The sequence below is a fragment of the Schistocerca serialis genome, chromosome 1 (assembly GCF_023864345.2).
Source record: "Schistocerca serialis cubense isolate TAMUIC-IGC-003099 chromosome 1, iqSchSeri2.2, whole genome shotgun sequence".
Taxonomy (NCBI): domain Eukaryota; kingdom Metazoa; phylum Arthropoda; class Insecta; order Orthoptera; family Acrididae; genus Schistocerca; species Schistocerca serialis.
Window position 1 is genome coordinate 71,087,651 of NC_064638.1, and position 288,358 is coordinate 71,376,008.

The 288,358-nt window shown below is 42.4% G+C and overlaps 1 protein-coding gene across 2 annotated transcripts; it reads left to right on the forward strand.

Moving 5' to 3' along the window:
* Window positions 1–390: 390 nt before the first annotated feature.
* On the forward strand, window positions 391–162,101 carry LOC126461762 (putative phospholipase B-like lamina ancestor). 2 transcript variants are annotated; one of them, XM_050096021.1, is made up of 10 exons: window positions 391–557; window positions 86,106–86,275; window positions 114,056–114,215; window positions 119,860–120,009; window positions 140,485–140,731; window positions 151,592–151,692; window positions 151,867–152,028; window positions 154,259–154,511; window positions 158,841–159,170; window positions 161,486–162,101. In XM_050096021.1, exons 3-10 carry the CDS (start codon window positions 114,106–114,108, stop codon window positions 162,011–162,013), a joined length of 1,881 nt encoding a protein of 626 aa, XP_049951978.1. In that variant the 5' UTR covers window positions 391–557; window positions 86,106–86,275; window positions 114,056–114,105; the 3' UTR covers window positions 162,014–162,101. The 2 variants fall into 2 exon arrangements, with proteins under 2 accessions (XP_049951978.1, XP_049951979.1); XM_050096022.1 differs by lacking the exons at window positions 391–557; window positions 86,106–86,275; window positions 114,056–114,215 and adding an exon at window positions 131,258–131,373 and having other exon boundaries at window positions 119,880–120,009.
* The last annotated feature ends 126,257 nt before the right edge of the window (window positions 162,102–288,358 follow it).

Sequence of the window (288,358 nt, forward strand, 5' to 3'; positions counted from 1 at the left end):
AATAACGGCCTTGATACGCCTGGGCATTGAGTCAAACAGAGAGCTTGGATGGCGTGTACAGGTACAGCTGCCCATGCAACTGGTATATATTTGGATGGACACGGCCGTAAAAATGTCCGGCTAAAGTCGTTCGCCTGGCAACCCTACTTGCGTTGCCATTCTGAGCTCCTGGCCTACCACACAGTCGAGACCAAACGCACATTTTTTTTCTTTGTACCCTGCCCTTGTCGGTCAGAGTCACTTCTGAGAAACGGGACGGAAGGGACCACGTGCCAGAGTGGGTGTGCGGCGTCCAGACGAGTGGAACGGCCGCCTGCCCCCACCCCGCCGCCCCAGACGGTCACGTGACGGGCATTCCGGCAGGGCCAGCAGCCTCGCGTGCGCGCAGCCACGGGGCGCCCATTCCGCCAGCAGACAGCCAGCAGCACGCATCAGCGAGCCACCGGGCTTGGGACTAATCGGAGCGGTTTCAAGTCCTCGACAGTCGCGACCGTGAGGAATGTAGTCGCCGGTACTACGACAGCGCAGCGCCTGTACACTACGACCTCGATGACAAGGTGAGCCTAGGCTGCTGGCCGCCCGATCCCTTCTGATCTTGTCTGCTCTGCTCCCTAACTCTTAGCTCTGCCCGCCCGCAGAGTACAAGCACGGGTAAAAAGTACCCGACCAGACATCCCAAGACTATACGCTGTGAACCGTGTGGCAGAGGGTACTTCATTAATTACTATGTGAGGGTTCAAGTATGGAGCTCGGCAAGAAGACTGCACGTATTACTATGTGCCTGCTGTATACCTAACTGTTTGAGCTCATAGGGAGCTGAAGAATTTTTGTGGTTCCTGCCCTTGGAGGCGTTTCTTGAAGATTTCTAAACGGGTCGTCACGCGAATTCTACGTCCCCCCTTGAGAATAAGACTTTTCGACATTTCAATTGCACTCTCTCGGCACTCAAGCGAGCATTTGGCCATTTAGAGCTCCGTTCTTTGCATACTGTCCGTGTTACCCGTGAAGTTGGCTTGATATGGGTCCCATGGGATGGACAAGAGTTTTGTGTGCAACCTCATCTGTAGCATACAAACTGCTGCTTAAAAGTGCTCTACCAATGAAAATTAACCGACCATTTGGTTTACCTACATAGAAATGAGATTGTATGGCTCTAAGCACTATGGGACTTAACATCTTTGGTCATCAGTCCCCTAGACTTAGAACTACTTAAACTTAACTAACCCAAGGACCTCACACACATCCATGCCCGAGGCAGGATTCGAACCTGCGACCGCAGCAACAGCGCGGTTCCGGACTAGAACCGCTCGGCCACAGCGGCCGGCTGACAAGGGAACCTCCCCATCGCACCCCTCTCAGATTTAGTTATAAGTTGCCACAGTGGATAGGCCTTGAAAAACGGAACACAGATCAATCGAGAAGACAGGAAGAAGTTGTGTGGAACTATGAAAAAAAAATAAGCAAAATATACAAATTGAGTAGTCCATGTGTAAGATAGGCAACATCAAGGACCGTCAGAGCTCAGGAGCGCCGTGGTCCCGTGGTTAGCGTCAGCAGCTGCGGATCGCGAGGTCCTTAGTTCAAGTCTTCCCTCGAGTGAAATTTTTTATTTTCGGACAATTATTATCTGTCCGTCCGTTATGTTTTCATCACTTTTTTGGCAGTGATTATCACATCCACAAGAAAACCTAAATCGGGCACGGTAGAAGAATCTTTTTACCAATTGGCCAAGTGTATAAGTTAGGTGGGTCGACAACATATTCCTGTCATGTGACGCACATGCCATCACCAGTGTCGTATAGAATATATCAGACATGTTTTCCTGTGGAGGAATCGGTTGACCTATCACCTTGCGATCAAATGTTTTCAGTTCCCATTGGAGAGGCACGTCCTTTCGTCTACTAATCGCACGGTTTTGCGGTGCGGTCGCAAAACACAGACATTAAACTTATTACAGTGAACAGAGACGTCAATGAACGAACGGACAGATCATAACTTTACGAAAATAAAAAAAGTAAACTCTTCACTTGAGGAAGGCTTGAACCAACGACCTCTTGTTCTGCAGCTGCTCACGCTAACCACGGGACCACGGCGGTCCTGAGCTTATATCCTCCTTGATGTGGCTGATGTTGCACATGGACTACTCAGTTTGTATATTTTGCTTATTTTTTTCATAGTTCCACACAACTTCTTCCTGTCTTCTCGATTGATCTGTGTTCCGTTTTTCAAGGCCTATCCACTGTCCCAACTTATAACCAAATCTGAAGGGGGTGCGATGGGGAGGTTCCCTTGTGAGATTGTATGGTCACTCTATTTCATGCCTCCACAAACTGGTGCTCCCAAATATTTGCATGGCACGCCCGATTATAGTTGTGACTCATTAATCTTATACTTAAAGGACACCATGCTTTTACGTTTCGTGAAGTACATAACGTATTTTCCTGTATTGAGAACAAGTTTCTGGCCTTGACATCAGGGTGATAGTTTGTCGAGATGCAACTGGATATTACTCCAGTTCTTACTGGATTGAATTTCGCACTGATAACGGCATCATGTGGGACAACCTGATATTACAGCTAATAATAAACGATAAGTTATTTGTGTACAGCATGAACAGTAAAGGTACCGTCTCATTCGCCTGGGGCACAACAGTCACTACTTAGCTGTTTGTAGACGTTTCTGCTTTCTTGTCAGGGAACCACTAAAGGAGATTAGATTCCTCCGAGTTCCTTTTGACACCGTTGAACAGTAATACTTACCAGAAAGTTCGGTAGTAACTTCCCCAAACTGATATTATATAAAGCTCAAAATTACTTTAATTCACCCATACCCTTGAAATCATTGTTAAGCGAATGACTAGAGTAAATTTTATTGTGCATTGTATTATCACCTCATAAAATGCCAGTTAGGAAAGACTAATTTCGCCAGAAGCACTCTCCATGTGGTCTACGGCTCACAAGCTTCACACGATGGATATGTACGGATTCATGAGCTACTCCTGGTTTTCCTGTAGAAATCACTAAATGAACATTGCTGAGAAACGTCTGTCTGGTCAACACGCATCATTCTCAATGCTCATCAGTAGACTTCTTAGTTTCATTTTTTTCTTTGACACTGCACCGAAAGTGAAATATGTCGCATTCGTGCTATCTCTTTTTTTTTTTTTTTAATTCTCGATCTATCCACTAGAGTTTCAACTAGATATGGTTACTGCACATTCTGAATAAGGAAAGACTGGGACTGGACGCTCCGTCGAAAACACAGTCAATGGAGAGCGACTACAATCTTGGAATGGGCAAGGAATCAAGGGAATCGGTCGAGTACTTTTTAGAGGCAATCTTAACTGGGATGGTGGCACGACGTGGATTCGAACCTGAATGGGTGACCAATATCTTCACCACGTCGCTCATTCAGTACCCTCGAACAGTGGCTGCTGTAGGGCGTTTTGTGTGCTTCAGATGTGCGTGTCGACCACTTCCAGATTCTTTAGCACTCATAAAAAAGCTGACTGCAGCGTTTCGTATGGTTTCGTAATATGTGCTATTATGCAAAAGTGTTTCCAGTGCTGACACGTCAACATAATACTGCTGATGATATTTTAACTCAGTATATGTTTTTTTTTTTTTTTTTTTTTTTTTTTTTAATACTAGTGTCTAGGTTTTGAAGACAGATACTTGTCCGGACATACTGAGGCAGATGCGGAAGGAAATACATAGCTTAAGTCTGCCTAGCGTTATCAGTTGTTTCCCAGACCACGTGATGTCCCTTATGCAAAATACAACGAAACACGTTTGCTGTACTGATATGTGAACTTATCTGGAACGGTGGAAGGTCAGTAACTTATGGTGAAGCATTGTTCGCCAAGTGCGAATATATTCTTCTTTTTTCTGTCGTCCGACTCTTTTGGTGGGTCCCGCCACATTTTTCTTTCCTGTGAGCATCGCTTCATTTCAGAGCAGCACTTTCAGCGTCTACAATTATTTCCTCTATATGTTACAATCTCTGTCTTCCCATACAATTTCTGCCCATTACGACGGCCTCTATTACAACGGTTTTTCGCCGTCCTATCATTTTGTCCGTTCCTCTCTTTAGTGTTCCCCACACAATCCTTTCGTCAACGGTTCTGCAGAGAATTTCATTTATAATCTCATTAATCCACTAAATTTTTATGAGTCCCACGACAAACCATCTCAGAAGCTTCTACTCCATTATTTTTCGTTTTGCCACACGGATTTCCATACAATGCTACGCCCTAAACTTTCATTATCATAAATATTTTCCTCCGATTAAGCCCTGTGTTTGATACTACCTCTCTTCTTTTGGCAATAGATGAACTCTTTGTCCGTGGTAGTCTGCTTCTGGTGTACTCCTTATTTCATTCTTCACCCTTTACTTTGCTTTCAAGGTAATATAATTCGTTCACTTTGGCTGCGGCGTAATCCCCAATATTAATTTTAAGGTTGTTGAAAATCACTTTTTGTTTCTACTTGACACTTTAATGTTTGTTTCTCTTATATTCAACTGACCCCCTAATGCTTCCTCAATTTCACTGCGAATAGTAATGTTAACAGAAAATCTTGCAATTGATATGCCTTGGCCCTGCATTTTAATCCAGTTTCTGAATCGTCTGTTCATTTTCTTCGTTGTCACTTCGATGTATAAGTTGAGCAGCAAAGAAAGACTCCATCGCTGCCTCGCACCATTTTGCATCCGAGCACTTCTCTGGTAATCTTCAGTTCCTGTTGTTTACTTTTCCCTGTCGGAGATAATGTATATTACCTGTACCTATTTGTTTACTGAAGGAAATACACGGCTGAAGTCCATCGCGCGTTATCCAGTATTTACTTGTTCCTTCAGCGTGATGGAAGGAGACACATTTTTCTGCGCAGTTTGTTCATATCTGAAAGAGAGGGACGTCAATAATGTAATTAAAAATTTAACTGAAGGTCTAGCCATGTGCTTCTTACAAGGCGCAAGTGAATCTTTTTTTAACTGTGTTTATTATGACCTATAGTATTGTGATAATACGGTCATAGTTACAGAATTTTCGAAATTAGTAGTATGATTCCGTAATAGTAGTAGAATTCTCTGTACGCGTGCACTATGATGTGTATGTCCACTCGCTTTGGAGTCACTCCTAAAGCCGATGTCTTTATTCGTTTCGGTTGTTCTCCGTCCTGCTGTAATGGCATGTGTCTCGTACTGCACGAATCGGCTCATTCCTGGTTTAAAAAGTCTTCCTAGCGATGATTACACAGTTAAAACACTCACAGAATCTACATTTTCCATTGCCCGATTATATGGAACCCAGCCATCTTATTGTAACGGTGTACAAATAAATAAATGTCGTGTGACTGGGGCATCCCGTCGGGTAGACGGTTCGCCGGGTGCAAGTCTTTCGATTTGTCGCCACTTCGGCGACTTCCGCGTCGATGGGAATAAAATGATGATTAGGACAACACAACATCCAGCCCCTGAGCGGAGAAAATCTCCGACCCAGCCGGGAATCGAATCCGGGCCCCTTAGGGCTGACATTTTGTGGCGCTGACTACTCAGCTACCGGGGACGGACAACGGTGTACAGAAATTCATAAACTCTGTTTGTCGTCCACAATACAGTGGACAGCCTTGTACCCTATAGCGCTGAATTACTTCTGTGTTCGATTTGCCGCAGCTTTCTTGTCGGGACACTCATATGATATCGATGTCTTCTTTGTCTTGGCGTGTATAAAGAGCAGCGTCAGTAAGTTTCAGAAGATGTAGAAATTTCATTAAACCGACCCTAATTAAATGTTACATGTGCTACTGTCGTGTAATACGGTTCACTTCACACCGTTGGCTTGGTATACCAACGAGTTATCTGTATCAAAGGCTGTACTTCTGTATAACGGCTCCTGTCCTACTAATTATTGTTCGTTCTTCGCCTACTTCATCCACATAGGAATTTTTTTTTGCCTTCTTTAAGGGGGGTAGGACGTCAAACGGGCCGACTTGGAGCAGGAGAGGCATCACAGGACATTTTAATTTCCACTGTCTATACTTTTACAAATAAATTCATAAAACTTTTTCAGCATCACCAGGAAGGATTCAGGATTCACACTCATTGCAGTGGAAGATCGAAAACATAACAAAATAATTTTTTTTTACATGTAAAATTTCATCATCCTTTGACTTACTAATGGCTGCATTTGTTGCTATAGGTACACTTTCCTTCATAAGTTGGAAGAGAGATTCTTCGATGAATTTTGCACAGCATACAAACCATACTTACCGGTGTATGAGACTCCAGAATTTATTTAATTTATGAAAAAACGAATGAGCTGTTATATTTTAAACTTCATGTTTAGAAAAAAAACACAAATTTTCTAGTTAATTACCTCAATTTTTACCACAGTTTTTAAGAGATTTGTAAAATTCCAGAGTTTCATACACCTTTGAGTATGGCTTGTATGCTGTGCAAAATTCATCGATGAATCTCTCTTACTTATGAAGAAAAGTGTACCTATAGCAACAAATGTTGCCATTAGTAAGTGAAAAAAATGATGAAATTTCACATGTGAAAAAATATTTATTTTGTTATGTTTTCGAACTTCCACTGCTGTGAGTGTAAATTCTGAATGCTTCCTGGTCATCCTGACAAAGTTTTATGAATTAATTTGTAAAAGTATAGACAGTGGAAATTAAAATGTACTGTGAAGCCTCTCCTGCTCCAAGTCGGCCCGTTTGACGTCCTACCCCCCTTAAGCACGAACGTCTAAGTTTAAGCAGGAACGTTTGTAAGCAGACCATACACGTTTTGAGTGTATAAATTGGATCCTTTTGACGCACATTCCAAAGCATAAAAAGAAGTCGGCGCTGGCGTTTTGCGTTTGTTCCAATTGCGTGCTGACGCAGATTCGAGCCAGTTACTGCGCGAAGCGTGTGCGGCATTGCGCGCGCCGGCCGCGATAGCAGCGTTTATGCGGGTTCCACGTGAGGCAATTTCCGGGGCTCTGGCTCTGGTGCACGTGGCCGCGATTTGGCTGCCTGGAGGCGCTCAGCTGTGGCGCAAGGCGCACGCACGCAGCGCGTGTTCACGCAGCTCGCGAAGCCTGGCACAGAACGCGTTGCCAAGGCAACAACTGCAGGTTGTGGCGCGCCACCTGTTGCATGCGTGGGGGCGGTCAGCAAACCCGAGCTACCTGTTAGCGAAGGAAGCTACTAGCGTTGCCCCGTGAAGCGCACGCGGGGAGCTCCCGCCCTAGCTCTCTTCTGTACTGAACTACGGCAGACAAAAGTACACTGCTACCCATACTGTCGTTCTGTCAGTTCTCCACGTCGACATATTTGATTCCTAACAAGCGACGTTTTACACGAGCGGCATTTTGGTCGAAATAAGGATGTTCAGGTTTTTAGGCGCTTCAGTCCGGAACCGCGCGACTGCTACGGTCGCAGGCTCGAATCCTGCCTCGGCAATGGATGTGTGTGATGTCCTTAGGTTAGTTAGGTTTAAGTAGTTCTAACAAGGGAACCTCCCCATCGCACCCCCCTCAGATTTAATTATAAGTTGGCACAGTGGATAGGCCTTGAAAAACTGAGCACACATCAATCGAGAAAACAGGAAGAAGTTGTGTGGAACTATGAAAAAATAAGCGAAATATACAAACTGAGTAGTCCATGTGCAACATATGCAACATCAAGGACAGAATAAGTGCACGAGCGCCATGGCCCCGTGGTTAGCGTGAGCAGCTGTCGGTCCGTCCGTCCGATGCGAGATAACTGCGCCGTAGTATGGGGATGCTACACCTAAACAAAAATCGAAATACACGATGTCAGTCGACTACAGCGCATGGAAGAAAGAGTATTCCTGCTATCGAGGCTCCCTGGCTGGTAGTTGACTTTTCGCTACTTTGGACGAGAGTGCATTAAATACGTGAGATGTATTCCGTGGGCAATATGAATCCAGCAAATATAGCTCGCGACTTCAATAACAAGGTCAATGAATATTTTCCGAACTGTAAGGAATCAGGAAGTTCCTTAAGGAATCGAACGATTGTCGAACATTTGTATGATTCTTTACTACATTTGTTGATAAACACTACGTGTGGTGATGACGATACCTTGCTGATTGCTGCGGGGCTGTATGTACCAGATGGTGAGATTGTTGACGATCCGTACGAAGAACACGAAGAGGAAATACTGCGACTTCAATCTGATGGTATTTCTTTGGGTTACATGAAGGAAATGCTCCAATACAGGTTACTGTCCAAACCAATTAAAAGACGCAAATATAGATTATGGAGTGAAGTAACAAATAAATTTAAGAAATTTTAAGGATGGAGGAAAAAAGCACAATTAAATATTGCAAAAAAATGGTTCAAATGGCTCTGAGAACTATGGGACTCAACTATTGTGGTCATCAGTCCCCTATAACTTAGAACTACTTAAACCTAACTAACCTAAGGACATCACACACATCCATGCCCGAGGCAGGATTCGAACCTGCGACCGTAGCAGTCGCGCGGTTCCGGACTGTAGCGCCTAGAACCACTAGACCACCGCGACCGGCTAAATATTGCAAAGAAGTCGTGGAACGAGGTGGAACCCGAAGACGGTTTTGCGGTGCAGTCGCAAAACACAGACACTAAACTTATTACAGTTAACAGAGACGTCAGTGAACGAACAGACAGATCATAACTTTGCGAAAATAAAGAAAGTAAACGTTTCACTCGAGGGAATACTTGAACCAAGGACCTCTCGGTTCGCAGCTGCTCACGCTAACCACGGCGCTTTTTTTTTTTTTAATCTCATTTTGTTCGCTTTTGTTCGTTGCATCTGTTCGGGGCGGACGTCGTAAGACATCCGTTTAAGTTCGTTGTTGATCGATTAACTCAGTTTTTATTACAGAGGGCAGCTAGCCCTCTGACCGAACACGCTGAACTACCGTGCCGGCATTACTCAGTATATTTTGCTTTTTTTTCATAGTTCCACACAACTTCTTCCTGTTTTCTCGATTGTTCTGTGTTCAGTTTTTCAAGGCCTATCCACTGTGCCAACTTACAACTAAATCTGAGGGGGGTTCAATGTGGAGGTTCCCTTGTTAAGTCTAGGGGACTGATGACCTCAGATGTTAAGTCCCATAGTGCTCTGAGCGATTTGAACCATTTTTAAGGGTGTTCCATTCATCCGATGACAGCACGAACTTTGTAGTAGTTGACAACCAACGAGCCCTCCATTGCTTGGTGAATCAGATGCCGTGTCGCCTGTCTGCTACCGCAGAACTAAATTTAAAATACATCCAAGTTGGCAGCCCTGCAGCCAAGCGACTAGCGCGAGGTTTGGTGTTCTCGTAAAGATAAGTTATTTTAGATTATAAAACACATAGATTAGTACTGATTACGTGGTAAATAAGTGTATTAGTGAGCCGTTTAAGTGTACCATTAAAGGTTTCATTTCTCATTACGTAATATAGCAGAAAACGCGAAAAGACCGTACAGTCGTATTTTCTGTTTACGTTCTGCTGCAGCAAATCTATAGAATTTCGTTTAGTTGTTCCTTGCTCTCTCCAGCAATTTAACTTAGCGTACCTCTTCATTATTTAACTAGCATTTCCGGAAAGTAGCGTAAAGTTTAACTTGTTGTTTCAGAAACTTTGCACTTTTGTTTTTGTTTACACACAGTTGCGTATAGGCCAAATTTGTGTAACCATATTTTCGTGTTTATCTGTAATTTAACTGACTTATTCTTAATAAATTATTACGTTTATCATGAGTGAAAAGTGCTTGACTTGCCGTAGAATTGTTAGATCGGGGCTTTGGTGTGATGGGTGCTGTAGTTTTTTCCATGTGGGTGACTGTAGTGGCGTGGGAATAGGGGAAGTAAATGAGACTCATCAGTGGTTTTGTAGGATTTGTAGTAGAGATAGGAAGATACTGGAACAGGAGGGGAAAATTGCTGCCCTTCAGGCTGAGTTAGACAAGGCCAGGGGAGATCTTGACAGGTTAAGGAGGGAGAAGGGTAAAGAGAGGTGGGAAGTGGCAACAGGCAACAGGAGGAACAGGCCTAGAACTTGTAAGTAGGCTGTTTATGTTTTCTCTATGTAAGTAGGCTGTTTATGTTTTCTCTATGTAAGTAGGCTGTTTATGTTTTCTTATTGGCAACGTTACGTAGCGCTCAATATGAAAATCACTGGCTGTGCTGTGTGCAGTCTGTCGCTAGTTTGCATTGTTGTCTGCCATTGTAGTGTTGGGCAGCGGCAGCTGGATGTGAACAGCGCGTAGCGTTGCGCAGTTGGAGGTGAGCCGCCAGCAGTGGTGGATGTGGGGAGAGAGATGGCGGAGGTTTCCAATTTGTCATGAACTGATATATATATTATGACTTGTGATGATATTAAGGTAAATACATTGTTTGTTCTCTATTAATATCTTTCATTTGCTAACTATCCCTATCAGTAGTTAGTGCCTTCCATAGTTTGAATCTTTTATTTAGCTGGCAGTAGTGGCGCTCGCTGTATTGCAGTAGCTTGAGCAGCGAAGATTTTTGTGAGGTAAGTGATTCAGTTTAATGTTAGTCAGGGCCATTCTTTTGTAGAGATTTTTGAAAGTCAGATTGCGTTGCGCTAAAAATATTGTGTGTCAGGTTAAAGCACAGTCATGTAAGAATTGTTCAAAGGGGACGTTTCATATGTGTTATAAAATTGTACTTGTCACCAGTTCATGATATTATTAACTTGTTAGTTACATTTCACTGCACACGTTTCTGTTGGTCATAGTATATGGACAATATGTGAGAAGTTGGGACTGTTAGTGTTTGCACATGTGTTAATAATTCAGCCAGGGACTGGATAACAGCATTGCTGGTTCTAAGGACAATTTCAAAAACTTTGTGAGTGCACAAGTGGTGGTTTATGGACTTGCTATATTCTCCGCAAGACTCTTCGATGGTGATTGTGCACCTGCACAGTTGCAACAGATGGCTGCTGGCCGTGTCTACAAGGACTACAGTAGGTCTACATCTTTGATGATCCATCAATACCATTATCTCTGCAAGGACTACAGTGGGTCTGCATCTATGATGACCCACCAACGCCATTATTTCTACAAGGACTGCAGTGGGTCTGCACCTCTGGTGGCCCACCAATACCACAATCTCTACCAGGACTCCAGTGGGTCTGCTCTGTGATGACCCACCTACCAATATTCTTCCAAACTTCGAATGACTCTGCTGTGGGTTTGCTCTGTTGTGGCCCATTACTTGTCTGCATGTCGAGAGTCAGCACTGTCTTTCCGTTGGAAGGACAACACTACTTCTTCAAGACAGCATGGAAATCCACTACTTCCGTGTGCATTTTCTTCTACTGCTCAGACTTTGAGAAAAACACTATATTTTACCGTAATGAATGATCAGGACTGTCTTTATGGACTGTGACAAAATTTTAACTTTTGACCAACGTTGTATCAATAAGTGTGTGCATTTGATTTCTTTGTTATTGTAATTATGAAAAATTTTATCAAATCATTATTGGCCACTGTCCAAAAAAAAATTTGTAAAATTTTTTGTGGGGAGCATGGGGGCTATGTAAGTAGGCTGTTTATGTTTTCTCTATGTAAGTAGGCTGTTTATGTTTTCTCTATGTAAGTAGGCTGTTTATGTTTTCTTATTGGCAACGTTACGTAGCGCTCAATATGAAAATCACTGGCTGTGCTGTGTGCAGTCTGTCGCTAGTTTGCATTGTTGTCTGCCATTGTAGTGTTGGGCAGCGGCAGCTGGATGTGAACAGCGCGTAGCGTTGCGCAGTTGGAGGTGAGCCGCCAGCAGTGGTGGATGTGGGGAGAGAGATGGCGGAGGTTTCCAATTTGTCATGAACTGATATATATATTATGACTTGTGATGATATTAAGGTAAATACATTGTTTGTTCTCTATTAATATCTTTCATTTGCTAACTATCCCTATCAGTAGTTAGTGCCTTCCATAGTTTGAATCTTTTATTTAGCTGGCAGTAGTGGCGCTCGCTGTATTGCAGTAGCTTGAGCAGCGAAGATTTTTGTGAGGTAAGTGATTCAGTTTAATGTTAGTCAGGGCCATTCTTTTGTAGAGATTTTTGAAAGTCAGATTGCGTTGCGCTAAAAATATTGTGTGTCAGGTTAAAGCACAGTCATGTAAGAATTGTTCAAAGGGGACGTTTCAAACTTTGTCTGACAGCTTTATGGTGAATGTGGAAAATAGATTTGACCTGTTGCTTCAGTTAGAAGCTGGTGAGCCTCAAGCAGTTACAGGTGTAGACAGGGCACAACAAACTTTCAGCAGCAAATTGAAAAGTAAGAATGTAGGGAAATCAGTAAAGAGAAAGAAAGTGTTGTTGTTAGGTAGTTCCCATGGAAGAGGTGTTGGCCAACTCTTGCAGGATGAACTAGGATCAGAATACCAGGTCACCAATTTTTTTAAACCTAGTGCTGGTCTGGAGCAGGTGACAGAGGATTTAGGATCACTTTGCAAAGATTTCACTAAGGAAGACACCGTGGTTATAGTGGGTGGGGCAGGTAACAGTATTGACAGAGATCCTGGGTACAGCATAGAGTGTGACCTGGCGAAGATTGCATCAGCATCGAGGCATACCAGTGTTGAGTTTGTATCTGTTCTTGGGCGCCATGACCGACCTCATTTGAACTCTTCTGTCAAGAGAGTTAATTTGGAGCTGGAACGGCTGCTCGTGTCGGGTGCGGGGTCACACATTGGTGTGGTTCATGTTGATTCTGTCAGTAGGTGGGATTATACTAGGCATGGCCTTCACCTCAACAGGAAGGGGAAGGGTAAATTGGCTGGGGAAATAGCAGGAAAGTTAAAGGGGGGAGGCACTGTCATGAGTGGTAAAATACCAGTGGTTATAGGATTCAGAAAAGACCCTTTTTTAGGGTAGGGAGGACAGAAAGAAAACAAATTTTAAGAGAGGTTAGAACTGAGACAAACCTTCAGTTTGAGAAAGAAATCAAAAAACATAATTCCAGCTTATTACATCAACATAAACAGCCATTGGTTAAGAATTTTCAACTGTCAGCGGATATTTTAACTCCATCCAATTTTAAGTCAGTCAATGTGAAATGTCAGCTATCTTTATTGCATCAAAATATTCGAGGACTGAGAAATAAAATTAATGAATTAACTATCTGCATAGATGAACTAGAGTCTTCAAACCCAGCTGACATAATCTGCCTCTCTGAACATCATGTGACCACTGGTATAGAACTTTTAAGTGTTACAGGGTTTAGGTTAGCATCTCACTATTGTAGATCAGAAATGGAGAAAGGAGGAGTTGCCACATTCATCAGGAACTGTCATAAATTTAAGAACATAGACATTCATAAATTTTGCCTAGAACAGCATATGGAAGCATGTGCAACAGAATTAGATTTTCACAAAAAATCTTTCATAATATTAAGTGTATATCGAGCACCTGCAGGTAACTTTAATCTGTTTGTAAACCACCTTGAAGCTGTACTGGCCCATTTAACAACCAAAAACAAAGAAATAGTGGTTGCTGGTGATTTCAATGTAGATTTCCTTAAAGACTCTCCCAATAAGAACCTATTTGAGTTAGTAACACTATCATTCAACTTAATTCCCACAGTAAAGTTCCCCACTAGGATAACCACTTGCTCACAAACAGCCATTGATAATATCTTTATAGAAAAGTCAAATGAACAAAATTATATTACAAAACCAATAGTCAATGGCCTCTCAGACCATGACATGCAGTTCCTTCTGTTAAATGTTAATACTGAACAGGATATAAAATCTGTTAAATCTGAGCTCAAGAGGGTAATCAGTAAGCCAAAAATTGATTATTTTAGGACACTCCTCAGAGACATTCACTGGACTGATGTTTACAGTGCTCATGGCATGAATGAAAAATATAACATTTTTGCTAATAAAGTGCTTACCTTATTTGAACACTGCTTTCCCCCAAAACTTACCAAGGTTAGAGCAAAGTCTACAAAGAAGCCATGGATTACTCGAGGAATAGGGGTATCTTGTAAAACAAAAAGAAAACTGTATCTGTCAATCCGAAACATTTCCAATGTTGATGCTATAGCACATTATAAGAAATACTGCAAAATATTAAAGACTGTAATACGGATGTCAAAGCAAATATATTACAAGGAAAAGATAGTCATATCAGATAACAAAATAAAGACAATATGGGATATAGTGAAGGAGGAGACCGGTAGAACCAGACATGAAGAGGAACAAATAGCATTAAGAGTAAATGATGCATTGGTGACAGATGTGTATAGTGTTGCAGAACTTTTTAACAAACATTTTATAACTGTTACTGAAAAGATGGGGTTGTCAGGTTCGGTAGATGCTGCTATGGATTACCTTAGACCAGACATTTCAAGTAACTTCCATAATATGAATTTGGCCCTCACTACCCCAACAGAAATAATGTCCATCATAAAATCTTTAAAATCAAAAACATCTAGTGGGTATGATGAAATATCAACAAAGTTAATTAAAGAATGTGATTCTGAGCTAAGTAACATATTAAGCTATCTGTGTAACCAGTCGTTTATCAGTGGAATATTTCCCGAATGGCTGAAATATGCTGAAGTTAAGCCACTGTTTAAGAAGGGAGATAAAGAAATAGCATCAAATTTCCGTCCAATTTCACTGTTGCCAGCATTCTCAAAAATTTTCGAAAAAGTAATGTACAGTCGTCTTTATAACCATCTTATCTCAAATAACATACTGTCAAAGTCACAGTTTGGATTTCTAAAAGGTTCTGATATTGAGAAGGCTATCTACACTTACAGTGAAAATGTACTTAATTCATTAGACAAAAAATTGCAGGCAACTGGTATATTTTGTGATCTGTCAAAGGCATTTGACTGTGTAAATCACAATATCCTTTTAAGTAAACTAGAATATTATAGTGTAACAGGAAATGCTGCAAAATGGTTCAAATCTTATATCTCTGGCAGGAAACAAAGGGTGTTATTAGGAAAGAGACATGTATCAAGCTATCAGGCATCATCCAACTGGGAACTAATTACATGTGGGGTCCCACAAGGTTCCATTTTGGGGCCCTTACTTTTTCTTGTGTATATCAATGACCTTTCATCAGTAACATTACCAGATGCCAAGTTTGTTTTGTTTGCTGATGATACAAACATTGCAATAAATAGCAAATCAAGTGTAGTCTTAGAAAGATCAGCCAATAAAATATTTGTAGACATTAATCACTGGTTCCTAGCCAATTCTTTGTCACTAAACTTTGAAAAAACACACTACATGCAGTTCAGAACTTGTAAGGGGTGTCCCAAGAGTATATGTCTAACATATGATGACAAGAAGATAGAAGAAGTGGACGGTGTTAAATTCTTGGGATTACAGCTTGATAATAAATTCAACTGGGAGGAGCACACCACAGAACTGCTGAAGCGTCTTAACAAATCTCTGTTTGCAATGCGAATTTTGTCAGACATAGGGGATATAAAAATGAAAAAGCTGGCATACTATGCTTACTTTCATTCCATAATGTCATATGGGATTATTTTCTGGGGTAATTCATCAAGCCAAGCTAAAGTTTTCCGGGCACAAAAACGTGCAGTAAGAATTATATGTGGTGTGAACTCAAGAACATCCTGCAGAAGCCTGTTTAGGGAACCAGGGATACTAACTACAGCTTCCCAATATATTTATTCCTTAATGAAATTTGTCATTAAAAATATATCACTTTTTCAAACCAACAGCTCAATTCATGGAATCAATACTAGAAATAAGAATAATCTTCACAAGGATTTAAAGTCACTTAGTCTTGTACAAAAAGGTGTGCATTATTCAGGAACACACATTTTCAATAACTTGCCAGCAGCCATAAAAAGCTTAACAACCAATGAAATTCAGTTTAAGAGAAGCCTAAAGGATTTATTGGTGGCCAACTCCTTCTACTCCATTGATGAATTTCTGAGGAAAACCAACTGATTTGTATATAAGTACAACATAACTTCTGCACAATTTCAGTGCAGTAATGTGTTCACTGAAAATTTGTGTGTGTGTGTGTGTGTGTGTGTGTGTGTGTGTGTGTGTGTGTGTGTGTGTGTGTGTGTGTAAGTATAATCTAACTTCTGCACCATTTCAGTGCAGTAATGTGTTCATTGTAAATAAGTATTACAGTAGTTGTATTACATGTTTCTTACCTTATAAATAAATATAAAATTTTTTTTATTTTAAATTCAGTGCAATAGTATTTGTAAAATGACTCTTAGTGTTCATTAAAAAATGACGATCATTCCACTTGGGACCTGTGGAATGGTACATGAGCTTATTTGTTTTAGTTTAAATATTTGTCATGTATTGTTGTTTTTCTGACATGTTCCACATCCTGGAGGACCTCCTCACTACGGATCAATTGGAATGAAAGTAAATCTAATCTAATCTAATCTAATCTAATCCAAATAAATTTTGTACTCACCCATGTCATGCAAGGAGATGCTGGAATTGCCAGCCAGTGTTTTTCACGCGTTCCTGACATCTACTGAAGAAATTTTTCATCACGCGATATAATTATCTTTGAGAAATTGAATTAATGGTTCTGTCATCGTTAACTGCGTGCAAAGAAACGTTGGCTGCACGAGTCCTTGCCGAATCCTGTTGAAAAAACGCGAAGCGTCATTCTTTTTCAATTGACTCATTAAAAGACGGTTGCAAAATGTTTTGCATATCCCTGTGACTGTTAACTGTGTCATTAAAAAATATATTTTGGGCCTATTATTCTGTCACTACTTACTGCGCACCACACCCCCATTTTCTGATCGTGAAGTGGTTACTCATTAAGCAGAATAGGTCTATCGGCGCCCCATGTCGACAGTTTTGGGAATTAATGTACCTGTGTAAATAGAACCCATTCGCGAAACGTAACCCTGTGCATGAGATCACCATGTTTAAGTTCGTGCATTACTGTTACTTTACAGAGCCTTAGCAGCTCTGCCTGCCGCGGTGGCCGAGCGGTTCTAGGCGCTTCAGTCCGGAACCACGCGACTGCTACTTTTTTATTCGGCGAGTAGTCCGTATTTATAACGCTACGTATCGAAGTTTCTCTGTGCAAGAAAAAAGTAGAATGTTCGCGACTTTTCTCAAACAACGTATCAAAAAACGTACTTGGCCCAGGCGGTTTCCCCGTAAGAATTTATGTTGACTGTGCTACAAATATAGCACCATTGTTATCCATCATCTGTCAGAGATTATTGGAACAGCGGAAAATTCCAACGGGGCTGGATGAAGGCCCATGTCATAGCAATCTATAAAAAGGGCGGAAAATCGGATGCACATAATTAACGGCGAATTTCACTGACATCGATTTGATGTAGAATCCTGGAACATATTTTGTGTTCAGACATAATGACCTTTCTAGACTCTGAGAAGCTCATCTGCAGAAACCAGCACGGTTTAAGGAAACAGTGGTCATGCGAGACACAGCTGGCCCTCTTTGTGCATGATATACGACAGGCTCTAGATACCGGCTCCCAGGTTGATGCCATATTCCGCGACTTTCGAAAGCCATTCGACTTTCTTCCGTCGCTTGCTCCAAAAAGAGCGCGCTTACGGTCTATCCCATGACATATGCAGTTAGATAGAAAGTTTTCTAACAGACAGAGAGCAGTATGTCGTCCTGAATGGGGAAACTTCAACAGAAACAAGCGTAACATCAGGTGTGCCTCAGGGCAGCGTAATAGGTCCGCTGCTTTGTACGATTTACATAAACGATCTGGTTGATGGTATTGACAGCGGCATTAGATTGTTTGCCGATGATGCTGTAGTCTACAGAAACGTAGTATCACACGATAAAGTTGTGAACATATCAGTGAGGATTTGCGGAAAATAAACGCGTGGTGTAATGACTGGCAGTTATCTCTCAATATTAGTAAGTGTAAACTACTGTGTATAACAAAGCAAAATCCCCATAATGTAGGAGCACAAGATAAATGCCCAGTCTTTGGAAGCGGTAACATCCGTCAAGTATCTGGGTGTGACTGTTCGAAATGATCTCAAATGGAATGATCATATTACACAAGTAACGGGTAAGGCGAACTCTAGATTGCGGTGTATTGGTAGAATTCTGAAGCGATGCAGTCATACAACTAAGGAAATTGCTTACAATACTTTAGTTCGTCCAGCCTTAGAGTATTGTTCGTCTGTATGGGACCCTTACCATTTGGGTCTGATTCAAGAGATTGAGAGGTCCAAAGAAGAGCGGCGATATTCGTGACTGGTACATTTAGCCATCGCGAGAGCGTTACAAATCTCTTAGAAACTTTGAAGTGGGAGACACTTGCAGATAGACTACGTGCTAGCCGGTCGGTGTGGCCGACGGTTCTAGGCGCTTCAGTCTGGAACCGCGTGACCGCTACGGTCGCTGGTTCGAATCCTGCCTCGGGCATGGATGTGTGTGATGTCCTTAGGTTGGTTGGGTTTAAGTAGTTCTAAGTTGTAGGGGACTGATGATCTCAGAAGTTAAGTCCCATAATGCTCAGAGCCATTTGAACCAGTTTTGAACTACGCGCTAAACGGAAGGGGCTCCTCACTAAATTCCAAAATCCGATCTTCGCCAAAAATGCAGAGCATATACACTCCTGGAAATTGAAATAAGAACACCGTGTATTCATTGTCCCAGGAAGGGGAAACTTTATTGACACATTCCTGGGGTCAGATACATCACATGATCACACTGACAGAACCACAGGCACATAGACACAGGCAACAGAGCATGCACAATGTCGGCACTAGTACAGTGTATATCCACCTTTCGCAGCAATGCAGGCTGCTATTCTCCCATGGGGACGATCGTAGAGATGCTGGATGTAGTCCTGTGGAACGGCTTGCCATGCCATTTCCACCTGGCGCCTCAGTTGGACCAGCGTTCGTGCTGGACGTGCAGACCGCGTGAGACGACGCTTCATCCAGTCCCAAACATGCTTAATGGGGGACAGATCCGGAGATCTTGCTGGCCAGGGTAGTTGACTTACACCTTCTAGAGCACGTTGGGTGGCACGGGATACATGCGGACGTGCATTGTCCTGTTGGAACAGCAAGTTCCCTTGCCGGTCTAGGAATGGTAGAACGATGGGTTCGATGACGGTTTGGATGTACCGTGCACTATTCAGTGTCCCCTCGACGATCACCAGTGGTGTACGGCCAGTGTAGGAGATCGCTCCCCACACCATGATGCCGGGTGTTGGCCCTGTGTGCCTCGGTCGTATGCAGTCCTGATTGCGGCGCTCACCTGCACGGCGCCAAACACGCATACGACCATCATTGGCACCAAGGCAGAAGCGACTCTCATCGCTGAAGACGACACGTCTCCATTCGTCCCTCCATTCACGCCTGTCGCGACACCACTGGAGGCGGGCTGCACGATGTTGGGGCGTGAGCGGAAGACGGCCTAACGGTGTGCGGGACCGTAGCCCAGCTTCATGGAGCCGGTTGCGAATGGTCCTCGCCGATACCCCAGGAGCAACAGTGTCCCTAATTTGCTGGGAAGTGGCGGTGCGGTCCCCTACGGCACTGCGTAGGATCCTACGGACTTGGCGTGCATCCGTGCGTCGCTGCGGTCCGGTCCCAGGTCGACGGGCACGTGCACCTTCCGCCGACCACTGGTGACAACATCGATGTACTGTGGAGACCTCACGCCCCACGTGTTGAGCAATTCGGCGGTACGTCACCCCGGCCTCCCGCATGCCCACTATACGCCCTAGCTCAAAGTCCGTCAACTGCACATACGGTTCACGTCCACGCTGTCGCGGCATGCTACCAGTGTTAAAGACTGCGATGGAGCTCCGTATGCCACGGCAAACTGGCTGACACTGACGGCGGCGGTGCACAAATGCTGCGCAGCTAGCGCCATTCGACGGCCAACACCGCGGTTCCTGGTGTGTCCGCTGTGCCGTGCGTGTGATCATTGCTTGTACAGCCCTCTCGCAGTGTGCGGAGCAAGTATGGTGGGTCTGACACACCGGTGTCAATGTGTTCTTTTTTCCATTTCCAGGAGTGTATATTATTATCACCAACTTTCAAACGGCCCAATGCTCACCATTCAAAGATAAGGGAAATTAGAGCTCTTACTGAGGCGTTCAGACAGTCTTTTTCCCTCGCGCGATCCGTGAGTGGCACAGTGGTGGTGGTGGGGGGGGGGGGGGGGATATGACTTTGGAGCGAATAGTGCCCTCCGCCACACACGGCCACATCTACCGTGTTTTAAACATTTTGGCCATTGGGTGCATGTTATGAACTTGGACGAGTTTCTGCAGCTGCATTCAATAGATGCTGTCGAAAAGGCGTCTTTTGACACACGAATTGTAGATGTATCATATAGGGAAGTACTGGATCACTGATGTGAATATTAAAACTGACAACTGGGGATATTTAGTGCTTCCCGTGCGAAGCAGGGGTGCGTAGGTAATTTGAGACAAACCTGAAACACTTTCTCCTAAAAAATGAACACACATGACCATTTCTCTCGTTCAAACAGTGAAGTAAATAGTGACATCTTCCTACTGTCACTGTTGCCTCTCTTTTCGTTTCCCAGTCAGTCGCGTCCCTCTCTTCATTACTTATCGCATTCCCCTTTCTCCCTCCGTGTCCTACCCCTTCCTCACGTCCATTAATGCCGCTGTTTACAGCTTATATCTTTTTATTTTATTTTTAAATCTTATGGGACTTAACTGCCTAGGTCATCAGTCCGTAAGCTTACACACTAGTTAACCTAAATTATGCTAAGGACAAACAACATACACACCCATGCCCGAGGGAGGTCTCGAACCTCCGCCGGGACCAGCCGCACAGTCCATGACTGCAGCGCCCCAGACCGCTCGGCTAATCCCGAGCGGCAGCTTAAATCTACCAGCTTTTAATTTATCTTTATTATTCTACTTTTCACAAACGTATAGTAACTGTATTTCTTTTCTCCAATGTACTATTACTGTTCCCATTATTTGTATCATACTTAGCCATGTTTGCAAGTGTTGAATTCCATATTATATATAAGAATTCTTTTAACGTGTGTATCGCAGCGAATGTAACGTAAAGTATAAAGAATGCCTCGTCAGATGAAAGAGAGGCCCTAAAGGTCTCAATTTTACTATGGCAAAGAAATCAATAAGGTTTTGGGCATATCGGTACTTGTAAAGAACGAAGAAATGGTGCACGAGATAAATACTGTGTATACTGGCTCTCTCCTCGATTTAAAGAAAAAATTCAGGCTAGATATACGCCTTTGATAAATGTCAGAAGAGACAAAGTTTACAGGCGAGTGGAGAGGGGGACGCGTAATTTTCTGGATGCTGCTTTCTCATGAACTAACGATGTTTCTAGGGACGAAATTATGTTAGAAGGCAAACAGAATTTCTTCTTGATAGTCACATAGAATATGAAGTACGTCACATTTATAGTAACGCGTTAGTTTTTTTTCCTTTATTGTATTTCGATATAACAATAAAAACAGGCGATAAAACGGTGACTGCTTAAAACGAACATGGTTACAAGTTGCGAAGAAAATATAAAAAACAAAGGGCGATGCTGGTTAAAACACATAGCAAGGTTTTGGGCATATCAGTACTTGTAAACAACGAAGAAATTTAAAAAAAAAAAAAACACGGCGACAGTCTGTACGACAGTCTGTACGCATGCGATTTTTTTTTCTTTATTGTCATTTGACACCTTACACAAGGTGGGCTGGCAGTGGCAACAGTACGCTGCTCTTCAGCCACAGGCAGTACAAGAGAAAAATAATGGAGACACAGAATGAACATAACATAACAGTGGACAAAGCACAGTAGACACAGTAACGAAAAAACACGAAGCCGTTCACACGCGAAGAAAAACAAAGAAACTGTTAGCACTGTACACGAACGACGTGTGCGAGTCCGGGGACCTGCCAAAAGGGGAAAAAGGTAGGGGAGGAGGGAGAGGGGAGAGTGGAGATGTCAGTGGCAGAGGATATGGGGGGAGGAAAGAAGGTATGGGGGGGTAGGGGAAGCCCGGGGGGAGGAGGGGGGAGGAGGGAGAGAAGGGATGCCCTAAGGAAAAAACACAGGGAGCGGAAGGGGAGGATCAAAGTTGATAGGAGGGGTAGATGGAGGGGATGAGGGCATCATCAGGGAGGGGGAGCTGGAGGAAACCACCTTGGGAGAGGGTAAGGAGAGTGGAGAGGTGGAGAGCAAGTGGGACGTGGGAATACAGGCGCGGCAGCGGACGGGGGCGGGAGAGGATGCGAGAGACAAGTGGGTGAGGGGGATCAAGTTTACGGGAGGTGTAAAGGATCCGTATCCGTTCGAGGTAAAGGAGGAGGTGTGGGAACGGAATAAGGTTGTACAGGATCCATGTGGAGGAGGGGAGATAGGCGATAGGCAAGGCGGAGAGCACGGCGTTCGAGGATTTGGAATGATTTGTAAAAGGTAGGAGGGGTGGAGAGCTGGGCAGGGTGGGCGTAGCAGAGGATAGGGCGGATGAGGGACTTATGTTGGGGGAGGATGGTGGAGGGGTCCAGACCCCATGTGCAGCCAGATACGCATGCGATGGTTTTGCATTTTATATACTTTGTTATGTAAACACGTGATGATGAGCAAAACATGCTTGAAACGTGTTTGAGCATATTAAACACAAAAGAAATAAATGTGACTATCATCAGAAAAATGCAGATAATTATTCTACACAGTCATGATTCGTAAAGTTTGCCAACTTGGCCACAGTTAATAATGATTGAAAGTAATTGGAGACCAGTATGTAATGGCAAAAAAGGCATTTTTGGCCAAGAGAAGTCTACTAATATCAAATACCGGTCTTAATTTGAGGAAGAAATTTCTGAGGATGTACATCTGGAGTACAGCATTGTAGTGAAACATGGACTGTGGGAAAACCGGAAGAGAAGAGAATCGAAGCATTTGAGATGTGGTGCTATAGACGAATGTTGAAAATTAGGTGGACTGATAAGGTAAGGAATGAGGAGGTTCTACGCAGAATCGGAGAGGAAAGGAATATGTGGAAAACACTGATAAGCAGAAGGGACAGGATGATAGGACATCTGCTAAGACTTGAGGGAATGACTTCCATGATACTAGAGGGAGCTGTATAGGGCAAAAACTGTAGAGGAAGACAGAGATTGGAATACGTCAAGCAAATAATTGAGGACGTAGGTTGCAAGTGCTACTCTGAGATGAAGAGGTTAGCAAAGGAAAGGAATTCGTGGTGGGCCGCATCAAACCAGTCAGTAGACTGATGACCAAAAAAAAAAAATGTAATGCAGAACTGACCACTAGATGTCACGTGAGGAGGGCCCACCAGTATAAAAGGATGCGGGGCGTATTATGTAGAGCAGCAATAACAGCGGGAGAGCTCTGTGACTTGGAATGCGGACTAGTCAGTGGATGTCACCTGAGTAACAAATGCACCAGGGACGTTCCAAGCCTTCTAAAGCTCCCCAAGTCGATTATTGGCTATGTGATTATGAAGTGGAAACGTGAAGGAACAACAGCAACTACACAAAGGGCAGGCACGCCTCATGTACCGACGGGGAGGGACCGTGGAGCATTGCGGGATACTGGTTGTAAAAACCGCATGAAATAAGCGGAAGAAATCCCCTCATCTGTCCAGGTGCCCCCCCCCCCCTCCCCTCCATATGCCCTTGCAGTGTTTTAGTGCAGTGTTTCAAGTGACTGTTAAGTATTGTGCGTCTTTCCCGAAGTGTTGTGAACGGAAATCATACTGCCGCTGGGTGTGATTTTTATATCTCTTGCGAACAGAAACCAGACTGTCGCCGCGTTTTTTTAATTGTCTGTCTACTATTTTACGTGTCTGCTGTGCATTTTACGTCTCTACTGTGTATTTTATTAGCGTCGCTAACCCTTTGTTTTATGTTTTATCTTCCACAATTTTCCGCCATTTTACAATTTAAGTCACTGTTTTTATCGGCTGTTTTTATTCTTTATTATCTTTATCCTTTTAAAACAAAGTCTGTAGGCTGAAGAGCGGCGTACTAAGCTGCTGCCAGCCTGCCCCCTTCGGGGGGAATCGAAACTCAATAAAGAAAAAAAAAAAGGAGCGGAAGAAACCATCATGACTTTTAAAGTGCTACTAGCAGTTACTTTGCGCAGGGATATAAAAAGAAGGGTCAGAGTGGTAGAGCAGGTTTTCGTAACACACACATTTCTGTAGTCAATGCTAAACGTCACTGGACAGTTGATGACTGGAAACGAGTGGAGTAATGAGTCACGCTATACCCTGTCGTAATCCGATGGATTGCTAGGCATGACACAAATAGTGGAAATAATAACAGTATAATGCAGAAAAGATATACAGCTACTACTCGTTTGTGAAAAGTAGAATAATAGAGCAATGAACATGAGGGAAGGGTAGGAAAGGGAAGGAGTGACGTATTGTCATATGTGGTGTCAACAGTGAAGCACTGAGCAGGTGGTGTAGCGGTGTGGTGGTTAAAGTGTGGTCTCCTTATTGTGCTTAACAAAATGGTAAATGTGGAAGCATATCAGCTCATTCTACAGCATTTTTCTGCGTACAGTAGAGGAACGTTTAGGAGACATTGATTGTTTGTACGAGCATGACAGTGCACCCAGTCAGAAAGCAGCGTCAGCAGGCAACGGTTTGGGGATAATAACATTCCTCAATGGTTCAAATGGCTCTGAGCACTATGGGACTTAACATCTGAGATCATCAGTCCTCTACAATTTAGAACTACTGAAACCTAACTAAACTTGGGACATCAAAACACACATCCATGCCCGAGGCAGAATTCGAACCTGCGACCATAGCAGCAGCGCGGTTCCGGACTGAAGCGCCTAGAACCGCTCGGTCACCACGGCCGGATAACATTTCTCAAATGGAGTGGCCTGTCCAGAGTCCCAATCTGAATCCAGCAGAGAACCTCTGGGATGGATTCGACTTCGCTCCAGGTCACTACCTTCTCTGGTTTCGGCTCTTGAGTCAGAATGGGCTACCATTCCTCCACACACATTCAGACACCTCACTGAAAGTGTCGCTAGGAGAGGTGAAGCTGTTACAAAGGGGAAGGATGGACACACCATGTATTAATGTCCTAATAGGTGTCTGAGTACTTTTGATCAGGTAATTTATTCTCACGAACATGGTATAACGTCTCGAACAACGCAACTAATGTCGTTCTGTGATAGCACTGAACCGTAGGCTAAACTGACGAAACTGCTGCAGGTGTGCAGAATCCAAGATCCGAGTTAGTAAACTGTAGCTTCGTGTCAAAGCGCCTGATACATCATTTTCAGGTAGTCACTGGCATTCCTGACAAGCTGTAGCTCTCTCAGCTGTACATCCCCAAAATGTGCCAGTCTCGCTGCTGTGACGTCACTCTACACAGTTGCCGCATCAGCTTATCGTAGCCCGATAAGTGTGGTTCTTACTTCCTCAACGGGCAGCTGCTGCTGTGTGTGCCAGTGGGAGCTTCAGTGCAAAGTGATTGCGCAATTCTGCTCTGTTGACGGCCGTGACTGTCGCTTTATAAGGTGGAGAAAGGAGTGCCTTCCTCGCTGCCTCCAGCAGTGTAGTGGCAGAAACAGCGAGAATGCCCTGAGGGTAGACTGCGCACAGAATACCTGGCCCGTAGATGCACAGTCGGCTGTGCGCTTGTGGGGAGAGCAGCGGGTGGTGGTGGGAAATGCCGAGTGCTGGAGGGGAAAGGTCGATCCAAAATGAAGTCTGCAGTCATATTATTTGTAAATATTAAGCAGAGCCGCTCCACGTTCACGCTTCCGTGGTGACCTATCAAAAAAATGTGACACCTCTGCTTTGGTTAGTATACAAAAAGAATTGCACCGAAAGTGCAACAAAAGTGGCGACTTCTTGTCACCTGGCTTGTTAACCATTTGTAGCTTTCAGAGAAGTGTCATGAGTAGCTAATTTTAGTGAAACCTACACACTTCTGCTGTTGCCATGTTAAAACACAGCGGATTTTACAAATTGTCACCTCACTAAGATGCCGGCCGGTGTGGCCGAGCGGTTCTAGGCGCTTCAGTCTGGAACCGCGCGACCGCTACGGTCGCAGTTCGAATCTTGCCTCGGGCATGGATGTGTATGATGTCCTTAGGTTAGTTAGCTTTAAGTAGTTCTAAGTTTTAGGAGACTGATGACCTCAGATGTTAAGTCCCATAGTTCTCAGAGCCATTTGAACCTCACTAACATGTTGTGCACACATGAATTGCGAACGAATTGTGAAAGAGTGGTTAGTGAAAGTTTATTACATGAGGAACAGAGGACAAGTGAGCTCAATAGCTTATGAAAGAAACATGTCCTTAGCACAAGGATTTAAGTGTAATGTCTCCACTTATGTTGTTCCGAAACGCATAGCCTTTGTCGTTTCACTAGCTATCTATCACCCTTAAAATTTCATTCCCTTATCGCAGAAGTCTGTAGTTAGTGGAATAACACGGTAGATAATGAAATTTTGCATAATAACCATACGGCACTCCTTGCGTGCTATTATTTGCCAAAATTTCATTTCGATATCTCAAACCGTTTATGGAATATGAGGAATGTTGTGTATATTTCATTCTACTGGCGCACGCGATCGCAAATGAGTGTGCTACATCAGATCAATTTTCTAGAGATTGATGACGGACAGAGATCTCCACCCAAGTCTGAAGAAAAATTAAATGTGTTAGCTACATTTCATATGGATTAACATATTAAGTAATATGCACCAAACGAACTGGCCGTTGTGGCCGAGCGGTTCTAGACGCTTCAGTCCGGAACCGCGCTGCTGCTGTGGTCGCAGGTTCGAATCCTGCCTCGGGCATGGTTGTGCGTGTTGTCCTTAGGTTAGTTAAGTTTAAGTAGTTCTAAGTTCTAGGGGACTGATGACCTCAGATGTTGAGTCCCATAGTGCTTAGAGCCATTTGAACCATTTGAGCACCAAACGCAAAATCATTGCGACGCCTAATTTTCATTGCAAAATTTTTTCGAGTTTCGTGGTTCAAATGGCTCTGAGCACTATGGGACTTAACAGTCCCGTAGAACTTAGAACTACTTAAACCTAACTAATCTAAGGACGTCACATACATCCATGCCCGAGGCAGGACTCGAACCTGCGACCGTAGCGGTCGCGCGGTTCCAGACTCAAGCGCCTAGAACCGCTCGGCCAAAACGGACGGCTGCAGCGTCTTACTTCCATGCACAGTAACTATTACCACTATCGAAACGGTGGGCACATCGTCACGAAGCTGACATATTAAAGCTATGTGGAACGCAGAAATGATTTTTTTCACGGAATAGTTTCTGTAAAATCGTTTGAGAAAGACTGCAGGGCGTGCCCCTCGATTTTTTCGTCGCCGACCGGCCGGAAGGGAGTAAAGAATGTCGACCTCCTCTTCCGAACAAACGAGGCGCTTCGGGCATTTTGGCCCCGCATCCTGCGCGGATTCTACAGTCGGTAACGGCGAGCCGAGCGCCCTTGAGCGCGGGTTGGCGGGCAGTGGCAGCGGTGTCGTCGCGAGTTCCCGGAAAAGCAGAGCGCGCGCGCTCATGCCCGGCGCCTGCCCGCCGCCGTGTTTTCGCGGGTTGCACAGCCGGGCGCCGCGTGACGCAACTCCTGCGCGACAGCAGCGCCGCGCGTATAGCACGGCATATAGCACGAGGCTGCGGCAGGCTTCCGTAGAGCTGTGCTCCCTTTTCAACATCCACTAGTCTACCAGCGTTTGTAACACCACGGAGGTACCAATCGCTCTGGCCGAAATAGAGTTCCAACATCTATACCTCTAGTTCAAATTCTCTTTGTGTGCAGTATCACAGACAGATTTCGTTTTCCTAGATTTCGAAATGGCGTTCGACACTGTGCCATATCGCCGACTTACCAAGCTGCGATCATACTGAGCGTATTTACAGATACCTTACGCGATCGTTTCGATGTTTGTTGACGAACATAAACCAGTACATTGTACTGAACGGCAAGTGCTGAACAGAAATGAAAGCAACGTTGGGTTTGCCCCAGAGGAGCCTAGTATGACTTCTACTGTTCTCTATATACTTAAACGAAGTAATCCCCTCCAGAACTCAGGAATCTATAAAATCAATTGTGCCACATGTAAAGCCTATTACATACGCCAAACAGGTCGTGCTTTCTCTGCTAGATACAAGGAGCATCTTTTAGGGAAAAATGGTTCTAACATTCCAGAATGAGATTTTCACTCTGCAGCGGAGTGTGAGCTGATATGAAACTTCCTGGCAGATTAAAACTGTGTGCCGGACTGAGACTCGAACTAGGGACCTTTGCCTTTCGCGGGCAAGTGCTCTACCATCTGAGCTACCCAAGCACGACTCACGCCCCGTCCTCACAGCTTTACATCTGCCAGTACCTCGTCTCCTACCTTCCAGACTTTACAGAAGCTCTCCTACGAACCCAGTTCTCCAAGGTTCGCAGGAGAGCACTTGCCCGCGAAAGGCAAAGGTCCCGAGTTCGAGTCTCGGTCCGGCAAACAGTCTTAATCTGCCAGGAAGTTTCATATCAGCGCACACTCCGCTGCAGAGTGAAAATCTCATTCTGGAAACATCCCCCAGGCTGTGGCTAAGCCATGTCTCCGCAATATCCTTTCTTTCAGGAGTTCTGCAAGGTTCGCAGGAGAGCTTCTGTAAAGTTTGGATTAGAGTCCTGCATGACCGAGTAAGCGAGCACAAAATACGAGGTGGGGCGAGCACACCCCAACTGGATAGGCTACCCGCACTAGTTCTGGTGACCGAGCATAGAAGCCGTGACCGAATACGTAGCACATAACTTCAAACACATTACACGTGTTATTATCCGTGAGACACTGCAGCCAGTACGGGCTTCTCATTTGTGGTGTCTCTCTCTCTCTCTCTAATCAAGCAGCGCGAGGAAGCCAGTGTAGTAAGACGTAAGATTGAAACCAATGTTTACACGGGAAGGTCTAAAAAGCCAAGTATGGAGTACATTTCTGTTGGTTGTAGATGAAAACAGTGCGTCTACTGGGTACGTATCTTGCATAAACTGCTCCACTTTATTGTTTTTCCAGTCGGGAACCACTCGTTTAAAGAAACAGTTGCAGGAAACCTCACAAAGATCGTTTCTTTGGCCGTCCTTCCGTGATCTTCATATGCTTGAAATTAGTGAAAAGCAGGAAATTCTTAGCAATGTGCGACAATGTGTGCTACGTACGCATGTACAACATGCAATCATTAACATAATCGTTTTTGCATAGTTAGTGGAAAGTGTATTATAGAGAAACGGGAATGTTGTGACTCGTATAATATTTCATTAACGTATAACATCTCGTTTTTATGGGAACGGGGGTCGGGTTGTTTGGGGGGAGAGACCAAACAGAGAGGTCATCGGTCTCTTACGGGAACGTTTCGATTATTTCCATATCAGTTCTGTATTACTTGTGTCTTTTGTTTATTATCATAGATCCTTCAAGTACTGTGTCATCACCACCCAGAAAGAGAGATCGTTTCAAGGAATGGAGGAACAACAGATCATCCGCAGCAGATGAAGTAGATCTGTACATTTTAATGCACCCCGGAGATGATGATGACATCTTAAAGTGGTGGAGCAGACATGAAACAGATATGCCAGATTTGGCTGCAGATTCAAGACGTATTTTATGTATCCCAGCAACAAGCGCACCTACTGAAAGGTGTTACTAACAAATTGCCGCATCCAATTAAATCCGGAATGCGTTAGTGATTTACTGCTGATCAACAATAACTATAATTTTGTTTGTGTTGCAAACAATTGAAAAGTATGACAAGTTACTTACGTCTGTAAATGTTTAATGTTCTTTGTATGCTTTCTTTATGAAGAAGGTTGTCTTCTAGATTACAGGGAAAGTACTTATTTAATGTTTCCTATAAATGAAAGGAAAATATATCTTTTGTTTGGAAATGAGACTCGTCTTCTATCCGCGATTGTATTGAAATATCATTTTACTTTCCAAGTGCTTTATGAATCTAGCTGTCTCACGTACCCGTTCCTGGAAATGTTACTTTTGTATTAAAAGAGAGAGAGATAGACAGAGAGAGAGAGAGAGAGAGAGAGAGAGAGAGAGAGAGGCGTTGGATTTGTACAGTAGAGTGCAGCGAGCCGGGGCGAGGCGACGTGAGACGTCAGCGGTGACCGGTCGTGCTCGGTTATCCGCGTGTCCGGAATCCGGACAACAGACATGGGTCGAGTACGTGACCGAGCCGAGTCGTGTGGGGCCGGACACGAGCTGCTCGGTCCTCCCGTCAACAGGCGAGCCGCGACCGGTCAAACATCGAGCGTTGCAGCACTCTAGTTTGGATGGTAGGAGACGAGGTGCTGGCAGAAGTAAAGCTGTGAGGACGGGGCGTGAGTCGCGCTTGGATAGCTCTGATGGTAGAGCACTTGCCCGCGAAAGGCCAAGGTCCCGCGTTCGAATCTCGGTCCGGTACACAGTTTTAATCTGCCAGGAAGTTTCGGTTCCAACATTCATAACTCAACCTTTGTCGACCACCTGTTGATCTCAGGCCACAAACCTATGGAAATTCATGACATCGGAACTTTGCACTGTGAAAGAAAAGGTTTTAGACTAAACATTTTGGAAGACTTAGAGATCTTCAAACATCTTTGTCTGAATGATGGCCTCATATTAAATGAACAACTGCATTCGCGTAATAAAAGTTTTTTCAATGGCTTAAAGCCATTACTTAAAGATGTCTGATAGCTAATGTTGGTTATCCGCTTCCGTGTTAGGCCCTTAAATACTGTTTTCCTCTCCCTCGCGTTTATGATTTACATGCTGTTATTTGTCAATCACTATTATATTAATTTCCTATAGATGTTGTTAAACCTTTGCAAATTCTGCTGCTAGATGGCGCGAGCTGTATCATGTGCTCGTCTTTTGCTACTGCCCGCTCGCGCAGTCGCTGTTACTCACTCGTGTCCTATACCACTGTAGTGCCCTTAGTGGCATATGTATATATTGTTTTAAAATTTTGACCATAACTGTTATGTATTCAGACGGAAAATGTTTTAATTGTGGTTTCAATGTTTTGACTAGAGCGATGTCGCTCAAATTTCAGTTTAACCACATGTGGGTATTTTTATCCAATTTAATTTGCAAAAATTAAGTGTTTGTTCTAATGCCTACCTGCTATTAATGTACCTTCCTGTGATATTGTTAGGTAAGGTAACAGTTTCTTCTGAAGAAGGCTTTGTAATTAATTACAGTTGCTGATCACAGTCATGTTCCAAACATTAAACGAAGTACTAGATAGGATCATCAGAAGTAAAAGAGTGCTCGTTGACGGTGTTATGTACATCGTTCTGTCGAAGAACGATCCCAAGGAAATGTAGGAAGAGATGGACAGCATTTCCACTTCGTGTAATGAATGACACAATCCGTCAAATGCAAGATAAGGCCTAAAACAGGAGAAGCAACCCGACAATATCTGATTGTAAGATTAATGGTGAATTCTTGGTTGTGTCACAACGTGTATTTAGGGATAATACTAGGAAGCTGTATCAACTGGGTTGACCACTCGAAATCAGTTCTAGAGAAGACTAATGGAGGACGCACCCTTGTAGTTGTGTTCTGGGAATGTTCAGAGATACCGCGTGAAAGACGCTAGTACTGTAGTGCTCGTGCATTCCCGGACGTGAAACGCCTACTGTTTTGTCAGAATGAAGGACGAGCAACATGTGTGCCGTCGCTAGACGCCATAAACAGAATTAAATATTACTTCATTTATTTCTCAGCATACAACTCGTTGCCGTGTCTTCAGCGGCAGCTCATGGCTTAGCAAGACGGCGAAGAATCTGCTGAATCCAGCCGCTGGCTCAAGCTGCTGTAGTTTGCTGCATCAATCCTATGATCTGTCTCTACAGTAGTCTCGTAGCAAGGCAGACGTTAATTAACATCAGGTGACACGTCATCCTGTCTACCTTAGTGGGTACCTGGACAAGCAAGCAGCTCTTGTGGCTTTTGTCTTTCCCTCAGCAGATGAGGACGCGTTATACATCTGAATTGTAATCGTCGTAGAACGGAAGCGGTATGTTTCCGGACATGGCTTCCCATTCAAAATATTGTATACTCATTATCCTCTACAGCTCCTAGCTGTTTGTAACGGGATGTTTCGAACGCCCTGTATATCGGACATCTTGTATGCAATAGCTTTTCAGAGCATTCACACAAGGTTGGCGCCGGTGACGACACCTACAACGTGCTGAATCGAGGAAAGTTTCCAACCTATTTCTCATACACAAACAGCAGTTGACCGGCGTTGTCTGGTGAAACGTTGTTGTGATGCCCCGTGTAAGGAGGAGAAATGCGTACCATCACGTTTCCGACTTTGATAAAGGTCGGATTGTAGCCTATCGCGATTGCGGTTTATCGTATCACGACATTGCTCCACGCGTTGGTCGAGATCCAATGACTGTTAGCAGAATATGGAATCGGTGGGTTCAGGAGGGTAATACGGAACGCCGTGCTGGATCCCAACGGCCTCGTATCACTACCAGTCGAGATGACAGGCATCTTATCCGCATGGCTGTAACGGATCGTGCAGCCACGTCTCAATCCCTGAGTCAACAGATGGGGGCGTTTACAAGACAACAACCATCTGCACGAACAGTTCGACGACGTTTGCAGCAGCATGGACTATCAGCTCGGAGACCACGGCTGCGGTTACCCTTGATAGGAGCGCCAGCGATGGTTTACTCAACGACGAACCTGGTTGCACGAATGGCAAAACGTCATTTTTTCGGATGAATCCAGGTTCTGTTTACAGCATCATGATGGTCGCATCCGTGATTGGCGACATCGCCATACTGGCGTATCACCCGGCGTGATGGTATGGGGCGCCATTGGGTACACGTCTCGGTCACTTCTTGTTCGCATTGACGGCACTTTGAACAGTGGACGTTACATTTCAGATGTATTACGACCCGTGCCTCTATCCTTCATTCTATCCCAGCGAAACCCTAGATTTCAGCAGGATAATGCACGACAGTATGTTGCAGGTCCTGTACGCGCCTTTCTGGATACAGAAAATGTTCGACTGCTGCCTAGCCAGCACATTCTCCAGATCTCTCACCAATTGAAAACGTATGGTCAATGGTGGCCGAGCAACTGGCTCGTCACAATATGCCAGTCACTACTCTTGATGAACTGTGGTATCGTGTTGATGCTGCATGGGCAGCTGTACATGTACACGCCATCCAAGCTCTGTTTGACTCAATGCCCAGGCGTATCAAGGCCGTTATTACTGCCAGAGGTGGTTGTTCTGGGTAGTGATTTCTCAGGATCTATGCACCCAAATTGCGTGAAAATATAATCACATGTCAGTTCTACTATAATATATTTGTCCAATGATTACCCGTTTATCATCTGCATTTCTTCTTGGTGTAGCAATTTTAATGGACAGTAGCGTATATCCGCATCGGAGTCGCTCTACGTTGCATACACGCTGCAGCAACACCATCAATTCGAACGTTTTGATCGCCCCTTATTCATATAACAGTCAACACCTTGCATTTACTAGTCCATGACGTGGCCTGTTGACAGAAATAGGTTATGATCTCACAGAAAATTGCTCCCACCGGCCAGAACGACTGTGCCGATCCGGTCAGCTGATGTGGGCCGGCAGAAGGCCACGGCGGGCCGCCTCCGCTGAGGCCTTGTCCAGCAGCTGGAGGCAGTTTCCGTGACGCTGCGCCTGCTCTGTGGAAGGACGCTTAGAACGGCTTCTGACTATCTCAAACACAGGCGACTGCACTCCTATACTCTCGAGAAGTATGATTCCTCGATGAAGCAAGATTAATTCTCATATTATTTTATTGGTTTCGAGCAAAGATCATCTCACCAGCCACGATTACCTCACATGTAAGTAGGCTGTTTAGGTTTTTATGTTGGTAACGGTACGTAGTGTTCTGTATGGAAATCGCTGACTGCGCTGTGTGCAGTCTGTGGCTGGTTGGACTCATTGTTGGAATATTCGCTAGTGTAGTGTTGGGGTGTTGGATGTGAACAGCGCGTAGCGTTGGGCAGTTGGAGGTGACCCGCCTTCAGGGGTGGATGTCGGGAGAGAGATGCGAGAGTTTTGAGGCGTTACTAAGAGCGGACGATCTGGACTTGTGTCTGTCAGAAAAAGGAAATTTGTAAGACTGGATGTCATGAGCTGATATATATATTATGACTTTTGAACACTATTAAGGTAAATACATTGTTTGTTCTCCATCAAAATCTTTCATTTGCTAACTATACCTATGGGTAGTTAGTGCCTTCAGTAGTTAGAATCTTTTATTTAGCTGGCATTAGTGGCGCTCGCTGTATTGCAGTTGTTCGAGTAATAAAGATTTTTGTGAGGTAAGTGATTCATGAAAGGTATAGGTTATTATTAGTCAGGGCCATTGTTTTTTAGGGATCATTGAAAGTCAGATTGCGTTGTGCTAAAAATATTGTGTGTCAGTTTAGTGATGTTCAGAATAAGTAAAGAGAGAACTGTCTGAGTACGTTAAGTTTTGCTCAGCTGTTTGAAAATCAAATAACGTAATAGTTTCTTCCAGCACTGTCATTCTTTACATAGAAAGGGGAAGTTTCACACATAATTATACAAACAAAACATTGGTATGACTTGTTTCTTGTTCTTGTGCCTTTGTCCCACATTGGCACAGGCTCTGAGCACTATGGGACTTAACTTCCGAGGTCATTAGTCCCCTAGAACTTAGAACTACTTAAACCTAACTAACCTAAGGGCATCACACACATCCATGCCCGAGGCAGGATACGAACCTGCGACCGCAGCGGTCCCGCGCTTCCAGACTGTAGCGCCTAGAACCGCTCAGCCACACGGATCGGCCATTGGCACAGGATCGGAATTGTTATTTACGGATTTCATTACAAAATATAAAACGTAATTGCGTGAGATAATCAATCTAAAATCCCATTCATTAGTCTGACTGCAATATCAGAAGAAAAACAATACAATTTTAACTTACAATCCAATACGTAATGAAACATAAGGAAAGATCCTCAGATCTTAAACTTCCCTTTTACAAAGAAGAATGAAATGTATTTAGCAAAGGAACTATTCATGGCCCTAAGAGCTACTCTAAGAGAAAATAATACTCAATTTTTAAAATATTGTACAGTGTAATAGTTCTGGGATTGTCAATAAGGCAGGTATCTTAGCCTGCAAAAGGAATTAATTTTAACAGATGTTTCGTTTCATTAATATTAAAGTCACCTGCTCTTTGTCTGTTAACAGTAAATTATTTCTTTTCTTGTGAGCGCTAAGGTGAGGAATCTGTTGCTGAATCGCCCAATACCATGCGGCTTCAATGTTACGGTCCATGTCCACTAAGTTTTCCATTCGCTTTTTGCTTGGTTGGCGAGTCTTTTATGAAAGCCACTGTATGGTAGCGTTATGTGGGAAGTAAATGCTGTACCATTTCCACCAGTTGGTCTGCACGTTCGTTGCTCCTAATACCGACATGTGCCATGGCATTTACAATTTTTCCTTCGGTTACTCTTGTAACAGACTACGGCACTCGTCCGGTCACACGTCAGGACTTCGGTGACTTGTAAGTCGACTATGTACGGAACAAGTTGATGAACGATATGCAACTCTGCGGTTAATATCGATGTTTCCGTTGCCAACAAGAACTGTTTCCACCTTGTTTGGCCATGAAAAAATGCGGCTGATGCAGAGATATTTCAAAATATTCCGTGTACAATTTGCGTCAGTCATACTAGTTACGATCCAATTTAGCCGCTGTAGAGGCTCTTAGATCACTCGGGTTTACGGATCTTTTAGCTCTATGACCATCATACACAGCACAGTGAATTTCTGACGAGAGATCGTTTGACTGACACCACATGTTCCCTGCGAAACTGATGCTAGCATTATGCTGTTTAGTATTCCAATGAAACGTTCGTCATTGGCCTACCACCTTCATTGTGACAGTGTCCAGAAATGCACTGCCTTGTAAAAACCACCATTTCGAGTCGGTGAAAGCTTTAGCTACAAGGAATGGCATAGCCACCCTTACCTAGGTTCACCTTTCGGAAATCATAGATGCAGACTATGATGAAAGGAGCAAAGAGGATATAAAACGTGTGGTGTCACCGCCAGACACCACATTGCTAGGTGGTAGCCTTTAAATCGGCCGCGGTCCATTAGTATACGTCGGACCCGCGTGTCGCCACTGTCAGTAATTGCAGACCGAGCGCCACCACACGGCAGGTCTAGAGAGACGTCCTGGCACTCGCCCCAGTTGTACAGCCGACGTTCATGGCAATGGATCACTGACAAATACGCTCTCATTTGCCGAGACGATAGTTAGCATAGCCTTCAGCTACATTTGCTACGACCTAGCAAGGCGCCGTATTCAATTGATAGTTAATATTGTGAAGCATGTATCATCAAGAGCGATGTTCTACAAATGTGGATTAAAGTTAAGTATTACAGCAACTGCGTCCATTTTCTAAGTTCTCATTTCCTTTTAACTGTTCCAGACCTCACGCCAATCTGCGAGAGCTTAACGCGTGCCTTTCGGCTTCCTCTCGTTGTGACTTGGCTGTCGTGCTAAGTCACAACAAAACGCAGACTAGGACAGGCAAAAAGGGCATAACTGGCCAAGAGAAGTTTAGTAATACCAAACATAGGCGTTAATTTGAGGATGTACGTTTGTAGCATAGTATGGCAGTGAAACATGGACTGCAGGAAAACCGAAACGTAAGAGAATCGAAGCGTTTGAGATGTGGTGCCACAGAAGAATGTTGAAAATCAGGTGGACTGATAAGGTAAGGAAGAGGAGGTTCTTCGCAGAATCGGCGAGGAAAGGAATATGTGGAAAACAGTGACAAGGAGAAGGGACAGGATGATAGAACATCTGTAAATATATCAGGGACTGACTTCCATGGCACTAGAGGGAGCTGTAGAGGGTAAGAACTGTAGAGGAAGACCGAGATTGGAATACATACAGGAAATAATCGAGGACGTAGATTGCAAGTGCTACTCTGGGATGAACTGGTTGACACTTGGCACAGGAGAGGAGTTCGTGGTGGGTCACATAAAAAAAATCATTGACAATGAAGGTTTGAGTCAAGACTGGGGATGTGTTCAGATAGCTTTATTTATCTTGGCTCAGTAATAACAGCCGGCCGCTGTGACCGAGCGGTTCTAGGCGCTTCAGTCCGGAACTGCGCGGCTGCTGCGGTCGCAGGTTCGAATCCTGCCTCGGGCGTGGATGTGTGTGATGTCCTAAGGTTACTTAGGATTAAGTAGTTCTAAGGTCTAGGGGACTGATGACCTCGGATGTTAAGTCCCATAGCGCTCAGAGCCATTTGAACTTTTGAACTCAGTAATAACATCAGAAAACAAAGTGGAGTCAGATATAACAAACCGAATTAAGGCTGCCGACAGATCATATAGAACACTGTATACGGCAGCGAGGCATGGGTACTGGCGAAGGCTTTGGAGAAGAAACTAAATACACTCCTGGAAATTGAAATAAGAACACCGTGAATTCATTGTCCCAGGAAGGGGAAACTTTATTGACACATTCCTGGGGTCAGATACATCACATGATCACACTGACAGAACCACAGGCACATAGACACAGGCAACAGAGCATGCACAATGTCGGCACTAGTGCAGTGTATATCCACCTTTCGCAGCAATGCAGGCTGCTATTCTCCCATGGAGACGATCGTAGAGATGCTGGATGTAGTCCTGTGGAACGGCTTGCCATGCCATTTCCATCTGGCGCCTCAGTTGGACCAGCGTTCGTGCTGGACGTGCAGACCGCGTGAGACGACGCTTCATCCAGTCCCAAACATGCTCAATGGGGGACAGATCCGGAGATCTTGCTGGCCAGGGTAGTTGACTTACACCTTCTAGAGCACGTTGGGTGGCACGGGATACATGCGGACGTGCATTGTCCTGTTGGAACAGCAAGTTCCCTTGCCGGTCTAGGAATGGTAGAACGATGGGTTCGATGACGGTTTGGATGTACCGTGCACTATTCAGTGTCCCCTCGACGATCACCAGTGGTGTACGGCCAGTGTAGGAGATCGCTCTCCACACCATGATGCCGGGTGTTGGCCCTGTGTGCCTCGGTCGTATGCAGTCCTGATTGTGGCGCTCACCTGCACGGCGCCAAACACGCATACGACCATCATTGGCACCAAGGCAGAAGCGACTCTCATCGCTGAAGACGACACGTCTCCATTCGTCCCTCCATTCACGCCTGTCGCGATACCACTGGAGGCGGGCTGCACGATGTTGGGGCGTGAGCGGAAGACGGTCTAACGGTGTGCGGGACCGTAGCCCAGCTTCATGGAGACGGTTGCGAATGGTCCTCGCCGATACCCCAGGAGCAACAGTGTCCCTAATTTGCTGGGAAGTGGCGGTGCGGTCCCCTACGGCACTGCGTAGGATCCTACGGTCTTGGCGTGCATCCGTGCGTCGCTGCGGTCCGGTCCCAGGTCGACGGGCACGTGCACCTTCCGCCGACCACTGGCGACAACATCGATGTACTGTGGAGACCTCACGCCCCACGTGTTGAGCAATTCGGCGGTACGTCCACCCGGCCTCCCGCATGCCCACTATACGCCCTCGCTCAAAGTCCGTCAGCTGCACATACGGTTCACGTCCACGCTGTCGCGGCATGCTACCAGTGTTAAAGACTGCGATGGAGCTCCGTATGCCACGGCAAACTGGCTGACACTGACGGCGGCGGTGCACAAATGCTGCGCAGCTAGCGCCATTCGACGGCCAACACCGCGGTTCCTGGTGTGTCCGCTGTGCCGTGCGTGTGATCATTGCTTGTACAGCCCTCTCGCAGTGTCCGGAGCAAGTATGGTGGGTCTGACACACCGGTGTCAATGTGTTCTTTTTTCCATTTCCAGGAGTGTATATGGGAAAGGAAAGTGCTGAGGAAGATTTTTGGTCCTGTAAAAGAAGGTGAGACATGGATAATTAGGACTAATGAAGAAGTAAGGGCTCTGTATAAAGAACCTGATTTGGTAATCTCAATCAAAATGGGAAAGCTGAGATGGTTAGGACAAATCCAGCGTATGACGGAAGAAAGGCTCCCGAAGAAGAAGATGATGATGGGACATCCTGGTGGTAGAAGGAGAGGGCGACCACGTGTGAGATGGCTGGAAGATGTGGAAGCCGACCTGAGAGCAGTGGAAGTGAGTAGGTGTTGTGCTGGAGACCGAGACGACTGGAAGTCTGATTGAGGAGGCCAAGGTCCTCAGAGGACCGCAGTGCCATGGAACCAGTCAATCAGTCAACGGCAGCCGCGATGCTTGCTCTGGGCGCTTCTTCGAGAGACCACAGTTTTGGAACAGATGAGACAAATCAGGAAGGACGAAACGAAATTAGGAGAAGGGGCGGTTGACCTAGTAGTAGGAGTATGGGTGAAGGAGGAGGAGGAAGGAGAAGAAAAAAAAGAGGAAAGGATTCGAAGCAACAAAATGAGAAGGCGGTGGAGATGTGTGGATGGGACTGTGTTGACTAACACTGTAATAAGATCTGCAAGGCAGACCCACTACACCTTATGCCAAGTGTATCAACGCTACGGAAAGGTAAAGAGTATTTTTGCGTCTGTTTTTTTTTGTTTGTTACGACTTTGTTTTAGTCGGCAGTGACACAATTAAAAAGGAATTGCGTTCATGTTCTATCCATGCGACTTTGGACTGTGTGTTGTTTTCATATTTTGAATAGCATCACTCAAAAAAGAATTAATTGACATATGCACATATTACTTGCGTGTAATGTTATATTGATCTCAATAAACGAATAAACAGGCTAAGCAGCAATTAGGATTACACAAAATTCGGAAAATGTCAACCTGGAGGAAGAAGGGGAGGGGGTGGGGGCGGGCGCATTTACGCCATTGGCCCAACGGTTAAGGTAAATCTTTGCGGAAAACATGGTACCCGATTTCGAATCTGGCTTAGTACAACTTTTCATTTGTTACTACGTATCCATTAGGTTCACCTTAATTCCATTTAAGTCACTTCAAACGAATGCCAGGATCGTCGTTTCAAGAAGGCGACGTCCGATTTCCTCCCCCATACTTGTTCATCTGAGCGCTTCGTCCATCACCAGTGATCTAGATATCGACGGGACGTTACAGCCTCGTTCATTACATCAAAAAACTACTTCGCAGGCCAGTGCTCACAGATTCATTGGGTCATCTGCGGTGCATAAATCTCGCCCTTGTTAAAGGAGCGCACTTGTCGCTTTAAAGCGCTGCAGGTGGTGTAGAACTGGTTTTCGGCGGTTACGTGACGCTCAGCTAGTGAACCAGGTCGTGGCACTGAAGTGATGTGTTTGCGCCAGTCGGTTGTAACGCAGTAAGATGGATCAACGGGATTTATGGTAGAGTGGTGGAAATGAGCTTCGATATCGTATTTGGACGTGCTCATGACCACATCGTGAATGTCAAATTCGATGATATATCAACATGGACTGTCCAACTTGTCTGTAAGAATCGTGTACAACTCTGTCAAGTAAAACGGCGACTGAACAGTGGTCATAAAAAGGTCCTAATTGTCAGGGAGCGGAGAAGAGTGTGTCTTGTCAGTGACAAAAGGTATCCAACCGGATGATCCAGTTATTTAGGTTACTGAGAAATTGAACTTGAACCATGATGTTTATCTTGAAATTCTCGGTGATCTTTATGAAGTGTTTGCTGTAGAGTGTAGACAGCCCTTTCTCCCAAAATAAACTGAGCCGTTTTTAAAAAGCGCGCGCATAAATTCCTGATGTAATCAAGACACAGGTGCCCTATCGCGCCTTGACTGATGCGATCCTAATGCCACCAACTCTGGTGACTGTCTGCAGCAGCGGGTGAAATGTAACACTAAACAGGACCACAGTTTGGTAGTCTTACAGGATCTAACGATCATAGAGTGACTCCTGATGGAGGTGTCATAACTGAAGAAACTTGTTTATTTTATTCCCCACCAAACTGAAGCCAGTATACAGGGAGTCTCAGGAGAGCTCAGTATTCAGGGTGCGACCGAACCGCCGAATCTTCCCATCAGTAAATGGGGTATGTTCTCAACTGACTCAGTTGTTTTAACCCCTCCACTGACGGAATGACCCGCTTCCTACTTCCGTATGTATAAAGCCAATACGGACTTGTAGCTGTCACGCCTTTGCGCTTACTGCTACGTATTTTAACCGTAAATAGCTCAGCCCTAATGGTAAGAGGTAGTAGTGAATTCACGTTATTAATCTTTGAAGACAGCACAGCTGCCACAAGCTCAGCTCACTTTTACTCCACTCCTACCCTCGCCATTACACCACATTAACTAGGTGCTACATGGGCCTTGCTAAATTCACTTGCGTATACATTTTTGACCGTTACTCGCCAGTATTTACCTATTGGATTAGTACACTCCTAACCGGACTATTTCCCAAAGAGCTGTGATGATTGAACGGGTTCGATCCACGGCCTACAGTGCCCTACAGTTCACACGGTAACACTGCCTACCTGACCCACTTAACTTGGTAGTGAGCTTATGTATCCAATCACCACTGCTAGCAGCAGTGGATAATCCTATCAGCACGACGAGAGCAGCAGACTTGCCGTCGAATCCTCCTGAAAATACTTATAACTACGGTCGCCAGCTCTGAAGGAGCAAAAGAATAAATCAATTTTTTGGCTCGTTTCAAAGTGAAACGGCTTGAGTTCAATTTTACTCTTAATTCTGAATATTACTATTTCTGATCATTCTAGGTGATTCTACAAAGCAAATACTCTCTCAATTTCTGTGAGTTGGCTTGGTAATTACCACCAAGACAACTTATGCAACTTAGGTTAACAAAATTCTATCCTTCAACTTATTTAATGATTTTGGATATTACTCTTTGGACAATTGCTATAGAATTAGTTAAGTGACTTTACTTGAAAGGTTACTCAGAAAAATTTAAGTAACTATAAATAGGCGACTCATTCTGGTGTGACCATTGCTCTTTTCAACATTCTTAAACGCTAAAGTATTCTACAACCAAAAGAATTGTAAATGAAAGAGGCGATGGTGGCCTCAGTCTAATTTCACTACACTATGTTTCAGGTTACTACACTTTACAATGAACAACATGCGTCGTAATTTTACTCATTACTATATTCTGTCTTCTTCACTTGCACAAAAGAAAACTGGTATTCTCCTTTTACGTGTATACAAAGTTCGACTTAACAATTTCAAGCAGTCTTGCCTTGGGTAGACGTGTCGGTGCTGGTGGTGGGATGCATGTGGCTAACGCAGCTCTTCACGCCTCATGCCCTTAATGGCGGCTGGAACTACGAGCTGTAGCACTCGTATAAGCTACTGCACGTCCGCCATAAAATCTGGGCGCAGGAACTCTTACAATTAGCCCCAGTGGCATAGAGACGGCTTCGACAACCATTCGTCGTGTTCTACTCCGCAAACGGCGACGATATTCGCCTGTTCGCTGTTGCACAATCACTTTTGCGTGAGCACAGTTACGCACGTCCGATCACGTCAACACTCCCCAGGCCATTCCATTGTTCAGTGCCTGTGTCTCCAGCTACCTCTAGCTACGCTCGTATCACCAAGAGTGGGGGCGTTCCCCTACCACCGTTTCACCGAAATCATTTAGTATTTAAGAATATTTATATTTATTACCCTGGAGTTCATACCAGTGATAATAATTTACTACTAGCTCTTTATAACATTAAATCATACAGTAATAACTTATTATTACCAAGAAAAAGAATACATTTGACTCCGAGAGCTCTGTGCATTGTCTGAGAGGCAGCGCTAATTCCCAGTTTCGCCAATAGATGGCATCAGGGTGCACTCCCTGGCAGTCTCACACCAGCGCGCCCGTTTCCGACGCGCGGGCTCCAAATTACTGTCAGCCCACCATCATTTCAGTTCCGTTACAAGGGACATGACATGAAACATCATTTAAAGCAAACTTCACATTGGCATATGCTCTGTTCTGAATGATTTCCGATATAAAACAAATTTAATGTACATTCATATTTATAACACATTTAATGTGCACTCTTATTTAGTGTACATTGTACATTTCTGTATCATTCAATACATACCAGTGACAAAATTCAAGTCGTGTGGCATTGCCGTCAATATGAAGGTTGAGGACACCCTATGTACGAAATGGGCTCAAGCTTTCTGCATGTAACGTTCGCCATAACGCGGGTACACACTAGACCAACGAAGGCCAGCGAACAACAGTCAGCCGCTTCGTTAGCTGAAATGTGCTTAGTGTGTACGGGCGGCAAATCGGATCCAAGGAAGCAGTTGGCCTTGGTTGCGGTTTGGACTGCTGGCGGTAACATCAAAGCGTTGCATTGGGTTGCGGTTGGGAGCCCTTCCCTAGTCTGGACGTCTTCTCGAATGTCCGTTGGCTCAGCACCGATTTGTTGTGTCTGTTGAATGTGTACGGTATGTGTTTACTGTGTCCAAAAATATCGGGTTATTGAGTGGAGTAAGGAGACACCATTAAAACTGGAAGTTTTATTGTTCATGGGAATGGTTATGTGACTCTAAGAACTGCGATTGTAAAAGCAGGCTGAAAAAGATTACGCACTTGGAGGGAAATAAGTGAGCTGTTAGAAAATAAGGTGCATGTGTGAAAAAGAAGCCTTTATTGGCATCTTTTTACTGCGGGTACAGCTCCCCTAAAAGAGGTGTAGTCTTTGGAAGTTTTAAGGCTTACGTAGTGCAGCACCAATCCGATGTCTGTAGCACTCATTCGCAAAAAAATTGTGAAATAGCCCGTATTATAAATCAGCTTTAAGATCCGACATAAATTTTGTGTCAACACACTGCTCCCCACGTTTTAAAAGAGAGTCGTCCACCAGTCCCATTTCTACTTCTACTTCACCTGATGATCAGCTTGTTGCACTAAAATAAATGTTGCACATGCAACAACTGCTAAATCCTGTTCTTCCATTATAACATGGACCAGTGAAACTGTTATTAAAACGCTGCTGTAAAACAATAACAAAATGTGAGCAACCTGGATGCGTTATCAGAGTGACTCCCTGGCCGAATTCGTTGGTCCCAACCCCCTTAGTTTGGTGAGGATTACAGGCTGAATGCCAATGCGTTCGCGCCCAACGTTCGGCCGAATCCACTGGTTGTCGTTCGTTTGTCTTCGTTGGGCCTATACATCACTGTTAAAATTCTCTATCTTTGCAGAAATATTGAAAGCTTCGAGAGGCGTAAAACATACAAAAGAAGACCTTTTATTTTTTTTAATTTTCTCTTCTTTTTGTTGGCTCTAATTCTTGTTGTGTCTAGGGTGCATGCTTCAGGCTGTAATTTTTATAACGTTGCGGGTTCCTGAAGACGAAATAACTGATGAAGATTTGTCTGTTGCAATGATTTTATTTTATCCCATCTTCTAAATCACACTGACTTTACAATTTTCATTTCTATCACACCACAAATTACATTATTGATGACGCAATTAAGAACACGTCTGATTCCATCAGAGGCATATCCACTACTACTTAACATTCTGCGGCACTCACCATATTCCAAAGAGTTTACAAAGCAAAAGAGTTTACAAACTTTCTTGACACAAGAAGAATCTTCGCTAAATTATATCATTATTTTATAAATGAGTTCAGACATAAATTTAATAATTAGCGTTAGATTGTGAAGTTAATAAAATGAATTTTAAATATGCCAAATATTTTCGTAATTTCAAATATCTTTAAAAGAAGAGCAATTTTAATTGTTAGTACACATCGAGTGTAACACATTTTTTATACATTTTAGCCTGGAATATAATACACTGTATTCAAAATCATATGAAGTTCATTCAGTTAAACAGCCGAGAATGTTCACCTATACAAGAATCGAGAGTATACATGGTATCGGTTATTTCTATAGAAAAAAGGTAATGTCAGAGAAGGGTGACCCATTATAGTTGGACATGATACGTGCAGAATGCAGCCATGTCCTGGTTGTAGGACTAAGCTGCACAATTCCAACAATATGTTGCTGTTCCTGCACAGGTTGTTGAACTGGACGTTCAGAAGAAAACTGGGAAGTTGGAAGAACACTTGTTTCACGCAGTTTGCTGGAAGCTCTGGTGAACGTTGCGATCAGGAATTCGCCTTGTCGGGAAGCGGCGAAGGTGTTCTTCGACATCAGCAGGAGCACTATCATCGCAGAAGCCGTAAACATACACCATATATGCATGTTCTTCGTTAGAGCCGCTGTGTGGAATTGTAGCCATCGCGTGTGCAAACCGAAGTTTCTCTCTGATACACTCCCAGTCTCTCGCACTACTTCGCTCACAAGACACCATGGCAACTGCACGTTCAGCTGGCTAGTTGAATGACAGAAAGACATCCAGAGCAAAGAGACTGAAGGTAACAAGGTAGCTTGGGCTAGAATAAAAGAAAAAGAGGTTAGGTGGGTAAGACAAATACGTGCGCGCTACTAGCTCAAAAACAAGTGTACATGAAATATATTCTATATCGGAAACCATTCGGAATAGGGCATCGTATGTCCGTATGAAGTTTTTTACTTCAAATGAACTTTCCTTTAATATCCCTGAATTCTGACCATTCCTCTTCGGATTCGTATTAGCGTGACGTCTCCGGTGTGACTAATTTTTGGTCCTGTATGCTTCGCATACTAGTGTTCGCTGATTCACCCGGTCTCCTGCGATAGAGACAGTACGATTCATATCATCGGTATGCTTGTCGCAGCCATGAACTCAGCGGTAGTCCGGAAGTATTCGTGGTGCACGTGTCTTCCCTGTAGCGCTCGTGGGCAGCGTACCGTGGGTGTGAGTCACCTGTTGCAGGAAACGGTCAAATACTCGGTCGCGCGCTGGTATGTGGCAAATTGGCGTTCTGTGCGCACGGACTGCGGAATTACGTTGGTGACTGCTGTACTTACTTATCGGGTTTGTTTAAGTGCGTGATACGACGTTGCGTCACTCACAATCGGAGATACGCCCCCGAGTAAAAGGGGACTGAGATATCGGGCCATATCGTCGCAGTGACGTTGCCTGCCTGTTGCGTCACGCGTGCTGATGTTAACTTCGATCATAAGTGGATTTCACGACTCACTCATCGTCAAAATTTCTGCCAAGCTGCAGTTGAAACTACAGAATGCTGCAGTGTACAGGGTGTCCTTGAGGAATTACCAGTAATCAGGGATGTGACAGAAACGATCATTCGAGGCAAAAAAAAGACTAGTCAATATATGCTCTAAAATCAGCTAAGAGGCCTTCATCTTCGATATAGTGAAACAAATCTCTTCTACTTGCTTTCCATTTTTTGAAAGATAATAAGATGGACCAAAACAAGTAGAAAATGTCCAGTGAGCATGGGCCGTAAAACGCATACCTTAAGAGTTATGAGCACTTCATCTTCGTTACTATGAAACACGTTTCTTCTACTGAGCAAGTTCTTATAGCTCTTATGGTATGCATTGTAGAGCCCATGTTTACTACACAATTTTTTCATGTTTTGGTTCGTACTACTTCCTCCAAAAACATGGAAATCGAAGAGCCTTCAGAAGAAGACAGTAGGAGAGATTTGTTTCGTCAAGTCGAAGATAAAAAAAGTGCTCATAGCGTTCAGAGCCCATGTTTACTAGAAAAACTTTTCTTCTCTTGGTCCGTACTACCTCTTCCTAAAATACGGCGACATAAAGAAGAATAACGACATGAATGTATCTCAAGATTTTAAATATGGCTGGAACAGCAACTGTTGAAATTCTTCACGATAAAGGATGACAGCCAAAACAGTTGCAGGATAAAAATTTATTAAAATTCTTGACCGAGGTTTCGGTATATATAAATATACCTTTATCAGAAGTAAAAAATCTAAAATTACATCATGCAATGGAGATTAATAAAACAATTGTGCCAAAGGCGTCGTCAATAATTAAGACATCATCTCCATTTATACAACATGACTGTAGGCACAGGGTCAATGCGAACAGTTTAGCACCGGTACTTCGATGATGTCTTAATTATTGACGACGCCTTTGGCACAACTGTTTTATTAATCTCCATTGCATGATGTAATTTTAGATTTTTTACTTCTGATGAAGGTATATTTATATATACCGAAACCTCGGTCAAAAATTTTAATAAATTTTTATCCTGCAACTGTTTTGGCTGTCATCCTTTATCGTGAAGGACATGAATGTAGTTGAAAGTGGGGAGGGGGAAGCTGGTACCAGGCTGAGATTCACTGGAATGATCCTAAGGGACTGTAATTGGTCGACGAAATAAGTGTCTTACAAAACACCCGTTCCACTGATTCTTGAGTATTGCTCGTCATTCTAAGACCCTTAGCAGTACGATTCATAGTAGGCATTGAAAAGTCCCAACGAAGAGCTGCACGTTTCACCTCGGTGCAAAATCCTCTCGCTGTACTAAACAGATATAGAAGTTTCTAAGTTTAGTCACGATTCCATAGAAAATGGTAGAGGTGATGTATAGCACAACTGGTCATGCCTTCTCACCCGAAACTGCACTAATTAAGCTAACCCTTTCGTGGATTATATTAATGTCACGGCGCGTAGGATTGCCTCCTACCTGTTTTCTGTGAATCTCTCGGAGTTGATGTCGCTCGAAGCAGTTCTTGTAGCGCATTGGATTCTTCAGCGGATGCAAGCAGGCTACATATATTTATAAGTGGACATGGTGGATACATGATTTACTTGAAGCAAGTCACGGCATGCCGTTACAATGCGTTTATGGCAAATACCGTAAAACAGAAACAATTTTATAGTCAGAAGTGATTCACCTCAAACAGTTAATAAATTTCGAGAGGTACAGCCAACTATCACGTAAGAACAGGCTCCGACTACATGTTATCGCCGACTGGCGAGACTCCCGCATATCTTCCTTACACCATAAAACTTCGTAGCTCTTCATATATCTGGTAATTTAACAACGTTTATTTGTGAACTGAATTAACTGGTTTACTGCATAGAGATATTATGATATTAAAGCCATGATTAACCGTAGACTCCTTCCGGTAAATGCTATGTCAAAAGTGGTCTTTAATAACTGACATTTAGTAAACAAAATTCTGCGTTCCGCGGCAGGACACTTGTGGTTCCCATACGCATTAGCTGGCAAGGAAGATTCGCTCTCAAGGCTAGCGTACTTCTTCCTACTCCCATGATTCACTACCGCACTAGTGACCACTACTTTTGTGGGAACCAGCTTCCTTTTCACTGCCATCGTATTCTGCAGCGCAGCTTAAGACAGCGAATTACTTCTGCTATCTGCCGAGTGCTAACAATTGTAAAGTCCAGAAAACAGAATAAATTCCAAAACAGGAGGAACGTCACAACGCGTTTATTTAATAAGTACGCGGGAATTATGCATTTGCTCATCAAAACTTAGAACAACTTTCACTGAAAGATATCAGCAGTATACGCAAAATTTGCCTCGTAACTTCTAATTCGTAGAAAATGGTGTTCCATTTAAGAACAGTGCGTCAATAAATGTAGGCGCCCTGAAATATTCATAGGAGGACGATAAGAACCGTCAAGGTTGTCAAGAGCGATATAATAATTTTGTCACAACCCGCCAAATTAACTGTTATCCACAGGAGTACTTTCTGTATTTCCAGGGTCGACAAATCTAAACGTAATGCGATTGTAAGGGCTGTGAAACAGAAGATGAAAAACGATCAGCAGTGTTAAGTCCGAATCCCCGAGTGTTGTGAAGACCATCCAGCATTTGTATATGCTCGATTAAACTGTTCAGAATCTCCAGGGCGATCTTGTTCTCTTGAGGATACAGGCTGAGAACGTTTTTATTCCGTGACGAGGGCATCCCGTCGGGTACACTGCACGCCTGGTGCAAGTCTTTCGATTTGACGCCACTTCGGCGACTTGCGCGTCGATGGGGATGAAATGATGATGATTAGGACACCACAACACCCAGTTCCTGAGCGGAGAAAATCTTCGACCCAGCTAGGAATCGAACCCGGACCCTTAGGATTGAGAGTCTACCGCGCTGACCACTTTTTTTTTTTTTTTTTTTTTTTTTTTTTTAAGTCTCATTTTGCTCGAAATTGTTCGTTGTGTATGTTCGGGGCGGACGTCCCAGGACACCCATTCAGGTTGTTCGTTGAGTAGTTCATTCAATTTTTTGTTACAGAGGGTAGCTAACCCTCTGACCGAACTCGCTGAGCTACCGTGCCGGCATACCACTCAGCTACCGCGGGCGGACTACTGGGCGATGGTGAGCCGTCTCTTCTGCGAATCGTGTTTCAACCTGTCACTAGCCACATTGTCTGTAGGCTGCAAGTATCTGCTAGCTGAACTCATGGCCAATGGGGACTGCACTTTGCTTGGTCATTCCGAGGCTTGCAATTTGCAGAACCAACTGTAAGCGGAATTAAGCAATTCACTTTTGTGTTCTCCGCATGATGTCCCAGCACAAGATAGTCGATTGACTCCAAGGCTGAAATGGGTGCATAATTAATTAAAACTCTAAATCAGTGGTTCCCAATCCCTCTGAGAGTATTACAATCAGCTTTTAAGTATTTCTCCCTCCCCCTTCTTGCCACCTCCTTGCCCCCCCCCCCCCCCCCCCCCCCCCACACCAACGTATCACTAATGTTAGCGCCCCTACCTAAACTTTAGTATGAAAATGAATTTTCTTTTGAACATTATTATTTTTAAATGATACACAAGGTACAGAAGGGCAGTGCGTTGGCGGAGCATTCATTTGTACTCGGGTGATTATGTGTAAAGGTTTCCGACGTGATATGGTTGCACGGTGGAATTAAACAGACTTGGTACGCAGAATTGTGGTTGGAACTAAATGCATGGAACATTCCATTTCGGAAATCGACAGCTAATTCAATATTCCGAAATACTCAGTGTCAAGAGTGTGCCGAGAAAACCAAATTTCAGGCATTACCTCTCGCCGCGGACAAGCAAGACTTAACAGCCGAGAGCATCAGTGTTTGTGTAGAGTTGTCTGTGCTAACAGACAAGCGAGACTACACGAAATAAGCCCAGAAATGTGTGTGGGACATACGACAAACGTATCCTTTAGGACAACACGGCAAAATTTGGCAGACGACAGACGCGAGTGCCTTTAGTAAGAGCACGTCATCGCCTGCAGCGCCTATCATGAGCCCATGACCATATCGGTTTGTCCCTAGACGACTGGAAAATCGTGGCCTCGTCAGATGAGTCCCGATTTCAGCGGTAAGAGGTGACGGTAGGCTTAGAGCAGGGGCGGGCAAACGTTGGACGCGGCTCATAAGCGCACAGCGCTGCACGTGTGCTGTTCGCGTGCAATCGTTGACTGGGGAAGTGGCGACAGCCGGCAGGTTTCGGCAGTGTAGTACCATGCCAAGCTGCGCACGTTGATGCGTAGCGACCACTACGTAGTCAACGTTGTATTTCAAGAACCGGAAAATGCAGAGTGAAACAAGGAAACGGAGAAGTGGAGATTTGCTATCTTGGGAGAATCATTTTTTCTTTGTGCAAAAACGTGAAAATTCAAAATGTTTAATATGTGGCAGTATTCTCGCTGGTCAGCGGAAGTTTAGTATTGAAGGCCATTATAACAAATTTCACAAGGACGAGTACAATTTATTGTCGGATTCTGAGCTTAAGAAGAGCGATCTGACGATACTAGATGAATCTGTCGTAGTTGCTGTGGTCACGAGAGATCTGCGGCTTCCTTTCGTCATGTCTCTCATGTAACTGATTTAACATTATATGGATCACCGTTTTCAAATTTTCAGGACGACAACAATAATAGCCCAGCGGTACGAGCTTAATATAGCGTGAGCTGGAAAATCATTTGCTGAATTAATAAGTCTCTATACAGAGCAAACGTCAAGTATGAAAATTTACGTAACTGTTTGCGTTTATCTGTATGTAGAAATTTTGTTCCAGATATTAAACGTATTGTAAACTCCACCTGTGATAATTAAATAAAACGTATCGTAGGTAACAGGTACTCTTTCAAACCATTATTTCTTTCAAGCACTCCTACTAAGCTTATTCTTTCATTCGATAAAGCAAGCTAGGAAACAAAACGCATTACAGAGGAAGGAGCGGACAGAGGGTATGGTGGGGATGGGAGATAAGCGGGTGGCCAGCTTGCCCCTGTGTGCACGCGGAACACTTGTTAACTGCACGCGTGCAAGTGCACCGCACATGTGCAGGATTCCTGCCCGCCCCTGGCTTCGAGTGTGGCGCGGACCCCACGAACCCATGGGCCCTAGTTGTCAACAAGACACTGTGCAAGCTAGTGGTGGTTCTAAAATGGTGTAGCTTGTGTTTACATGGAATGAACTGGGTCCTCTGGTGCAATTGAACAGTTCATTGACTGGAAATGATTACTTTCGGATATTTGGAGACCATTTACAGCCATTCATGGACTTTATGTTCTCATCCAGCGATGTCATGTCACCGGGCCGCAATTGTTCGAGATTGGTCTGAAGAACATTCGGAACAGTTGGAGTGAATGATTTGGCAACTCAGATCGTCCTACGGGTACCTCATCGAAAATTCATCGGACAAAATCGAGAGGTCAATTCGTGCCCAACATCCTGCCCCGGCAACACTCGTACATATACGGATGGCTGTAGAGACAGCGTGGCTGAAATTTCTGCAGGGGACTTCAAACGACTTGCTGAGTCCGTGCCAAGTCGAGATTCTGCACTACGTCGGGCAAAAGGAGGTCCGACACGACATTAGCAGCTTTCCCGTGACTTTTGTCGCCGCAGTGTATTAAATAAATAACTGATGACAATTGGTTTCTGCTTATTTTTGACAACCTTTTTACACTGGGGCTGTACTCAGCCAGTGCACATCGTAAGTCATGCTCCAAGTCCATTCAGTTCCTTGTTTCTCGTTTCGTTGCTATCGCAGTCAGACTTCTGCTTTCAGATCTATAGATCTCGAATGCCACGTTTCTCTTCCATGCGTTTGTCCGAGTAGTCTGTGTGTGTGCTATAATGAATAATGCAGCAATTCCCGTTGCATCGTGAGTGTTATCTACTACTGCTTTGCCTCTCAGAGTAGAAGCAGCTAACTATTCACAGTGAAGGTAAACATCTGATGCAAAAAATGCCTCCTCTACATCACACCTGGCCCCAGCGACAGTTGCGTCGTCTGCAACCTGCATCACATTTAAAATCAACCAAGTTAAAATGGGTGCACTGTACTTATAGTTAATAAATTATTTGATTGCTACACTCCTTGCTTCTAAAGTGGTAGAAATTGAAAGACTTTAGTCTAACGCTTTGTGTCTGGCTACTGCCACGAATAATAGTAATAATAATATATACGGCACTGTGGTAACCCCATGACACAGGCTCTTCGCAGAAGAGCTTCTGTGAAGTTTGGAAGGTAGGAGACGAGGTACTGGTAGATGGTTCAAATGGCTCTGAGCACTATGGGACTTAACATCTATGGTCATCAGTCCCCTAGAACTTAGAACTACTCAAACCTAACTAACCTAAGGACATCACACAACACCCAGCCATCACGAGGCAGAGAAAATCCCTGACCCCGCCGGGAATCGAACCCGGAAACCCGGACATGGGAAGCGAGAACACTACCGCACGACCACGAGCTGCGGGCTACTGGTAGATGTAAAGCTGTGAGGACAGGTCGTTAGTCGTGCTTGTAGAGCACTTGCCCGCGAAAGGCAAAGGTCCCGAGTTCGAGTCTCGGTCCGGCACACAGTTTTAATCTGCCAGGAAGTTTCATATCAGCGCACACTCCGCTGCTGAGTGAAAATCTCATTCATGATACAGGCTGTTTCAAAACTCGACGGCAATACTACAGTAATGGATCCCTCATATATTGAGAAGAAAAAATGCCTAGTAAACATAGGCTTTACAATGCATACCAGTACCTTAAGAGCCATGAGCAATTCATCTTCGATACTTTGAAATAAATTTCTTTCCCTGCACCCTCTTTGCTTTCCCTATGTTGGGTGGAGGTAGTATGGACCAAAACAAGAAGAACAATTAGGTAATTTGTGGTAAGGTCTTATGGGACCAAACTGCTGAGGTCATCGGTCCCTAAGCTTACACACTACTTAATCGAACTCGAACCTCCGACGGGGGGAGCCGCGCGGAGCGTGACAAGACGCCCTAGACTGTACGGCTAAAACAAGAAGAAAAATTCCAATAAACGTGGGCTGTAAAATACATACCTTAAGAGTTGCGAGCACTCATTGATCTTCGCTACTACTGTGAAACACATCTATTTTCGAATAAGTCCTCATAGCTCTTAATGTTCGTATTTTAGATCCGATATTTACTGGACATTTTCTTCTTGTTTTGGTACGTGCTACCTCCACCCAAAACACGGAAAGCAAAGAACTTGCAACAGAAGAGGTTTTGCGGCAAGTTGAAAAAGAGAGAGGGAGAGAAAGATATATATATATGTGTGCGTATGATACAGCCCTTCCCTCGAGAATTTCTCTCCTTCATACCTCCTCTGTTACCCCAGATCACGTGTCACGGATCTCATTTGTACTAAGACTGCAGTATACGTGAGGTGCCTATTTGCTTCCATTGCCCTGAGTGGAATCCATAAGTTCTAATTAATGTTCACCAAACTGCAATCTTCTATAGTTGTTGTTCCCTGCGCAGAAAACAGCACGTAGGTCGTGAATGCGTTATCTTGAGGCTGTAATAAACTCTTATCGAGTAACTGATATTGTATAAATAATTAACTCTTCGTCGGCCGTGGTGGTCGAGCGGTTCTAGGCGCTTCAGTCTGGAACCGCGCGACCGCTACGGTCGCAGGTTCGAATCCTGCCTCGGGCATGGGTGTGTGTGATGTCCTTAGGTTAGTTAGGTTTAAGTAGTCCTAAGTTCTAGGGGACTGATGACCTCAGAAGTTAAGTCCCATAGTGCTGAGAGCCATTTAAAAAGAAATTAACTCTTCAATTAGTTTGTTTATACGGGTGCCACTAGCTTTTTATTAGCAGAATGCGAGAAACTGTACAATTATATTCCACTTTATGAATCACAAATAATTTCCAATATTCACACGTTCATAAAAAAAACAATGAACTGCATACTTGCGTAATTATTATCAAATTTTTCTCAATTACACATTCAGATAACCAGACATCGCTAATCAAGTCTTGACTGACACCTACCGCGGCAGACAACATGTCTGTCGTCCGAGACTGTCGAACCAGCTCTGATTTTCCAGCCGAACCACTTCGCCCGCCATACAAGTCAGGCGCTATCCGAAGATTCCCGAAGTGCTTTGTCTGCCTTTTCGTTTAGCAACTGTTTACTATTCTGCTGCTAATGAGCGCTTTTGAAAAAATGGAATCATAGCCTGCTATTGAGAGATGCTTTAGTTTGAAATGTAGGTCCATTCACTTTTCAGTTTATGAAACATCCGCTTCGAAAAATTAATGAATTACTGTGCTGACAAACCTCTTACGTTATTTGATTTTCAAACAGCTGAGCAGAACTGAACGTACTCAGACATTTCTCTCTACTTATTCCGAGCAACACTAAACTGACACACAATATTTTTAGCGCAACGCAATCTGACTTTCAATAATCCCTACAAAAGAATGGCCCTGACTAACAATAACCTGTACCTCTCATGAATCACTTACCTCACTAAAATCTTCGTAACTCGAACTACTGCAATACAGCGGGCGCCAATACTGCCAGCTAAATAAAAGATTCTAACTACTGAAGGCACTAACTACTGATAGGCATAGTTAGCAAATGAAAGATTTTGATAGAGAACAAACAATGTATTTACCTTAATAGTGTTCAAAAGTCATCATATATATATATATATATATATATATATATATATATATATATATATATATATCAGTTCATGATATACAGTATTACAGATTTACTCTTTCTGATGGACACACGTCCAGATCGTCCGCTCTCAAAATTCCGCCATCTCTCTCCCCACTTCCACCACTGCTGGCGGCAACTCCAACTGCGCAACGCTACGCGCTGTTCACGTCCAACTGCCCAAAACTACAATATCAAAAATACCAACAACGCAAACCAGCCACAGACTGCACACAGCACAGTCAGTGATTTTCATACAGAGTGCTACGTGGCGTTACCAACATAAAAACCTAAACAGCCTACTGACAAGTTTTTCTAATATTAATAACAGAAAAAATTTATCACTTTGGGCGCTACTTCCGAATCCAGCAGCCAATCGTTGAGGAGGATCACAATTTAGGCAGTCTTTCTCACAATACCCATACCGAAAAAACCAGAAATCATTGGCACCTCAGACCACATTACGTCATCTTCCCTCCGCTACCTTCTCAACTCCTCTAAGAAGAGCTTCTTGTAGTCGAATATGATGACTGCAAAGCTAGAAATATTACAGTCTGTTTCACAGTATCGAATATGAAGAAGTGCTCATAACTCTTAGGACACGCATCTTAGACCACATGCTTACTAGACTTTCTTATGCGAGGAATCAATTTTTGAAGTTTTGCCGTCGAGTTGTGAAACGCCATGTATAGTTCCTTTTGGGTTGCGCTTTCAATTATTTCGCCTATCTGTTTCACAGTGAGTAATGAAGCAGTTTGTGGCCCACTGCAAACATTCAACTTTTATTTTCATACATGCACGGTGCAAAGCGTTTGTATCCATAGGGTGGATATGTGAAGAAGGTAGTGTTCATACATTCATTTCACTAGCTGTACTCTCGACCCCTTCGTGTCACGCATTAAAGATAGTACTTTTTTTAAAAAGTAATTATCGGTCTTTTGTAATCAGTATTAGTCTTACAATATTTATGATAGTAATAATGTTTTTTAAAAAAATACTTAGTGAGACACAATCAAATCGTTTTCATGCCTGCCCTACAAAAAAGTTCATTTTACCTCTCAGGTAGTAATTACCCCCACTGATCTAAATAATAGGAATTCAATAACCACTGCATATGAGTCATATATTTGTAAATAGTTTAAGTTTCATGACAAACAACAGCTTAGGAATCGACGTTGATAGCGCTGTCTTGGAAACAATACATATTCCTCCTACGTGTCCAGAGTACAGTGGGGCTGTACCACCTTGTACAGTTCAAGGCTGGTTGCTGAAAATGGAGCGTTGTTCGTTACAAGAACTTAGACATTAACTTACGGTACGGTGCAGCAGAATCTAGTGTCCTGAAGCCGAGTGAACGTACAGACAAAAGTTTTGCTACAGTCGTCTTCTTAATTGGCAGAAATTTATTGACGTGGAGAGGTACGTTCGAGAAACTGTGTTGTCCAAACAACAAAGGGGAGGCAAGCTTCTTGACAAACAACTTCGCACAGTAGAACTGGAGGAGGTTGTGGGAGATGGTTCAAATGGTTCTGAGCACTATGGGACTTAACATCTTAGGTCATCAGTCCCCTAGAACTTAGAACTAATTAAACCTAACTAACCTAAGGACATCACACACATCCATGCCCGAGGCAGGATTCGAACCTGCGACCGTAGCAGTCGCGCAGGGTTGTGGGAGAAAATTCGTCAATGTTCGCTGTGAAGATTCGCTAGTACACAGTTCCTGTGGTATGTAGATCATTCTACACCTCCTATTAGTTGGGTGTGCTTTATTTCTTGACAAGAAGGCAGCTTCTAGTTAATCGACACTTGATTCCTCTACTTAGCGCAGCGTTGAGACGAATGCGGCACATGTTTAAAAGTCGCTGTAGCGCCTTATCTACCGAAATTGTTAAATAGAGTACGGCAGTACTAGAAGCTTGAAATGAATCATCCATTTATTTCATGCGTGATCAGCTAGTGACATTTTCTTAACTTTCTTTTGACCTGCACTCGACTTTTAAAAGTATGTTGTGAGACAATGTCTGTTTGAGAAATTGCTGGTTTTGTGTAGTTGTCGGTGCTTGACTTGCACCTGACTGTGTAAATGAATGTGTGACGCTGGGAGGGAGAATATTAGCTTTTATCTAATATCTTATTGTATCAGTGTTTGCATGTATGTTATTTTAACGAAATTCGTCACAGAACGTGATCGCGAGGGCGTTAGGAACCCTGATAATTGAGTGCGTAAAACGCACGAACCAACCAGCAGCTGCTAGAGACGAGTTAAAAATGGTTCAAATGGCTCTAAGCACTATGGGACTTAACTTCTGAGGTCATCAGTCCCCTAGACTTAGAACTACGTGAACCTGACTAACCTAATGACACCACACACAGCCATGCCCGAAGCACGATTCGAACCTGCAACCGTAACAGCAGCGCGGTTCCGGACTGAAGCGCCTAGAACCGCACGGCCACAACGGCCGGCCAGACGCGTTGAACAACGATGGTTAGGCAGCTTGTAATACACGTACGTAACGATTTATTTTCAAGATTCAATCCTTTTCATTGATAATAGTCACCATGTTTGAGGATTACAAAAGCTTCTTTAGCATTTTTGACTGGAAAACATTACGTGTTGCTATCTGTTTTCAACATGTTTCCTTTTTTTTAACACGCTTCCGAAATTAAAGAAACGCCATAATTTCCTTAATTTACGCACTGTTGGGTTCCCTGCATTGAAAAATGATTACGGAATATAAATATATCGTTTACCCATAGTGGCACAGTTGTAGTAACAAACGAAAGAACCACAGGGAATGACATCAATTGAAGCAGGAAAATACGTAAGCATGTATGAATGTCTGTCCATCATTTACGTTCCAGATTTCTATTAGTCTTAAGTGCCATGACCTGAAAAAAAAATTCAGAAATCTCGTTATTAATTGCCAACGATGTACTGTCTTTTCTTTTTATTTGGCCTCCCATGCTGAAATGCATGTCATCGTCGTGACGAGTAATTACCCGAAGGGCAAAGAATAATGGAAACAGGGTGACGGAGTGAGAGTGGTCTGCGGAAGTGCGCACTTTATACGTCGGAAGACTGTGACGTAAAGCTTTTCTTAGCTCTCACGGTTATTTTCTGTCGCTCATTGTGACATTTCTTAGTGGTGCACGGGCTTTTCCCCTAACGCAAGTGCCAAGTGGGAGGCCCGTTGCTTCAATGCCAGCTTGCTGAGGTACCGCCGAAGAAAACCATAGGTTGTAAAAAAATAGCTTTGGAAATAGCACCTAAGGAACTACGGTGAGTGATGTTTATTTTGTACTGTTGACTGATGCCTAGTATAAGATATTACGTAGTGAAGTATCTCGAACAGAATGACCTCCACGCCAACCACAATAGAGTCCGAAAACTTCGATCATCTAAAACCCAACCAGCAATTGTCTCTTACGACATCCTGGAAGACATGGACCAAGTTGATGCAATGCTTCCCGATTTTGATAACGCATTTGGCACGGTACCACACGGATGCTTATCAAAAGTACGATCATGTGTGGTATTAAGTGAAATTTGTGACAGGATTGAGGAATTTTTGGTAGAGCGGGCGCACCATTTTATCTTCGATGGCGAGTCATCGAGAAATGTAGAACTTTAGGTGTGTCCCCGGGGAATTGTGTTGGGACCCTTGCTGTTTATGTTGTATATTAACGACTCTGCAGACAGTACTAACAGTAATGTCAGATTTTTCACAATAGATGCAGTTCTCTATAATGAAGTACTGTCGGGAAAAAGGTACACAAATGTCTAATCCGATCTTCATACGACTTCAAAGTGGTGCAAAGATTGGCAACTTCTAGAACTGTGCGCTTCACAAAACGGAAAAACTTAGTGTCCTATGACTATAATGTCAGTGAGTCTGCCAACTCATACAAATACCTGGATGTAACACTTTGTAGAGATATGATAATGGGACAATCACATAGGCTCCATCGTGGGCAAAGCGGGGACCGAAGTCTTTCGGTCTGTTGGTAGAATAGTGGGGAGGTGCAATCAGTCTACAAAGGAGATAGCTTACAAATCACTCTCGCAACCAATTCTAGAATACTGATATTGCTCAAGTGTGTGGGACCCGTACCAGATAGGACTAGCACGGGACACTGAACGTATACAGAACAGAGCGGCATAAATGTTTTTTTTTTTGTTTTTGTTTTATTTTACCCGCGGGAGAGTGTCACAGAGATGCAGAAGAGACAGAACTGGCAGGCTCTTGAAGAAAATAGAATAAACTATCCAGAGAACGCCTGCCTACAAAGTTTCAAGAAACAGCTTGTAATGACACAAGGAAGATACTACGTAGAATCCGCCTACGTATCGCTCCCATGGGGACCGTGAGGACAAAATTACATTAGTTACAGCGCGCTCAAAAGCATTTAAACAATCATTCGTCCCGCGCTCCATGCGTGAATGGAACGGGGAGGAGGCCCTATAACTGTGAAAATGGGAAGTACCCTCTGCCATGCATTTCACAGTGATTTGCAGAGTATGGGTGTAGACGTATTCACCGAGTATGGTAAAGCTGACACTTCACTGTGGACCCTCACGAAGGTTGTCTAACCGAAGCCGCTCACCAAGCACAAATAAACGACAAGGGCTATTTTAAGACCATCTCTAGAAAGTCAGCGCTGTCCACAAGGGTCTTCTTCTTTGGTATATTTGTCTCTTTTATGCCTCTTCCTTAATCTGCCGCTAACGTCGTCCATTTTTAATGGCACCCATAATCGCGAGTCTTCTTCTTCCTCTCCCTGTCTACCCTGCAATCTTTCCTCCGACTCTTCATTGCCGAATCGAGGCAATTTCTTTGCTGTGTGTGTCCCAGCCAAGATGCTATCCTCACTCTTATCCTTCGCACCAGTTTGGCTTGTTTCTTCTATTCTTATAAATACAGGGTGGTTATAATCAAACTTTCGCTACTTGAGAGAGCCCTCCACGAAAACCGAGTGATCGCAGGACAATGAAACTTTGTGGAAACATTTGTAAGAACTTGCGGAAGAGAAATAACGAATAAACCACTGAAAAATACCGCACTTTAATTTGCGTGTGAGAGGGTAACGTTTGTTAACTGCGTACCTTTCAGGTAACAAACTTTGCTCACTGTGACGACCATTTGCATCCACGACAGCCAGGAACCGCCTTAGAGATATTATTTCAGAACTGTTCGCAGCACTTTTTGAATGACGGACCACGCAATGTCCAGCTGTCGTGACACAGTTCGTGCACTGCTTCAAGATCACACATTGCGTGCAGCATTCTGTCATGGCAGTAGTAACTGCAACAGTGTATGGCGCAAGTGGCCGTCGGCGGCCCCCAGAAGAATTAGAACTTCCCAGTTATGTTCTTAAACGCCGATACGGAAAGAGGACCTCTCCGTATTCATTTAACGCCTCGTTACTCGCCAAGAGCAGTAGCATTGTTACTGTTGTTTTGAAAAAATAGCTTTAAAAATGGTTCAAAGGGTTCTGAGCACTATGGGACTGAACTGCTGTGGTCATCAGTCCCCTAGAACTTAGACCTACTTAAACCGAACTAACCTAAGGACATCACACACACCCATGCCCGAAGCAGGATTCGAACCTGCGACCGTAACAGCAGCGCGGCTCCGGACCGGAGCGCCTAGAACCGCACGGCCACCGCGGCCGGCAAAAATAGCTTTAAGAGTAAAGTCCTGCTCACCTTGTCTAGACACGTGTTGATTGTCTTCAACCGTAATGCACACTGATGGTTGTTTCAACCCTACGTCGCCGTACCAATACCGGCGCCTAACGGTAAGTCATTACACTAACACCAATGACAACGCAGTACCCAGTCTGAACATCGCTCCTATAAAGTTGTGTACCCATACGGTAAACAGTTTTCCATCAACAGTGGCTCAAATACTTTGGTTATAATCACCCTGTACCTATTCATTCGCAGTTCTGTTATTCAATTTCACTAGTTACAATTTTTCTTCGCAAGCGCTTTTGAGAACTGTTAACGAGTTTTTCCTCTTTCGTTATGACTGTCTTTGATACACCTTTATACTACACTTCAGAAAAAGACTTGACGAATCTCTTCCTTAATTTTACAGGAATTCTTTATGGAGTCAAGAAACCTTTTACGCTTTCAAATGGTTCAAATGGCTCTAAGCATTATGAGACTTAACATCTGAGGTCATCAGTCCCCTAGACCTAGAACTACTTAAACCTAACTAACCTAAGGACAACAGATGCCCGAGGCAGGATTCGAACCTGCGACCGTAGCAGCAGAGCGGTTCCGGACTGAAGTTTTACGTTTTCGAAAGCTCTTTTACCCTACATATTCTGCTTCTTATTTCTTCCACATGGTTTCCATTTTTATTTCTCCGAACTTCTTAATTATCTAAAAGTTTTTACTTTTTGTATGGTCTTTCCGTCAGATGCTTGAGTAGAGAGCGGTAGAAGAAAGGACAAACTGCGGTTGTTTTGGTGAGTACAACATGATTGTCGGTAAATTCGTATCGAGCGAGATGGCGCAGTGTTAAGATTCAAGACGCATTCAGTAGCTGCGGGGTTCAAATCCCTTGTCCAGCCATCCAGATTCAGGTTTCCGCTGTTTCCTAAAATCGTTTAAGGAGAATGTATCTTTGAAAAGGACGGATCCAATTTCGTTCTCGTCTTTGTACTTTCCGAATTAGCTGCTAATGACACCGTCATCGACGAGACCTTAAACACTGAAGTTCCTTCAAATATAGTTTGCGACTTACCGGTGACCCTGCGCTACCTTTGCTGCAAATAGGAACATCTCGGAGTGTGGTTGCAGTGGTTACGTACTGGTCTTGGCTGTGTAAGTGCTACGATTGCCTTTAATCCGGCCATCTAAGTTAAAGTTTATGTGATTGCCCTAAAATCGCGTAACTCAGATACCGAGATGGTATATTTGAAAATAACCATCTCAGATTTCCTTCCCCATCGTTCCCTAATTTACGAGATCTATGAATAGGCAGCTTAGCCGCTAGTTCTTAGTGAGGATCTAAATGAGTACTTCGTCACGCCGATATCCTTACTTGATCAACGTACAATGGAGCAGATCATCGATTCCCTTAAAGTATCAGCGGTTGGTACGAGCGAAAACTTTTTCTGCAGGTAATAAACCCTAACAAGGTCCGGAAGTCAACTGTGCGAAATCGTTCTGCAGCTACGAGGCACGATAATATAACAGTGCAAATGATCAGTGTTCTCGTCGATCCTCTACTGCTCAAAATAACCGACATTTCTAACTATTCTCTGATCTTCAGCATCTTTGTAACAGCGCGTAAGCAGGAACTCATAAAACCATTACCCAAGAAGGAATCTGCCAAACGTCCTTCCGACTACAGGTCCATCAGCATTCTACCAGGATTATCCAAGGCTTTAGAGTGCATAGTTCACAAACGGTTTACAAATTATTTAACATCAAATAACCTTTCAGATGAACACCAGTCCGGTTTCCGGCAAAATCGCAGTAAGATCACTGCCGAACTGAAACAAGCTAAGGATAAACAACAAGCGACTATTGTGTGCTTTTTGAATTATAAAAAAAGAAAAAAATGGTTCAAATGGCTCTGAGCACTATGGGACTTAACATCTGAGGTCATCAGTCCCCTAGACTTAGAACCACTTAAACCCAACTAACCTAAGGACATCATACAACATCCATGTCCGAGGCAGGATTCGAACCTGCGACCGTAGCAGACTGAAGCGCATAGAACCGCTCGTCCACAAGGCCGGCTTTGAATTTCAACAAAGCTTTCGACACAGTCGACTTTGACATTCTACTTGCTAGACTCATAAGTCAAAATTTTTCTTCAGTTGCTGTACAGTGGTTCCACTCACATCTTATATATCGCCAACAGTGTGTAATGACTGGAACAGAAAGGTCACAATGGAGGAATCTAGTATCGATGTCCCACAAGCATCAGTAGGGGGCTCATTACTCTTCTCATACGTTAATGATGTGTCAACTACTCTCCCACTGCAGATATTACCTATATACTATAGACTCTCAGTTATATCTAAGTGCAAGTCCATCAAACACGTGCACAGCTATCCAACTTGTAAATCCCGATTTACTTAGGTTTAGGTTTGAAACTTAAGCCATCTCTAACGCAAGCCATCTTAGTCGCACACAGTACTTATTACCCCTCAGTTCAGAGAATCTCTTCCACCATTGATACTAAACGGCAGGGAAATAAACTTTTCTTCTTCTGCAAACAACTTGGGGATAATTCTTGACCATCATTTAGACTGGACTGAGCACACAATTGCGATCTTAGGAAGGTTTCAGCGTCGTAGAGAAGTATATAAATATTATATCCTTTCGAGCTTAAAAAGGAGCTCGTAGCAACACAAATACTACGCACGCTTGACAATAATGATACCAGTCTCCAAGGCTAAAGCAGGCAGGAACTGGTGATAAATGCTCGTGTACGATACACTAATAACGTGCACTTTTTCGGCCATATCGCATCAACCTACGAACAATTATCATGGCTACGTGACGAAAAGCATGAGGACTATCCTACTATATGTTTGCTCTAGCGTCTTCTCTACCATTGCACTCCCTCTTACTTGTCTTAATCTCTTACTCTACTACCTGAACAGCACACCAGAAATACTCGTTCTCAACAAAGTAAAATTTTCTCTGTACCATCACATAGCCCTGCCAAGTTCTCTAAACCATTTTTTTTTTATTATCATGAAGCAGAATCTTCCTCAAAATCACAGAGGAATTAAGTTTCTTCCAAACTTCAAAAGACAGCTAATGGTCCAGCTTATATTACAACATTATGTGCAGCGCATTCTTGTCAGTTCTCCTCCCACTACAATTACTCAAAAAAAGAAAAAAAAAGTTCAAATGTGTGTGAAATCTTATGGGACTTAACTGCTAAGGTCATAAGTCCCTAAGCTTACACACTACTTAACCTAAATTATCCTAAGGACAAACACACACACCCACGCCCGAGGGAGGACTCGAACCTCCGCCGGGAGCAGCCGCACAGTCCATGACTGCAGCGCCCTAAACCGCTCGGCTAATCCCGCGCGGCAATTACTCCCTATATTCCGTGTCGGTAGAGTTCTCTGTTCTGATGGAAGTCCAATACCGACTAAGGATCAAAGCATCGACTTTTGTATTAATAATAAACATCCGCCATTTTTAAAAAATGTTCAAATGTGTGTGAATACCTAAGGGACCAAACTGCTTAGGTCATCGGTCCCTAGACTTACACACTACTGAAAGTAACTTTAAATAACTTATACTAAGAACAACACACACACCCATGCCCGAGGGAGGACTCGAACCTCCGGCGGGAGGGGCCGCGCAGTCCGTGACATAGTGCCTCAAACCGCCCGGCCACTCCGCGCGGCGCCATTTTTATTATTTTTATCTTTTTTTGCACTGTCTAACGCACTTCATGAAGACTTTATTCAGCTCAACCTTCTAGTTTCAAATGAAATTTTCCTCAAGAAATCCGTCCTCGGGGACTGCAGAAAATGGTCACGACGTGGACGTCATTTCCATCACTGTCGATATGAGTTCTTGACGACGTGTTTTGGGCACGTGTAAGTCAAAAAAATCTACTGCTGAACTAAATCAACACTTCAGGAGGGCAAATGGAAAACGCTGTAAGTGTTTTTTTATATATATATAAAACGCTTTTTCAATGCTATTGTGTTGTCGGTACCCTGTTCCATGACCGTAGACTTGATCCAGGCGCCAAATCGTGGAGAAATGAGTTATTAGATGGCGCAATGTCTTTTTGTCAAGCTGTGCTTCTCTGCGGGGGGCCGAAATTCAAAAGATATGGAAAGTGGCTTTTGTTAACCCTTCTACTAGTTAAAGAACAAATATTGTACTTCTGCTTTTGTGTTATCAGAAATGAAACACACTGTCTCAGTATTACTGGCACTTGGAACTAAAACTTTCTTCCTGTTATTCTGTCGAAAACTGACATGTCTGAGACCGTTGCTGTGTACGTGATATATGTTGATTCTCGTAGAGAATAATAAAGGCTAATAACATTTTTTATTTACACAAATATCCCCGTTAGCTGTTCGGCACCAACAGGTTAATCTTCAAACGCCTGTTCACTTTTAAATTGCATGTGTTGTTGACTGTTTTTTTCCCAACAAATAATGTAAACAACAATAAATGTAATAAGAACGTGAGCAGCCTTTTGAACATGAAATTACCAGTTTGAAACGATGATGTTTTCTTTTCTGCAAGAATCACCTCGTAAAAATTTTCTTATTGCCTCATAGAAACAGCTAGTTTTCTGGTATGGCACTTAGAATGTATTTATTTTCTAGTTTGCTCCTTTTTTGCTATGATGCGGTGAGCAGCATAATTCTGTGGTATCAGAATATCTTCTCAATTCTTTTAGGTACAAATCAGTTGTGTACAATGAGATATGCATTGTTTTTTCATTCTCCTGAGAAATGGTAGATGTGGCACTTTGAAAGTTTTCAGTTTCCTCTTTTTATTTGGATCTAATTAATAAGCTCGTCCAGCTCGCGCAAGTTAAATACGGTTGCACGAATATTGCTGCTCTGGTCACTGACCTGTGTCAGACATCGAAAACGTAATGAAACGAAACTAATTACAACGCGAAATGCCCACTTGTGAAACGGTTTGTTGCAGGATTCTCGAACATATTCTCAGTTCGAATATAATGAATTTCCTCGAGACAGAGAAGTTGCTGTCCATGCATCAGCACGGCTTTAGAAAGCATCGCTCCTGCCTAACGCACCTCGCCCTTTTTTCACTTGCTATCTTGCGAACCATGGATGAAGGGTATCAGACGGATGCCATATTCCTTGACTTCCGGAAAGCGTTTGACTTGGTGCCCCACTGTAGACTCCTAACTAAGGTACGAGCATATGGGTTTGGTTCCCAAATATGTGAGTGGCTTGAAGACTTTTTAAGTAATAGATGGCTCACATGGTTCTGAGCGCTATAGGACTTCTGAGGTCATCAGTCCCCTAGAACTTAGAACTACTTAAACCTAACTAACCTAGGGACATCACACACATCCACGCCCAAGGTAGGATTCGAACCCACGACCGTAGAGGTCGCGCGGTTCCAGACTGTAGCGACTAGAACCGCTCGTCCACCACGGCCGGCTAAGTAATAGAACCCAGTACGTTGTCTTCGATGGTGAGTGTTCATCGGAGATGAGGGTGTCATCTGGAGTGCCCCAGGGAAGTGTGGTAGGTCCGCTGTTGTTTTATATCTACATAAATGATCTTTTGGATAGGGTGGATAGCAATGTGCGGCTGTTTGCTGATGATGCTGTGGTGTACGGGAAGGTGTCGTCGTTGAGTGATTGTAGGAGGATACAAGATGACTTGGACAGGATTTGTGATTGGTGTAAAGAATGGCAGCTAACTCTAAATATAGATAAATGTAAATTAATGCAGATGAATAGGAAAAAGAATCTCGTAATCTTTGAATACTCCATCAGTAGTGTAGCGCTTGACACAGTCACGTCGATTAAATATTTGGGCGTAACATTGGAGAGCGTTATGAAGTGGAACAAGCATGTAATGGCAGTTGTGGGGAAGGCGGATAGTCGTCTTCGGTTCGTTGGTAGAATTTTGGGAAGATGTGGTTCATCTGTAAAGGAGACAGCTTATAAAACACTAATACGACCTATTCTTGAGTACTGCTCGAGGAAGGACATCGAAGCAATTCAGAGGCGGGCTGCTAGATTTGTTACTGGTAGGTTTGATCACCACGCGAGTGTTACGGAAATGCTTCAGGAACTCGGGTGGGAGTCTCTGGAGGAAAGGAGACGTTCTTTTCGTGAATCGCTACTGAGGAAATTTAGAGAACCAGCATTTGAGGCTGACTGCAGTACAATATTACTGCCGCCAACTTATATTTCGCGGAAAGACCACAAAGATAAGATAAGAGGGATTAGGGCTCGTACAGAGGCGTATAGGCAGTCATTTGTCCCTCGTTCTGTTTCGGAGTGGAACAGGGAGAGAAGATGCTAGTTGTGGTACGAGGTACCCTCCGCCACGCACCGTATGGTGGACTGCGGAGTACGTATGTAGATGTAGATGGAAATTTTCCGCGTTCTTTTCAAATCGTCTCGGTATTTGCATTAAACTATTTATGGAAAGCACGGAAAACTTATATCAGATTGTGGGCGGGCGTTTCAAACCCGGTCCTCCGAATGTGAAACTTCACTCGACAGCGTAACTCAAACCAAGACAACAGCTGAAGCCGCTTCACGGGACAGACGGTGCGGAGCTGGTTGTTGACTTCTCAGACGGTAGGCGATTAGGATCACCTTAGCTCAGCGCGCGGACCGCTGAGGCAGCGAAGGTGGCGCCAGCCGCCTGCACACACACACGCACACACACACACACACACACACACACACACACAGACAGACAGCCACGTGCACCCAAGCGCTACCCTTTATCGGCTGCACGCTCGCCCCACGTGTCGGCGACGCGCGGCCGTCTCGACATCACATGACTGTAGTACTTCCCAGGCGCCATACTCCTTTCATAAAAGAGCCCCCCTCCCTCTCCCACCCTCCACACACAATCTGCCTAAGGAAACGGACGGCACGCTATCGTAGCCACCAGCCCCCTAGTTCCCTAAACTGCGATTAACTATTCATTGATACCTCAGGATGTTTCCTAGCTACATATCCCCTCTTGCAGTCAAGTTGTGACATACTCTGCATCACTTTCCTTCACAGTTAGGCACAGTGCGTCTTCATTAGTTACTCGATCTACCCCTCTACTTAAAAGCATTCTTCTTTAGCATCACATTTCTAAAGCTTCTGTTCCCTTCTTGTCAGAAATGTTTATCGTCTACGTGTCATTAAATGGTTCAAATGGCTCTGAGCACTATGGGACTTAACTTCTGAGGTAATCAGTACCCTAGAACTTAGAACTAGTTAAACCTAACTAACCTAAGGACATCACACACATCCATGCCTGAAGCAGGATTCGAACCTGCGACCTCGGGCATGGATATGTGTGATGTCTTTAGGTTAGTTAGGTTTAAGTAGTTCTCTAAGTTCTAGGGGACTGATGACCTTAGCAGTTAAGTCCCATAGTGCTCAGAGCCATTTTTGAATCTCCCTCTACGATTTTTACCCTCCGCGCTGCCCTCCAATACTAAATTGGTGATCCCTTGATGCCTCAGAGTATGTCCTACCAACCGATCCCTTCTTCTAGTCGAGTTGTGCCACAAATTTCTCTCCAATTCTATTCAATACCTCCTCATTAGTTATGTGATCTACCCATCTAACCTTCAACATTCTTCTGTAGCACCACATTTCGAAAGCTTCTATTTTCTTCTCGTCCAAACCGTGTATCGTCCACGTTTCACTTCCATACATGGCTACACTCATTACAAATACTTTCAGAAACGACTTCCTGACACTTAAACCTATACTCGATGTCAACAAATTTCTCTTCTTCAGAAACGCTTTCCTTGCCATTGGCAGTCTACATTTGATATCCTCTCTACTTCGACCATCATCAGTTATTTTGCTCCTCAAATAGCAAAACTCTTTTACTACTTTATACCCAACGTATACGAACGTAAACGCAATCTCCAACGCACGAGAGCACGCTATTTGTCCGTGTGTGTGTGTGTGTGTGTGTGCGTGCGTGCGTGTGAGTGTGTGTGTGTGTGTGTGTGTGTGTGTGAGTGTGTGTGGATAAATCCTACTTCAGTCACTTCGGAGTTGCAGAAAAATGTAGCTATGTATTTTCGTGAAGTCGGCTACGTACCTCAAGCAGTGTTACGGGCATGCTCAGGTGTATAAACGTCGCGGGCCTCCTACGTGACCCTCCATCGTAAGTTAAGGCTTAAATACACACGGTTTTACACTGACGTTAGTAACTTCATGGGGTATTTTTCGACCACCAAAACAGAAATCATCTGAAATTTATTTACATAAATGTTTCTCTAAACTGTTGTTAAACAAACAATAAAAGAACGACTTTTATTTATGAAAAATCAATTTTTATTAACCCTTCGATGCATGAGCGACAGATCTTGCAAAAATGCATGAGAGGGATCTATAAGACCCCTACCTTAAAACACGTACAAAATATTTATATTGAAAGTATTATCAAATTTTGAAGGAGTTTGCGACACGGAATTGATACGAAAATATTTATTATATCACTGTGACCATTATTTCAGTATAATACGAAATGCATTTATATAAATTACGTTATAATTTCCTTAAGATTGAATAACCAACTTTCAGTTGTACTGATCGGCACCAGAAAATTTTAAAACTACCTCTTTAATTACTTTTCATTAAACACTGACCTACAGAATTTTCCCTGACAAAGACAACCCAAACGTAACCTATTCATTTATTACCCACAATATACAAACCCAACGCAATCTGGCTGCTATACATTGACAACACGACTTCCAATAATTAATACAAAAGAATGGCCCTGAATTGCAAGAAATACTAACAATAAAACAAATCCAAAAAATGTGAAACTAAAGAAATATGAAACTGCCTCCCACTCCGTTAATCGCCTAAACACATTTCAATCGCGAATCCCAACAGTGCAAACCCCATTCCTTTTCATAAGTCACTTACCTCATAGAAAATCTTCATAACACGAACGACAGCAATACAGTAAGTAGCAAATACAGCCAGCTAAATAAAAAGATTCAAACTGCTATAGACTCTAATTACTAGGAGGCATATAATAGCGAAAGAAAATTTTTGTTGAAGAGCAAACAATGTATGTAGAAAATTTTACCTTATTCATGTGACATCCAATTTCAAATATTATGTAGTTTTCAATAATTCCACTGCCCAAACATTATGAACTGAACATCCATCATCATACATTCCATCTCCTTGCGTATTTTCTTATAAACATATCATTTCATCTCACTTTACAATGCATGCCCTACCAACACAGAGTTTCCATTAAGAATATCATGTCCATACACTTCCCTGTACACTCGCTAACTGCCAGTCCGTCCAACCACAGAATCTCTTGCCGAGAGCGCAAACGCTGTTAGCGATATTAACACTGTCTATAGCGCTGCCAACATAGGCTACCTAAAATTTGCTTATTAAAAATAACAACTTTCAAAAATAATTTGACTGCTTTCTTTTCATATATTTTGTGTGCATTTGCTGAATTTTTGAGCACTTTTCTACTTATCTGATGTTTGCACATGAAGCATACTCCGTTGGGTGGTTTCCAGTTTGCGCAGCAATCTTCGTCTTTTGGCGAGCCGTGCCGTGGCTCTTGGAAGTGCGGGCTGCTGAGCCTCCTCACCATATGGGAAAAAATTCCCTTTCACCCGACTTGTCTCCATATGCAGAGGAAGTAGCTGTGAAGAGAATCGCGAGATATTTATTGGTACTTCAACTAATACGCTTGTCCATAAGACAAAATTACATATTCTTGACTGTCTCTCTCAACGCATGTACGTAATTTCTGGTCAAGAGAATGAACTTGTGATTTACATTCATTCTGGAATAAAACTTTCTTTCACTTGGTTTTGCGTTGTCTACATCGGTGACTTGTTTTTACGTTGTCTACATTGGTGTTGTGACGCAGAGAACATCTGGCCACATAACGTCTTTCAAATCAAAAAGATGATGGTAAAATTACGCTGAACGTGGAAGCTCTCAGTTCTAGTGGAAATTCCTTTCTGTTTTCTTATACTACCTTTTACTGGATCAGAAGAAATTGGCATGATATTTTACACTTGTATTCTGCTTATCGGAAGCAGTGACTCAATATGTTGGGTTCCATCATGACTGACAAGGAAATTAGCAGTTCTGTAGTCTGAATCATTTAATTCTTCACTGCTTGCTTCACTTTGGAAGCTAGAAGATGTTCATTATTCTTCGGGCCATCAATGTCTGCATCATTGCTATCGCCCATAGAGTAAATATCTCTGGAGTGAGCATTGCGTTCTGCGCATGTTGTCAACATTAAACCAGGATTGTCACGTGTTTTCGGGACTTCGCTGTGCGTGTGTGCTTTCTGCAGCGTTTGAAGTTTATAATATCAAGAGTTTTTGTTGTGTTTCACCGCTTGTTGATACTGTAATAGCGAGGGTGAATTACTGTTGTTGCTACGGATGCAAAGAAAAATATGTGAAAGGAGGGATAGTAACTTTTCATGGGTACATACCATGTAGCTCTAATTATAGTTATCATATTAGTAGGAGACACTGTATATGTTTAAAAATTTCGAGACGCCTTATAATTAAGGCTTCATTCTGTAGACCTATTTTTCTACGATTTTATGACTATATAACAGATATTACGGCTCGTACAAAAGCTTACAAACAATCGCTTCCTCTGGTAAATTTGCTAGTGGAACAGGAAAGGGAATGGTTAGTTGTTTCAGTAAATACTATCCTCCATGCATTTATCAGTGACTTGTCGATTATGTATATAGATTACTCAGTCTACTATTTATTTAATAAACTGGGAGCAAGTACTTAAAAATGCGTTAAATAAATACCTCAAAGTGCCACCAGTAAGAAAAATTGTGCTTTAGGTCGCAAAAACGAGAAAATAAATACGCAGAAAAACAAGAAAAAAGGACGAATTAGCAGGGATATAATCGCTAATGTGTGGCAAATTCGGTGTTTTTCGGACACTTGCAAAAGTACTAGCGTACTGTCAAGTCGTTTTGCAGGGCTATCACTGCAAAAATGTACGTCAGGCTCTGCAATACTATAAAGTGCCGTATCATACCGAAAACTACCAAAAATCGAGTGCATCGGAACTACGACACCTATCGCAAAGAAGCAGAATGTAATGTCACTTGCCCTTAAAAGTTACGCAGCTGGTTTATTCCCGGTATCAAATGGATACTGTTAAAAAGTCTGCGCAACATATATAAATAATCCACGACACGTACGAAAAGAATCCGTCTGTGCTAGGTATGTAGTGACATTCTAAATATACAGGGCGCTATACGGACAAACACACGACGTCCCGAGATCACGTGACCAGGCCGGCAATGTATGTTGACAACACAAAATCTGTTCTGCGCATGTGAATGCTCACTCCAGAGATATTTACTCTATGCTATCGCCCTAGGGAGGATGCTAAGTTCACCCATCCTGGATATGATGTGACGTCATTATGGCGTATATACGCTTTATTCGATTAACACACCTATCGACTTTTACGAACGTTCGAGATACTAAACTGTCGTCTGCTAGCGTTCTGAAAACAGCTCAGTGTGGCAGCGTATATGTATTTCGCCAAAATAAAAGAGCTGGATATTAGTAGAAATATTCTTGAAGGTGGCCTTGAAAACACCACGGACAACACGTTTCGTAAAAAAGTGAAGTCTTCTTATGTCCCGACCAGATTAGATTGTGTGATTGTTGTATTGAATGCTTACGCCGAAAATAATATTTATTTACTATCAACATTTTAGTATGGTTTCATACAATTGGTCTTGTCAGTACATATTAGATTGTAGCAGCATACTCTTGCTGACTTTTTTTTCTTAATTTATATAGCTGAAAGAGAACGTGTGCAAGTTTGTTAGCTAAGTAATTTATATGTCCATCCCAAGATAGTCTTTTATCAACCATAATTCCAAGTAATTTTACACTCGGACCGCAGAGACAGGTACCTTAGCGTCCAGTAATGACTGGTGTGTAGAATGATTGAATTTCGAACTTAAAAAGAAAAATATGAGGCATTGTTGAAGAAAAATCGTTGACCGGAGATGAAATACGAGGGGAAGTGGATTTCTCAATGTAATCTTAACCAAAGGTTAGTGTCTAGTACTGATTGACGTATGAAATAATTGAATGCAGTGTCAAAGCATTCCACGGTGGTATGATAAACCAGACGTACTGTTTATTATGTCATGTATACAACTACAATAGTTTTAGCATGTACCTGGCCATGTCAGTGTGGTTTATGTCAGCAGTATAATTTGCTAAGACAAGATTATGCAAAATACGAATTGCATCACAACATGAGCAGATACCTTAAACTATGCAGAAGTCTCGTTACTTTTGCTGGATGCAGCTTGCAGAAGATGGCAACAGTAAAGGTCTCTTACTCGGAGAACCAATGTGTTAGGTCATCATATACTCAGTTCAGCTTTAGAGTCTACTGTTCACAAACGAATGGCGCAGAGCACAGCGCTACCCTGTCACAACCTCTCGAAAGTTCAGAAAAGTCGAATAGTTGATATACGGTTTCTATCGTTTTCGATGTAGCGTGTATACGTCATAATGACGTCACATCGTATCCAAGTCCGGTGAACTTAGCATCCTCCTCGCCCTAGTCGCATAGAATAGAAATATCTCTGGAGTGAGCATTCAGAAGCGCAGAATTGATTTTGTGCTGTCAACATACGTTGCCACAATGGTCACATGATCTCGGGACGCCGTAGATTTGTCCGATATTTGTCCTATAAATTTTGAATGTTGTCATATCGCTAGTAAAGACAGATTCCCTTCGTAAGTGCTGTGGATTTAGTATAGACGTTTGCAGGTACCATAGCAGTTTACGTCTGATATTTGAAATAAATTGGGCTCTTAGCTTTGAAGAGCAAAATGAACGAACATGACGTCACAGAAGCTTCACGTCAGCATGTATTTACAATGTCTTTCATGTCACATCTCGTCAAGTCGCTTAACACAGTACTGAACAGCGAAATTGGGGTTTTGAGTCACCATCCCTAATATCCATAAAATGTTAGAGTATAGTATCAGAAGTGAGGAGCTAACAACGTCAAAATTTGTCAATGGCCGAAGCAAACTTTATAACCTATGTTCTTGATCAATTATGTTTGGTAAATTACTGAGAAGTGAGACAACGTTTCAAAACATCGACAATTATTTGCTAGGGAAAATATGTACATTTGTACACATCAAAGAAAGTTTCAAACGAATTAATGAAGCGTGTTAAACTTATCCATTATGTTTTTTCTTACGTAGTTAATAACGTCATAAACAACTGCATTTTACTCCTTCATTAAAGCTGACTTTTTTGCTTAAAATGTCATATGGTGGAATTTGCTTCGTCTACTTATGTTCTTATACATATACATTGTGGGCGTCAGCGCCGTTGTGTTATCGTTAAATCTAAATAACTTTTCGCCTTCAGATATACGATCTCGGTTGTGTAAGAAAGTGGAAAAAATATCCCAGTCGTAATGGAACATCTCCAATTTGTCACTAAAACAAAGCGCTATTATAAAATAAAGATTATGATGATACAATAGTACAAAATCCACTATTATAAGGAGAATGAGCGCCGTGAAAATAGGTTAACTTAAGATGTTAACAGACTGGTACCGTTAAAATTTTCTTCCCGAGAAACCTTGCCGTACCGTGAAATGACGTGACGTTCCGTTGACGACCTGTGCGAATGTCTCCATTCGAAAGGTCTTGTAGAATGTTTTGCTATTATGTGACCAGACGTGACGTTACCTGATGGCGGAAGTTAAACAATCTACATCGTCCCTAGATCACGTGACAATTCCAGTTTAATGTTGACAACATGCACAGGACGCAATGCTCACTCCAGAGATATTTCTACTCTATACCTAGTCGGAAAGAGTTTCATATTCAAACCATTCAATATTAATTGACTGAACAATTCGATCACTTGTGCTGGCTTCAGATGATATTCTCTTGTCACTTACAGCTAGTTTGCTATCCATGTTCTAAGCAAAGAATAAAAACAACTTACGTAGTTATCCTGTGTGTGAAACTACACTTACGCTCATGTGAAACTATTTTGGCATTGAGAGATACACTTACCTTAAAAAAAAAGTAGTCAGTTTTTTTACAGTACCCATAAGCCTATCAAAAAAGGGTCTTACTATGCGGAACCGATAATTGTTATCACAAACTTGCTACTTTAATGTGCCATTCAGATCAATTACAGATAAACTGTTCGAAAGACGGCTTGGATTGTTAAAGATCCCTTTGATGCATTACACGCATAGATTTACAAAATTAATAAAAAAATAATTAACTTATCTAGCAGCAAATAATATTTTTTTTGAAGAAAGTTAATTGTCTTTCCTACAGTTACAGAGGATATCAACTAAAATAACTGATTTTAAGACAATTTATGGAGAAAATGAGAGGTTGTTGGCTGTAAAAACCATTGTTATGCATCGAAGGATAAAAAAGAAAACATAATATTACCAACAATTAACGCTCTTACATTAACATTGGCCTCTTAAACAGAATTTTTTAAATTAACTGAAAAAAAAACAAACTCTCCTTCTGTTAAGTAAGCTGCAAAGAAAAAGTTAAACAATGGTTTTGAACAAAAACAGTGACAGCAGGTACACGAACAAATCAACCAAGCACTTATTTTCGTTCGTGACAATCAAGGCGTACCTTCTTGTCAATGGAATGCATTTAGAACTTGTGTTTTTGACCTTTGTATCATGTTTTGGCAGTTTTTGTGTGTTTACAGCGTGGCATCGTGACACCTTCCATTTTTCTGGCTGACTCGGTCCCGTTTGGAATTGTGCCTGCAGATTCGTCTGTCTTTCTATCATTTTCACAATTTTTCCAAAAGACTTTGTCCATTGCAGTCTGGAAATCACAAGACAAATTTTTCAAACTCATTTTTCCCTCTTAAATATTCGCTTTGATCGATACCACGACGTGTGTGTTTTTATTTTTTTTATTTTTTTTACAAAAATTCGATGCACCATATTGCTATTCTGATTTATAACATTTTTTCCGTGAAACTAACCATATTGTCTTAGTACTTCTTTGTTTACTTCGCGAACATTCTCTTTTCCTGCTTCTTCATCGTCCTCTAATTGATATTTTCTTGATCAGATATTTCTATATCACTGTTAGTAAACTCGGCTGCATCTTGAAAACAATATGGTGTATCCAATGAGTCGGCAGTCTTTACTACTTACCAACTACTCCACAATTTGATCATCTTTCAAATGTCGCCCCATTCCGAGTAAAACAATTGAAAATGCCAGAATGATATTTTCACTCTGCAGCGGAATGTGCGATGATATCAAACTTCTTGGGAGATTAAAACTGTGTGCTGGACCGAGACTCGGAATCGGGACCTTGCCTTTTGCGGGCAAGTGCTCTACCATCTGAGGTACCCAAGTACAACTCACGCCCGGCCCTCACAGCTTCATTTCTGCCGCTGCAGAGTGAAAACTCATTCTGGAAACATCCCCCACGCTGTGGCTAAGCCATGCCTCCGCAATATGCATTCTTTCAGGAGTGCTAGTTCTGCAAGGTTCGCAGGAGAGCTTCTGTAAAGTTTGGAAGGTAGGAGACGAGGTACTAGCAGAACTAAAGCTGTGAGGACGGGGCATGAGTCGTGTTTGGGTACCTCAGCTGGTAGAGCACTTGCCTGCCAAAGGCAAAAGTCCCGAGTTCGAGTCTCGGTCCGGCACACAGTTTTAATCTGCCAGGAAGTTTCAATTGAAAATGATTTGTGATGACAGCTAAGAAAAGTAACGTTTATAGCTTCGCGGGGCAGATTTTGAACCCATCAGGTACGTAACTACTGAAATAATCATCGCCGGCTAGCACGCCCCTGCAAAATTCAAAAGTATAGCCGGTACTAAGATTACGTAGAGGCGGAGTGGCAACGGTGTTATAGGAACGGAATTGTAGACAAAAGAATAACGCGCGAGGTAATTGATTACTTAGCGGATATAGTTAAGGGTTAATGATACAATTGAAACATAACTCTAAACATCGCAAGGAAATGGGTAATTGCACACGGAGGAAGAAAACCCTATTGGCTCGGGTGGCTGAACTACCTCTCGTGGCCCCCCAGCCAACAGTGCTGTGTGACTCTTCCTTTCCGCAAGAAAAAGAATAATAGTGTTTGGAGCGGCAAGGTGGGAGAGGAAAACGGGCCGGTGCCTCCTGGCGAGGCCGCTGAGAGTTGTTGCCAGATGCCAGCGCGGAGTTCCCCGGTGACCTGGTTCTGGCAGCCCGTGCGAGAGCCGACGCGTCCGGCATTAAACACGGGCCAGCGCTACCGCCGTGTGCGTACCCTACTTCACGCCCAGGCGTCCTCACTTTCTCCGCCCTGACCTACCTCGCTCTACTCGCTCGCTAAGTGTCAACTACTTTTACTGAGCGTTTCATTCCGACCGTGACCTCCCGCAGATGGGGATAGGTCTGCGCCTACGAGAATACTTCGCTTGCCACCGTTCAGCGCTCCTAGGGGGTAGCAGAGGATCAAGGAGGTAAAAATACGAGGGCTAGTAGAAATCCTTGGGTAACAGAAGAAATATTGAATTTAATTGATGAAAGGAGAAAATAAAAAAATGCAGTAAAGGAAGCAGGCAAAAAGGAATACAAACGTCTCAAATATGAGATCGACAGGAAGCGCAAAATGGCTACGCAGGGATGGCTAGATGACAAATGTAAGGATGTAGAGGCGTATATCACTAGGAGTAAGATAGATACTGCCTACAGGAAAATTAAAGAGACCTTTGGAGAAAAGAGAACCACTTGTATGAATATCAAGAGCTCAGATGGAAACCCAGTTCTCAGCAAAGAAGGGAAAGCAGAAAGGCGGAAGGACTATATACAGGGTCTATACAAGGCCGATGTACTTGATTGACAGTATTATGGAAATGGAAGAGGATGTGGATGAAGATGAAATGAGAGATGTGATACTGCGTGAAGAGTTTGACCTAAGTCGAAACAAGGCCCCAGGAGTAGACAAAATTCCATTAGAACTACTAACAGCCTTGCGAGAGCCAGCCCTGACAAAACTCTATCATCTGGTGAGCAAGATGTATGAGACAGGCGAAATACCCTCAGACTTCAAGAAGAAAATAATTATTCCAATCCCAAAGAAAGCAGGTGTTGACTGACGTGAAAATTACCGAACTATCAGTTTAATAAGTCACAGCTGCAAAATACTAACGCGAATTCTTTACAGACGAATGGGAAAACTGGTAGAAGCCGACCTCGGGGAAGATCAGTTTGGATTCCGTAGAAATATTGGAACACGTGAGGCAATACTGACCCTACGACTTATCTTAGAAGAAAGATTAACGAAAGGCAAACCTACGTTTCTAGCATTTGTAGACTTAGAGAAAGCTTTTGACAATGTTGACTGGAATACTCTCTTTCAAATCGTGAAGGTGGCAGGGATAAAATACAGGGAGCGAAAGGCTATTTACAATTTGTACAGAAACCAGATGGCAGTTATAAGAGTCGAGAGACTTGAAAGGAAGCAGTGGTTGGGAAGGGAGTGAGACAGGGTTGTAGCCTATCCCCGATGTTATTCAATCTGTATATTGAGAAGGCAGTAAAGGAAACAAAAGAAAAATTTGGAGTAGGTATTAAAATCCATGGAGAAGAAATAAAAACTTTGATGCTCGCCGATGACATTGTAATTCTGTCAGAGACAGCAAAGGACTTGGAAGAGCAGTTGAACGGAATGGACAGTGTCTTGAAAGGAGGGTATAAGATGAACATCAACAAAAGCAAAACGAGGACAATGGAATGTAGTCGAATTAAGTCGGGTGAAGCTGAGGGAATTAAATTAGGAAATGAGACACTTAAAGTAGTAAAGGAGTTTTGCTATTTGGGGAGCAAAATAACTGATGATGGTCGAAGTAGAGAAGATATAAAAAGTAGACTGGCAATGGCAAGGAAAGCGTTTCTGAAGAAGAAAAATTTGTTAACATCTAGCATAGATTTAAGTGTAAGGAAGTCGTTTCTGAGAGTATTTGTATGGAGTGTAGCCATGTATGGAAGTGAAACGTGGACAATAAATAGTTTGGACAAGAAGAGAATAGAAGCTTTCGAAATGTGGTGCTACAGAAGAATGTTGAAGGTTAGATGTGTAGATCACATAACTAATGAGGAGGTATTGAATAGAATTGGAGAAAATAGGAGTTTGGGGCACAACTTGACTGGAAGAAGGGATCGGTTGGTAGGACATGTTCTGAGGCATCAAGGGATCACCAATTTAGTATTGGAGAGGAGCGTGGAAGGTAAAAACCGTAAAAGGAGACCAAGAGATGAATACACTAAGCAGATTCAGGAGAATGTAGGTTGCAGTAGGTATTGGGAGACAACAACAACAACGGCAGGGGGTACTTGTACCAGCACTAGCAAATTTCTGCCGCATTTCATTTGTGTGTCCAGCGATTAAAAATGAGTCTATATACCTCTCTATGCGCCTGAATCTCTTAGCGTACCTTCCAGATCCCTGCAAGAGATATACGACTGTTTGAGCGAAATGGTCACACGGTCTCCTGCGAATTTGTTCTTACTCAGGCTGATCATAAGAATCAGGACACCTATTAGTGGACACAAATATGACGTATGTCCCTTAATGGTGGCTTGATCTCTGTTGGACACAATGAGGTGTCCGAACATCTTTGGAAGAATGGCAGCCCATTCCCCCTCTAGACCCAAAACGAGAGGTGGTAGTGATGATGGATGCTGGGGTCTGAAACGAAATCAGTGTTCTACAGTATCCCAAAGCCATTCTGGGCAGGTCAGACCATTTATCCGTCAGTTCGTGAGGTCTGGCTCTTCTTGTTTTGGATGTGGTAGTTCTTTCGCGTTTCCACTTGTCACTTCACCAAGATTCGAAATGGGCAGTTTCAAACGTGTTGAAATGTCCCTGATGGATTTCTTATTCAGGTGACATCCATGCCAGATGTAACTGAGCTCTCCTCTAAAGTGAGTCTTTCACATCATTTCGATAAAGATCGTTCTAATGGTCTATGGACCATGTAACTACATATCTGCAACAACAGTTTCCTTTTTAAGTGTTATCGATCCACGCGAAGAATATTATGGGGACATGACTATGCCGCCAACGTTGAATTATCGAGTTTTGTGACCCATTATCTTGGAAACTTTTTAAGACACCAACTTAGAATTTTCCATAATTATTGAACGCACCTTTCTAGATACACTGAACTAGAATTATTGCTAAAATTGTATTGTGGGGCATGTTATCTTTTTTTCAAACACTCAATTTTTTGACAGAATTTTGTAAGTAAATGAACATAAAAACAAAACAACTCAGGATATTTTAATTATTCTAGTTCCATATATGTTGAATCTCACACTTGGCATGCTGTGAAAATTTCGTGTCTCTACCATCAGTACTTTTTTTAGAAAACGGGTCATTTAATGCAAAAAATGTAGTTCAGATATATTGAGGTTTAAAACTTTTTTCATTACAAATTCCTATACAGATTTACATTTCTGCGTCTTTTACGGCCCATAGTCTGTGTCTTCGTCAGTGTCACAACACCCAAGTGCTTGCTTCCTCCTTTTCTTTCTTACTTCTTTTGTCATTTGCTGAGTAGCTAACTCTGCTTCACGTACACGAAGCTCATCTAGTTCCCGCAGTCCTTTAGCTGTGCTCTATCCAAATCTTACGCCTAACTTCTCCAGAACCTTAAGTCTTTCATAGTTCCCACCATTAAAAATTATTACAGTATCAGACACTGCTAGCTTTAGAGTCATAAGGCCAACGTATACATTTTTAGGCACATGGCACCACACAACATTATTGAAGGACTCATTCACATTCTGGGTCTTCCCATGTAAACACTTCTTTAGTAGCTCAGGATTTGCCAAATCTCTGTAAATAGGTTTGATTGCCTCCATTACTGCCAAAGGAAGAGAATGTTTATGTGTAAATTCATGCAGGGTGCCAGAAAATATACCTTGCCTCTATTTGCAACAAGTGTTTGGCGGAGATGGACACAAAGCACGACATGGCTTTTCATCGGTTGATATTCGATGAAAGAAAGTCTCACATATCTGTGTACCGCAGATTTGCGTTTCTTGAAGTTACTTTTAGGCTTAGTCATTTTATTTACGTATAAAAACAAAGGACTGATTTGTTTATTCGTAATGCCAACTTCTGAGATGTAGGCACAAAACAAAGCAGTTCACAGCTTGTAGACTGTGTAGTTCCCAAGATATGACTGCTTAGCTGTGGCAGTACACGCGTAGCCGCGAAATTTGACAGTCACGCATCAACATTCAAAATGTTATTTGAAGGTCTCACAATTAAATGATTTTAATGTATTATATACCAAAATGTTCAGGAAAGTCCAAAGTACATTATGGAGTAGAAAACAGAAAATGTCAAATTTCAACGAATTTCATGTACAATGATACAGGCATTTCAATTGTGTTTTAAGGGGGAAAATGCCATTTAGCGCGATTACTTACATATTTTGTTGCCATTTTTTCTCTTTTCCCAGTTGAGTTTCGCTTTTGATAATTATTGCACTTTGACAGAACTGCTCGTGCGTTATTACATCCAACTCAACGAACAGTCAACATTATATTAAATCCGATCATAAAGCCAACCAAATCGCTATTTGTGTGTTGTAAATGGTTTCAGACATATGACTATCTTCAGACCAATGTAATATCCACGGTGCGGCTTCAGCGTCAGAAATGTGTGCTACGAACAGGGTAAAACGCACACGGTGACACGTTCTGTTGCAGGTTGCCTATCTAATGGCTTCCAGGAGTAATAAAAAATTGATTTTCAGTATTTCATATAAGTATTGACCCAGTTTAAAAACTGTCTTGAGCAACGTAACTCACCATGCTCAAACTAATCAGACTATTTTGATCCAGTGTTTGAAAATCAGAGCACTTACGACTTCTAATGAATTTTACATGTTATGTAAAATCTTTTCAAAAACATGTTATCTCTAATATCCCAAGCCAATGTGAAAGTAAGAAAAAAATATTACGTTTTTCATGCAATAAAAGTTCAGCGTCAGGCGTTAAGTTTTAGTTTATAACTGTTCGCAACACATTTAGCAAAACAGTGTTCACACATACCGGGATATTACAAGAACTGTATGGAAAGTAGTTCAGATCCGCCGCGAAATCGAAAGCACAGTGAAAATCAAAACTTTTATTTGCAATAGTTAGGTAGACCTTACAAATACTTCTCTACATAGTCGCCGCTCCGACTTAGACATTTGTTGTAGCGTTGTACCAACTTTCCTATACCGGCATCATAAAAGAGCAGCTGCTAGTGCTTTCCGCCAATTCTTTACACTCGTCTACAGCTCGTTGTCTGTGCCAAAATGTTGTCTTCATAGTCAGCGGTTCTTGTGAGCAGAGATGAAGCTCAGGACGAGACAATTACGCCCTGTGTTGTGGGTGATCGAACACTTCCCATCGAAAACTCTGCAGGAACATCTTCATTTCCCCTGCAGAGTGCGACCGAGAATTGTCATGAAGAACGAAACGAACGACAGTCATGTTATGTGGGCTGCATAACGTCAGGCGAAATCTCTCACCAGGCCCTCGTGCTTAACGGGAGACGCTATTTTCTAGGCATCTTTACTTGGTCACTGCGCGCTCAGAGTTGAAAAGATCGACCTCCTGCGATCGACGGGTTTACTACAGACACGACCCAATACATCTGTGCAAAACTTAAATCGAATTTTCACGGTATTCCGCAACCGATCGGAACTTACTTTCCGAACAGCCCTCGTATATAAATGCATGATTTATAATTCATGAGATATGACGTCATAAACATTGAGGTGCGTGAAAAATTAGATTTTACTTAAAATGAGAGCTAATTACCCAGTATATTTATATTTATTCAGTGTTTGGTAATGAGAGCACTTAGCAATTTCCAGCAAACTTAAAACTCAGTTTCACACCCTTTCTAAACTTTTCCTCGCTTACAGCTTCACAAAATAATGAAGCTGTTTTATATGTTCTGGGAGTTCGACTCTTTAAAGAATTTGGAGTAGTTGGGTTACTGGTTTCTTATAAACTGAGTGGCCGAAAATTACGGGAAGGGTTGTCCCATTTGGAGATGTGCCGCGTAAGACACCTGAATGTTACGGTTAGATGCGACATACAGTAATGAGCCAAAACATTATGACCACCTGCTTAATAGCGTGTTTGTCCGTCTTTAGAACTAAATACATCACTGGTTCTGCGTATCAGGGATCCGACAGTTTGTTGATAGGTTTCTGGATGTAAGTGGCATTGGATGTCTATGTACAAGTCATGCAACTCGCTTAAACAACAGGCCGCTGATCTGCGTTCTCAGTGATTGCATCCGATAGTGACCCAGATGAGTTCCATTGGAATTACATTGGCAAATTTGGTGGCCCAGACATCAACGTTAGTTCTCTATAATGCTCCTCAGACCACTGTAACAACCGAGCGAGGTGGCGCAGTGGTTAGACACTGGACTCGCATTCGGGAGGACGACGGTTCAATCCCGCGTCCGGCCATCCTGATTTAGGTTTTCCGTGATTTCCCTAAATCGCTCCAGGCAAATGCCGGGATGGTTCCTTTCAAAGGGCACGGCCGACTTCCTTCCCCGTCCTTCCCTAATCCGATGAGACCGATGACCTCGCTGTCTGGTCTCCTTCCCCAAAAACAACCAACAACAACCAACCACTGTAACACGATTCTGGCTCCAATACACGGACAATTGTACTGCTGAAAGATGACAGCGCCGCCGGTGAAATCATTGAAGATGAAGGGATGCAGGTGGTTCGTAGCTGTCAGCACGCCTTTGATTACTACCATAGGTCCCACGCAAACACAGGAGAGTGTCAATATATAGATGCCTCTCCAGCATCAAATTGCTCCCATCAGCCTGCATCCATAGAGCGCTCCACGTTTCGAACCGAGCAGCCGTTCACCTCGATGACGGCGTTTGTGGAGACGACCAGCGACCTGCTGTAGCAAAAATATGGTTCGCCCAAAGATCCGACACGTTTCCATTGATCGACGGTCGAATCCCGACGGTTCCGTGCCTACTGCAATCGTAATTGATGATGTTGTCGGGTCAACATATGAACACGCAGCGGTGATTTGCTGCGGAGCTCAATGTTCAACAATGTACGATGAACTGTGTGCTCCGAAACACTCAAGCGTGCATTTCGTGCTTTTTCGGCAGATATGCCACAGATCACCATCTACCCTACTTTACAGAGCAGACAAGCCTCCGAACCCCATGTTTTTTGAAGAGTCATAGACGTTCAACCATTTAGCGCCTAGTGCCTCTTTTTGCATAGATGCTCACGACAGTAGCACGTGAAGATTAGACCAGCTTCGCCGTTTTCGAAATACTCGTTCTACGGCCCTGCGCAATATTAATCTGCTCTCTGTCTTATCTCAATGGAATTCCACATTTGGCTAGAGTGATCCCCCATCCGTGTCTGCCCCGCTTTCACACGAGTGCTTTTGTTGCCGTGCTCGCAACGCCACCAAGGGGCATCCAATGTCGCGGTGGGCAGTGGTCATAATGTTTTGGCTTATCAGTGTAAGATGAGAGAGTAGACACGATGTCTGAGCATCTGATAGGCGCGGTTCTCACTGAGGCGATACGATACGCGCTGTGATTCGGGATACGACGCAGAAGCAACCCGCATCGCCTGAGCACATCGTAGTGGGAGCGACTTAAGTGGTTCACAGTGACAAGCGAATGATCCAATCCGACATGTCGAAACCTTCTATGAAGGTTTTAGCACAGGAAAAACGCACCGAAATAAATACACTGTCAAAATTTTAATTGTTAAGGCGAACTGCAAGCATTAAAACACGTTAAAGTTACTCATGTTTGTCCCACGAAGAACCGCCATTTCTGCGTAGTGCGCGACTCGGCGAATAAGCAGACGCAGCTGTGACAAGAGAACATAACGCGAAGTCCAAACTGCATACACGCTAATATTAAGCACTCAAACGATACCAAAAATAAAATTTTTAAAATTTTTTATTTTAATAATACCAAAAATGTTTCAGATAATTAACTTTTTTGAATAGCTTGCAGTTCATATTGAGAGCTAGACTGTTGCAGATATTAACTGTTACACAAGTGACTAGCAAAGGATAGAAGGCAGGGTATGGCGTTACATCACAGACGATTTCCGTTAATCAGGCTTTAATTTTTTGACATTAAATATTCGTAACTATTCCTGTTGCATAGTTCTCATGATAATTTTTGAATAATGTGTATTTTACCAACAATGAAACAGTTCCTTGTTTATTTCCTGTAGTCGTCACAAAAATTTGAAGTGTTATTTAACTATGAAAACAAACTTTTTTTCTCACAGCAGCCACAGAGAATAAAAGAAAAATTAATGCGATCAGGCTCTTCACAGCAATTACTAATTTTATTTTACCACGCAATCGAAGGACAGTCTGAATGGCACATCAACTGTTTTAACGAGTTTCGGCATGCTGCCATCAATAAATTCTAGAAGACAGATCTAACCGTTGCAACATGTTTAATGTTATCTGCTGCATAGTACCATGTACATACAATTATGTAGTACAGTCTGCTGAAAAGCGTTGCAACAGTTGACATATAAAAATAAATTGCCAACCAGACAGTTTTTTTTCCTTTCTGAAAGCGTGTTAACCAAATTTGTGACATTGTTCCTGAATGGGCACCGATAAATATGCTTTTGAACATCTTCACGGCCAAGCAATAGTAATAACGACAATAATAAAACTAATAACAGTAAGAATAGTGTGCTTCGGTTTGGTAGCTAATTTGAAGAGAAAAATTTGCATTTCGTTGGTGTAACAGACATCATCTGTCAGTGTAGCCCATTAATGGTGAATTTAGCTGACGTAATCACAATAGCACTAAGAAGTAATTCATAGTTTTTGTTAATACAGTATACTTCTTTTATTATGGGATCTACTGAAATCTATAACCGAATGACTGTACGAATGGAAGAATTGAAAGGTGTACTGAAAGGCATGCAGACTTAAAAAGTAGGCATGTGGAGTAGTAAGCAAGCGTCTGTTGTTTCTACGTCGCACCGGATACGGTACTACTTTTACATCTTTGCTCAGTGTGTGTACTGCAAAGATATCTCTGTTGAAATCGGGTATGTACACCACCAAGAAAAACACGGGTGCATTGAACCGTAGCCCTTAAATTTGCTAGCCGAGTCAGAAACATTCGCATACAGCTCCGGCGCGATCCTGTACATGATATATTGTTGCCAATGGAACATGACGTCAGAAAGAAACCGCGCGTCCCACTGACGAATTTTGTTGGGGCATACGCTTAGTTCTAGCAACAGTCTGAAGGGGAAGTTTAAAAGATTGAAAATATAAAAAATACGTTGTATTTCTTTTTATTTTTAGATGCAGCGCAGCAAGCGGGTGATATATAAGCGCCGCGCTTGTGTCAGCCATAAAGTTGGGGAGTCCTTGGCTGGAGGGGTGTTTGCCTAGCGGCGCTAACTGATTTATGCCTCGGTTTCCAGGTGCCTGCTGAGACTCCGCACGTAAACGTTTACCTGTTGGGAGCGCAGCTACTCAACCTGTTCGATGGGGTGAGGACACTATAGCGCCGTATATGAACCCAGCGTTCCTGGACGACACATCTTCTTGGGGCTTCCTGTCTTCTGGCCAAAATCTTCTTCCTCTTCTTCCGGTAAGTACCAAACGGCTTCACAGCGCAAAACGTGTTTGCTGTTCTCATTGCAGCATGTGTGGTGCAGACTTCGTGATGGCGTAACGTGATCGTGTTAATTGTTTTGACCCGCCGCAAGAGGCTGGATTAGCACCGACAGAAGTGACTTGTTTGGTTTCAACTGGATACAGCTAGAGTGACTCGGTAGTTAAATAGCTATACAGCCTCTTTTTGATGTTTTATTTATTTCAAGACGCAGTGTTGGTTTTAATTCATCTTCAATTGGCGTTCTGCATTAAATTGTGTGTCGATCATTGTTAAGTTTGTATCAACAGCATTCCGAAAGCTACTGTTGCTCTATGAAAAATAACAGTTTTTTTAGCTCTCACTTCTGTCTATGCGTGTACAAGGGGCATTTGAAAAGTCCGTAAAAAGTCCGAGAGATAGCACCACCGGCGCGTATCGAGGTCATGTTTAGTTAGTGGCATCTTTGGACAGAACGCACATCAAGTTTCAGCCATATTGGTATATTTCTTTGTGTTGGGCAATCGTGTGAATCAAGGAAGTCGAGTGATTGTCAAAAAACGGACGAAAAAGAATTACGTGTGGTGATAAACATTACTTTATGAAAGACAAAACGCCTCAGGAGACTAAAGAGAAGCTTGATAAACATTATGGTGACTCTGCACCTCCGATTAGAACAGTTTATAAGTGGTTTAAAAATTTCCGGAGTGGTCATATGGGAAGTGATGCTGAACGTTTTGGACGCCCTGTGGAGGTTATGGCTCCAGAAATGATTGATAAAATCCATGATATGGTGGTGGATGATAGAAGAGTTAAGGTGCATGAGACTGCTAGTGCTGTGGGCATTTCGAATGAGCGGGTACATAATATTTTGCATAAACATTTGGACATGAGAGAGCTATCTGCAAGATGGGTTCCGCGGTTGCTCATGCTTGACCAAAAACGGAATTGTGTGAAGTGTTGCAAGGATGGTTTGCAACTGTTCAGGAAGAATCCGCAGGAACTTAAGCGTCGTTTCGTCACTGTGGATGAAATATGGATATATTACTATACTCCTGAGACCAAACAACAATCTAAACAATGGGTTACCAAGGGAGAATCTGCACGAAAATAGGCAAAGACCATTCCTTCGGCCGGATAGGTTATGGCGACTGTCTTTTGTGATTCGCAAAGGGATAATCCTCATCGACTATCTGGAAAAGATTAAAACTATTACAGGTGCGTATTATTTATCGTTGTCGGACCGTTTGAAAACCGAGCTGCAAGAAAAACGCCGGCGATTGGACCGCAAAAAGTCCTTTTCCATCACGACAATGCACCAGCACTTATCTCAGCAGTTGCGGTCGCAAAAGTAATGGAAATAGTATTCCAACGCGTTTCACATCCCCCCCCCCCCTCCTATTCTCCAGGGTTGGCTCCCTCGTACTACTATTTGTTCCTCAGTTCGAAGAAATGGCTGGCGGGACAGAGATTTTATTCAAACGAGGAGGTTATTGCAACAACTAATAGCTATTTTGCAGACTTGGACAATTCAAATAGCGTTGGACGAAGTGTATAAGTCTAAAAGGAGACTATGTCGAAAAATAAGAAAGGTTTACCCCAAACACGTAAGTAGTTTTAATTTTTGCACGGACTTTTCAAACTCCCGTCGTAGCTACAGGGCTTGGAGAAAAACATTGACACTCCACGAGGAATGCGTGCTTGAAGGTAAACGCAGGTCCCAGCCAAGGATGCAGGTCGCGCTGTTATCTTTGACCACGCATGGCACCTGTGAAATGTCCTCAATACGCTACAAGTGTCAGAACAGTGCTCTGTGACGTTATGAGTGCATTATGTCGGAGCTAAGTGATTCTGACGTGGGAAAATTGTTTTTGCTCAAACCATGGAAATCGAAGTGTTTGATGTTTTAAGAGGTATCGTATCGAATGCAGGCAAAGCGAAAAAACGTCACCCGCTAAGTCACAATGCGTAGGAAAGCGTGTGTTGACTGATCGTAATAGACGGCTATAGAAGAGGATTTTGACGAAACACACGAGAACGACAGCTGGAAAATTCACTACAGAACTGAATGTCGCACTCGCGAACTCTGTCAGCACCAAAACAACACTAAGAGAGCTCAATAAGCAGCGAACTGGAGGGCGAGCTGAAATTCTAAAACGACTCGGTAGTGATGCAAATTCGCGTAACAAGAAAATCTCGTGCCGAAGCCATAAAACTTGTACTGTGGAGCAATGGAATAATGTCATTTGACCAGGTTAGTCTTGTTTCACACTGTTTCAAACTTCTGACAAAGTTTTAGTCCCAAGAGTGACACGTGGCGTGCGTCGGTGATGGACTGGGCAGCCATTCAGACGCAGCCACAACGACGCATTACTGCCGAGGGTTGTGTTTCCGTTTTGGATGATATGATTTCTCGTATGGTACAATGTTTCTTTCGCATTGGTGATACTATGCACCAAGAAGATAGGGCCCCTGTTCACGCAGGTCACATAGTCCAGGATTAGTTTTGTGAGCACGAGGATCAAGCGTCGCATGTCCCTAGTCATGACAGTCAGCACACCTCAGTGTTATTGAGCCTTTGTGATCTACTTTGGAGCGAAGGGTACTCTATTTCTACCCATATCCATAATCGTTGTCCGCCCCAATAGCTGAACGGTCAGGCCGTTGGAATGCCACACACGAGAGCCCGGGTTCGATTCCCGGCTGCGGTGGAAGATGTTCTCCCTTCCGGGACTTCATGTTGTGCTGCCCTCATCATCATTTCATCCCTATTGTCGACGAGCCAGTCGCCCAACGTCGCACTCAATAAGACTTGCACTCGGCGGCTGAACTTCCCGCCTGGGAACTCCCGGCCACTGACCCCATACGATCAGTTTCATTTTTTTCATAATCGTTACCTGAACTTGCCTCTGTTTTGCATGGTAAATACTACAAGATCCCCTTGAAAATCGCAAAGGAGCAGTATATATCTATTCCGAGACGACTGGAATCTGTTTTGAACGCCGACATGTTGTGTTCTTGGTGTTTCCATATTTTCGCCCACCCCCTCTACGTCTGATCGTAGGTCGCTGGAGCAATGAAGGTTGACAAGTGACTGAAAAAAAAACCACACCAATCCCGTTTTCAAGAAAGTCGTCTGACAGATTCACTGAATTATATCGTTGACATTAGTATGTAGTAAAATTATGGAACTTATTCTATGCTCACCGATTATAAAATTTGGAGAGCTAAAATTTGTGTATAGAAATTAACATGAATTGCTAAAGCAGAGTTCTTGCGAAACGCAGCTAGCTCTGCTCGTCCATCAAATCCAGAGGGTCATAGGCAAAGATGCCCTTGTTGATGCTAATAGCCCATACAAAAACTTCGACTGGTGAAAGCATCCGATAGTATAAACAAAACCTTTCCAGTAAACATGGATCCACAAACGAGCGATTTGCGATATAATTACGATTGTGTAGTTTCACTGACTGCAGTATCAAATACTGTCCAACTTAGTACAAATATATTTAAAATGTAAATTTGTCAATTAAGTCATCTATTTCGCTCATAGCTCACACCCTTGGCCTACCTTACCATTTGCCTCATTCGGGAATGTGCTTCATACATGATTGGCACCGCCCCATGTGCTGGTGATGTAAAACGATGTCCAAAGCGCCGATGTGGTCCGAGATGTCTAGGTCAGGTAGTGCCTGTACCTCGGTTTCTAAGACCATATGACCTCAACCTCTGTGTTCTTCTGTCTGGTGTCACATTACAAGTGAAGCGTACAGCCACTTCCGGATTAAGCCAATGCGGGGCCCGTAGCAGTTGTTAAGACGATGTCCATGGTTTGCTGTAGGACTCGAAGTTCCTATAAAATAAAACACACTTTTCCTAATCCTTTCCAACCCAACTTGTGGGAAAAAATATTTTTCGCGTATTTCCCAACATAATGATTGCAATAATATATATTTATAAGAAATTTTGTTATTTTTTTGTTTTTGGAGGGAAATTTGGGATGACTCCATATGGCATCACTGGGCAGGATTTGTTTCCTTCAGTCAGGTGGATGGGATGTCACAGTGCTTGGTAATGGAACTTGAATGGATGGGATGTCACAGTGCTTGGTAATGGAACTTGAATGAATATTTTAATTACACAATTTGATGCAGCTTATTCAAGAAAAATTAGTACATACAATAATGCAACTTGCATTTCAGGACAATTTTATGTTTTTTTACGGCATGATTGTTACTTTACATGAAAATTTAAGAAACAGTTCCTGTCTTTGGTAAAGCAAAGAGGTTTATTACATTTGATGCATTTCGTTCGAGAATATGCTGTAATGCACAATTAACATCTCTGTTTGTTTTCTACATGCTGTGGCCAGTGTCCAATGTTGTCATACCTTACATAATCAACTGGGCTGGGAACCAATGGGGCTCGTTTCTTCACAACTGTAGGCGATGGACTGTCATCTGATGGCCGCCCTCGTCTTCTTACCAAAATGTCTCCTGCTTTTAGTAGTCCAAGAGCTATATCAGACCGAAAAATCAACCGAGACATGTGTTTGGTAATTCCTCTTTGTTTGCAATGTCGGCGGTATATGGCTCTGAGCACTATGGGACTTAACATCTGAGGTCATCAGTCCCCTAGAACTTAGAACTAATTAAACCTAACTAACCTAAGGACATCACACTCATCCATGCCCGAGGCAGGATTCGAACCTGCGACCGTAGCGGTCACGCGGTTCCAGACTGAAGCGCCTAGAACCGCACGGCCACACTTGCCGGCCTCGGCGGTATAGGAGCCACGCATTCACAACACACATGTCAAGGAGGTGGAATACGATCCTTAGATAAAATCTTTTCACACCAATATTACTCCTATACAAAGCAACCAGCATGTCGTGCAGATCAACTCCTCCCATCGAACGGTTATATTCTCTAACAATGTCTGGCCTTGGAACATCAATATATTTTCGTTCTCAAAAAAATGGTTCAAATGTCTCTGAGCACTATGGGACTTAACTGCTATGTTCATCAGTCCCCTAGAACTTAGAACTACTGAAACCTAACTAACCTAAGGACAACACACACGTCCATGCCCGAGGCAGGATTCGAACCTGCGACCGTAGCGGTCGCGCGGCTCCGCACTGTAGCGCCTAGAACCGCTCGGCCACTCCGGCCGGCTTTTCGTTCTCCCACTGACCAACGTTTCACTGGTTCTACTGGACTTACTCCTTTGTAAGGTGATGCAAGAACGACAGACTTGTTATCATACCACTTCAGCGCTATGATGTTCCTCTCTGTTTCAGTTCGATAATCGTATGATCCTCGTCCCTGCTTTTTCAGCTCACTGTCTGCTTTTAGATTGCAGCCTTGAAGTCTTGTGGGTCCAACAGTTCCAACAGCCAAAATGCCATAGTTCTTCAGGGCAGAAATAAGATTGTAAGAGGTGAACCAATTGTCTGTAAAAACTTTAAAATTTTTATATTTTGGCAGTCCTTCCACAAGCCTTATCACAATATCACCACTTATACCAAGACCAGTATCATTATGTACAGTTCCTTTCCCTCAGTATATTTCAAAATCGTACACAATTCCACTAGAACCAGCACGGGCAAAAACTTTTATACCCCACTTGTGTGTTTGCTTTTTACATACTGTTTCAGGTATGAATGACCCTTGAAAGAAATGATTAATTCATCCACTGAATGATATTCCTCAGGTTCAATAATTGAAAAACCTTGTTTGATTTTGTCGAGAAATGATCTCACCTTGAACAGCTTGTCATAATCAGGGTCCTCTCTTTGTTTAATTTTAGTGTTTTCATTCACATGTAAATAATTTCTTGGCTTATCAAACCTATTTCCAGGCATTGAGTCAGCTATTGGAGAAAATCTTGTAGCCTCTGCCCAGTACATTCTGTAACTAGGCATTTTCACAACACCTGCTAGGATGTTTATCCCTATATACTTTTCTATTTCACGAACATTTGTATCTAAAGATGCACCTGTTTTCTGTGTGCAGTATAGATTAGAATGCTCGACAAGATTCTAGATAATGTCATCACTACAAATTGTTCTTAAATATTGCAAAGGTGTCAGTTCATCTCCTGGAGGGTCAGAAAAGACTGCATTACATGATGTATCCACTTCTTCAATGTCCTTCATTCTCCACCAAAGATCCCGGTGTGTATCACACTGAGTTTTCTGAGCTGAATGACTTGGTGCAAGGTTTGGCTCAGCAAGTAATCTTGAAGCTAAGGGAACATCATCTTCATCATTGGCTTGAGGGTCCAGAATTTCAACCATATCAAGGTCCATTCCTTGAAGAAACTGTATATCCATTGTAGTAGGGTCCTGCTGCCGAGCATTTTCAATCTATTCCTCCACATCAGACATATCAAGGTCCAAATCAGATAAATCACCTTCGAGAAGCAGCAATATTTCTTCTTCTGATAATGATTTATGATTGCGAATCATGTGGTAAACAAACCAGGAATTTTTTACTAAAGCAGCAAAAAAACTGGTAAATTATATCATTAAAAATGTTAACATATTAATATTAGTTAAAAGAAACTTGAAAATATTAGAGTTACACATTATGGTAAACTTTAGTCGAAGTTATTGCATGTACTACATTTGGTAACATAACAATTGCCCAATGATGCCAAATGGAATCACACATGTTTGTGACTTCTAAGCAGAAAATTACCGTAACTAGCATTATTTTCAAAGTGTTTACTAGTTATTTTACACTTTCAACAATAATTTATTCGTGCAACTTTATATGAGTTTGCTTCCTTTACCTTGATATAATATTTTGAAAGTCCAGCTGGGTGCACTGTACCGTAGACACCATGCAACAATACTTTTGTCAAGGCATTGTAGCCTGGTGCTCTCTGTTTTAGCGAATTCACGGCAGCCAACCTAAGAACAATGAACTTTAGAAAGCCCTGCACACTTGTTTATAATTTTTGGGCAAATAGTTTGGCCTTGGGAAAAAGTTAAATATGATGATGCCATATGGCATCACTGGACTGGAAAGGGTTAAGTTTTAAAACGATATGTACATTCTCTTGGATGGTTATCGTCGTACAAACATTAAAGACATCATTTCTCTTCGCACAATGAGAAAATGTAAACTCTACCTTACTGCAATCATATTTTTTATGCAAATTCACTTCATTAAATTTGTGCGAAGTAATAAAGTTGATACACTGGTAGAAATGAGGCATTCAAGGAACAAAAATTTAAGAAATGGATAGTATTTAAAAGCAAATTAAGCAAATAAAAATAAAGACCACAATTATTTTGATAAGAATTTTTATAAAAATTACCGTTCTCTAAGTACTGAACACGCGACCTTTAGCTTACAAGTTTAGAGCCTTAGCTAACACGATACAGAGCCACTGGCTGAACTCATTGTTTTAATGGTTTAGTTTCTGACGAGAAATTATTTTTGGCACATTTTCATAAAGGGTCCACCACAGTAGATGGCTGCACGCTGTGGGACCTGGGACCCAATCCAAAAAAATCTATTCCGTCCTTGGTGTCTCAGTGGCAAATAAACTGTGCGGAAGTAAATGACTTATAACGATAACATTTTACTATCACATGAAACACAGTTAATTAATACACCGCACATAGAACTTCCTTTTTCCTTGGTAGCATATATAAACAAAACAAGTAAGCTTACTTTATTCTTCAGTGCTTCTCGTTTTTGTCTGTCTCTGCATATTTCGCAATCTCTAGTAAAATTTATATTTCACTCTCTTATTTCTACTGTTTTCATTGCTTTCCACTAGTCCACAGCGACCGGCAAAGAAACAAAGACACAAAACAAACGCAGGAACCACAAAAAAATAACATGTTACACAATAATAGTTCACCAACGAGAAAGCAACGTCCACACTGGACAGCTGGTATCAAAAGTACTGTAAGAAAAGCGAGCGCACTGTAGGAAGAATGAGCGACTGTAATAGCAGACTTACAAAAGTAAATACGATATCCATTAATTACTTTTTTATTGGTAATCCATAGAACCCTATAGTAATTGATAGGATTATTACGGGTAGCTCGGACAACATTGGGGAATTCCCTCGTAATTTCCGGTGTTGTCAACTTCACGGCACATGATGTACGGTGTAGCCAACGCTCAATTTTAGAAGTAAGCTAAAACTATTACCACTCATCGTAGATTTGGACCGCTACCCTCTTTCCATTAGACGGTAGGTAGAATAGCACTCACATACTACCAAGGGCGCCCATACCGGGGGGGGGGGGGGGGGGGGGGGCAAGGGGGGAAGGGGGGCCAGTAGCAGTTGCTAACTGTTGCAACGAGGCTAATCCGGCACTGTGTATTGTACAGCACTCCCGTTGAAATGGTTGAAGAACTGGAGCAATTCCTTTTTTCTTCTTTTTCTTGGTTGGTTATTAACGGATTTGGCATGGTTAATTTAAAGGGTGGCCGGATGCCCCCTTGTCACCACGTTGTTAACCCAACTTCCTCCCTTCTCCCTCTCTGGAACGGAACAAATATCTGTGAGGAGTATTATTCGTGGGAATGTGAGCGAAAGTGTTCTAGACGTTGTAACTGAGGTGGGACTAGGATAGGAGACCGGTACCCACTTAGTGGGATATGGGAAACCGCCTAAAAACCGCATCCAGGCTGGTTGGCTCATCGACTCTCGCTGTTAACCCTCCGGGCGGACTCTCCGTCCCAGAAGTGGCGCTTTAACACGCACGGCTATCTGGAAGGGTTGCAGAACTAGAGCAATGTTGTCAAGATCTAAGGAATTATCCAGGAATGTTTGAAATAATATTCGGAACTCACTGTGGAGACGTGTACAGTGCTGTGTCACAATACAAGGACGACACCTACTTAAAAAGAAAAAAGAAAAAAAGTGTACGGAAAACGTAACATATAACGTACTGAAACAGTACTGCATTTGTTGCTGAGTTGGCCGTAGGTGAAATTTGAGCCCAGTTACATGGGGAGTTAATCGGAAAGTTTACATTTCAAGTAAATTTATACTAACTAGGACCATATTTCATAGTGAAGTCAGTGTCGGCTAACAACCAACCACATATATGCAATTACGTGCCAAATAGCTGGATAGCGGGCCTATGTTTGTAGGAACTTTTTTGCGGTGTTAATTACGATCTACCTGTTTACAGACATGTCAGAAACTGCTACTGTTGTTCTGTGTGTTAGCTGAAGTGTTTGATACGGCTCACTTTCATTAGGGCTCTGTCATCAGTCTGTGCCTAGGCAGGTCTTTTGCTTTTCCCTGTTCTTCTTAAGAATGTAGAAATTCTTAGTAGTATCTTTAAATAGAAGTGAAATTTATTTATGAAACATTGATCTCTAGTATCAAGTTGGTATCATAACGATATTTGTGATTCGAGTGGCCACGGCGTACTGTACCTATAATTTCTTAGTATCAGTCACCAAGGGATAAACAGAGATTCTGCGCACAAGAGACAAAGATAACGATGTGTACCGCCTGCTTTAAGTTGTTTGTTGTTGGCCTGACAAAGGACAGCGGTTGGCCGAGAATTATCTTGGGACTCTCAGCTTCCTTCGTTATCGCTTACAATCATTGTTTTTCGTAGTGTTCGTTTCTTAACTTTGCAAATATTACTTCACTAACTAAATGAATAGTTTTATTTATGATGATTATAATAGACTGAATTAGCGATTTATCCATAATTTCAAACGAAACGCTAAAAACATTCCGAGAGTGACGTCGGATACTTGAACACGGATATCTTGACAATCTCGTGGGCTTTGCTTTATTCTGCTGGAATATAACGCCTGTATTTTACAGCCTTTTTTACTTAGAAATAAACTCAATTTATTAAGCTACTCCATGTCGACATTGTGGTTGATGCAATAAGCCAGCCCACCCCAAATGATCCTGAACGAGAGTACACACACCGAGGAGCTATTTTCGCTAAGTAATACCAGAAATATAGCGAATGTTCTGATGCGCGGAAGTAATTTTTAACGTTTGTAGGTGCCCAGTTATGAAACGGATTTTATAGTCGAGAAATTTTTTTCCATGGCATCGCAAAAAGCCTCGAAGGAGGACTTCATCGACATAAAAACTGTACGCAACTTGATCAATTAGTAAGACGATATGATCTCCACAATCCATAATTATCCGGAAATGATGTCCCTTAAACATCTGCCATGTTGTAGTAGCAAATGTAAACATCTATCATACTGTTTTTAAAAAAACACATGACTCATAGGGTCATTATATTGCTATAATTTCAAATGTACAAAATGTCGACATTGGGCAGTAATACATACTACACTACCAGAAAAAAATGCATCATCCTCAAGGACATTTTATTGACAACTGAGATGTAGGTATGTCTGTTATCAAATTCAGACCAAGTGAAACACACGTCAGAGTAAAGGGTGTCTGAACAGTTGCATCAATATACAGTGTACCCCCCTGGAAGCAATGCAGGCGTATATTCATATAGGTGCCGAACGACATGCTGTGATGGATTGTACCAGGCATCTTGCTCAATTTCTTGCAATTCGACAATAATTCATGCAGGCCCTGCAGAAGTAGTAAGTTGCCGCTTCACCATGTCTCACACGTGTTGAGTTGGCGAAAGATCTGATGACCCTGCTGCCCAGAGAAGTTGCTGTACACCTTCAAGAGCACCTTGCGTCTCAACATCCGTATGTGGGCGTGCACTGTCCAGCTGAAAAAGCATGTCACCATACTGTCGAAAAAATGGCAATAGCACGGGAATAACAGTTTCTGATGTGTAGCGGGCACTTGTTACTTTACCCTGCAGGAACATCAAATGTGACCACGAGTTGTAACTCATTCCGCCCCGCCCCGCCCCCCCCCCCACCCACCCCCCTCGCCCATACCGTGAAGCCTTGAATGGGACAGAACCTACCTACTCTCATAACTGAAGACAGCAGAGCGCCATTCCAGTGGTCAGTGGTAGCTTGGCCAGTGGCACATGCGATCTTAATACTGCTGCAAGCAGACGGTTCCCGATGGTCCGAGATGTGCCCGTCCATGGATGATATTTGGTCTGCCATTGCTGCTCGCACAATTCGTCGATCTTAACGCGGACGTCCAGAACCTGGTCTACAAGTGTGGGAATGTTCCGCAGACCACTGTGGAAAGCAGTGACACTCCATCGATACATTGTGCCCAACATGTGCAGCAATTTGTCCATACGTCCATCCCATTTCCTGCAGGCCTACAACATGATCCTGCTCAAATGACTGAAGCTCTACGTACTCGTCAGTACGGCATGACTGTAATTTAGAATGAACGCTACACGCACTATTCATCCCTAAAATCAGTACCAGAGAAGCCTGCTGAGCGCCAGCTGATCCCCAATGACTATGACTAATGGATCACTAACTCTACAACTCCCCAGTGTGCACATATCAACCCTGATGCCACCGATCACAGTTGTCGAAGGTGTTGCATTTTTTTCCGGCAGTGTATTAAAGCAGTTCCAAATAGACAGTACTGGACATTGAATTTCATCTGGACGTATTGCAGCACAGACCCGTGTTGTACAGCATTTCACAACTTTGGGATTCGTCTATGTTTCCTTGTAGACTTCCCGGTTTAATTTTCAGCATAAACCAAGTCCGGAAGAGTTAAGTTTAGCGAGCGTCCACGCTATTTCGTTTTTCCCCTGATGACCGTTCCAACCGATGCGTTTTTCGCCGTTTGATGTTCAGTGAGAATACAGCCCAGATAAACAATGTAGAAGTTTTATTGAAAAGTACATAGAACGAATTATTCCTCCTTTGGAGAAAAGTTAATCATTACAATAGACTGTGAAAGTTCGTGATTAGAACTGAATTTACACAAGTCTGAAATTAGGCTGAAGGCCGTTGTGATGAAACAGACGAAGTTAATACAGGGTGTTTATAAATGAATATCGGGGTTTTAACACTTTATAATATTTATTATCTTAAACTTACAGTTATAAATGATATGTCAAATGAAAGAGCAACTCAAGCAGTTTTATCAAGAACCTTATAAATGTTCAATGTGAGCACCATTTGTCACACGGCACACGTCAAGTCTATAGCCGAGTTCTTCCCAAACTAATGAAGAACTTTATTAAAATATATTTGCACATTTAAATATATGATAATCAAATATTAAAACTTTTTTCTTTTTCTTTTTCTTTTTTTTTTTTTTGGTATTGTGTGACTGACAGTACTGAGACTATTAGGTTACCAAGCTTCACAATTTCTTTCACTGCTGCAACCACAGCTCTCAGTACTGCTTAGAGAGTGTTGATTTCAAACAAAACTGCAGAATTACAACCTTTAACTACAACAGTAAAGATGACATGAGGGATTCTCCAACTGCCAACAGCTGCTTCAATCCGGTTTCTTAACTCAGGGGGGTCTGCTGGTAGCGGAGGCACGCACACACGATCCTTGATGAAGCCCCAAAGGAAAAAATCGCATGGCGTTAGGTCGGGTGAACGTGGAGGCCATGCAAAGCAAGCCCTGTCATTGACCCCTTGCGGCCTATCCAGCGCTCGCCTATAGACTTAATGTGTGCCGTGTGACAAATGGTGCTCACATTGAACATTTATAAGGTTCTTGGTAAAACTGTTTGAGTTGCTCTTTCACTTGACATATCATTTATAACTGTAGTGTAATAAATATTATAAACCGTTAAAACCCCGATATTCATTTATAAACAGCCTGTATTACCTCGAAACAAAATTGTTAAGGTATTCGTGGCCACTTGTTGACAAACTACCTGTTGGCTTCAGTCTCGGGTTCTTCGTCCGATGTTTGATGATTTTTCCGACATTTCGCCAGCTCGAGTAGGTGGCATTGTCAGAGCTTCATCCTCCATTGCTGACGATAGACTGCAGCTTACCGCTTTGAGTCGTTGTTTCTCGTAGTATTCGTTACTTGACTTTGTAAATCTTACATGATGGTGCACGAAATGTGTTCCATTTTGTTTTTGAATATAAACTTTATTGTCAATGTAATCTGAAAGGAACATATTACTACAATGAAGAGCCGTCCATGGAGATTGTTCTACTTCAGCACATGCTCAATATGTCCACCATTTCGTTTCCTAACTTCCTTCAAACGAACACTGAAGTTAGTGATTACCCTACGGCACATGTGCCCCGTAATTTCACTGCAAGCTTGAAGAATAAGTCTTCTGAGCTCCATTAAATCACGTGGACATTTCGGGAAAATCTTTTCCTTTAGGTACCCCCAAAGAAAAAAGTCACATGGATTCAGCCCTGAACTATTGGGGTGCCAATTTTGTCCGTCATTGAAGCGACCTGGAAACCTGAACAAAATGATCCGCATGTCGAAATGCTCGTGTAAAAACTCCAACACAGTGTTTGCAGTATGTGGCCTTGCTCCATCTTGCATGAAACACTGCATATTGAAGGGCAAGGCAGTAGCAAGAAGCTGTGGAATGAAGCTATTGCGAAGCATGCTCAAATAACGCTCGCTGTTCACAGTTTCTTCAAAGAAAAAGGGTCCAATAAGTCCATGACTGGAAATTGCTGCCCACGCTGTAATCCTCGGAGCATAATGTTGTCGTTCATGAACCACTTGAGGGTTTTCAGTGGCCCAAAAGCGTGCATTTTGTTTGCTAACTACACCGTCTAAATGAAAATGCGCCTCGTCTGAAAAGCAAACGTTGTCGAGAGTTTCTTCCCTATCCTCCGCCCACTGAGCAAACGGTAGTCTCTGCTGCTTGTGTTCTTCAGTGAGCTTCTGTGCACAGGTCATCTTGTATGGGTACATATGGAGGTCACTTTTAAAAAAGCGTTGAACAGAGCGTCTGGATATTCCCAGTTGTGCTGCTGCCTTTCTACTCCATTTCCCGGGACCTCTCTGTACAGCAACTCGTACCGCTTCAATATTTTCCGGCGAACAAGCAGGCTTAGGCCGACGTCGCTTCGCTTCCAATACTGTTCCCTTCTGTACAAATTTATCGTACAACCTGTGGATGGCCTTCTTGCAAGGGACCCATCGTGTGTTAAACTGTTGTCGAAAACACCTCTGAGTCACAACAAGGCTTTTCGTTTCATGAAAAAGTAACACAATTGCCGATCGTTGCTGTGTCGTCAGTCTTCCATTGTCAGCCATTGCTGCTTACTAGTCTCCTAGCGGCAGTATCGTGAATTACACGTCGTTTTGTAACTCATTTGTTTTTCCAAGCTCTGCTGGTACTGCTGTAGAGATCCCAGCGGGATATCTAATGTGCGTCGTAAATTGTGAAAGAAACAATTGGTAACACATTTCGTGCGCCACCCTCTACTTCAGTGGCTAAATAAATAATTTTATTTTTGATGATTATAATAGACTGAGTTAGCAATTTACCACGGCCTTAGATTATATGTATGGGGCGCGTCAACAAGCAAGGGCTTTCTCATGGTCGTTTTCGTTGTGTTTCTCCTCTTGTTACCTGCAACGGTTGTTCTCCGCAACACGGGAATCCAGGATCCGTTCACCTTCAGACTTTGTTCTTTCTTATTGAAGCCATTGTCATATTTGTGTATTTATGTATCTTTCCTGGAGAAGCTGGTGTAATATCTTTTCTCTACTACAAGAACTTCCGCGTCGCGAATTTCACCAGTGATGGGTATGTCACAGCGCTTATTCCGCCACGGCCGATTTCTCTACCTGCCCCAGTCTGCAAAGCGACATGGTATTCTGTATATTCCCGGTATCGCAAGGGTAGCTTTTCTCCTTTGCCTATCTGAGACACTCTCTGATCTTCCTTGTCGGTTTAGAAGCAGTCTTTACGCCGTGTTTGCGCAAAATGCCCGATTCTCTCCGTCACTCTGGAAATGTATGACAGAAGGGCCGTACACGACATTTCGTTTTTGATGTTCACTTTGCCGTGTGTTTGATTCTGTGGCATGTACATATGGAAAAGTTTATGTTGGCGTGACTGGACAATCAATAAAGACTAGCGTCGCCTAACATAAGCGGCATTGCAGGTTGGGACAGATGGTGAAATCGGTCGAGGCCGAAAACGCACTGTGTGAGACCGACCACACAGTGCAATTCGGCGAGTCAGGACGTTCTTGCTGTAGAGAAGAGCTACTGCACCAGCTTGTTCGGAAAAGCTATAGGAATACACAAACGTGACAACAGCTTCAACAAGAAAGAAGGAAGTCTAAAGTGAACGGATCCTGAATTCTCGTGCTGCAGCGAGCGACCGTCGCAAGGACAAGGGGACAACCGCAAGGGAAATGATTTCGAAAAGGCCCCCGGACTTTGACGCTCCAGATACATTCGCGTTCACGTGCGCGACTCTAATCCACCGTCAGCACTGGACAGTGAAACTGTGACAATGCCAGCCATTCGTGCTGACGTGAGGCCAGAAAAATTGTTCTAACAGACGTCGGCCTAAGAACCCGAGACAGAAGCCAACAGTCAGTTTGTCATTTCCTCGGAGGCAGGACAAAGCGACGCAGTGAAGGCTGACTTTCGGTACAAAGTTCCTGGTCGTCTCCGATGCAGAGGCAAAGCGCTGGTGACGGTGAATGTAGGCAGACACTGGCGGCAGTGGATAGTGCGGCACGGCATCGTATGCAGCGAGGATTCCGATCGAGATTCTGATAGAACTGCTCTTGCAGCCGGCGCCTGGCCCAGAGCTCCACCGAAGATTAGTTTGCAATTTTTTTTCTTTATTGTTATTTCAATTCCTCACAAAGGGGACGGGCTGGCAGCCGATGGAAACCGCTCTTCAGCCAAACATTACATAAACTGTATTTAAAAGAGGGTTATAACATAAAAAGTTGACAACAACAAATGATTATGTAAAAAACACATTGATGGAAGATATTTAAGATTTTTACATGAAAACAAATGACAGTAAAGAAGGTTTTTGTAAAATATAGATAGCTGAAAAATATTGATGGATTTTAGAACTTGTTTGACGATTTTATATTATAGTTAAATATGGTCACTGATGAATATGAATGATGCCATAGTGTAATGGTGATGCTAGGTGATACATGAAAATAATTATGATAAGGGTGCGATGAAGAATATGACTATGGAGCCCTGTAGAACCGCAGGCAGCGACTAGAAGTGGGAAAGGTGGATCATGGAGGAAGGGGAAAGTGGTGTGAGGTGGAGATTGTGATTAGGGTTGGAAACAGAGGCATATCTCGGAACGGATTTCAGTGTTGGGAGTGGGAGTTGGTTGAAATTCCGGCGGAAGAGGATGGGTAAGTCATGATACGATAATACTGCTGCTTTTTGCAGCATTTAAGCACTTATTACTTCTCGATAAAAGCAGCGAACCGTGGATGGACTAAGTTTTACTTTTTTTGCCTAATTAATTTAATATTTGTTTCTTTGTATCTTGAAACTGTGTCAAAATATGTCAACCCTTGTTTGATTTGTATGTTTATTACAAGAAATAACAGGAATAGCGATTTTAACAGTCAGGTTCAAGAAGTGTGGAGGAAAGGCCAGCCAAGCAGCAGTGTTGCCAACGGACGGCCCAGCTACCTGCCCGAGGTCTTTAGATGTCGCCTTGAGGTAGCCGCGTCCGTGACCGACTGTCTCGTGAACAGTGCCGCCCAGTTATTTAAAGATAGCCTCTGCTACAAGCACCGTTCGGGTGGGCTACACAACGCGTAGGTGACGGCGTAGCAGCGGAGTGCGTCTATTCCAGGTACGCTAGGCAGGCGCCGCTTGCACACTGGAGTGTCACGTCTTCCGCTCTGTGGCAGAGGATACTTTTGCTGTCACCACCACTTCCGCTCTCTCTCCACCAACGGCTACAGATCACTGAGATGCGCGTGGAACAGGACACTTCTCACTGTACCAGTTATTAGGAATTTTCACCATTCCAATCACGTATGGAATGCGGGAAGAATTATGGCATAAATGCCTCTGTGTGCACTGCAGTTAGCCTCATCTTGGGGCTGCCATGTATTCCCTGATTCCTCACTTAATGCTGGTTCTTGAACATTTGTGAGTAAGCATTCTTGCGATAGTTGGCGTGCATCTGCAAGTGTCTGTCAGTGCAGATTTTTCAGTTATCTGCATGATTTTTATTTATTTATTGCTCCGTGGGATCAAATTAAGGAGAAATCTCCATGGTCATGGAACGAGTCAATACATGAAATTATAGCACGATAGTAGAAACAGATAAAATGAAATATAAAAAACATATTCAAGCGACAAGTCGTAATTTTAAATAAAGAAAATCAACAATGTAACACTGGAATTTGCTTAATTTTTTTAGCTCTTCCAGGAGCTCCTCGACAGAATAGAAGGAGTGAGCCATGAGGAAACTGTTCAGTTTAGACTTAAAAGACTTTGGGCTACTGCTAAGATTTTTGAGTTCTTGTGGTAGCTTATTGAGGGCTCTCCCACTGGCCAAAGAGACCCTTCTTTATACACCGTCCAGTGACCACCGCATACGCTCTATGGTCAACGAGCAATAACCTTTCACAGACGGTAGTTGGCAGAACGCCAGGTTAGCCGAGAGCGCTAACGCGCTGCTTCCTGGACTCGGGTGGGCGCACCGGCCCCGGATCGAATCCGCCCGCCAGATTAACGACGAGGGCCTGGATGTGGTTTTTAGGCAGTTTTCCACATCCCACTAGGTGAATACCGGGCTGGTCCCCACGTCCCGCCTCAGTTACACGGCTCACAGACATTTAAAACACATCTGCACTTTTCCATGATTTACACTAGACGCAGACAGATGGGGTACTTTCGTTCCGTCCCAGGGGGTACGGTATGGCGGCAGGAAGGGCATCCTGCCACCCCTTCCAGTTAACATGCCAAATCCGATTTAACCACGCCAACCCCGCGCAAAATGCGGGACAAAGGCGCAAGCGATAGATAGAATAGACGGTAGGTGGCAGCACTAGTAGCTGCAGGTTACACAAAGCAGGTCAGGAGGACGCGGAAAATACTGCAGTCAATGTAACTCGGGATCGGAGCGATTTATTCGAAGTCGGAAAGCTCAAGGCCGTTGGCTTTCGGGCCAAAGGTGGAAGCATTTCCAAAACGGCTTAGTTTGTAAACTGTTTGCATGCTCCCGTGGTTAAGGTATATGGTGCGTGGGAAAATGGTGCTATCCAATACCGGCGCCGAGGCAACTGTGGTACACCGCGGTCTCTAAATGACAGGAGACCTGACTGCTCTCCATCAGCCACGAAGGTTGGATTTTGCACGCCAGTACCGCAACTGCACGTCCACAGAAAGGCGACAGGTGGTCTTCTCAGAACACTCGCGTTTTATACTCCACTGGACTGAAAGCAAACACCCTGCTACAATCGCCAGAAGGGTCCAGGCCGGATGGCATTTCTTGGGTTATCTCATCATTCTAGGAGGCGCAATGGATCAACAGAAGTATGCATCTATACTTTGGGGCCATGTCAAGCCCTATCCCTACTTCGTTTTTCCTCGGTACGATAGCATCTACCAGCAGGATAATGCAATGTACCACACAGTAGCTGTGTACGTGTGTGGTTCAACGAGCACCAGGATGACTTTACCGTACTCCCCTGCACCACACTCTCAGGATTTAAACCCACCTCTTGCTGGACTGCCCACTTTTAGCCGCTCTGCGGCAGACTTTTAACTTTCCCAGCACCCTGCCTTCGGTGTTGGGCGACAACGCCTCCAAAACGGCTTTAGTTTTACGTTTTATCCGTGAGAGTTGGTTTTATACTTCTATGTAGGTTTTAGCGCATGTCCTTTTGCCCTCTGTGTCCTCCACCCTAGTGTTGCAGAGTGGCTGGCTTTCCCTTTTTATTCTTGTGGTTGGCTAGCCACTGTAATCTGCCTTCATGTTTTACTCTCTTCTGCTTTAGCCTCTCTCTGTTGTTTTCTTGTCCTCTTTTGTTCCTCTTAGTGGTCGTTTCCTTCCCTTCGTTCTTGTGGCTTTTCCTTTCTTTCCGTTTTGTGTTATACGTTTATTCTCACATTTGTGGCATTGTTTTATTAGGAACAAGGGACCGACGAACTCGTAGTTTGGTTCCTCGTCCCGCCTTTAAACCAACCAACCAACCAGTTGAGAATCTGTGCTATCACCTCGATCGGGCTGTTCGGGCCGTGGATCAAAATGGTTCAAATGGCTCTGAGCACTATGGAACTTAACTTCTAAGGTCATCAGTCCCCTAGCACTTAGAACTACTTAAACCTAACTAACCTAACGACATCACACACATCCATGCCCGAGGCAGGATTCGAACCTGCGACCGTAGCGGCCGCGCGGTTCCAGACTGTAGCGCCTTTAACCGCTTGGCCACCACGGCCGGCTAGGCCATGGATCCTCAAACGAGAAACCTAGCGCAGCTGATCATGGCACTGAAGTCAGCCTGCCTCTACACCCCTGCCAGTATCTTCCAGAACCTCACCTGACTCTTTCTTCGTGTCTGGTAGCGGTCCACACTGCAAAAGGTGGTTATTCAGGCTTTTGACGTGCGGTCACATTAATGTGACTAGACAGAGTGTATGGTACATATTCCATGTTATTCGTTTTTGACACGGTCCCACACACTTCAGCAATATCCTGAGATTGTCATACGAGAGTTTCGCAAGCAATCTGTTTTGCATACTTACTGCATTTTCTATGTAGCCTGCAAAGGAACCGAAGTGGGCCACAAGATTTACCCAATACTGAGCCTCTGTGATCATTCCCTTTCACACCCCTGTAGACTGTTACGCCCAGGTGTTGGTGAATTGACCGATTCCAATTGTGACTCATTTCCTGTCCGATTTGTTGATCCTGCTTGGGAAGAATAACTGTTTTTTAGACTCCTTATGAGTTCTAATAGCTCTCATTTTTCCATCGCCGTCATTTCGCAAGAACCAATGCGAGTACGAGGGGCGTTTGAAAAGTCCGTGCAAAGTCCCAGAGATGGCACCACCGGCGCGTATCGAGGTCATGTTTAGTCAGAAGCATCTTTGGAAAGAACGCACACCAAGTTTCAGCCATGTTGTTCTGTTTCTTTGTGTTTCGTATTCGTGTGAATCAAGGAAGTCGAGTGACTGTCAGAAAATGGACGAAGAAGAATTTCGTGTGGTGATTAAACATGAAAGGCAAATCACCTCAGGAGACTAAGGAGAAGCTTGATAAACATTATGGTGACTCTGCATCTCCGATTAGAAGTTTATAAGTGGTTTCAAAATTTTCGGAGTGGCCATATGGTCACAAGTGATGCTGAACGTTTTGAACGCCCTGTGGAGGTTACGACTCTAGAAATCATTGATAAAATCCATGATATGGTGATGGATGACAGAAGAGTTAAGATGCGTGAGACTGTTAGTGCTGCGGGCATCTAGAATGAACTGGTATATAATATTTTGCATAAACATTTGGACATGAGAAAGCTATCCGCAAGATGGGTTCCGCGATTGCTTACTCTTGACCAAAAACGGAATCGTGTAAAGTGTCGCGAGGATGGTTTCAGTTGTTCAGGAAGAATCCGCAAGACTTTAAGCGTCGTTTAGTCACTGTGGATGAAACATGGATACATTGCTATACTCCTGAGACCAAACAACAATCTAAACAATGGGTTACCAAGGGAGAATCTGCACCAAAAAAGGCGAAGACCAGTCCTTTCGGCCGGAAAAGTTATGGCGACTGTCTTTCGGGATTCGCAAGGAATAATCCTCATTGACTATCTGGAAAAGGGTAAAACTATTACAGGTGCATATTATTCATAGTTATTGGGCCGTCTGTAAACCGAGCTGCAAGAACAACGCTGGCTACTGGACCGCAAAAAAGTCCTTTTCCATCACGACAATGCACCAGCACACACCTCAGCAGTTGTGGTCACAAAATTAATGGAAATAGGATTCCAACTCGTTTCACATCCCCCCTATTCTCCAGACTTGGCTCCCTCGGACTACTGTTTGTTGCCCAATTTGAAGAAATGGCTGTGGGAGAAAGATTTTATTCAAACGAGGAGGTTATTGCAGAAACTAATAGCTGTTTTGCAGACTTGTACAATTCCTATTATTCGGAAGGGATCAACAAATTAGAACAGCGTTGGACGAAGTGTATAAGTCTAAGAGGAGACTTTGTCGAAAACTAAAAGCCGGCCGGAGAGGCCGAGCGGTTAAAGGCGCTGCAGTCTGGAACCGCGCGACCGCTACGGTCGCAGGTTCGAATATGTCCTTAGGTTAGTTAGGTTTAAGTAGTTCTAAGTTCTAGGGGACTGATGACCACAGCAGTTAAGTCCCATAGTGCTCAGAGCCATTTGAACCATTTTGAAAACTAAAAAAAGGTTTACCCCAAACACATTAGTAGTTTTTATTTTTGCACAGACTTTTCAAACGCCCCTCGTAAGTAATACATTGCCTCAATCTTCCCCGCCGTACTCAGCCATCTATCTGCAGTTAATATTAAAAAAAAAAATCCGTTAAATTTCGATTACACGATAAATCATACAAATTTAAAGTTGTCGATTCGACCAATACCTCGGGATTAAATTACGAACAACTTAAATGGGAACCATCACATACAAAATGTTGGGCAAAGACTGTGTTTTATTGGCAGAATACTTAGAAGATGCAACAAAGCTACTAAAGAGACTGCCTACACTACTGTTGTCCGTCCTCTTTTGGTTTACTGCTGCGCCATAGATGATTTGTATGAGATAGGATTGACGGAGGGCATCGAAAAAGTTCAAAGACGGGGAGCATGTCCTTGAATTATCACGAAACAGGAGAGTCACGGATGTGAAGTACTGAAACAAGGGCGTTTTTTGTTGTGGCGAAGTCTTTTCACGAACTTTCGATCTCCAGCTTTCTCCTCAGAACACGAAAATATTTTGCGAACCTCAGCAGTTTGGTCCCATAGTACATTACCACAAATTTCTAAATTTTTGTTTTGCGGACTCCCTCCTCCGTAGGGAGAAACACCATCGCAATAAAATAAGAGAAAACAGAGCTCGCCTGGAAGGATTTAGGTGCTCATTTTTGTCAAGTTTAATCGATAGTGGAACGGTAGAGAAACAGTCTGGAAGTACTTTGTGCACACTCTGCCTAACATGTATGGTTGATTTGCGGAAAGAACATGTCGACGTATTTATCGAGTATCGTCTGTTTTGTATTGCCTACCTGTGGAGTTAAATACTTCCGTAACGTTTTCGCGCTTCCTAAACGAATCTGTAACGAAATTCGTCACTCTTCTTTAAATCTTCTCGATCGCCTTGTCTGGTAAGGACCTCAGATGGACTATAAATATTCAAAACCATCCGAATGAGGGTTTTGTAAGTCATCTTTTTTGTGGGTACATTAAATTCCTTACGATTCTTCCACTGAATCTGAGGCCGGCATCTGGTTTTCTTTAGACTAGTTTTGTGAGATCGTTTCTCTTGAGAATAGCGAGAAGAACTACGTACCAAATAATAGGGTTTCAGAACGCTATATGTTCTGACTCCCTCCACACAGTTTGTTCGCGAGTCCACCATATATCAATAGTGCATTGCAGAGGACCGAAAACAGTTAAGTTGCCGAACAATCATTTCCAGACATGTTGGGTAGACGTGTAAGTTGAGGGAACAATGGTACCGGTGTTTTTTTTTTTTTTCTTTGAGTGTGTACTCAATTTAGCCATCGGCAACACATAGTGACAATGTACACATAATTGAATAAACAAATACAGAAATGCATATTTACAGGAATAAAAAGCTTAACTGTTACAGTTTTGTACATAATGTTTTAAAAATTGAATTGAATTGGAAAGTAATTAAAAGTGTCTTGGCTTACAATTCACACCAATTCTGAAATATCTCATCAGCAAGACATATTTATAGTTTACGTACACCATTAAAACCTACAGATTGTAACCAGTACTCTTGATGAAGTTAACTATCACTTTATATAGACGAACGTCTTTAGTACACAAAAGAGAAGAAGCTGATTGAGGAAGATGGTAGCCCATACTCAGCAATGTCTTCGTTCTTCGCAGAAAACTTGAGCATTTGTCGTCACGTTGTCGAACTAAAATTTAGCACGCGAAGCTGTCTGAAATTGAGACAGTACCTTAGGTCATAAACTCCCCCTGATGAAATGGTTCCTGTTTACACGAGTTGCTATTCATTAAGAGTCGAGATGGCACGGTGCCCACAAAGGTACTTCCAACAATCATACTTGCAGGGCCATTCAATGAGAAATTGTTTGTTACAATAAAAACCGCGTCGCTCCTAGAAAAGTCCGTTTTCACTTTAACGCTAGGGCACTAAAGAGGAGAAAAGGCTACGTTCTTACTAAACTATAGTAAATTGTATTACTCCGTATTTTAGTTGTAATTTTTCCTCCTATCTATGTAATTATGTTGTTATGTAGTTCTCAATTCGTTCGAGCAATCAATCATTTGCCTGCCGCTGTGGCCGAGCGGTTCTAGGCGCTTCAGTCCGGAACCGCACTGCTGCTACGGTCGCAGGTTCGAATCCTACCTCGGGCATGGATGTGTGTAATGTCCTTAGGTTAGTTAGGTTTAAGTAGGTCTAAGTCTAGGGGACTGATGACCACAGATGTTAAGTCCCATAGTGCTTAGAGCCATTTTTGCAATCAATCATTCATAATAGGAAACACAGTCATAACTCAGTCACTCAAAATGATTCAGAAATTTTACTTGTTAGAATGAAATCAGGCGATGATTCTTCTTCTCTGCAGGCTCCTGCTTTGCGGCAGTCTGCTAATCTGTACAAATAAAATGCCTCGTATTTTTGGAAGCGTTGTATAATCAGTCGGGAAACCTCAGATCAAGCGGATATTTGGCTTTGATGAAGTTTAACCTTCCGAAGAAGTAATGGAGCTCTTGGATTATTAAATGCAGGTTCGTATCCAGTCTTTCGGAAGTTCCCTTCTGATTAACAACCACGCAATATATCGATGAATATCATTAATTCTCAAATGTCAAATAATGTAAATTGTTACACACTTTTTGTATGCAGGAGCAATATATATATATATTGCTCCTTCATACAAAAGGTGTGTAACAATATATATATTTTTTCCTTTTAATCGTACAATTTCGCATCAGTTATCTTTTGTCATGAATCTCAATATTCAGATTACAATTCTTCAAACAATGCTCAGGCTAATCGGCACGAAAACAATCTCGGAAGCTTTTTTCTAACAACCACCAGAGAGAGTACTACAAAGAATAATTATGCGCTCATGGCATAGCTATTGTATGAAACTACTTTGCGCATGGATTCTGCGAGTATGAAGATAGAAAATTAGTAAACGTCATTCAAGGGTAGAATTGTATCAGAATAATTCACCGAATATGAAGAGATATTACATAGTCAAAGGAAGGTCATAATTTATAGTTCACGCACTAGTTAATTAAAGTTATAAGTTCTCTAATGTTATGCCACGTACAAAATGTCATATTTTATACCCTATACTGACAACACCAGATTGCGGGAACCGCGAATTGGTACCAATTGCAATCGTAAATTTTACGAGGGTTTTGTAATCTATGGTGTAGTGATGGAGTTCTCAGTGCCCTTCCATGCTGTAGTGATCCGTCTACATTGGCTGTTTACTGCTGCTACGGTACCAATTGCAATCGTAAATTTTACGAGGGTTTTGTAATCTATGGTGTAGTGATGGAGTTCTCAGTGCCCTTCCATGCTGTAGTGATCCGTCTACATTGGCTGTTTACTGCTGCTACACCCCCAAGAAACGGTGTAATATTCCACAGCCAACATGACACCAGTTACGTATGTGCAACGTGCCGACGTTCATTAGGAAGACAACGGGAGCTAATCCGTCAATAGGCGCGATCTCTCGCATGTGGCTCTAATTACATTTGTGTCCTTCGCAGCGACTGAGATGTGCCTCCCACTACAGTTCTAGTTTGGCACGTGGATGGGAATGGTCTACCTTTGAGTCAGTCGGCAAACCTCTTTAAGGTCAGTGCGTCAAGGGGCTTCCTATTTGACAGAATTGTCAGTGCTCGTTGTTCCATCTTCTATTGCATCCAACGAAGTTCGACCGGTCTCGTTTGTGTGAGAAAACTTCTTCTGCTGTATGTACCCGCGTGGCTAGCAATTGATAATTTTATTAGAAGCAGTAAACAGTCAAGTCGTCACTTCCGATTTCGGACGAAGGCCAGGTGAATACGTGCGCGGGCGCGCCCCTTTAATCAAAACAGTCCGTCAAATGGAACACGGGTTAGCAAGGGCTATCTATTTTTGGACTGCGGCGGGCAGAGGATCTTTCCTCTGGCGCCGGAACTAGAAGCCAGATAGTTCGCAACGGCAGCTCACTGCTTGCTTCCAAGGATCGCGAAAGCTGGCTAAATATAGGATTCACATATTGCGAGGTGGGCACCGCCAGAATTGCTCACCACCATGGATGAGGCGCCGGCGCTACTACGGCGCGGTCTGTCGGCGGATCGACGAACCAGCGGTAAGTCGCTCAACAATGGTCACCTTGTCAGTGGCCGTGGGGTATAGAAGTCATGAGTGGCGAGGGACATTTAAGAAGATATCAGCGGCAATGAGATTCTAAGGGCACTCTTACCGTTAAAAGTACGGGTAGCATAGCAATTCTTTTATATCTCTGGTCGACTGCTGCTTCGTGTGCTCTCCAGAGATTCCATCGTCGAAAACATTTACACGAAAATTTTCTGCAGGTTCCGGCACTTTAACGCGTAACTAAAAAATTAAAAAAAATCGCGGTTTTTGTAGGAGTGTTACCAATTTGATATTTGACTGAATGTAAATGCACTACTTGTAACAAAGTTTAAATGCAGCAGCGCCGCAGAGAAAAATCGCCTGCACTTATCGCACACAGATGTCCCTGTTACACACCTACGTGTTCTTTATCATTTTATTTCAAATAACGAAAATACATGTATAGAATTCAGGCGAATTTAGGAATGCGTAATAAACGTTTCTGAAGTAGCACCTTCTGCAAGAAGACACCCTTTTTTTAATCCTTCCAAGTATTTTAATACCAAGTCAAAATTATTTTCTGATACGCAAAATATATTGTGAAGTGTAGTAGTGGCCAATTCTTAACCACCGAGGACGACGGCAGTTTAAATCTCCATCCGGTTTTGTGAAGTGCACAATTTTACGTTTCGTAACATTTAAAACAAGTTGCAAATAACTTTGAAATCTTATTAAGACAAGACTGAATGATAGATAGTCTTATCGTCGGTGAGACGTTACTGCAATTTTCCTTCTTTTAACTTGAATTAACTACGCTGTTCAAACATATTCGACAGTTTATTCCTGCCACCCTTCCAGTTATCTTATTTTACTTAAAACAGTCATTCTAGAGCAGTGTAGGGATTACTTTTCTGTATGAATAAATGGTTTTGAAATACATTTGACAGAATTTTATTCCCTGTGTACATTAACACAACGGGAAAATATGGTAACAGTTTTAGGTCCCCCCTCCCTTATAAAAATATGAGTAAGAACCAGTTTTAGACATGAATGGAAAATATTTCAGAAGCACGTATTTACTGTATTATGTATAATATGGAAGTGAGAAAAAGGGGAACTCAACACAGTCATGTTAGCAGCATTAGAGATGGTTCAGACAGCCTATATGTAGCAGAAAAATAACTTTAAATGAAGAATTCAGCAGAAAAAAATGTTGCCTGACTAAGTGTGGCAAACATAGGGTGCAGTGTAAAAGGCATTAAAGGGGGATGGCAAGATTTTTCACACCACAAATTCTTTGTTTCCTTTGGGCATATGCTAACTATCCGCACTTAAGTGGGAAAATTTTATTACTGGTACTTTGTAGAATGTAGAGCCACAAATGGATGGTGAGGTTACGTATATTTCAGAATATTGTACATTTCATTCGAGAACAGAACATGCTATGACATACGGTAATTGCCCATCAGTCAATAAAGACGTTTATGCTTTTTAAATAGCTTTGTTATTACACTCCCAAGTCATTCACACTGCAGTAGGTACGTCATTGTTCCTATCTGCAGGCCGGCCGGTGTGGCCGAGCTGTTCTAGGTGCTTCAGTCTGGAACCACGCGACCGCTACGGTCGCAGGTTTGAATTGTGTCTCGGGAATAGATGTGTGTGATGTCCTTAGATTAGTTAGGTTTAAGTAGTTCTAAGTTCTAGGGGGCTGATGACCTCAGATGTTAAGTCCCATAGTGCTCAGAGCCATTTGAACCTATCTGCATGTAATTACAGGCAAGTATTACAGAGTAGTACAGATAACTGAAGAATTTGATCAAAAAATGCAATATGAGCACATAATTATAAAAAAATGAAGCAGATGCTCATTAAATCCTGATGCAGAGAGATACATTTTCATGGTTTTCATCCATTTAACCCTTCCTTATATTTTTAGTCCCATGGATTTTCTAAAACGTTTTGTGTAGTGAATTTCCTTCACATTTTAAACTGTCTGTTGCCAATTGTCCACAACTTCTTTCATTCTGTCTCAACAACTCTCTCCTGACATTCCTGTCTATGTGTTTCCAGCAGATTTTGACCAACTGTTGTATCTTAAGTAAATATTAAAAATTCTTGCTGTGGGCTTAGTGTATCTCACTATTGTAAAGCACACCTTCAGTGGCAACATCCCTGTAACTGAAACAAAACCGTATCAGGCAATATCAGAAATGTATGGGTAAATTCAACCTGCCATTCTTGGTGACAGTGAATTTGTTTATCTGTTGGGTATGAATCAAAACAGGCCCTTTGTAAGTAGGTTGTATAACACTTACTCAGCTTTTCTCCTCTTCTGTCTTCCATTGTTTTTTGTGATTGTATCACATGTTTTGTATTTGTTTCAGATTACAAAACATCAATTGCATCATCATTACTGTCTACACAACAGCCAGCCATGCTGAAGGTGGTGGGTGCATCCTGGTTCCAAACCAGGATGAGCAAGTTGATCCTTGTGGCAGTGGTTCTCCTAGGAGTAATAATTCTGATCCTCGGAGAGATTGAAGTGTAAGAGAACATTCTATTTGTCAGAAGTAAATGACTATCACATAAACGTATGCTGGACAGAACTACTACATAGAATGTTAAATAATTCTTAGTGTTGTGCCGTAGAAATCAGAGATAGTTTCAGTATAAAATATCCTCTCCACATAGCTTGTAAAATTTTTTCTGCTATTCAGTATTGTAGAATACATTGGTCAAAGCTAGTTCAAGACTTGTTTTGGTAAAACAACGTGACACACAAATTATGCAAAAGGGACAGATGGACAACTGTATCTATGCTTACAATGAACAATATCTGAACTGAGATATTAAATTTTTCCTCATTCAGATGTTTTACAGCATTCAATACATCTCGTGTAAATGTTTTGTGTAGTGCATTTCCTTCACATTTTAAACTGTCTGTTGCCAATTGTCCACAACTTCTTTCATTCTGTCTCAACAACTCTCTCCTGACATTCCTGTCTTTTTTTCTGTTTGCTACAATACTTGTCACTGAGTGTGTGTTTGTTCTCTGACAATAATGATCTTATAATGCCACCTCTCTCACAAATAATTATTTATATGTGACTTCAAACCAAGTAAAATATTCTATGTACTGTATACAATTTTGGTTTCTTAACAATTACGTAGATAATGACAATTTCTTCTGAATCTTATCACTATTATGCTACTATTTTAATTTCTTCAGTAGATCCTATCAGTGAATATTAAGGTCCTTCTAGATCAGTGTTTTTTGGTTCCTGTCTACTGATGTAATTAGTACCTAACAATAAAGAGAAAGAAATGGGTAAATATAAAGGATGTTCCAATAAGAATGCAAAATGCACAGTTTAATTTTTGAATAAAACACACTATTTATGGTACTTGAAAAGTTGAAATATTATTAAACTCCTCAGTATACAACAGGATTATTTGCAGAAAGAAATATTGGACAAGTGCTCAACGTAACTCTGACAAAATCTTCTTACAAGAGGTATGCCATTTTCTGTAGTAATGGGCTCAATTTGGTCATTTAGATCAGCAATCATTCTCAGTTCGTGCACACAAATATGTGGCTTCACGTAACGCCACAGGAAATAGTCACAAGGCATCATGTCACAAGATCTTGCTGGGCATTGATGATCTGCATGCGTGAAATGATATGGCCCAGAAATTTCTCGTGCGACAATGCAAGTGACTTGCTTGCAGTACAGGAGGTACACCATCTTGCTGCAGCCACTTGTTTTCAATGGCCTTTTCCATTTGAGGCCAAATAAACTCATATAACATGTTGTGATAGTGTATGTCTTTCATTGTCACTGCTTTACCTGTGTCATTCTTGAAAAAGTAAGGCCGAGTTAGACCACTTGCCCAAATCTCACATCGAACAGTGGCTTGTTGTGTATGCACCAGTTGTTGAAATATTAACAGAGGATTCTCTTTGTGAATGATTTGACAGTTATGCTTGCTGGTATAGCTATCCCGTTTGAAATGCACCACATCATTAAAGATAGAAAATCTGGAATGGAGTTACAATATGTATTAGAACAGACAGTTACTAACTGCACGGAGCAGGTGTTGAGTGGCAGATACGCGCTTTTAAAACTATAGGCATTTGAGAAATATCAGATTTCAGACAAAGTCTTTCATCAGATGGGAGACACACACTTTCATGCACACAAATTTCACATAGCCATTGTTGTCTCTGGACAACCCAAGACAACAGTGGGTATTTGTGTGTGAGAGTTGTGTGTATGAACGTGTGTGCACGTTAGTCTCTCATCTGATTAAGAACTTTGTCTGAAAGCTGACATTTTCCCACTGTCTACTTTTAAATGTGCCTATCTGTTTTCCCGAGGAAATGCAGCTTTAATGCAGCTTTACTGTATGATTAAATGATAATGGCGTCCTCTTGGGTAAAATATTCCGGAGGTAAAATAGTCCCCCATTCGGATCTCCGGGCGGAGACTACTCAAGAGGACGTCGTTATCAGGAGAAAGAAAACTGGTGTTCTACGGATCGGAGCGTGGAATGTCAGATCCCTTAATTGGGCAGGTAGGTTAGAAAATTTAAAAAGGGAAATGGATAGGTTAAAGTTAGATATAGTGGGAATTAGTGAAGTTCGGTGGCAGGAGGAACAAGACTTTTGGTCAGGTGATTACAGGGTTATAAATACAAAATCAAGTAGGGCTAATGCAGGAGTAGGTTTAATAATGAATAAGAAAAAAGGAGTGCGCGTTAGCTACTACAAACAGCATAGTGAACGCATTATTGTGGCCAAGGTAGACACAAAGCCCATGCCTACTACAGTAGTACAAGTTTATATGCCAACTAGCACTGCAGATGATGAAGAAATAGATGAAATGTATGACGAGATAAAAGAAATTATTCAGGTAGTGAAGGGAGACGAAAATTTAATAGTCATGAGTGACTGGAATTCGTCAGTAGGAAAAGGGAGAGAAGGAAACGTAGTAGGTGAATATGGATTGGGGGGAAGAAATGAAAGAGGAAGCCGCCTTGTAGAATTTTGCACAGAGCATGACTTAATCATAGCTAACACTTGGTTCAAGAATCATAAAAGAAGGTTGTATACCTGGAAGAATCCTGGAGATACTAAAAGGTATCAGATAGATTATATAATGGTAAGACAGAGATTTAGGAACCAGGTTTTAAATTGTAAGACATTTCCAGGGGCAGATGTGGATTCTGACCACAATCTATTGGTTATGAACTGCAGATTGAAACTGAAGAAACTGCAAAAAGGTGGGAATTTAAGGAGATGGGACCTGGAGAAACTGAAAGAACCAGAGGTTGTAGAGAGTTTCAGGGAGAGCATAAGGGAACAATTGACAGGAATGGGGGGAAAGAAATACAGTAGAAGAAGAATGGGTAGCTCTGAGGGATGAAGTAGTGAAGGCAGCAGACGATCAAGTAGGTAAAAAGACAAGGGCTTATAGAAATCCTTGGGTAACAGAAGAAATATTGAATTTAATTGATGAAAGGGGAAAATATAAAAATGCAGTAAATGAAGCAGGCAAAAAGGAATACAAACGTCTCAAAAATGAGATCGACAGGAAGTGCAAAATGGCTAAGCAGGGGTGGCTAGAGGACAAATGTAAGGATGTAGAGGCTTGTCTCACTAGGGGTAAGATAGATACTGCCTACAGGAAAATTAAAGGGACCTTTGGAGATAAGAGAACCACATGTATGAACATCAAGAGCTCAGATGGAAACCCAGTTCTAAGCAAAGAAGGGAAGGCAGAAAGGTGGAAGGAGTATATAGAGGGTTTATACAAGGGCGATGTGCTTGAGGACAATATTATGGAAATGGAAGAGGATGTAGATGAAGACGAAATGGGATATAAGATACTGCGTGAAGAGTTTGACAGAGCACTGAAAGACCTGAGTCGAAACAAGGCCCTGGGAGTAGACAACATTCCATTAGATCTACTGATGGCCTTGGGAGAGCCAGTCATGACAAAACTCTACCATCTGGTGAGCAAGATGTATGAGACAGGCGAAATACCCTTAGACCTCAAGAAGAATATAATAATTCCAATCCCAAAGAAAGCAGGTGTTGACAGATGTCAAAATTACCGAACTATCAGTTTAATAAGTCACAGCTGCAAAATACTAACGCGAATTCTTTACAGACGAATGGAAAAACTGGTAGAAGCGGACCTCGGGGAAGATCAGTTTGGATTCCGTAGAAAGGTTGCAACACGTGAGGCAATACTAACCTTACGACTTATCTTAGAAGAAAGATTAAGAAAAGGCAAACCTACGTTTCTAGCATTTGTAGACTTCTAGAAAGCTTTTGACAATGTTAACTGGAATACTCTCTTTCAAATTCTGAAGGTGGCAGGGGTAAAATACAGGGAGCGAAAGGCTATTTACAATTTGTACAGAAACCAGATGGAACTTATAAGAGTCGAGGGGCATGAAAGGGAAGCAGTGGTTGGGAAGGCAGTGAGACAGGGTTGTAGCCTCTCCCTGATGTTATTCAATCTGTATATTGAGCAAGCAGTAAAGGAAACAAAAGAAAAATTCGGAGTAGGTATTAAAATTCATGGAGAAGAAGTAAAAACTTTGAGTTTCGCCGATGACATTGTAATTCTGTCAGAGACAGCAAAGGACTTGGAAGAGCAGTTGAACGGAATGGACAGTGTCTTGAAAGGAGGATATAAGATGAACATCAACAAAAGCAAAACGAGGATAATGGAATGTAGTCAAATTAAATCGGGTGATGCTGAGGGAATTAGATTAGAAAATGAGACACTTAAAGTAGTAAAGGAGTTTTGCTATTTAGGGAGTAAAATAACTGATGATGGTCGAAGTAGAGAGGATATAAAATGTAACTGGCAATGGCAAGGAAATCGTTTCTGAAGAAGAGAAATTTGTTAACGTCGAGTATAGATTTAAGTGTCAGGAAGTCGTTTCTGAAAGTATTTGTATGGAGTGTAGCCATGTATGGAAGTGAAACATGGACGATAACTAGTTTGGACAAGAAGAGAATAGAAGCTTTCGAAATGTGGTGCTAGAGAAGAATGCTGAAGATAAGGTGGGTAGATCACGTAACTAATGAGGAGGTATTGAATAGGATTGGGGAGAAGAGAATTTTGTGGCACAACTTGACTAGAAGAAGGGATCGGTTGGTAGGACATGTTTTGAGGCATCAAAGGATCACAAATTTAGCATTGGAGGGCAGCGTGGAGGGTAAAAATCGTAGAGGGAGACCAGGAGATGAATACACTAAGCAGATTCAGAAGGATGTAGGTTGCAGTAGGTACTGGGAGATGAAGAAGCTTGCACAGGATAGAGTAGCATGGAGAGCTGCATCAAACCAGTCTCAGGACTGAAGACCACAACAACAACAACAACAATCTGTTCCTCAACACCTTTATGTGATGAGTAGCAATCTATTTTAATCTGTACAGTTACATCATTAAAGATGACATTCCTTGCATAATTGTCATCCACTTTTAGCTGTCCAACACCTAATCGAAGTATTCATTCTATTGCAAGTGGTTCACTGACAGCAGTTTTTGCATCAGTTGAACCTCATAATAATGTAGATGAAAATTCTTTGTCAGAATTTGCTGCATGGTACCCCTTAAAATGTTCAGTTCTTGTTATTGATCACTCAGAGAATTTGGGGCATACTCTCATCTGCTGAGGTAACATTTTCAGCAGACAGGCCAGTATGATGTCTCTTTGGTGCCATAACATCAGCTACAGAATCATTTTCCTCAAACTTTTCGTCTACTTGACAGATTGCCAATGAATTGGGAATGTTTCAGTGACTGAAAGTTGTGCACAATTCGTGAAGTATTTCTAAAGGACTTTTCCCATATTTGTAGTAAGTTTTGATCATGATAATGCCTTTTTTGACTGTCAGGTGATTCATTTTTACTAACCACATTGTCTCGAGAGGAGAAATAAGCAGCAGCAGCTGAATGATTGGAGTGAAAATGGCGTGCAATTTAGACTGCACATTTTTATTGAGAAACACTTCATCAGTCATTAGTGTCCAAAGTAATGAAATTGGATACCATTGTTATAATGTCAAAGATGTATAGCACCTGTGAGTAAAGTATCATAATCACACATGCCCAGCATACTTGTCTGTTCTTTCAACGATTTTAAAAGTGCTTTTTGTGTTACACAGAAAGGCAGAGGATGGTAACTATGCAGCAACGGTCACTTGGGTGGAGAGCACAGGTTTCAACATAGAATTCTGGGGTCAGGGCAACGACCCACAGCAGATACCACAAGGTGTTGCGAGAGCATACTACAGACCTGACCTGAACTTTGATGGGTGAGTTTATTCATTGTTATCATACATGATGAGAACTGAATTCATCCTACTGTCCCTGAGATTTTCAGAGCATAACTAATGTGAATGGCACTGTCATTGTTAGACCATTTCAGTGTGAAACTTCCTCACAGATTAAAACTGTGTGTTGGACTGAGACTAGAACTCGGGACCTTTGCATTTCGCGGGCAAGTGTTCTACCATCTGAGCTACCTAAGCGCAACTCGTGACCCGTCCTCACAGCTTCAATTCTGCCAGTACCTCATCTCCTACCTTCTGAACTTCACAGAAGCTCTTCTGCAAACATCGCAGAACTAGCATATGTGGAAGAAAGGATATTGCGAAGACATGGCTTAGCCACGTCCTGGGGGATGTTTCCAGAATGAGATTTTCACTCTGCAGTGGAGTGTGCACTGATATGAAACTTTCTGGCAGATTAAAACTGTGTGCCAGACCGAGACTCAAACTCGGGACCTTTGCCTTTCATGGGTAAGTGCTCCATTGCAGAGTGAAAATCTCATTCTGGAAACATCCCCCAGGCTGTGGCTAAGCCGTGTCTCCACAAATCCTTTCTTCCAGGAGTGCTAGTTCTGCGAGGTTTGCAAAAGAGTTTCTGTGAAGTTTGGAAGGTAGGAGATGAGGTACTGGGAGAACTGAAGCTGTGAGGACAGGTTGTGAGTCATGCTTGGGTAGCTCAGTTGGCGGAGCACTTGCCCATGAAAAGCAAAGGTCCTGAGTTCGAGTCTCAGTCCAGCACACAGTTTTAATCTGCCAGAAAGTTCCATATCAGCGCACACTCCACTGCAGAGTGGAAATTCTCATTCTGGAATTTCAGTGTGAACTTCCTGACAGATTAAAACTATGTGCCCAAATGAAACTTGGACTTGGTACCTTCCATTTGTTGTCATTGTTCTTACAAACTATACAGGTACAGATATAACCAATGACTCATCTTAAAGGCTTCAGTTCTTCCAGTATCTTTCTTCTATAAGGTGTATTCGAAAAGAAACCAAAAGGAGGCCGTAAAATGAAAATCACTAAAGAGATTGTAATGCCACTGCTTGTAGAAGAAGGTGTGGTCCCTTCGAGAATGCTGAGGCCTGAATATCACCACACGAGCGATATGCGTGCACACCTAGATGGTGAAAGACCATGCACACCCATGTGTTGGCTAGCCACTGCTCTCAGTAGTGCTGAAAACGAGAAATGGAGGCTTCAAAGGAAGAGTAAAGGGATGTAGTGTGTTTCCTTACAGTGGAAGGAGGGCAGGGGATGAAAATTCATTGAAGAATGGCACAAGACTTTGGAGAGCACACTGCATGTCTATTGCAGTGGTAATGGTGTAGCACAAGCGATTCATGGAAGGGCAGAAGTTGTTGGCCAATGATGTATGATCTGGAATGACACACTGCATTACCAGTACCGTTGTCAAGCAGGTAGATGGCCATATTATTGAAGAACAGTGGCAGCAATTATGCCAGATGTCAGAGTGAGTTTCAGTACTGCAACAGACATGTGATGGTCTTTGTATACTTGTGCCATTTTTCTATGAAATTCCATCCCTCACCTTGTTCCACTATAACGAAATGCACTACAGCCCTTTGTTCTTCTTTTGCTGCCTCCATTTCTCTGTTTTATGCACTACTGAGTACAGTGGATGTTGAATGTGTGTACATGCTTGCTCTGGCACCCTGTGCGTATGCACCTGTATCCCTCTAGCGGTGAGTTTTGGGATTCAGCACTCTTGTATAGACCACACTTTCTTCTGCAGGCAATGGAATTATGATCCCTTAATCAGTTTCATTTTACAGCCTCTGCATCATTTTTTTAATGCAACCCATACTTTCCAAAGGTTGTAGGTTTAAGTCTTGGTCTGGTACACAGTTTCAATATGTCAAGATATTTGAAAAGAGCACACACTTCACTAAAAGAATGAAACGCTTATTTCAGAAACAACCCCATAACAGCGGCTAAGCCATTTTCCACAATATCCTCTCTTCTAGAAACAGTAATCCTACAAGGTATTCAGGATAATTTCTGTGAAGTTTGTAAAGTATGAGAGAGTTACTAGCAGAATTGAAGCTATGTGGATTAATCATGAGTCATCCCAAGATACCTCAGTTAGTAAAGGGACTGGCCAGAAAAGGCAAGGTTCTAGTGAACAAACTGCCTATTGGCTTCTGTCTCGGGTTCTTCGGCTGACGTTCATCTAATGATTTTTCTGACGTTTCACCAGCACAAGTGGCTGGCATTGTCAAAGCTTCACCCTCCATTGCTGGTGGTGAACTGGAGCCGAGCTCGCGGCCGCAGACTATATGTACCTGGCGCGCCAACATCCAAGGGCTTCTCCGCGGTCATTTCCGGTGTGGTTCTCCTCTTGCTACCTGCGACGGTCGTTCGCTGCAGTACAGGAAGCCAGGATCCATTTACCTTAAGGCTTTCCTCTTCCTTGTTGAAACTGTTCACATGTTTGTGTATTTCTACAGCTTCTCTGAACAAGTGGGTGTGATAGTGCTTCTCTACAGCCAGAACTTCCATGTCGGCGAATTTTATTATGTGGTCGGTCTTATTCAGTGCGTGCTCTGCCATGGACGATTTCTCCACCTGCCCCAACCTCCAATGTCGCTTATGCTCTTTGATCCTGGTATTAAATGATCGTCCAGTCATTCTGACATAAGCTTTTCTGCATGTGCATGGTATACGGTATATTCCCAACATTGCAAGAGCACGCACTGAATGAGACCGACCACATAATAAAATTCGCCAACATGGAAGTTCTGGCTGTAGAGAAGCACTATCACACCCACTTGTTCAGAGAAGCTGTAGAAATACAAAAACATGCGAACAGTTTCTCAAGAAAGAGGAAAGCCTTAAGGTAAACAGATCCTGGCTTCCCGTACTGCAGTGAACAACTGTCGCAGGTAGCAAGAGGAGAACTGCACCGGAAACGACCGCGGAGAAGCCGTCGGACGTTGGTGCACCAGGTACATATAGTCTGCGGCTGTGAGCTCGGCTCCAGCTCACCACCGGCAATGGAGGGTGAAGCTTTGACAATGCCCAGCCACTCGTGCTAGCGAAACGTCAGAAAAATCATTAGATGAATGTCGGCCGAAGAACCCGAGACAGAAGATAATAGGCAGTTTGTCAACAAGTGGCCACGAAAGCCTTAGCAATTTTGTGTTCTAGTGAACAGTTTTAAAAGTATTGACACTCTGCTACAGAGTGAAAGATATACCTGGAGTGCTAAGTGTTATGTTTTAATAGGTAGTTTAAACACAGACAAAATAAATTGTGTGTAATTTTAGCTGTTCATACTGGAAAACAACATTTCTCTTGTAATTGAGATTGTTAGCAATTTTTTTTTTTTTTTTTTTTTTTTTTTTTTTTTTTTTTTTTTTTTTTTTTTTTTTTTGGAAAAAGAATCTCAAATTCCATATGTGATAAGCTAAGACAGAAATAGCCAATGGACATGTGCAAAAAGTATGGCTGACTAAATATTGATGCACCAAGTTGATGTTATCAGTGGATGCTGTTGTGAAAACCAAAGTGATATTACAGAAATGTTTGCTGTTAAAATGTATAAGTCAGTTTCATGCTCTCATGGTCATGGTAAACGGAAATTACTTTGTCAGTCTTAAGCTCGTCAGCTAGATTGAAAGAACAACTCCTTTGCGCAATAAAGATAAGGAAGTATATCTATCACACACTTGTATATCAGCAACAAAGGCTCAATGTGGTACTTTTCTTGTGTCTAAGAATATTAATTAATCTCTCAGTATTAAAGAAACAAGTCTCTTCTCTCAAAATAAAAAAGCAATTTCTGTCTTAATTAAACAGAACTTTTTATTTGTAAATGCACTGTTGTGTTCATCCCAAATTTTTCTTACGTTTTCATTGTTCATGTCCCATCATTCCATTATGTTAATGGTGATTGCCTGTTACATTTTGTACTGCTCTCTCCATGTTTGCATGTAATCTTTAGTGAGGTTGGTGTGCTGTGTTAACATTTAAAAATATATTTGTAAAGAAGTTAAAGGAAAATAATTATCACCAGAATGATAAGGGTAGTCTGATAAGGCATTTGTGTGGAAGCTTTCTTTTCTCTTTGCCTCAGTTCATCCTCATGTAAGGTTCATCCTTCTTAAGCTGGGTTCTGAACAGCCTGCCCCTCCTCCGGATCCTCCAACAGTGCTTTCATTTTCCTTCCCCTAAAGAAAGAATCTGTCGTTCAAAAGCTAGGATTACTATCTCTACATCTGTGTGTGTTTCTCAATTGTGCTAACAGTTGTGTGTACTGAAAATAAGTTCTAGTCATCCAGCTGTGTCTTTCTGACTTTAACAAAATTATAGTAATTATGAATAGTGAAAATCTTTGAAAGTATCATCGGAGGACTTTGTTTCATGGTTGAATAAACAAACCTTTTATTTGTTTTGAATGATTTACTATCCTCATCTTTGGTGCTTCCATTTTTATTCAGTGTTAGAACTATGGTGTCTTTTTTCTATAATTTATAATGTCTTGGTGTACGAGGTATCTCACATACAACCTAAGCATATGCCCACAGTCCATATGGAATGTGCACTCGAAACTGCAGCATTATGGCTTGGTACGTCTTCCCTGAGAAGACCGTAAACTAAGTCACATTGAGATTATATTACACTTATCTTTATTTCATCAGTTGCACAAAATGAAGCCCCTCTGTAGAAACAGATTGTTGAATATTCATTGAATTTTGGCTACTGAATTCCTTTAAATCATAAGACAAATATTATCTTATAACTTTCCAAAGTTTTTACATGCACATTATCTGTTAACATCTGCCATACATATATATATATATATATATATATATATATATATATATATATATATATATATATAATAGAGGGAAACATTCCACGTAGGAAATATATATATCTAAAAACAAAGTTGATGTGACTTACCAAATGAAAGTGCTGGCAGGTCGACAGACACACAAACAAACACAAACATACACACAAAATTCAAGCTTTCGCAACAAACTGTTGCCTCATCAGGAAAGAGGGAAGGAGAGGGAAAGACGAAAGGATGTGGGTTTTAAGGGAGAGGGTAAGGAGTCATTCCAATCCCGGGAGCGGAAAGACTTACCTTACTCGCACACACACACATATCCATCCACACATTTACAGACGCAAGCAGACGTATTTAAAGACAAAAAGTTTGGGCAGAGATGTCAGTTGAGGCGGAAGTGCAGAGGCAAAGATGATGTGGAATGACAGGTGAGGTATGAGTGGCGGCAACTTGAAATTAGCGGAGATTGAGGCCTGGTGGGTAACGGGAAGAGAGGATATATTGAAGAGCAAGTTCCCATCTCCGGAGTTCGGATAGGTTGGTGTTGGTGGGAAGTATCCAGATAACCCGGACGGTGTAACACTGTGCCAAGATGTGCTGGCCGTGCACCAAGGCATGTTTAGCCACAGGGTGATCCTCATTACCAACAAACACTGTCTGCCTGTGTCCATTCATGCGAATGGACAGTTTGTTGTTGGTCATTCCCACATAGAATGCATCACAGTGTAGGCAGGTCAGTTGGTAAATCACGTGGGTGCTTTCACACGTGGCTCTGCCTTTGATCGTGTACACCTTCCGGGTTACAGGACTGGAGTAGGTGGTGGTGGGAGGGTGCATGGGACAGGTTTTACACCAGGGGCGGTTACAAGGATAGGAGCCAGAAGGTAAGGAAGGTGGTTTGGGGATTTCATAGGGATGAACTAACAGGTTACAAAGGTTAGGTGCACGGCGGAAAGACACTCTTGGTGGAGTGGGGAGGATTTCATGAAGGATGGATCTCATTTCAGGGCAGGATTTGAGGAAGTCATATCCCTGCTGGAGAGCCACATTCAGAGTCTGGTCCAGTCCCGGAAAGTATCCTGTCACAAGTGGGGCACTCTTGTGGTTCTTCTGTGGGGGATTCTGGGTTTGAGGGGATGAGGAAGTGGCTCTGGTTATTTGCTCCTGTACCAGGTCGGGAGGGTAGTTGCGGGATGCGAAAGCTGTTGTCAGGTTGTTGGTGTAATGGTTCAGGGATTCCGGACTGGAGCAGATTCGTTTGCCATGAAGACCTAGGCTGTAGGGAAGGGACCGTTTGATGTGGAATGGGTGGCAGCTGTCATAATGGAGGTACTGTTGCTTGTTGGTGGGTTTGATGTGGACGGACGTGTGAAGCTGGCCATTGGACAGGTGGAGGTCAACGTCAAGGAAAGTGGCATGGGATTTGGAGTAGGACCAGGTGAATCTGATGGAACCAAAGGAGTTGAGGTTGGAGAGGAAATTCTGTAGTTCTTCCTCACTGTGAGTCCAGATCATGAAGATGTCATCAATAAATCTGTACCAAACTTTGGGTTGGCAGGTCTGGATAACCAAGAAGGCTTCCTCTAAGCGACGCATGAATAGGTTGGCATACGAGGGGGCCATCCTGGTACCCATGGCTGTTCCCTTTAATTGTTGGTGTGTCTGGCATTCAAAAGTGAAGAAGTTGTGGGTCAGGATGAAGCTGGCTAAGGTGATGAGGAAAGAGGTTTTAGGTAGGGTGGCAGGTGATCGGCGTGAAAGGAAATGCTCCATCGCAGCGAGGCTCTGGACGTGCGGAATATTTGTGTATAAGGAAGTGGCATCAATGGTTACAAGGATGGTTTCCGGGGGTAACAGATTGGGTAAGGATTCCAGGCGTTCGAGAAAGTGGTTGGTGTCTTTGATGAAGGATGGTAGACTGCATGTAATGGGTTGAAGGTATTGATCTACGTAGGCAGAGATACGTTCTGTGGGGGCTTGGTAACCAGCTACAATGGGGCGGCCGGGATGATTGGGTTTGTGGATTTTAGGAAGAAGGTAGAAGGTAGGGGTGCGGGGTGTCGGTGGGGTCAGGAGGTTGATGGAGTCAGGTGAAAGGTTTTGCAGGGGGCCTAAGGTTCTGAGGATTCCTTGAAGCTCCGCCTGGACATCGTAAATGGGGTTACCTTGGCAAACTTTGTATGTGCTGTTGTCTGAAAGCTGACGCAGTCCCTCAGCCACATACTCCCGACGATCAAGTACCACGCTCGTGGAACCCTTGTCCGCCGGAAGAATGACGATGGATCGGTCAGCCTTCAGATCACGGATAGCCTGGGCTTCAGCAGTGGTGATGTTGGGAGTAGGATTAAGGTTTTTTAAGAAGGATTGAGAAGCAAGGCTGGAAGTCAGAAATTCCTGGAAGGTTTGGAGAGGGTGATTTTGAGGAAGAGGAGGTGGGTCCCGCTGCGACGGAGGACGGAACTGTTCCAGGCAGGGTTCAATTTGGATGGTGTCTTGGAGAGTTGGATCATTAGGAGTAGGATTAGGATCATTTTTCTTCGTGGCAAAGTGATATTTCCAGCAGAGATTACGAGTGTACACAACGAGTGTATATAACAAAGATGATGTTTTTCGATATATACACTCGCACACACACACACACATATACAGACACAAGCAGACATTTATGTGTGTGTGTGTGTGTGTGTGTGCGCGCGCGAGTGTATACCTGTCCTTTTTTCCCCCTAAGGTAAGTCTTTCCGCTCCCGAGATTGGAATGACTCCTTACCCTCTCCCTTAAAACCCACATCCTTTTGTCTTTCCCTCTCCTTCCCTCTTTCCTGATGAAGCAACCGTTGGTTGCGAAAGCTTGAATTTTGTGTATGTTTGTGTGTCTATCAACATGCCAACGCTTTCATTTGGTAAGTTACATCATCTTTGTTTCTATGTGTGTGTTTTTATATATATATATATATATATATATATATATATATATATATATATATATATATATATATATATATATAAAACAAAGATGCTGTAACTTACCAAATGAGAAAGTGCTGGTATGTTGATAGACACAATAAAAAACACACAAACACATCCACAAATTTCAAGCTTTTGCAACTCAAGGTTGCTTCATCAGGAAAGAGGGAAGGAGAGGGAAAGACGAAAGGATGTGGGTTTTAAGGGAGAGGGTAAGGAGTCATTCCAATCCTGGGATCGGAAAGTTACAGCATCTTTGTTTTGTACATATACAGGGTGGTCCAAAAGTCCGGAAACACCCTCATAAAATTAAAATGAAGTAGCAAACAAGGAAACAGAGTTCCTACACACGAGGAACGGGAAGGGGGAAACTTTATAGGCTAGGCCACCAACACGGTGGCCATCTTGAAACCCGCCATCTTGGATTCAACTCCAAAATTTCAAATGGGAATGTGGTCATGTGACATCAAACAGATAGAGAATTTCACCAGAAAAACAATGCCATTGTTATTTTAAACATAGTTTTATTCATTCTCGGGTTATAGCCAGTTACATGTGGCAGCGGTGGGACGCTTGGCAGCGTGTGTAATGTGCCTAAGAGACATTACGCCGATGTTACACAGTCCCGAGAGACCATCAACTGTCATAGGAGTGGCTCGATATGTTTTCCATTATGTTGGATCGTTAATGCTATCCTCCGAACCCAGTCCTGATGAACTTTGATCAACACATCTGTCTGAATTCTGAATTTGACCACACGCATCAACAATGCGCTGCTTTAGATGATGCAAATCCCGTATTTTCACAGAATAAACCAGTGCTTTGAAATGACCCCAAAGATAAAAATCCAAAGGAGTCAAGTCTGGTGAACGTGGTGGCCAGTCCACAGCACCCCTACGACCAATCCACTTTTGAGGGAACTGCACATCCAGGTGTGCTCGCACATTGTGCCCATAATGTGGTGTGGCTCCATCATGCTGGAAGAATTTCGGAAATGTCCCGTCCTCCGTTAACAACGAGGGAAACACTTCTTCATCCAATAACCTCAGATAACCGTTGGCTGTTAACGTACCATCAATAAAAAAGGTCCAACGACTTTGGTACCTCACACACCACACCAGAACATCACTTTTTGTTAGTCGACTGTTTGGGAAGCATCAAACCAGTGCGGATTTGTGTCGGACCAGTATCTGTGATTCTGCTTGTTCACATCACCATTGGTAAAGAAATTGGCTTCATCACTGAACAGCACCTGATAGGTGAAATGTGGGTTTATCTGCAGCTGCTGTGTCACCCATCCTGCGAACTGTACCCGACGGTCTGGATAATCCTCGTTCAGGTGTTGGAGAACCTGAATTTTGTATGGGTGTCATTTGTGTTGCGATAAAATTCGCAGTATGGAGGTACGGCTAACCCCATATTGTTGTGACAGGCGACGAGTACTCCGCTGCGGACTCTTGCTAAATGATGCCAACACTCTCACTGTTGTTGCTTCATCGGTGGCGGATTTTGGTCTTCCAGCCTTAGGTTTATCTGCGACAGAACCTGTTGCTCGGAATTTGGCCAAAAGCTTGGCAACTGCGCTGTGAGTGATGGGCTGTCTGGTTGGGTGACGAGTGTTGAAATCCTCAGCTATGACCTGTGTGCTTCTTTCTCCTGATATCAAGATGATGTCAATGCGTTCTTCATGTGTTAAGGACATTTGTAATCTGTAAATAAGGAAACAGAGATTAAAACATTAGCATGAGTAAATGATACCTAACAGTTAAATGCATGTAACATATCAGGCTTAGGTTAGTCACTTTGCACCCATTCAGACTCCATTTTATGACTTCTCAGTACGTAATACTCACGCTGCCGAGCGTTCCACTGCTGCCGCAAGTAATTGGCTATAACCCGAGAATGAATAGAGCTATGTTTAAAACGACAATGGCATTATTTTTCTGGTGAAATTCTCTATCTGTTTGATATGTCACATGACCACATTCCCATTTGAAATTTTGGAGTTGAATCCAACATGGCGGCTTTCAAGATGGCCGCCATGTTGGTGGCATAGCCTATAAAGTTCCCCCCTTCCCGTTCCTCGTGTGTAGAGACTCTGTTTCCTTGTTTGCTACTCCATTTTAATTTTATGAGGGTGTTTCCGGACTTTTGGACCACCCTGTATTTTTCCCATGTGGAATGTTTCCACACACATGAATTTAGATCTGGGGATTTATTGGGGATTTATTCTACCATCAGAAACACCTTATACTACTGTCACAGATGCAATAACAGTATGTACTTTTACATTCTCCTGTCTGAAATAAACATCGGTATTATCATTAAGCTTTTGTCCTCTGAAAAAGAATTAGCTTTTGTTCTCTGAATCAGGGTTGCAATATAATTTTTCATATACATATCAGAAGTTGTTTCAGTGGGAAAAAATTGTTAAATAATTTGTGTTGCAGTAAATGCACATCATACTCCTGTTTTTAAATCATTCAGAGGCTCTTTATGTAACTGATTGAAAGTTTTAGAACTCCAACATCCATTGACTGCAAGTTAACATGCCATAATAAATGCAGCCATGTACCATCAGAAAAAAGAGTACTTCAGGACCAATCTCCCCATCACGTACAGATTACAATAGCCAGTTGTAGTAAGTACTGATATTGAGCAACAGTATCTGACTAGGTCAGCTGATGTTCTACTGTAAGTTTGTAAGGTTGTGGTTTGAATTTTTGTCCAATTTCTTTACTGATCTATGTCAGACCATTGGGAAAATGTATACAGGGAAATTTTGTGTGAACCCTAGTCAATATGACTCTTTTCTAGAATAGTTCAATACATGAAACAACATTGATCCTTTATGTATATTACAGTAAATGGAAACTGCACTCACGATAAAAGGAAAACAATGTATATTCAATCACACTATTAATAACGCTTGAAAGCCTTTCCCCAGCTTCAACATTGTCCAAGAAAGAGGCCAGAGTGTCATGCAATAACCTCAGCCCACCTATGGGCATATCTGTTTCTGGACAGTGCCAGAGATGACACATGCATTGTAAATGAAATGCTCTGTACTACTTTAGTGTTTCATATTAACTTGCAAGTTAAATTTTCCTTCTCCATTGCACTGATTTTTAAATTTAAACTAGAAGCCACTTAGGATTGATCTTTATCGCTTAATTTCTTCAAGCTTTTTCCTGTAAAAAAAAAAAAAAAAAAAAAAAAAAAAAAAAAAAAAAAAAATAATAATAATAATAATAATAATAATAATAATAATAATAATAATAATAATAATAAAATAAAATAATAATGATAGAGACTGATGCTTTTAGATGTAAGAACGGGAATATTTCTGTGAATATCCTCCTTTAACACTATATGTTTACATATCTGTAATCATTATTTTCATGTTTATATGTTTACTGAACTCTTCTCTATTCACTGCATACCTTGTATCACCAGACAGCAAGTCCTCCGACGATGAAAAGTTGGTTGGAATTGGAATATCTTTTTGAAATGATGTGGTGACACTGGATGTTTCAAGATTGAAAATGAAGAACTTTGTCTCCTGTTGGAAGGTATTTTTCCCTTAATAGTGAGTTAGGAGACCATTCACATCCTTTCTTATTCTATCTTATTCTTCTGTTCTGTGTTTTTATTTTACATGTTCCCACTCCTTATTTGATTCTAGCATTTTTCATGAGGCACTCAGAGCATCCTTCAAGATTTTAGTAGCAAACTCTGTTGTTTGATCCTTGGTGCACACTCCTTATTTATCATTCTGGCCAACTCTGATCAGAATTTCAGATGTCATTAAAACCAAAAGAAAATCAAAAGATGAATATGTGTTCTAGCACCATTCATAAAAACAAATTGTCAAAATCTATATAATTAGAGTGCTTTAGTGTTAATTAAAACATATTTCATCTTTTTATGAGTGTAGTTATATTTAGTGGACTTTTATTAACATCTGGATTAAATTCCTGGCTTTTACCTGTGATTGTACAGCTCATTTGAGAATTTTGCCTATATTTTGTCTGATGACTGAAATAGATTTTGTTATTTCCATTCATCTCTTGCTTTCTAAACTTACTAAACAATATTTAAAAATCTGACATGTAGAATTTCTGCTTGCTGCCATGATTTTACTGCTATTTTCATATATATATATTTACATGATGTCGTCTTTAATTGGGTCCTAAACATTGATTTGCTCATTTTTTAAATTGTGGCAATGTTAAATAAGTGATGATGTAAAAGGCAACTGAAATATCCCACTGTCATCACAAATATTACTCTATATATACTAAGATTTACATTTAATATTCAGAAGAATATGTCAGATTTAACTTCATAGGCTTCCAAGGTCAGTGTCATTTTGAATAAAATAATTTTGAGTATTAGGCCACATCATTATAAAGCACTAAAGCAAATAAACTGCTGACATTTTGACTCACCTGCTGTTGGCCTTTTCAGGGCAGTTAGGTCACTTAGCCACCATGAAGAGAAGCGCAGCAAGTGAGTGAAAGCATTGGAAATTTAGTGTTTAGTGTTTTATGATGCAGCCTAACACCCAAAATTATTTTCTTCAAAATATATTATGTAATTCAACAGAAGAAACACTGAGCAACTAAATATGGATATTTTTCTTCTAAACGGAAACTCCAGCCCTCAGCCAATGCAGCTGCTCATCTTTCCTCACTCCTCACCTGTCTTGCTCCTCTTTACCCCACCTCCCTGCCCCACAACTTCCTGACACTGTGCCTGTTGACAGTCTATTCCCAGCATACTCCACCAGACAGCATTCCTCTATCTCCCCACCCATACATTACTAACCCTTCCCCTTCCTCGCCCCCTCCAGATTGCTGCTTACATCCCATGTGATAGTTACATTCTGGCCTCAGATGCATGGCTTTGTGATCATGTGTGCATGAGGTGTCCTTGCTTGTATTTGTGAATGGTGTGTGTCTCTCTTTTAGGCTATGGCTAAAAGCTTTATGTAAGTGTCTCTTAATTGTGCCCTTCTGCACCTTGACATTTCTTCTCAATGAACTGTCTGCCTTCAGAAGTTGTTAGGGAATGGATAATTATTTTATGCTTGGTTACTTTAAAAGTTATTACAAAATAAATAAAGGTTATTGTTAAATACCAAGCTAATTTCTCACAAAAATGAGGAAATAAGGGATATGAACTCTTTTTGACCTGCAGTGGAAACCAGCGATCTTTGTAAAGTATTAAATTATAGAAATCATTGTCTTTGTCACATATTAGTTTTTTAAATTTCATGAAAAGTTCTGATTTGCAACCGTTGTCAGATCCAATGAGTACAGCAACAAGTAGGTACCTACATGCCTGCTTCTCACTGCTGTACATCTTGGATCTGATGATAGCTGCAGAGCAAAACCAGTCATGAATTTTAATAAACTAATATGTGACAAACATTTTCACTTTTATGTTTTAATAAGGAAGGAAATTAGTCTTGTTTTGAGAAACTGTCATGCTAGTCTGGTCAACTGACTTGGAGAAATTGTGGACAAATTAAATTAGGATGGAATGTGGACTCCACTTGTGATACAGTTTTGTTGGATTCACTACTCTTTAACACTTGTGACATATGTCTTACTTGTTGTTGGTGATGCACCTGGTTTTATGGATCTTGTAGTTCCCGACCTTGATGTTCTCAAATGATGCTCGAGAAACTGATACTATGAAAGATGATTACAAATGAAGTTGACTAGACAATAGTTAAACTTCAAAGTGACTTTTTCCACTTTATTGGCACTATAGTGTTATTGATGGCCCGTTCCAGGTTACAGATCAGTTTCTAGAGACAAAGAGATGCACACCTCTACTTTCTTCCTTTGGTAGAGAACCTATCCACTCTTTATTCAGGCACAATATTTGTTGACTCTCATAGTGGCACAGTGTATAGTAATAAAAATATGAAAGCAGCAGTGCACACAGGATAACTTGCTGTACAGTCAACAAAATTAATTACACAGTCCAGCAAATAACAGTGGTTGAACATTAATGCTTTGAAGATTCTTTTATTTCATAAGTTAGTTTTAGACAATTTAAAATATTTTTGTGGAAACTTGGGAATGTCTGCTTTGTAATGAGTGGTAACAAAAGCACCTCTGCTGCCCATTGGCTTAAAATGTTTTCCATTAGATGATATTATTGTAACTTTAACTATCCATAACTTTTCATTACTCAGGCTTCCATTAAAACAAGTTGCCTCAATATAATCAGGATGGTAAGTGTAAACAATTTAACTATAAATTTAAATAAAGTTGCACATAAATAAGTTGACACATTCCTGTACATATTACATATTAGGGGAATGTGGGATAAAGTGGCCACTCTAAGTGAAAATGACTTTTCATGAAACCATAGGTGAAATGAAATGTCGTGTGGCTAGGGCCTCCCGTCGGGTAGACCGTTCGCCTGGTGCAGGTCTTTCGAGTTGATGCCACTTTGGCGACCTGCACGTCAATGGGGATGAAATGATGATGATTAGGACAACACAACACCCAGTCCCTGAGCGGAGAAAATCTCCGACCCAGCGGGGAATCGAACCCAGGCCCTTAGGATTGACAGTCTGTCACGCTGACCACTCAGCTACGTAAATTGACACATTCCTGTACATATTACATATTAGAGGAAGGTGGGATAAAGTGGCCATCTAAGTGAAAATGACTTTTCATGAAACCATAGGTATTAACTGAGGCTTGTGGAATATACATCTCGAATCTACATGCTGTGAGGTACCACACCAAATATTTACAGCTAAGCTAAGAGTATATTTTATAGGATATATAAACACTTTTCTGAATGCTTACATATTGGCCACTTTTCCCTTCCCAAGGGGTAAAGTGGCCAGACCTTCGCCATCATTTCCAAATATATTGCTTAGTTTTAAGAAATGAGTAGGCTTATAGTTTTTATTTCACCATTGATTATTATTAGGAGAACAATAATATAAATAAAAAGAAACATATTGCAATACACTGTTGGCACAAAAAGGTCAGCACCTCCTACTGATATAAATAGAAAACTAAACAACTGATTATGGGTTACTATTTCATTCTAATTCATTCACAATCTGTTTGCTCAGAAACAATATTAAGTCATATACAAAATTCGCTTGTAAAGTTAATATCGTCCTCTTCCCATCCAGCGCACAGGTCATGAGCTCAGAGTTTACAGCTCCAACATCTTATCCTCCCAGTCTTTGCCTAGTATTTCAAACTCTTTGCTGAATGTGTGTGCTCTGCCAACTGGAATGCCAATCACTGCAGGTAATTCCATAACACTTCATTTCTATTTCAAAATATATAATTAAGGATTTCTTGCTCCTGTTCTTCACTGAACACTGCCCTTAAGACACCAACAACCTTTTTACTGCTACCTGCACCTCTATTTTTCCATTCAACTCTTCATTTTAGCATATTACCTGGAACATTGAATTGTTTTTCTGCTGATGAAAAGGCATGTTATCATTCTATACTGCTTCAATTACCTTTTGCATTGCAGCAGGATCCCACATATGTTGCTCTGTTTTCTGGATGTATTTTCTTGGCATCTTGAAGCTCTTGCAAACCATTGCAGAAGAGCTGTATAATGGATATTAGTTTTGTGTATGAAACGATTTCTAATGTTTTAATTTCAATTGTTATACAATGCATATAACATGGAAGTAGCTAATTCTCATTTGGACAAACAGATTGAAAATGAATTGTCAGGAATAGTGGCCATCTGTCGGAAAAAGTGCCCACCTCGGCCACTTTTCCCGGCATGTAGTGTAGCCAGTTTTCCCAATCATGTCTGTTTCAGTGGCTCACAAGCGAAGCAATAAAATAGAAGGAAATGACGGTGACTTATATTTGCAAGTCAAAAGGCATTGTGTGAACTGTGAAATTGCAAAAATCTTATTGCTCTACATAAAAGTGAAGCAGCTAAAGCAGTATGAGCGACTTACCTTACGTCAAACAACTGCAAAACTAAATGTTTTCACAGAAAGATAACAGGGAAAGTTTCCTTTGTCAATGACACTGACAACAGTAGTAGTGCTGATGACAGCTACTTTGGCCACTTCTCAGTGCGAAGCAGCGCTGTTGAAGACATTAAATAAGCAGTGGCCACTTTTCCCATCCTGGCCAAAGAACCCTTCTTTCCCTTACATATTATGTGTGCAGCCACATTCGTGTAGAGTGAAAAAGTGAAAAAAATAATTATTCATAGCAGTAGAAAATGTAACAGACAAAGTAGTTTCCAACTTGCTATGTCTCATACTCGAAGATCAGTTGCAAGCACTTAAACAAAAGCTGATTAAGGCCTTCAGGTTGAAAGATTTTGGGCTATTAAACCTGAATTTTCATATATTGAAAGTTGGTTCTGAGATAATATGACACACGCAGCTACAACACAAAATTGCTTATACTTTCTGTCTCTTTTCATACCAATAATTTTACGTGTATTTACTTTATCAGTTCCCAGAATGAGATTTTCACTCTGCAGCGGAGTGTGCACTGATATGAAACTTCCTGGCAGATTAAAACTGTGTGCCCGACCGAGACTCGAACTCGGGACCTTTGCCTTTCGCGGGCAAGTGCTCTACCATCTGAGCTACCGAAGCACGACTCACGCCCGGTACTCACAGCTTTACTACTGCCAGTATCTCGACTCCTACCTTCCAAACTTTACAGAAGCTCTCCTGCGAACCTTGCAGAACTAGCACTCCTGAAAGAAAGGATATAGCGGAGACATGGCTTAGCCACAGCCTGGGGGATGTTTCCAGAATGAGATTTTCACTCTGCAGCGGAGTGTGCGCTGATATGAAACTTCCTGGCAGATTAAAACTGTGTGCCCGACCGAGACTCGAACTCGGTCGGGCACACAGTTTTAATCTGCCAGGAAGTTACTTTATCAGTTGTTGTCATGTTATTCAAGATTTTGCTTTTGGTTCCCTTTCTAGAAATTATTTAAAATGTTGGTAGTACTGTACTGAATGTCATAAAACACGTTTTATTCTCAGTAAGGTAATAAGTGTTGTGGAGGGTAGTGTCCATAAGTTAACTCCACCAAGCATAAGTGGTTCCAAGTACAGGTGGTTCTTAGAAATATGGTTTAACAATTTGATAATTGATTGTGCATATGAATAGTATGCACATTAATATCAATTTCCCTGAGAAAGGAAAGTAAAAATTTTAGATGTGAATGGAAATCAGATGGATAGTTCAGGACTCTGTTCACCAAAAGCCAACACATACCAATCTATATCTCAGTGTGTAAGCTGACAAACATGCTGACAGAATGAGCTCAAACTGTTTCTGACAAGGACCACCAGGATTCTGAGATCAGATACCAGAAAAGGGTGTTCGAGAAGAATGTATGCAGTGCACAATATACTGCATTAGCCAGCTCTAAGAAATGAAAACATGAAAATAATTATCACAAAATAATCACCCTATAGTATTCTTTCCATCCTTTGTAATACAGCAGATAAAATAGGTAGAGTCCTGGGCAAACAAGGTATTCAATTCATTTTCCAACCACCCAAGAAAATAAAAATGCTTCTGGTGTTAGTGTTTCATTACTTTATAAAATTCATTGTGAATGTGGTGACGGTTACATATGTACAATTTTAGAATACTTCACAGAATACCAGCACCTTATGCAATATTGTGATTTTGACAAATCTTCTATTGCCAAACACAGCCTCTCAAACATATGATTACATTTGATGAAACAGAAATTTTATCTGTTGCATCTGCATGTTGGGATTCTGACATGAAAAAGCTGTTGAGATCAAAATGTACAACTAATTTAATTTGGACATTGCTTATACCCTTAGTGGTGCATGGAAACAGGTACTCGATGCTAAAAGGTGACAGAGAAATAAGTTATGTTTTCTACCATCTAATGGAAATACTATTGCTACTAATGTTCCTCCTTAAGACATTGACATAATGTTCTGCAATTTGCGGTGCCTCCATGATATAATACACCCAACTGCATGCAAAAATACCACAAGGACTATTAGTATGTTAGTTAACAGCTGACAATGATGACAGAGATCTTTGTTGAAAGCTTAAATATGCAAACAAATTAGAGGTGAAACTTCCTGGCAGATTAAAACTGTGTACCCGACCGAGACTCAAACTCGGGACCTTTGCCTTTCGCGGGCAAGTGCTCTACCATCTGAGCTACCGAAGCACGACTCACGCCCGGTGCTCACAGCTTTACTTCTGCCAGTATCTCGTCTCCTACCTTCCAAACTTTACAGAAGCTCTTCTGCGAACCTTGCAGAACTAGCACTCCTGAAAGAAAGGATACTGCAGAGACATGGCTTAGCCACAGCCTGGGGGATGTTTCCAGAATGAGATTTTCACTCTACAGCGGAGTGTGCGCTGATATGAAACTTCCTGGCAGATTAAAACTGTGTGCCTGACCGAGACTCGAACTCGGGACCTTTGCCTTTGGTAGAGCACTTGCCCGCGAAAGGCAAAGGTCACAAGTTCGAGTCTCGGTCGGGCACACAGTTTTAATCTGCCAGGAAGTTTCATATCAGCGCACACTCCGCTGCAGAGTGAAAATCTCATTCTGGAAATTAGAGGTGACTATAAAACTGAGAAGCGTTTATTCAAGAACTTAAAACCTTTAATTGTGAGCATGAACATATAGAGGAACTATGGCTAGAATATAGAAGCAGATTGACATCTCACTTGCTAAGCTTATATTTAGGAAAACAAATCATGTTGGGAGGGACCCATGTGGCATATGTCACTATAAAGAAACAACGAAAGAAACATTAACTGCTGCACAGAAGCACAATGTGTTAAGCTTTCAATGCCTACCAATGTAGCAGAATTTTATCAAAAGACCTCTCACAGAATGAAAATATATTCTGGACATATAAAAAGGCTGTCACTAGTACCAAAGACACCCATGAATGACACACGAAGTGGAATTGTGGGTAGTAAAGCAAAAACAGAACTGATGAGTACCATTTGCAAATGTTTCTTTACAAAGGGAGATCCAGGAGAACAGCCCCAGCTGAATTCTTGCACCATTGCAAAGATGAGTGATATAGCTATTAATGTCAGAAACATTGAAAGCACCAAAAAATCATTAAAATTCAAAACCCCCAAGGCTTGATGGAATCCCTATCAGATCCTACTCACAATTTGTGTGAGAGTTAGCCCATCTTTTGACCATAATATACTGTAGATCCCACAAACAAAAACCAGTACCCAATAGCTGAAAAAAATCACAGGTCACAGCCATCAGCAAGAAGGGTAGGAGAAACAATCCACATAACCATCTCCTGATATTATTGACATCTATCTGTTGTAGAATCTTAGAATGTATTCTGAGCTCAAATATAATAATGTAGCTTGAACATAATGACCTTCCCAATACCAACTAGGATGTATTCTGGAAACATCCATCATGCAAAATTGAACTTGTGCTTTTCTCACATTACACACCAAAGCCATGGATCAAGACAGTCAGGTTTATGCAGTATTTCTTGATATCCAAAAAAGCACTTGCCTCAGTACCACATCTTCACTTGTTGGCATAAATATGATCATATAGAGTACCAAAAAATTTGGGAATGGACTGAGGATTTCTTGGTAGGGAGGATGCAGCACGTTTGTTGTCAGGAAAATCAGACAGCTGTGGAAGTAACTTTAAGCGAGCCCCAGGAAAGTATGCTGCAACCCGTGCTGTTCATGTGTATGTCAGTGAGCTGGTAGACAATGTCAATAATAACCTTAGGCTTTTGCAGATGAAGTAGTTAACCACAGTGAAGAACTACTGCCAAAGCTGCACACATATTCAGTCAATTCTTGATAGGATTTCAAAGTGGTGCAAAGATTGGAAACTTGCTTCAAATGTTCAGATAATAAAATGACATGCTTCTCAAAAAAATAGTTCCTATGACTGTAACACAAATGACTCATAACTGAAATCAGTCAACTTATACATATATTTAGGTATAAAATTTGTGTTAATATGAAGTGGGAGTGATCTTGAAGGTTCAGTTGTATGTAAAGCAAATGTCAGACTTTGGTTCATCAGTAGTCTCTTGGCAAAATGGAATCAGTTGACAAAGGAAATTGCCTACAAAACACTCGCTCAACATAGAATATTGCTCAAGTGTATGGAACCCAAACCAGATAGTACTAATGAGGGACATTGAACGTATAGAAAGAAGGACACCATGAATGGTCAGTGGTTTCTTCGACCCAAGGGAGTGTGTCTCTGAACTGCTTAAAAACTTAAAAGTGTAGAGACTTGAAGATACATACCAACTATCCTGAAAAAGCCTACTAACGAGTTTCAAGAACCAGTATTAAGTGAGGAATCTGGCAACATACTACAGCCCCAATGTGGTACCATGGGAAGTACCCTCTGCCATGCAGCTCAGTGGTTTGCAGAGTATGGCTGTAGATTTAAATTATTACTAAACTCTGCTTCAGGTGTTGATCCTCTGTAGTTTTTCCTGTGTTTTGCCTTCATTTTCTAATTCTGTGAAGCATCAACACTTTTTCAGGATTTAACTTAGCATGTAGCCCTCCTAGAAAATTGAAAAGATGCATGCTAAGCTGAGTAAAAGTAGTTTATATGATTCACCAATTTCTTTTACCGCATTAGATCGCCTTTTGTGATTACCATTACAGGTGGGCCAAACTGGAGATTCAGACCCACAGTGGTTCACCTGACTGGATTCAGGCTTTTGCCGCAGGCCTTCTGGAGGGCAGCCTCACGTGGCAGATGATTTATTGGCACTGGATCAACACTGTGCAGAATGTGTGCCAAAACCGTCAACACCTTTGTGAAGAGATCCACTCTGTCTTGGAGGAAAATGAGCATTGGACCCGAGAGAAAGCTGCTGAGAATAAAGCCACCAGTCCTTTCTGGTACCAGGTATGTTATACTTTACTCTAGGATGCACTTGCAGACCATATAATGTGTGGTAAAAGTAGCTACTCTCACAATAAAATAAAATAAAATAGAATAATCAAAAATGAAGACAGGCAACCATTCACCTGTGGCTGACTCCCGCAGGTCTGTACATATGTGCAAAACTACAGATAATTTCCCAAGCTTCTTTTCCCAGCTAAAATACAAACTCTATCACACATATGCAACCATACACACTCACACATATGGTTGTGAGGGGTTGCATTTGGGTGTCTGTTTTGCTGTATCTGTGGGTAGCCAGATATGGGTGCAAACTTTGGAGCTCTGGAAGAAATGGAGAAACGGAGGATGCCACCAGGTGGGAGAGCCACCTGCAGAAGAGTGAAATGCAACACACAGACTGTGGACAAACAAGAGACCAGGACAAGGACAAAAATGGTTCAAATGGCTCTGAACACTACGGGACTCAACATCTTAGGTCATAAGTCCCCTAGAACTTAGAACTACTTAAACCTAACTAACCTAAGGACATCACACACACCCATGCCCGAGGCAGGATTCGAACCTGCGACCGTAGCAGCCTCGCGGTTCCGGACTGCAGCGCCAGAACCGCACAGCCACCGCGGCCGGCGACAAGGACAAATAACCTAGACAACAGTGAGGCACTAAGCTAGGCCTTTGCCACAACAATAACGGCAAGATCAAAAGATGCAGAGAGACAAATCCAAGACATGACCGAAGAGAGTAAGTAGATGACAAGCAAGGTAATTATCAAGCCGTCCTAGTACAGTGAAGACGGATCTGACCATATCAAGCACAAACACTGAACCAATGAGCTGTGCAGTGGGCGGCTGCCTATACATCAGCTGCACGGAACACCGTTGGCCAGTGTATTCACATGGTGTGAGACAGTGGCACTCTCACCATGCAAGCACAGCACTGTGCAGCCAGGGTTCCCTCTAACGGTCACCAAAGTCCATCTCTCTGATGGGCATTCAACCTCCTTGATGTCAAATACCAGATATATGTTTACGTGTGTGAGAGTTTATGCCTCAATGGGAAAAGTATGGTAGCTTGAAGACAAGTAAGTTATTTAGTTAATTCCATGTTTCAAAGCTCGTGTTTACAATAAACATAGTTATATGGAATATGCCAATTGAAAAAAGTTTGCAGAGATCATTAAAAAATATATATTTATATGGCTACTTGGCTAAAAGCTGGCCATTTACATGTCTGCAATGGGCTACTTATATCAGCTCAAGAGTTCCCTCTATGGTATAGCAGTTCTTAAGGCAAAACAACTGAAATCTACATTCGGAAACACTTTTGCTGTGATTCAGATATTTTGTTTCTATGAACAATTAGTAAAATATTTTTGTAGCTGTGTGTTTCACCTCTTTCTATGCCAAAATTAGATTCATTACTGGTACATTTAAGTGCAAATCATTTTTCCTTCTAGTAATGTTTTGGTAACATTTCTATCATTCTCTACATTTTTGCTTATGAAGTCATAAATACTTGATTTGTTTACATATTGATGAGCAGCTATCTTGTTTTACATTATTTTCTATAAAGTTCTATGATGAAAATTTTAACTAGAAGATTATATTAAATAATTGGATTGACATTAAAATGAATAAATAGATTGCACTAAATCATGTTTACTCTCAAAGTTTTGATTTTTATATTTCTATAATTTAGTCTATGGATTGAGGCAATTGACTTCACTGTCTACAAGTCATTAAATTACTTTAAATTATCTTAGAAAACATTTAATATGAATGAGGATGAGGACATGAACACAAGATACAGGTAAACACACTGATATATTGAGTATTCCTGTAGTTGTAGGCATCATATAGTGCAACTGAAAAGTCTATTGCCTACTCTGATATGGATCTGGTATTTCATAATGTAGCTCATGACTTGGTAGTTACATTTCAATGTACACATGTGAACATCACAAGTAATTCCAGTTACTTTCTTTTGTGCAACAGATACTTTTAGCCTAAGTGAGAAGTTACCCTGCATTTTATACCACAGGACTTGAGTGAATGAAGTAAGTTGGTGATTTCTATGTTCACCTAGCCAGTAATTTGTCTTATGGCAAAAGTAACTATTGCAGTTCTCTGTTGTGTTATGCGTGTATATGTGCATCAGTCAACTACTGTTACGTGTGTGCCTGTACTCATTTTTGTTTGTTGTTTCTATCTTGTAATTCCCACTATCACAATAAATCCTAGAATTGTAGCCAACACCACAGTATAGGTAGCTCAGAATATTGAATTTTCAATGAAACTAGTATCTTCTGTATGAGCTAATCAGAAAGGAAGAGACCTGGAAAACTACAAAACTTGCAGGGAGAATGACAGATTATGCATCTTTTGTAGTTGACAGAGGTTGAAGATATAGGCATTCATGGTGTCATTGTGAGACATTGGAATGTAGTTTGAAACCTTCACTCACATATCAGTTACTTGTAATTTCGAATTTTGTCATTTCTGGAAGGTTAGAGAAATACTATATGTGTGTATAGCTAGGACATTCAGTATCTGTATAAATAATAGTCTTATTGAATATACAGTGTTTGTTTAAACAAATCTCTGTCAGGATGTCAGTTCTGTTCTGACTGTGCATTGGTGTCAGTAATAAACATGCTTTCAGTGATAAATGTTGAAATTCACTGGTGACCCTGTCTTGGGATTTGGACTTGATTGTGGTTTAGGTGTGACATTGCATGGTAAGGATTTAGGGTACTTTAAAACTTCTACATCGCCCTGTCTACAATTATGCAATGTAAAAGCCATTAACTACATGAGAAGGAACCTGAATATAAGCAGTATATTGTTCCTAACATCTGTATATTTAGGAGACAGATGGATTCCAAAACAGCAGCAAGTCAGCTGCACATCACATTCCATCTGAGTTTTCTGTAGATGCCAGTCTTGATCAGACAAAATGGCTGAAAGGGCTTCCCCAAGTCACCAAATATAGCAGATGGGATGTCAGGCTGTGTATGGCAACTATGTACTTTTACTTGGATGACACAGCCAGCAGCGGTTCAAGAATAACAAAGAGAAGCCCAATAGCAGGTACAAATTCCAACCGAACTGAAGAAAATGTGTTGTGACAACAAGCAGTATGTCTGCTTGGTTGAAAAACAATTGAAAAACAGGCCTGTCATGGAAAACTGACAATTTTGTACATACAGAATGACTGTTAATCCTAATATGACAGAGGCAGACAAAATCTAAAACCTGATGAAAGGAATTGCAGAGGACATGTACCAAGCCCTTCTGGTAAGTGATGTCACGATGACAGAGGATTTCATCAAATGGTGCCATGAACTGAGGAAATGCAATAGGGGAAGAGAGAGAGAGAGAGAGAGAGAGAGAGAGAGAGAGAGAGAGAGAGAGAGAGAGAGATGGACGAAAGAAGTAAGACTGAATGCCAAATATGGTCCCTCCGGTGGTTGTGGAAGATCACCATGAGATCACTTCTGTCATACACCACATATTAAGAGAAAAGATAAAAGATCCCTCCAACAAATCCAGTAATTCTTCTTCACCTTCACAGAGGATTGCAATGTCATCAATGCATCTTATCATTGATATCTTTTCATCCTGAATTTTTAATCTTTCTCTTGAATCTTTCTTTCATTTCCATAATTGTGTCCTCCAATGTATAGATTGAATAGAATGGGCGAACATCTTCATCCCTGTCTTACACGCTTTTTAATCCAAGCACTTCATTCTTTGTCTTCAGTCTTATTGTTCCCTCTTGGTTCTTGTACAGATTGTATATTACCAATCTCTCTCTACAGCTTAGTCCTATTTTTCTCAGAATTTCTAACATCTTGCACCAATTTAGATTGTTGAATGCTTTTTCTAGATTGAAAATGCTATGAGCATGTCTTGATTTTCCTTCAACTTTGCTTCCATTATCAAGTGCAACAAGAGAACTTCTCTCCAGGCCTTTACCTTTCCTGAAGCCGAACAGGTCGTCATGTAAGTGATTTTCAATTTTCTTTTCCATTCTTCTGTATATTTTTCTGTCAGCAGCTTGAACGTGAGAGCTGTTAAGTTGACTGTGAGATAGTTTCACTCTTATATGCCCTTACTATCTTTAGAATTGTGTGGATGATATTTTTCTGCAAGTATGATAGTACATCATCAGTCTCACAGATTGTACACACCAAATTGAACAGTCGTTTAGTTGCCACTTCACCCAATAATATTAGAAATTCTCATGGAATGTTACCTGTCCCTTCTGCCTTATTTGATGACAAGTCTTCCAACTTTTTTAAATTCTGACTCTAATACTGGATCCCCTTTGTCACCCCTATCGACTCCAATTTCTTCTTCTGGCACGTCTTCAGACAATTCCTCCCTCTTATAGAGGCCTTCAATGCACTCTTTCCACCTTTCTACTCTCTCTTCTACATTTAACAGTGGAACTGACCTTGCGATCTTAATGTTGCCACCCTTGCTTTTAATTTCACCAACGGTTGTACTGACTTTCCTCCAAGGATTTTTCGATAACTTCACATGTTTCCTGCAGCCATTTCACCTTGGTTGCCCTGCATATGCTATTTATTTCATTCCTAAGAGATTTTTGTTCCTGTCTTCTCCAGAACATTTTTGTACTTCCTTCTTTTGTCAATCAGTTGAACTGTTTCAACTATTACCCAAGGTTTCTTTGCAGTTACCTTCCTTGTACCTATGTTTGTCTGTCCCTCATCTGGTATTGCCCTTTTAATGAGATGTCCACTCCTCTTCAACTGAGCTGCCTACTCAGGTGTTCCTTATTGCAGAATCCACATCCTTAGTGAACTTAAAATGTGTCTCATCATTCTTCAGTACTTCTGTAGCCTGCTTCCTTCCACATTGATTCTTTTGGATGATTCTCTTAAATTTTGGTCTACTTTTCACCTTTGCTGAGTTCTGATGTAGGTCTGTATCTATACCTGGGTATACTATCCAATACCGTATCTGATTTTGGAACCTCTGTCTGACCGTGATGTAATTCAACTGGAGCTTTAACATGGCTCCCGGTCTTTTCCAAGAATACCTCCTCATCTGACAATTCTTCAACAGAATATTCATTATTACTGTCTGAAATTTATTGCAGAACTCAGTTACTCTTTTTCCTCTTTAATTCCTACTTTCAAGTCCATATTCTCTTATAACACTTTCTTCTATTTCATCCCCTACAACGTCATTCAAAGCCCCCTAGACTATTAGATTTTTGTCTCCCTTTAGATACTGAATTATGTGTTCAATATTCTCATATACTTTCTCCACCTCTCCATATGCTGATTGTGACCTTGCCATATATAACTGAACTGTCATTGCCAACACTGTTTTTCTGTCAAATATGATGAGAACAATCCTATCACTGAATATTACACAGTAGTTCATACTCTGCCCTACCTCCATATACATAATGAATCATACCCCTACTATATTTTTTTCTGCTGCTATTGACATTACCCTACATTCATCTGACCAAAAATCCTTATCTCCTTTCCATTTTACTTCATTGAGCCCCACTACATCTAGCTTGAGCTTTTCCATTGCCATTTCCTGATTTTCTATGTTTCCTACTACATTCAGACTTCTGACATCCCACGTTCTGATGCACAGAATGTTATCCTGTTGTTGGCTGCTCTCATGGTCACCTCCCTCCTTTCAGTCCCATCCCAAAGGTATGAGTGGGAGACTAATCTGGAATCTTTTTCCACTGGAGAGATGATTATGACACATTTCTTTTTTTTCAATTATAGGCCACACGTCCTGTGAATACACATTGTGTCTTTAATGCAGTGGTTTCCATTGTCTTCTGCATCCTCATTCTGTTGATCATTACTGATTCTTCCACATTTTAGGGGAAGTTTTCCAACCTGGGGGCAAGAGAGTGTCCTGCACCTCTGTCTGCTCCTCTGCCCTCTTTGACAAGGCTGTTGGCAGAACAAGGGTGACTTCTTGTGCTGGAAGTCTTCATTCACCATTGCTGATGATTTTTATTCAAAATTTAAACAGTGGCGGGGTTTGAACAGAGGGCTGAGGACATTTTCATTAGTAGTCAGACACTACCTCTAGACCACAAGAGGTAGCAGCCTTGAATTTTGACCTGATACATCAAGAGCTAATAGAGAATGTTGAAGAAGAAGTGTACCAGTCTACAGGTGCAGTCATCAATCAACAGCCCAGCATCTTACCAACTCACATACAACCAACTCCTCCACCACATAATGGCCCACAGAAGAACAGACTTTTATAGGATAGAGGAAACACACCACTCTGTTTTCACTGTGAATGCGCTGGGCATACATATTATGTACTACTGCAGAGAAAGAAGATGAGCATTCAATGACTATTATGCCACAAGATATTAATCCTATTCATGCAACTCAAATGCAGGTGATAATAGTCCACTTGTTGACCACAGCTCATTGCCATATCCTGTATGACATCACTCCCCAAAATGCTGTAGCAGTTCCCCATCACCACACAGAGGTACCAGCTGCTTGCCTAGCCACTGAATTCAGGAGAACTAAGCAAGGTGACCACCTTTGGAGGTGAGGATGCCGTGGCTGAAAATCTCCCATGAACAACAGTTACCGAAATGACAGGAAATCTCATTGATCTTATCACTAATGGCCTGATCTTATCACTAATGGCCAACCAGCCCAGGTACAAATTGACTCAGAAGCTTCTATTTCAGTAGTGACAAATGTCTGTGGTCACCAGCTGAAGAATACTTTGTTCTGTTATATTAAAGTGATTGTGTGTACGTCACAAGCGGGGAATATGTCCAGCCAACAGGAACGTGTATTGCAAGAATAACTATCAGTAGCAGAACACAGTTTTTTGAATTTGCATTTTGATGGAATGTAGCCAAGACATTGTTCCCAGATGGGATGACTTGCAGTCATCATAAGCAAACATTAATTATGTAAGATCAGAGCTCCAGATTGCTGAAAGTGATTTCTACAGCATCCATAACAAGGACTGGTTTGGATGGTCCTTTAATACTGAAGACACAATCACTACACTATCATCAATGAGACAAGTTCCAATTGCCAACTGATGCAAATTAAACTGTGCAGCTAATGTTAGTTGGAACAAGCTATTCAGGCTCACGAAAGAAATGCACGTCAGCAATATTAATAAGCATTGTGAGTGATTAAGGAGAACATTGGATCACTAATTGTCGTGAGCAGCCCCAACTAATCTGTGAATATTAGACAGCTAAACCAGTCCAGGAAGTGACTTAGTGTCATCAACACATAATCAGGTTCCACTACCACTATTTATAAGGCAGGGGATGAACCTAACTGCCAATAGCTTCTGGCCTGGATGAGGTACAACATCTGTGAGTAATACCTACTGTGTGTCAATTTTTGGATGCTTTCAAATCCTGAGTGAAGAGAAGACAGATAAAGCAGCCAATGAGAAAAACACGATATCAACATTGGCACCATCCATCAATTATTCAGCACTCATATAGTCACCAGTCGAATGACAGATAATTGCAGAGGAAGTTGAGAAGGTACTGCTAAATGACATCATTGAACCTTGAGAGAGACCTTGGCCCTCTTCAGTGGTTCTTGTGAAGAAGGACACCACATGGCATTTCTGTGCTGACTAGTGATGGCTGAACAAAATCATGAAGAAAGATGTCTAATCTGCATGCATTAATGACATCCTGGAATGCTTGAAAGGAGCAAAAGTACTTCTCAATTATGGATACACAGACAGGCTGCTGTCAAATTTAGGTTGACTAGCTGACTGGGGAAAGATTGCCTTCTGAAGTACTGATGGCCTCCATGAGTTTAAAGATATGCCATTTGGATTATATAGCACTCCAGCCATCTTTGAATGTGGGATGGACAATCTGCTTTGACACTTTAATCTGACTCACAACCATATTGTAGTGTGTTCAGACTGAAGGTCTCCTGAATCTGAAAAAGTGCCTCTTCAAATCCCAAGAAATAAAAATCTGGGGGCATGTAATGATGGCAATGCAGTTCATCCCAATCAAGGGAAAATAGGAACAATTGCATTCTTGATGTGAGAAATTTTTTGGAATGTGCTCAAACTATTGGTGATTCATAAAAGACTTCTGTGTCAATGTACATACCTTGTAACATCTACTGCAGGGAGACACCAAATGTTTTTCCTGGAATGAGGCACAAGGAAGATCTTCCCTTGCCCTCAAGGAGATGCTAACATCTTCACCAGTTCTAGCATTATGTGATGAAAATGCTGAGAGAGAACTTCACATACATGCTAGAGGATTTAGGATAGCAGGAGTTCTAGAACAAATCCAGGACTGTGCTGAAAAGATCATAGTTTATGCTTTTGGAGTACTCTCAAACTCCAAGAAGAACTTCTCTACAACCAAGAAAGTGTGCCTTGCAGTTGTTAGGGAATTCAAAAAGTTATGGCTGTATTTATTTGTCAACCCATTCATTGTTGTGATGGATCATGATTTTCTATGCTAGCTGATTAGCCTGAAGGGTATGTTGTATCAACTGATGAGACAGGCACTGAGGCTTCAGCAGTATGATGTCACAGTGGTCTACAAAAATGGATGAAAACACAAATACACTGACAGCCTTTCAAGGAATCCTTTGGCAGAACACAGCAGCACGAATGAAATCTGAAATTACTTCATTAAATGACACTGCTGTTGGACACAGGGAAGATCCAGCATTGCTTAAAACTGTAGAAGCCATGGAACCAGCCAAAGGAGAATTCCAGTTAATAAATGGGGCATTGTATACGTAGATCTATGATCCAGTGGGGTGGAAATGGTTGCTTGTTATCCAAGCTCACCTGCAGCCAGCAATTCTGATGTATTTCCACAACACTCCAATATCTGGTCACCTGGGATCAGTGAAAACTGGACTGAATCAGAACAGGTATCAGTGGCCACATCTCTACTGATCTATTAGACACTAGGTCAGCCACTGTAATGAATGCCAATGACAGGATAATGTATTATTGCAACTACCTCTGGGACGTCATAAGCCCCCCCCCCTCCCCCCCAAATGCAACAATGCTATTCGACTGAAATGGTGTTGACCTCTTGGAGAGGTTCCCAAAGTCCACAAATGGGAATTGATGGATAATAGTCTGCACCGACTACCTCAACTACTATGTGCCTCACATTCACATTGCAACATCTCCCACAGGATGACAACTACCTAAAATGTTGGCAGATATGCTCTTGATGTGCACTGGTCTCAAACAGAAAGATTGGGATACTATACTGCCTGTTGTGACATTCGCATACAACACAGCAAAGCAAGACACTGCAGGCTTCACGCTGTTCTTTATGCTCTATGATTCTGAGGCCAAAGTGATATGGAATATACTGTAGATGACTAAATGAAACACCTGATCTGCAGGATGGAAGAAGCAAGGTAGCTCTTTCACTACAGTCCCTGGATGCCTGGGAGGAAGGCCGAGAGCACTATATGCTATGCACCGGCCAGTGAGATACAGGCTGGGAGACTTTGTTTGAATTTTTGTACCTGTACATAAAGTGGGACTATCAGAAAGTTGCCAAAGCACTAGTTTGGGCCACATCATATCCTTCATCGCTTGTTTGACATCACATATGAAGTTGAGAATTATGACCCATCATCAAGAAGGCAAAAAGCACAGACACGTCACCCATGTCCTCTGTATGAAACGCTATTACATTTCATAGGTGCAGATTGGTGATGGGAGGTTCCAGGAAACTGAAGACCCATTTTATGTTGTTAAGCTTCGATGGGAGGGGTTAACTTTGGTGCTCATCACAGTGAAGATGATGTAATGACACAATCAGAATGTAAGGATCAGCCTGCATGACCATACAGAAGACCATTCACAATATCTAGATCCTGGGTGCTGCAGCTGGCTCCAATGAGGACTTTGGAGATCAATTCTTTTCTGGCTGTTTTAATTATGTTCTTATACCGTGACAAGTTCCATTAAAAGTGATCAACCCAGTGCCACTGGGTAAACAGTTTATTACAGATATGTTCTTGCACTGCCCTGGATGACTAAAATAGTGACGTTCCTGTGGAACCTCAAAGAAAAAAATATGAGATAGCATTTTGAGCAGTGAAATGAAGGAAAGCAGACATCAGATGACTCAAATGAGTTCTACTCTGAAGGCGACTACCACTAATTGAATGTTTTTCATATGTACACAAATTAGTAGCAGCTGTCTCATTTTCTATCTCCTTTTTGTGTCAGCAATCAATGCATCTCAATTTAAATCTATTATAAACTGCTTGTCTTTTGTCCATACCAAATGGTTTAATTAATTGTGATGAAGCATATAACTATGTAAGAACACAACTTGAGGGGGAAAAAGCGTCATAATACACAACTTCTTAGTACTATGAGAAACCCCATTCCCTTTTTATTGAAGTGTCTGCCTTGGAATACACAGTGTGTTCACTGAAAGACAAGTAGGAAAAGAAACAAGGCAACACCACAGATTCATGATAATATTGATACAAAGAAGATTGTCAGTCACAGCCTCTTGTTAAGAAAGGATGAACCTTGTACAAAACTTCTCTTCTACAGTAGATTTCATGTTCACGATTATCAATTTTTCTGTTTGTGGTGGATGTGGTACTTTATTTGCAGCGTTTGTTGAAATTATGCACTTTTCAAAGCAATTGGAAATTTCTACTGTTTGTGGAACAGTCTGTCCTCACAAGACGTATCTAAAGTAATCACAAGTCTATGAAACCTCCAACTCAATGAGTAAATTTACAGTTAATCAAATTTATCTTACACTGCTATTACTTATCTAATGTTTCTGGAATACAGGCTTATTACTCAATATTTTCAGGTACATTTGTTCTACTTGCAACTAGATGGCCTTGAAGTTGGATGGAGGCAAGGAGTAGAAAGAAGCAGGCTGGAATTGGATATTCCACACTTGGACTTCATGTAAGATACAGAAATAATTGCTAAATATTAGTAGAAATGAAACCACATTATTTTTTTCTTCAGTTTCTGTGTTAATAAGTTCAAGAAATATAAATGAGAGGGTATTTTATGCTCTTGTAGCTGGTCCTCTCCAGTTCAGAGAGCTGAAGTTCAGTACCAAACTTTGTGTTACAGTTGGATGAATGCAGTAACTGACATTATTGATCTGGAAAGGAGACACTCCAGTACTCTTGAACCTTCGTTGGGGCTCTTCACTGCTGCAAATTTCTCATCCATTCTTGTGAAACATTTGCATGATACTCAAGAAATTTTCATGGCTCACAATACCGGAGGAATGTAAGAACTTATGAGTTATTTTTATAGATTATTTTGTCATATATTTCCAATAAAATAGTCTTATTAAGAGCTATTTTACAGCATAGGAAACAATCTTCAATTATGATTTGTATTTACTACAGAGTGGATTATGTGGATTTGCATGTTGCATATGTATTTGCATATTTGGCTCCTTTACACAGGTTATTGCAAATTTGAACTAAAAACTAGTGATGCTGCATATTTTTGCTTTATGTTTATAATATTTTAAAAATTTAACTTAATCTTGGTTTGATATCTCACAGAGTAACCATGATCTGCAACTGTGTGCGATCGCTAACTGAGAAACTGCTGGCTAGTCAGCTGATTACTGAACAGGACCAGGCAGGCAGAGCCAATGCACCTGCTGCCTGCAGCCCCACTTAATTCCCTCCTCTGTCGTACCATAAACATCACTAACAATTAAATTACACAAGCATACAGCTCTTTTCAATCCATCCCAGGCATGTTCGATAGAGTTCATGTCTGGAGAACATGCTGGCCACTCAAGTCAAGTGATGGCATTATCCTGAAGGAAGTTATTCACAAGATGTGCATGATGGGGCCCCGAATTGTTGTCCATGAAGACGTATGCCTCACCAATATGCTGTCAACATGGTTGAACTCTTGGTCGGAAGATGACATTCATGTACTGTACAGCTGAAATGAAATGTTGTGTGGCTAGGGCCTCCCGTCGGGTAGACCGTTCGCCTGGTGCAGGTCTTTTGAGTTGATGCCACTTAGGTGACCTGCGTGTCGATGTGGATGGAATGATGATGATTAGGACAACACAACACCCAGTCCCTGAGCGGAGAAAATCTCTGACCCAGCCGGGAATAGAACCCGAGACCTTAGGATTGACATTCCGTCACGCTAACCACTCAGCTACCGGGGCCGGACTACTGTACAGCTGATACGGTGCCTTCCATGACCACCAGCAGTGTACGTTGGCCACACATAATATCACCCAAAAACATCAGGGAACCTCCACCTTGCTGCACTTACTGGATAGTGTGTCTAAGGTGTTCAGCCTGAAAGGGTTGCCTCCAAACACGTCTCCAACAATTGTCTGGTTGGAGGCAAATGCAACACTCATTGGTGAAGAGAACTTGATGACAATACTTAATGACCCATTCAGCATGTTGTTGGGCCCATCTGTATCACGCTGCATGGTGTCGTGGTTGCAAAGATGGACATTGCCATGGACGTTGGGAGTGAAGTTGCGCATCATGCAGCCTATTGTGCACAGTTTGAGTCGTAACACGTCCTGTGGCTGCATGAAAAGCATTATTCAACATAGTGGCATTGCTGTCAGGGTTCCTCTGAGCTATAATCTGTAGGTAGAGGTCATCCACCACAGTAGTAGCCCTTCGGTGGCCTGAGCGAGGCATGTCATCGACAGTTCCTGTCTCTCTGTATCTCCTCCATGTCCGAACAACATCGCTTTGGTTCACACTTCCCTTGTTGAGAGCCCATCCTGGCACAAAGTAACAATGTGAATGTGATCGAACTGTGGTCTTGTCCATTTAAGTATGGCTGAACTACAGACAACATGAGCCGTGTACCTCCTTGCTGGTGGAATGACTGGAACTGATTGGCTGTCGGACCCCCTCCGTCTAATAGGCGCTTCTCATGCATGGTTGTTTACATGTTTGGGCGGGTTGAGTGACATCTCTGAACAGTCAAAGGGACTGTGTCTGTGATAAAATATCCACAGTCAACGTCTATCTTCAGGAGTTCTGGGAACCGGGGTGATGCAAAACTTTTTTTGATGTGTGTATTTGCCTGTATACATCTCTGCAGCTGTCATTCAGCCCTGTCATCTATGTCCTACTCTACAGTTTGTGCACTACAGTTGCCTCAGTGCCAGTTTTGGATTGTGCCATTTTGCCCCGCATGGTACAATTCAATCACAGCAGCATGTGAAAAGTTTAAAAACTTAGCTGGTTTGGAAATAATAACACCCTTGGCCTGAAAGTCAATGTTCATCCCCTTTTGGATGTCAGATAAACTGCTCTATTTCCGCATTATGACAGCTGCACTGTTTTGAGCACCCTCCAACATGCTTTACATGCAATCCACTGCTAGTGTTATAACTTGCTGTCTGTTAGTGGTTATTGCACATTGATGTTGAACATAACCAGTGGTCACATTAATGTGAATATGCCATGTAATTTCAGAGTTGACAGTTTTGTCTGTTGATGTGTTTCAGGTACCAATCAATGCTACGACTTCTTAAGCGATATGAATTAAATTATCATGAGGCACCCGATGAAGTATCTGATGTAGTACCTGGCCAAGTGATAGAATTTTCATCTTATCCTGGCTCAATCCATTCTCAGGATGACTTTTATGTAATCTCTGGTATGTCACCTCAGGGGAAGAATCATCAGCTGAAAATAGCAAGCATTCCAATCAACAACTATAACAGAGCTTTGTGGAGAAAATCTAAACCACAACAGCAGGTAAAGTAGTAAAAATATTTTTCTTCAGTATTCATATACTTTCATGTAAGTAATGTTGTTGTTTCAGAAAGTAAATGATATTTTATTTTTAATTTCTGTTTTTGAAGGAGTAGATGCTGATTAAAAAATAATGATATGACAAATCAGTGTAACCAGATGTCATGCCAAAGTTTCAATTTTTAGATTCTTACATTTTGTTCTTGAGCTTCCAGAAAAGAAACACATGGCTCAGAAAAAGGAAATGAACTCTAAAAAAACCTCCTTACAGCACACGGTTTTAACATGTTGAGAAGTTGTAACTTGTCAAGAAGTTTTAATCTGTTGAGAAGTTTTAACCCACCAAGAAGTTTTAACGTAACAAGTAGTTTTAACCTGTTGAGAAGTTTTAACACATCGAGGAATTTTATCATGTAGTTTTAACCTCACAGGAAGTTTTAAAATGGTACACATTTTGCAAAAGAACAGAAGATTCATTCTGGAAACTCACTCCAGTCTTCTTATTCAATTATTAGTTGTTTCAGGGTCATGAACTGAGGAGGGGAAAATAAGCTGCACATGTGAACTGAAGTTTGTGTTAGGGAGGGCTTTGGATTAGCATAGTCTATGGTGCTGTGTTAGCTATATTGCTGTGGTGGTGTAACAGCTAGCACATCTGCCTAGTTAGTAGGGAGACCTGGGTTCAAGTCCTGACTGCGGCGCAAAAGTAATTCATTTCATCAACCTCTATTATTATTTTCAAATAACTTATAGGAATGAAGCTGGGTGACATCGTTGACAATTGCTGATATTTTGACAGGAGCACTGACGTTTTCAGGGTAAAACAGCAGCAATTAAGTGTTGTGCATGGGAATTTAAAACATTGCTTTTCAAAGCAATTTCAGAAAGATAACATAAACTGAAACTGAAGAAACTGCAAAAAGCTGGAAATTTAAGGAGATGGGACCTGGATAAACTGAAAGAACCAGAGGTTGTACAGAGTTTCAGGGAGAGCATAAGGGAACAATTGACAGGAATGTGGGAAAGAAATACAGTAGAAGAAGAATGGGTAGCTTTGAGGAATGAAATAGTGAAGGCAGCAGAGGATCAAGTAGGTAAAAAAGCGAGGGCAAGTAGAAATCCTTGGGTAACAGAAGAGATACTGAATTTAATTGATGAAAGGAGAAAATACAAAAATTCAGTAAGTGAAGCAGGCAAAAAGGAATACAAATGTCTCAAAAATGAGATCTACAGGAAGTGCAAAATGGCTAATCAGGAATGCTTAGAGGACAAATGTAAGGATGTAGAGGTTTATCTCACTAGGGGTAAGATAGACACTGCCTACAGGAGAATTAAAGAGACCTTTGGAGAAGAGAGAACCACTTGCATGAATATCAAGAGCTCAGATGGAAACCCAGTTCTAAGCAAAGAAGGGAAAGCAGAAAGGTGGGAGGAGTATATAGAGGGCCTATACAAGGGCGATGTACTTCAGGGCAATATTATGGAAATGGAAGAGGATGTAGATGAAAATGAAATGGGAGATATGATACTGCGTGAATAGTTTGACAGAGCACTGAAAGACCTAAGTCGAAACAAGGCCCCGGAAGTAGACAACATTCCATTAGAACTACTGACAGCCTTGAGAGAGCCAGTCCTGACAAAACTCTACCATCTGGTGAGCAAGATGTATGAGACAGGCGAAATACCCTCAGACTTCATGTAGAATATAATAAGCCCAATCCCAAAGAAATGTGAAAATTACCGAACTGTCAATTTAATAAGTCACGGCTGCAAAATACTAACGGGAATTCTTTACGGACGATTGGAAAAACTGATAGAAGCCGACCTCGGGGAAGATCAGTCCGGATTTCGTAGAAATGTTGGAACACGTGAGGCGATACTGACCCTACGACTTATCTTAGAAGCTAGATTAAGAAAAGGCAAACCTACGTTTATAGCATTTGTAGATAGAGAAAGCTTTTGACAATGTTGACTGGAATACTCTCTTTCAAATTCTGAAGGTGGCAGGGGTGAAACACAGGGAGCGAAAGGCTATTTACAATTTGTACAGAAACCAGATGGAACTTATAAGAGTCGAGGGACATGAAATGGAAGCAGTGGTTGCGAAGGCAGTGAGACAGGGTTGTAGCCTCTCCCTGATGCTATTCAATCTGTATATTGAGCAAGCAGTAAAGGAAACAAAAGAAAAATTCGGAGTAGGTATTAAAATTCATGGAGAAGAAGTAAAAACTTTGAGGTTCACCGATGACATTGTAATTCTGTCAGAGACAGCAAATGACTTGGAAGAGCAGTTGAACGGAATGGACAGTGTCTTGAAAGGAGGATATAAGATGAACATCAACAAAAGCAAAACGAGGATAATGGAATGTAGTTAAAATTAAATCGGGTGATGCTGAGGGAATTAGATTAGGAAATGAGACACTTAAAGTAGTAAAGGAGTTTTACTATTTTGGGAGCAAAATAACTGATGATGGTCGAAGTAGAGAGGATATAAAATGTAGTCTGGCAATGGCAAGGAAAGCGTTTCTGAAGAAGAGAAATTTGTTAACATCGAGTATTGATTTAAGTGTCAGGAAGTCGTTTCTGAAAGTATTTGTACGGAGTGTAGCCATGTATGGAACTGAAACACGGACGATAAATAGTTTAGACAAGAAGAGAATAGAAGCTTTCGAAATGTGGTGCTACAGAAGAATGCTGAAGATTAGATGGGTAGATCACATAACTAATGAGGAGGTATTGAATAGAATTTGGGAGAAGAGGAGTTTGTGGCACAACTTAACTAGAAGAAGGGATCAGTTGGTAGGACATTTTCTGAGGCATCAAGGTATCACCAATTTGGTACTGGAGGACAGCATGGAGGGTAAAACTCGTAGAGGGAGACAAAGAGATGAATACACTAAGCAGATTCAGAAGGATGTAGGCTGCAGTAGGTACTGGGAGATGAAGAAGCTTGCACAGGATAGAGTAGCATGGAGAGCTGCATGAAACCAGTCTCAGGACTGAAGACCACAACAACAAACAAACTCTCTCTTCGTCTGTCCCCCCACCCCCTCTGTGTGTCATCCGCCCCCCTCTCTCTGTCTGTCTGTCTCTCTCTCTCTCTCTCTCTCTCTCTCTCTCTCTCTCTCTCTCTCTCTCTCTCTCCCCCCCCCCTCTCTCTCTCCCCCCTCTCTCTTCCTCTCTCCCCCCCTCTCTTCCTCTCTCCCCCCGTCTCTCTGTAAACACTAGTGTCACCAAGCAACCAAAGATGATCAACATCAGAAGTTATCCATTTTGGGGTAATTCATCATTAAGAGAAAAAGTGTTCATTGCACAAAAGTATGTAAACAGAATATCAGCTGGAGCCCACTCAAGATCATCTTGCAGACTTTTATTTAAGGAACTAGGGATATTCACAGTGCGCTCACAATACATATATTCACTTATGAAATTTGTTATCAATAACCCATCTGAATTCAAAAATAATAGCAAAGTGTATAGCTACAACACCAGAAGACATGATGATCTTCACTATTCAGGGTTAAACCCGACTTTGTCACAGAAAGGGGTGAAATATGTTCCCACAAAAATCTTTGGTCGGTCAGTTAAGCATTAAATATCTGATAGACAATCAGCACTTAAAAACAAACTAAAATAATTTCTGAATGACAACTCCTCCCACTAAATAGATGAATTTTTAGATACGACAGAGTAACTGTAAAAAAAAGGAAAAGATTTTAATCATGCCATGTAAAGAAATCTTATGTTAAACTGACACCTCCATATCATTTTAAAATGTTGTAGTCATGAACTGTGAAACAAGTATTAATGTTATATAATGATTCATCTCTGTATAGAAGGCTTAGAGAAATTGGTCCACCACAGCTGTATACAGTAGTTGATAGGCATAATTATCCATGTGCACAGCCTCTGTCACTACATCCCAAACTGCTATGTCTGATGTCACCACTCGGTTAAATTTATGGCACCAGACTGTGCTGGTGCTGCATATCACTTATTTCATAAAAAATCAAAATAACAGGCAGGTATTAGTACCTTGCTCTCAGCATTCAACTTAAAACTAAAAATATAAAATACATAACCTGCATTACTTTACATCAGAAATCTTTGTCCTGTCGTTACTGCTGCACTACTATATGATGGACAGATGTTCCTTTTGTATGACAGAAATTATTTTAATTCAAGTATTGAAATGAAAAGTGGCTTCTGTATATTTTGTTCCAGTGAGCAATGCTATAAGTAAGGCACGGTGTAGGTATGCAACATATAATGTGTTGTAGCAAATGTTTGTATGATTCTTTATGATGTTTCTAGATTGTGACTCTGTTTCAGGTTCTGTCTGGTCCAAGAGTCATGACTGCAAACAGGTTGGCACAACATGCTCGCCAGTGGGTCCACCATTTGGCAGAGTCTAACAGTGGTACAGGCAATAGGCAATGGGTCGTGCTAGACACAGGGAAAGTTGGGAAGCCACCCCGTGAATCCAACAGGGTGCCGAGGAGGCGTCGTGGCAGTCAAAAGAGCCGCCACCAGAAGCACCACCTGCATGGTCTACTGTGTGTTGTGGAGCAGCTGCCTGGTCTCACCCGGGCTTCAGATGTCTCTCACCAACTGATTGCTGAAGGGTTTTGGGCCTCACTGAGAGGTGTACCTTACCACCAGGTAAGGAGTCTATTATACGCTCCTATCTTGAGTGTGTGTGTGTGTGTGTGTGTGTGTGTGTGGGGTGTGTGTGTGTGGTTTTTTTTTTTTTGTTTTTTTTTTGGGGGGGGGGGCAGTGTTTATGTTATTTGCCACTACTTCCTCTCCAGCATCCTTTGCCAACTTCTTCATCTGACTAGAGCATTTAAATCAAAATTCCTCAGTTATTTGCAGGATTTATTCCAGACTCGGTCTTCCTTTACAATTTTTCCTCTGTATCATGGAAGTAATTCCCTGTTATCTTAATCCAAGTCCTACTGCCATGTACCTTTTTCTAGTTAGTGTTTCTCTATGCGGTGTTCCTCACCAACTCTTGTAGACAACATCCTCATTTATTATATTGTCAGTATTTTCTGTAACATCGCATCTCAGGTGTTTACACTGTTCTACTGTTCACATACATTCTTAGGAATTTCTTTCTCAAATTAACGTGTCCCACATTCAATCACAGCCATTGCTTAAATTATTGAACACATTTCAGCAATGGTAGCTGATGACTTTCATTATAAGGAGTCACCATCAGTCTGCTAATGGCCTCGTCAAAAGAGAGTGAGGAGTGTATTGAGATTCAGTGTACAGCTATGCCCTTCAGGTAGGAAACTGCCTCTAAAGTGGAAGAATAAGCAATGATCAATGGCCTGAAGTTGCAGTAGACAATGCATTAAAGATACTTGTTGTGTTCCAACAGGAAATATGGCTTGTAATTGAAAAAGTATCATCATGATTTTTTCTTTTGGTGAAAGATATCAGATTAGTCCTCCTTTCTGGTCTCTATGAGGGGACTGGCAAGGGGAGGCAACTATGAGGAAGAGACTGAAGTTACTCTATATGGATTTAAAAAAATAAAGGACTCGTTCAACTGGAGATTTGATTAAATGGCATACACTTTTGATGCATGTAGTATTAACAGAGTCAAAAGAGATTTTATTTCTCTGTCTTTCTCTTACAAAATAACCAGCAGCCCCTAAAAAATGCTGTCTTATGTGAAGAACATGGAAAGGTTTATAAAGAAAGCCTTTACACTTCTTTGCCATCATACACCACCGAGCAAGCTGACGCATTGGTTAACACATCAATCCAGCGTCCGGCCATCGTGATTTAGGTTTTGCGTGATTTCCTTAAATTGGTTCAGGCAAATGCCTGGATGGTTCCTTTGACAGGGCACAGCCGCTTTCCTTCCTCATCCTTAATCCGATTAGACCGATGACTGTGCTGTTCAATCCCTTCCCCCAAATCAATCCAATCCATCATACACCACCTCCGTTTAGTGGTCCAAGGCTTCTCTGAACAGCTTCCTGTGTGTAACATGTTGTAATCTCCTCTCTAACTTTCTCCTGCAAGGTACTGTTTTTTGATAGTGACAGTTTCTTTTTCAGTTTTGGTATCCATGCACAACTGAATCACATTTTATTTCTCCTCTCTCTCTCTCTTGCAAAAAAACAATTTTTAAAACTGTCATAATCTCATCATTAGTCGATTCTAGCAAAACTGAAGCACAATAAATGCTCTGCATTTTTCAGAAATCGAGCTACAAAATTAACTTCTTGACATTAAAACATTGTTTTTTATAATGAATAAAAATGAGAGAAGGCAACCACTTACCTACAGCTCATTGATTTCACACAGGGACACACACAAGTGCACAAATGGTGTACCTAACCTTAAAGCCACTGCTCTTTCACTATAGTAGTTTCACACACACACACACACACACACACAAACCCATGACACCCAAACACACACACATATAACTCAAATATTAGTTAAGTGTTGGTGTCACTTTCAATCTCAACCTTACCAGATAAGTTCAGATGACAATCAAGCAGCCTCACGACTGGTTTTAGAGCATACAGTAACCATATGTTGCAATCTCACAAAGACTCATATTATGCAAATCAAAAAAGCAAAACTGACATGCTAGGACTAAAAGTACACATTATTAGTCATACCCTAAACGAAACATAATGTGGAAAGTGAACTGGGGTCTAGATAGACAAAAAACTAAAATGGAATCGTAGTGTACTCAAAAACTTATCAAGAAACTCAGTTAAGCATGTTTTGCTCTTGGAAGTATCTCTCATTGTCTTCAGAAGGAAGTTGACTTTTTTACCATATTTTCACTTCTTGTTTTCTTGTGGAATTATCTTGAAGGGCATGCGAATAAAATAAAGCATGTATCCAGCAGAAAGAATGAAGTGCAATGGAGATAACTGCACATTTAGCATAGACCTGTCAATGTAGTAATCCTTTTTTGTAATATGTTCTTCCTTTTTCAGGACATCTGTGATGCAAGTCATTGTGCCAACATGAAACAGACACTAGAACAGTCATCACTAGCAAGGTCTTTCAAAGAAGATCAGAAGAGAGCAACAGATGTAGCAACAATAATGTATCTGATGAGAAATTATTATTACAATGACACCTTATTATCTGAAGATGAACAGTCAATGATAGCACCAAGAGGTGACATACAACTCGATCCCAAGCTGCCACTTGGAGTGATTGATACAAAGGTTTCCATCTGGGCGCCAAATACATCTGTTCAAGTTTATGCCATTGCTGGTCCACCATTCAGTATGAATGCAAATATAAGTGCAGAAAGTAATGATGAAAGCAATGATGTGCCTCAAGATGATGTTGATAATCACAAATATCCTGTCTTTCCTTATAAATGGTCTTCTAGTTCTTTTGTGAATTTATCTCACCTGGGGCAACCAGATGTTTGGAATTTCAACATTTTTGTTTCAGAATGGTCCTGGCACCAACATGGAAATTATACAGTTGCCCCTGAGAAGCCAGATTAAAGAGTGTCTTTCTAATATCTTTTTTTGTCTTTTTGTGATTATTCTAAAAATCTGTCTTCCATTATTACTGAATAAAACTGAATTTTTTACAACTCTGAAGAAAGTCTTTTATTTTCGATTCCATAACAAACATTTAGTTGTTTATATAGTAATATATCTAAAAACACAGATAATGTGACTTACCGAACGAAAGTGCTGGCAGGTCGATAGACACACAAACAAATACAAACATACACATGAAATTCAAGCTTTCGCAACAAACTGTTGCCTCATCAGGAAAGAGGGAGGGAGAGGGAAAGACGAAAGGATGTGGGTTTTAAGGGAGAGGGTAAGGAGTCATTTCAATCCCGGGAGCAGAAAGACTTACCTTAGGGGGAAAAAAGGGGTATACACTCGCGCACACACACACATATCCATCCGCACATACACAGACACAAGCAGACATTTCTCTGCTTGTGTCTGTGTATGCATGGATGGATATGTGTGTGCGAGCGTATACCCCTTTTTTCCCCCTAAGGTAAGTCTTTCTGCTCCCGGGATTGGAATGACTCCTTACCCCCTCCCTTAAAACCCACATCCTTTCGTCTTTCCCTCTCCTTCCCTCTTTCCTGATGAGGCAACAGTTTGTTGCGAAAGCTTGAATTTCATGTGTATGTTTGTATTTGTTTGTGTGTCTATTGACCTGCCAGCACTTTCGTTCGTTAAGTCACATCATCTGTGTTTTCAGATATATTTTTCCCACGTGGAATGTTTCCCTCTATTATATTCATATCATTGTTTATATAGTAACACATACAAATAAGTACATGTAGCAAGAATGATATTTTCGCTCTGCAGTGTGGTGTGTGGTGATATGAAACTTTGACAGTTTAAAATTGTATGCTGGACCAAGACTAAAACTTGGGACCTTTGCCTTCTGCGGGCAAGTTTTCTACCATCTGAGCTACCCAAGCACAACCCACAACCCATCCTCACAACTTCAATTCTGCCAGTATCTTGTCTCCTACTTCCAGACTTCGCAGAAGCTCTCTTGCAGACCTTGCAGAACTAGCACTCCTGACAGGTCTGCAGGAGAGCTCCCGTGAAGTTTGGACAGATTGCAAATTAACTGTCACTCCAAAAACACTACAAAGGTGGAGCTTGCCCATTATTTTCGTAATAACCATTACTGGTGTAGCCCATTGTCTGGATGATATGGGTTGCATGACACCCCTAATATTTTCAGCCTGTCTAATAGTTCTTTTACGTGATGACAAAGTGTCAGGTGCTCAGGCTGGACATGAAAAAGACGTGCACTGGGTTTGAGGGTCATACGTGGCACATAATCCGTGGCCTTGCCTGGCCCAGACAAAAAAAAGGATGGAAAATTTCTTACACAGGCCATCCAGTTCTTCATAGGGCTCAGATCTGACATTAAATGTTCTGAATGGGTGACCATGAACCCGAACGCTGTAAAAGCCAAACAGATTTTCCATAAAGGCTCTGTCCACCACAAGAAATGTCAATGAACACAGCACTGCCTTGTACACACTCTGCTGTAAATTGCCTAAGGATAAGAATTTGTTGCTAGTTATAATTGACAAAATGGTGCAAAGTAACAGACAATGAAGGGGAACCGAGGCACAGGTAAGTGCTAGAGTTCATAAGTGATGCCGCTGCACCTGTATCCACTTGCAATCAAAGGGTAATACCATTGATATACGCATCAATGAACAGTTTGTTACAAACAGTTACGAGATTGTCACAACTACCATTGTGCATGCCTACCGTTGTCTAAATTAACAGCTGCCATGTGAGCCCAGGAATCTAACTGATGGCCTGTAGCCCAGGTAGCTTCAGATGGTTGAGCAATTGTAAGTACTTCTCCTAAGAAGAGGTCTTCAAATTGCAGTGGCCATTGGCATGCCTTTTTGTTGGGGGCTGACCTAATGACAGCTTCACAAACCATTGTGTCTGCATAAGATTCCTTAGACTGAGTGGTAATGAAGTGACATTTGTGACTTAAACCTTGCAATGCTGCAGCCCACGTCTGTTAATATTGATGAGGTTATTTCCTGCTCTGATAAAATTCAACCCTCCTAAAAATCACATGTTTGTAATAATATGAAGTCAGTAAATGACACATTTAATCGAATGACAGAGACACAGGATCCTGAAGGGGGCTAATTTGCCTAACAAGTGGTACATTTGAGGAGATATCTATGACAGAAAGGGAGCTTTAAGAGAGACAGCATTTGCTATCTTGAAGTCCAGGAAGTGTTGCTATAGGCATTTCTCATATGATTTTCAGTCTCCAGCAGCTTTGTTATAGTTGGGGAAAGGTGGCATACAGGCCATCATATTTTGAAGCCTCTTTAACAGGCTGCTGCATTTCCAACTAATTTTTGCTTTCCAGCTGCTGCCACAGTTAACTGCGTACAATAACCTCCAAGGAAGCACCTATTGACACTGCAACTTCATTGAAAAACATGTGAATAATGAACAATATTCATTGCCACTTGTCTGGCAACATGTACAAATAAGTAATCATAGAATGACCATATCACTTTAATGAGAATGCTGAGTCCTGTACAAAGTCCATATACTTATGAGAATGCTGAGTCCCATACAAAGTCCATATACTTAGCTGTGGGTGACTCCAAACAAATTTGCTGAGAGTGGAGTCAAGTAAGCATACGAATGAACTATAACAGAATGAGGGAGAGAGAGCCCTCTGCTCTGGGCTAATCTGATTAATGAGATGGCTCTCTCCAGTGCCTGCACATGCAGATCTCAAAGTGATACCACTGTCGCTGGTTGATTGTGCCATCAGCTGGCAGCTGGACCCATGTCAGCAGGTGCAAGTCAATTGTATCATAACAAGATGAACTGCTGTGTCTCATCTTGATTTGGTAACATGGGGTTACCACAGTTTATTAATGTTAATCAGTCTGTAGCCCTTCCAGTATTGAACATCACGATATCTTAAATATCTTGGTGGCAAGTGTGGACTACATTCTCTCTTTCTCTTGTACATAATGATGCCCCACAGGGTAAGACTGGCGTGGCAGATCTGGACCTGGAGTCGGCAAGACTAGTGTGGCAGATCTGCAGTCTGCCCTGGACAGCACGAATGGAGCTGGTTTCATTGCTGGTGAAGGATGACACTAGATGTGGCAACCAGTGGCAGCTCAAGAGTATACATTTTGGTTGTTCACAAGTTTTTAGATTCAGATAAATATGAGAGTGTGAAATTAATACCATCTGCTGTATGAGAGTTATGCTTATCAGCATATTTATACAACTGTACAATAATAATTATTGTTATATTAACAATAATAATATGCACAACTTGTCTGAAAAAATAAAGAACTGTTTTTATGGAATTTTGTCATTTAGTACAGCATTCAGTATAGGTTCAGGCAAAAGAGATATAATATTTAAGTTTTTGCTATTCAACTTTCCAAATCTTTGTGTAAGTTGGAGTTTTGTGCTTTTCGTTTTTTTTTTTTTTTTTTTGGAGAAATGTACAATATCCCTAAAACATGTATTAGTTAACGAGTTAACTTCTGGGATGAAAATGAGGCATTTGTACAGTGCACCCAAACAACAACTTATGCTTATTGTACACTTCTTTGTTAAATGTTCGCTTGAAGTCACACTTATTTGATTTTGTCACTTTCTCAGACAACGGATCTGGTCTGGGAGGCTCTATTTCCTTTGTAGCTAACTTTTGTCGTCAGCACTTAAAACAGATTCAGCAGAATGCATGTTTGCACTGCTCACAAAAGTTGATTCCTGCACAGTAAACAACTAATTCCAAACACAATCTGCCATTCATGGAAATGATTAAATTCAAGTAGTACTGTCTACCAACATGGTCACTTGACTGAAATGCAGATGAGATGTTGAGAACCGTAATGGCCAAAGGCACACTGTCTTCAAACTCATATTGAAATGGATGTCCCAGAAACCAGTGAGACAGCTTTTTGTGAATGTTCATACGAATAATATGGGCCTGCAGCACAAATAAACATGACTCACCACAAGATCAACAGATATCAGATGCATGAGTAATTCCTACAGCCTCACAATCAACAATGATGTGCTTTATGTTTCTTACTGCCTCAAATTGATTACTGTATGATAAATTCCAAAGCTTATCATATTTTATCTCATTAAGAATCCTACAAAATAGGTTTTTCTATCAGTACAACTTTAACATATACTGGTGTCAGATCTAATTTTACTATACAGTGAGTGTATAGGAATATCTGAGGAATGTGCTACCATATAGCTGGATTTATGTCAAGCAAATGGGGATAAAGTCTGCTGCAGCGTGCTACCATCTGGTGGCACTGACGTAAACTTGTAGCTAAGAGTGGTTGTGTTTAGCTGTACACAATATGAACTGTGCACATTTTGTATAAAATCCGTATGTATTTGGCCTGCAAGGTAATTATGTCACACTAGTTGCGCATGTGCAAAAACTGCTTAAACCTGCATAAATGAAGGTGTGCTCGTCACCCTTATTCCAAGTATCATGGATCTAGAGGAATAGCAATGTAGCACAGTGCGGTAGATTTTGTGCTGTGTATTTCAGATTACTGCATCTATGGTGTGTTTAACATAATTCAAAGAAACATAACCAATAAATCCACAATGTATCAAAAGTTGCGGTGTTCATTTCTGCTTCTTTTTCTTGTGCTGATAAAGGCTGCAACAAATCTAGCAAGGTATGATGACAGTATCTGTGCAGAAGTCTCTGCTGGGCTTTGATCATGGAGTGGTGGTTCCTAGTATGAGGATGAAAAGCTCAGTACAGAATCAATAGGGGTGGATGTCAAGATTTTTTCCATCTGTGTCTTAACATTCTCACAAAATGTTTTGTTATCCCATTAGACACAGGCTGAGATGGAGGTGTGGTAACCTGCCTAATTCCATTATGGGTGCAAAACTGCTGAAAACTCATAGAAGTAAACTTTGGACTGTTATCTGTGACATGAGTTCATGAGTCTCCTCCAGTAGGAAAAATAGTTGCCTTAGTGGTCCATTGCATTTTTATTATGTATGGGAAATGAGAAAAAATATCTTATTAAAATCAACCACATGGCCCCTTGTAATGGGCCTGAAAATTCTGCATGCTCCCAATCCATGGCTGATAGGTTTGGGGCAATGGTGGTTGCTGTGACTGATAACCCTGACATTCGTGAACCACTCACACAATCCTCATCTACATGTGACCAATACACATAGCGACATGCAAGATTCTTCAGTATAGAGATTCATCTGAGTACCTGATGCAGGAGCTGCAATATATGGGAATGCAGAACCTCTTGCATCACTACCCAATGCTGATGGTCATCCTGATTCAGCAACAGGAAGGATGTAAGTGGCCTGTCATCAAATATTGTCTGGGGCAACTTATAAACTGGTGTAAATTACATTGCTTATCCTGAATGAGTCACGGTTTCTGAGTGTGTGGTTAGGGAAGAACCTAAGACCACAGGATAAACTGCTGCACGTAATATGGGTAGCAATCATACTTATTGTCTTGCTTCTCATAAATATTTGTCTGTATTTTCTGAATGTGGCATGATTTTTCTGGATGAATTAGGCAGAAACCTAAGAAGACAGCTTAAACTGCCGCAGTCATTTTTATAATCTTGGTTTCTTTATGAAATTTCATCAGGTGTGTAGTGTGATTTCTTTTAGAATTTACTTTTGAGGTATCATTCTCTCTACTTAAGCAATATAGCTCAATTAAAGTTATTAATTATTTTTGTGAATTTTTGTTAGGCGTGTAGTGTGATTTCGTTTAGGATTTTTGTCTTTGGTATCACTTTGTCTACTTGAGTTCAGCTGAAGTTGTTGATTCCATCTTTCATTATTTTTCATAATTTTTAGCGATATCTTGTCCCTGTCTCTGTTAAAAATTTAAAAAAATGAGCAGGTCTTTCATATATTTTTAATTTTAATCAGCATAATAAATATACATTAATACTTGGTCACTTTCAACAAAATTTGCTGTGCTATTTGTTTTTAATTAAAATAAATTCATAGCTTACGCTTATTTGCCCCATTGTCACCTGATGGAAATATCTAATGAATTCATTGTCTTTGATGGTGTACCCCAGAAAACACAGTAACAAGGCACAACAGTGAAAAGTCTACACAACTATGGTGACTGTATGCACTAATGCGTCCGGAACCATACAAAGGCAAATGGAGCATATAAGCAATTTCAGTTTGAAGAGACTGAACGAACTATGTCATTTCAACATAGAATGCTGTATGAGGCTGAAGGGAGAAATTCTTGAAAAAATGTCTCCAGAGAAAGTGTCACACTCTTGAATGATTAAATTGTCAGCTGACTCAAAGTACCAGGATTTACTACTGTGGGCTACACTGGTCATGACGAGCACAGTATGGCTATCCTAGAGAAGAATGAATTCCTAGGGAATTTAGACATGAAAATGATGCCAGCATAAGGTGTGGTAGATACAAAACTGGGAGAGATGATACTCTATAATGTCTACAAAGCTCCATCACAGAAACAGCCCATAGGTGTTTTACCCATGGATCACTGTCTAGCAGTGTATGTCAGTGATTTAAGCTCTCAACATACCAGATGGGGCTATCTGAGGTCCATAGATGAAGGTATTGGATTAAATGAATGAGCAGACAAGTAGGACGTACACCTACTTTTCGACCCTGGGGATACAGCGACCTTCAAGTCAAAGGTGTGTGACACAACGTCAACAACTGACCTAACCTTTTTCACATGTGAACAACAGCCACACCTGTGCAAGCTACAAGAGAAGTCCTCACGGTCCTCAAGGCAGCCACAGGAAGCCAGCACTACCTCGTAATTGTAGAGATCAGCTATAACTCCCAGTTATAAAAAGCCTCCCCTATCCCACATTGGAACGTGAGGAAATCTGACAGCTACAAACATTAAACCTAGATTCACAGAACTGCTATACAAAGCAGCCCCAAATGCTATTCTTCGTAGAGTTAGGAAGGACTAAACCCCTGCTGGATGAAAAAGTGTGAAACACTAATGGAACAGTTCAAGAAGAGCAGGGAAGACGAGCCTGCAGAACAGTTGGTCAATACTATGAATGAGGAATGCAGGAGTAGCTGGAAGGAAGCAATGGAAAGTCAAGGTTTTAAGCATTCCTGTAGGAGGAGCTCAGGGCTGGTTTTGAAAATGAGGTGCTGCTATGGTGCCTGACAGGTTGTCTCTTTGTTCTGGTCCATCTGAGATTGTGACTGTCCTGAAACAGACTTCCAAAATTCAACTAAACGCAGTTAAAAAGAAATATTTCCAGACAACTGGAATAAATGGAAACAGAAGAGAGTACCCAGGCCTTGAAGCTAAATGAAGACAGGAAAAATGGCCAGACCTTATAAAATCCTACCAGAAGTCTTGAAGGAAATGGGATTTTTAGGAAGAAGACGGTTGCCACACTCTGCACAGAATGCATCAGAACGGGCGCACTCCATAAGATCTGGAGAGAAGCAAAACGTGCTGAAACCTGGAAAGACTGGAGATGATCTGTAGAATTTTACTGACATCCCTGCTCTGTTACTCCAATAAACTATTAGAATATTACTGACTAGATTAACTCCATATATCAAAGCCAACCTTCCTACATATCAGGTGGGTTTTCAAGGTGGTAGCAATTGTTGTGATCAAGCGATGTCCCGCACAACCAATATTGAGAAAGGCTTCCAAAACAGGATGAAAACCAGCCTGGTTCTCATAGATCTTACATCGGCTTATGATACAGTATGGATTGTGGGGATGCTGCTTAAAAGCACTCCGCCTTCAGGCCACAAGTGGCCCATTTTGACCATCTGACCGCCGTGTCATCCTCAGGGGAGAATGCGGATAGGAGGGGCGTGTGGTCAGCACACCGCTCTCCCGGTCGTTATGATGGTTTTCTTTGACCGGAGCCGCTACTATTCGGTCGAGTAGCTCCTCAATTGGCGTCACGAGGCTGAGTGCACCCCGAAAAACGGCAACAGAGCATGGCGGCCCGGAGGGTTACCCATCCAAGTGCCGGCCACGCCCGACAGCGCTTAACTTCGGTGATCTGACGGGAACTGCAGCAAGGCCGTTGATTCTGCTTAAGCTAACTTAAACTATCAAATGCAAGCGGATTTGCACGCTATTCAAAAACAAGTTAACAGGCAGGAAAATCAAGGTCTCGCTATTTGATGTGAACAGCAAGAGCATGGTTCTGAATAATAGCCCACCACAGGCTTCGGCACTATATAGCACTCATTCTTTTCAATCTATATATTGTTGACAGGCCAGACACCAAATAACGTAAGTTTGCATCAGTGGACGATCTGGTATTCGCATATGAAAGTAAACATTCTAATGATCTTGACAAAATACTGAATGCAGACTTGGAATTACTGTATATCTACTACTCCAAGCGACAACTACATTCAAGCCCTAACAAAACGACAGAACCAGAATGCAACTTAACAACAGAGATACAAATAGAAAATTACAGCTTTCTGTTAATGCTCAACGCATCAGGCATGACAATAAGCCTAAATACTTGCGAGTGAAATTGGATCTCACTCTGACGTATAACTTACATCTGGAAGATAGAAAACAGATGCTAAAATCCTATAATGCAATCCCGTCGAAACAGAATATGGGTTTAGGAGGCTTGTCTGCCCTGTAAAGTACGATAGATGGTGATCTGTGGCATCTCTACCAAAGGAACACAATGCTTGTGCGCACACAAGTGTTTTGCGACACGCAAGTCGTCGTACATTGTTCAACATAGAGCTCCGCAGCAGACCGTCCCTACATGTGCTCATATTGACCGAACGACATCATCAATTACGATTGCAGTCGGCACGGGACCATCGGGATTTGGCCGTTGATCGATGGAAACGTGTCGGCTCTTCGAGTGGATCACGTTTTTGCTACACTAGGTTACTGGTCGTCTCCACAAACGCTGTCGTCGAGGTGAACGGTGGCTTGAAACGTGCAGCACGCCAAGGATGCAGGCTGGTGGAAGCAGTATTATGCTGAGGGAGACATTCTCCTGGTAGGAACTGTGGTAATAATCGGAGACACGCTGACAGCTGTGAACTACCTGCATCCCTTCATGCTTGATGTCTTCAACGACGGTGATGTCATCTGTCACCAGTATAATTGTCCGTGTCTCGGAGCCAGAACCCTGCTACAGTGGTTTGAGGAGCATTATACTGAACTCATGTTGATTTTTCGGCGATCAAACTCGCCTGATGTGAATCCTATGGAACCCGTCTGAGTCGCTATCGGGCCCCATCACTGCTTACAGAAATCAGCAGCCTATTATTTACGCGAATTACATGACCTGTGCGTAGACACCTAATGCCACATACCTCTAGAAACCTACCAAAAAAATGTCAGATCCCTTATACGCAGAATCAGTGATGTATTTCGTTCCGAAGACGGCCAAACGAACAAGCTATTAAGCAAAGAAAAACAGGTTCAAATGTTCCAAAGCACTATGGGACTTAACATCTGAGATCATCAGTCCCCTAGACTTAGAACTACTTAAACCTAACTAACCTAAGGACATCACACACATCCATGCCCAAGGCGACAGTAGCAACAGCGCGGTTCCGAACTGAAGCGCCTACAACCGTTCGGGAAACAGCGGCCGGCTAAGCAGGTGGTCTTAATGTTTTGGCTCATAAGTGTATAAGCAGCGGAGGCTCCAGGATGGACACCAGGAGGAGAGATGGGAGGCGCGGGAAAAAAAAATCCGATGATCTGAAATTGTTGCGTATTACCACTTAATTAAGCTGTTTATAGTGCTTTCCGTCACCAATAAAGAGTTTTAGGACATTTAGATCTGTTGGAAGAATCGATAAAGAACATAATTTTTCGGCTGAGTCATGAGGACCAGGTTATTTTCAGCACTGCTCCCTGTGCTGTTAGGGGGAGTGGGTGGCGATCGACCATTGCCCCGTCCCCCCTCTTCCTTGAATCCACCTATGTACATAAAGTTTTTTAAGGAAGCATAGAGAGGGTATGTCTATATTAGGTTCTCTGTGCTGTGCTGCTACCGCCAAAGCGGTGAAAACGCGAACTTGCTTTGACGGACGGTTCGCTGGAAAACCAACGACCAGAACATGGCGGAATGGTGTCTGCCCGCGTTAGGCTTCCGTTTACACCAGGTAGAATTCTCGGTCGCTTTACATGGCATGGGAGTTAAAGAGGCCAACGCGTCCTGCTAATTCACCGTTTCGGCATCAAACTCGACGCTGACCGACCCCAAGCGGCGGTGTTGGCGGCAGGTTTGCCTCCATCTAATACCGTAAATGTTACCAGGCCATTGTGGGAATCTCCAGCGTACAACTCCCGTTTTCTACCAAAGAGATGGCGCTGGCCCCTACAGCTTTGATAACGTTTCCGGCCATGGCTGTCTACCCGTACTTTTCTCTTAAAGATACCCTCTACAACTGCTAGTGTGTCAGCATCATTTTGTTACACCTTCTGTATTAACAGTTACAAATTAAAAATCCTAGCTCAGTGTGTGAGACGAAATAATCTCTCCAGTGATTCTGTAATGTGACTTTTGGCCCTTCAATGCAGGATTCTTGTCACCGTCATTCGTATAACTTAATGTACCTACAACAGCTCGGCGTCAGATCTCCGTAACAGAAAATCATTAATAAGAAAATAATATCTGTTTAGCTTTCTGAAAGTGATTGCAGCATCGCAATAACTTCAGTCAAATTGATACGTTCTGCTATTCGTCATATAACGGGTCACGAATGTACAATGTGATCCCGTGAATTACAATTTGTTCCTATACCAGGCCGAAGTGATCTACTAGAATAAAAAATCAATTTTAATTTCATTAGTTAACACATCCATACTTCTTTCTCCAGCAAAAAGAATGTATGTAGCCTATGCATACAATTTTATGCTATTCCATTCAAAACAACAAAATTGCATTTGTTTCTGTTGTGAATCAAACACACGAACATGCATATGATTTCATATGTATTAACAATTCATAGGAAAAAGCCTGTCTGTTACTCTTAAAACAAAACTACAGTTACTTAAATCTCAAATACAGTAGCACATTTGTACCTCAGATTCAGAATGAATATCATTACTTACAGAATTTTTAAAATTACCTGTTATCTTTAAGCAGTATTCCTCTTTTTGTCCATTTATACTATTTGCCGATGTTTCGCACGTAGAGAAAGAAGTAAAAACGTTAGCAATTCGGATTACAATTAAACAATACTCCAATTATTCCATATAACAGTTATGCTATCCTGTATGTTCATGACTAAATTAAGGGTAAATATTCTTCTTATGTTTTCATTGTGAAGACAACATTACTGTTTGAACCATATTTGAAATTTCTGCTTCACAACTCTTAAGAGATACGTAACTCAACGGTGATGTTCGCTATATGACCGTAAGTATGTTCGCCTTGCTTGCGTTAGTTCCGTCGCCTGTTCACAGATCGCGCTTCGTAAACTGGTAGCAGCCTTCTCGGCCATAAATTGTCATACGAGCTAACAAGAACAGAAATTTCACTTGTCTTTTTAACAGGTTTTTACTGCATTAAGTTGCTTTGTTGTGTGTCTGTCGGGTACAAATTTTGCCACTGATTTCAAACCAACGTCTCAATGAGACAGGGACTTGCAGCTTACATGTCTCAGAAATGAATGACAATGCAGTATTAACTTGCTTTCGTGCCTGATGTGTGGCAGAGAGTACTTTGCACACCACTGCTACTTTCCTGTTCCAGACGCCAATGTTTCGCGGTAAGAACGATTACTGGTAAGCCTCCGTGTGAACTAGATTCTTTCTAATTTTTACCTTCAATATATTTTTCGCGAGATACGATTGGAGGAGACTATATATTAGTTGACTCAGGTGAAGAGAAGAAATTTATCGTATGTCCCTGTTATAATCTGATCAAAATGTTTGAAATCGACTGAAAAATTTCATCTACACAAGGTTTAAAAGCAGAAAATAATTATTTAAATAAAGACTTTTTAATATAATACATTTTAAAAAGTACTAAAAATTATATAATAATTTCTCCTAGCCCCATTCATATTTCTAACACCATGAAGATGGCCGTGAAAGTTGTTTCTTGTGAATTTTTAATAGCTAATGATAATTGTTGTAAAATTTAAAACTATAAGCGTGGGATGCATGCGACAGATAACAGTAAAGAGTGTGGAGAGTAGCTGTCGTCGAGAAAAATCACAACAGTTGATATCATCTGTAGTACAATAAAATTATTAGCGATTTAGGTGAACTATTCATGCAGCAATTATCTATTGCATGCGTCCCACGTTTTTTCTTTTAAATTTCACAATTATTGTCATAGCTATAAAAAATTTAAAACAAAAAATGGGGTCAGGAATCTGTCGCTGGGATAACCGAAGTATCGTCTCGGAGCCCCCGAGGATAGGCCCAAAGAAAGAAGGGAAAATACATGGAAAAATTAAAGTAGAAAAATTAAGAAAAATCGATGTCAAGTGACATCTTTATTTTAAAATAAAGATGATTTTGGAAATCATTCTGACGTACAGAAATGCGAATCATTTATTCAACTTTAGATGTCAGATGAGCTGTGTTCAGTGGACCTGTGCACCGGTAGACGAAAGTAGGCGTGGCACGCGGAGATAAGTTAAAGGTCACAGGTCTTTAACTGGTTTAAATTTATTGATACGTTCAAGAAGACACTCTTTGCATACAACATTGAAAGAAACGACTGGTAGCGGATGGAAACAAGCGAATATAAGTCTCAAATCCTCCGACTTCTAATCGAAACAGCTACAACTGTCTGCCATCGCTCCGAGAATCATCTTGTGCCACATCAGAGGCTACACAATGGCGTACAAAGTAATGAACAAGTGATATTTAGTGCTATAAATTACTTATCACCTTAATTAAACACATTAGTGTCAGGCCTACCGCGCACCGTATCATTAGAGAGTCAAAGTTGGCAGCGATTGGCGTCATCACATTAGCAGCTCGAATTCCAGCGACCTCTATCTATTCTCCTCTAGCGAGACGAGAACCTAAATAAATAAATAAATAAAATGTGAGAGCGGTGCTTTGGGTTTGAGGATACTAACTGCACTGACACAGAGATGATAAAGCTGACTCACCTTATTTAATTATACGTAAGTAGAGACAACAGTTGCAAATCGCAGTCTATTCCGTTTATAAAACGGTTACGACTTAAACCAAAAATTAATTTTCTGACAAAAATAACTTCGTTGCCTGAAATTCATCTACAGGGTGAGTCACCTAACATTACCGCTGGATATATTTCGTAAACCACATCAAATACTGACGAATCGATTCCACAGACAGAACGTGAGGAGAGGGGCTAGTGTAATTGGTTAATACAAACCATAAAAAAATGCACGGAAGTATGTTTTTTAACACAAACCTACGTTTTTTTAAAATGGAACCCCGTTACTTTCGTTAGCACATCTGAACATATAAACAAATTCGTAATCAGTGCTGTTTGTTGCATTGTAAAATGTTAATTACATCCGGAGATATTGTAACCTAAAGTTGACGCTTGAGTACCACTCCTCCGCTGTTCGATCGTGTGTATCGGAGAGCACCGAATTACGTAGGGATCCAAAGGGAACGGTGATGGACCTTAGGTACAGAAGAGACTGGAACAGCACATTACGTCCACATGCTAACATCTTTTTATTGATCTTTTTCACTCACGCACATGTACATTACCATGAGGGGTGAGGTACACGTACACACGTGGTTTCCGTTTTCAATTACGGAGTGGAATAGAGTGTGTCCCGACATGTCAGGCCAATAGATGTTCAATGTGGTGGCCATCATTTGCTGCACACAATTGCAATCTCTGGCTAATGAATGTCGTACACGCCGCAGTACATCTGGTGTAATGTCGCCGCAGGCTGCCACAATACGTTGTTTCATATCCTCTGGGGTTGTAGGCACATCACGGTACACATTCTCCTTTAACGTACCCCACAGAAAGAAGTCCAGAGGTGTAAGAGCAGGAGAACGGGCTGGCCAATTTATGCGTACTCCACGTCCTATGAAACGCCCGTCGAACATCCTGTCAAGGGTCAGCCTAGCGTTAATTGCGGAATGTGCAGGTGCACCATCATGCTCACGCGTTTCCAGTGGGACATTTTCGAGCAACGTTGGCAGATCATTCTGTAGAAACGCGATGTATGTTGCAGCTGTTTGGGCCCCTGCAATGAAGTGAGGACCAATGAGGTGGTCGCCAATGATTCAGCACCATACATTTACAGTCCACGGTCGCTGTCGCTCTACCTGTCTGAGCCAGCGAGGATTGTCCACGGACCAGTAATGCATGTTCCGTAGATTCACTGCCCCGTGGTTTGTGAAACCCGCTTCATCGGTAAACAGGTAGAACTGCAACGCATTCTCTGTTAATGCCCATTGACAGAATTGCACTCGATGATTAAAGTCATCACCATGTAATTGCTGATGTAGCGACACATGAAACGGGTGAAAGCGGTGACGATGCAGTATGCGAATAGCACTACTTTGACTCAGTCCACCGGCTCTCGCAATGTCCCGTGTACTCATGTGTGGGTTCATGGCAACAGCAGCTAACACACCGACTGCACCCGCTTCTCCTGTGACGGGCCTGTTACGGATCCGTTTGCGTGCTACGACCATACCTGTTGCATACAGTTGGCGGTAGATGTTTTGCAATGTGCGGCACGTTGGATGCTCTCTGTCCGGGTACCGTTCTGCATACACCCTGCAGGCTTCAGCTGCATTTCGTCGACACTCGCCATAGATGAGTATCATCTCCGCCTTTTCAGAGTTCGAATACACTATGGTCACAGTTCCTACAACACTACACTATCACAGACGTCTGGTAACACGGTGTACTACAGTTGGTCTGCGTGCGGAGACGAATGCAGAATAACAATAGCAGCTAGCGCTACATGCGGACACTGCGACCGCTAGACCAAACCACAACAGTGCACTACAGCCACACTCGTAAAAACGGTCGTCATCGTAAACATGTTCCTGCAGATGCTGCTCGCCGACCGTGGCCCGTGTATGTTACAACACGCAACTGAACGTCGCAGGTTTCAAGCGTCAACTTTAGGTTACAATATCTCCGGATGTAATTAACATTTTACAATGCAACAAACGGCACTGATTACGTATTTGTTTATATGTTCAGATGTGCTAACAAAACTAACGTGGTTCCATTTAAAAAAACGTAGGTTTGTGTTAAAAAACATACTTTCGTGCATTTTTGTATGGTTTGCATTAAACAATTACACTAGCCCCTCTCCGCACGTTCGGTCTGTGGAATCGGTTCATCAGTATTGGATGTGGTTTACGAAATATATCCAGCGGTAACGTTAGGTGACTCACCCTGTATAATACGATAGAAATTCTGGACAAATTCTAGTGTCTTATTCCACTCGTAATATCTATGTCAAAGACGCTACATATAGGCAATCTATGAAAGCAACGGATCCTACTCGTAAACAAACGAATGTACCATACAATAAAATTACAATCACATTCACGCAGTTATTTACTTGGTCATGAATTGTATTGAAATTATTGAAATGAGCTGAAGATAACGAAAATTAAGAACAAAAATTAAGAACAAATCATGTCTGGTGAGAAGTATTCTCGTAATTTATGCGACTAGAACAGCACAGAGTGCTTTTAAATTTCATTACAGTAAAGCGCATGGTGGTTTCATACTGTTATAAAATAGTGTTAATTTTACATTAATTATTGAATGTAACGAGAGGAGCGCAGAAAAGTGGGGGTTTTGGGAGGGGAGAAACTATAATGTATCAGAACAACGGGAAAATTAACTGAATGACAACAAATACGAAACAGTAGCATAAAATATGGGGAAATCGACACACTAAATTCTAAAAGAAAAGCCAGTACATGACAAACGAATATCGACAAAAATAAGTAATATTGGAGTCTATAACTAGAAATAACCTATGTAGCTAAATTCCAGTTACAGTCTCCAACCGTTCCATGATTCATACGTAAATTAGTTTTGCAGTTGTATACACTGAAACGTAATACCATTTCTACCTTTGTAATTGCTTACTAAAACTACTGCGATGTATAGCAAAAATTGGAATCGGTAGCTAGAACTGACCTTCCATATACGTCAATTCTAGTTACCTATTCCAATATTAGTAACATTTTTGCAGTAGTACAGAAAGCAAATACAAATGCAGAAACCATATTAGCCTACATTTTAGTGGAGACACGTGCGGAAACAACGATCTAATTAATGAATCACCAAGTGACAGGAATCGGTAACTAGAATTGACGTATATAGGAGATCAATTTTAGTTACCGATTTCAAATTTTCGATGGTTAATAGTTTTGGACATTTTTGCAGTAAATCTGTGGCCTGTGTTTTTGTAGGATTTCTACATTTCTTATTGTCTCAGAACTATTACGAAAACCAAATGTTGTAGGTACAGCTTCCAAATTTTGCTCTTTTCCATAGTAATAAAGATAGTAATATCATACGTATAAATCCTGTAACACTTTAGTGCACACATTTCTTTAAACGACCTAAATAACGAATCGTGGAATGGTTGGAATCTGTAAGCAGAATTAACTCATATAGGTCAGTTTCAGTTACCGTTTCCAGTATTTGTTAGACCCTACTTTTTGTCAATTTTCGTTACTTGTGTACTCGTCCCGTTATATTTAACAATTACTATTAAAAGTTAACACTGGTTCATTATATTACTCGTTCACCATGCCCTATACTGCACTGGATTTAATGGTTTTCTGTGCTTTTCTTACTTGCATAAATTACGATAATAACTGATTTCAGTCATGTGCACTTCTCTTTTTCTGTTGTTGTTTATTTCGTTATCTTTAATTCTTGTCGGTATAATTTGTGACTAGGTATTTAATCACTTGAACTGTATTTTTAATTTTATGGTATGCTACATTCGTTTGTTTACGAATATGATCAGTTGCTTTCAAAGATTGCCCCTATGTAGCGTCTCTGCCTTAGGAATGACGTCATTGCTCAAAGCCGACGAGTGGAATCCCCCACTAGAATTGACCCAAAATTCTTATAAAAATGTGGAGACACCATGATGATACAAACTACGAGGGTCACTCCAAAAGAAATGCACAAAATTTTTGTAAAAATTCAGTTTTCATTCTGCATGTGTGAAAGTTTTACAGTGTGTAGATACATCCTTCCCGCTTGTTTTCAAACTTAGTTCAACCTGTTCCCTTGAGTAGCGCAGTCACAGCATGTATTCAAGATGGCTGCTACACTTGACGTTCGTCAGAAGCAACGTGCTGTCATAGAATTCCTGTGCTGTGAAAACGACACAGTGGGAAACATCCACAAGAGGTTGAAAAATGTGTGTGGAGATGCTGCTGTCGATCGCAGTACAGTTAGTCGGTGGGCAAGCAGTTTACGTGATGAAAGCGGGAACGGCAATATTGAGGATTGTCCTCGCAGCGGTAGGCCTCGTACTGCACACACTCCAGACAATGCGCAGAGAGTTAACGAACTGGTGACTGCTGACAGACGCATCACAGTGAACGAATTGTCACGTTACGTTGGGATAGGGGAAGCAAGTGTTCGCAGAATAGTGAAAGTGTTGGCATTAAAAAAGGTTCGTGCCAGGTGGATTCCCAGCATGTTAACAGTGGCTCACAAAGGAACAAGAAAAACGGTATGCAGAGAACTTTTGTAACAGCACGAGAATGGTGGAGATAAATTTCTTGGAAGAATTGTGACAGGTGATGAAACATGGTTCCATCATTTTTCACCAGAGCCGAAGAGGCAATCAATGGAGTGGCATCATGCAAATTCACCCAAGAAAAAACAAATTCAAAACCACACCTCGTGCTGGAAAAGTTATGGCTACGGTGTTTTTCGATTCTGAAGGACTCTTGCTTGTGGACATCATGCCAAATGGAACCTCCATAAATTCTGATATGTGACGACACTAAAGAAACGTCAAGCTCGACTGAGTCGTGTTCGACCACCTCGGCAAAACCAGGATGTTTTGCTGTTCCACGACAATGCACGGCCACATGCCAGTCAAAAAACCATGGAAGCGATCACAAAACTCGGATGGACAACACTGAAACACCCGCCTTGCAGTCTTGACCTGGCTCCATGTGACTATCATCTCTTTGGGAAACTGAAAGACTCTCTCCGTGGAACAAGGTTTGAAGATGATGACTCCCTTGTGCACGCTGCCAAACAGTGGCTCCAACAAGTTGGTCCAGAATTTTACGGTGCGCGTATACAGGCGATATCTATGCGAGCGAATATTATAAGTACGTGGCAAAGAAATTTTATAGGAGAATGTGTAACTTGTAGCATCCCGATTTACCTGTAACTACAAGATTCATAAAATGTTTGTTTCTCAAACACAAACTGCCTCAGACAAACCGTGGTAAACAGTCTTAATGACTGTGAACATAACTTTAGGGTCGAATATGTCCATTAAACATATATGACTGTGAGAATTTGTATTACGCGTGAGCAGAGAACAGCAATCCGTTTGGCAGCTGTGCCTTGGGTGCCACGGATTGGTAGAACTGTAATGTTTGGTGACGGCTTACCCTCTGACAGCTATCGTTGCTCCGTGCTCTCACTACATATCAAGGGTTTCTTAAGATTTTGACGAATGGGACAGAAACATTAATGTTGTTCGCCAGTCGTGTCGTCTCAGACTGATGCCAAGCAACGGCGTAGACAGCTGCAGAGACCCCTACATTGTTGAGAAATGCGGCGTGTGGCGACATGTTGTTTATCCTAAGACAATACCCGAAAAATAATCACCGTTTAAACCTACAAATCGATGGAGAATAGCAGGGGTATAACTAGGCTGGGACAACTGAGGCAATGCTACCGACGACGAGGTACTTCTGGAAAGGAAAAAAAGGAAAAGTGAGGAAAAATTAAAAAAAAAAGGAAGGACAAGTGGGAAAAATTAACAAAATCGATCAGTCAAGAGAATTCTTTCGCTGTCGTAAAATAATGAAAGACTATTTTGGAAGTCATTCTTACATAAAGACATGCGAGTCATTTATCCCCTTGCCTGGTCAAAGATCGGTCTGAGCCGGCCGCGGTGGTCTAGCGGTTCTAGGCGCGCAGTCCGGAACCGCGCGGCTGCTACGGTCGCAGGTTCGAATCCTGCCTCGGGCATGGATGTGTGTGATGTCCTTAGGTTAGTTAGGTTTAAGTAGTTCTAAGTTCTAGGGGACTGATGACCACAGTAGTTAAGTCCCAAAGTGCTCAGAGCCATTTGAACCATTTTGATCGGTCTGAATTAGACCATAGACACAGTTTATCGAATATATGGAACGAAAGGGCTAGATATGAGCAAATGTCTGGCCAAAGGCTATGACAGACCTTCCGTCATAAGTGGCGTACACAATGGTGTGCAGAAAAAACTCAAGTTACAGTATAAAATTACTCTGTCAGCACGCTCCTGAGGCTAGGAGGCTAATCAAGAAGCAGCTCTGTATTTCTAAATAGTTGAAAAAAGCCATACATTTTTTTGGTCACAGAATGCAACGGTGGTAAGATTTAAAAACTTGTTCTGTGGTGACTTCTAAGGTAACGCTAAAGGCATCAAAACGAATGCGTTGAACCAAGAGATAAAAAAGCGTCTATACACCTAAAAAGAGAACCATTGACTTTCTAAAGACTCCAACAAACATAATTCGTAAGAGTAAGAAATTTAAGGAATGAAGTGCACCAATAAGTCTTAAAAACATAATCTTGCCCTTTCCGCATTAAATATGAAACGCTAGAAAAAATTAATACAGCACTGAAGGCCTTACAGGCTGAGAGTAAGGGTGTTTCAAATGTATATGACTTCCTACGCATGGCTCTGTCACAAATGAAGTTGGCTGATTTGGGTTTAACGTGCTCATTACAGAAGTGCAAACTCGCGTAGGGGAAGGATATAAAGGAAGTCGACCGTATCCTATTCATAGGAACCAACACGCAATTTTCCTCAAGCGGTATGGGGAGAATTCATGAAAAACCTCAGTCTGGATGCGCAGACTGTGATCTGAATTATCGTCCTCCCGAATGCGAGTCCAGTGTCTGTCTACTCACGACGACATAACGCTCAGTTTCTCTCAGATATATCTCACATTAAAGGATAATGTGACGAACTACTTGACGATACTTTCAACACTTGTGAAAGATGAGGCATCGATTGTGTGGTGTCACCGCCAGACACCACACTTGCTAGGTGGTAGCTTAAATCGGCCGCGGTCCATTTAGTACATGTCGGACCCGCGTGTCGCCACTGTGTAATCGCAGACCTAGCGCCACCACCAAGGCAGGTCTCGTGATACGAGAGAGCACTCGCCCCAGTTGTACGAGAACCTAGCTACCGACCAGATGTACGAAGCCTTTCTCTCTCATTAGCCGAGAGACAGAATAGCCATCAGCTAAGTTAATGGCTACGAACTAGCAAGGCGCCATTAGCCATACAGTGATTGTACTTAAAGTCTCCTGTGTATCGTCAAGATCGATGTACCACAATGATATTAAAGATAAGTATTAATCCTGCTCCGTACTTTTCTTCCTAACATTAATTACGTATCCTGTTCCAGTACTTCACGCCCGTCTGCGTTAGTCTAGCGTGCATTTTCAGCCATCTCAACTTCACGGTGTCGGCCCAGCTACCGACACAACATTGGCGACGATTTAAAGTATTCTTTCTGATTGCTTACATTTACTTGTCATGGTTTCGCCAGATGTACTGTCCGAATTTTATCGCTTGCAGAATCAGCAGACGCAGGCATTACTGGATGCCCTTGGACAGCTCGTCCAGGGTCAACGTACCATTCAAACCGATGCGGCCGCCGCCGCTTCTTCGCTACCGCTGCCACTAAACGCTGTGGCACCTCCCTTTCGACCATACGTGGCAGCCGATGAGACCTGGCACGAGTGGTCTCGCCAGTTCAACTTTCATCTAGCAGCCTACAGAATTCAAGGTAATGAGCGGCAGCCGTTTTTGCTTTCTTGTGTCGGTGTGTCCACATACCGTGTGATAGTGAAATTGTTTCCCCGACGCGACGTAGCAACTCTGTCCTACGAGGAAATTTTGTCTGCATTAGATGCCTATTTCAAAGAAACAGTTAATGTGGTTGCAAAACGGTATACGTTCTTTCGTACAAAACGTACGGCCGGTCAAACTAATAGGGAGTGGGTAGCAACATTGCAAGGACTTACTAGGGACTGTGCTTTTGAATGTGACTGTGGTCTTTCTTATTCAGATACAATGGTGCGTGATGCAATTGCACAGAACGTTTCTGATGTTCGCATACGGGAGCAAATTTTGAAACTAGTTAATCCCTCCCTTCAACAAGTGATGGACATATTGGATAGACAGGACACACTTGACTGTGCTCAGGAATCTTTTGAAACTTCGCCAGCCGTGTGTAACATTAACCGGCCCGCTGGACGCGCTGCGCGGCCCGGTAACCGGGCCTCGCGCCCGTCCGCACAACGGCCATCGCACAAACAAACGCAGCTGCCGCCGCGCGCTAAGCCACGTGTGCCGCGCCAGCCCACAAATGTAGTGAAATCATGCCCGCGGTGTGCTACTAGACATTCGCGTGAACATTGCCCGTCACGCCAAGCTATTTGCTTTTTCTGCAATAAGAAAGGACATGTTCAAAGTGTTTGCCAGAAAAAGCTCAGATCAGACAATCACAATCATTCCAGGCCCTTTGCTTCGCGCCGGAATCGAACCAAGGACACTCAGGCTCGTGGACCTTCGCCTATGGACATTCATGTCGTTAATTCCGCTCCGTCCAGTGACACTTTCTCTAACAGTGACTGTGTTCGTCCCACAAAAAACTGTGCGTCGACGTCGCCGGAAATCACGTCAATTAGCAAGTGATTCTGTACCAGTGTCTATTCAAATTGCACAAAACAGTCGCTTTTGTCGTCAGCAGGACAATAAACTTTTTGTGGACTTAGACTTTGAAGGCAAAGTGATACCATTCCAGCTCGATACCGGAGCTGCAGTTTCATTGCTCAATCATGACACGTACAAACAACTGGGCAAACCTCCGTTGCGTTCCGCAAATGTTAAGCTAACTACATATTCCGGACAGAAAATTCCTGTGTTAGGACAGTGCAGCCTTCTTGCAACATACAAGGGACAAACAAAACTTGTGTCATTTTACGTTCTTCGTTCTTCTTCTGCAGTGAACTTGTTTGGTCTAGATTTATTGCAGTTGTTTAACATGTCTATTGTAAATCAGGTCCTATCAGTGAATCAGACTGTGCCTACAGACAGTGTTTCTCGGCTGTGTGGCGAATTTGCAGACATTTTTGCACCGGGCTTAGGTTGCGCTAAAAACTATGAAGCACATTTGGAACTGGAAGGAAACGCGCAACCGAAATTTTTCCGAGCGCGCAATGTTCCCCACGCATTGCGTCAGGAGGTCGCAAGAACATTGCACTATGTAGAATCACAAGGTGTGAGTGAATGTGCGCAATGCCTCTTTCATTACAGCTCCGCTTCATCGCTTACGCCGTAAAGGTGTTCCGTTCGTCTGGACGACGGAATGTGAACGCGCCTTTCGCCAGTTGAAATCGGCGTTGCTTTCTAATACTTGCCTTACGCCATTCGATCCCCAGAAACCCCTTTTGTTGATGGTAGATGCATCGGATTTCGGGATCGGTGCTGTGCTTGCGCACAAAGTTGGCTCCCATGATCGCCCTATTGCCTTTGCGTCCAAATTGCTCTCGTCTGCGCAAAGAAATTATTCACAGATAGAGAAAGAAGCTTTGGCTCTCGTGTTTGGTGTTACTAAGTTCCATGATTTCTTGTATGGTCGTCACTTTACCATCATCACAGACCACAAACCTTTGACATCGCTTTTTCATCCGACCAAGCCTGTACCTCCACGTACAGCGCAGAAATTCATTCGCTGGTCTATTTTCCTCTCGCAGTACCGCTACGATATCTTGTATCGGTCCACTGCTAAGCACGGAAACGCCGATGCGTTGTCCCGTTTGCCTGTTGCTGAGGATAAAGCATTCGATTCTTCCGAACTTGCTTGCATGTTCATTGATTCGGAAACCGATGAAGTGGTCGAATCGTTTCCGATTGATTTTCGTCGTGTCGCTACAGCCACAGCTGCTGACCCTGTCCTTGCTACTGTTTTACGTTTTGTTGCTACGCAATGGCCTTTGTCAGTCTCGGATCGAGGATCCGTTGGTTCGCCGATTTTTTGCTCACAAGGAGAGACTTTTTGTTCGACGTGGTGTTTTGTTGTTGCGCTCTGATAATGATCAGTCCAGAGTCGTGGTCCCACGTTCGTTACAGTCCTCTGTTTTACGGCTTCTTCACCAAGGACATTGGGGTATAGTGCGAACGAAACAACTTGCTCGTCAGCACTGTACTTGGTTCGGAATCGATGCTGCGATTACGAATATGTGTTCTTCGTGCCCGGCGTGTGCCGAACAAGTCCGCACCGCCGCGGAAAGTCTTTGCGTGGCCAACAGCCACTTCCCCTTGGCAACGCTTGCACATTGATTTTGCTGGTCCATTCTGGAATGCTCGATGGTTGGTTCTGGTCGACGCCTTCAGTAATTTTCCTTTTGTTGTCCGGATGTCTTCCACGACGTCCTCCGCCACCATCCAAGCGTTGTCTGCTATCTTTTGCATTGAAGGTCGTCCGCAGACTATTGTTTCCGACAATGGCCCACAATTCATGTCCGCAGAATTTCAGTCATTCTGCCAGGCCAATGGTATTAAACATCTGACATCCGCGCCGTTTTCGCCTCAGTCCAACGGTGCCGCTGAACGATTGGTCCGGACTTTCAAGTCACAGATGTTGAAATTGAAAGAGTCGCATTCTCGGGAGGACGCATTGTTGCTCTTTTTGTCTTCGTATCGCTCTCAGCCCCGAGATGGTCGCTCGCCGGCTGAGTTGCTCCACGGTCGTCCTCATCGCACCTTGATGTCTTTGCTGCATCCGCCGCATCAGGTTCCTGTGCAGCGGCAGACTCCTGCTTTTGCTCCAGGCGACGTTGTATTTTATCGCAACTATCGAGGTTCACGGCGTTGGCTCGCAGGGCGCATTCTTCGCTGCCTCGGCCGCGCGATGTATTTGGTTTTGGGGGCCTCTGGTGAGGTGCGTCGGCATCTCAATCAGCTGCGCCTCTGTCGTCGCTCGGGTTCTGCCGCTCCCCGTCTGCTTTCAGCGACGGTGCCGTCCGGTCAGCGCCCTGGGGACCCATCTACTGGCTCGCCTCATCCCCAGGTGTTACCGACGATGCCTTCCATTTTGCCCCATGGCGACGCGCCGCCGCCGCCGCAGCAGCAGCAGCCGCCGCCGCCGCCGCTTGTTCTCCCGCCGGCGCCGCCCGCATTCGACGCTTCGTTGCAGCCGCCAAGCGCCTCCCAGGGTCACGCGCCGCCGATCGCTTCCCGTGACCAGCTGTCCTCCGCCATGGAACTCCCGCCCGCTCCGGACCACATGACGTCATCACGCGTCGGCTACCCCGACGCAATGGAGGTTGATCCTTCGGTCCCTCCTGTCTCTTTACGGGCGCATACACCGCATGTTGACGAGCACCCTGGACTAGTTTTTCAGGCGTTTCCTAGCTCCCCTCGGACCGTATGGCCGGGTGCGGGTGGCACCGCCTCGCCTGTTGTTAGGCTCCCCACCTCATCGCATACGTCAACATGTGGTCCTCCCCACGGCGGGCGGAAGCCTTATCACACGACCGTTCGCCGATTTGCGGGGGAGGAATGTGGTGTCACCGCCAGACACCACACTTGCTAGGTGGTAGCTTAAATCGGCCGCGGTCCATTTAGTACATGTCGGACCCGCGTGTCGCCACTGTGTAATCGCAGACCTAGCGCCACCACCAAGGCAGGTCTCGTGATACGAGAGAGCACTCGCCCCAGTTGTACGAGAACCTAGCTACCGACCAGATGTACGAAGCCTTTCTCTCTCATTAGCCGAGAGACAGAATAGCCATCAGCTAAGTTAATGGCTACGAACTAGCAAGGCGCCATTAGCCATACAGTGATTGTACTTGAAGTCTCCTGTGTATCGTCAAGATCGATGTACCACAATGATATTAAAGATAAGTATTAATCCTGCTCCGTACTTTTCTTCCTAACATTAATTACGTATCCTGTTCCAGTACTTCACGCCCGTCTGCGTTAGTCTAGCGTGCATTTTCAGCCATCTCAACTTCACGGTGTCGGCCCAGCTACCGACACAACAGATTGTAAATTGCTGAACAAATGAAATAAAGCCGCAGAGGAGCACGTCGACGAACTTTGCAGGGACGAGACGCTGACAAAATGCGTGACTGGGCTTAAAGTAACATTTTTTTATCTAGTGATTGACAACATTTATTCACAACTAAAGATCTGGTTTTTAGGAATGAAGTATGTTATAGACGTATATGTGGCACTACAACTTTTTTGAATCTACTGCGTGTGATGAAAATCATAGAAATGAAGCGCTTTAGTTTTTCAATGACATTTTGCTTCTGTTTCCAGTACAGCTAGTGCAGGTAAGAACTTTATAGCGTAAGTGTAAAAAAAAAAGAAAAAAACTTATGTCCAGTTACCCAGACGTACTTGTAGCTGTCCATATGTGTCTAACAAAAGCTACGGCTGTTGGAAAAACTGAGCGTTCTCTTACCAGGGATGCTTATGATTTGCTGTTTCTTGTGGAAGACGCCTACGTCACAGCTGCTGACTACACAGTGAGATTGCTCCGCCATCTTCTCCGCAGGGAAGAAGTACGAGGGCTATTCGCAAAGAAAGGAACGAGCATCTTCATTGCCCCTGCAGTATGCGGCTGAGAATTGTCTTGAAGAAGACAGTTATGTAATGATGGCTGCATAGCTTCAGGCGAAATTTCTCACCAGGCCCTCGTACTTGGCGGGAGACACTACTGTTCTAGGTATCTTTACGTGTTCCCTGTGTGCTCAGAACTAAAAAGAACGACGTAACGCGATCGACGGGCATGCTAGAGATACTGCCCAACACACCTGTGCAAAACTTCATCGGATTTTCACTGTGGTTTCCATTTCGCGACCGATCGTTCCTTGCTTTCCGAATAACCCTCGTATGTTGTAACTGCCTTACGATCGAGTCACCAACCACACAGGAGAGTGCCGCAGGTTGCCGCCCTACTAAGGCGCGTACGACTCAACCGCAGCACATCTCCCTTGCAGCAGCCATGCTGTACCTCGTGGTGCCACATTCGCCGGATGCAGCGCTGATGTCGCTGGCCCTAGCTCGCCTTTGCGAAACACTTGACGATATCACGATTTGCTGGTATTCTTGCGCCAGGCGGCCTTCCAGCCGCTCGCCGATCAGTCGACATTGGGAGTCACAGATACGGGCAAGGGGAGCCGACCAAGCAGGCGGTACCACAATCAGAGTTCCATTCGGCGAAGAGTAGCACACATTAATTGGAGCCTGCAGTCTTGCATACCGTGTCCAAACCGCCGAATCTTCGCGAATGCTTCAGCACGTACTAATCCTACGTAAGGACGCTTCCGGGCTAACGTTAGCATAACGCTGCGGCCATTACAGTCAAGAAACTGTCATTGTGTTTAATCTCAACCCGTATCAGACCAGGACAGACTACTTTGGAAGCTGTTTTCTGTTGTACTTGTGTAATAAGTTCCATTGTTCTTTTGGCTTTCTGCGGACATCTGCTCATTGTAGCAAGTACCTCTCACAACCGGATTCGACGGTGGTGACGAGGTAAAAGCATTTCTTCCATAATGCTCTCGTCGTAACAGCGGCGGTGGGGCTACACGTCATAGTGATGACTATTTTGGTTCCGAGACTTCGTTCCATGTGTCTCTGAGTTCAAATAGGCAGTCTTCCTCTCTTTTTTCGTGGTTCTGCTCCACATTCCGATATGGACCAGTTGTTGACTGTCTCCTTTGGCTTATTAATTTGTGTTCCCCTTCATTACCTTCTGCGGCACTGTAGCTAGTTGGTTTCACTGTCTGTTGCTCCTGAGTTACATGTGATCATTGCATATTTCAATCTTTCCAAATGTCAGTTAACGTAGTTTTTTGTGAGAGACATTGCTGTTTGCGCACCACCTATTCTTTACTATTTATTATTATGTCAGAATGCACGGCTCTTCATTTGTGTGTGCACAGTTTTTGATCGACCACATTTCGTGATTATATGTCATATTAGTACTTACTTTGCCTTCTTTCTGTCTAGTGGTCACGAACATTCTTTCATTTGTTACAATGTTTTGCTGAATTAGATGGTTACTCTGTTAACTGCGCCCGTTCCACTTCTGATTCCTTCCTTTAAACATTGGGAACTCTTTCGCTTGGGTGACGGCTTGACACTATGTGTTCATTTTTTGCACTTTAAAGGTCTACGTGCACATGGATTACCATGTATTTATGATTGCTACTCACTTTGTGTAACTGACGGATGAAACAATTTCAAGCAAGACTGATAGCTGTTGATAGTTCGGCATTAACTGATTCTGCCATTGTGCGTTCTGCGGACAGGTAAACAGTGCATCGGTTTTCAGTTGAGCTATTGTAGATCTTGGGTAATACGTGACTCAGTTGACGTGTAGGATGCACTCTGTCTGTCCATCTTACATCAGCAACATTAGTAAGACGCACCCTCTGCCACGTAACATCCGCATGAAGCACCCTCTGCCACCGAGCATCAGTTTGATGAGTACAGGATACACTCTGCCATACAATATCGATATGAAGCACCCTATGACACGCAACAGCACCATGCCACGCAATTTCGCGCAATTCCAACGGGTTCTGCCATTCATTGCCGAGTGGTAACGAAGTAGTTTTCACAGCGGCACGGGATTCTAATCCATCATACAGGGTGGCGCACGAAATGTGTTACCAATTGTTCCTTTCACAATTTACGACGCACATTAGATATCCCGCTGGGATTTCTACAGCAGTACCAGCACAGCTTGGAAAAACAAATGAGTTACGAAATGACGTGTAATTCACGATACTGCCGCTAGGAGACTAGTAAGCAGCAATGGCTGACAATGGAAGACTGACGACACAGCAACGATCGGCAATTGTGTTACTTTTTCATGAAACGAAAAGCCTTGTTGTGACTCAGGGGCGTTTTCGACAACAGTTTAACATACTATGGGTCCCTTCCAAGAAGACCATCCACAGGTTGTACGGTATATTTGTACAGGAAGGAACAGTATTGGAAGCGAAGCGACCTCGGTCTAAGCCTGTTTGTTCGCCGGAGAATATTGAAGCGGTACGAGTTGCTGTACAGAGAAGTCCCGGGAAATCGTGTAGAAAGGCAGCAGTGCAACTGGGAATATCTAGACGCTCCGTTCAACGCATTCTTAAAAGTGACCTCCATATGTACCCATACAAGATGACATGTGCACAGAAGCTCACTGAAGAACACAAGCAGCAGAGACTACTGTTTGCTCAGTGGACAGAGGATAGGGAAGAAACTCTCGACAACGTTTGCCTTTCAGACGAGGCGCATTTTCATTTAGACGGTGCGGTTAACAAACAAAATGTACGCTTTTGGGCCACTGAAAACCCACAAGTGTTTCATGAACGACAACATTATGCTCCGAGGATTACAGCGTGGGCAGCAATTTCCAGTCACGGACTTAGTGGACCCTTTTTCTTTGAAGAAACTGTGAACATCGAGCGTTATTCGAGCATGCTTTGCAATAGCTTCATTCCACAACTTCTTGCTACTGCCTTGCCCTTCAACGTGCAGTGTTTCATGCAAGATGGAGCAAGGCCACATACTGCAAACACTGTGTTGGAGCTTTTACACTAGCATTTCGACATGCGAATCATTTCACTCAGGTTTCCAGGTCGCTTCAATGACGGACAAAATTGGCCCCCCTATAGTCCAGACCTCAATCCATATGACTTTTTTCTTTTACCTAAAGGAAAAGATTTTCCCTAAACGTCCACGTGATTTAATGGAGCTCAGAAGACTTATTCTTCAAGCCTGCAGTAAAATTACGGAAGACATGTGCCGTAGGGTTATCACTAACTTCAGTGTTCGTTTGAAGGAAGTTAGGAAACGAAACGGTGGGCATATTGAGTATGTACTGAGTTAGAAAAAATCTCCATGGACGGCTCTTCATTGTAGTATATGTTCCTTTTAGATTGTATTGACAATAAAGTTTATATTCAAAAAGAAAATGGTAACACATTTCGTGCGCCACCTGTAGTTCAGCTAGTTTGCACAAAATGTGTATACATTATATTCACAAACCTTCCTCGCAAATAACTCTTTCTATTAGCGAAAACCATATCAAAATCCCTACACTAGTTCCACAGATTAGCACGAAATGCGTCGGAGGACTTCAGTTTATAAACGTATTGTAGAAGATGATTCCTGATAAACTTAATTCTTTCGTGTAATATTGAAAAATATAATTTAATAAAACTTTTGTAGTGACAGTATAAGAGCGTTTTTACTATGGCCCGCCATTTACGTGATTAACGCGTTAAGCGCGCAGTCAGTCCCCTGGGACCCGCAAACTACTTCTCGTTTGGACGGCATCAGTGAATGGGATCGGCACTATCAAGGTTAAAAAACAAATATTGTAATTTTAACAAAGTTTATTAAAACATTCAAGGCAAGTTGAAGTTTATACTTGCACATACTACAAAAGGTGACCACCAGTTTAGTTAATTTTCTAGCTGCACTGTTTCAGTACGTTTTTTGTTTGTCTTATGACTACGCACTTTATGCACCTTTTCGTCCAACTGCTGTTTGCTTCTCCTTGAACCGACAACGACTGGAGTTACTTCATGAGAATGCCACGTGAGCGCATATGCCAACTGTTCCAGAAATATTGTGATTGACATTTTCCGTCCCATCACATCCCCGAATACGTATAACGCATTCACGACAGCGGTGTTCAAAAAATGATCGAATGCTAAATCTCGATATAATTTTACTGTCGTTCTCAGTGGAATGCTGTATGCACTAATTTGATCAGAACGGCCAATAGCAGTTTTCAGCTGATGTATTCAGTAACAATAATTGGTTTTTGAAAAAGATCAAGTGGTCGCCGGCACGCGGGACATTCGTCTCACCGGAGAGCCCAGTGAAATCGGCTCCCCGCTCAACGTGTTAACATTACGTGTTACCACACATTTCACATCTTTGAACTGATTCCTCCAACGTGAGCCCTTTTTCTCTTGTGCAAACAGTGCACCGCTCTTGTCAATGTGTCAAGAAAAGAGTGTCGGTGAAAGTACAGTTTGATGAACAATTGAGGAGAAAGGGGTTCTCTGGTGCAACATGACTGAAAATCAAAACTGTTTTATTTGCAACGGTTAGCTACACCTTCCAGCTGTTTCTCTACACAGCCGCCGTTGAGACTCAGACATCTGTCGTAGCTTTGTACCAACTTTTCAATTCCCTCGTTAAAGAAGACAGCCGCCAGTGCTTCTCGAAAATTTTCGACTCTGGACTGCAGCGTTTTAGCATGGAATAGTTAATTTGGTAATTGAAGGAAGTATGATGTTTAGCGGAGAGGTGGGAATGTAGAGGGAAATCAAGGCTTTAATTCAGTAAGTCAGTTGAATTAGATGTAAGGCAAACTAGCTGTACGGATATGAAAAGAGGTGTGACGTACTGCATCAAACTAATTTTCAGAGTGATGACTACAACAGGAGGTTTTGTGTCTCAGGGTTCTGACACTGATGGTAACTACAAGTATGTTATGATGTCAGATTACGTCAACGTACACTCAGGGGAAATTCAGTAGGGGAGAACAGCTGTATTCGAGATACACTATAGGATCAAAAGTATCCGGACACCCACAAAAACATACACTTTTCATATTAGGTGCGTTGCGCTGCCACCTACTGCCAGGTACTCAATATCAGCGACCACAGTAGTCATTAAACATCGTGAGAGAGCAGAATGGGGCTCTCTGCAGAATTCCTAAACATCCCTAGGTCCACTGTTTCCGATGTGATAGTGAAGTGGAAACGTGAAGGGACACGCACAGCACAAAATAGTACAGAGTGACCTCGTCTGTTGACTGACAGAGACTGCCGACAGTGCCGGCCGCGGTGGTCTCGCGGTTCTAGCCGCGCAGTCCGGAACCGCGCGACTGCTACGGTCGCAGGTTCGAATCCTGCCTCGGGCATGGATGTGTGTGATGTCCTTAGGTTAGTTAGGTTTAAGTAGTTCTAAGTTCTAGGGGACTGATGACCATAGCTGTTAAGTCCCATAGTGCTCAGAGCCATTTGAACCATTTTTGACTGCCGACAGTAGAAGAGAGTCGTAATATATAATATCCAGACCATCACACAGGAAATCCAAACCGCATCAGGATCCACTTCAAGTACTATGACCGTTATGTGGGAGGTGAGAAAACTTGCGATTTCATGGTCGGGCGGCTGCTCATAAGTCACACATCACGCCGGTGAATGCCAAACGACGGCTCGCTTGGTGTAAGGATTTGATTGAACAGTGGAAAACCGTTGTGTGGAATCACGGTACTCAATGTGGCTATCGGATGGCAGGGTGTGGGTATGGCGAGTGTCCGGTGAACGTCATCTGCCAGCGTGTGTAGTGCCAAAAATAAAATTCGGAAGCAGTGTGTTATGGTGTGGTTGTGTTTTTCATGGATGGGGCTTCCACCCCTTGTTGTTTTGCGTGGCGCTGTCACAGCACAGGCCTATTTTGATGTTTTATGCACCTTCTTGCTTCCCACTGTTGAAGAGCAATTCGGGGATAGCGACTGCATCTTTCAACACGATCGAGCACCTGTTCATAATGCACGACCTGTGGCGGAGTGGTTACACGACAATAACATCCCTGTAATGGACTGACCTGTAGAGAGTCCTGACCTCAATCCTATAGAACACCTTTGGGATGTTTTGGAGCGCCGACTTCGTGCCAGGCCTCGCCGACCTATATCAGTACCTCTCCTCAGTGCAGCACTCCGTGAAGAACGGGCTGCCATTCCACAAGAAACCTTCTAGCACCTGATTGAACGTATGCCACCATACTGAATTCCATTATTACCGATAGAGGGCGCCACGAACTTGTAAATCATTTTCAGCCAGGTGTCCGGATACTTTTGATTACATAGTGTAGGTGGCCACAGCTGTTACGATAATTAGGCATGTCACATCAAAGGGATGTCGTCAGGTGTTACGTTGGCCGTTGGCGTGTCAGTATAGCATAGAGGAACAAACTGCACGATACTAACAGGATTTTCTAGGCACAGTGCTATTGGAGGTTTTAGTATCCGACAGCGGTTTTGTGATTTCTCGCCCAGCTCGAGTCTCCATAAGGAGGAAAGGTCAGAGATTCTCAGGCTTCATACCACAACCACAACTTGTTCCCGATGACGGCGCCACTGCGGCATGTCACCTGGGCCCATCCACTGTCACAACAGTGTCCGTAAATACTGGGGCCGTGCACTTGTCCGGCAGTTGTCGTCATTCCCATAAGCTTTCGATACGCACCATAGAAACTAAAACGAATAACCTTGTCTGTGGTTACGTTTTTCGATTCGGAATGCTCCCTGAACTGTTTGTGCATGTTTACGATGACTTTCGTTGCAAATCAGTACTTTGCTTTTGGCTAACTGCTCACTTTGTGTATCCCGCTGTCATCGACTAACAGAAAGATTTGTTCCACATGTCTGTGCGTCAACTCCAGTTCAAGTGATCATAAGCTGTATTCTACGTACGCCGAGCACGACAGGGAAACGCTGATGAGAGCATTCTGTAAAATTTCGGAAATTTGTGGTAAACTGCTGAGGCCATCACTCCCTAAGCTTACACTCTACTTAATGTACTTAAACTAACTTATGCTAAGGACGAAACACACACCCATGCCCGAGGGAGGCTCGAATCTCCGACGAGGAAAGCCGTGTGTACCGTGACAGTCGCCTCAGACCGCACTGTTGTGAAGTATGGATACTGAGTTTCTACAGTCGTGGCAGCAGCAGCAGCTGCAGCTGCAATAGCAACAGCAACTGCAGCAACAGCAAGAAAAACAATGGGAATTCCAACAGTAACAGCAGAAGTCGCTGTTACAAGTACTGCAAAACCAATAACAGTGAGCATTTGTGGCCCCTCCCTCCTCTCCCTCAACCTTGCGCTTGCTTCGACGAGGCAAACGAGAGTTGGGAGAGCCATGTAGGTCGTTTTGATCGACAATGTGAGTAAATTATTCATCCTGGACGCCAGGGTGCATTCTTACTGTCTGCTAACAATAAATTGTGTGAAATGACGCTTAAATTACCTACACTGTCAGACTCCTGTAGTTCGATCTTTTCTCATGTTTGTGGTTTTCTAGTAAAGCCACCAAAAGTAAGTGGTTGCAACTAGGCTGAGTTAAATCAGTTTGGTAAGAAAGGTTACAAACATACGCAGCATGGACTGCTGAAGCAAAAGACTTAGCACTGAGTCGGCCGCTGTCACCGAGCGGTTGTAGGCGCTTCAGTCTGGAACCGCGCTGCTGCTACGGTCGCAGTTTCGAATCCTGCCTCGGGCATGGATGTGTGTGATGTCCTTAGGTTAGTTAGGTTTATGTAGTTCTAAGTGTAGGGGACTGATGACCTCAGATGTTAAGTCCCATAGTGCTCAGAGCCATTTGAACCATTTGAAATTAGCAAGCAACTTCTATTTTTCCTGTAAGCAGTGTGGCACAAGGTATGTGGAATCATTATGTCAGTCTCCTGACAGAGTCGTGCGAAAGCTTTACAGCAGTGGTCGTCAAACTGATTTGCTCCACAGCCAACACTTATACATTGTTGGACGGCACGTCGGCCACAATGTACTGATATTATTGTTTACTAGCTAATGCCCGGCAAACGTTGCAGTGACTCTTTCAATGGTTTTTTCAATTTATCTGAAGTAGATAGATTTGTATACGTGGAAAAGATATGAAAGAATAATTTCTTCATCAATGCGTTATATGTGAATAACTTTATTCGACTGCTTTAGGCTATGCAATATGTTTGGTCTTTCTGTCTTGTACAAAAACAAATTTTTCTGCTGTCCCACTGGTGAGCATGGAAAAACATATAATAGATTCCAATGCATGCGATCGAGAAATTCGTAAACGATCAACTGATTCGGTGCTTGCTTGGCGATCTCCGCTCCCTTGCGAAGTACCTAATCGGTTTTTCCTCCTTTCCTGGCTGGTAGAACTATCACCTGATGCCTATTTCGGGGCATGTTTATTTTCGCGGAGAAAGGAACAACATTTGAACTTAGCAAGCAACTTCTATTTTTCCTGTAAACAGTGTGGCACAGGGTATATATCATAACGCGGTTAATGCATCGATGATTTCAGCCGTAAATAGAAATATTAAAAAAGGTAGGAAGATTTTTCTGTTTAGCGAAAGTGACTAAAAGCAGATTACAGAGTACCTGACAGCTCAACACAAAAGTTTTGTCTCAAGTACAGATAGCGTTGAGGATCAGTGGACAAAGTTCAGAACCATCGTACAATATGCGTTAGATGAGTACTTGCCAAGCAAGATCGTAAGAGATGGAAAAGAGCCACCGTGGTACAACAACCGAGTTAGAAAACTGCTGCGGAAGCAAAGGGAACTTCACAGCAAACATAAACATAGCAAAAGCCTTGCAGACAAACAAAAATTACGCGAAGCGAAATGTAGTGTGATGAGAGTTATGCGAGAGGCGTTCAATGAATTCGAAAGTAAAGTTCTATGTACTGACTTGGCAGAAAATCCTAAGAAATTTTGGTCTTATGTCAAAGCGGTAGGTGGATCAAAACAAAATGTCCAGACTCTCTGTGACCAAAATGGTACTGAAACAGAGGATGACAGACTAAAGGCCGAAATACTAAATGTCTTTTTCCAAAGCTGTTTCACAGAGGAAGACTGCACTGTAGTTCCTTCTCTAGATTGTCGTACAGATGACAAAATGGTAGTTATCGAAATAGATGACAGAGGGATAGAGAAACAATTAAAATCGCTCAAAAGAGGAAAGGCCATTGGACCTGATGGAATACCAGTTCGATTTTACACAGAGTACGCGAAGGAACTTGCCCCCCTTCTTGCAACGGTGTACTGTAGGTCTCTAGAAGAGCGTAGCGTTCCAAAGGATTGGAAAAGGGCACAGGTCATCCCCGTTTTCAAGAAGGGACGTTGAACAGATGTGCAGAACTATAGACCTATATCTCTAACGTCGATCAGTTGTAGAATTTTGGAACACGTATTATGTTCGGGTATAATGACTTTTCTGGAGACTAGAAATCTACTCTGTAGGAATCAGCATGGGTTTCGAAAAAGACGATCTTGTGAAACCCAGCTCGCGCTATTCGTCCAGGAGACTCAGAGGGCCATAGACACGGATTCACACGTAGATGCCGTGTTCCTTGACTTCCGCATGGCGTTCGATACAGTTCCCCACAGTCGTTTAATGAACAAAGTAAGAGCATATGGACTATCAGACCAATTGTGTGATTGGATTGAAGAGTTCCTAGATAACAGAACGCAGCATGTCGTTCTCAATGGAGAGAAGTCTTCCGAAGTAAGAGTGATTTCAGGTGTGCCGCAGGGGAGTGTCATAGGACCGTTGCTATTTACAATATACATAAATGACCTTGTGGGTGACATCGGAAGGTCACTGGGGCTTTTTGCAGATGATGCTGTGGTGTATCGAGAGGTTTTAACAATGGAAAATTGTACTGAAATGCAGGAGGATCTGCAGCGAATTGACGCATGGTGCAGGGAATGGCAACTGAATCTCAATGTAGACAAGTGTAATGTGCTGCGAATGCATAGAAAGATAGATCCCTTATCATTTAGCTACAAAATAGCAGGTCAGCAACTGTAAGCAGTTAATTCCATAAATTATCTGGGAGTACGCATTAGGAGTGATTTAAAATGGAATGATCATATAAAATTGATCGTTGGTAAAGCAGATGCCAGACTGAGATTCATTGGAAGAATCCTAAGGAAACGCAATCCGAAAACAAAGGAAGTAGGTTACAGTACGCTTGTTCGCCCACTGCTTGAATACTGCTCAGCAGTGTGGGATCCGTACCAGATAGGGTTGATAGAAGAGATAGAGAAGATCCAACGGAGAGCAGCGCGCTTTGTTACAGGATCATTTAGTAATCGCGAAAGCGTTACGGAGATGACAGATAAACTCCAGTGGAAGACTCTGCAGGAGAGACGCTCAGTAGCTCGGTAAGGGCTTTTGTTCAAATGGTTCAAATGGCTTTGAGCACTATGGGACTTAACTTCTGAGGTCATCAGTCGCCTAGAACTTAGAACTACTTAAACCTAACTAACCTAAGGACAGCACACACATCCATGCCCGAGGCAGGATTCGAACCTGCGACTGTAGCGGTCGCGCGATTCCAGACTGTAGCGCCTAGAACCGCTCGGCCACTCCGGCCGGTTGGGCTTTTGTTAAAGTTTCGAGAACATACCTTCACCGAAGAGTCGAGCAGTATATTGCTCCCTCCTACGTATATCTCGCGAAGAGACCACGAGGATAAAATAAGAGAGATTAGAGCCCACACAGAGGCATACCGACAATCCCTCTTTCCACGAACAATACGAGACTGGAATAGAAGGGAGAACCGATAGAGGTACTCGAGGTATCCACACACCGTCAGGTGGCTTGCGATGCAGATGTAGATATAGTACTAAGGTTTCAGCTAAATCTTTGCCTTAGATATGAAAATTATTGTATAGGCTACTCACTGTTGTTAACCAAGCTATTACACAGGACTACAAACACGTGAAAGCTTACAGAAATCGCACTATATAGAAGATGAATTGTCGAGAATTGCAGCATTTTCTCGTAGTCCATTTTAGCGGAAAACAGGTACATTGTTGCTGGAAAAACTGTGTAGCTGCACATTGTCTCCGGACTATGCCGATCATTTTACAAAACGGCGCGTAAATCGGGGCATTACTTACTGATTATTCCTTCCGAACAGACAAACAGACATTGATTTTTATCTAGAAAATGATTGATAACTTACATACATTTGTATATTATGTGCCCCCAACCGATTAGCTGCAATAAGAGTTCGGTAAGTCGGTCGCAGGTCCATAAGCATATCTGGAACACTTCGTGTTGACTATTCTCTGTTTGAGGTTACTACCATCCTCAGTTACCCAGAAGCTATTGCACTGCACTGTAATTGCCTGACGAAATATTGTAGTGCTGTCTGCATGAGTGGATGATTAATTGATTAATAACAGTAAATGTACTTAATTTAAATGCAATTAATATATGATACGTGATCACAGTTATTTACTAAATGTTTTGAATGCCAATTTTCTTCTACTTAGTGCATTGTATTACAACAGCCTTTATTACTTTGGCTACAAATACTTAAGAAACTAATTTGAAGATGGAATGTACTGTACAGTTCTTCGCAATGTAAATTTCACAAATGGACGTTCCTTGCGTGTCGGAATTTAAACCATAACAGCTGATCGGTACGAGTAACGCACACTGGTGAGTTGTAAATGCTGAAAGACGAACAATAGCCCCTCCCTCCCCCCTTCCCCCCCCCCCCCCCCCCTCTCTTACATCGTCTAGCCCTCACAGTTGTAGCGCTACTTGCTTCTCAGTCCCTGACGTACGCGGCCAACTATTTTTAGCTCACAGTCAAATTCGCCAATGTTAATTAAAATTAAGCACGTCTTAAAATATTACTCTGTCAGTCAGTAAGTAAAACTACACTCTTAACCTTACGTTAGTACCAAGGCGCCCTAGCAATCAGAAGTCAGTGGTCCGAAATCCGGATCACTTACTTGTACACGTGAAAATGCAATGACTTTTCTTATTTATATAAAATTTGTTGTTTGCGGTTATCTATGGGTTTGAAAAGCGCTTGGAATTTTCTTTTTTTAGTGGTAAAAATTGGTAAAGCGTCTCACAGGTGCAGCGTGGCTATGGATGATAGACAAAACGGCATAACTAACGGAGGCATAAGAAGCTCTTAACGTTAATTGAAGTTTTTGGATTCGGCTGTCAGTTGCAAGAGGCATATTATTATAAAATATGAGTCAGAACCGCGGGCCATGCGAATACTTGATTCGCACCGCAAGAGGTTTGACTATCATTGTTTCAGAACTTGGTTTTCAAACTGTGGCGGCGCGCTCCTCTAGGGGGGGGGGGGGGGGGGACACGTATAATAGGGGACATTGGCGGGGCGAGCGGTACCAACGCATTGTTGTTGTTGTTGTTGTTGTTGTGGTCTTCAGTCCTGAGACTGGTTTGATGCAGCTCTCCATGCTACTCTATCCTGTGCAAACTTCTTCTTCTCCCAGTACCTACTGCAACCTACATCCTTCTGAATCTGCTTAGTGTATTCACCTCTTGGTCTCCCTCTAATTTTTACCCTCCACGCTGCCCTACAATACTAAACTGGTGATCCCTTGATGCCTCAGCACATGTCCTACCAACCGATCCCTTCTTCTAGTCAAGCTGTGCCGCAAATTTCTCTCCTCCCCAATTCTATTCAATACCTCGTCATTAGTTATGTGATCTACCCAGCTAATCTTCAGCATTCTTCTGATGCACCACGTTTCGAAAACTTCTATTCTCTTCTTGTCCAAACTATTTATCGTCCACATTTCACTTTCGTACATGGCTACACTCCATTGAAATACTTTCAGAAACGACTTCCTGACACTTAAATCTATAATCGATGTTAAAAAACTTCTCTTTTTCAGAAACGCTTTCCTTACCATTGCCAGTCCACGTTTTATATCCTCTCTACTTCGACCATTGTCAGTTATTTTGATCCCCAAATAGCTAAACTCGTCCGCAGCTCGTGGTCGTACGGGAGCGTTCTCGCTTCCCGCGCTCAGGTTCCCGGGTTCGATTTCCGGGGGGGTCAGGGGTTTTCTCTGCCTCGTGATGACTGGGTGTTGTGTGATGTCCTTAGGTTAGTTAGGTTTAAGTAGTTCTAAGTTCTAGGGGACTGAGGACCATAGATGTTAAGTCCCATAGTGCTCAGAGCCATTTGAACCATTTTTTAGCAAAACTCATTTCCTACTTTAAGTGTCTCATTTCCTAATCCAATTCCCTCAGCATCACCCGAATTAATTCGACTACATTCCATTATCCTCGTTTTGCGTTTGTTGGTGTTCATCTTATATCTTCCTTTCAAGACACTGTCCATTCCGTTCAGCTGCTCTTCAGGTCCTTGTGGTTATTCACTCATTACGTTATTAAAAAAAGTAGCTATTCAATCAAGCCAAACGTATTAGTAGACGAACTGTCTGCCGGATACACAGTATTTCCAGTGTACTCTGAGATTCATTTTCGTCGTAGATCATCAACCGGAATGCAAGCGCAGTAAGTGACCGCAGCCAATCCGACTGCTGGAGTTCGTAGTGTACGACTACAGTAGACGTGCAAAATCTTGGACGATCGTCGAACGTCGGACCGATTCGGGACAACTTCGGGCCAACTGTCTTCTGTATAGGATTTCTCACAGCTTCGACGATATAATAATCATTGAGAAGTAAAATCGACCTCCCGCGGTTTTGCCTGCCATATTGAATCACGAGCTGTGACGTCACCTAGCAGCTACCCCAGGTTAGTTACAAGTGTCACTCAATGTTTCTATTGAGACGTGCACGTGAGTTCGTGTTATGTGTTAGTTTGTGTGTATTTGTTGGCCTGCCGAGTTGTTAAGGAGCTTGTTTTGCCAATTTTTTAGAATGATGTCTACAAATATGTAGTATTGAGCAGTTGCTGAATGTAGCGGTAGCGCCGGCCGAAGTGGCCGCGCGGTTCTGGCGCTGCAGTCTGGAACCGCGAGACCGCTACGGTCGCAGGTTCGAATCCTGCCTCGGGCATGGATGTGTGTGATGTCCTTAGGTTAGTTAGGTTTAACTAGTTCTAAGTTCTAGGGGACTAATGACCTAAGCAGTTGAGTCCCATAGTGCTCAGAGCCATTTGAACCTTTTTTTTTGTAGCAGTAGCGGACGTTAGGACTGAAGGCGTAATTTATCATCTTTTGTTGAACTACAGCGTCAATGGATTGCTTGTTATAAACTAAATTAATGTTAAAAATGCAAGAATTTTTTCTGAACATATTTGTGAAAGTGATTACAAACGAGACTTGCAGAATGAATTGTTTGATCTACCCTCACGCTACCTGCTGGAGGATAATGCTGTTCCATCTAAAAAAATACCAAAGTGGCACACAAATACATTTGAAGTTACAGGTCCTAGCGCCTCGAATGTTACTGATAGCGTTGTAACAGAGAGAGAACGATTCTGTCTCCGAAGAAAAGTAAGCTAGTCAGATCAACACAAAATTCTGTACTGATCCGATAATTTCACTTAAAGACCAGGAAAGAACTAAAGAAAGAATTGGTTAGCTTGAGGAAAAAAGTTAAAATGCACCCAGCGTCTATAAAACCTAATGTGTCTCACACTAAGAAGCATAAATACGTATCGTCAAATGTGAGAACTATACTTTCTCCGTTTTTCATACCAGGACAAATTCACTGTTTGTTACAGAAGAGATGGCAAGTGAAGTGGAGCTCAGTGGAGCTCTTACTTTGAGAGTTTTGTCTCTTAAAGCATCTACGTATCTGAGGAGGAAGAAGTACCCTTTTCCCTGCAGGTCAACACTCCGCAAATGTACAAAACAATTGAAATGCCAACCAGGTATTTTAGAAACAGTTGGAGCTAATTAATGCTAGGCCAGAATTGTTCACGTCATTAGTGGCAACTGGTGTCCTAAGCTTTAACGAAATGAACATTGAAGGTCGTGTCACAATTCATCCGTCGATGTGGTACCCGGACCATACAACAAAAGTCCAACTCGGCATGGTTCGCAGCTTGTTTTCGAAGTGCAAGCAGCCTATGTATTATGACTTTGATATTGCAGTGTCTAGTAATTTGATGCAAAATATCATAAAAGAAGCTGAAAGAGCAGGAATCCACATCGTAGCAGTTACGTGTGATATGGGAACAAAAAATCTGAAACTGTGGAAACAATTTTTTGTGTCTACATCAAGACATTTGTTCGAGCCCTGTTGATCGTAGCAGAAAAGTCTGGTTTCTTTATACTTCGTATTTGCTGAATTTTTTAAGAAATTATTTTCTTGATGATGGTATCACTTTGCCTGATGGTACTGTGTTTTAAAAATTGTGGTAGAAGATCTTCTTCGACATCAGAAAGATGATCTTTGGATCACATATCCCTGGAGGTTCATCTTAAAGTTAGTGGACGTGATCGGTAGAAGGTCCGAATGGCTGCACAGCTACTTTAACGTCGCACTGCCCAAACTGTGAGGATAATACAGTATGTCCTGCATAAAGAAAGTGAAGGGAGCTTCATTGAGCTCTTGAACCATGTTTTCCATGTTTTCGATGTGTGGAATTCGAGATCTCCTTAAGATCATAAAGCTCCATTAGAAGTGGTTGAGGATTTAATATCAGAAGTCAGGAAAACTCTCTAAAAAGATTTCCAGAATTTGTTCTAATATGCGAATAGGGAATCTCGTTTCAGAAGGGATTCATTATATCAATAAATTCACTTTATGGTCTCTATAACGATGTGAGAAATTCCGGAGCAACTTATATATTGATAGCCAGACTGAATCAAGATTGTCTGGAAAAATTCTTTTCTAGGATTCGAGACCTTGGTATATTTAACAACCATACTACACCTTTCGAGGTGAAAGAGAGAATTCGTTTATACACTACTGGTCATTAAAATTGCTACACCACGAAGATGACGTACTACAGACGCGAAATTTAACCGACAGGAAGACGATGCTGTGATATGCAAATGATTAGCTTGGGCATTCACACAAGGTTGGCGCCGGTGGCGACACCTACAACGTGCTGACATGAGGAATCGATTTCTCATACACAAACAGCGATTGACCGGCGTTGCCTGGTGAAACGTTGTTGTGATGCTTCGCGTAAAGGGGATTAATGCGTACCATCACGTTTCCGACTTTGATAAAGGTCGGATTGTAGCCTATCGCGATTGCGGTTTATCGTATCGCGACATTGCTGCTCGCGTTGGTCGAGATCCAATAACTGTTGGCAGAATATGGAATCGGAGGGTTCAGGAGGGTAATACGGAACGCCGTGCTGGATCCCAACGGCCTCGTACCACTAGCAGTCGAGATGACAGGCATCTTATCCGCATGCTGGAGGGAATTGACACGATGAATCCTGCAGGGCTGTCCATAAATCCGTAGGAGTACGTTGCAAAGCATCTGAGATATGCTCAATAATGTTCATGTTTGGCGAGTTTGGCGGCCAGCGGAAGCGTTTAAGCTCAGAAGAGTGTTCTTGGAGCCACTCTGTAGCAATTCTGGACGTGTGGGGTGTCGCATTGTCCTGCTGCAATTGTCCAAGTCCGTCGGAATGTACAACGAACATGATTGGATGCAGATGATCAGAGAGTTTGTTTACGTACATGTCACCCATCAGAGTCGTATCTAGACGTATCAATGGTCCCATATCACTTCAGCTGCACACGCAGCAGACCATTACAGAGCCTCCACTAGCCTCAACAGTCCCCTGCTGACATGGAGGGTCCATGGATTCGTGAGGTTGTCTCCGTACCCGTACACGTCTGTCCGCTCAATACAATTTGAAACGAGACTCGTCCGGCCAGGCAACATGTTTCCAGTCATCAACAGTCCAATGTCGCTGTTGACGGGCCCGGGCGAGGGTAAGGCTTTGTGTCGTGTGGTCATCAAGGGCACGCGAATGGGTCTTCGGCTTCGAAAGCCTATACTGATTATGCTTCGTTGAATGCTTCGCACGCTGACACTTGTTGATGGCCCAGCGCTGAAATCTGCAGTAATTTGCGGAAGGGGTGCACTTCTGTCACGTTGAAGGATTCTCTTCAGTTGTCGTTGGTCCCGTTCTTGTAGGATCTATTTCCGGCCGCAGCGATGTCGGAGATTTGATGTTTTACCGGATTCCTGATATTCACGGAACACTCGAGAAATGGCGGTACAGGAAAATCCACACTTCATCGCTACCTCGGAGATGCTGTGTCCAATCGCTCGCGTGCCGACTCTCACACTACGTTCAGACTCACATGAATCTTGATAACCTGCCATAGTAGCAGCGATCTAACAACTGCGCAAAACACTTATTGTCTTATATAGGCGTTGCCAACTGCAGCACTGTATTCTGCCTGTTTACACATCTCTGTATTTGAATACGCATGCCCGTACCAATTTCTTTGCCGCTTCAGTGTAGCACCTGTTGCGCCAACGTCGGACGGTTTTTCTCTGGTCATTACCGCTGCAGTTTCCCCCTTGCTGCCTGCATCTATCGTTCGCTGCAGCACGGGAATTCAGAATCATTTCACTTTGGAGTTTCCCTCTTCCTTACTGAAAGTATTTATTGTCATGTTTGTGAATCTCCATGGCTTCTTTGACCAAGTGGGTATAGGGGAATTTTATTATTTTATTATGATCAACCGTCATTCCAACATAGACATTTCCACACGCGTTATATTCTCGACATTGCGAGCTGGTCTCTTTTGTCCTTTGCCGATATGAGATACTTTTTGACGCTCTTGGTAGGTTCATAAATAGTCTTTGCGCCATGTTTGCGCAATATACGACCAATTCCGTCCGTCATTCTGGGGATATACGGCAGGAAGGCATACCCGACATTTCTTCTTTCGACGCGTCATTTTGCCGCGTGGTAGACTTCGTGACATTTCTTCCGCAACATGTGGAGTAACCACTACACCCCAGAACGCTTTCCAAGTGTTGCATCTCGCTTTTGAGGTGCTACGGGTCACGTATCCATCTCGCGCGCGTTACGAACATTAGTGGAGCAAAAGGGTTTCTCCCCCACTCAGAATTGTTATCAAATTTATTCGATATGGCGGACCCTCCTTCCACCCATGCTCCTGGCGTCAATGTGGCAATGTCGCACTTTTGATATCAAATTAATAGACTAATTAATTAAACTGATCAATTAATTACTCCCACTTTCGATTCCCCTACCCCATCTTGAAATTGGCGGTAAATTAAAAAATCGTCAGAGAAACTCAAATTTTCGTGTAAACTCGAATTTTTGCGGCAAATTGAGATATTACTTACATTGCATTGCAAAGGGCATAACATTAATTAATAATAATATATCCTAAAAAATAGGAGTTCGGGTAAGCTACTACAAACAACATAGTGAACGCATTATTGTGGCCAAGATAGACACGAAGCCCACGCCTACCACAGTAATACAAGTCTATATGCCAACTAGCTCTGCAGATGACGAAGAAATTGATGAAATGTATGATGAGATAAAATAAATTATTCTGGTAGTGAAGGGAGACGAAAAGTTAATAGTCATGGGTGACTGGAATTCGATAATAGGAAAAGGAAGAGAAGGAAACGTAGTAGGTGAATATGGATTGGGGGGAAGAAATGAAAGAGGAAGCCACCTGGTACAATTTTGCATAGAGCATAACTTAATCATAGCTAACACTTGGTTCAAGAACCATAAAAGAAGGTTTTATACATGTAAGAAGCCTGGAGATACTGACAGGTTTCATATAGATTATATAATGGTAAGACAGAGATTTAGGAACCAGGTTTTAAATTGTAGGACATTTCCAGGGGCAGATGTGGACTCTGACCACAATCTATTGGTTATGAACTGTAGATTAAAACTGAAGAAACTGCAAAAAGGTGGGAGATGGGACCTGGATAAACTGAATAAACCAGAGGTTGTACAGAGTTTCAGGGAGAGCATCAGGGAACAATTAACAGGAATGGCGGAAAGAAATACAGTAGAAGAAGAATGGGTAGCTTTGAGGGATGAAGTAGTGAAGGTAGCAGAGGATCAAATAGGTAAAGAGAAGAGGGCTAGTAGAAATCCTTGGATGACAGAAGAAATACTGAATTTAATTGATGAAAGGAGAAAATATAAAAATGCAGTGAATGAAGCAGGTAAAAAGGAATACAAACGTCTCAAAAATGAGATCGACAAGAAGTACAAAATGGTTAAGCAGGGATGGCTAGAGGACAAATGTAAGGATGTAGAGGCTTATCTCACTAGGGGTAAGATAGATACTGCGTACAGGAAAATTAAAGAGACCTTTGGAGAAAAGAGAACCACTTGTATGAATATCAAGAGCTCAGATGGAAACCCAGTTCTAAGCAAAGAAGGGAAAGCAGAAAGGTGGATGGAGTATATAGAGGGTCTATACAGGGACGATGTTCTTGAGGACAATATTATGGAAATGGAAGAGGATGTAGATGAAGATGAAATGGGGTATGATACTGTGTGAAGAGTTTGACATATCACTGAAAGACCTAAGTCGAAACAAGGCCCTGGGAGTAAAAACATTCCATTAGAACTACTGACAGCCTTGGGAGAGCCAGTCCTGACAAAACTATACCATCTGATGAGCAAGGTGTATGAGACAGGCGAAATACCCTCAGACTTCAAGAAGAATATAATAATTCCAATCCCAAAGAAAGCAGGTGTTGACAAGTGTGAAAATTACCGAACTATCAGTTTAATAAGTCACAGCTACAAAATACTAACGCAAATTCTGTACAGACGAATGGAAAGACTGGTAGAAGCGGACCTCGGGGAAGATCAGTTTGGATTCCGTAGATATGTTGGAACACGTGAGGCAATACTGACCTTACGACTGATCTTAGAAGAAAGATTAAGGAAAGGCAAACCTATGTTTCTAGCATTTGTAGACTTAGAGAAAGCTTTTGACAATGTTGACTGGAATACTCTCTTTCAAATTCTGAAGGTGGCAGAGGTAAAATACAGGGAACGAATGGCTATTTACAATTTGTACAGAAACCAGATGGCAGTTATAAGAGTCGAGGGACATGAAAGGGAAGCAGTGGTTGAGAAGGGAGTGAGACAGTGTTGTAGCCTCTCCCCGATGTTATTCAATCTGTATATTGAGCAAGCAGTAAAGGAAACAAAAGAAAAATTCGGAGTAGGTATTAAAATCCATGGAGAAGAAGTAAAAATGTTGAGGTTCGCCGATGACATTGTAATTCTGTTAGAGACAGCAAAGGACTTGGAAGAGCATTTGAACGGAATGGATAGTGTCTTGAAGGGGGGATATAAGACGTAAATCAACAAAAGCAAAACGAGGATAACGGAATGTAGTCAAATTAAGTCGGGTGATGCTGAGGGAATTAGATTAGGAAATGAGACACTTAAAGTAGTAAAGGAGTTTTGCTATTTGGGGAGCAAAATAACTGATGATGGTCGAAGTAGAGAGGATATAAAATGTAGACTGGTAATGGTAAGGAAAGCGTTTCTGAAGAAGAGAAATTTGTTAACATGGAGTATAGGTTTGTCAGGAAGTCGTTTTTGAAAGTATGTGTATGGAGTGTAGCCATGTATGGAAATGAAACATGGGCGATAAATAGTTTAGACAAGAAGAGAATAGAAGCTTTCGAAATGTGGTGCTACAGAAGAATGCTGAAGATTAGATGGGTAGATGACATAACTAATGAGGAGGTATTGAATAGGATTGGGGAGAAGAGGAGTTTGTGGCACAACTTGACTAAAATAAGGGGTTGGTTTGTAGGACACGTTCTGAGGCATCAAGGGATCACCAATTTTGTATTGGAGGACAGCGTGGAGGGTAAAAATCGTAGAGGGAGACCAAGAGATGAATACAATTAGCAGATTCAGAATGATGTAGGCTGCAGTACGTACTGGGAGATGAAGAAGCTTGCACAGGATAGAGTAGAATGGAGAGCTGCATCAAACCAGTCTCAGGACTGAAGACTACAACAACAACAATATATCCTATATGTAAAAAAATGTAACTTGCATGTTCCTGACGTGGAAGGGTATAGGATACTTTCTTTATATCATCACCTGAGGAATACTGGCGCAGTCTAACTATGATGTCACGATCTAAGTTCGCTGGCTCAGAATATTGGCACTGTCTAATTTCCTTCAACTCCGCTTACTGGTGGGAAATTCAAAAATTAGCGAGAATTTGAAAATTGGGGGAAAATCTGGGAAACTAAAAAATCAGTAGGAAAATTTGTATTTTTTTTCCAGTGGTTGTGAAGCATGGGAATTGAGGAGGGGTACCTGCCGCTGATCGAGCACTAGAGCATATCTCTACACAGCCTCATCAATGACTGCTGACAGTAGAGGTCTATTGCTAGAGAGATGCTCCGACCAATCTCGCAATAGCCCTGTGTGGGAAGAATGGATAATGATAACAGGGACTATCGCTGAAGTGTTAGGGTGTACCTCCTGCTGATCCGCAAACGAATAGCTGCTGGTAGGGACATAAGAATTGGTAATAATACACACATCAAACAAAGTTTTACATCACCTCGGTTCCGAGAGTTTCGGAACCTGTACAGAAAATTGGAATAGAGATCAGCATAAACATCATTTCTGCCTTGTTTATTGCTCATGAAAACCACACTTTGCATGTTGTACCGCCATACAGCGAGACATTCAGAGGTGGTGGTCCAGATTGCTGTACACACCCGTACCTCTAATACCCAGTAGCACATCCTCTTGCATTGCCTATATTCGTCGTGGCATGCTATCCACATTTTCATCAAGACACTGTTGGTCCAGATTGTTTCACTCCTCAATGGCGATTCGGCATAGATCCCTCAGAGTGGTTGGTGGGTCACGCCGTCCATGAACAGCCCTTTTAAATCTGTCCCAGGCATGTTCGATAGGGTTCATGTCTGGAGAACATGTTGGCCATTCTAGTCGAGTGAAGTCATTTACAAGTTGTGCACGATGGGGCCACGAATTGTCGTCCATGAAGACGAATGCCTCGCCAATAAGCTGCCGATATGGTTGCACTATCAGTCGTAGGATGGCACTCAGGTATCGTACAGCGCCTTCCATGACCACCAGCAGCGTGCGTCGGCCCCTCATGATGCCACCCCAAAACATCAGGGAACCTCCACCTTGCTACACCCGCTGAACAGTGTATCTGAGACGTTCAGCCTGACTGGGTTGCCTCCAAACACGTCTCCGACGACTGTCTGGTTGAAGGCATATGTGACACTCATCGGTGAAGAGAACGTGATGCCAGTCCTGAGCGGTCCATTCGGCATGTTGTTGGGCCCATCTGCACCGCACTGCATGGTGTCGTGGTTACAAAAATGGACCTCGCCATGGACGTCGGGAGTGAAGTTGCGCATCATTCAGCCTACTGCGCACAGTTTGAGTCATAATGCGACGCCCTGTGGCTTCACGAAAAGCATTATTCAACATGGTGCCGTTGCTGTCAGGGTTCTTCTGAGCCATAACCTATAGGTAGCGGTCATCCACTGCAGTAGTAGCTCTTGGGCGGCCTGAGCGAGGCATGTCATCGATAGCTCCTGTCTCTCTGTATCTCCTCTATGTCTGAACGACATCGCTTTGGTTCACTCCTAGACGCCTGGATACTTCCCTTGTTGAGAGCTTGCACAAAGCAACAATGCGGACGCGATCGAAGCGCGATATTGACCGTCTAGGCATGGCTGAACTACAGACAACACGAGCCGTGTACCTCCTTCCTGGTGGAATGACTGTAACTGATAGGCTATCAGACCACCCTCTGTCTAATAGGTGCTGCTCATGCATGGTTGTCTAAATCTTTGGGCGCGTCTAGTGACATATCTGAACAGTCTAAGGGACTGTGTCTGTGATACAATATCCACAGTCACAGTCTATCTTCAGGAGTTCTGGGGACCGGGGTGGAACCCTGACAGCAACGCCACCATGTTGAATAATGCTTTTCGTGACGCCACAGGGCGTCGCATTATGACTCTAACTGTGCGTAGTAGGCTGTATGACGCGCAACTTCACTCCCAACGTCCATGGCGAGTTCTATCTTTGCAACCACTATACCATGCAGCGCGGTACAGATGGGCCCAATAACATGCCGAATGGACCGCTCAGGATTGCTATGACTTTTTTTGGTGCACTGCAGCAGTGAGCCATTGTCCCTGTGGTGCTAAACTTCCATGCTTCCTATAGGCAGGAGTCCTGTAGCTACAGCACTGCGGAATGAAAGACGGTTATACCTGTTTATGGGTCGCAAGTTTCATCCTAGCTAACAGAAACGTGGAAAATACATTATATGATATATTTTACTGTTGTCATGTTCATTATCTTACTTGAACATAGGCATCTCAAGACGAAAAAACTGGCCAGTCATCTCCAGTCTAGTCCAGCTTCATCTGCCGAGTGTACTGTGTGCCTGAATAGCCGACAGGTCAGACCCTTTCTCTGTATCTGCCGGTCGCGACAGATATGGTTGCTCAACCTCGCTTCCAGTCGCCTGAGATCTCATATCGCTGGCCGCGGACGGGCGTCACTAAGTCCTAGCACACCTAGAGGAGCAGGTGCGCCTTGGACGAAGAGTTATAACTGCAATTTCATCCCCGACATTGACTGCTAGTTTACAGAATCCACTTTGCCAAACAGCTCGAAATTATCAAAACGAAATGTAGATTCTTCCCTTTTATGTGCGTTATTTTCGAAGACAGAAGAAATCGGAGCATATAATCGTCATCACATCGCTAAAGTAAAGTTGCTCGTCGACTCTTTGTGTGAAACTCCTTTATAATAGTATGACAAAGGTTATGTTTCCTTTCAACCAGGAAAAAAAATCTTATCGGCTTAATATCTGCTACACCTAGCGAGGTGGTGCAGTGGTTAGCGTACTGGACTCGCATTCGGAAGGACGGCGATTCAATCCCGCGACCGACCATCCTGATTTAGGTTTTCCGTGATTTCCCTAAATCGCTTCAGGTAAATCCCGGGATGGTTCCTTTGACAGGGAACGGCCGACTTCCTTCCCCGTCCTTCCCTAATTGATGAGACCAATGACCTCGTTGTTTGGTCTCCTCCCCCAAATCAACCCAATATCTGTTACGTCCTGCATCACGAGACTAGAACATTAAACTCAGCCGGCCGAAGTGGCCGTGCGGTTCTAGGCGCTTTAGTCTGGAACCGCGTGACCGCTACGGTCGCAGGTTCGAATCCTGCCTCGGGCATGGGTGTGTGTAATGTCCTTAGGTTAGTTAGGTTTAAGTAGTTCTAAGTTCTAGGGGACTGATGGCCACAGCAGTTAAGTTCCATAGTGCTCAGAGCCATTATTAAACTCATTTTTGGCTCATGCAGGAGTGCTAAGAGCATGCTCTGTCTCTGTGACAGGACGCCTCCACAATTTTGAACTCTGTTTAGGTAGTCAAATGCTTCGTCACTTGCATAAGTCTCTTAAGGCGGGCAAATAGCTGCATATAGGAGTTGTAATACTATATATTACTTTATAAATACGATAACAAAGGTGATTCTATTACGGTAGTCATCACTCCCTGCGTAAGTGGGTGACTGAAATTTTGTTAAAAGCTCTCGTCGCAATAAAAAAAAAAAAAATTATGATTACCGCTCCAACTCGCGAATCATATCTGCGGCACTCTCACCATCACTTCCGCCTATCCGGCGTCACGTCATTGATGTAAAACTGATTGTCTAATTAAGTAAATTGATCATAGAGTCCCTTTTCATGGTGAGTATTTTTGTTCCTGCAGTCGGATTACACTCGCCAGGTAATTCAACTGGGAATCCGGGGAAGGAAGTCGATGTTCTTTTCGAGGCATACTCTTGAGGAAGTTGAGAGAACCGACATTTGAAGCTCACTGCAGAAGGATTGTACTGCCACCAGCATACATTACGCTTAACGATCACGAAAATAGCACACGAGAAATGAGCGCTCTTACGGAGGTGTACAAACACTCCTTTTCTCCCTCGCTCTATTTAGTAGTGGAATAGCAAAGGAAATTGCTAGTAGTGGTACAGGGTACCCCTCTGCCTCGCACCGTACGAGGGCTTGCGAGGTATGCATATAGATGGAGATGTAAATTTAGTCTACCTATTGAGATGTCAGTCGATCCATTTATAGACACGCACAACTTACGGAAGAATGAAATTACAATTAAATCACTACGCTTAGCTGCATACAGGTGTTGATATATGTCAACGGGGGCAGGTGAAAATGTGTGCTCCGACCAGAACTCGAACCCGGGATCTCCTACTTACAGGGCAGACGGTCTATCCATCTGAGCCACTGAGGACATAGAGTGTAGCGCGACTGCAGGGACTTATCTCTGACACGTCTCCCGTGAGACCCACATTCTCAACTTACTGTCCCGCACTATATTCATAGTGCCCCTGCCCATTATACTCATTGCTCGCGGCTTTTGCCGATTCCTGTAAGAGTTTGGGCACTGTTTGTGCATCCGCACAGAAGAAGATGGTCTAATGGCCGGTGAGATGGTATTTGTTCTTTCGGAAGAACGTTGTGTCTTATTTATAGAGAAAACAAAAATGGAACTTCTGCTGCTGATTGTCTCTGAGTAAAAACCTTCGTATAGGCCTCTAATTTTCTCATTGCAGACACTTCGCGAGACGTATGTGAGAAGCTGTATTATCTTTGCTGACAACACTGAGAAGAAACGGTTTAAAGCTCACCTCTCAACTCTGCTTTTGTCAGAGTATCGCTTACCCGCTATATTATCACAAATTTTCCAGTCTTTGATACATGTAGCATTTGAATCCATCTGATTTTGACGAGTAAGAGCTGTCCTCCGCCAGGTCGCAGACCCTTGCTAATTCTCTCGAAATCCCGTCATATTCCGTCATCTATATCCCGTTAGTTAGAAGTCTGCCTAATCCCCCATCCGGCGCTGACTAAGTGGAGAGCTATCACAACGAGAAAAACAGCACATGTTTTTTCTGCAGCCATATCACCGTGGCTGCCCTGCACTTCCTATTTATCTCGTTCCTACTGTATTTTTATAGTCGTATTACCGTTTTTCCTCGAACACTTTATACTTCCTCGATCACTTCGTCGATCAATTGAGATATAGCCGCTAATTTTCTCATTGCAATCACTTCACGAGATTTTCGTTGGAGAGGATAATACACACATCAAAGAAAAGTTTTGCGCCACCTCGGTTCCGAGAGTTCCGAAACCTATACAGAAAATTGGAAGAGAGATCAACATAAACTTTTTTTTTTAAAAAAAAGAGGTGGAGCCCCTCCACGCCCACACCGGCATGATGGCCAACACAAAAGGTCTACTGCCATCTCTGCATAAGGGTTAGTATTCACTAAAGTGAGGTGTCGCAGGATGTGGGTACTGCGATGTCTGCGTACGTCTGGTTAGGATTAACCATTAATACGCGCTCATCTGGAGATAGATTGGTCGAAATCTGACGAAGGGTAGCGGTTTGAAGGGCAGAGGAAAAAAAGTGCCAAAGCAAGAGCCAAGGGAAAAAAACCTCTGCGAAAGTTAGGTCGGGCGGCAAGAGCAGTAGCGGTTGTCTTGCTGCCTGCGATAGGTTGTGTAAGGATAGGCTTTGTTAGTAGTGGGTATCATGCTTGTCGATACCTTGACGTTGTGCGTTTGTGCTGCTCGGCGGCTGGCGCTGGGTGCTGGTACAGAGTCCTCGTTCAGCGTCCTGCAACCTGCAACAGTTATGTTTGTTATCGGTCTTGTGTCCGATAGGTCATATACCGGAGGCACAGTGTGAGGGAGTGTTGGCAGATTGTTCGTGCGTCTGTGGGCGAGCTCGTCGGTGTCCCTGCTGTGGCCTGTTGGTCGGCTCTAATAGCAGCTGGTAGTTACCAGTCAGTGTTGCTGATATGCTGGGGCTTACCGGCGTTTGTCGCTGTTTGCGTATGTTAGTTTACCATAGGTGGTTATGCCCTAGCTAGCAGTGTCTTTGGCCGCTTGTGTTTCCACCTGTGGTTGTGATCGTAGTTTCCCAGAGTGAGGATGAAAGGATTGTTCGAGTGTCTCGAGTTCCTTTATAGTCGTGTGGCGTGTTTCTTGAATACTTCCTTGAGGGTATCAAGGCGGTATTCATGGTGAAGATCCACGGTGCGTGTGTAGCGTGGAGCATTGCTGATGATTCGTAGCACCTTGTTCTGTATGATCTGCAGGCGGCGCAGTCCTGTGGGAGCTGCATATCCCCAGACGGGAGCTGCGTTCGTCATCAGAGGTCTAATCAGTGTCATGTATAAGGACCTCGACACCCTCCTATTCAGTGTGCTTGCCCTGTTGAGCATTGGGTAGAGCTGTTTGAGCCTCGCGTGCGCTCGGTTGGCAACGTATTCGATGTGGTCCCCCCACGTAAGTTTCCGGTCCAGCCAGACACCAAGGTATCTGACTTTCTCTCGGAAACGTATTGGGCGTGTATGTAGTGTTATCGGTCTACAGTGTTGGTGTTTGCGCAGTAGTTTCGGTCTGCGTGTGAACAGAACTGCTTCGCACTTGTCGACGTTTACTTTAATACGCCATCGCTCCAGCCAAGGCTCAGCTGTTCTGAGTGCTGTCTGTATTCGTGAGTTGATGTTCGACGGTTTCCAGTCTTGCGCGAGGATGGCTGTGTCATCCGCGTAGACGGCTAACGTCGTGTTTCGTGTCGCTGGGAAGTCATTAATGTACAGGTTAAACAAGATGGGCCCTAGGATGCTTCCTTGGGGTACTCCAGCTTGGATACCGTGTTGTGTTGATTGTTTATCCTGCACGTTAGTGTTGAAACATCTGTTCGTGAGATATGAGTGTATGAGACGCACGAGTCCGTCCGGGAAACCAGCTTCGCTTAGTTTGCGTATGAGTCCGTTGTGCCAGAGACGATCGAAAGCCTTTTCGATGTCTAGGAACACGGCCCCTGTGGCTTTGTTCATGTTGTAGCCGTGTGTTATATGTTCGACTACGCGGAGGAGTTGTTGTGTTGTCGAGTGGTGATTCCTAAAGTCGAATTGCTCCGGTCTTAGGGTGTCGTTGGCGATGCAATGCCTAGTGATACGTTTTAGTATTGCCTTCTCAACAATCTTGCTGAGCGAGCACAGCAGACTGATAGGTCGGTAATTTTGTGGGAGGGAGTGGTCTTTCCCTGGCTTCCTGAACATCAGGACCTTGGCCGCCTTCCAAAAGTCAGGGAAGTGTTGGTGTGTCAGGATGACATTCGTTAGGTGTGTGAGGTATTCTACGGCTTTATCCGTGAGCTCCTGGAGGACACGGTTTTGAATGCCATCAGGCCCAGGGGCTTTTCTAGCGTTGGTGTGCTTGATAGCCCATGTGACTTCATTTGTGCTAGCACGTCTTATTTCGTTGCGCGAGGGCTGGGAAACAAGTCGTGTAACCTCCTGGTCCGTTTCAAGTGTGAATGCTGGGTCTGAAGGAACCAGATTCGGCATGAAAGACGCTGCAAGTGTTGTGGCCATAAGCTCTGCCTTCTCCGTCGCGGAGTAGGCTGGGCCGTCTGGTCCTTGTAACGTGGGAATGTAATGTTTCTCCCTGGTGAAGTGTCTGGCCAGCTGCCACACGCCAGGACGTGTGGTATCCAGCCGAGCGAGTCTCTGTGCCCATTGTTCGTTTCTGAATGTTTGGATTTTATTCCGTATTATGCCCTGGAGTCTGTTGACGTGCAGTTTATAGAACGGGCGCCTGGTACGCTGCCAGTATCTCCTGAGGCGGTTCCTCATTGAGATAAGGCCCAGGATTTCCTGGGGCAGGGCCGTCGAGTGTTGTCTTGGTGTTGTAAATGGAATGGCGTCAGTCATTGCGCCTTGGACGGCAGTTGTGAGAGCCTCCACAGCCTCATCAATTTGCTGTGTGTTGTTAATTTCGTGTGTGTCAGGAATGCGACTATCAAGCGTTTCCTTGAACAGTGTCCAATTCGCACGCTTGTAGTTGAGCATCCTGCGTGGTTCGATGTCCTGCAGTGTCTCTTCCATGTGCAGTATTACAGGCATGTGGTCTGAGTCCAGATCGTTTTCAACCGTTAGGTTGAGTGTACATGTAATGCCCTTTATGAGGGCTATGTCTAACACGTCTGACCTATGTCGGGCCTGTGTAGGCACGAACGTGGGAACGTCCGGTCCAAGTATAATGTAGTTTCGGCCTAGCGCGTGTTCGTACAGTTTCTTGCCGTTGGAGGTTCGTATTCGTGAGTTCCAATCAGGGTGTTTTGCGTTGAGGTCTCCAGCGGCTATTACCCGCGGTGCTATGTTGAGTACTGTGCTGATATCGCGTGTTACTATGTGATTAGGAGGATTGTATAGCGATACCAGTGTGGTGTTGGCTCCGTTGAACTTGACCCTGACGGCCGTAGCCTCTAGTCTTTCAAGTGCTGGGAGCTCAATGTTCGTGTGGTCTATGTCTCTGTGTATGATGATTGCCGTGCCGCCTCCCCTCCTGCCATCCGCTCGGTCGGTGCGATAGACGCAATAACCTGGGAAGTTTAGTTGTTTGCGAGGCGTAAGCAGTGTTGCGTTCACAAGAGCGATTCGGATACCCTTTCGCTCCATGAACGCGGCCATCTCGGCTTTTTTGCTTGCGATCCCGTTGGCATTCCAAAACAGGATCTGTGTGATTGTGTTTAAGTCTGCGTTTCGGGGCTGGTGTGGTGTATTATCCATGTAGTAGTGTGAAAAGCGGTGTGATAGTGGCTTGGAAGCTAGTCCAGTTGAGCGTACCCGACATGAACTACATGAAGAGTTGTGAGACACACCCCATAATCTTCGTGACTATTTCGGTGGTCGTGCGTCCGGGGAATAATGTTTCCATTATTCTCTGGAATGTTGTCGTAATGTTGGTCATGTCGGCCTGCGAGTTATTGGTCGTGTTAGCGGCCGCTTGTTCCAGTGTTGGCGTTTGGTGAGGGCTGGCCTGCGAGTCGGTTGTTCGTGTGGCAGTTGTGGTCGCCTGTGTATTCTCTGTGGTGAGTGGGTGTGTAATGTGAGTTGTTGAGTTGGTGTCCGGGATGTGTTCGTGGGTGTTGGTGTTCTGTTGCCTGTGTGGTTGTTGTGGTGTGGTCGTGTTCCTCGTGCTTCGGCTGTTTCTCCTTCTCCTCCTCCTCTGGCGCTTTGGTTGTCCCTGTGTGGGTGCGTTTTCTGTAGCCTGTGGTGGGCTGCAGTTCGCGATCTCAGGGGGTAGGGTGTTGTTGCTTGTTTCGTGTGGTGTGCCCGGTGCGGGTGTGGTGTCAGGCGTTGTGCTTGTCTGTTGTGTGTCTGTTGCTGGGGGTGTTTGCTGAGCGTGTTCTGAGCTCTGGGGCTCCTCTGACCGTCCCGCGCTGCTGGGGCTGCCAGCGACCACTCCAGCGAAGGATATTCCACTTCTTACTGGGCGCGGGGGCGGTTTTGGAACTGTGATGGCGGTAGGTTTCGCATGTTTCGCGATTTTGCGCCTCAGAGCTGCTTTGTAAGCAATGCACCCTCTGTAGTTTGCCGGATGGGCAGCACCACAGTTGGCGCACTTGCGAGGTGCTGTATGGGGGAGTTTGCAGCGTTGGGTCGTGTGACCGCCAGCGCAAATGCGGCAGCGGGGTGCGAGACCGCATCTGATACCCGCGTGCGCATAGCGCTGGCAGTTGTGGCATTGTTGGGGGGTGCGCGGCGTGTTGTAAATTTCTACATTTACGACCATGTGAAGAAATAACTTTAACTTCAGCAGGTCGCGGGATTTGGCCGTGTCGGCCAACTCCGCCATGTAGTTGTGAGACGGTCTCGCTGTGCCGAACTCTGACATTCGGTTTACCCAAATGCACTCCCACCCGAGAGCAGAGAGTTCATTGTGTACTGTGTCGGTCGGGGTTCGTGAGTCTATCCCCTTTATCACGTACTGCTGAGTTTTTTCCAGGACTGTCCTGTACGTGAAGTGTTCTACCTTCCTTTTTTTGAGAAAGTCCAGTAGATTCGTGTAGTCTGCTTTGTTCGCCACGTACAGTGCGGCGTGTTCCCCGGTGAGCTTGGAGTAGTATGTTGTGGGGCTGTGCTGATTGTTAAATTCCTTGTTTAGGAGACTTAGGTCTCCGTAGTTGTGGATGATGACCGGTGGGAAGCCAGTCGCGGTGTTGTTTGTGTTCTGCGTAGCTGCTTGTATATCTGTGGTTGCTGCATTCGCAGGGTTGTTTGTGTTGGTCCCTGTGTTATTGTTGTTTGTTCGCGATGTAGATGGTGTTGGCAGCAGCACTCGGCCGTTGCCTCGTGAGTTTGTGGGCTCACTTGTCTGCGTAGTTGGCTGCTGTTTGCGCCTTGGGCCGACCTGCTGCCACGGCCCGTCTTCATCAGTGTTTGTTGTGTCCTCTGTCGGCTCTGGGTCCGGTTCCGTCGGTGCCTGGGCCGCCAGAGGTGAGATAGGGGGCGTGTCCTTCTGTTGTTCAGCAGGTGCCTGTGTGTGTGGTGTGGGTGTTTCTGTTCGTGTGTTTTCGCTGCCCATCAGCTCTGCGATCAGCTCCAGCTGTTCCGCGATCTGTTTATCCTTCAAGGCAACCTGCTCTTGGAAGGTGGACAGTGGGACGGAAATGATGGCGGGAGTAGCCGGCATTACCGCCTCTTGTGCTGCAGCTTTGCTGCGGGTGAGTGGTGGGGAAGCACAGGAAAGATCGGACATCTTTGCTGTTTCGGGATTATTTATTTATTTGGATAGGGAAGAATGGATGCACGACAATTTTGCTCTTTTCCAAGAAGCGACAATATTTGCTTTTTAGCGAAAGCGCTGTGTATCGTGTTCCTACAGAAGAGGGGGGTCCCTACGACCTATCTGCGCGGAGTGCAATGCGCGGCGCAAGAGAGCGCGGGTTGAAGAGAGCGGCCTACAGTGCGCGGGGTTATCCGACGTGAACGGGCCCCTGACACTGAGATAACCCTACCAAAGAACGGGAGAGTCCCGCTGGGGAGATTTGCAACCGAAGTTGCAGGAAGTTGAGCCGAAGCTCTTGCCACTTAGCACCCGAAAGCGTTAAGCGGCTTGCGCGGGTTCGTGCCGCTCAGTAGAGCGTCACTGGCAGCTACGCCAGTTGCAGCTTGTTAGAGACCACTCCGACGAGCTATCAGCGGGCAGCTACGGCAGGTGCAGAGAGCAGCGTTCCGCTCGGGTCGGCTGCTCGACTGCGAATTACTGCCCTTTTTATTGCTCATGAGAACCACACATTGCATGTTGCACCACCATACAGCGAGACCTTCAGAGGTGGTAGACCAGATTCCTGTACGCACCGGTACCTCTAATACCAACTAGCACGTCCTCTTGCATTGATGCATGCCTGTATTCATCGTGGCAAACTATCCACAAGTTCATCAAGGCACTTTTGGTCTAGATTGTCCCACTCCTCAACGGCGATTCGGCGTAGATCCCTTAGAGTGATTGGTGGGTCACGTCGTCCATAAACAGCACTTTTCAATCTATCCCAGGCATTTGCGATAGGGTTTATGCCTGCAGAACATGCTGGCCACTCTAGTCGAGCGAAGTCATTATCCTGAAGGAAGTCATTCACAAGATGTGCACGATGGGGACGCGAATTGTCGTCCACGAAGACGAATGCCACCGGAATCCACCTTCAGACGCTGTACCGGACGTGGATTCACCTCGAGCCCTATTCCACCACCAAACCCTATCCCAGCTATGAGATGGATCCACCTTCGATCCCTCTCCCGACCGTAATGAATACGTCTTCGAACCCTGTCCCGGACGTTACACGTGCTGCATCCACCTATAAGCACTATCGTGGTCCTAGCCCAAACCTACCTTCTACTGTGGGGGTCCCCACGTGAAACTGATAGACAACTGATAGACACGCATACATGAAAATAGCGCACTTGCGCTGTTTACAAGTAATCTTTCTTCACAAGAAACATTCACGAATAATCATAATAATAATAATCCTGAGAGTAAATTCAAGACAGGCGAATGTAATAAGAAGTAGCAGATATGAAAATAGCTAGAAACTTAACGGCAAAACTGCTGATCACGAAGTAGACGGAGTTAAGCAATTCTGCTACCTAGACAGACAAATAACTCAAAACAGATGGAATAAGAGCTACGTCAAAAGCACTGGCAAAAAGGGCATTCCTGGCCAAGAGAAGTGTAATAACATCAAACGCAGGTATTAATTTGAGGAAGAAATTTATGAGAATGTTCGTTTGGAGCACAGCATTGTGCGGTAATGAGACACGGACTGTGGGAAAAGAGGAACAGAAGAGAATCGAAGCATTTGAGGTGTGGTGTTACAGAAGTATGTTGAACATTATGTGCTCCGATAAAGTGAGGAATGAGGAAGTTCTTCGCAGAATCAGCGAAGAAAGGAATATACGGGAAGCACTGACAAGAAGCAGGGACAAGATGACTGGACATGTGTTAAGACATCACGGAATGACTTCCATGGTACTAGAGGGAGAGGTAAAAATTGTAGCCAGAGAAAGGGATTGGAATACATCCAGCAAATAATTGAGGGCGTAGGTTGCAAGTGCTACTCTGAGACGAAAAGATTGGCAAAGAAGAGGAATCGGTAAGGGACAGCCAAAGAAAGGAGGGTTATTGCGCCTAAAACATGGAAAACGAAGTGTTTCATTGACATTAGTTGGTCGGCCGCTGCGGCAGAGCGGTTCTAGGCGCTTTAGTCCGGAACCGCGCTGCTGCTACGGTCACAGGTTCGAATCCTGCCTCGGGCATGGATGTGTGTGATGTTCTTAGGTTTGTTAGGTTTAAGTACTAGGTCTGGAGGAGTGATGACCTTAGATGTTACGTTCTACAGTGCTTAGAGCCATTTGAACCATTTAACGTTAGTTGATAGTTCCACGATAAACCGAGAAGTGGCTTTACCTCTGTTTTCAGCTTCTCGCTAATTGCCCCTTGGCAGAATGTGGGCATGTAGAGAGTGGCAAGTGGTCAGTGCAAAAAACATTGTCACTAGTAGCAGTAACGTGTCCATTGTTGGTGCCAATAAAGTAATTTTCAAGGACGATTAGTACGAATCCGAGAATAATGTCGATGACCATGTCTCAGATAAAGATCCTGAATACGTTGCTGAACGCAAATACGCTTCGAAAGTGGTAGCTGATGTTTATTTAAGCAAGTAAACGATGTTGTGTCCCTTACCATGGTTTTAGTGAATTTACATGACAGTGTGACAGCAGAGCTCTTAAGGGCTATCTGTATCATTCTTAACGTACTGTAGTAACGTGTTTGCTAAAATTAATTTTATATTGTGCCGAACAACAGATTATTTTTTGAGGTTGTTATACTTTAATACTTTAAATACTGTTAGTGTAAATCGTAGAATAAAAAATTGAAACCATTCGGATCTTTTAAATTTGTATTTTTGGAGCTTTCATAGTAAAGTTTCGTTAATCTAGCAGGAAGTAAACAGCGGTTAGTCAACACCAAACCATGTGAAGGGTACTCAGCTTGCAATTAAGCATTGTTAAGTATCCAAGGATGAATTTTTAAGAATTAAATATTGGGTGGAATTTACCTTTTTAAAAATATGGTGTTATTACAAATATATTTGAAAACAATGACTTAAATGAAGGGGAAAAAAACAATTAAATTGCCTATTCTTGAAATGTCTTATTTATGAGATTTTGCTGAAACATTACTGCACCGTTTTTCAAAACAACGATCTTGTCTTTTACCATAGTTTACAGCAGATGTCTTCAATTACTGTGATAATAACTCTTACAGAGGATGATTCACAGCCCCTGACTCTGGATTTTATGCAACCCACAACGCCTTCAAATACCGTGTGCAAAATTTTTACATTCTCACACTCGCTATACACAAGCTATTATTCCTACAGAAAAAATGAACAGAAACCTTTTGAAGAAAATTTAATGCAGCTAAATTTTGTATTGGGACATGTTTCCGCTAGAGACCCTAATCTGCGAATTCTCTGTGAATAAGTCTGTACTATGTAGAAAGTTAGTACACTTACAATCAATAAAATCTTTTTGAAAAAAAAAGAAAAAAAAACGAAAGGAGAGAGAGCATTATGTGCGCTCCGCCACACGTTGTTTATCTGCGGAGGGGTACATACATGCTGCCTGGGTCTATAGTGGTACTTACCTCGGTTTCACTTACCAGCAGACACACACTGAATGATTTAAAAGTAAAATCAATGAGAATACTTGCCGACCGAGTCTGTCGTCTACTTGTCGTGTATACAAGGCGGCCTGGAAAAGCGGCCATTTACTCGGAGCCTTGTCGGCGGTCACCTCCAACATACACGCCGCGCATGTCGGCCATAATGAAGTTTTTACTGCGAGCTGAAGGAACTAGCGTCGTTCTCCAGAGGGCAACCAACACAGCGGGAGCCGAGAGCTGTGAGGTGGAGCTCATGAATAACGGCCGCAGCCCCCTCTCCTGTTTTGTGTCCACCACCTGGCGCCTCTGCACACCGCAGGCGCCACGAATTACGACCGTTGGCATCACCTAAGTCTTGCCTCACTGCTACACACACACCTCCGCGATGGACTCAGAGAGAGCTGTACTATGATACAGACGTAGCTCATGGTTTCCACACTAGGGAAGGCCGTGCAGCTGTTAGCAATGTGGCCAAAGACTCGAGAGCTGGGGCACCGTACCGATTATGTTTGTGTTCTCTTCAGATACGTCTCTAAATATGTGTTTTCAGCAGCTGTATCTGACGCACACGTCGCGGACCTTAGCAACGCATAATTGAACTTAGACTGACAACAGTCCAGCTAGGGGAGACAGTCGCCAGAGAGGTATGGACGCAAGGAGCATTAGTCTTAAAGGATAAACCACTTGAACTGCAATGTACAACATTACGGATTAATTTGCATGTTATTGGACTGAAAGGCGCCGGGAAGTTGGTCTGGTAATGTTGGAACTGTATGGCTTGTTCATGCACTGTGCTTGGTAGAATCACTAGCAGAAAATTATGTATTAGACACATCATGCTACTTTGTAAGGAGAAAGATTTAATGCGTGTGGGAGGAATTGGATGGAAAGGTAGTGCCCATGAATACAGATACTTTTGGTATCGATGAAGTAGAGCTCACAACAGGAATGTTGGTAGCTAATTTGGAAATCCTGGACGATTCCAAAACAGTATTAAAGATGTCAGAACCTTTAGGGGAGCGGATTGTGACACAGGCCACATGTTAATAATATCAAAAATGAAAGTGAAACTCAAAAGGAAAGTAAATAGAAATAGAGAAGAAATTACAAGATATAACATAGGAAACCTGGCGAAAGTAGATATAAAAGAAAATTTTACAAAAGAAATTAAAAGCAATCTAACAAAACCGAGACTGACCAATGCAGAACCACAGGATGTCTAAAGCAGATGGAGACACCTGAAGGGCTGTATTCAAGAAGCAGCTTCCAAAATCATAGGTGAAAGAAAACGACCTAATAAAATTTGGTTTAATACAAAGTGTCATGAAAAAGTCCAGGTAAGAAGAAATGCGAGGAATGCATGGATTAAAGAAAGAGACAATATGACATTGAAGGAAAGATTCCATAAACTCCGCCAAGAAACGCAAAAGACCCTAAGACAAGAGACAAGGGAATCTATAACAATATGATTAGAGAAGCAGATGATGATTTCCAACATCAGAGCACAAGGCAGGTCTATCAAAATATAAAAAATCCTTTGGTAAATTCAATAAAAGGGAACAGTTTATAAAGGTTCAATATGGGAAAATATTGACCAACAAAAGTGACATACAAAAAAGATGGAAGAGATACTTTTCGCAACTTCTCAACTGCAATGACCCACACTCTTACTTCAAATTGGAAGAACCTGATACAATTGATACAGCTGATACAGTTACTACCCTATCAGTAAATGAAATACAGCAAGCAATAAAGAAATTAAAGTATAACAAGGCTTGTGGCTAGGACAAGATATACGCTGAGTTATTAAAGAATTGAGGCCCACAACTGGAATTAGAAATAAAGGCGTTAATAGAAACAATTTGGGAGACAGAAACCATTCCTGCAGATTGGAAAACTACAATGGTGTGCCCCATATTTAAGAAGAATGATCCACTTGTTCGTGATAACTACAGAGGAATTGCCTTAGTGGATGTCACCTACAAAATCTTATCGAGCTGCCTATTAAACAGGCTGATACCAATAACAGAAGAATTGATTGGGGACTACCAATTCGGTTTCCGCAGAAACAGATCCACTTTAGATCACTTATTCACCCTAAGACAAGTAACTGAGAAGGCGTGGGAATTCATTGTAGATGTCCACATATTATTCGTAGATTTTAAAAAGGCCTATGATAGCATACACCGACAGACGCTCCTAAATATAATGAAGGAATTTGAAATACCATCAAAATTAATCAGATTAGTTAAAATGTGTATAGATGATATTTTATGTCGCATAAAGACACCGGTAGGAGAAACTGAAGATTTTAAGGTGTACACTGGACTGAGACAAGGGGACGCCATTTCACCTATTTTATTTAACCTGGCCCTAGAGAAGACCGATAGAGAATTTTCTAAAACCAGTCCACAAGGGATCCAGCTACAGGATGTGAACATTACAAGACTTGCCTAAGCAGATGATGTAGCACTAATAAGTAGTTCCAAAAGAGAATTAATCAGAATGATGCGAAAATTACTACAAAATTGCTGAGAAAACAGGATTACATGTTAACGAAGGAAAGACAGAATACCTGCCCATAAGTAATAAACCCAGAACAGATGCACCTCTGACTGTAGATGGATTCAATTTCAAGACCGTTGACCACTTCAAGTACCTAGGAAGTCTTTTTAGTAATAACAACAGAACAGATATATAAATAGATGCCCTTTTATCAACAGCAAACAAGACACTTTTTAGTTTCATCAAAATTCTAAGAAAAAGATCACTTAGCAGTAACTTCAAAATCCGCTTATATCAATCGACCATTATACCTCTGATGTTGTATGGGTATGAAACACTAATATTTAGAAAGAAAGATGAGGAAAATCTGTTAATATTCGAAAGAAAAGTACAAAGGAAAATTTTTGGACCTGTATACGACGAAAATAACATGGAATGGAGAATAAACACCGTAACATCGTCGAAGTGCTCAAGAGGAGAAGGTTGAACTGGGCAGGCCATGTACAAGAATGACAGAGAATAGACTACCTAGAATGGCATTCAGCAGAGCAATAGATGGAACGAGAGGAAGAGGAAGACCCAGAATCAGATGGCGGGATAACATTCGGGAGGACACAACTAGGATGAACAGCAACAGCAACTGGACAAACAGCGCATTGGACAGGCGGAAGTGGAAGAGGCTCATAGAGCAGGCGTATGGTCGATAAGGCCCTTGCCACATGTAAAGTAAAAGTAAAGTAGGGATGATGGGGGTAGGGGCTCAATCAGTGTGCACCAGCATAATGTGCAAACTTCTGATAAAACTGCATTGCGTAGGAAGTTGGAGAGTCTTAGAGAAGCAGATAGATTGGAAATGGGGAAATTATTATTTGAATTTGAGCATTTGTTTTTTTCCTCAAGGGCTTTTACCAACAACACATATAGCCCAACATCTTATGCCTATAGGAACTGAGTCGCTGTGTATCATAGACCTTACCATACACCATGATATTTATAAACAATATTACAAGTACCCATTGATGGGTAATAGAGGGAAGCAGTAGTCCATGGAGTGCAGCCAAGGTGGTTGTACCACAGAAGTCACCGGATGTTATGACTACAGACATCTTAACAGTACCACTGCAATGATACAAATCCAATTCCGAACATCACTGAAACTAATGACAATTTGGGGCAGTGCAAGTACTTCTCTACCTTAGAGCTCAGGAGCTGGTATGACCATATAGAGGTATGTCCAAAACAAAATCTAAAAAAAAAAAAGCGTTTTCTGTTCCCTGGGACCATTTTCAATATTGTACGCTGCTGTTTGTGTTAAAGAACGTTCTGGCAACGTTTCAGCGTTTCCTGGATGGAGTGCCAAGGGGCTGACATCTCACCAGTGCATGTATCTGGATGATATAACTGTTTTTGCGAAGTATATGGCAGTGCATACACAACGTTTGTGAAAAGTTTCTAGAAGATTACGAGCGGTGAATTTACCATTAATCAAGGGTATATGTCACTTTGCATAGGAAGAAGTGATGTATTTCAAATGTGTGTGTGAATTCCTAAGGGACCAAACTGCTGAGGCCATCGGTCCCTAGACTTACACACTACTTAAACTAACTTATGCTAAGAGCAATACACGCACCCATGCCCGAGGGAGGACTCGAAACTCCGACGGGAGGGGCTGCGCAATCCGTGGCATGGCGCCTCAAACCGCGCGGCCACTCCGCGCGGCTATGTATTTGGGGGATTTATTAGCAGTGAAGGGATTAAGGCAGATCAAATGTTGATACAGGCAATAAAGAAATTTCCAATTCCTGCTAATGCCAAGGACTTATAGTCTATCCTATGTTTAGGGAATTATTGTAGAATACTCATAAAAGGATTTGCAGGTGTAGTGGGACACTTATACAACTGTTAAAAAAGTTGTAAAGTTCAAATGGATGAAGGAATGTGAAGACACATTCGAGGAATTCAAGAGAGCATTGACATGAAGTTCAGTATTAAGGATATGAAAGGCCGAAGTGGCCGTGCGGTTAAAGGCGCTGCAGTCTGGAACCGCAAGACCGCTACGGTCGCAGGTTCGAATCCTGCCTCGGGCATGGATGTTTGTGATGTCCTTAGGTTAGTTAGGTTTAACTAGTTCTAAGTTCTAGGGGACTAATGACCTCAGCAGTTGAGTCCCATAGTGCTCGGAGCCATTTTTTTTTTGAAAAAGCATACATAACATCTGCAAGAAATTTTTAGAAGATTATGAGCAGTGAATTTACGGTTAAGCATGGAAAAGTATCACATTTCACTGGAATAAGTTACTTATTTATGGCCTGTTATTAGCAGTGAACGGGTTAAGGTGGACCTGAGGTTGATACAGGCAGCGTGGGAATTTCTGATTCACAGTGATGCCAAGGAGCTAAAATCTTCCCTACGGTTAGGGAATTATTATAGAAAATCCATAAAGGATTCATAGATGTTGAGGGATCCCTTACACAACTGTTAAAAAAGGAACAGTCGAAGGAAGGGCAAGGCGTATTCAGGGAGTTAAAGGGAGCATTGACATCAAATCCAATACTAATTTTTACAGGCTACGAGAAAGAGTTTATCTTGTCAACTGACACGTCCAATCAAGCTTTAGTGTGTGTTCTCAGCCAAGTAGTAAACAGAGAGGAACATCCGATGGAGTATGCGTAGGCAGTTGAGCAGAGCACAGAGAAATTATTCAACAACAGAAAAAGAGATGGTCAGTGTGATACACCGAATCACGTACATCCAATATTATTTGTACGTGAAGAATTTTAAAGTGATAACTGACCATGTAACTCTTAACTGGTTGTTGGGGCTTAAAGAACTTTCTAATAGACTGTTGGGCAGAGAGTTTAAGCGAGTTCGAGTATGAAGTCATTCCTGGTAAGAAACATTGGAATGGAGATAATTTAAGACGAAAGTAGCAATGATACAAAGCATGTGTCATCAATCTGCACAGTGGGATGATGCAGAATTCAAACAGTATGTGTTGCAGCTGAAATCCACTGTGTGTAACAGTTTGTTGTCTAAGACAGTGAGGTTGGGGCCGTGGGTAGTAGTGGAAGCGGAGCTACAAAAGATTTGTAAAGTGCTGAAGGAAGTGCATGACCATCTGTTGTCAGGAATGTAAGTTGCAGAACAATGAGCAGGTGAGTAGGAAAATGCTACTGGTGGAAGTCAAGAAAAGAAGATGTGAGTAAGTATGTGAGGAGTTGTGCAGAATTAGCGCTATGGACAGGTATGACGCGTAAGTGAAATACTTTTGCAGAGATTACCAGAAGCGACAGAACCTTTCAAATGATTTATTGGACATCCTTGGACCATTTAACAAGATTCCAGCCAGGAATCGATATGTGCTGTCTATTAGTGACCATTTTTTAAGATATGTGGGAATGAATGCAATCTCTAATTAATAGGCAGCTACAGTAGTGCAAGTATTGGTCAACAGCTCAGTGCTCAAATTTGGAGTGTCGGGAACTATGGATGAAACTCCATCAGCTAGTACAAAGAAGTTTGAATATCTGGAAAATTCTGCATGAAAATCTTCTATGCTAGTATCACCTTCAGTGGCTGCAAGGATTAAATAATGTCTTTCAGCCAAGAATAATTTTCAGTCAACATGTTACAAGAATGTGGTGTGTTTCTGCAGTTCTTAGTATGTACTTTATTTACTGATGAGGCTGTCTTTTCTCGTTCTAGTATCTTCGATTATTACAACAGTCACGTGTGAGCTTATGAAAACACTCATCAAGTGCGACAAGATGGACATAAAAAGAGGTTTGGCCTCAAAATGGCTGTTGAAATAATTCTTGATCATCTCACTGACATACACTTCTTTCTGCAACGTGTTACTAGACAAACATATCTACAGTTGTAAATAATAGATATCAGCTATCAGTCGTCCTTTTTAAATTTTGTTGGCAAATCTAGATTTCAGCTAGAAACTACCCATTCTCAATGCACTATCATTTTTGATCAATGCATATAATGAAACTTCCTGGCAGATTAAAACTGTGTGCCCGACCGAGACTCGAACTCGGTACCTTTGCCTTTCGCGGGCAAGTGCTCTACCAACTGAGCTACCGAAGCACGACCCACGCCCGGTACTCACAGCTTTACTTCCGCCAGTACCTCGTCTCCTACCTCCCAAACTTTACAGAAGCTCTCCTGCGACCTTGCAGAACTAGCACTCCTGAAAGAAAGGATATTGCGGAGACATGGCTTAGTCACAGCCTGGAATGCATGTAATGCCTGTTGGTCGGGCTTTACCCACAGTTCATTGAATACTACTGTACTACTAATGAACTCATTGACTACTACTGTACGGTAGTATTCAATGAACTGTGGATGAAGCCCGACCAACAGGCATTAAATGCATTGATCAAAAATGATAGTACATTGAGAATGGCTAGTTTCTAGCTGAAATCTAGATCTGCCAATAAAATTTAAAAAGGACGACTGATCGCTGAAATCTATTACTTACAAGTCAGTAACAGTCGCTGAGTGCAACAGCCATCTGAATGGAAGGTAACCTGATGATATCTACAGTTTTTTAGACGTGAATTGCTTAATTTACTTGATGATGTACCTATAGACATCATTCAATGAATATGGTTTATCCACGATGGTGCCCCACCACTCTTTACACAGATAATTCGATAACCAGTTCCCAAAGAGGCAGAGAGGTCGAGGGAGGATTCATTGCACGGTGTGTGAGGTCCCACTTGAGCTATTTAACGTACCGTAAGATGCTACAGGCCTTATCCCTGGTGACCTAGAGGGATGGAAAGCTGCCTCTAAGATCACGTAAATTTAAAGGAAACCAGGTCACAAAACAGATGTTAGCTTATTAAGTGAATATTGCTGGGAGTGGTTCAGTTAAGCACTAAAACATGGGCAACTCCCTCCCCCCCTCCCCCACATGGACATATTGTTAATGATCCATCAGGCTATGAAAGGAAACTAATGGTCACCATAACAATCTGGTTTATTGCCAAGAGACATAAAAATGATTTACTCACTGAATCAAGACCACAAATATTTGATAAGTAGACAATGGGCTGCACATACAACCTATAGTCTTGGCACAGGTGGGTGGATACATAAAACAGGGATATAAAAATGTGTCGCAAAAATGGCCACTGACAGCAGAAAAATAACGATTTAAAGAAAAATTTCAGGGAAACATTAACGAACACCAATACTCTCGCCCAATTGCATGATGGTTGCATCTAGCTGGCTGTGAAAATAAGATCTGTGAAACGAAACGCTGATGTAAACTAACTGACTTCCCACTCGCCTTATGCCGATGGCTGTAATGATGGCCCATGGTTACCAGTCTTGAGATGTGCAAGGGTGGAAGATGGCTGCGGTAGTGGCTGAAAATTCTATCTTGAGCTCCTGTATTTTGGTCTAAATTAGAGTCATCACACGCTGCGGCTGTAAAACCCAGCATACTGCCTCGAGCTCTGGAACGAGAACCGTCCGCGGCGGACAAAGAAGTGTCCTCTTCAGTCTCCTTGCAGTAAGTGTCCTCTAACTTTTCTTGACGAAACTTAGCTGGTTCTGCTAGAGTCGGAATCTTGACGGCCAACTGTAGCGGTCCTTGCGAGTTCCAAACAATGATAATTTAATAAACGAGCATAACAATTTCCTCCCCCTTGTGGATTTTGTCATCGTTTACCAACAAGGTATAATTCTCCCTTGGTGCCGGGAAGAAGACGGAAGATGTCTCCCACTGTATGATGTGTTGTCCATCATGGCCCACCGAAAGATGACTACATACGCACGCGCAGGAACTCGCCTCCATTACCAAAATAATTACTGTAAGCCAGCCAAAGAACCCCTAACTAAAATTTGAACAAACATTCCAGTTGTCTCTACTGGGCCAAACGGTTGCTCCTACACTATGTGGCTTCGTTTTCTCTGCTGCCTTTCAGATTCTTGTTTTAGCTAAAAATGGTTCCTTTCACTTGTCTTACACTGCAGGTTTATAGCAGACTGCCTGACTTCACTCACCCTTTTTCTGAGCTGGGACAGCAGACTGTCCCCTGCTCTATATCTGCGGAGAGAATGGCTTTCGACAGAAAACAATTTTAGGACCATTCCGTTTCCCTAAATGAAATTTCCCATTTGCGAGCCAGCTAAAACCCCAAGGTTGCCACAATTGCATGACTCCCTCACTGCACCAGGGGAAAGGAGATATAGAAAGAATTACAGGTAGTAGTGAATATTCTGAGACCTGAGTTTCCCCTTGCGTATACAGTTTGCTAACAACTTACGGGAATTCAGCCAGGTAGTATTAACAGCGACCGCCGATATTTCAGCGGGAGAACATTTTCAATGCAAACTGCAACGGACAGGCGATGTACAGGCAAATTTAATACCTCGGTTCTCTGACTAAAGCAGGAAAGATAACACACACACTGAGCACTAGTGCCACCAAAGTCAGAGATATCGATAGTGAGACTACGAACAAGCAGGTGAGGTAACATTGACTCTGTCCCTCTGGTTTTTGACAAGGGAGGGAGCAGGATTCCAAACAGAGTTTAAACGCGAACCTCCATCCCTGTTTACAAGGTTGCTCACTAATTTAATCTCAACAGCCTCCTTAATAACATTGTCCCAACAGCTGGACGTGCATGCCAATATTTCGGTGTTGTTGTATAACATAGAGTGACCAGTATCCAAGTAATGTTCGGCAATAGCAGATCGACTTGGCTGCTGTAATCGTGAGCGCCGTTTATGCTCAGTACGTCGGTTCTCCACGGTCCTGATAGTTTGACCAATATATACCATGCCACAGCTACAAGGAATGCGATATACACACGCCTTACGCAAACCAAGATCATCCTTAACGGAACCCAAAGCACACTAATTTTAGATGGAGGTCGGAAAACACATTTCACTTCGTATATCCGTAAAATACGACACCTAAGTCTACTGCCTTTTTGCCTTATGTAGGAAGCCTTCCAACAAGATCGGTCGTATTTTACGGAAATATCCGCGGTCGCTGTTAATACTACCTGGCTGAATTCCCGTAAGTCGTTTGAAAAAAGTAGTGATACTGCTTGCAGTCACATGGATTTAGTGGTTTTACTTGACAGACGATTAGGAACTGTATTGTAAAGCAGGTTACAGAACAATTTGGGAATAAACTGTGGTGTAACACGTGTCCAATCGTCAGGTTTGAATGTTAGATACACTTTTCTTTGGGGACGTTTAAAAACCTTGGTGTATCCAAAACCCATAATCATTGTCTGTTTCCTGACGGAGCATATTGAAAATGGCTTTGACCAAATACAGAACAAGACAGGAGTTTTACATAGTATATGGAAAAGTATGGAGCATTCGCTCAGGGGATGTATGGAAGCAGGAGGCAGTCACTTCGAGCATTTTTTGTAAATGTAAATGTGTTCGGTAAATGTATCATTTTGTGCTGTGATTAATAAATGCTTTCACACATGTAAATGTATTCCGTCAATGTATCGTTTTTATGCCATACCTTCCTAAAAAAGGATTTTCGGACCCATTTTAAAAATTGTTATAATGCTCTAATTCGAAGAATAATCCCTAAAGTTACTGACACATATTTTTATATACCCTTTATGTGGCAGTGTACTGGCTTGATGGCAATAGAGCGATTAGATGCTAGTAATGTGGCAAAATATCTTCTTCGGATGACGAAGTTGTTATGGGTTTATGTCAGTCAACAATAGTCTAAAAGTCATTATGGGGTACATTGTTACTAGCATACTAATGTCAATGAACGCTGTGCTTTTCAGGTGTTTAAAAAGTTGAATATGTATACCACTCACCTTTCATTTGTTCTGAGAATTGTGACTGAAACATCAAAGTAAAATTGGGAGCTTTTTTTCAGTATATCCATTGTGGATGACGAACCGCGACTGTGATTTAAAATCGGCGATTTATGTGGTAATAAATATGCAACCAGTCGCTTTTTTACGGTTTATTGAACCATGAACATATTTTCGAACTATTGCAGGCTCATCATCAGATGGAAGTATTACAAGAACATTATGTTGTGGACCAAGTGTAGCTAAATCAGTGTTGCTGACGGAAATTTAGTAATCACTGACAAAACGCTTACGAACCAGAAAGCTTTTTATGTTTTAGGTACTTATAGTGCACTGCCTTGTGGTATCCATATCGGATCTTTTCCTATAACGTACATTATTAAGCTATGTACACAAATACACACAGTATTTAGCTACACTTGGCTTTACACTGATTCACAGAAAGTAAACACTGGATGTTTTTACAAAGAATATGGATATGATAGATGCTACACTTTACCACATCGTGGTCTTTGGCAAGAGATACATTGTATTCTAGTACAAATATTACTAGTATAGATTTTAAATTTCAGTAAATGTTGCTAGCTGCGAGAATGTTTTTACATTGGCAACAAAATTTTTAATATGGGTTAACAGTTATGCAGAAGTTAAACAGATAGAGTGGAATATTGAACACATAATTAAAAACTTTTTGTAAGTTACAGAATACCGTCATACATTTGCCGCCTGAATATTTACCAACACTAACTCAAGAAATGTGGACGTAAATTGCTGATCGCCGTTGGTAACTACGGAATATGCTGAACTGCAAATTAGTAGTTTAATGCGATTCTGTCTGTTTTAATTATTCGGGAGTTGACCGTCTGGTTTTAAACTTTCTTTGCTTTTTGCGTTTAATTTGATTGGGAAACCGTTGAGATTGAACTTAACATATACATAGATGGACATGAGAAATGAAAGGTCGCAATAAATTGTTCATCTGTGATTATTACTTTACGTATGAAATATTCTGTTGCAGATTAAAATGAAATTCTTTGAATATTCCAAAATAATAGTGCAAGTTTTACTTTTATTCAAGTACTAAAGCTATTTGTGCAAGAATGAAAATATTATTGTCCATCGAACTTAGCAAACATTTTCACGTTGCAGTGGATTTTTGTTTAACTGGATATACCCCGACAAGCTTTTAAGCATAAGACTATCTTTACTATATGAAAATGTTTTCATTTTTATATTGGTAAGCTCTCATGAAAATTATCCACTTTTAAATTCACTTTACGATGTGTACAGAATTTATCACTTTTTTGAATGAAAATTTACAAAAGCTGCAGCTTGTATCTACCTGTGAATGCACAAGATAAAATCTACTATCTCTTTTTATTCTGCGTCTGGAATGCTGTGAAAAGAAACACGCTATTATTTTCCTTCACCTCCACCTGTGCCCTTTTTAGGATGTGGTCGTTATTGCGATCGTATTTTAAATCTGGGGCTGCTGCAGACTACTCGCTCGCGGCGCAGCTCCGCAACGCCAGCGATATCCAATAAAATGCCGAAATTTCTTAAATAAAATAGGTAATGTCCGGTGCGAACTTTGCAGTAATTGTGACAAACAGATTTTACTAGATAAATATACTTTAACAGAAACAATTAAAATCTTTACACACCTTTTACAATCCCAGCTACAAATGGCGTCGATCATCGACTTATGACAAATGAAGACTACCTAAGAGCCTAACGCAACGTCACGGCTTCCTCTCCCATTCAGTCCGTGCAGAAGACAAGCGATTCTATTACAATATATTGCCTATTTATATCTTAACTAATTCTTGTACAGTCTTTGTCATTTTTAATTACATATCGTTTCTTGTGTGGCGGTTTTCATATCCTCCGCCACAGATAGTATTTCACACTCTTTGAATTATCATTTATAATAGCAAAATTCATAATTATCTTTTTCCTCACAAAATTAAGTGCCCTTTTGAAACTAAATTAACAGAAATACATATAAATCATTTGTTACAGTGAGCATTATACATCGAAATGTTCTTTTAACTTTCACTTCGGATGCGTGCTGCCAGAGAACGTTACAGTAACTTCGACGGAAAGCACATCACTGTTTGAGCTCCATCTAAATGTGGTCAGCATTTTATAACTACAAAACTTTTTCCTTTCATTGTCTTGATACCTGTTTCAGAAACAGATTGGTTATCATTATCAATCGACGTTCGTGAATATGGGCCCAACCGTCATGGGAGAATATGAAAAGAAAGTTCTTTCGGTATAGTAATGTTTGGAGGCGAGATTCCGCTTCCGCGGCCTACACCTTTGCGACACAAAAACGTCAAATTTGGCTGCGTATGAAGCTTTTCTTTTCGAAAAACACATAATGAGAGAGTGTCCTCGAGACAATTAACTTATGAAAGGCTCGTATTTAATTACACAGTATCTAGGAGTAGAAGGTTTATAAAATGTTCCTTTGGTACATTAGTGTCGAAGTTCCGGGTTTTAGATGCTTCAATAAATTTTGACATGAATAATATCTATGTCCTAGTTCAAGCTGTTTGCGTGTCAGGTAACTTTATACGGATGCATGATTGTGTACATTCTAAGACATCTGTGCAGCACTGTACAGAACTAAGGAAATCACCAGAAATATAGAAACAATGCTACGAAGTTAAGAAGTCTACTCTGCAGGTTATTTCTTAGCTCAGGTGGAGCGTTATTTTGGCAGAACAAGTTATGAATGTAGCTACCTATAGAAAGGATCTGATATTACATTACATACAGTAAATCAGTAAACAGATTTGCAAATCTGCTATTAAGTAAGCACATTGTGCGTTTCTATTTACTTTAGTGTCTTCTCTGTCTTCCACAAATAAATAAATGAATTTTAATTGCTGTAACTGTCTCTGATATTTCATATTTCAGGCACAGTTCTTCGCCACGCTTTATCTCGAGCGGTAATGTTGCTGTCTTCAGCACTGCTGTGATCGTAATTGTATGGATATTTTCCCACAAGGCTAACAAAATGAACGGTGAACTCAGGATCGTACATCATTTTCCTGGGCAGGCAGGCAATAGCACAACCAGAACCTCCAGTAAACTGTAAGTAGCACAGTCGTGGCACGCGGCAAAAATGCGGCGCGCCAAATTCATCTGGCAATGACGTGGCCTATCTGACGACTTAGTTACGTCGAGTAATTCGGATTGGCGCAGCCCATTAGACTGTGTGTGTGTTCTATCGTAAGTTTCAAGCCAGGGTGCCTATTCTGCATCTTTAAGACATTGTGCCGACCGTTTCGGTGCTCAAGAGCACCGAACGGTCTAGTACTCGTATTAGAGCCCGTGCATTATTCAGTATGTATTTCGGTAGCGATACCGTTCGGGTCTAGAGAACTGAAGCACTGTTGTCGGTTCGCGTCGCGCAAACCAATCAAAAGCAAGCGGCTGCAGATCCGCGCATACGCACTGCAGCGCGCACAGCGCCACGAACACAAAGCGGCTAGCAGACGACACAGGCGCGCTATTCTTGGAAGTACTGAAAATCGCGTTTACGTTGCCATAACGCATGACGCCGCATTCCATCGAGCTGACGTGCCGCCTTCATCGCTCTTGCCTCCTCATTAACAGTATCAGGCGCAATATATCCATTTCCATTATTCTCAGCTGAAATGCATACAAATTTTTACAGTTTCCCTGACCGCCTTTTTCCATGCATGCATAATAACGATAGCGTATTTGACTGTATTCTGCAGATTTCGTAAATGCCGCATTATGTCATCTTATTCTCATTCACAATGACATCGTGTTTTGGATTTTACGTTTCGGATAATGAGTTAGGAATAGTATATAGTACCACATTGTACTAGTACATCTATAAAAACACCCGAAAAATTGATTCTGAGAGTTTCGAAGAATAAGAAGATAAACATAATGTGGTTATAACTCGCTCCTAGAGATCCAAATGATTAAGTAGCCCACTTCCATATGATACGTCAACGATTTGGGTCTTAAAAACAAAATTGAAAAAAAACACATTTTCGAGAGCTCCTGCAGTTCGTCGAAGTTTATAACATGTATCTCATGAATGAAAATGTTTCGTATATGGTGCAACAGTCTAAAAATATTACAGCAGAGATCTTTCTTCTCTGTCTACTGTTGTTGAGGATTCGATTGCAGATAAATACTTGTGACAAGCAAGATTATGAAGATGACTGCTGCTAGTTACACTCCCAGTAATTTAAGTTGCACTCTTAGATTTCTGTCTAACCACAACTCGGAAATCGGTACATATTCGGAAAAAATGGTGAATTATTTCTGACAAGAAAAAATAAAAAAGGTCACTGTCGGTGCTCTTACATGTAAGTAAGAACGAATATTGCAGAAAAATCTTAATTTACACGAATAACAATGTCTCAGAATGTGTTGCATATATGAAAAGGAAAAAGAAATTTTTTTCACCCACCCATACGCGTACCCGTGCCCTTAGCTAAGACTTTTCCGCACGCTAACTACTTAGCCACGGCAAATAACAAGAACATAGCGTTCACTTATGGTATTATTCTGTAGAGAAACGTAGGCTGACTTCATTGCCAAACGGTGCGCGTAAGTCATAAATTCGTGATAGTTTGGAAGGTTTCCAATATCAGGCTTCACATAATTACTTTCCATTGTTACTTGAATGTTGTAAACACGTTTTGATAATTACTAAATAAACCATTTGTGGGAAAAAGTACACAAAGTCACTAGTAACATCAGTTCACACTCATGTAATTTACGTAAGCAGAGCCGATGTCTTGATATTTAATGATGTTTAAACTCTTATTTGCATAAAAATAACACGTATTTTGAGAGAATATTGAACGAAAACGTTTTTTTTATGTAACCCATTCACAGTAACAACCTAACCTAACCATATTTCTAACGAAGGAAAATAGTCTATTATGAACTCACTTTCCAACTGGATGCGTGCTCTGGTGATTCTTTAGTAACACAAGCACTAAATCCAAAGCTAAAACCGCTAAATATGTTTAAAATAACACCGATCGACAGGGCCACACCGAAATCCAAAAGCTCTCGGTACAATTGTAAAAAATCGATGGTAAAACCGTTCGGTAACAGGTTTCAGAAGCTTACTGAATAGGATATTTCGATAAAGAACCGAAAATGACGTTACTACCGAGACTAAAGCCGTCGGCACACGGACCATGTATCCGAACGTTGAGCGTGCCGAGTTTCTGACATCATAGTGTGGACTAGCACGTTAGGGAGTCTTTCCGAACGTGCAGAGCAATATCTGGCATGTCAGATATTCTGAACGTGCGTCTGAGCGTTGACCAATGAGATGGCACAACGCCACCTACGTCACACGCACGCCGTCTCCTTCAGTAGAGAGTTGTGGGGGGGGGGGGGGGCATATTGGCATTAATATATGCCAATTCTGAGCACCACCAAATTGAGAATCACTGGAAAACCCGTCGTTAACTGTGTGATTCGTTCCAATAAAATAATGAGAAACATCATATTCGTGGCAAAAGAATTATTGTAACTTGCGTATTATGAGAGTAGGCCATTTGAAGCCAGCGACACACTGAAGATCTACCCAAAACGCATCGTTCTTGGTACAATTTGTTATAATTAAACTTCAATTACCAACATATCTACGATTAAGGTTTTCTGCTCGAACTAAGATACTATTATTAGACGTCTGAAGTATGTTATTGCTGTAGCGTCACTGCCCCCTCTAGATTATTTTGATGGGGCGGTAGTTAGAGTCTTGCCACTTACTAATTTTTTTTCTAACATTCGCGTTTTTATTGGGATCTGATACTTTATTATTAGATTAATATAAGTATATACTATAATATTTGATGTTATGTAAATATAAGTTCACATTTTTTTGAGGAGTGGCTTAGGTCGATTGGCTTAATCTACAGGACAGCTTGCATAAAGATATTTTTCTTTTTTTTCTTTTACGCTTCGTAATTCACATGTTACAATGATTCTGCTACTGCGTAGGAACAGTGATCAAGTAAGACTGACCTTGGGGTTTTTACTAAAATGTGGGAATGATGAAATAATGTGTATCTTATGCGGAGAAGTATTCCAAATTTGTACCGCACTGTTTGTAACGGAACTTTTATAAGCCTGTGTCCTTATTGATTGGACATGGTACTTTCCTTTTCTTGGACGATGGAGAAAATGTGCGTGCTAACGTGGGAATTTTACGCGCGCCCGTTGAGTAAACAGAGTGGTTTACGAACTAGAAACATCCCTCAACTGTCGCTGAAGTGTGTTGCGATCGCGTGTACCACGTTGGGGCCCACGTACCGTATGCACGAGCCGCATCGTTCCTGAGCGTTCAGCAGCGCGTTGAACTTGGCACGCTCAACGTTAACGTTCGACAGCACGGTCCGTGTGCCGACGGCTTAACCTACTATACCGATCGGTATGAACGGTACAGAATAGGGCCCCAGATGCAAGCCTTGTGCTATTGCAAGCCTCAGATCACTTGCCACGTCACTCCCAGATTACCGAGGCAAACTACGCAGCGCACAGGTAAAGTTGGTGTCATCGATCGTGACTGCTGCGTTGTTCTCACTTCCGTTTCGTCTCGGTCGCAGGAGCTGGCGCCGTATCAACGAGTCGCATCGCGGCCTTGCCTGGGTCTCGCCCCATACAAAGTGCCGAAATTGATTCCCGGGCCTGGGGCGAGGTGCCATTATGGCCCATCCCCCTCCCCTTTCCCCCAGCCAGACGTAGTAGAAGCGGTTAAGTTAACGCCGACGCCAGCCCTGCCCCTGATTTGCATATTTATGAAGCGAACACTGCCGGTCCTCCACTGACGACTTTATCGGACCATCTCCGTGTTAGCGATATGTGGAAATGTAAATAGGACGCGGCGCCGTGTTCGAGGAATTCTCGGCCGCTCATCGTCGGCGGCATAATGCGCGCCGGCCATTAGCGAGAATTATCATTTATAAGCGGCTCCTCCTGTTCTCGTCGCCAGGGCCCTAGGCGCCACGGAAGGCCGTCATTAGGCCGAGAGCGAGAGAAAAACGTTATAATAATTTGACAGCAATGAATGTTGCTCGGGTTCAGGAACTCAAGACCAACACGGCTACAGTCGCATTCTCAACAAGCCATAATCAATTTTCGGATCCTCTGCCGACTACTTATCTCATTTCCGCAAAACGTAAGATTTTTTCGTATGAAGGGAATGATTTTACATAACTAGTTCTACTTTTTCTCCAATTGCCGTTGCCCCAATTATGAAAAATTCTTCGTATGTTACTTTGTCGTTCAGACCTGTTTCAACACATTTGTGCCATGATAAGTGATTTCTTACTTCACTGAAATATGAAAACAGCATGTTTTAAGATAATTTTGCGAATGACAAAATGGTTCAAATGGCTCTAAGCACTATGGGACTTAACATCTGAGGTCACCAGTCCTCTAGACTTAGAACTACTTAAACCTAACTAACCTACGGACATCACACACATCCATGCCCGGGGCAGGACTCGAACCTGCGACTGTATCAGCAGCGCGGATCCGGACTGAAGCGCCTAGAACCACTCGGCGACAGCAGCCGGCCGCGAACGGTTGTATATATTGTTAAGTATGGAGCTAATGCATCAGCATACTCTGAAAGGAACGTAATTGGTACACAATCTGGACCAGAAGACTTGCTTTTATTAAATGATTTAAATTGCTTCACTACTCCGAGATTATTTGTTTCTACGTTACTCATGTTGGTAGCTGTTCTTGATTAGAATTCTGGAATATTTGCTCCGTCTTCGGAAGGCTGTGTTTAGTAACTCTGCTTTGGCAGCGCTGTCTTCGATAGTATCTCCATTGCTATCGCGTAGAGAAGGCATTGTGTGTTTCTATCCGCTAACATACTTCACATACGCCCAGAATCTCTTTGGATTTTCTACCAGTTCCATAGTGGGAACTACTATAAGCATCTCGCATTGAAGACCGCGCTAAATTTTGAGCTGCTGTAAAAGATCACCCATCTTTTGTGTCCGTTTAAATTTGACATGTTTGTTTCGTTGTTTCTGCAACAGTGTTCTGACCCATTTTGTGTACCATGAGGATCAGCTCCGTTATTTGTTAATTTATTTGGAATAAATCTCTCAATCACTGCCGATACTATTTCTTTGAATTCAAGCCACATCTGGTCTACATTTATATTATTCATTTGGAATGAGTGGAGATTGTGTCTCGGGAAGGGGTCAAGTGAATTTTTATCTGCTTTCTTGAATACGTATATTTTTTGCTTATTTTTCGAGGATTTGGGGATTACAATATTTAATCTCGCTATGACAACCCTGTGTTCACTAACCCCTGAATCGATTTTGATGCTCGTTATTAACTCAGGATTATTTCTTGCTAAGAGGTCTAGTGTGTTTTCACAACCGTTTACTATTCGTGTGGGCTCATGAACTAACTGCTCGAAATAATTTTTAGAGAATGCGTTTAGCACAATTTCGGATGATGTTTTATGCGTACCTCCGGAATTAAACTTGTATTTTCACCAACATGTTGAGGGTAAATAAAGTCACCACCAACTATAATCGTATGAGTCGGGTATGTATTTGAAATCAAACTCAAGCTTTCTTTGAACCTTTCAGCAACTGTATCATCTGAATTGGGAGGTCGGTAAAAGGATCCTATTATTATTTTATTCCGGTTGCCAAAAATGACGTCTGCCCATACTAACTCACAGTAACTATCTACTTCAGTTTCGCGACAAGATAAACTACTTCCAACAGCAACAAACACGCCACCGCCAACGGTGTTTAGCATATCCTTTCGGAACACCGTTAGGTTCTTCGCAAAAATTTCGGCTGAGCTTATCTCCGGCCCTAGCCAGCTTTCAGAGCCTATAACGATTTGAGCATCAGTGATTTCTATTAGCTCTTGAAGCTCTGATATTTTCCAAAAACAGCTACGACAATTTACAACTGTTATACTGATGGTTCCTGTATCTACGTTCTTCCTGTGTTCGGCCTGCACGCTTTGTGTCTGAAGCCCTTTTTGTGTTTTCCCGAGACTGTCTAACCTAAAAAACCGCACAGCCCCTGCTACCCGTATAAAAATGGTTCAAATGGCTCTGAGCACTATGGGACTTAACATCTATGGTCATCAGTCCCCTAGAACTTAGAACTACTTAAACCTAACTAATCTAAGGGCATCACACAACACCCAGTCATCACGAGGCAGAGAAAATCCCTGAGCTACCCGTATAGCCGCCTCTTGTGTATAGTGATCACTTGGCCTATTCAACGGAACCCGAAACCCAGCCACCCTTTGGTGCAAGTCGAAGAATCTGCAGCCTACACGGTCGAAGAACCGTCTGAGCCTCTGAATCAGGCCCTCTACTCGGCTCTGTACTAGAGGTCGGAAATCCGTCCTGCCGACTACGCTGCAAATGGTGAGTCCTGCTTTCATCTCGGAAGCAAGACTGGCAGCCTTTGGCGCTTCTGTTAGCCGCTCGAAACTAGAGAGAATCTCTTCTGATCCAAAGTGGCACACATCGTTGGTACCGACGTGAGCAACCGCCTGAAGTTGGCTGCACCCTGTGCTCTTCATGGGGTCAGGGAGAACCCGTTCCACGTCTAGAATGACCCCACCTGGAATGCACGCGCGGTGCACATTGTTTTTCTTTCCCTTCTTGGCAGCCACGTCCCTAAGTGGCCTCATAACACACTTAATGTTGGAGCTCCCAACTATTAATAATCTCACCCTCTGTTACTGTCCGGATCTTGCAGGCTGAGAGGTTTCCCCTGAGACGGGACAGGCGACGGCATCTGGCTCAGCGACAGTGTCAGCCACAGACAACACCTGGAACCTGCTTGTCAGACAAACCAGGGAGACCACATGTGCGGCCGCCTGGCAATTTTTTCGCCACCTGTTACGTCCCAGGGCGACCTCCCACTCGACCGTGAGTGAGAGGTGAACCTCAGTGCGGGCAGTAACTGGGCTTGCCACCACCGATCGGAGGACTCTGACGTGCTGCACGTCTGCTGGATCCCCACAGCCGGCCCACGACAGTGGTGCCCGTCCACTGCAGCCTCAAGCTGGAGCTGAGAGTGAAGTGTCACCAACTCAGCTCACATCTGCACCCAACAATCACAGTCCCTGTCCGTACTAAAGACTGTGGAAAACTTAACTATGCAAATAAACGGACTATCGGCACATGCTGCGGAAATCTACTGTAGACACTGCCGAAAACGCGAGAACTGTGTCTAATAACTTAGATTAATACGCAGGGATTCAAAAACCTAACTATCGAAGCGCTCAGGTGAAACTAAAGAATTCCCCCTGATTAGGAACTTATAATATGTCTCAAAATCGGTTTACTTTGCGGCACAAACAGAAACGGGAGAACTGTAGCTATTAGATGTTAAATTAACACGCAGAAACTTAAGAAACTAAACTATTAAAGCACACAAAAGACATTATAAAATTCGTTCCTGTTTAGGAACTTGTAAAAGTCGCAAAATATGTTACTTCCCTGTTGCTGCGTCTGTCTCAGCCGTCTGCTGTTGTCTGACTGGGATGTTTCTGAGGAAGTTGTATTGAGAAATAATTGTTCAGAAAAATTCGATAGGTTGCTCCGTTTCCGAGTTAATTAGTATTGAAGTTAGCCCATCACGGCGTTACGCTCTCAGATGGAAGCGGCGCACTAGAGACAGTGCCGCCAACCATGTTCTTCATTTGGTTTCCTAAACCCGAACAAGAGAGCGATACAATAATTGGACGTGACAAGGCAATAAGGATCGAACCCAAGCCAGAGGCTCAGAAGTCTTGCGTGCTGTCATCTACGCAGTGAGAGCAACTGGCGGTCGCTTGATTCTGCGGTCGCAACGACCTGATTGGTTAACTTAGATGCTAATTAACTCGGAAAGGGCGCAACGAATCGAATTTTTTCTAAACAGTTATTTACCAACATAGCCTCCTGACCACCGTATTTACTCCTTTAACATACAAATAATTCCCTTGATGGTGCATGGAAGTAACAAACATTCACATTACTCGTGTAAGATGGGGTAGATGTGTGACTTAAATTTACTCTAATATTACATTACTAGCTGGCTTGGGAATTAAATCATGTGTATCTTCTCCATCTGCTCGAATTCATTATAGTTGGTTGGTTTTTTGTGGGAAGAGACCAAACAGCGATCTCATCGGTCTCATCGGATTAGGGAAGGATGGGGAAGGACGTCGGCCGTGCCCTTTCAAAGGAACCATCCCAGCATTTGCCTGGAGCGATTTAGGGAAATCACGGAAAACCTAAATCAGGATGCCCGGACGCGGGATTGAACCGTCGTCCTCCCACTGCGCAACCTCCCTCGGTCGAATTCATTATAATGAATAACATTCATCTGCCAATAATCTCCGTTACCATTGTTAAATTGTCTCTTTATTTACTTGGGACCTGCTTATTAGTGAGTTTTATTTCGTTCCGATTATTGTGTTAAACTGTATTACTGGGTGTATGTCTTTAATAAAACGTATGTGGCGATGGAACAGAGTATTGTGTGCAGAAGTACGTGACTGACTCAAAAATGTTACAGTATTTGTTTGACTGAACCTGCTATGTGAAACAAAGTAGTCTTATACTGGTTGCCGGCCGGAGTGGCCGAGCGGTTCTAGGCGCTCAGTCTGGAACCACGAGACCGCTACGGTCGCAGGTTCGAATCCTGCCTCGGGCATGGATGTGTGTGATGTCCTTAGGTTAGTTAGGTTTAAGTAGTTCTAAGTTCTAGGGGACTGATGACCACAGCAGTTAAGTCCCATAGTGCTCAGAGCCATTTGTTTTTCTTATACTGGTTGGTTGTCAGCATAATAAAACATTTGTGCATATACGAGTCATGCTTTGCTTGAGATGTGTGGCTTTCAATATGCTGTTTCGAGAGTAAATTAGTAGTGTATGGTTGATAAGCATTATCTTGTGGGCTTCGTAGTGTCACGCAATTTTGTGGCGCTTGAAAAGTACAAAGTGTAGTATTTGTCGAAACTTCCAGGAAGACTAAAACTGCATGCCTTTCGCGGACATTGCTCTTGGGGAGTAAAGTATCCCGCACTACTCACGACCAGAGCCAGTTCTGCTTGTTCCTCACTCCCGCAGCTGAGTCTCCAGACCTTCAGGGTAGACAGAGCAAACAAAAAGCAAAAATCTGTGTTCGACTCCACGAACTTCCAAATTAACGGACACTACATGGCACGTTATGAGTTTCAGCCTGGCATTAGATAGGGCATTCGTACCAAGAAGCATAACAGCGAGATATCACACCTTGGATGAAGGTCGTAATTTCGCACCGTAGAGATAGACGAGATAAGCACGAAAGGTACAAACGTGATGCACAATATTGTAACCACAGCAAATATTCACTTTCGATATCCCTTGGAAATAGTCATAGAATACTACAACTGTCAGACAAGAAAAGTGAACATTCAGAAGACATGGTCTTATGCCGATGTAACTTTGTACATGTAAACACCAGTTTTGGGTATGTAAACGATTAGAGTTCCAGTTCCCTGTGACAGGCAGAGCGGCCACCACATTGAATTAATGCTCTTCGTGTTTAGTATTGTTATCCGGCGTTTGGAAAGTCCGTGCAAAAATAAAACCTACTCACATGTTTGGGATAAACCTTTTTTATTTTTCGGCATATTCTCCTTTTACACTTACACACTTTGTCCAACGCTGTTCTAATTTGTTGATTCCTTCCGAATAATAGGAATTGTCCAAGACTGCAAAATAGCGATTAGTTGCTGCAATCACCTCCTCATTTGAATAAAATCTTTGTCCCGCCAGCCATTTCTTCAAATTGGGGAAGAAATAGTAGTCCGGGGGAGCCAAGTCTGGAGAATAGGGGGGATGTGAAACGAGTTGGAATCCTATTTCCATTAATTTTGCTACCACAACTGGTGTTGTGTGTGCTGGTGCATTGTCGTGATGGAAAAGGACTTTTTTGCGGTCCAGTCGCCGGCGTTTTTCTTGCAGCTCGGTTTTCAAACGGTCCAATAGCGATGAATAATACGTATCTGTAATAGTTTTACCCTTCTCCAGATAGTCGATGAGGATTATCCCTTGCGAATCCCGAAAGATAGTCGCCATAACCTTTCCGGCCGAAGCAGTGGTCTTCGCCTTTTTTGGTGCTGATTCTCCCTTGGTAACCCATTGTTTAGATTATTCCTTGGTCTCGGGAGTATAGTAATGTATCCATGTTTCATCCACAGTGACGAAACGACGCTTAAAGTCCTGCGGATTATTCCTGTACAGCTGCAAAACATCCTTGCAACACTTCACACGATTCCGTTTTTGGTAAAGCGTGAGCAATCACGGAACCCATCTTGCCGATAATTTTTTATGACCAAATGTTTTTGCAAAATAGCTTAGTGCCCACAGCACTAGCTATCTCACGCACCTTAACTCTTCTGTATCCATCACCATATCATGGACTTTATCAATGATTTCTGGAGTCGTAATCTCCACAGGGCGTCCAGAAGGTTCAGCATCACTTGTGCCCATATGGCCACTTCGAAAATTTTGAAACCACCCATCCGGGAACAAGTAACGGACTGCCTCCAACATTCTGTGCTGTTACGCACCATTGGTGGAGTCTAGCCGTAGCCAGACGAGGGAGTTACCGTCACATGCGTAGGCTGGCGTTAACACCACAACACAAACGGCTGTGTCTGAGATGGTGCCATAATCGGGAATCATACGCTGCTGATGAATGGCGTCGCGGCTCTTCATCACAGCTAGTGACCGTCGTTGGCTACAATGGTGGCGACCTGTGGACAGGTCTCATTGTTTCTATGTACTGAAGAAGCACAATGGTGTTATTTCTGGCGCTGGGGTGCGGGTAGTCATCGGGTATGACTTCAGGTCAGGGCTAGTAGTGACTGGGGAATCTCTGCCGGTACAACGGTACACCACGGACATCCTGCGTCCTCATGTGTCCTTTCACGTGACGGTATCGTGGCGGAGTGCTTACATGACAATAGCATCCTTGTAATGGACTGGCCTGCACAGAGTCCTGACATGAATCCTATAGAACGCCTTTGGGGTGTTTTGGAACGCCGACTTGGTGCCAGGCCTCACCGACCGACATCGATACCTCTCCTCAGTACATCACTCCGTGAAGGATGAACTGCCATTCCCCAAGAAACGTTCCAGCACCTGATTGAATGTATGCCTGCGAGAGTGGAAGCTATTATCAAAGCTACGGGTGGGTCAACACCATATTGAATTCCAGCATTACCGATGGAGGGTGCCACGAACTTGTAAGTCATTTTCAGCCTGGTGTCCTGAAACTTTTGATCACACAGTGTATTTATGATCAGAGTTTCATCGAGCAACGATATCTTGGCAGTGACGTATCGTGCAGAAGTTACTTTCGTCCTTACGTTTCGCACAGCAGGGTACATCTGGATGGCTAAATAGGTGTTTGAACTGTCCTTCTCCTGAACTGAGTCCATTGTCCTAACACCGCGTCCCACCGCTCGGTGCCGGCAACCGTTTCATGATGGCAGATGGAAATAAACTTACGAAAAATCGTTGCAGGAATTACTGCTTCCAGAGCAGTAGTGTCGGCAGTAGGGCGAATGATCGATTAGAGCTCTTGCTACCTGATGCTTGTATTAGGTGGACTGACTGAAGAGGCAGAACGTATAACATTTTCAGGGTTTATTGGTGGGTGTTTGGACAACATGGTTGTGGAGAAACAGCGATTGCTATAAATTAACTCAGTATTAAGAAAATAGTCTTAATCGCGTTTATTATTTATTTAGTGCCGACCGGTTTCAGCCCATCGCAGGGGCCGTCTTCAGGCCGAACATACGGCCGACTGCTGGTGGCGTCACGTCAACCGAGGTGTGGCAGGAGACTGTGACGTGACGCCACCAGCAGTCGGCCGTATGTTCGCCCTGAAGACGGCCCCTGCGATAGGCTGAAACCGGTCGGCACTAAATAAATAATAAACGCGATTAAGACTATTTTCTTAATACTGGGCTTATTGGTGGCGTCAAGCTGTCAGCCCTTCTGTGTGTAGGTGGAAAATCGCGTCATCTGAAGCCTTTATTCAGAAATCGGTAGTCAGTGATCATTAACGATCAACAAAGTCACATCCCAATACCGAAAAGTGACAAAAAATTTTTCGAAAGTGCGTTCCCATACGCGGTCGTCGAATTGTGACTACTCATTTTCACATTTTGTAGGCGGTTATTACCATTAAGTGAGTGTGTTCAGGTAATGAAGAGACGTCAAACCAAATGGAGAAGCCAGTAGCTAGCTGTAGCTGTAGATGGTATTTAATGAAAGCGACTACCATGTACATGGACAAATTTCTGCGAATAGTGCTTCGCAGCTTCAGTGTAGCCTAGTTAAAGAATAAATTTCGGTCAAGCTACCTTCTTAAGTCGCCTGGATATTAGAAAAAATGTATAAGAAACAGCACATGTCAGAATAACTATGGTGAGCTGTTGTACATATGGACTTCTGAAACTCATCTCACGATAAGACCATTGGGCAACATGAGCGGTGCATTGTCAGAAGATGGTACAAGTTCCGGTTTTTCTGGAGAGAGACGTCTGCTGCGGTACGGATGACGTTACACTTTGAGAGCGAAATGTCGCGGCAGCTGGAAATATACTCGAAAACTGAAGTAGGCAGGGCACTAGGAGTATGTGAGCAAAAAGTCTCACATCTACACATGGCACGTCTCTGTACGAACCGCCTGCGTGATGTTGAGATGCCCCGTGTCCAGCCAGATCCCAGATCCGCCCCGGTAGAAGACTTATGGGACCATCTCGTAAATACCTCCGTCTCAGCACCAGTGTCCAGGATAACAAGGACCAGTTACAGCATTCGTAGGCCAGTTTCCCTCAGGAGGGGGAACAGTAGCTTTGGGACACTCTTGCGAACCAAATCAGCTCATGCACACAGGTCAGAGAGGGTGCAACGTTGTAAGTAGGCTGTTTAGGTTTTATGTTGGGCCGGCCGCGGTGGTCTCGCGGTTCTAGGCGCGCAGTCCGGAACCGCGCCACTGCTACGGTCGCAGGTTCGAATCCTGCCTCGGGCATGGATGTGTCTGATGTCCTTAGGTTAGTTAGGTTTAAGTAGTTCTAAGTTCTAGGGGACTGATGACCACAGCAGTTAAGTCCCATAGTGCTCAGAGCCATTTGAACCATTTGAGCCATTTTATGTTGGTAGCGCCATGTAGCGCTCTGTACGAAAATCACTGGCTGTGCCGTGTGCAGTCTGTGGCTGGTTTGCATTGTTGGAATTTGCTATTGTAGTGTTGGGCAGTTGGCTGTTAACAGCGCGTAGCGTTGCGCAGTTGGAGGTGAGCCGCCAGCAGTGGTGGATGATGTGGGGAGAGAGATGGCGGAGTTTTGAGAGCGGATGATCTGGACGTATGTCCATGAGAGACAGTAAGTTTGTAAGACTGGATGTCATGAACTGATATATATATATTATGACTTTTGAACACTATTAAGGTAAATACATTGTTTGTTCTTTATCAAAATCTTTCATTTGCTAACTATGCCTATCAGTTGTTAGTCCCTTCAGTAGTTGGAATCTTTTATTTAGCTGGCAGTAGTGGCGCTCGCTGTATAGCAGTAGTTCGAGTAACGAAGATTTTTGTGAGGTAAGTGATTCATGAAAGGTATAGGTTATTGTTAGTCAGGGCCATTCTTTTGTAGGGATTTTTGAAAGCCAGATTGCGTTGCGCTAAAAATATTGTGTGTCAGTTTAGTGTTGATCAGAATAAGTAAAGAACGAAATGTTTGAGTACATTCAGTTCTGCTCAGCTGTTTGAAAATCAAATAACGTTAGGGGTTTACCAGCACAGTAATTCAATATTTTTTCTAAGAGGACGTTTCATATGTCGACCCTTAGCTGAGGATACCTCACTACAATCTTCCTATTTTTTTCTTGTAGTTTGTGTAATTAGTGTAGCTATTCTTTATTGCTAGCGCGTAATTATAGAGACAATTTCCTTTGTAGCTGTAGTTTTGCATTGGTGCACAGTAAAACAGTAGTGGCATGCATGTAGATTTGCACCAAGTATTTCGCAGCTGCGCTTGCAATTAACTAGATATTATTTTCAGTGCTATGTTAATGTGTTTTCTTATTTTTGATCTTCAAATTGTGCTTTTCTTGTCATCGTGTGAAATAATGTGACAATAATGGCGTGTGAAAAACGTAATACTAGGCTCCAAAGTAAACTGAGAAATGACAGTGAAGGCGAAGGCAGTGTGTTAGCGCCACCGTGTAATGAATTAACTAATGTTCAAAGTAGTGATTTGGTAACTGTGCATAGGAAAATGGAGCGGGCTGCAAATAATGGTGTAGACAGTGAAACAATTAGTGAACAGGGCAGCATTATCGATCGATCGGTCGGCAACAGCTCGCCTCAGGAATCCGAAATGACAGGACACAATCTCGCAAATACTGTAGAATCGGGTTTTGAGTCCTCACCGTTTTCTCAAATAAGTCAAGACACATTTTCTGCTTTTCAAAATGCGAATATTGCCGGTTCAAATGCACTGCCGAATAGCACTGAGGAACATGTTTCAGACATCAGTGCATTGTTATTACAATTAATGCAACAAATGGGACAAAAGCTTCAAAAGTTAGACACAATGGAACAAAATCAGAGACAAACACAGCAAAAGTTAAACACAATGGGACAAAATCTTCAAAAGTTAGACGCAATGGAACAAAATCTAAAAACAGTCACAGCAACAGCTTCAAAAGTTATACACCAAGCTTGAACAAACACGTGGAGGTTTAACTGCTGAGTTACTTAAAATCGAATCTAAATGTCAAAAAGTCTGTAATGATGTAAAAACACAAATTTGTAAGCATTTTCAACCTATTTTTTCGCGTCATGAAAATGCATTACAGAATCACGAAGCAGCCACAAAAGAACTGCAGACAATTGTTCACGAAAATCACGACACCTTGCAAGCTAAAATTGACTCAGTTGCATCTACTGATTCGGTTACGCACTTGCAGAAACTCAGGATAACTTAAAGGACACAGTAGATACGATTTCAACACAAATGGACAATCTGAAACTTGGTTCAGAAAAACACTCTGAGGAAATTAGTTCACTATCGGAGAAAGTAACCGAACTTTTGGATCAGTTCACTAACTTATCTACAAAGGTAGATGATGATCTGAATGACACAAGACCCAATGCCTTCAAAGACACAGAATAATACGAACAAATTAGGAAATTCAAACAAAATCAGAATCAAATTAATACGCAACACAAAAGAGAAATCCGGGAAGTACAAGATCAGTTGGCACAAATAATACAAGAATTACATATTTCAGAGGAGACTCGCTCTCCAACACGGGAAGAGAGACATAGAAATACGGAACAGTGACGAAATAATAACGCAGGGCACTTCGGAAATTATGAAAGAAATTGGCAAGGTACACCGAATTTTGAGATGGAACCGCCGAAACGAAGTAACAATGGCCGATATGCGACTCGCCGACATGATGATTTTGACTATAAGCTGTTCATTACTACACGTAAATTCAAAACATTTAAGAATTCTGGCAACAACATTCATCCACAAGCATAGGCTCCATCAATTCTCTCATTGCTTTCCTTCCAACTGGTCATTGGAGCACAGATTAGAATTTATGTGTAGCTACTTAGAGAATGAACCAGCTGTAAGAATGCGATCGGTCATTCACGGTTGTCACAGTGAAGGAGAATTTTATCATGCCTTCCTCTCAGCATATTGGTCTCAAGCTACACAAGACCGAGTAAAACATAGCATCATAATGATGAAACATTTCAAACAATCTGAATTTTCCAGTCTTGTCAAATATTTCGAGGACATGTTACATAAGAATCAGTATGTTTCAAACCCATACAGCCCTTCAGAACTCATCCGCATTTGCTTAATCAAATTGCCTGAACATTTACGACATTTTATTTTGGCGGGACGTTGCAAAGACGACATTGAAGCTTTTCAGGGACTGTTACAAGAATTGGAAATTGTCACAGACAATCGCGGAACGCGAAAACAGGAGCACAACAATTACAGGTCACATCCGTCATGATTCCACGATGACAGAAATAATAAGTGGACACGACAAGGTTATTCTTACAATGTAAGTCTTGACCAAAACATACACCACCCGTATGATAACCATTGGCAGAATAGTAATAATTACAGGGAAAGATCACCTCTTCGCGGTCATGACTATCACAGAGACAATCAGAGAAACAGACAATATGGGAAGCAAAATAATTATTATCAAGGGAGACAGAATAACTTCAGACACAATGGTCCACCATGCAGTTACGATTCCGGGAGAAATTCTCCACCCCATGTCTGACAAAAAAGAAACTATGTAAACTATCGACAAAACGACAGACCTGAATTCCATCAGAACTGGCGGAATTCAAACAGGGCTGGGCCCTCTCGACAAGGTGAATTTGTAGAAGTTAGATCTCCAAATCCCAATAACGACGCGCGCCAACAAAGAGACAATAGGCAACGACTCACACCGCTGGCAGCCACAAAATGTACTTATGAAGCTGACGACGTTGCTGCCGTGGCTAGTAATTACGTAAAAATGGAAGACATTAGGGACATCTTACTCCAGGAACACGACGTAAAACATAACAACATTGCATATCCTGTAATTCACATTACAGTAAATGACGTAAAATTTACGGCAGTACTTGACTCTGGCAGTCCCATTTCAGTAATTAGTGAAACAGCCTTTAGCAAATGCAACAAATCGAACGATTGCCCCACGCTTCCGTTACGTAAGATTAAATTACAAGGTGCAGTCGTTGGAAAAAGTGTAGATGTACACCAACAAACCAACCTAGAATTCTTTTGTCAAAGCCACAGCTTCTCTATGAACTTTCTTATTGTTCCATTATTGGCGACGGAAATTATATTGGGAGTAGACTTTTTGAATGAATACAAAGCAATCTTAAACTTTCACGATGCTGAAATAAGTTTAGAGAAATAAGGTAATTCAATAGCTTTGAAATTTGAAGATTGGCTCTCAAACCATGACGAGGAAATTAATCGACTTTACCTCCTGTTAGACAACAGTTCGGAATTTTCGACGGAACTTGACACTAACAATCACTCTGCAAGTACCGGCAGGGATGATATCGACAGCGTATTTGATACAAATAGTTAAATCAGAATGAAATTCAAACAATTGAGAATTGTAATGACACTGATAGGCAGGACCTTTTTGAGATTTTACAAGCACATTCCACAGTTTTTACTCACAAAACAGGAACAATCAAGGGATTTCAATACCAATTTCGTGTTCGTGAGCATACGAAATTTTGTGTTAGACCATACGTAATTCCGGCACATTATAGGGACCGTGTTAGAACATAAATACAATCTATGCTTGACGAGGGCATTATTGAGCCTGCAGCAAGCTCATACAATAATCCATTACATGTTGTTGAGAAAAAATAGATCGATCAGGCTTGTCTTAGATTCGAGACAAATCAATACTATCATCATTCCTGAAACAGACAGGCCGCAAACGGTCGAAGAACTTAATCAAAATTTTAATGGTGTAAAAGTGTTGTCTTCCATTGATCTCAGATCCAGCTTTTATCGGATCTAACTTCATCCAGAATGTAGAAAATACACAGCCTTTGTTTGTTTCGGCGTTTGTTATCAGTTTCGGAAACTTCCTTTTGGTTTGAACATTTCTTCGCCAGCATTCATTCGCAGGCTAAATTCCATATTACCTGACTTCTTAAAACGTCACATCACCTTATATGTGGACGATATTCTGTTAGCAGAAGCCTCATGGGAACAACATAATAGTATCTTCAACAGTGTGTTACGTATTTTTGCAGAATCTGGAATTACAGTTAACTCGGAAAAGTCTGAATTCGGTAGGACAAAGGTGGAGTTTTTGGGACATATTTCTTATGAAGGCATTCAGCCGGATCCTGAAAAGTTAGAAGCAATCAGAGCCATTCCAGTTCCATCCACAAAAAAAAACAACTCCGCAGTTTTCTAGGTCTCGTAAATTTTTACCGTCGTTTTCTGAATATGCAAATTCTAGTTACACCAAAACTTTGTTCTCTCACTGGAAATAATACTTTTTGGAACTGGGACGAACAGGCACTGTTGGAATTCAGTTCTTTGAAAGAATCGCTACTTAACGCGCCAATATTAGCTCATCCAGATACGTCTCAAGATTTCTGCCTTAGCACGGATTCTTCGAAAGTCGGTCTTGCTGCCCATTTATTTCAAAAAGCTATAGAAAATGACGCTACTGTTCAGATAACCATTGCTTTTGCTAGCCGAGTGCAAACAAAATCTGAAAAAAAATTATTCCGTTACTGAATTAGAAGCTTTAGCTATCGTTTGGGCATTTAACAAATTCCGTTTCTTTCTCTCTGGTAAGCTCGTAAAAGTATACAGTGATCATCGTGCATTACATTTCCTTATGTCTTCAAAATTAAATCATGACAGGTTAAAACGTTGGGCATTGTTTCTGCAAGAATTCCACTTCACAATAGTCTACATTCCCGGCAAGGAGAACATTGTTGCGGACGCACTGTTACGCGCACTGACTGGGCTTGAGAAAAGTAACACAGAAGGCAACATCGGGAAAAATTTCAGTATTCTTTACATTCAGAAAGTCGCCTTCGAAAACTTCATCACCACATCTTTAAAGGACATGGGTCATGAACAGGATAAAGATCCGATTTGGAAAGACATCAAAAGTAAATGGCATGAGAAGACACACACACAGATTCGGCATTATTATCTGGTTAGAAACAACATACTCTTCAAACGCTGCACTGTTGATGACAAGCTATGGGTACTTTGCATTCCTGATGGTTTTGTTAATAAGATCATTTGGTACATTCATTTCAGCTACGCACATTTTGGTCCAAGAAAATGTTATCATATTCTTTGGACGACTTGTTATTTTAGCAATATGGAAAAGAGAATTCGAAGAGTCTTGTCTATTTGTAAACTTTGTCAAAAAGCTAAACCATCTACCATCTCTTATCGTGCTCCGTTGTTTCCTATCATTCCTTCTAAATTAAAAGAATTTGCTGCTGTTGATCCCTTGGGACCCCTTGTCAGAACATCGAATGGATTTTCGTATGTTCTAGTCGCTGTTGAACTTACTTCAAAATTTGTTTCTTTCACACCGTTACGTAAAGCCACAGGACGGTCTGTATCCAACGCCTTTGTTAAAAATTTCTTACGTGAAGTTGGCCACGTTACTACAGTCATTTCAGATAACGGACCACAATTCAGATCTGCTGTTTGGTCACGCATGCTTCGGAATCATAAAATCAAACCTGTTTTTATTTCATTGTACTCACCACATTGTAACGGATTATGAAAGAAATCAATAAGCTTTACAGACTTTAGTGTCACAGAAAGCATCACCATTGGGACAGATATTTACACTTATTTCAAAACGTGCTGAATGAAATGCCTCATGACTCCACTGCTTTACACCTATTCTTGTACTGAAGAATGAAGAACCACCAAACAGAATTAGAGAGCTTGTACCTTTTCCGAATACACGTAAACTTCGACACAAAGACATAATTAATTTGGCTATTAAAAATATAAATTCTGCTGCAGACAAAAGGAGAAAACTACACGGTAAAGCAAATGCAAAGAAACTATATATTGGTCAGAAAGTTCTCATTAAAGCTCATTCATTGTCACATAAGAAGAAACACTTGAGTCAGAAATTCTTTCGGGTTTACAATGGACCTTACAGAATCCGACGTGTATCACATTACAATTGCGTTGAATTTGAAACTCTGCGTACTAGGAAGAGTAAAGGTTTACACCACATTTCACATGTAAAACCGTTTATCGAAAGATAATCTGCTTTTTAACTTTGTCTTTGCCATAAAACTTTTCACTTCACTTTACTAGTATGCTTTGTCAGACTTAGAAACTGTTAACATGCAACAATGTTTGAAGTTAAGTATCCAGTCCAGAACCAAGAGAACTTTTTTAAACAGAAATTACGAATGCATTGTTATAGTGAACAGACGACACAGTGTTGTTATTTGTACATTCTGGCTTGTTAGTTGCACTATTACGTAACGAATATATGGCTTACATACTTAGAACATATACTGATAATGAGATTTTAATGCAACATTTTGGTTTACTTGAAAAGATATTCTTTATTTGAAGTACATTCTGTGAGATTAAAGATGATTTAGCTTTTGGTTTCTTTGACAGCTACACGATTATATCACGACGCTACTAATCTGTGACACAATTTACATTGTTACATTTGCGGTGTATCGGTTTTATATCTGCACAGTTTTTCTGTATTATTCTGGAAAGGAAAACATGTTTTAGTAGTAACTTTGTGGTATAGCTACAATGAGACAGCCTTTTTCGTAGCACAACACTACGTTACAGTATAGTACTTTCTTGATCACGGTAATGTACGTAATAACTACGATATCTATACGCATAGCATTTCACTTTTGTTTATGATGAGGTAAGTACATTGACTTCTGCAGAACTTAGCTTTCGGAGGACGATAACTACGACACTTCCACAGAATTATCTTACAGCAAGATGCACATTTAGCGCTAAAGGACACGTATTTGAGTGATTAATTTTGTACTTGAAACATTTATTTTTAATATTTTTGAATTACAATGATACAAAGGTTTCCTGTGATAAATTTCATTCGGGTGCTGTAATCTGTAACACCTGAGTGTGTAATTACATTAATCCTCAGGGGGTACACGCCTTCTTTGTGTGCTAAGTGTGTAGCGAGCGCTAAGAGCCCTAGCTAATATGGTATTTGCTCATACAACTTTACACATCGGTATCATATTTCTCTAACACATGAATCACACAGCTATCTGATTATTTAACAGAGAAACAAACATTTTTTTACTACATCAGTGACAGATGTTTACGTAATTACACAGTTGGATAACTTCACACTTATGAAATTGTATTTCGTCTGTACTTTGTGAACTGTTCATATTTTTTTTGGAACCATTATGATACTATGAGAGCTTTGAATGATGTGTTTGGTATGGGATCATGATTTTTAAACTACGTTTGAGGTACATGACACTATTGAAATGAGCAGAGAATTTTTTTTAGGTTTTGAAATTATTGCAGAAAGCTACAACGTTTTTGAGATTTCGCTGAGGTTTTATGATGTTATTATTACGATGACGATGTGTAGTATGCGGTTGAGGTACGTTTATGATCAATGAGCTGGTCATGAAATGTGTGTACATGCGTGAATATATCACAATGCCAGCGAAAAGCTTTTGGACACTGTTATATTTATAGGATTTTGTTTCTACACATTTGTAACGCAAATTCTCAACCTGTGAAATTTTTTTACATGAGACTGTCACTGCTGTCATAAATATTTCGGTAAGAAAGTTAAGTGACGTTCATGTAATGCGTCGTGGGCGCCCAGCTGTGCCACCTGCCTGGAGAAAAGGCCATTAGGTAAAAAAAAGAGAGAGCATTAACCTCGCTATTGACATTCCTTTGTAGAAAGCATCGCAAATACGACACGCTCATTACTTGGAAACATATCATACTTTGTGCTACTTACTGAAATGCTTATGAATTGATGGGAAATATTCTTACATCTGCACACCTGATTATGACAAGTGCCTTTCTACGAGAGTTGAGAGAAATTCTACTAATTTATGAAACGCCACATGATAATTGAATGGTATTTTTATGCTTTGATTTACATAGTTGCTTATTTCTTTTCATATCTGGTTTCCATCTGTGTTGCAGCATTGGTTTTATAAAATAGAATGAAATGCATTTGCTAATATGAACACTTTCTGTCAGCAGATCTATTAAATAATAATTTTATGATCCACATTCTTCGACAAAGGAGCACTTGGAAAGGAAAGACCAATAAGAAGGGACTAATAACAGTAACAGCATACATCATTTTCTTTTCAAGTACTTGTTAATTTCTTTTGTAGAATAAGTTGTGGTGCACCACTTTAATGACATAGACATTAAGATGTGAATAGACATTTCCATTATCTACATTGTTGTCTTTAGTATACTATTTTTTCTGCTTGTGGGTTTGTCATGTTTACCTGTAAGATATTGCATTTGCTGCTGCTGTTTGCCAGGCATAGTGCTACTAAATTTCACTTTGTATTACTCTGTTAAGCCAGTTTTACTACTGATTTATTTTTCTTGTTGCTGCACATTGGCTCGTATTAGTTGTAATGTTGCATTTGCTTTGCTAGTTTAGATATACTACTGCTTGCTTTGCCAATTTGCATTTTTTTGTCATTGCTGTTTGTGTTAATTGTTTCATGCTGCTGCATTGCCTCATCCCTTACTATATATATCTGAGCTCAGTAGATTTAAGTTAGCTGAAGAGGGGATAGGCTATATAAGAGAATGAGTTGTGATGAATTGGAAGAAATGCATTGACAAGATATTAAAAACAAGTGAAATAAGAGGAAACATCTATGAAATGAAGTTTTGGGTTGGACTGCAGTACCAAATGTCACACTGAAAACAAACCCTGACCTGTCCTTTTGTGTCATTCCACTATGTGTCTGTGTACCTTGTGTATTTGTGTTCTTCCTGTCTTTATGTGTTTATCTGATAAGACTTATGTTGTAGAATTTTTCTAATACTCAGCTACATTCACTATGATGAGGAATACTGTTATCCTACAAAATATAATTTGCATTTATATGTTATTTACTTTGTAAAGATGTTTAGACATTATTTATTCTGTTTTGTTTTTATGCTCACTGATGTGTTGGTAAATGTGCCAACACCTTGTAGATAGAGGAGGCCGAAATCTAACGCAGATGGGCGTGAATTCTGGAACAGGATAAGTAGTGAATGCTAATAAGAAAAGTATGCAGCTCCTCGAATACTTAACTTTTATTTCTGGTGTGAATACAGCATTCTTCTTGTTGAGACATTTCATACGATAACTATCAAACTATGTAAGGCTAATGGCGCCTTGCTAGGTCGTAGCCGTGGACTTAGCTGAAGGCTATTCTAACTGTCTGCTCGGCTAATGAGCGATGCTTCGTCCATGTAGTCGCTAGCAATGTCGTCCGTACAACTGGGGCGAGTGCTCTATCGTATCTCGAGACCTGCCTTGTGGTGGCGCTCGGTCTGCGATCACACAGTGGCGACACGTGGGTCCGACATGTACTAAATGGACCGCGGCCGATTTAAGCTACCACCTAGCAAGTGTGGTGTCTGGCGGTGACACCACATTCCTCCTCCGCAAATCGGCGAACGGTCGTGTTATAAGGCTTCCGCCCGCCGTGGGGAGGACCCCATGTTGACGTATGCAATGAGGTGGGGAGCCTAACAACAGGCGAGGCTGTGCCACCCACACCCGGCCATTTGGTCCGAGGGGACCTAGGAAACGCCTGAAAACCTAGTCCAGGGTGCACGTCAACATGCGGTGTATGCGCCCGTAAAGAGACAGGAGGGGCCGAAGGGTCGACCTCCATTGCGTCGGGGTATCCGACGCGCGAAGACGCCATGTAGTCCGGAGCGGGCAAGAGTTCCATGGCGGAGGTCAGCTGGTCACGGGAAGCGATCGGCGGCGCGTGACCCAGGGAGGCGCTTGGCGGCTGCAACGAAGCGTCGAATGCGGGCGCGCCGGCGGGAGAACAGGCGGCGGCGGCGGCGGCTGCGGCGGCGGCGCGTCGCCATGGGGCAAAATGGAAGGCATCGTCGGTAACACCTGGGGATGAGGCGAGCCAGTAGATGGGTCCCCAGGGCGCTGACCGGACAGCACCGTCGCTGAAAGCAGACGGGGAGCGGCAGAACCCGTGCGACGACAGAGGCGCAGCTGATTGAGATGCCGACGCACCTCACCAGAGGCCCCCAAAACCAAATACATCGCGCGACCGAGGCAGCGAAGAATGCGCCCTGCGAGCCAACGCCGTGAACCTCGATAGTTGCGATAAAATACAACGTCGCCTGGAGCAAAAGCAGGAGTCTGCCGCTGCACAGGAACCTGATGCGGCAGATGCAGCAAAGACATCAAGGTTCGATGAGGACGACCGTGGAGCAACTCAGCCGGCGAGCGACCACCTCGGGGCTGAGAGCGATACGAAGACAAAAAGAGCAACAATGCGTCCTCCCGAGAATGCAACTCTTTCAATTTCAACATCTGTGACTTGAAAGTCCGGACCAATCGTTCAGCGGCACCGTTTGACTGAGGCGAAAACGGCGCGGATGTCAGATGTTGAATACCATTGGCCTGGCAGAATGACTGAAATTCTGCCGACATGAATTGTGGGCCATTGTCGGAAACAATAGTCTGCGGAAGACCTTTAATGCAATAGATAGCAGACAACGCTTGGATGGTGGCAGAGGACGTCGTGGAAGACATCCGGACAACAAAAGGAAAATTACTGAAGGCATCTACCAGAACCAACCATCGAGCATTCCAGAAGGGACCAGCAAAATCGATGTGCAAGCGTTGCCAAGGGGAAGTGGCTTTTGGCCATGCAAAGACTTTCCGCGGCGGTGCGGATTGTTGTTCGGCACACGCCATGCAAGAAGAACACATATTCGTAATCGCAGCATCGATTCCGAACCAAGTACAGTGCTGACGAGCAAGTTGTTTCGTTCGCACTATACCCCAATGTCCTTGGTGAAGAAGCCGTAAAACAGAGGACTGTAACGAACGTGGGACCACGACTCTGGACTGATCATTATCAGAACGCAACAACAAAACACCACGTCAAACAAAAAGTCTCTCCTTGTGAGCAAAAAATCGGCGAACCAGCGGATCCTCGATCCGAGACTTTGACAAGGGCCATTGCGTAGCAACAAAACGCAAAACGGTAGCAAGGACCGGGTCAGCAGCTGTGGCTGTAGCTACACAACGAAAATCAATCGGAAACGATTCGACCACTTCATCGGTTTCTGAATCAATGAACATGCAAGCAAGTTCGGAAGAATCGAATGCTCTATCCTCAGCAACAGGCAAACGGGACAACGCATCGGCGTTTCCGTGCTTAGCAGTGGACCGATACAAGATATCGTGGCGGTAGTGCGAGAGGAAAATAGACCAGCGAATGAATTTCTGCGCTGTACGCGGAGGTACAGGCTCGTTCGTATGAAAAAGCGACGTCAAAGGTTTGTGGTCTGTGATGATGGTAAAGTGACGACCAAACAAGAAATCATGGAACTTAGTAACACCAAAGACGAGAGCCAAAGCTTCATTTCTCTATCTGTGAATAATTTCTTTGCGCAGATGAGAGCAATTTGGACGCAAAGGCAATAGGGCGATCATGCAAGCCAACTTTGTGCGCAAGCACAGCACCTATCCCGAAATCCGATGCATCTACCATCAACAAAAGGGGTTTCTGGGGATCGAATGGCGTAAGGCAAGTATTAGAAAGCAACGCCAATTTCAACTGGCAAAAGGCGCGTTCGCATTCCGTCGTCCAGACGAACGGAACACCCTTACGGCGTAAGCGATGAAGCGGAGCTGAATGGAAGAGGCATTGCGCAGAAAGCGATGATAATAGTTAATTTTACCCAACACACTCTGTAGCTGCTTCACATTTTGTGGGGAAGGCAAATCTTGTATGGCACGGAGGTGCTCTGGACTCGGATGTATGCCTTGGGCATTGATGACATGTCCCAAATACGGCAAGTCCCGAGCAAAAAACACACATTTGTCCTTCCGCAAGCAAAGACCATTTTGTCGCAATACCTGAAATAATGTTCGGAGGTGTGCTAAATGCTCGTCGGCTGTCTTTCCGGAGATCACAATATCGTCCAGATAGTTCGCAGCAGTAGGGACCGACGCACAAACAGTTTGTAAATATTGCTGAAACAATGCAGGGGCGGATGCACACCTGAATGGCAGTCTTTTGAAGCGGTACAAACCAAGATGCATGTTAACCACCAAGACGCGCTGGTATTCGGCGTCCACTGGGATTTGCAAGTACGCATCTGCTAGGTCCAACTTGGAAAAGTATTTACCCGGGCACAGTTTATCAAAAAGATCTTCCGGGCGGGGTAAGGGAAAAGTTGCAGTCACTAGTTGTGGATTCACTGTTGCCTTGAAGTCCACACAAAGTCTCAGTTGTCCGGAAGGTTTTGGCAAAATTACTAAGGGTGAGGCCCAGAGAGAAGCTTGCACACGTTCAATTACACCCTGTGATTCTAAATCGTTTAATGTTCTTGCGACCTCATCACGCAATGCGTGGGGAACATTGCGCGCTCGGAAAAATTTCGGTTGCGCGTTTACTTTCAGTTCCAAATGTGCTTCATAGTTCTTAGCGCAACCAAGGCCCGGTGCAAAAATGTCTGAAAATTCTTCACACAGACGAGAAACACTGTCTGAAGGCACAGTCTGATTCACTGATAGGACCTGATTTACAATAGACATGTTAAACAACTGAAATAAATCAAAACCAAACAAGTTCACTGCAGTAGAAGAATGAAGAACGTAAAATGACACAAGTTTTGTTTGTCCCTTGTATGTTCCAAGAAGGCTGCACTGGCCTAACACAGGAATTTTCTGTCCTGAATATGTACTGAGCTGAACATTTGCAGCACGCAACGGAGGTTTGCCCAGTTCTTTGTACGTGTCGTGATTGGCAATGAAACTGCAGCTCCGGTATCGAGCTGGAATGGTATGACCTTGCCATTAAAGTCCAAATCTACAAAAAGTTTATTGTCCTGCTGACGACAAGAGCGACTCTCTCTTGCAATTTGAACTGATACAGGTACAGCAGCACTTGCTAAATGACGTGATTTCCGGCGACGTCGACGCACAGTATTTGTGGGACGAACACAGTCACTGTTAGAGAAAGTGGCACTGGGCGGAGTGGAATTAACTACATGAATGTCCATGGGCGAAGGTCCACGAGCCTGAGTGTCCTTGGTTCGATTCCGGCGCGAAGCAAAAGGCTGGGAATGATTGTTATTGTCTGATCTGAGCTTTTTCTGGCAAACACTTTGAACATGTCCTTTCTTATTACAGAAAAAGCAAATAGCTTGGCGTGACGGACAATTTTCACGCGAATGTCTAGTAGCACACCTCGGGCATGATTTCACTGCAGTTGTGTGCTGGCGCGGCACACATGGTGTAGAGCGTGGCGGCAGCTGCGCAGACATGCACGAGGGCAGTTTACTGGGCCGCGCAGCGCGCCCGACGGGTCGGTTAATGTTACACACTGCTGGCGAAGTTTCAAAAGATTCCTGAGCACAGTCAAGTGTCTTGTCTATCCAATATGTCTATCACTTGTTGAAGGGAGGGATTAACTAGTTTCAAAATCTGTTCGCGTATGCGAACATCAGAAACATTCTGTGCAATTGCATCACGCACCATAGTATCTGAATAAGGAAGGCCACAGTCACATTCAAACGCACAATCCCTAGTAAGGCCTTGCAAAGTTGCAACCCACTCCCTATTAGTTTGACCGGCCGTACGTTTTGTACGAAAGAAAATATACCTCTTTGCAACTACATTAACCGTTTCTTTGAAATAGGCATCCAATGCCGACAAAATTTCTTCGTAGGACAGAGTTGCTACGTCGCTTCGGGGAAACAATTTCACTACCACACGGTACGTGTGCACGCCGACACAAGACAATAAGTGAGGCTGCCGCTCGTTACCTTGAATTCTGTAGGCGGCGAGATGAAATCCAAACTGGCGTGACCATTCAGTCCATGTCTCGTCGTGTGGGTCAAAACTGCGAAACTGCAGTGCAACTGCATGTTGTGGCTGCGGGAGCGGTGAAGCGGCGGCTGCCGCATCGGTTTGAATGGCACGTTGACCCTGGACGAGCTGTCCAAGGGCATCCAATAACGCCTGCGTCTGCTGAGTCTGCAAGCGATAAAATTCGGACAGTACATCTGGAGATTGTGGCGAAGCCATGACACAAGTAAATCAGAGCAAGTTACTATCAAAATGACTGCAACGTGGGCGCGTCACCAATACTCGGCGCCAATGATGTGTTGGTAAATGTGCCAACACCTTGTAGATAGAGGAGGCCGAAATCTAACGCAGAAGGGCGTGAATTCTGGAACAGGATAAGTAGTGAATGCTAATAAGAAAAGTATGCAGCTCCTCGAATACTTAACTTTTATTTCTGGTGTGAATACAGCATTATTCTTGTTGAGACATTTCATACGATAACTATCAAACTATGTAAGGCTAATGGCGCCTTGCTAGGTCGTAGCCATGGACTTAGCTGAAGGCTATTCTAACTGTCTGCTCGGCTAATGAGCGATGCTTCGTCCGTGTAGTCGCTAGCAATGTCGTCCGTACAACTGGGGCGAGTGCTCTATCGTATCTCGAGACCTGCCTTGTGGTGGCGCTCGGTCTGCGATCACACAGTGGCGACACGCGGGTCCAACATGTACTAAATGGACCGCGGCCGATTTAAGCTACCACCTAGCAAGTGTGGTGTCTGGCGGTGACACCACACTCACATGTGAAGTTGATGTTTCGAAAGTTATTCTGACCTTTTATGTATTTACTTATGTCGTAATTCCTGTAACACTGATGTGTATGTTATTTCGATTCTTTTGTAAGGCCCGTATTACTACAAATGTTATCTGTATTGTTATGTTCTTTAATGATGTATTTTGTACCTTTGTTATTGTATTCTCATGTTATAAAATTGTAATTGACACCAGTTCATCAAATTAAGTAACTTGTAAGCATTCATTTCACTGCACACATTTCTGTTGGTCATAGTATATGCGCAATATGTGAAAAAAGAGGACTGTTAGTGTTTGGACGTGTGTTAATAATTCAGCAAGGGACTGGTTAACAGCATTGCTGGTTCTAAGGACAATTCCAAAAACTTTGTGAGTGCACAAGTGGTTTATGGACTTGCTATATTGTTCGCAAGACTCTTTGATGGTGATTGTGCACCTGCACAGTCGCAACAGGTGGCTGCTGGCAGTCTCTACGAGGACTGAAGTGGGTCTGCACCTCTGGTGGCCCAGCAATACCATAATCTCTACCAGGACTACAGTGGGTCTGCTCTGTGATGACCTACCTACCAATATTCTTCAAAACTTCGACTGACTCTACCATGGGTTTGCTCTGTTGTGGCCCATTACCTGTCTGCATGTCAAGAGTCAGCACTGTCTTTCCGTTGGAAGGACAACACTACTTCTTCAAGACTGCATGGAAATCCACTACTTCTGTGTGCATTTTCCTTTACTGCTCAGACTTCGAGAAAAAAAAAACACCTCAATTTTACTGTGATGAATGATCAGGACTGTCTTTATGGACTGTGAGAAAATTTTAGCTTTTGACCAACATTGTATCAATAAGTGTGTGCATTTGATTTATTTGTTATTGTTATTATGAAAAATTTTTTCAAATTTGTATTGGCCACTGCCCAAAGCAACTTGTAAATGTTTTTGTGGGGAGCATGGGGGCTATGTAAGTAGGTTATTTAGGTTTTATGTTGGTAACGCCATGTAGCGCTCTGTATGAAAATCACTGACTGCGCTGTGTGCAGCCTGTGGCTGGTTTGCATTGTTGGAATTTGCTATTGTAGTGTTGGGCAGTTGGCTGTTAACAGCGCGTAGCGTTGCGCAGTTGGAGGTGAGCCGCCAGCAGTGGTGGATGTGGGGAGAGAGATGGCAGAGTTTTGAGAGCGGATGATCTGGACGTATGTCCATCAGGGACAGTAAGTTTGTAAGACTGGATGTCATGAACTGATATATATATTATGACTTTTGAACACTATTAAGGTAAATACATTGTTTGTTCTTTACAAAATCTTTCATTTGCTAACTATGCCTATCAGTAGTTAGTGCCTTCCGCAGTTTGAATCTTTTATTTAGCTGGCAGTAGTGGCGCTCGCTGTATTGCAGTAGTTCGAGTAACGAAGATTTTTGTGAGGTAAGTGATTCATGAAAGGTATAGGTTATTGTTAGTCAGGGCCATTCTTTTGTAGGGATTTTTGAAAGCCAGATTGCGTTGCGCTAAAAATATTGTGTGTTAGATTAGTGTTGATCAGAATAAGTAAAGAGCGAAATGTCTGAGTACGTTCGGTTCTGCTCTGCTGTTTGAAAATCAAATAACGGAAGGGGTTTACCAGCACAGTAATTCAATAATTTTTCTACGAGGACGTTTCAACGTTACACTGATAATTGGACTTATATTGCGAAGTTCGTAGTAAATTTGACTTGATATTGTAATCACCAGGATAACATCACGTACCATCCACCCCAAGAAGTTTCATTTCATTTCCTCTTACGCTTCTCGGTATTTGGCTTGTATTCTCAGGCTGTGTGTATTAGTCTCAGTTGTAGGAGACGCGAAGTTCAACGAGAAATGCTGCTGAGATTTGTGGACACTCGTTGTACGATTCCGAATCATGTGCTGTCAGTAATTCTAGGAATATGGCCATTTAAGTAAAGAAAGGCAGTCAAACAGAAATTCGAAAGATACTTTGAACTGAGGCCAGTAGGAAAACTGATACCAGATTGCTATTACAACTGATGTAAAATCAATGTGGGGACAGTTCAGCCACAGACAAGAGAATAGAGGACTTTTCCCTAGCGGCAGAGAGACTGAATACGAGTTTTCTCCGCCACTTAAGCGAACTGATGCATTACATGACTGGTCAGCAATATCTAAAAACAGATGGATGAGAGTCGCGCCTGTCGCAGTGTGGCCACTCCAGAACACTCGTAAGATTACGGCAAAGCATAGTAGTCATCAGGTATTAAGGACGCTGGATCTCAGAGCAGCCCACAGGAACGTTTCAGTACTGGCACATTCTGGACGATACTGCAGCTGCAGTATCCTGGAAGGACAAGGACAACTTCACATCAGGATGCTGTCCTGCTGACAATACAAAACTCTCTGCAGGTGTGGAGAGGGTAACGGAGGAATGAAACGATTAAAGGCTTTCCATCGCATTTGTCAAATGATTACGGAAATATGGTTACAATGACTCATGGAATCGATTATTACAATGGAAACGCTGCTGACACGCCGCACTATCCGCAAGGGACCCAGCACACAATGGCTGTTGACCTGGGCAATTTGAGGGCATATCCAGTACCGTAACAAAGAGACTATAGTTTAGATGTACCCTAATAAATGAACAAAAACAGCAGTGTGTCGATTTTATCTCGTAGAACCTCTAGTACGTACAGTACTGTTAGTATTTGGGTAAATGGTTAAAGTCTTTATAGCAGTTTTGCAGTGGTGGGAAGTAGTTTTCTCCTTTTTTGGTGTAGTATTAGATATTTTTAGAAGTGTTAGCATTTTTTCATAAAGTTTGTAAGTACCAGTTCTACACAACTAATGTACACACGTTTTATATTCAAGCTGTATGAGATGTGTTGGCTTCTCAGGTAACAGTCTGTAATTGTGAAGTATAAATAAATAAATAAATTCATACCAAGCACCGATCATAGTACTGACAGACACTTGCATTTTGTGGAGCCAGAAACATGACTACTGATATTAATAATGTCTGCTTCTGTGACTCGCCGAACAATTGCATGAGATGTACAGAGATTTAGTCATCATCTTTTCGGGAACTGGTGCTCGTTCTTCTTTGAGTAATGTCGTTGAACTCGCAACCTCACAAAGAAGTTAAAGACAGTGAACCCCGTCGTGTAAAGGCAACCCTGTTTCACTGTCGACAGACGTGTGACAAAATGTGGGAAACCGTAATCTACGCGCATAGAGAACCAGCCCGAATCTTAGATGCTGTGTACGTAACAGACGGATTTGTGAGAATAGTAATTCCTTAAAACCACACCCATCACTGACGACAAAGGGTGTAAAATAGTCCGGAGGTAAAACAGTCCTCCATTCGGATCTCAAGGCGAGGACTACTGAGGAGGGCGTCGTTATCAGGAGAAACAAAACTGGCGTTCTACGGATCGAAGCGTGGAATGTCAGATCCCTTAATTGGGCAGGTAGGTTATAAAATATAAAAAGGGAAATCAGTGGGTTAAAATTAGATGTAGTGACAATTATTAAAGTTTGGTGGCAGGAGCAACAAAACTTCTGGTCAGGTGAATACATGATTATAAATACAAAATCAAATAGGGGTAATGCAGGAATAGGTTTAATAATGAATAAAACATAGGAGTGCGGGTAAGCTACTACGAACAGCATAGTGAACACATCATTGTAGCCAAGATAGACACAAAGACCACAGTAGTACAAGTTTATATGCCAACTAGCTCCGAAGATGAAGAGATTGAAGAAATGTATGATCCGATAAAAGAAATTATTCAGATAGTGCAGGAAGACGAAAACTTAATAGTCATGGGGGACTGCAAGTCGATAGTAGGAAAAGGAAGAGAAGGAAAAGTAGTAGGTGAATATGGGATGGGGGTAAGGAATGAAAGAGGAAACCGCCTGGTAGAATTTTGCACAGAGCATAACTTAATCATAGCTGACACTTGGTTCAAGAATCATAGAAGAGGCCTGGAGGCATTGGAAGATTTCAGATAGACTATTTAATGGTAAGACAGAGATTTCTGAACCAGATTTTAAATTGTAAGTCGTTTCCAGGGGCCGATGTCTACTCTGACCACATCTATTGGTTATGGAATGTAGATTAAAACTGAAGAAACTGCAAAAAGGTGGGAATACAAGGAGATGGGACCTGGATAAACTGAAAGAATCAGAGGCTGTAGAGAGTTTCGGAGAGAGCATTAGGGAACTATTGACGAGAACGGGGGGAAAGAAATACAGTAGACGAAGAATGGGTAGCTTTGAGAGATGAAATAGTGAAGGCAGCAGAGGGATGCTGTTGACCTATAAAATGTTCATATAGTTCACAGTTGTTGTAGCGCCTTCGATTAATGCCACAGCTCCCATGGAAACCCAGGTGAATGTCCTTCCTAACATAGTTTGCCCATTCCACCCTGCATCCATGGCAAGGTGCATGTTTTGAGCAAGCTGCATGACGACATATTTGGATAAAATCATCAACATGGTGTAATAAGGAACGTGATTCATCCAATCATGTTTCTATTGATCTAAGGTCCAATCTCGATGATCCTGTGTGCACTGCTGTTGAGTCAACATGGCTTTACGCAGTCAGGGTACTAAATAGTTAATCTTGCATCTGACTTACGCTTTCTTACAGCGTTCCGTGTAGTCGTCACAGCGACAGCATCCCTCTCTCCCTATGATGTCATTCTGTTGCAATGACGATTTGGATAACCACAGTCTGTAGTACTTAATTTTATCTTGCAGCCATATTACATGCGAAATCAACGGACTTTCCTTGTCGGCATTGTACCGCATTCATGTGTCCTGATCTGTTTTGCTTGCCTCTTACACTACCAGGGGAAGGCTTCAAAATTTTACTGAACTACGCAAGCCTACTATTCCTTGGCGGTCCAGTTTTATTTACAAATGCAGGAATCACGAGAGATTGCATATTAAATTACTGAAACACTTGGCGTTCCAACATGAATGTCAGGGTTTTAAAGGTTTGCAACATTTTTACGGTAAACTTACGATTATAAACAATATATCAAATGTTTTTGTTTGTATAATAATGTGCAAATGCATGTACTGTTTTCTGTGTCTTTCGATGGAAAGCGCTAGTGGCAAAGATGACTAGTGAACAGGGAGGTTTTTGTGTTTTACAGTTTGCAAGGCCTGAATCTGTTGTTACAGTATAACGTAAATTTCGTATTAACTTTCATGGTTATTTTCCAAGTGACAATAGTATCCGTAGGTGGTGTCATCAGTTTGAAGACACCAGCAGTCTTTCGAAAGAGAAGTGTATAAGACGACCAACAGTGACTGAAGAACGTGTTGAACCAGTGAGAGAGCCTTTCACATGTAGCCCCAAGAAATCAGTTTAGAAGAGTCATCGTGAGTTCACAATTCCAATGACTTTTAAGGAGACGTTTGCACGCGTTACAAGATCAAAAGCACTCGAACTGTGGTTTGCATGCCAACATTGCCAACTAAATGTTGCTGCATGATGATGAATATTTTCTGGATCGAGTCTTCTTCGGTGATGACATTTCACTTAACTGGAAATGTGCGTATGTAGAGGTCATCAATAGCCCACGAGGTGGTGCAGCTGCAACGAGACTCCTCTAAATTGAATGTTTTTTGTGCCATATCCCGGCTTAAAGTTAATGGGCCTCTCCTTTTCAGTGAAGTAACAGTAACATCTGTTTCTTATCTTGGTGCGCTAGAAGTATGGCACGTTTCTCAGTCTGAAGAAGTTGAACGACAGAATTTTATTTGGCAGCAAGATGGCGGAACGTCTCATTGGCATAACTCAGTGTGCGACTTGTTAAAGGACTTTATACCTGACCATCTGGATTGGCCGCAAGGTGACAGATGACAGTTTCGCATGGACTCTTCGTTCACCCTATCTGACACTGTGTGCTTTTTACCTTTGGGGGATCATAAAGGATCATGTGTATGTGCCTCCGCTACCAACTGATCTACCCGACTTACGAAAATGTTGTAGGAACAATTCTTCCACACACACATATGAGCGTTTGGGAAGAACTGGCGTATCGACTCGATGTGTGCTATTTGACGAATAGTGCTCACATTGAACACCTGTAAGAAGATCTGTTTGAGTTGCTCTTTCATTTGATTTATTATTTACAATTGAAAATCGAATGTAATAAGTGCTAGAAAGCCTTAAACCCCCGATGTCAATTTTGAAACACCTGTTGTGCTCATGAGCATAGGTGCCAATGATTCACCGTGAAGAAAGCCCGAGGGACGTGTCAGATGCATAGTAACTACACTCATGCTCATAAATTAAGGATAATGCTGATACATGGTGAAACAACGCCCTGGTGGGCGGATTGCGGGTTTAAATCACCTCGGGGTATGACTATGTGGTGCATTTGACCTGCGGTCGTCGCACGGTGGCGCTGGCAGCAGCCCACACACGCAGAGGTGTGTTAGTGCATGTCAGAGTACGGTGCAGCGAGTAAGTGTACAGACGTTTTCAGATGTGCTAATGGTGACTGTGTGTTGAAAATGGCTCAGAGAACACATATTGATGACGTTATGAGGGGTAGAATACTAGGGCGACTGGAGGCTGGTCAAACACAGCAGGTTGTAGCACCGGCCCCCTGTGTGCCACAAAGTATAATCTCAAGATCATGGTAACGATTCCAGCACACAGGAAACGTGTCCAGGCGCTACAGTACGGGACGTCCACTGTGTACAGCACCACAAGAAGACCAATATCTCACCATCAGTACATGCAGACGGCCACGGAGTACTGCAGGTAGCCTTGCTCGGAACCTTAACACAGCCACTGGAACAGTTGTCTCCAGACACACAGTCTACAGACGACTGAACAGACACGGTTTATTCGCCTGGAGACCTGCAAGGTGCATTCCACAGCCCGTGAAGCCGGGTGTCAAGAACACAGTCATTGGAACAGTAGTCCCAGGTTATGTTCACGGGCGAACAGTGATTCTCGCCGGGTTTTCTTCTCGCGTGAACCAGGAACCAGATACCAACCCCTTAATGTCCTTGAAAGGAACTTGTCTGGAGGTCGTGGTTTGATGGTGTGGGATTATGATTGGTGTATGTACATCCCTGTATGTCTTTGACGCAGGAACTTTAACAGCTCAGGTGTATTAGGACGTCATTTTGCACCAATATGTTCGCCTTTTCAGAGGTGCAGTGGGTCCCACCGTCCTCCTGATGGATGATAACGCACGGCCCCACCGAGCAGCCATCGTGCTGGAGTACCTTGAAACAGAAGATATCAGGTGAATGGAGTGGCCGGTCTGTTCTCCAGACCTAAACACCAACGAGCACGTCTGAGATGCTCTCGGTCGACGTAGCGCTGCACGTCTCCAAACCCCTAGAACACTTCAGGAGCACCGACAGGCACTGGTGCAAGAATGGAAGGCTATACCCCAGCAGCTGCTCGACCACCTGATCCAGAGTATGCCAACCCGTTGTGCGGCCTGTGTACGTGTGCATGGTTATCGTATCGTATACTGATGTCGGGGTACATGCGCAGGAAACAGTGGCGTTTTGTAGCATATGTGTTTCGGGTCGGTTTTCTCAACTTTTCACCAATTCCGTGAACTTACAGATCTGTGTCGTGTGTTTTCCCTATGTGCCTATGCTATTAGCGCCAGTTTTGTGTAGTGTCACGTTATGTGGTACCACACTCTGCAATTATCCTTAATTTATGAGCATGAGTGTATATACAGTGCAGCCTAGAGTGTCTAATTGTACATAAAAACAGATGGGAATGAGAGGACAGATTGGCCTATATCTCCACAAATATTGGTTCTCGGACACATAATTATAGGAACTTTTCTTCTAGTTTTGACCAGTACTATTTCCTGTCGCTAAATGTGATACTTCTTTTAAGTGTGTACTTTCCTTGCCGTGTCATCTGCCTGCAACATCGGTCATGCGAGTCAAGCGATGGGCAGTGGAAATAAATGAAATGTGACTGGTAACAGTAAACTTATTGTATCATTGGATAACTTACAGAGAATAAAAGAGTAAGAAAACTAAGAGTCTCGAAAATGGCGAGGAATCAAAGTTGAAAACAGGATACCTCTTAGCTGCTTACGTGAGAGATGGTGCATGCAGATGAGCTTTCAAAGTGACTCACCGCCGAAAACATTCTTGGTCGGAAGAGGCGCACGTTCACAGGCCGACAGTACCTGCTGCCAACAACATGTGGAACAGGTAAGCCAAGGGAAGCTGAGTAAAGCGACACAGAATGGGAATGACCCTCCACGAAGAAAGAAATCATAGGACTGACTTAAAGACATAGTATTCCCCTCATTCTCCTTTCGCATAGTCATTCTTTGCAGTACTGTGTTAACAGGCCAAACGATAATGGTATACACCGATTTTGTATTGTGTTAAGTACGGTGTTGCCAAGATTATGTGGGCTTGTTGCTGTTACAGCACTTAAATGAATTGTATGACACATGTACTTGTCAAATCCTTCGACGAATACTTTTCAGTTGCTGTATTTCCCTGAATTAAAATTTTTTGGCTGTTTTGCAAAGTAAGGTACTAAACACTAATGCAAACAAATTACACAGGCCAGCGAAATTTTTTAAACACTTTTTTTACTTTGATAGCTGATCTTTATAGATTTTTATGAGCTGAATCCAAATCTAGCCTTAGTTTTCTTGTATCACCCATAGTTTTCGAGCAATATGGTTTTTACTATATAGTATAAAAATCTTATGCTATACGGTAAACGGGGAAACTAACGAAACGCTTTGTTACAACATAAGCGTGGTTTGTATTTACAGTAAGCTACCTAAAACGATATAAGTGTTAATAGAGGTTTCACTTGTCAGCTGGAATTGGTTTGTACTTTCTTTCTCTTTTTCCTTTGAAGCTTCTTGTGTGGCTTTTTCTACGATGAGTCGCCTGCTGAACTTCTCGGTGAAGTGACCATCAGTAGTCCCCCATCATGTTGGTGTTAGAGCGGCCTTGGTAGCGTTTTTCCATCACTTTAATGTCCTGGTGAAACCGCTCTCCTTGCTCCTCGCTAACATCTCTCATATTGTCCGGCAAGTAATCAAGGTGACTGTTCAAAATGTGAACTTTCAGGCTCATTAAACATCCTAAAGTTTTAAACTTCTTTAAGATTGTAGCTATAATAGAAACATATTCGGGGTCTTTTTCACGTCCTAAGAACTTTGTAACGACTTGCTTGAATGATACCCATACTTCTTTCTCATTTAAGGTCATTGTGGATTCAAAGTTAACATCAAACATCAATTTTCTAATGTCAGGTCCGACAAAGACGCCTTCTTTTAGTTTAGCTTCTGAAAGGTGTGGAAACTTTTGGCAGAGATACTTAACATGTGCTCCATCTTTAGGCAAAGTCTTTATAAACTGTTTCGTTAGGCCTAAGGAGTACGTTTTTTGGATCTACAAGGTTTTTGCGTAGAATGTTCTTCCCACCAGGTTTTAAAGATTCCCTCACAGGCCAGTCCTTTCTGCACCAGTGTTGATCCCTAGCCCTACTATCCTATTCACACAAGAAACATGGAAATTTGGTAAAGCCACCTTGCTGACCAAGAAGCATGCATGTTACTTTTAGGTTGCCACATATCATCCAATCATGAGCAGAACAGCCTATTTTATTTAGCGCTATTTCTTGGTTTTATAGCTTTCTTTCATATGTACAGAATGTCTAACAGGTATAGATGCATACATGTTACCATTGTGTAATAAAACAGCCTTTAAACTAGTTTTGGATAAACCAATAACCAGCCTCTAGTCTTCCTTTTTGTATTCAATACTAAACTCATTCAGCAGACCGGGAATGTCCAAGCAGTACACTAAATCACCTTCTTGTTGAAAAAACTTGGAAAACTGCTGCTCTCTCTTTCTATACATGTATATGCTGGTTCCAACTGCCAATAAGTTCTTTTCTTTTAATCTAGAGCCAAGCAATTCAGCTTTTTCTTTCGTTAAGCCCAGATCCCTAACCAAATAGTTAAGCTCGGTCTGAGTAAACAATTTGCGCTCTAGACTTTCTGTATTACAATGGAATTCATCATCATCTGGTTCATCTAAATCACATTGTACATCAGGAAATACTTCTGTTGGAATAGAATTTAAATCATCTGGTGGTTCGGGAACTGGCAAATCTACACCATGCCCTAATGGTCGGATAGCGGACAGAAGGTTAGGGTAGCGTATTACCTTCTTGTTTTTCGAATTATGACCAGTAATATCAACACTGCAAAAGTAGCAATCATCGGAACGTTTTCTTGGCTCTCTCCATATCATAGGAACAGCAAATCTAAAGGCCTTTTTCTTCTTTTTGGACCATTTTCTCAGATCTTCAACATACACATCACATACTTTATGAAGCGTCCAAGATTTGTCTTGATCACCAAGTTCAGATCTAAAGTATGATAGATAAACCTTTTTCACAAATTCTGTAATGTTCCTTTGGTGTTTTTTAATCACAAATTCACCACAAATGTAACAAAAACTCTCAGCAGAATTCTTACAACCACGATGAGACACTGTACTGAGCACATCTACAGGAAACGGGGAAGTAATGTTAGGTTGACAGTAAACAAAACACCATCTGTTAACGCAAAAATAGAATCGACCTTTTTTGCTAGCAAATGTTTTTCAGCCGTGCTACCAACGTCATCTACATTCATTACACCTTTTTAAAATTATTTTAACTATATAAAAGCTGTAGAATTCTTTAAAAAATCGCTTAATTTAATACATTTAACTGTAAAATGTGAAGAAATGGTGGGCGATACAGTTTCTTAAGTATTATATTTGGATTTTTCACCCTAAAAACATAAGAATAAGGTATTTTGAGCAAAAACGTTTTTCCATCGTTGGCCTGTGTTTTTATTATAATTGTATTAAAACAATTTATATATTTTATTGTGGAGCGAGAACAGTTTATATTTGGGCAGACATATATTGTTACTGTTCCCGCCCCCCTCCCCTACCTAACAGTAACAGAATATGACTTCACATCAACCGAGACCAGGACGCGCGCCAGCGTCAACTTGTAGCTATGACTGGCTAAATCTTTCTGTGGTAGCACAGAGGGAATCCGCTGCAAAAACTCTGTGTTATTTTTTCACTGTATTGGCGTTTGGTGTACATTCGAAGCAGGCAGCACCATGTTTCGCAAATGGTTCGTCTGATGATAAAAAATAAACTGAGTCGCGTATTACTAAAAAGGGATAATTGCTCAAAAATTGAAAATGCAGATTTTGTCGGTTTCAGTTTCTTGAGACATAGATGCATCTATTAGAATTAAAATGGGAGACAGTAATGGCCTTGCTGCTTGCAGAGAGCAGATTTAAATCCGCAGTTGTTTTTGATACCGGATCACTGCTCAAAAACTGAAAATGCAGAGTTTGTCGATTTCGGTTTCTTGAGGCATAGATGCAGCTATTGGAATTAAAATGGAACACAGTAATTGTCTTGCTGCTTGTAGAGAGCAGATGCAAATCTGCAATTGCTTCTATTAGGGGCCAACTCCGGGAGTTGTCACGTTTTGTAAACAAACTTTTGGCAGACCTGCAATCACGATGAACCAATTGCTGATCTTTGTTGAAAACTCAGACTAACTGTTCCACTTGTAACATTAAGAGGAGCAGCTCTGAGTGATATTTCACATGCTGAATAAAATCTTCCGCACTGGCTGTTAAAATACTTTTATAAAAAAGTCACTACCTTTTTCGCATCAGTAGAGACGCATCTTTAGGTGATACGTATTTTAAAAAGTAATGGCGCAGCAAAATCAGTATAGATAACTATATTGACGATGAGCGATGTAGTTTTACCAGACGGGTATTGTAAGTAGGCTGTTTAGGTTTTTATGTTGGTAACGCCTGGTAGCGCTCTGTATGAAAATCACTGACTGTGCTGTGTGCGGTCTGTGGCTGGTTGGCATTGTTGGAATATTCGCTATTGTAGGTTTGGGCAGTTGGATGGGAACAGCGCATAGCGTTGCGCAGTTGGAGGTGAGCCGCCAGCAGTGGTGGATGTGGGGAGAGAGATGCCAGAGTTTTGAGAGCGGACGATCTGGACGTGTGTCCGCCAGAAAAAGAAAATTTGTAGGACTGGATGTCATGAACTGATATATATATATATTAGCGCCAGTTTTGTGTAGTGTCACGTTATGTGGTACCACATTCTGCAATTATCCTTAATTTATGAGCATGAGTGTATATACAGTGCAGCCTAGAGTGTCTACTTGTACATAAAAACAGATGGGAATGAGAGGACAGATTGGCCTATATCTCCACAAATATTGGTTCTCGGACACATAATTATAGGAACTTTTCTTCTAGTTTTGACCAGTACTATTTCCTGTCGCTAAATGTGATACTTCTTTTAAGTGTGTACTTTCCTTGCCGTGTCATCTGCCTGCAACATCGGTCATGCGAGTCAAGCGATGGGCAGTGGAAACAAATGAAATGTGACTGGTAACAGTAAACTTATTGTATCATTGGATAACTTACAGAGAATAAAAGAGTAAGAAAACTAAGAGTCTCGAAAATGGCGAGGAATCAAAGTTGAAAACAGGATACCTCTTAGCTGCTTACGTGAGAGATGGTGCATGCAGATGAGCTTTCAAAGTGACTCACCGCCGAAAACATTCTTGGTCGGAAGAGGCGCACGTTCACAGGCCGACAGTACCTGCTGCCAACAACATGTGGAACAGGTAAGCCAAGGGAAGCTGAGTAAAGCGACACAGAATGGGAATGACCCTCCACGAAGAAAGAAATCATAGGACTGACTTAAAGACATAGTATTCCCCTCATTCTCCTTTCGCATAGTCATTCTTTGCAGTACTGTGTTAACAGGCCAAACGATAATGGTATACACCGATTTTGTATTGTGTTAAGTACGGTGTTGCCAAGATTATGTGGGCTTGTTGCTGTTACAGCACTTAAATGAATTGTATGACACATGTACTTGTCAAATCCTTCGACGAATACTTTTCAGTTGCTGTATTTCCCTGAATTAAAATTTTTTGGCTGTTTTGCAAAGTAAGGTACTAAACACTAATGCAAACAAATTACACAGGCCAGCGAAATTTTTTAAACACTTTTTTTACTTTGATAGCTGATCTTTATAGATTTTTATGAGCTGAATCCAAATCTAGCCTTAGTTTTCTTGTATCACCCATAGTTTTCGAGCAATATGGTTTTTACTATATAGTATAAAAATCTTATGCTATACGGTAAACGGGGAAACTAACGAAACGCTTTGTTACAACATAAGCGTGGTTTGTATTTACAGTAAGCTACCTAAAACGATATAAGTGTTAATAGAGGTTTCACTTGTCAGCTGGAATTGGTTTGTACTTTCTTTCTCTTTTTCCTTTGAAGCTTCTTGTATGGCTTTTTCTACGATGAGTCGCCTGCTGAACTTCTCGGTGAAGTGACCATCAGTAGTCCCCCATCATGTTGGTGTTAGAGCGGCCTTGGTAGCGTTTTTCCATCACTTTAATGTCCTGGTGAAACCGCTCTCCTTGCTCCTCGCTAACATCTCTCATATTGTCCGGCAAGTAATCAAGGTGACTGTTCAAAATGTGAACTTTCAGGCTCATTAAACATCCTAAAGTTTTAAACTTCTTTAAGATTGTAGCTATAATAGAAACATATTCGGGGTCTTTTTCACGTCCTAAGAACTTTGTAACGACTTGCTTGAATGATACCCATACTTCTTTCTCATTTAAGGTCATTGTGGATTCAAAGTTAACATCAAACATCAATTTTCTAATGTCAGGTCCGACAAAGACGCCTTCTTTTAGTTTAGCTTCTGAAAGGTGTGGAAACTTTTGGCAGAGATACTTAACATGTGCTCCATCTTTAGGCAAAGTCTTTATAAACTGTTTCGTTAGGCCTAAGGAGTACGTTTTTTGGATCTACAAGGTTTTTGCGTAGAATGTTCTTCCCACCAGGTTTTAAAGATTCCCTCACAGGCCAGTCCTTTCTGCACCAGTGTTGATCCCTAGCCCTACTATCCTATTCACACAAGAAACATGGAAATTTGGTAAAGCCACCTTGCTGACCAAGAAGCATGCATGTTACTTTTAGGTTGCCACATATCATCCAATCATGAGCAGAACAGCCTATTTTATTTAGCGCTATTTCTTGGTTTTATAGCTTTCTTTCATATGTACAGAATGTCTAACAGGTATAGATGCATACATGTTACCATTGTGTAATAAAACAGCCTTTAAACTAGTTTTGGATAAACCAATAACCAGCCTCTAGTCTTCCTTTTTGTATTCAATACTAAACTCATTCAGCAGACCGGGAATGTCCAAGCAGTACACTAAATCACCTTCTTGTTGAAAAAACTTGGAAAACTGCTGCTCTCTCTTTCTATACATGTATATGCTGGTTCCAACTGCCAATAAGTTCTTTTCTTTTAATCTAGAGCCAAGCAATTCAGCTTTTTCTTTCGTTAAGCCCAGATCCCTAACCAAATAGTTAAGCTCGGTCTGAGTAAACAATTTGCGCTCTAGACTTTCTGTATTACAATGGAATTCATCATCATCTGGTTCATCTAAATCACATTGTACATCAGGAAATACTTCTGTTGGAATAGAATTTAAATCATCTGGTGGTTCGGGAACTGGCAAATCTACACCATGCCCTAATGGTCGGATAGCGGACAGAAGGTTAGGGTAGCGTATTACCTTCTTGTTTTTCGAATTATGACCAGTAATATCAACACTGCAAAAGTAGCAATCATCGGAACGTTTTCTTGGCTCTCTCCATATCATAGGAACAGCAAATCTAAAGGCCTTTTTCTTCTTTTTGGACCATTTTCTCAGATCTTCAACATACACATCACATACTTTATGAAGCGTCCAAGATTTGTCTTGATCACCAAGTTCAGATCTAAAGTATGATAGATAAACCTTTTTCACAAATTCTGTAATGTTCCTTTGGTGTTTTTTAATCACAAATTCACCACAAATGTAACAAAAACTCTCAGCAGAATTCTTACAACCACGATGAGACACTGTACTGAGCACATCTACAGGAAACGGGGAAGTAATGTTAGGTTGACAGTAAACAAAACACCATCTGTTAACGCAAAAATAGAATCGACCTTTTTTGCTAGCAAATGTTTTTCAGCCGTGCTACCAACGTCATCTACATTCATTACACCTTTTTAAAATTATTTTAACTATATAAAAGCTGTAGAATTCTTTAAAAAATCGCTTAATTTAATACATTTAACTGTAAAATGTGAAGAAATGGTGGGCGATACAGTTTCTTAAGTATTATATTTGGATTTTTCACCCTAAAAACATAAGAATAAGGTATTTTGAGCAAAAACGTTTTTCCATCGTTGGCCTGTGTTTTTATTATAATTGTATTAAAACAATTTATATATTTTATTGTGGAGCGAGAACAGTTTATATTTGGGCAGACATATATTGTTACTGTTCCCGCCCCCCTCCCCTACCTAACAGTAACAGAATATGACTTCACATCAACCGAGACCAGGACGCGCGCCAGCGTCAACTTGTAGCTATGACTGGCTAAATCTTTCTGTGGTAGCACAGAGGGAATCCGCTGCAAAAACTCTGTGTTATTTTTTCACTGTATTGGCGTTTGGTGTACATTCGAAGCAGGCAGCACCATGTTTCGCAAATGGTTCGTCTGATGATAAAAAATAAACTGAGTCGCGTATTACTAAAAAGGGATAATTGCTCAAAAATTGAAAATGCAGATTTTGTCGGTTTCAGTTTCTTGAGACATAGATGCATCTATTAGAATTAAAATGGGAGACAGTAATGGCCTTGCTGCTTGCAGAGAGCAGATTTAAATCCGCAGTTGTTTTTGATACCGGATCACTGCTCAAAAACTGAAAATGCAGAGTTTGTCGATTTCGGTTTCTTGAGGCATAGATGCAGCTATTGGAATTAAAATGGAACACAGTAATTGTCTTGCTGCTTGTAGAGAGCAGATGCAAATCTGCAATTGCTTCTATTAGGGGCCAACTCCGGGAGTTGTCACGTTTTGTAAACAAACTTTTGGCAGACCTGCAATCACGATGAACCAATTGCTGATCTTTGTTGAAAACTCAGACTAACTGTTCCACTTGTAACATTAAGAGGAGCAGCTCTGAGTGATATTTCACATGCTGAATAAAATCTTCCGCACTGGCTGTTAAAATACTTTTATAAAAAAGTCACTACCTTTTTCGCATCAGTAGAGACGCATCTTTAGGTGATACGTATTTTAAAAAGTAATGGCGCAGCAAAATCAGTATAGATAACTATATTGACGATGAGCGATGTAGTTTTACCAGACGGGTATTGTAAGTAGGCTGTTTAGGTTTTTATGTTGGTAACGCCTGGTAGCGCTCTGTATGAAAATCACTGACTGTGCTGTGTGCGGTCTGTGGCTGGTTGGCATTGTTGGAATATTCGCTATTGTAGGTTTGGGCAGTTGGATGGGAACAGCGCATAGCGTTGCGCAGTTGGAGGTGAGCCGCCAGCAGTGGTGGATGTGGGGAGAGAGATGCCAGAGTTTTGAGAGCGGACGATCTGGACGTGTGTCCGCCAGAAAAAGAAAATTTGTAGGACTGGATGTCATGAACTGATATATATATATATATTAGCGCCAGTTTTGTGTAGTGTCACGTTATGTGGTACCACATTCTGCAATTATCCTTAATTTATGAGCATGAGTGTATATACAGTGCAGCCTAGAGTGTCTACTTGTACATAAAAACAGATGGGAATGAGAGGACAGATTGGCCTATATCTCCACAAATACTGGTTCTCGGACACATAATTATAGGAACTTTTCTTCTAGTTTTGACCAGTACTATTTCCTGTCGCTAAATGTGATACTTCTTTTAAGTGTGTACTTTCCTTGCCGTGTCATCTGCCTGCAACATCGGTCATGCGAGTCAAGCGATGGGCAGTGGAAATAAATGAAATGTGACTGGTAACAGTAAACTTATTGTATCATTGGATAACTTACAGAGAATAAAAGAGTAAGAAAACTAAGAGTCTCGAAAATGGCGAGGAATCAAAGTTGAAAACAGGATACCTCTTAGCTGCTTACGTGAGAGATGGTGCATGCAGATGAGCTTTCAAAGTGACTCACCGCCGAAAACATTCTTGGTCGGAAGAGGCGCACGTTCACAGGCCGACAGTACCTGCTGCCAACAACATGTGGAACAGGTAAGCCAAGGGAAGCTGAGTAAAGCGACACAGAATGGGAATGACCCTCCACGAAGAAAGAAATCATAGGACTGACTTAAAGACATAGTATTCCCCTCATTCTCCTTTCGCATAGTCATTCTTTGCAGTACTGTGTTAACAGGCCAAACGATAATGGTATACACCGATTTTGTATTGTGTTAAGTACGGTGTTGCCAAGATTATGTGGGCTTGTTGCTGTTACAGCACTTAAATGAATTGTATGACACATGTACTTGTCAAATCCTTCGACGAATACTTTTCAGTTGCTGTATTTCCCTGAATTAAAATTTTTTGGCTGTTTTGCAAAGTAAGGTACTAAACACTAATGCAAACAAATTACACAGGCCAGCGAAATTTTTTAAACACTTTTTTTACTTTGATAGCTGATCTTTATAGATTTTTATGAGCTGAATCCAAATCTAGCCTTAGTTTTCTTGTATCACCCATAGTTTTCGAGCAATATGGTTTTTACTATATAGTATAAAAATCTTATGCTATACGGTAAACGGGGAAACTAACGAAACGCTTTGTTACAACATAAGCGTGGTTTGTATTTACAGTAAGCTACCTAAAACGATATAAGTGTTAATAGAGGTTTCACTTGTCAGCTGGAATTGGTTTGTACTTTCTTTCTCTTTTTCCTTTGAAGCTTCTTGTGTGGCTTTTTCTACGATGAGTCGCCTGCTGAACTTCTCGGTGAAGTGACCATCAGTAGTCCCCCATCATGTTGGTGTTAGAGCGGCCTTGGTAGCGTTTTTCCATCACTTTAATGTCCTGGTGAAACCGCTCTCCTTGCTCCTCGCTAACATCTCTCATATTGTCCGGCAAGTAATCAAGGTGACTGTTCAAAATGTGAACTTTCAGGCTCATTAAACATCCTAAAGTTTTAAACTTCTTTAAGATTGTAGCTATAATAGAAACATATTCGGGGTCTTTTTCACGTCCTAAGAACTTTGTAACGACTTGCTTGAATGATACCCATACTTCTTTCTCATTTAAGGTCATTGTGGATTCAAAGTTAACATCAAACATCAATTTTCTAATGTCAGGTCCGACAAAGACGCCTTCTTTTAGTTTAGCTTCTGAAAGGTGTGGAAACTTTTGGCAGAGATACTTAACATGTGCTCCATCTTTAGGCAAAGTCTTTATAAACTGTTTCGTTAGGCCTAAGGAGTACGTTTTTTGGATCTACAAGGTTTTTGCGTAGAATGTTCTTCCCACCAGGTTTTAAAGATTCCCTCACAGGCCAGTCCTTTCTGCACCAGTGTTGATCCCTAGCCCTACTATCCTATTCACACAAGAAACATGGAAATTTGGTAAAGCCACCTTGCTAACCAAGAAGCATGCATGTTACTTTTAGGTTGCCACATATCATCCAATCATGAGCAGAACAGCCTATTTTATTTAGCGCTATTTCTTGGTTTTATAGCTTTCTTTCATATGTACAGAATGTCTAACAGGTATAGATGCATACATGTTACCATTGTGTAATAAAACAGCCTTTAAACTAGTTTTGGATAAACCAATAACCAGCCTCTAGTCTTCCTTTTTGTATTCAATACTAAACTCATTCAGCAGACCGGGAATGTCCAAGCAGTACACTAAATCACCTTCTTGTTGAAAAAACTTGGAAAACTGCTGCTCTCTCTTTCTATACATGTATATGCTGGTTCCAACTGCCAATAAGTTCTTTTCTTTTAATCTAGAGCCAAGCAATTCAGCTTTTTCTTTCGTTAAGCCCAGATCCCTAACCAAATAGTTAAGCTCGGTCTGAGTAAACAATTTGCGCTCTAGACTTTCTGTATTACAATGGAATTCATCATCATCTGGTTCATCTAAATCACATTGTACATCAGGAAATACTTCTGTTGGAATAGAATTTAAATCATCTGGTGGTTCGGGAACTGGCAAATCTACACCATGCCCTAATGGTCGGATAGCGGACAGAAGGTTAGGGTAGCGTATTACCTTCTTGTTTTTCGAATTATGACCAGTAATATCAACACTGCAAAAGTAGCAATCATCGGAACGTTTTCTTGGCTCTCTCCATATCATAGGAACAGCAAATCTAAAGGCCTTTTTCTTCTTTTTGGACCATTTTCTCAGATCTTCAACATACACATCACATACTTTATGAAGCGTCCAAGATTTGTCTTGATCACCAAGTTCAGATCTAAAGTATGATAGATAAACCTTTTTCACAAATTCTGTAATGTTCCTTTGGTGTTTTTTAATCACAAATTCACCACAAATGTAACAAAAACTCTCAGCAGAATTCTTACAACCACGATGAGACACTGTACTGAGCACATCTACAGGAAACGGGGAAGTAATGTTAGGTTGACAGTAAACAAAACACCATCTGTTAACGCAAAAATAGAATCGACCTTTTTTGCTAGCAAATGTTTTTCAGCCGTGCTACCAACGTCATCTACATTCATTACACCTTTTTAAAATTATTTTAACTATATAAAAGCTGTAGAATTCTTTAAAAAATCGCTTAATTTAATACATTTAACTGTAAAATGTGAAGAAATGGTGGGCGATACAGTTTCTTAAGTATTATATTTGGATTTTTCACCCTAAAAACATAAGAATAAGGTATTTTGAGCAAAAACGTTTTTCCATCGTTGGCCTGTGTTTTTATTATAATTGTATTAAAACAATTTATATATTTTATTGTGGAGCGAGAACAGTTTATATTTGGGCAGACATATATTGTTACTGTTCCCGCCCCCCTCCCCTACCTAACAGTAACAGAATATGACTTCACATCAACCGAGACCAGGACGCGCGCCAGCGTCAACTTGTAGCTATGACTGGCTAAATCTTTCTGTGGTAGCACAGAGGGAATCCGCTGCAAAAACTCTGTGTTATTTTTTCACTGTATTGGCGTTTGGTGTACATTCGAAGCAGGCGGCACCATGTTTCGCAAATGGTTCGTCTGATGATAAAAAATAAACTGAGTCGCGTATTACTAAAAAGGGATAATTGCTCAAAAATTGAAAATGCAGATTTTGTCGGTTTCAGTTTCTTGAGACATAGATGCATCTATTAGAATTAAAATGGGAGACAGTAATGGCCTTGCTGCTTGCAGAGAGCAGATTTAAATCCGCAGTTGTTTTTGATACCGGATCACTGCTCAAAAACTGAAAATGCAGAGTTTGTCGATTTCGGTTTCTTGAGGCATAGATGCAGCTATTGGAATTAAAATGGAACACAGTAATTGTCTTGCTGCTTGTAGAGAGCAGATGCAAATCTGCAATTGCTTTTATTAGGGGCCAACTCCGGGAGTTGTCACGTTTTGTAAACAAACTTTTGGCAGACCTGCAATCACGATGAACCAATTGCTGATCTTTGTTGAAAACTCAGACTAACTGTTCCACTTGTAACATTAAGATGAGCAGCTCTGAGTGATATTTCACATGCTGAATAAAATCTTCCGCACTGGCTGTTAAAATACTTTTATAAAAAAGTCACTACCTTTTTCGCATCAGTAGAGACGCATCTTTAGGTGATACGTATTTTAAAAAGTAATGGCGCAGCAAAATCAGTATAGATAACTATACTGACGATGAGCGATGTAGTTTTACCAGACGGGTATTGTAAGTAGGCTGTTTAGGTTTTTATGTTGGTAACGCCTGGTAGCGCTCTGTATGAAAATCACTGACTGTGCTGTGTGCGGTCTGTGGCTGGTTGGCATTGTTGGAATATTCGCTATTGTAGGTTTGGGCAGTTGGATGGGAACAGCGCATAGCGTTGCGCAGTTGGAGGTGAGCCGCCAGCAGTGGTGGATGTGGGGAGAGAGATGCCAGAGTTTTGAGAGCGGACGATCTGGACGTGTGTCCGCCAGAAAAAGAAAATTTGTAGGACTGGATGTCATGAACTGATATATATATATATTAGCGCCAGTTTTGTGTAGTGTCACGTTATGTGGTACCACATTCTGCAATTATCCTTAATTTATGAGCATGAGTGTATATACAGTGCAGCCTAGAGTGTCTACTTGTACATAAAAACAGATGGGAATGAGAGGACAGATTGGCCTATATCTCCACAAATATTGGTTCTCGGACACATAATTATAGGAACTTTTCTTCTAGTTTTGACCAGTACTATTTCCTGTCGCTAAATGTGATACTTCTTTTAAGTGTGTACTTTCCTTGCCGTGTCATCTGCCTGCAACATCGGTCATGCGAGTCAAGCGATGGGCAGTGGAAATAAATGAAATGTGACTGGTAACAGTAAACTTATTGTATCATTGGATAACTTACAGAGAATAAAAGAGTAAGAAAACTAAGAGTCTCGAAAATGGCGAGGAATCAAAGTTGAAAACAGGATACCTCTTAGCTGCTTACGTGAGAGATGGTGCATGCAGATGAGCTTTCAAAGTGACTCACCGCCGAAAACATTCTTGGTCGGAAGAGGCGCACGTTCACAGGCCGACAGTACCTGCTGCCAACAACATGTGGAACAGGTAAGCCAAGGGGAGCTGAGTAAAGCGACACAGAATGGGAATGACCCTCCACGAAGAAAGAAATCATAGGACTGACTTAAAGACATAGTATTCCCCTCATTCTCCTTTCGCATAGTCATTCTTTGCAGTACTGTGTTAACAGGCCAAACGATAATGGTATACACCGATTTTGTATTGTGTTAAGTACGGTGTTGCCAAGATTATGTGGGCTTGTTGCTGTTACAGCACTTAAATGAATTGTATGACACATGTACTTGTCAAATCCTTCGACGAATACTTTTCAGTTGCTGTATTTCCCTGAATTAAAATTTTTTGGCTGTTTTGCAAAGTAAGGTACTAAACACTAATGCAAACAAATTACACAGGCCAGCGAAATTTTTTAAACACTTTTTTTACTTTGATAGCTGATCTTTATAGATTTTTATGAGCTGAATCCAAATCTAGCCTTAGTTTTCTTGTATCACCCATAGTTTTCGAGCAATATGGTTTTTACTATATAGTATAAAAATCTTATGCTATACGGTAAACGGGGAAACTAACGAAACGCTTTGTTACAACATAAGCGTGGTTTGTATTTACAGTAAGCTACCTAAAACGATATAAGTGTTAATAGAGGTTTCACTTGTCAGCTGGAATTGGTTTGTACTTTCTTTCTCTTTTTCCTTTGAAGCTTCTTGTGTGGCTTTTTCTACGATGAGTCGCCTGCTGAACTTCTCGGTGAAGTGACCATCAGTAGTCCCCCATCATGTTGGTGTTAGAGCGGCCTTGGTAGCGTTTTTCCATCACTTTAATGTCCTGGTGAAACCGCTCTCCTTGCTCCTCGCTAACATCTCTCATATTGTCCGGCAAGTAATCAAGGTGACTGTTCAAAATGTGAACTTTCAGGCTCATTAAACATCCTAAAGTTTTAAACTTCTTTAAGATTGTAGCTATAATAGAAACATATTCGGGGTCTTTTTCACGTCCTAAGAACTTTGTAACGACTTGCTTGAATGATACCCATACTTCTTTCTCATTTAAGGTCATTGTGGATTCAAAGTTAACATCAAACATCAATTTTCTAATGTCAGGTCCGACAAAGACGCCTTCTTTTAGTTTAGCTTCTGAAAGGTGTGGAAACTTTTGGCAGAGATACTTAACATGTGCTCCATCTTTAGGCAAAGTCTTTATAAACTGTTTCGTTAGGCCTAAGGAGTACGTTTTTTGGATCTACAAGGTTTTTGCGTAGAATGTTCTTCCCACCAGGTTTTAAAGATTCCCTCACAGGCCAGTCCTTTCTGCACCAGTGTTGATCCCTAGCCCTACTATCCTATTCACACAAGAAACATGGAAATTTGGTAAAGCCACCTTGCTGACCAAGAAGCATGCATGTTACTTTTAGGTTGCCACATATCATCCAATCATGAGCAGAACAGCCTATTTTATTTAGCGCTATTTCTTGGTTTTATAGCTTTCTTTCATATGTACAGAATGTCTAACAGGTATAGATGCATACATGTTACCATTGTGTAATAAAACAGCCTTTAAACTAGTTTTGGATAAACCAATAACCAGCCTCTAGTCTTCCTTTTTGTATTCAATACTAAACTCATTCAGCAGACCGGGAATGTCCAAGCAGTACACTAAATCACCTTCTTGTTGAAAAAACTTGGAAAACTGCTGCTCTCTCTTTCTATACATGTATATGCTGGTTCCAACTGCCAATAAGTTCTTTTCTTTTAATCTAGAGCCAAGCAATTCAGCTTTTTCTTTCGTTAAGCCCAGATCCCTAACCAAATAGTTAAGCTCGGTCTGAGTAAACAATTTGCGCTCTAGACTTTCTGTATTACAATGGAATTCATCATCATCTGGTTCATCTAAATCACATTGTACA

Bases quoted from the DNA above. Each gene is read 5' to 3' on its own strand.
- LOC126461762 (XM_050096021.1), top strand. From the start codon at position 114,106: ATGCTGAAGGTGGTGGGTGCATCCTGGTTCCAAACCAGGATGAGCAAG. The intron at 114,216-119,859 runs GTAAGAGAACAT...TGTGTTACACAG, and splicing joins ATCCTCGGAGAGATTGAAGT to AAAGGCAGAGGATGGTAACT. The intron at 152,029-154,258 runs GTAAGAACTTAT...GATGTGTTTCAG, and splicing joins GCTCACAATACCGGAGGAAT to GTACCAATCAATGCTACGAC.